Source organism: Oncorhynchus clarkii, chromosome 21 (genome assembly GCF_045791955.1).
Source record: "Oncorhynchus clarkii lewisi isolate Uvic-CL-2024 chromosome 21, UVic_Ocla_1.0, whole genome shotgun sequence".
NCBI lineage: Eukaryota > Metazoa > Chordata > Actinopteri > Salmoniformes > Salmonidae > Oncorhynchus > Oncorhynchus clarkii.
The window spans coordinates 9,756,593-10,044,950 of record NC_092167.1 but is presented as its reverse complement, the minus strand read 5'-3'; the positions used below and the strand labels follow the sequence as shown (position 1 = coordinate 10,044,950).

Sequence of the window (288,358 nt, the reverse complement as noted above, 5' to 3'; positions counted from 1 at the left end):
ATAACAGGACCAAACTATCACCAAATAAATGTGGTAACATGGTTAAACAAACCAGCAATCTTCGGACACGCAGCGAGAGAGAGAGCGCAAGCGAGCGAAGCCTCAACACCTGTAGTTGGATGGTGTGTTAGTGAGGCATCGTGACCAAGCCTGGTGTTCTCCATGGTCATCGTGTTCTCAGCTCTAGCAGGCTGACGGCAAAGAGAACAAGGAGGAAGAGGAGGCTCTCTAGCTCAGGGGAAGTCATTAGCTAGCAGCTGGTACCAGTGGAAGAGGCCCTCTAGCTCAGGGGAAGTCATTAGCTAGCAGCTGGTACCGGTGGAAGAGGCCCTATAGCTCAGGAGAAGACATTAGCTAGCAGCTGGTACCGGTGGAGGAGGCCCTCTAGCTCAGGGGAAGTCATTAGCTAGCAGCTGGTACCAGTGGAAGAGGCCCTCTAGCTCAGGGGAAGTCACTAGCTAGCAGCTGGTACCGGTGGACTAGGCCCTCTAGCTCAGGGGAAGTCATTAGCTAGCAGCTGGTACCGGTGGAGGAGGACCCAGACGTAACAGTACTCCACAGGCCTCATTTACACAACAGCACCACTTCACCCCGACGCTCACCTCAAAAAGACTCCTAGTCAACACAGCCTGGGAGAAGGCTGCTACCTAGCAGACTACCTACAGGAGCCTTCCAGCACCATCTAATGAGCATTCCCTGACTCATTATATAACTGGAGCTAGCGAGTTGTATTATCCAGTGAAGACCAACTCGTGTTGTCGTACACCGACACGGCTTCTCACTCTCCCTGGGCTCTACTGACAGGGGGGAGAAAACAACTGTAGACTTGAGGGACGTGGAGGAGGCCATCTACCATGGACATCCACCGGTCTCCACTTAGAATAATGAGCTAGTCTAAAATGGGAGTAATGATGGCAGCCAGTAAACACTGATGGTCCAAAAAACATCCAGCCAGGAAGAAATTGAGGCTGCAATTATTTTTTAAATGTATTTAACCTTTAACTAGGCAAGTCAGTTAAGAACAAATTCTTATTTACAATGACGGCCTACCCCGGCAAGACCCGAACAGCGCTGGGCCAATTGAGCGCCGCCCAATCACAGCCAGATGTGATACAGCCGGAGCTAAGTGAAATGTAGGCCAGTCACAGCATCCTGGAGTGACAGAGCAAAACAACGCCACGGTGTGTGTGTGTGTGTGTGTGTAGTAAGTAATAATAGGGGTTATGTAAGTCTGCCTCTTGGCCAAGGTGTCCATTAAGTCTTCATTATGCCATTATTGAGTGGAAAGGAGAGACTGCCCATGCATAATCTATCAGGCCCTCAGATCTCCTCCCCTCAGGATTGGTTATAAGATGTGATGCTTACAGGAGTCCATCGATCCGCCCGCTCCAGTCAAGCGGCTGTGGGGCCGTTCACGGGGCATATTTTACATGGCCTTGAACGAGGGAAGAGAGGAAAGAAAGGAGATATCGATATCTGTATAGGGATGGAGAAATACTTCTGTTGGCTGCACTGTGCTCAAAGAAGAGGAAAAAGATAGGAGGGCTGTTTAACCAAAACACGAGCAGGGTGCTGATGGCTGTACTGCAAGAAAACAGTGAGAGGGGATGGCTATATACTGCAAGACAACAGTGAGAGGGGATGGCTGTACTGCAAGACAACAGTGAGAGGGGATGGCTATATACTGCAAGACAACAGTGAGAGGGGATGGCTATATACTGCAAGACAACAGTGAGAGGGGATGGCTGTACTGCAAGACAACAGTGAGGGGGATGGCTATATACTGCAAGACAACAGTGAGAGGGGATGGCTGTACTGCAAGACAACAGTGAGGGGGGGGAATGGCTGTACTGCAAGACAACAGTGAGAGGGGGGAATGGCTGTACTGCAAGACAACGGTGAGGGGGGGGAATGGCTGTACTGCAAGACAACGGTGAGGGGGGGGAATGGCTGTACTGCAAGACAACGGTGAGGGGGGGGAATGGCTGTACTGCAAGACAACAGTGAGGGGGGGGAATGGCTGTACTGCAAGACAACAGTGAGGGGGGGGAATGGCTGTACTGCAAGACAACGGTGAGGGGGGGGAATGGCTGTACTGCAAGACAACGGTGAGGGGGGGGGAATGGCTGTACTGCAAGACAACGGTGAGGGGGGGGAATGGCTGTACTGCAAGACAACGGTGAGGGGGGGAATGGCTGTACTGCAAGACAACGGTGAGGGGGGGGAATGGCTGTACTGCAAGACAACGGTGAGGGGGGGGAATGGCTGTACTGCAAGACAACGGTGAGGGGGGGAATGGCTGTACTGCAAGACAACGGTGAGAGGGGAAATGGCTGTACTGCAAGACAACGGTGAGAGGGGAATGGCTGTACTGCAAGACAACGGTGAGAGGGGAATGGCTGTACTGCAAGACAACGGTGAGAGGGGAATGGCTGTACTGCAAGACAACGGTGAGAGGGGAATGGCTGTACTGCAAGACAACAGTGAGAGGGGATGGCTGTACTGCAAGACAACAGTGAGAGGGGATGGCTGTACTGCAAGACAACAGTGAGAGGGGATGGCTGTACTGCAAGACAACAGTGAGGGGGGATGGCTGTACTGCAAGACAACAGTGAGGGGGATGGCTGTACTGCAAGACAACAGTGAGAGGGGATGGCTGTACTGCAAGACAACAGTGAGAGGGGATGGCTGTACTGCAAGACAACAGTGAGAGGGGATGGCTGTACTGCAAGACAACAGTGAGGGGATGGCTGTACTGCAAGACAACAGTGAGAGGGGATGGCTGTACTGCAAGACAACAGTGAGAGGGGATGGCTGTACTGCAAGACAACAGTGAGAGGGGATGGCTGTACTGCAAGACAACAGTGAGAGGGGATGGCTGTACTGCAAGACAACAGTGAGAGGCGATGGCTGTACTGCAAGACAACAGTGAGGGGGGATGGCTGTACTGCAAGACAACAGTGAGGGGGATGGCTGTACTGCAAGACAACAGTGAGGGGGATGGCTGTACTGCAAGACAACAGTGAGGGGGGATGGCTGTACTGCAAGACAACAGTGAGAGGGGATGGCTGTACTGCAAGACAACAGTGAGAGGGGATGGCTGTACTGCAAGACAACAGTGAGAGGGGATGGCTGTACTGCAAGACAACAGTGAGAGGCGATGGCTGTACTGCAAGACAACAGTGAGGGGGGATGGCTGTACTGCAAGACAACAGTGAGGGGGATGGCTGTACTGCAAGACAACAGTGAGGGGGATGGCTGTACCGCAAGACAACAGTGAGGGGATGGCTGTACTGCAAGACAACAGTGAGGGGGATGGCTGTACTGCAAGACAACAGTGAGGGGGATGGCTGTACTGCAAGACAACAGTGAGGGGATGGCTGTACTGCAAGACAACAGTGAGGGGGATGGCTGTACTGCAAGACAACAGTGAGGGGGATGGCTGTACTGCAAGACAACAGTGAGGGTGAGGGGGGTGGCTGTACTGCAAGACAACAGTGAGGGTGAGGGGGGTGGCTGTACTGCAAGACAACAGTGAGGGTGAGGGGGGTGGCTGTACTGCAAGACAACAGTGAGGGTGAGGGGGGTGGCTGTACTGCAAGACAACAGTGAGGGTGAGGGGGGTGGCTGTACTGCAAGACAACAGTGAGGGTGAGGGGGGTGGCTGTACTGCAAGACAACAGTGAGGGTGAGGGGGGTGGCTGTACTGCAAGACAACAGTGAGGGTGAGGGGGGTGGCTGTAGTGTAACATGTAGCAGACGCTCTTTATCCAGAGCTTCTTACAGTAGCGAGTGCATATATTTTCACTGGTTCCCCGTGGGAATTGAACCCACAACCCTGGTGTTGCAAGCACAATGCTCTACTAACTGAGCAACATGGGACCACACTGGAAAAGGTAGTACTATCCATCTACAGTGGGGCAAAAAAGTATTTAGTCAGCCATCAATTGTGCAAGTTCTCCCACTTAAAAAGATGAGGCCTGTAATTTTCATCATAGGTACACTTCAACTATGACAGACAAAATGGAAAAAAAAAATCACATTGTAGGATTTTTTATGAATTTATTTGCAAATTATGGTGGAAAATAAGTATTTGGTCACCTACAAACAAGCAAGATGTCTGGCTCTCACAGACCTGTAACTTCTTTAAGAGGCTCCTCTGTCCTCCACTCGTTACCTGTATTAATGGCACCTGTTTGAACTTGTTATCAGTATAAAAGACACGTGTCCACAACCTCAAACAGTCACACTCCAAACTCCACTATGGCCAAGAACAAAGAGCTGTCAAAGGACACCAGAAACTAAAATTGTAGACCTGCACCAGACTGGGAAGACTGAATCTGCAATAGGTAAGCAGCTTGGTTTGAAGAAATCAACTGTGGGAGCAATTATTAGGAAATGGAAGACATACAAGACCACTGATAATCTCCCTCGATCTGGGGCTCCACGCAAGATCTCACCCCGTGGGGTCAAAATGATCACAAGAACAGTGAGCAAAAATCCCAGAACCCCACGGGGGGACCTAGTGAATGACCTGCAGAGAGCTGGGACCAAAGTAACAAAGCCTACCATCAGCAAGGGCATTGAAGATGAAACGTGGCTGGATCTTTCAGCATGACAATGATCCCAAGCACACCGCCCGGGCAACGAAGGAGTGGCTTCGTAAGAAGCATTTCAAGGTCCTGGAGTGGCCTAGCCAGTCTCCAGACCTCAACCCCATAGAAAGTCTTTGGAGGGAGTAGAAAGTCTGTGTTGCCCAGCAACAGCCCCAAAACACCACTGCTCTAGAGGAGATCTGCATGGAGGAATGGGCCAAAATACCAGCAACAGTGTGTGAAAACCTTGTGAAGACTTACAGTAAACATTTGACCTCTGTCATTGCCAACAAAGGGTATATAACAAAGTATTGAGATAAGTATTTGGTCAATAACAAAAGTTTATTTTCCACCATAATTTGCAAATAAATTCATTAAAAATCCGACAGTGATTTTCTGGAATTTCTTTCTCATTATGTCTGTCATAGTTGAAGTGTACCTATGATGAAAATTACAGGCCTCATCTTTTTAAGTGGGAGAACTTGCACAATTGGTGGCTGACTAAATACGTTTTTGCCCCACTGTATATGTAGCACAAAAGCTGTAAAATAAAATTTTTAAAAACATATTTGTCCTCTGACGAGGGTTTAATAAAAGTAAAAGAGTGGGAGTTGTTAAGGGAGGTAGGGAGGGCTTCAGTGCTGATTCATAATTAACAAGCCTGTGTTCTTCTGAAGCCGTCTCTCTGGCCTGTAGTCAAGGGTTAGGGTCAAACACAGTGTTAACAGGCCTTCGATAATGCAGGAACCACCTGTGGGCAGTCAGAGGTCAACTCCCATGATGCTCAGGTGCACACTTCCGAGACTGTCAAGCATTTTGTCCAGAATGAATACTTGAGTTATCATGAATGATACATTCTGGTAGTAGTGGACTACCGATGCAGTATTCGATTCCTCTGAATGTTTCTTAAAGCTGAATAAACGAGCGGACATGAATCAATGAGAAGACATTCAAGCACTGGCCTGCTGTTGCTCTTGATGTGTAATAACAGTGTGGTTAAAGGTAGCCAGAGAGAAAGTGTTTCAGAGCTCCAGTCCTGCAGCTTCTGGCTGAAACGAGACATCAGGCTGCTGTGACGTGGAGCGTCAACTCATATCTCCTCGCACTCCACTTCAGGCCTAACCCCTGCTGATGAGCCCTTGGCTGGCGGTGACCCGGGCCTGCCGTCGCCTGATGACAGACGCCACATTCTCATATCTGCCAGATGGGGTCTCAATTGCTGACGTATAGCGCCGAGGCTGTCCCCGCCCCAAGAGGTGATCTGGTTCCAGCCACATCTCGGTCTCTGCATGTATCGTGACTGTGTCCCATCCCTAAGAGGTGATCTGGTGCCATCCATATTAGAGGTCGACCGATTTAAAACTTTTTTTTCTTCCTTAAAAACAATAAAATCTAAAAAAAAAAATTAAACAAAAAAAATACAATCTATTAATTAGGGCCGATTTCAAGTTTTCATAACAAATCGGTATTTTTGGACACCGATTACATTGCACTCCACGATGAGACTGTGGCAGGCTGACCACCTGTTGCGCGAGTGCAGCAAGGAGTAACGGTAAGTTGCTAGCTGGCATTAAACGTATCTTACAAAAAACAATCAATAATCACTAGTTTATCTAGCTTGTCCTGTGTTGCATATAATCGATGCGGTGCCTGTTAATTTATCATCGAATCACAGCCTACTTAGCCAAACAGGTGATGATTTAACAAGCGGATTCACACTGTCGTTGCACCAATGTGCCTAACCATAAACATCCTTGCCTTTCTTAAAATCAATACACAAGTATATATTTTTTTAAACCTGCATATTTAGTTAAGAAATTCATGTTAGCAGGCAATATTAACTAGGGAAATTGTGTCACTTCTCTTGCGTTCAGTGGAAGCAGAGTCAGTGTATACACACAGTTTGGGCCGCCTGGCTCGTTGCGAACTGTGTGAAGACCATTTCTTCCTAACAAAGACCGTAATTCATTTGCTAAATTTGACATAATTATGACATAACATTGAAGGTTGTGCAATGTAACAGCAATATTTAGACTTATGGATGCCACCCGTTCGATAAAATATGGAACGGTTCCGTATTTCACTGAAAGAATAAACATTTTGTTTTCGAAATTATAGGTCATTAATATAGTCAAATCTGGAAACTAAGGCTCGTATTTCTGTGTGTTGATTATATTATAATTAAGTCTATGATTTGATAGAACAGCCTGACTGAGCGGAGGTGGGCAGCAGCAGGCTCATAAGCATCCATTCAAACAGCACTTTCCTGCAATTGCCAGCAGCTCTTAGCAATGCTTGAAGCACAGCGCTGTTTATGACTTCAAGTCTATCAACTCCCGAGATTAGGCTGGCAATACTATAGTGCCTAAGAACATCCAATAGTCAAAGGTATATGAAATACAAATGGTAGAGAGAAATAGTCCTATAATAACTACAACCTGAAACTTCTTAACTAGGAATATTGAAGACTCATGTTAAAAGGAACCATCAGCTTTCATATCTTCTGAGCAAGGAACTTAAACGTTAGCTTTTTTTACATAGCACATATTGCACTTTTACTTTCTTCTCCAACACTGTGTTTTTGTGTTATTTTAACCAAACAGGTTTCATTATTTATTTGAGCCCAAATCGATTTTTATTTATGTATTATATTATGTTAGAGTTAATTCAGTATTGTTGTAATTGTCATTATTACATATATACACACACACATATACTGAATAAAATGAAAAATAAAATAATTTGGTAAATTAATCGGTATCAGCTTTTTTTGGTCCTCCAATAATCAGTACCGGCGTTGAAAGAAAAGAAAAAAATCAGAATCGGTCGACCTCTAATCCATATGATATCTCGGTCTCTGCATGCATCGTGACTGTGTCCTCTCCCAGTAGTGTTGGTGCCGGGTGATTTACGTGGCGGGTCGTGTCCGTAGGATGCAAAGAAAGTGGCGCCGCTTGGAGTTTGGACACAGGTGAGTGGAGTAAGTCCCTTAACTGCTGTGGCGCTGGATCACTCGGCGAGTGAGGCCGCCTACGCCACTCTGATAAGCGCGGCACGGTGCTTTTGTATACCCCACCTCATTTAGCCTGGCTGGGGCTGGGAGATGACCGATGCTTACCCACTGGAAATATTAGCCTGTTGGTTTCCATTCTCACACAGTCAGAAACAAGAAAACACAAACATCCACATACAAATGCTGAGGCACACACACGTTTTATGAAAGTCATTTGTAATTGTACTGACATGTCGGCGCTCCCCCGATAGAGACCAGAGACACAAAAAAAAGCACAATCACGAGGTAATGAAAGAAATGGCCATATTGTGCTTCTACCATGTGTTGTGCAGCTACGAGTGTGGGAGAGAGGGGGTACATCCATTTCACAGCAGTTTGGCATGTTTTCAGAGTGAGAGAGTGAGTGAGGGGGGAGAGAGAGTGAGAGAGAGAGAGAGTGGGGGAGAGAGAGAGAGTGAGGGGGGAGAGAGAGAGAGTGAGGGGGGAGAGAGAGAGAGTGAGGGGGGAGAGAGAGAGAGTGAGGGGGGAGAGAGAGAGAGTGAGGGGGGAGAGAGAGAGAGTGAGGGGGGAGAGAGAGAGAGTGAGGGGGGAGAGAGAGAGAGTGAGGGGGGAGAGAGAGAGAGTGAGGGGGGAGAGAGAGAGAGTGAGGGGGGAGAGAGAGAGAGTGAGGGGGGAGAGAGAGAGAGTGAGGGGGGAGAGAGAGAGAGTGAGGGGGGAGAGAGAGAGAGTGAGGGGGGAGAGAGAGAGAGTGAGGGGGGAGAGAGAGAGTGAGGGGGAGAGAGAGAGAGTGAGGGGGGAGAGAGAGAGAGTGAGGGGGGAGAGAGAGAGAGTGAGGGGGGAGAGAGAGAGAGTGAGGGGGGAGAGAGAGAGGAAAGTGATAAGCCCCCACAGGGCTTACTATTAGAGAACAGAGACATCTGTAATTTCTATGTGGCTGCACCACAGGTACCTCACTGAGCCGGCATACCATGATATCAGCTGGGAAAACGTGAGCTGAATGAAAACACAACACAGTGAGTGACTGACTCCTGCACAAGGCAGTGCCCAAATCATGTCCTGTATGTACACAGTTCTGCATGAAACAAAATATGGTATAAATCACTGCTCTACGACTGCACTGTGATAGTAGTTACTGTGTACTAGGAATACGATTATTTAATAATTTGACAAAGATCACCTCTCAAAGAATTCATAACCTATCCGATTGTATGAATCCAAAATGGCAGCATTACAGGACTGTAAAAGCAGCTCCTTGGTGTTCAGGAAAAGTGTTGGCTCCTCACTACAGCGGTGGGTGACTGCCAGGACAGAGGTGTCACATTCAGCCATCGTATCATCTCCTCAGTGTTCCAGAGCTGAGTGAGAAGTGTGTGTGTGTGTGTGTGTGGAGCTAGCTAGTGGGATAGGAACAAACAGCAGCAGTGCTGTGTGATGAGGTCTGGGAACATTCCAGCTCCCTCCACACAGAACAGAATGTTTGGGCAGGCAGGACCAGACAGTCACTGAACATTCAGCCTTCATTGTAGTCCTTTGTCATACAGGAGTTACCGCATCAGCAGTTACACATCACACACACAACTTCCAACACAGAAATGGCTCTGACGAGGGTAAAGACAGCTCTGTGCACGCGTGTGCGGCGTTACCTTTTCTAGCAGGATCTTGACACAGGTGAGGTGACCCTCGTACGTGGCAGAGAGCAGCGGAGTGATACCATGTTTGTCTGGGGCCTGTGGGAGACCAAAGAAAGTGGAGGAAAAAAAAGGGAGTGAGCGGGTTTGTGCGTGGACAGGCGCCATACATCAGCAGACCAGTCGTCCCTGCCTCCAACACAAGGGCACTCTCGTTATCAGAGGAAATAACTCAGAGGGAGTGCTTTTATTTCTCTCCTTATCACGTCAATGAATTAGAGAGGAAACTCACTCTGCCACTATTTATCTCCCCTGTTTCAGGAGCCCTGACTGGGCCCCTTATCTGAAGGGACTGGGGAAGAGAGACAGAGTTACACATTCTGTGGGGGGGTGTTAGTGATACAAGACTAGGGGAAGCAAAATGGTGTAACAGCCAGACTGATGGATGTTGGAGTGAACGACAAGTGTGTAGGTGATCAGACCATGAGGCAGATAAGGGAGGTTGGGAGAGGACATGGCTCTACAGACTGTGTGCAGTGAGATTTGGGCCTAGTTAACAAGCATTCCAAATTCACATTGGTACATTCAGGGTCAGAACGTCCAGTTGTAGCAAGTATCGGCTGAACGGTCAACACGTGTGTGTGAAACTAACTATAAGTCTTGAGTCAGTGACACCCATAAGCACTTTCAGGCTTGTGTGGCAATAATGAGGGGCTGAGACCAAAGAAGAGCTTTGAATAAGGTTAAGAATTTCTAATATTAAGAATAGTTGCACACCGAGGCTACCTAGAAAGATACTAGCGCAAAACTGTACAATACGGTCATCTTCCCTAACTTGTAAATGCCACAACCATCACTCTACTCAATCCCATTGTAAAAGCAGATCGATTCCCTCCACTGCAGTGTGGTAATGGGTTGAGGCTCAGGGGAGCATTCTGGCAGACTATGTGGTCCGGCCAGTTAGACTGTGCTGCTCTCTGCACACTGAGGGAATTGGGAGGGGGGGCTTCAGGAGAATGACATGTCCCTTATAACGGAGGAATCCCATTGGTCCAAATATAGAACTTAACCACTCTCTACATGTCTGAACAAAACTAGCAGAGTCTACAGTAGTTAAGTCATGTCGGTCTGAGTCGTTACTACAGTATGTGGTTGACTATAGTAGAAGCTTTGTATGAGTGGATTCAGAATAAGGGACTTGTTCTCTCTGGTACCATTAGGTCTATTCAATAAGCAAATGAATGCAAACACACAGAATGGAAAACACATAAATCCTTCCTCCTAGGGCATCAGTAATAACTGATATCTAACGTGAGCAGATAGGTGACAGAGAGGGCTACCACCATAGCCTTCTTCCATATCAGTACTAATAAAATGGAGAGGGACTCATATTAGAATACGGTTGTTAAATACTAACATAACAGCAGTATTCTAATAACTGTATAACAGTAGGCCTATATTAACAGCAGTATTCTAATAACAGCAGTAGGCCTATATTAACAGCAGTATTCTAATAACTGTATAACAGTAGGCCTATATTAACAAGAGTATTCTAATAACTGTATAGCAGTAGGCCTATATTAGCAGCAGTATTCTAATAACTGTATACCAGTAGGCCTATATTAACAGCAGTATTCAAATAACAGCAGTAGGCCTATATTGACAGCAGTATTCGAATAACTGTATAACAGCAGTCCTATATTGACAGCAGTATTCTGACAACTGTATAACAGTATTCTAATAACTGTATAACAGCAGTAGGCCTATATTGACAGCAGTATTCGAATAACTGTATAACAGTAGCCCTATATTGACAGCAGTATTCTGACAACTGTATAACAGTATTCTAATAACTGTATAACAGCAGTAGGCCTATATTGACAGCAGTATTCAAATAACTGTATAACAGTAGCCCTATATTGACAGCAGTATTCTGACAACTGTATAACAGTATTCTAATAACTGTATAACAGCAGTAGGCCTATATTGACAGCAGTATTCTAATAACTGTATAACAGCAGTAGGCCTATATTGACAGCAGTATTCTAATAACTGCATAACAGCAGTAGGCCTATATTGACAGCTGTATTCTAATAACTGTATGACAGCAGTAGGCCTATATTGATAGCAGTATTCCCACTAGCAGCTCTTACGTTGACATCTGCTCCCTTGGAGAGGAGGAACTCCAGCATCTCAGCCTGGCCACAATCAGCAGCATAGTGCAGGGGCTTCCTGCCACCCTCCAGGGTCCTGTTCACATCCTCATCCTAAAAAAAAATACAAACGGTTGAGATACCGTCACCTACACAACTTCCCCTTCTGTATCAAGACTTGGTCACCCGCTTGCTAAAAAGGAACAAACACTTACTGCATGGACATGCACACAGTTAATACAATCACACAACATAAATCCTTTCTTGTGCCAGAAACACCCCTCAGTTCAAAAAACAAAGGCCGTCACACAATCACGCCACACAACACGCCTCTTCCTAGAGTCTCCCTGCTGTGGTATTACGAGGCCTCAAAATGTCAAGCCTGCAGGCGAGAGGAAAGACAGGCTCTGTAGCCACAGTCCATTGTGTGGAGCGGTGGGTAGTCCTGAAGAGACAATACTCATCACAGAGACCGGTCACTCAGACCGGGCAGCGTTGTCAGTGCCATGTCATACCATAGCACCTTTCTCATCAGCTGGCTATGTGGCCTGAGGAAAGAGGGGACTGGAATGTATTCACCTGCTAAGCATCCTACAGAAAATATATACCAAGCAAAAACCATTGATTTCAAAGTTCAACAAAATCATACAGTTCTATGCACAATGACAACTTTGAACAATTTCCAGTGAAAAAAGAAAACTTGGTGCAAAGTTTGGTAAAAGAAATAGGGTAAAATCTCAGTTAATTGCAGTTATCAAACTTCGTTTTGCATAGTTCTCCCTGTAAATGTGTTTTGTAAAATGTTCCGTGGAAATTGTTAAGAGTAGACAAGTCGTTGCGCATAGAGTTGTATGGTTTGCTAAACTTTGAAGTCAATGGTTTTTGTTTGAGTCTCCGCATAATTCCATTACCGCGTAACTGCCCTAAGGCAACAAGCCTATCAGGAGATGAGTCAGGGTCTGGGCTAGTCTTTAGCTGTGCCGGCCGGGCGTGATAATCAATCTGGCTCAGTAAAGGTTACAGCCAGGCTTTGGGAAATGCTAGCACCACTCACCTGCTCTCAAAAGCTTAGGCTAGACAGCACAGTGATCCAATGGATGCCGTTGCTGCAATTCATTGGATTTCTGAAGCTTGATAGGTCTCCATAACTCAGGTAAACGTAGCCTATGGTCGATCCATGTGTTGTAATCAGAGCTAATGTAGCCTGGTGAGAAAGGTTCCTATGGGATAAACAGACAGCAGCTGCAGACACTAGTTGCCCTTCCTGCAGTTCAAATATGAATACATTAGAATGACAAACATAACGGCTAAACCCGACAGTGATGTGTAGTCAATCTGCTATCCTGTCACTAGCTGTATGACTGCGCGTGCATATATATATCTCCCACAGAGACCCATCTCTGGCATGCTCACCTGTGTCACCATTCCCCTGAAGGTTAAGGAAAACGGATTCCATGCCTTCATTTTACACACAAGCCAACTGAATCCATTAGGCATGATGGTATCTCATCCCCGTTCTAATAGTTTTCAAATATTACCTCCAGGAGCTGGGTAATATGGGGCCAATTTAAACGGTTTCATTGAGGGATATGGGAAACGACAGTGGATCAGTCTAATATCCACATGTGCAGTATGAAGTGTCTAGGAGCTGCCTGCTTTTGAAAAATATTTGGCAACGTGTGGAAAAACCCATCTCCGCAACTGAATGGCCCAGATCTGAAACATTTCCATCCTATTGCAATTTAATTGTTATCTGGGATTATTTGGCTAGGTTTACACAGGCAGGCAAATTCTGATATTTTGGTCAATTACTGGCAAAACATCTGAATGGCCAAAAGACTAATTAGTGGCAAAAGATCAGAATTGGGTTGCCCGTGTAAATGCAGCCTTTGAGATCAATATGAGTAATGCAGCAACACAGTGCATTAGTAATGTCCTTGCGTTCCAAAATCAGTAAAGACTTTTTTGAAATAGCTGTACTTCTGACTTTGATTAGACTCAATCACCAAAAGCTGAAAAGAAAGCAGAGCCTAAATACAGTCCACCCTAATAGTTAGGGCTAGGCTGTTTCACAGAAGTTAGCTAATCAACTGATAAGTTGAGGATAAAGAATAGAGGTCTGATTGTCTAGCGCCAAACCTACGGTCTAAACAAAATGCATAAAAAGACATGTTGCTTGTACATAGGAGCTCTACAGACCTAATGATTCATCAGTGTGGTTCAGCTTTCAACAAGAGTTAGCCCCACAGCTATTTTAAGGGGTTCAACCTACACCAGACTAGCTAAACCTCAAACCACAGTATTATTTTCAGGTACTTCCCAGAAAGATCCAATGCTTAGATACCTTATGTACTGTGCATTTGGGGGGAGTATTCAGACCCCTTCCCCTTTTCCACATTTTGTTACGTTACAGCCTTCTTCTACCCCATAATGACAAAGTGAAAATAGGGTTAGAAATGGTTGCAAATGTATTCAAATAAAAAAATCATGAATACCTTATTTACATATGTATTCAAATCAAATGTATTTGTCACATACACATGGTTAGCAGATGTTAATGCGAGTGTAGCGAAATGCTTGTGCTTCTAGTTCCGACAATGCAGTAATAACCAACGAGTAATCTAACAATTCCAAAACTACTACCTTATACACACACAAGTGTAAAGGGTTAAAGAATGTGTACATAAAGATTTTTTTTTTATTCAGACACTTTGCTATGAGACTTGAAATTGAGCTGAAGTGCATCCTGTTTCTATTGACTGGACATGATTTGGAAATGCACACACCCGTCAAAGGTCCCACAGTTGACAGTGCATGTCAGAGCAAAAACCAAGCCATGAGGTCAAAGGAAATTGTCAACAGAGGTCCTAGACAGGATTGTGTCAAGGCACAGATATGGTGAAGGGTACCAAAAGATTTCTACAGCATTGAAGCTCCACAAGAACAGTGGCCTCCATCATTCTTGAAATAGAATTTGTTTGGAACCACCAAGACTCTTCCTAGAGCTGGCCACCTGGCCAAACTGAGCAATCGGAGAAGGGCCTTGGTCAGGGAGGTGGCCAAGAACCTGATGGTCACTGACAGAGCTCCAGAGTTCCTCTGTGGAAATGGGAGAACCTTCTAGAAGGACAACCATCTCTGCAGCACGCCACCAATCAGGCCTTTATGGTAGTGGCCAAACGGAAGCCACTTTTCTGTAAAAGGCACGACAGCCCTAAAGGACTCTGACCATGAGAAACAAGATTCTCAGGTCTGATGAAACCAAGATTGACACTTGTCCCGAAGAGTACAATGTTCTTGAGTGGCCCAACCAGAGCCTGGACTTGAACCTGATTGAACATCTCTGGAGGCCTGAAAATAGCTGTGCAGCAATGCTTCCCATCTAACCTGACAGAGCTTGGAGAAGTCCTGCAGAGAAGAATGGGAGAAACTCCAAAAATACAGGCGTACCAAGCTTGTAGCGTCATACCCTAGACTCAAGGCTGTAATCGCTGCCAACGGTGCTTCAACAAAGTACTGAGTAAAGGGTCTGAAAACTTATGCAAATGTGAACATTTGTTTTTTAAAACATTTGCAAAAATGTCTAAAAAAACTGTTTTTGCCTTGTCATTATGGGGTAGTGTGTAGATTGTTGAGGGATTTTTTTAAAAAGAAGAAAAAAAAGTATACAGCTGAAATGTAACAAAATGTGGAAATAGTCTAGGGGTCTGAATACTTTCCAAATGCACGGTGTGTGCCTGGAATGTAGGCCTACAGAGAATGCAACATTGGTGATAAAATCTATTTCAAGGAGATGCCTACAAAACGACTGCCACCATTAAAGTGTTCTTCAAATATGATTGATTCAAGTTTGGGTCTATTTTATGTCTAGAATTTGACCAAAATAAGTTAGTGTCTAAATGACCAGTTTACAGACCAATAGCTAATGTTTCACTGCTCTAAGAATGGCATAGGTGTGGCCTGAAAATTTGTGAGACCCAGTCAGTATGGAAGCTGAATGATAAGATTTCCCGGAACATCCTCATTCAAAGTAGAGCGCAAACAAGTATTATGATTAGGCCTACTTCATGTTTTCAACAGCATGAAGTTAGCAAGCTAGCCATCTAGATAGATCTGCCTTGCAACAAAGCTTTGAGACACCCGCACACTAGCTAGCTGTCACAACACGGGCCTGTGGATTTGGCTATAGCTAGTTTGGCTGCTTGCTAAAACCAACCATGACTGATTCTCAAGCAGGAGCCAACTATCTAGCTAAATAGGTAGTTAACGTTAGCTAGGTACTTGACCATATATATGCTTGTCTGCAGAAATATAGTCATTCATTAGGCAATAGCAAACAGACACACACCGATACACAGTGATTGAATCAGATTACAACAAGTTGTTGCAGTAGCTCGCTAACCATTTCTGTTTAGCATGGTAGTTTGCTAAAGCTAGCTATCTAACAATTTACCCAATCTAGCTGACGATTGTTTTACAAACGTTTGTAAAAGCAAACCTTCCAGCTAGCTACAGTGAGTTGGTGATAGTTAGGTGAACGGATAGTTAGCTAATGTATGTACACTAAGCTAGCTATGAAAGTTAGCTAGCTAACCTTGCAATGCCATGGCTAGCTAACGTTTGCTAGCTATACAGACAAAACATAGCTAGCTAGCGCACATAGCTAGCTGGCTGATTTGCGAGTAAGATAGCTACAGTATATCGTACCTTCATTAGAGTCTTAACCTCGTCAAGGTCTCCATTTTTCAAGGCCCACATCAATTCTTTATCCCCCATTTTCTTGTGTTCCAAGAGTTCACTGTGGCTTCCCTAATGAAAAAGGCAGCTGTCAAACTTCTCTCAAGGCAAGCAGTTCTTGACAGATCACTCCGTAGTCAAGGGAAGGCGGCTATAAAATTTGCAGCGTTAAAGGAATTAAACAATTTGCTAAATTGAACACCTGGTACTTCTATAGTGCACTGCAGGCAATTGTTAAAAAATAAAGTTTCAAAGAAAGGACAGCAGAGGGGTCCGCCTTTCTCTCATGAAGCGTTTCCGATGCCGCACACCCGGAAGTTAACCTTTCCTTCATGCCAGAAAAATTCCACTAGAAAACACAAAGTCAAAATTGGCTAGATATGAACCATTCGCTTAAAAGAAAAGTAAGTTTAGGGTTAGGCATAATGTTAGCAGTGTAGTTAAGTTTAGGTTTAAAACCACATTTAAAGAAGATAAATTGTAGAAATGGGCGGGATTTATGAATTTGTGGCTGTGGTAACTAGTGACGACCGAGATCGCAGATCTTCTTCGTGTGAATTTCCGCATGATGAGACGCTTTTTGAGTATTCCAGCCTTTCTCAGTTCGGAATTTGACAATTATATGAACGGTGTGAACGGTAAAATAACATTTGCACCACCCACTAACCCTGCACCTATAAAATCAAAACACACCTCTTATCCAACAACTTTTCTCAACAACTGTTCCTACTCCTGGCTTCTAGCTTGGGAGGATGGGACTCCTCTCAAGATCTCCTGTAACTATTCTGCAGTAAAATCGTTCACTCCTAATAACTTTTCTGCTGCTGCTACTACTTGCTGCTACTACTACTTTTATCTTCTGCAACTTCCGTTCCTTTTCATCTGTGCTATACAGTTAATTACCATAGCGATGAATGCCAATTAACCAACCTTGCTAAAACACAAACTATTTCAGGACACTCATTCCTGCCCTACTACTTACTGGTATTCTCTCATGATCCCTTACCCTTTGCCCATCATCCTCTACTTTCCTCACTGCCTCAGCATTTGTCACTTTTTGCACTGCTCAAACCCTTGGAACCTCAACCTGTTTCACTCGCACATGATCCCCAGCAACATGAACTCCCCCAACATTGCAACACACTACTTTTTCCTCCAAAACTACACACTCCTTTGTCCCATGCCCTCCTGCACACTTCCCACACCTCAGAATGTCCCTCCCACACACTGCTGCAACATGACCATAACCTTGGCACCCACAAACGCTCTCACGGGATAACTAACATATCCTAGCATGACTTTGTCAGGCAAACACTCAATATCAAGGGTCTCCTCAGACAGGGTCTCCTCAGTATCATGCTCGCCACTGGATCTGCATCTCACCAAATGGTGTGCATCACAGATACCAGGGATCTTCAACTTCAGTTGATCCATCTCCACACTCAAAGCCACCTAAGTAATCACTAACTTCAGTGGTGCTCTGCTCTGGAGAGCATAGCTTGACACAGTTCTTGTCCTTTTATTTATTTTTATTGAACCTTTATTTAACTCGGCAAGTCAGTTAAGAACAAGTTCTTATTTACAATGACGGCCTACCCCGGCCAAACCCTAACCCGGATGACGCTGGGCCAATTGTGCGCAGCCCTATGGGACTCCCAATCATGGCCAGTTGTGATACAACCTGGATTCAAACCAGGGTCTGTAGTGAAGTCTCTAGCACTGAGATACAGTGTCTTAGACCGCTGTGCCCCTCGGGAGCAACGAGGCGCGTAACACATAGCGTCCACTCCCTCTGGGTGGAAGACACACAAAAAAATCTATATAAGTCCACTTCTGGATACTGAGTTAACAACACCCAACTCCCCCTTCCAAAGTAGAGTCCACATGACTCTACTTTCTCCGCGAAAACAAACTCCCACTGGGCCAGAGTCATCTCAGGCATGTCCCTGCTCATTGAGGTGAGGTGAGGAAGCCTTCACCACAAGTTCTTCCTCTTCACTTCTATAGGATTCGATTTCTGAACTTCCACATTCCTACTCCATAAGGTTTTCAGGAGAGGGACATGTAACTGTCTCTCCTGTTGTTGACTCATAGGAGAAAGTACTCCGTTTATATTTCGCCAATGTTGGTTTGTACAGTTAGTTCTTAGCGCCATTCTTTCTCCCTCGTGTCATCCTTCCGTCTCCCAGATCTCAGATCAGCTGTCAGTTAACCTTTTCACACTACTCAAATGTCTATGGTTCAAGCAAAACTGATCTTATATCAGCGCTTAGGCAAAACTCCATTGGCTGTGTACAGGTACAGTGATCGGTAAGCTGCTCTGACAGCTGACGCTTAAAGTTAGAGAGGGAGATATAAGACAGTCAGTGATTTTTGCAATTCATTCCAGCATTTGGCAGCAGAGAACTGGAATGAAAGGTGGCCAAAGTAGGAATTGGCTTTGGGGGGTGACCAATGAAATATACCTGCTGATGTAGTAGAGGAAAAGCAGTCTGATATGCTCTGGGTTGATATCGCTCTGTGCAGACTGGCAGGAATTGACCGGGTTGAGGCTGGCTGATGTCCGAGTTAACGGTGAGGACCGCTAGCAGTGGCTAACTGACTACTAGCTAGTAGCTAGTTAACTGGCTAGCTTCTGAAGGGGGTTCCGGTTCTAAAGTATAAAAATAGCAGATCCGTACCACATTGGGTAAGGCGGGTTGGAGGAGAGTATATTCAGTCCGTAGATGGAAAATGAGATTAAAATATATATGAAATATATATGAAGAAAACGATATATACATGGGAAAGGACAGGATGGGACAAGACAAAGACACATGTCCGACTGCTACGCCATCTTGAATCATTTGATGTTCACATAAGTGATTAAATAAAAAGGAAGACAGAGCTTTATTTTACTGGAAAGGCTCGGCCCAGACAATTAAGTTCGTTAGTTTGGGGTCTGTAAGGCATGTGTAACAGCATCTGTCATCACTCAGTCAGCCCAGAGGAGTGTGACTGTCTCTGGGTGATAGAGAGGATGTAACCCCCCATCTCCTGGCATCTGCTCTTCACTCCATGGCAATTTCCATTACCTCCCTCTTGCTATTCAATGGGACATCACTAATAGATAGCAGGTCTGCTGAACCCACAGGTTAATAAAAACACATCAGGACTAAACCAAACTCCCAATGGGGCAAAATAGCCACTGATGATAGTAGATTGAACATCTTATCAAAGGTTAATGTCAATCAATGTAAAGGGGTAAGGCCAAGATCAGAGAAGTTCAAGGCTATGAGTCGATCTAAATTGCATACTCCTCGCATCCTCTCTCCTCATCTCCTTCTCGAAACCCATTGGATGAAAAAACCAGAGGACCCTCCTCTCTGACCTTCTCTTCCAATGAGTTTTCAGAAGGAGAGGAGAGAGAAGAAACAGGGAGTATGCAACTGAGATCTTCCTCATGTCATAGTCTCTAGCCTCCCTAACAGGAAGACCCGCACATCTATATTCCACCCTCTACTACCCCCCCCAACCCACGCTATCAAATGGCTTTATATGTCCCTCTCTCTGTGATGAATGGCTGTTTGTAGCACTATTATTACATCAAATAAGCACTCTGGAGCTAAAACAAACTCGGCCAGCAGACGAAAAGCGACTATAAAAGTCGCCGTTTGGAGAAAATTCAATAGGGCTCTGCACTGGGGATAAAAATGAAGGTAATGATACTCTCTAACTCTCCTCCAACGCCCTGCCTGCAGCCCAGCCTCTTCCCCCGTCCCCCACTCTTCTAAGCCTGGTAGATGTACAATACACACATACTGCTTGTCTGAGGAGAGGCTCAGGGTGGCCATTAAAACTGCTTTATGTGTTTGTAATAAACTCTCCAGAGTACGGGGGTTGGAGTATCTATTCGCCACCTGAGGATGAGGACATAGGCCATTACTCCCTACATTCCCCTGCTTGGCATGCTAATGTCTCATACATGTCTCAAATGAGTCACCATGGGGTGATCTAAAGTTCATACAGTAAAGTATATATGAGCAGCAGGCCGATATACAAAATGTTGATGGCTGGTTAAAACTCAAATGAATGTTCGTGGGTGCTGCTGTGTTCCTTTGAAATGTCCCCACTGCAATACCTAATGAGGATTGTAGTGAACATTTCAATGTGCTAACGTAATTATCATTGGCTGGTAAGATGGCCGCCTACTGATTATAGTGGATCACATCACACTTTAAAGCAGATGATTTACAGGACATCCCACCTTATTATAGACCATAAAGCCTGAAGAGTGCTGGACTAAGAAATAAACATAGATGGATTGGCACCATATTCAAAATGAATGCTCGGGCAGAACTCTAAGGGGAGAGTAAAGTTAGGACATACACTTTTCTGTCACATCTCTAGATGCTGCATTGATGTTGAGGAATAGAGTGTAAAACATGTTGTCCCTGCAGATTTGACAGTATGTGGCACCTCCATTTTTCACTTTGGTAAAACTATCCCAAGGCGGCAAAAATATGAACCTGTTTTCAATAAAAAAGCTGGGCAAAAATGTAAATACATGTTTTCTCTCTCAAAACGATGAACAAACCCCTATTTTCAGCTCTATCTTAAGTGATCTGGGAAAGTGATATTGAACGTGTTTTCTAGTACATGTCCCCTTTAGTTGTCTTACTAGTGATCAGGCAGTAGTTTTTTATCGCACCGAAAAGATAAAGAAAAGTTGGAGAAGAATCTCATTAAATGAAAGATCGCATTTTCAGAGGCCGTGTCCAAAAACCTTGACAACGAAGCAACTTTTCCTCCTCTCAGGCAGGGCCATTCATTCTCATTGCAGAAGGTTCAAATTAAACATGAAGGTGAACAATATTCATGTGTGCCACATGGTATATTGAATGCTATGGATGAGGGAGATATGCTTCCAGTGTGCATCCAGGGGTAATATCGGGTAATTGGGGCAGTTTCTCTTCATCACCGAGCATGAGTCTTCACCTGCCAACGCAGAGGGATCAAACATCTAGTTCACCCTACATGCTCTCCTTATCTTCCTCCCTCCTCGTCCTCCTCTCTCTTCTTCTGTCTGCCCTGCTTCTTCTTTTATTTCCTCTGTCTTCTTCTGTCTGCCCCGCATAGCAAACTCATCTCCAGCTTTCTGTCAAGCTCTGATACCTATAAGAGCATCTCCACCTCTCCAGCTCGGTCAGCTAGTCAGAGCACTGACAGGTAATCCATGTGCTGACCATGTTGCAATTATCCATCTCTATCAGTCTTGTCAATGCTAACTGGCTGATGATTAGTGAGACAGACCGTGCCGGGTTCATACAGCAGCCAGGGAGATCCCAACACAATGACATCACTGCATTAGCATAGACAGAGACAGACTCCAAATTGACAAAGACTACAATAACATTGTGCTTCATGATTATATACATTATATACATGATTATAAACTGGGTGGTTCGAGCCCTGAGTGTTGATTGGCTGACACCCGTGGTATATCAGACCGTATACCACGGGTATGACGAAACATGTATTTTTACTGCTCTAATAACGTTGAAAACCAGTTTATAATAGCAATAAGGCACCTCGGGGGTTTGTGGTATATGGCCAATGATACACCACGGCTAAGGGCTGTGTCCAGGCGCTCCGTGATGTGTCGTGCATAAGAACAGCCCTTAGCCGTGGTATATTGACCATATACCACACCTCCTCGTGCCTTATTGCTTAACTATACAGCATTACTTAAACAAATTGAAAATTGATTTAATGAAAATGTTAATTGACAGAGATTCCACTTGTAAAAGTTATGATTAATTGAAGGGATGTAAGTGATTTTATATAAACGCTTGATAAGTGTTTATGTAACCACCGTGCTTCTGTATCAGTGTTCGCTTGAGCCTTCAACTGCTTCCATATTTGCGGTGCACAGAATTCCACAGAGCCTTTACATTAAGTCACCCTCAAAAGTAAGCAGCCGACCATGATTGATATAGACTAGACTAGCATGCTCTGAAACCTTGCAAACCATTTATACCCAAACATATTCCATATGAACCCAATTCAGTTTCTGATGTTGAGGAATGAAATAGATTATGAGGAAGAGAGGCAGCATCTGGTCTTGTCACTTTACATTTTGGAAAGTTTTGATAAGACAGTTGCATAATATAGTTCTGTTTTCTCTTTGGCGTGTTTGTAGAATGAATCAAAATGCAGATTGGAAAAGTCATAAAGGGGAAGAGGAAGATACTGAGTATATTGAGAGGAGAGGAAGATACTGAGTATATTGAGAGAAGAGGAAGTTTGGGGCTTATATGCTTTCCCTTCCCCTCAGCACAACCAAACCATTGTTTCTGGAGAGCGGCGTCACAACAGCACCCGTACAGGATGACAGCATGGCTCAACAATACGATTATCAGTCTCGTTACATGTTAAAGCTAAGATCCTTAATTGAAACAATAGCAAAGTGTCTCTCCGCCTCTGTTTTGATTAAAAAAATGGAGGGATGGGCTTTGAGCAATGTAACCACTCTCAAATTCCTAGACAGAGCTATGGGTACAAGGACTGACCATCCATGATATCAACATTATAGTTTTAACCATGTTTTGAAGTTATATAGTGTTTGTTTACATTTACATTGTTACAAACATTGAAGTACAAGCACATCTTTTTGGGATCTGATGGGGTACAACAGTTGAACTAAGCTCATGAGGCATTTATAAGTTATGTTCTTCAACAATCAATGAGTATGTATCATTAATTTATAATAGATTTAGCAGCTAGCGATTCTAGCTTACGGAGACAGTTTAGCAATTTGTAGAAAGCACACAGGAGGCTGCTGAGAGGAGGACAGCTCATGATAATGGCCGGAACGAAGCAAATGGCAAGGTATTTAACACCTGGAAACAATGTGCTTGATGTATTTGATACCATTCCACTAATTCCGCTTCAGTCATTAACACGAGACCGTTTTCCCCAATTAAGGAGCCACCAACCTCCTGTGGTAGAAAGAGTTTGAATGCATATCAGCTTAATACTGCTGCAAATTAGTTGCAATTCTAAACCAATAAAACCCGATCTATATAAATCTATATCCGTCTTCCTCTCCACATTGGCTTCACACCACATGTAATCCACGCTAGATTCCCCAAGCACCTGAGGAATAACCAATAATACATTTGAATCAACTTAATGGGGTATCATTTTAATGTACTGTGCGATCTCGTTAACTTTATGAAATTAATAACAAGGTAATAAAGGCTTCACTCTGAAAATAGTTTGCCAGGAGCAACACTGGGAAGTTCTAAAAGCATGTTCTCTTTACGTATATAAAGCTGACTGACTGACAGGTTTATAAAAAGCAGGCCATTGTAAAACGGTGAAACCACTCAGAGACCAGAGATAATCATCAACGGTGTGGCGGGAACACCTTCTGTACTGACCATTGACCATGTCTGACTCTCTGCATCTATTAAAGGCAGTGGAAATATGGAACTGCGGGTGGTCGGCTGCCTTCTGACTCCAGCTTCTGCCTCCCTCTCGAGGTCAGGCCTTAGATACTCCTATACTGCCACTCCACATGGGAGCGTGGCTGTGTGGGTGGGGAGAAAATAAGAAGGCCCCTGGACGGGACCCTGTCTACAAAGCCGCCACGGTGTAATTCTAACTACATTCCAACCGTTGGAATTATGTAGCACACAGCTACTCTCACTCAAAGGTGCAGAGAGGTGGATTCCAATGATTTGTTTAGATTTTAGTGGCGACAGGTAGCCTAGCGGTTAAGAACGTTAGGCCAGTAACCAAAAGGTCACTGGTTCAAATCCCAGAGCCAACTAGGTGAAAAATCTGTCGATTTGCCCTTTGGATGGAGTTGAAAGTCTGTGTTGCCCAGCAACAGCCCCAAAACATCACTGCTCTAGAGGAGATCTGCATGGAGGAATGGGCCAAAATACCAGCAACAGTGTGCACCTAATCCTAATTTCTCTGAATAAGAGCATCTGCTAAATGACTAAAATCTAAATACATCACTTCACTAGATGAGGGGTGCTGTGTCACTAGAGGAGCAGTGTGTTCTGGCTGTACTAGAATACATCTACAACATTGGGAATGAATTCAACAACGCTATCTCATAACATAACTATTGCAAAACTGTACAACTACACAGTAAAAATACTGAACAACTACATAGTAAATATACTGTACAACTATACAGTAAATATACTGTACAACTACAGTGGGGCAAAAAAGTATTTAGTCAGCCACCAATTGTGCAAGTTCTCCCACTTAAAAAGATGAGAGAGGCCTGTAATTTTCATCATAGGTACACTTCTATCAACTATGACGGACAAAATGAGAAAAAAAAATCCTGAAAATCACATTGTAGGATTTTTTATGAATTTATTTGAAAATTATGGTGGAAAATAAGTATTTGGTCAATAACAAAAGTTTATCTCAATACTTTGTTATATACCCTTTGTTGGCAATGACAGAGATCAAACGTTTTCTGTAAGTCTTCACAAGGTTCTCACACACTGTTGCTGGTATTTTGGCCCATTCCTCCATGCAGATCTCCTCTAGAGCAGTGATGTTTTGGGGCTGTTGCTGGGCAACACAGACTTTCAACTCCCTCCAAAGATTTTCTATGGGGTTGAGATCTGGAGACTGGCTAGGCCACTCCAGGACCTTGAAATGCTTCTTACGAAGCCACTCCTTCGTTGCCCGGGCGGTGTGTTTGGGATCATTGTCATGCTGAAAGACCCAGCCATGTTTCATCTTCAATGCCCTTGCTGATAGAAGGAGGTTTTCACTCAAAATCTCACGATACATGGCCCCATTCATTCTTTGCTTTACACGGATCAGTCGTCCTGGTCCATTTGCAGAAAAACAGCCCCAAAGCATGATGTTTTCACCCCCATGCTTCACAGTAGGTATGGTGTTCTTTGGATGCAACTCAGCATTATCTGTCCCCCAAACACAACGAGTTGAGTTTTTACCAAAAAGTTATATTTTGGTTTCATCTGACCATATGACATTCTCCCAATCTTCTTCTGTATCATCCAAATGCTCTCTAGCAAACTTCAGACGGGCCTGGACATGTACTGGCTTAAGCAGGGGGACACGTCTGGCACTGCAGGATTTGAGTCCCTGGCGGCGTAGTGTGTTACTGATGGTAGGCTTTGTTACTTTGGTCCCAGCTCTCTGCAGGTCATTCACTAGGTCCCCCCGTGTCGTTCTGGTATTTTTGCTCACCGTTCTTGTGATCATTTTGACCCCACGGGGTGAGATCTTGCGTGGAGCCCCAGATCAAGGGAGATTATCAGTGGTCTTGTATGTCTTCCATTTCCTAATAATTGCTCCCACAGTTGATTTCTTCAAACCAAGCTGCTTACCTATTGCAGATTCAGTCTTCCCAGCCTGGTGCAGGTCTACAATTTTGTTTCTTGTGTCCTTTGACAGCTCTTTGGTCTTGGCCATAGTGGAGTTTGGAGTGTGACTGTTTGAGGTTGTGGACAGGTGTATTTTATATTGATAACAAGTTCAAACAGGTGCCATTAATACAGGTAACGAGTGGAGGACAGAGGAGCCTCTTAATTAAAGAAGAAGTTACAGGTCTGTGAGAGCCAGAAATCTTGCTTGTTTGTGGGTGACCAAATACTTATTTTCCACCATAATTTGCAAATAAATTCATTAAAAATCTTACAATGTGATTTTTTTTCTCATTTTGTCTCTCATAGTTGAAGTGTACCTATGATGAAAATTACAGGCCTCTCTCATCTTTTTAAGTGGGAGAACTTGCACAATTGGTGGCTGACTAAATACTTTTTTGCCCCACTGTACATAGTAAATATACTGTACAACTACATAGTAAATATACTGTACAGCTACATAGTAAATATACTCTATAGCTACATTGTAAATGTAATGTACAACTACATAGCAAATATACTGTACAAATACACAATAAAATCCTGTACAGCTACATAGTAAATATACTGTACAGCACGCCATTGGCTGCCCCTGGTCATCCCTAAACAGCCCTGGCTGAGGGCTTGTGCTGCTCGTTGTCAATGTGGCTGTTGATAGGATGTGACAACTTTATTAGGCACAAATCAGTCAGCCTGCTTCCATTCTCTGCTGGACGTGTGAGTGATGTGCGTCGCGGGCTCCAGTTTTCACGGGCAGCCCTCGCTGTCTCTCTCTCCCGCTCGCTCTCTCTCCCGCTTGCGCTCTTTCTCTATCTTCTTTCATTCTTTCCTTCCAGCATATCACCCCCTATTATCTGCGCCGCTCCCTCACCATCTAGCAGTCCTCCCTTGGGATATAGTCTTTCCATTCTCTCCTGGCCTCGGTGATCCAGGACCTGTAAGCATCATCGGCTTCTTCATCTAGCACTGTAGAGGGTGTGGAGGGGCGAGGGGACAGAACACATAGAGGTGCAATGGAGGTTGTACTAATGTACCACACATTTGTATGTACTGTAGGCTAAATCACTGAAATTCCTCAATGTAAGGTGATAACTAGTTCAATGTACCGGTCATGGACTGAGGGAAATCATGTTGATCATACTGATTATACGAACTACTTGGGCCCACAGTAAAATACATTGGCCAATATCTATATGATTGAAAATATGGTAATACATGAGAATGTCTAATAGATGAATAATTATTCCATTGACATATATTCCATTTACAGGATGAGTCAAGTTAGATGATTTGTTCTAACACAGTAAAGAATGGAGAAATCCCTCAGTCAATATGTCACAGGATGAGGTAAACAGAGGCAGGTCTGGGAGATTAGCAGTCCCTTTTTAAAAGGCGCCTCACTCCAGTGCCAATGGAAATCATCCAATTTCTGCCCCCAAGTTTAGAGTTAGAGACAGAAGGGGAAATGAATGGGATTAGGTGAATACAAATTTTCGCACACTTTAGCTAAACGTTTCTGCATGTTTAGATTTCCCTCTCGAGGGATCGAGGGAACGTTACCGGATTATAGAACAGTCAACTTTTACAACTGTTTCTCCTCATACTTAATCAAGGTTGGGCGATCTAAAAACATTTAGCATGCATTTCCCTGTTCAGATCGTTCACCACAAAGCTACCCTATTAATATGGTTCCTTATCTTTCACAGCTTGTGAGACATAGACCTCACTTGTGATAAGTCTGGTCAGAAAATCTATGCAATCTCCAGCCGCCCAATTAGACAGCAATTCATCAATGTGTTTTGCTACAATTAGAAAAAGTGTTCTTCAGCTGTCCCCATAGGAGAACCCTTTTGAGTTCCAGGTAGAATCCTTTTGGGTTCTATATATATAGAATCCTCTGTAGAAAGGGTTCTACATGGAACCCAGAAGGGTTCTACCCGTAATCAAAAGAGGTTTTTAAAAGGGGTCTCCTATGGGGACATTCGAAGAACCCATTAAGGTTCAAGATAGCACCTTTTTTTCTAAGAGTGTAGGTTGACATTAGCTACCCTGTGTAGTTGCTTTGCCTGAAAACACAGAAGGCAGAGGTGAGCATACACAGAGCTATGGAGTAACTGCTAGCCTCTAGCTCAGGAAGCTCACTGTCTTCTTTGATATGCACAATACTAGATCTTGAATAGTCTGTCTCTGATTCTTACGAGAGCAAACAGCACACTCCTGTGAATTGTTGTTGAGTTCAGGGGATTTCGCAAGGATGCACGGGACAAAACAGAGAGCAATTCACAGCCTTTTGAATCAATAGGGCTCGTCTGCCGAGGACACTGAACTTTGCTTTTCAGGTGCTCAGGTACACAAACTGAAGGAGAGGGGCTAAGCAACACATTAGATCACTTCTGACTGCTAAACCACCTAAGGGGTACAGAACACCTCAGTCTACACTACTCACTTTTCCATTTCTGGGTTTTTAAATTCAGGTTGTTTGTTCACTGGTTTCACATTGGGAGCACAGGATTGCTCCCACATGTTCCAGAGACATGTAAGGCTCATCAAATATGGTTACTATTCAGTTGATAGGTTTTTGCCTAAAGAACAACTTTGTCACACACTGATCTGATTTAACTGTCCTTGTGATTATCTCCACCCACCCTCCAGGTGTCTTCTTGTCATCTTCCCCATTATCCCCTGTGTATGTATACCTGTGTTCCCTGTTTGCCCGTTGCCAGTTCATCTTGTTTGTCAAGCCAACCAGCGTTTTTGTTCTCACTCCTGCTTTTCCCAGTCTCTGATCCCCGCCTGCCTTGACCTGTCTATTGCCTGCCCCTGTTGGAATATTAAACTATTGTCAATTCGAAGTGTCTGCATCTGGGTCTTACCTTGATTTATGATAGTACGAACTGGCCATGACTGACCCAGCAGACCCGGGCCAGCTGCACAACGCCATCTCCACCCAGGGAGCCACCATTGGTAAGCACAAGGAATTGCTTCGTGGCCTTGTGGAGGGGGTCCAAACAGTAGCTGAACGCCATGACCGGGCGTTGGACAGTTTGCTGGAGAAATTCCACGGGTTGTCTGGGAGGCCGCCTACCATGGTGAAAACCCCACAGCTCCTCAGTGACTCAGCTGCTAGCAGTGCCATCTCATCGGTCCCTCCACCTTCTCGGGAGCCCCCCTTACCTCCTCCAGCACGCTTCAATGGAGAGCAGAGCACCTGTCGGGCATTCCTAGCTCCGTGTGCCCTCATCTTCGAGCTTCAGCCCTCCTCCTTCCCCTCAGATCGCTCCAAGATAGCCTACCTCATCACGCTGATGTCCAGGAGAGCTCTCACCTGGGCTACTGCTGTGTGGGAACAACAACCCGCCATATGCGCTAGTCTCGTGGGAGAAGTGAGGAAGGTTTTTGATACCCCATTCTCCAGGCGAGTGGCCGCCCGGAAGCTAATCCAACTTCGGCAGGACTCCCGCAGTGTAGCTGATTATGGCGTGGATTTACGCACGTTGGCAGCGGAGAGTGCTTGGAATCAAGAGGCACTGTTTGATATGTTCCTGCACGGTGACTCGGAGGAGATCAAGGACAAGCTTGCAGCCTGGGAGTTACCTACGGAGCTCGATTCCCTCATTGCTTTGACCATCCGTATCAATGGGCGATTACGGGAATGATTGAGGGAGAGGAAATTGGATTTCGCTCGCACGCCCAGGGATCCCACCTTGCCTCCGAGTCGTCCCGGAAGCTCCCGACGTTCTCGTTGCCGGGAGAACCCAAGGATTCCTGACTTGCCCTGAGGGCTGCTGAAGACGACCGAGTCACCACTTCCTGAGCCTATGCCACTAGGCAGAGCTGGGCTGTCGCCAGCGGAACGACAATACAGGATCGATACAAAGAGTTGTCTGTATTGCGGGACTCTTGGTCATTTCGTGTCCTCTTGTCCTTTAAAGAAACTAGGCTCACCGGTAGGATCGAGTACTCTGGTGGACCATATGGAGAACATTCCTGCATTCCTTGCTCGCACCCATTTTCATGCCATTCTGCTGTGGGGAGACCAATCCAAATCTCTCGGGGTCATGCCATTTGGCCTTACCAATGCCCCTGCTGTGTTCCAGGCTCTGGTCAATGATGTTCTCCGTGATACGTTGAACCGGTTCATCTTTGTCTACCTAGATGACATCCTCATCTTCTCCTGTTCCACTTAAGAACATGTGCTCCACATCCGACAGGTTCTTCAACTCCTCCTGAAGAACCAGCTGTTTGTAAAAGCAGAGAAGTGTGAGTTCCAACATTCCACCGTCCCTTTTCTGGGTTTCATCTTCACCGCAGGGAGTGTGCAAATGGATCCCAGGAAGGTGAGAGCGGTGGTGGATTGGCCCCACTCTACTTACTGGGTGCAGCTCCAATGCTTCCTGGGGTTCTATCGCCTCTTTATCCGGGGTTACAGCACCCTGGTATCCCCCTGTGTGCACTATACTGTACTCTATACCATCTACTCCATCTTGTCTATGCCATTTGGCCATCGCTCATCTATATATTTATATGCACATATTCTTATTAATTCCTTTGTTGTTGTGAAATTGTTAGATTACTTGTTAGATACTGCATGGTCGGAACTAGAAGCACAAGCATTTCGCTACACTCGCATTAACATCTGCTAACCATGTGTATGTGACCAATAAAAATGTATTTGATTTGACCTCGCCCAAGGCTCTGTCATGTGGTCTCCAGCTAATGACCGGGCGTTCTGGGACCTCAAACATCGCTTCACCACAGCTCCCATCTAGGTTCAACCTGACACTCCCCATCTGTTTGTGGTGGAGGCCGATGCTTCTGATGTCGGAGTGGGGGTGGTCCTGTCTCAGCGTTCTGCCCTGGATCTCAAGCTACATCCCTGTGCCTTCTCCCACTGCCTCAACGCCACAGAAAGAACTACGATGTGGGGAATCGTGTGCTTCTCGCGGTGAAGATGGCGTTGGAGGAATGGAGTCACTGGCTGGAGGGGGCGGAACACCCATTCATTGTCTGGACCGACTACAAGAACCTGGAGTATCTCCGCACTGCCAATATAATCGGGTGTTTGTGCCTGACGCTGTCCGCTCTGCGGTCCTGGAGTGGGCCCATTCCTTCAGGTTTGCCAGCCACACGGGCTCCTGTCAGACCCTGGCCTTCATGAGGCAACACTTTTCATGGTCTACGATGGTTCCAGATGTCGCCGCGTTTGTCTCCGCCTGCACAGTCTGTACTAGTTTTCCGGCTAGTCTTCTGCAACCACTGCCTGTCCCTCACTGTCCCTGGTCTCACATATCCCTGGATTTTGTCACGGGTCTACCCCCGTCTAAGAGCAACACTGCCATCCTGACTGTGGTCGACCGGTTTTCCAAGGCCGCTCACTTCATTCCTCTCCCCAAACTACCCTCGGCCAAGGAGACGGTCCAGCTCATGGTGCAGCATGTCTTCTGGATCCATGGACTTCCCATGGACTTGGTCTCCGACCGGGGGCCTCAGTTCTCTTCTGGTTCTGGAAACCGTTTTGTGCCCTCATTGGGTCGTCGGCCAGCCTGTCCTATGGATTCCACCCCCAGTCAAATGGCTAGTCGGAGAGAGCCAACCTGTATCTTGAGACTACTCTGCGCTGCCTGATCTTCGCCAACCCCACCTCCTGTAGCCAGCAGCTGGTGCGGGTCGAGTACGCCTGCAACACCCTTCTCTGCTCTGCCATGGGCCTATCGCCATTTGAGTGTTCCCTGAGGTATCAGCTCCCACTCTTCCCCGAACTGGAGCAAGAGGTCGGCGTACCTTCTGCCCAGATGTCGTCATACCTGGAGGAGAGCCCGGTCGGCCCTCCTCAAGACCCACTCCAGGGAACAAGGAGAAGTTGATCAACATCGTCTCTGGCAGAAGGTATGGCTATCCACCCAGGATCTGCCCCTTCGGGTGGAATCCCACAAACTCTCCCCTCGGTTTATGGGCCCATTTCCCATCTCCAAGATTATTAGGCCTTCTGCTGTTCATCTTCTGTTGCCCCGTACCCTTCGTATACACCCCACCTTTCATGTGTCCAGAGTCAAACCTATGTCTCACAGCCCTTTGTCTCCTGCGGCTGCCCGTCGTCCGGTACCATTGCCCCACCTCTGGTTTACTGACACCTGCCTGCCTTGACCTGTCTATTGCCTGCCCCTGTTGGAATATTAAACCATTGTCAATTTGACATGTCTGCATCTGGGTCTTACCTTGATTCCTGATAAACTTGTTCATTATGAAAAATGTTCCCTCTAAGCTGTCCGTGGTACTGCCTCACAGAAGAAATATAGGAGTGCTATGCGTCTTCCAGTCTCTGGGTGATTAACCTGGGAGGAACTCAACAGTAACTTCCGAGTCAGTTGGAAAGGTTCAGCTTGAGCAAAGTGAGGTGTAGAGTTTATGTCAATACTAGTGGACAATGCTGTAAATACCCGTAAAAGCAGTTCCTACAATTGTGGCCAGAAACTCCTGGCCCTACTCATAAGGCCCTGGTCCAAACCCTGTTCCCTCCCCCTCTAATCAACAGTCTCACGACTTCAATCTCCTTACCAAGCCAGTCTAGGAAACCAAATCAGGAACAAGAGAGAGAAGATTGCGATTGAGAGTTTGTCTTTAGTGTGGCAATGATTTGCCCACTTATGTACTTTTGTGTTAGATGTATACCTTAGCATTTTTAAAGCTAGAATCCTTAGTTGCTATATTCATTTTTGAACTTGTAAATTAGTGATATATACATGCGTGTATGTGTGTGTGTGACTGTCTACACTGCTCAATTATCCATTTCTGGGTTTTTAGCTTCCGGTTGTTTGTTCACTGGTTTCACATTGGGCGCACAGGAATGCTCCCACATGTTTCACAGACAGGTGAGACTCATCAAATATGTTCAATAATTAACATGAATTCAACGTGAAATCAACCAAAAATGTCACCCTGCCATTGGATTTAGGCTAATAATTGGGTGAAATTGGGATATTCTCTTACGTTGAGGATTTTTTGCAAACCCAATCAGTTTTCCATATTGATTCAATATCATCACATTTAATTATTTGGTTGAAATGACATGGAAAAAAATATTGATTCAACCAGTGGGCTGTCTTAAGGAAAATGAACAGCTCTCTATGCTGACTCAGCGATGTATCAATGCATAGTTCAACGAGAGCTGAGAGCACGTCAGCAATAAAAATGATCATCATGAGATAAAATCAGAGTGATGTGAGAAAATAAATTAATCAGAGGCGAGTGATAGCAGATAATGTGTGTGTGTGTGTGTTTGTATGTGTGTGTGTGCGTGCATGTGTGTGTGTGCGTGAGACAGGAGAGCCACAGCTGAATGTTGTGCCGCCGCTGAGGCTGACTGAGTGAGGCTAATGGTGGGCGGGTGGCGGGAGGCAGGGCAGCCCTCCACAGTAATGGACCATGCAGGCAGCAGTATTTACCACAGAATCCTGTAGAGTTCCTCCCAGGTTAATCACCCAGCAGCTGGGAGCCGCATGGCAGAAAGAGGTAGAGCCCCGTGGATGGGCCATGCTAAATTAAATGAAGGGAAAATGGCCTCATTAGCACTCGCTCTGTTGCTCCGGGAGGCGGGAGGGAATGTCTTGGCCTGACCACTGTCGGCTTTAGGGTGCATGGGGTGTAGGTTGTATTGGCTGTAGGTTGTAAATTAAGCTGTAGGCTGTAAACTATAGGCTGTAGGCTGTGAGCCATACCAGTCCTGGCCTGCAACAGGCATCACTATGCAGCAGGGAGAGTGATTGCTTATGGAAATGTTGCTGCATCATGGTATATAATACATTGATTTAAACTTCATCAAGGACTGCTGTCAATCTGTTTCTCCACTTGTACTGTAACTACACTCATAAATCACTAGGCATAGATGCTAAATGAAACTTTGTATAGTTTTATGTACCCTTTCTGGAGGATGATGAGTCCTGTGATATTCTGCCCTATCCAGAGGTGCCTTACTGACATGGTCCTCCACTGCCTCCTGTGCACACTCAAATCCCCTTGAGAGTGCTCAAATCATCACCTGTCCTGTGTCTCATGAGGCCCTAGTCCAAAACCTATTACCTCCCCTATTCCCCCACCCAGTTTCATGGCTTCAATCTCCTTCCCAAGCCAATCTAGGAAACTGAATCAGGAACAAGAGAGAGAAGATTGCGGCTACTTTCAGAGTTCTTCTTGAGAGTGGCCATGATTTGCCAGCTTATGTCCTTGTGTGCTAGATGTATAGCCTAGTATTTTTAACCACTTGTTCATTTCATCAGTTGCATAGGATGATGATGTCTGTCTGTCTGTCTGTCTGTCTGTCTGTCTGTCTGTCTGTCTGTCTGTGTGTGTACAGGATTGGACCCCCCCACCAGCACTACACAGCTGATTCAAATCATCAGAGCTTGATGATCAATTGGTTATTTGAATCAGCTATGTAGTGCTAGGGCAAAAAAACTAAATGTGCACCTACCGGGGGCCCATGACTGGGTTTGGGAAACCCTGAGTTACGTTACTAGCTAAAATATTATAATCAGATTACAGATACTCTAGAAAAACAAGATGATTACTTCTTGGATTACTATAAATTCAGAAATTATGTTTGCGAGGAGAAAAAAAATGACACCTTTGTTTTATGAATAAAATTCAATTAATCACTGAAAAAGGGGCAATTTTAAGCTTGCTCCACATGAGCGTGTCTGACCACAAGTCAGAGACTACTATGACACCAAATGTGTTCAATGGATCCTGTTTGTCTTCTTCTAATGCCTCTTCAGGGGAACATAATCCAAAAGTAACAAAGTAATCAGATTACGTTACTGAGTTTGATTAATCAAAGTTACTTTACTGATTACAAATTTGGAACGATAACTATTAACTGTAACAGATTTAGAGAGTGACATACCAAACCATGTGTGAGTGCAAGTGGGCGTGTCTGTATGTGGTGTGTGTTTATATAGAAGGTGTGTGTGTTTGTTCCGGGCCAAATGGTGCAGTTGATTAGCATAATTGTAATTACCTGTATGGAATGCAGCCAGACTGAGTATCAGATGAGGTTGGTATTCCTCACATCCTCCTCGCTCCTCGGTGGTGAATAACTGAAATTGCCCAGCGTCAACACCTTAGAGATAAGGGGTGGAAAAATAATGCAGAACATTAGGGACGTTTTATTCTTGCTGACCAAACAGTTTTATTTCCTTACTTTGATGCATTACGCTTGAGTCAGCTTCAGTATCTGTGTACTGTAGCAGTTCACCTGAAAAAACCCTTCATGCACATTCTTGCTCCTCTGTCAGCATTGATGATCAGTTCCAGGTGAAAACATTTACCAGGGTTGGACACATGCAGCGTTTTGAGTGGTTTTTTTCATGTAACAATCCCATTCCATTCCTGGGGGACGCCAGATATACTGTATATAATGATGAAATGGTCTAGTCTCCACCCGAACAATGGGAGTTGTCCCAAAGGCTGGAAGGCAGGTGTTCTGCTTATCGCTCTGCTTATTGCTGTCTTTGTGGACAGATTTCAACGGGAGTGGACCATCCCACTTCGCCTCTTCCTGTGTCTACCCCAGCACTAACACACCATATTCAAATAATCATAAATTCCACGAATCAAGGCTTGGGAAAACCCCCCAGAAATAAGTAAAGGCTTGAGAAACAATGTTCTATAGTAAGTAGAGGCATAACTTTCCCATTGTGTACACCCATATTCTCACACCACGCTCAGACCTGTCTGATGAGCCACGCAGTCCTAACCAGCTTGTTTCATTTGCTGCTTTCCCCTCTTGATTAGGCACATATGAGAGAGAATGATTCACATCTTTTTCAATTGAAATGTGTTGATTACAAAAATCGCTCGCTGTGCAATGGAGATTATGACGATGAATCATACTTGGGCTGCCAAACCACCACTGTTCTGAGAATCAGACGCCTTTCATTTAATCAGACATCCCTTTATAGGGAGAAAAACCGTTCAGCAGATTCATCAGAGCTCAAAGTGAAATTCAGATGAAGCCAGACCTTACACCCAGAATGCAAAGTAGGACACTTTTGACGTGAATCTAGGCAAGAGCATCACTGGGCAAAACTTCTTCATCATTCAGCGAGTTAGAGTGCCGAATAAATACCCATATTTCTCTGGTCACAATCTGAATGGAAATTCATTCCTTAGGCAGCAGGATTTCAGTGACAGATATTTGCTGTTCTGAATTCTCTACTTTCTTTGGAGACAGTCCTCTCCTATCATGGATGCTGTGTTCCTGTCCCACAGTAGATGGAAACACAACCTACTTGCATAACAGGTGGTAAACACAGAACAATTGAGCATTTCCTTTACTCTCTCCTCCCCCTTGCATACATCTTCTCAGCCTTAATCAATGCTCACATGTTGACATGATGAGGCTCAGGGCACCTCTAAATGTTTCATGGCAGGAGGGGGGGGTGGGGGGGTTAAGAGAGAGAGAGAGAAAGAGAGCGCCTAGTCTCTGTTTTGCCTTTCCGCTCTGCAGACAGCTTGGGGGCTTTAGCAGCCCAAGCTGTGAAGCTGCAGCTCACTGTAAATCCATGGCTCCTCCACCAGTAGTCTGTCATCACTAGTGTTGCTTGGCAGTCTAAATCTGGCCAGGAAACAAGCAGCAGCGTCTCTCCTGCTGCCTACACATCCTGCTCTGTGGGGATATAACACTCCGCTCCATAGCAATCAATATTGGATGCACCTTCAGGGACCAGCCGAGAAAATGGCCTCAGGCTGGACTGGTCCCATCCCACCCATTTTCTATATTTAAAACTAGCCTGGCGTGTAATGAAATACATTACCTGCCATGAGCGCTCATAACTCTACCAAGGAACAGACAGAGGAGTTATGGGGAGCGGGACGAAGAATGATCCAATTACACAAATACTGTTTTTACTCTGAAGAACATTTATCACTGTGGCTCCAGCAGATAAATCATAACTGCTTTGGTGGGAGATAAAAAATCCTCGAAATCAATAGATAATGCTGGATTAGAAGCCCATCATGAAATAAGTCAATCTGGCTCTTGCATCTGGGATGATGCAGTGTCTGTGTGTGTTGTGTGTGTTGTGTGTGTGTGCGTGTGAGGAAGACAGTGAAAGCCGGAAGAAATGTGTGAGATGGAAACAGCCCAGATTTCCCCCAAGGGAGGCATAGGGCATCGGCTCTCCCCATCTGAAAACAGACATGTCAGCTATCAACACATGATCCTCCAGCACCACACTGCACCTCCTCCTCCTCCTCATCTCCCCTCATCGCCCCTCATCTCCAACATCTGCACCCATCACAGTCTGGTCTCTACGGGCTGCTAGAGCAGGCATAACGCACCCATCACCAAGAAAAGCTGGAAAGAAAAAAACAACCCTGAAGTGCCTATTGGGGAGAGTAGAGAACAACATGGGATAAGAATCTTGTTAGTAAATTGTGATAGTATAAATGGAACACAGATAAAACATGTATTGTGGCTTCAGGAATTAGTGAGATTGAAGCAATCCTGTACTGATGTTTCTAAAGTGAAGGAGCCCCTGTCCTATTTTATTATTATGAGGCACTTCAAGGTGTGCACATGCAACCGTTAATAACAACGACAGCGGGTCGTTCTGTGGTGTGGTTGCAGATATCCCTCGAAACAGCGTAAAGCGGGGGAAATGATTCTAATCCAAAGTGAGAGATAGGAAGATACAAGGAAGTGGAATAATTGCCTGGCTTCAAACAAGGGGAAATGACAGTAATTAGGTAAAGGTGAGGTGTTTCTGCTGGGGACATTTCAGCCATGTAAATGGAAGTAATGCATCACAGTCAAATGGGTAGGAGCATTGACACACTCATAGACCAGTAATAACCTGGCCTTTGTCCTCTCTGATCAATACGGGGTGATTACATTCAACAGCACTGGGTGCCTCCTAAATGGCAGATCCTTCCCTATTCCCCATTTAGTGCAGAGCCCCATTCTGAGTAGGGTGCCATTTGGGACAAAGCCCTGGTCCTTCATCTAAAAAGAAGCTCTTAATAGGTACTGTACAAAGCTAAGTCAACTGTTCACTGGATTTCAATATTTTGTAGATGCACTTGGAGGGAAGAATAATATTTAATCCCTATGCTATAACAGGCAGTTAAAAAGAGAGATAGAGAGAGAGGAGGTTTCTATCTTCCAAGGCTATTAGTATCTCAATCAGAGAAATACCTCCCACGTCCCTTCGTGGGGATTTGAAACCCCTCCCTAGCTCTACCTCACTTATCCCGTTCTCCTCCACACACAACGTCCTTGGCTGAGTTATGATGATACTGCAATAATGAGCAGACACTCCAACATGTTGAGCTCACATCACTCCCTGGCAGGGTTGGGGACAGTGGAGGGGGTGTTAGATATTCCACACCGTGGTACGCTCCTGCCAGCCTTGGGAGAGTAATGAGGCAGCGCCAGCGTGGCAGACCCACCACCATAACACCCCCGTCTTGCTGCCTAATGAATGAATGAGCCGCGCACAGAGCGGTGAAAAACAGTCCGGTTCCGCACCAGCCCCCGAAGGGGAATTTCTTCCTTCCCCAGCCAACATCCCACATCCCAACCCCTCCTCCACCTGACCCTCCTCCTCCCGCCCCTGAAGGGGAATTCCTTCCTTGCCCAGCCAACATCCCACATCCCAACCCCTCCTCCACCTGACCCTCCTCCTCCCGCCCCTGAAGGGGAATTCCTTCCTTCCCCAGCCAACATCCCACATCCCAACCACTCCTCCACCTGACCCTCCTCCTCCCGCCCCTGAAGGGGAATTCCTTCCTTCCCCAGCCAACATCCCACATCCCAACCCCTTCTCCACCTGACCCTCCTCCTCCCGCCCCTGAAGGGGAATTCCTTCCTTCCCCAGCCAACATCCCACATCCCAACCCCTCCTCCACCTGACTCTCCTCCTCCCGCCCCTGATTCATGCGGGGGTGATTGATTAAACCCAGAATAGTGAGCCCCCCCCCCCCCCCGTGTTAATTTGGTTTGTACCCCGATACAATGCAGTGATACACCATCAGCAATGACCTCATCTTATATATTTTTTTTAATCATCAGATCAATACTACAGTAGGATGTGATCTGAGGTCATTCAGGTCAATGATTAGCATCAACCTGAGACTGTAATGTTCAGGAATCATCATAAATAAAATGTTGGTAAATAAATAGCATTTGTGATTTGTCACAAGGGAGTTGGGGTTGTTCAACATAATTCTGCTGAATAGCATAAAAAAGAAGTTTGGATTTAGTTAACTGAAGAAGAAGAAGTGTTGAGTGTTTACTATGCCCCTGAAAGACACACTGTCACACCAAATGCAGAATGTGAGCCGCAGGCCCCAAGAGCTCACAGATTTGGATCACAGGGTTGCACCTCCGCTCCTCTCCCCCCTCTCTGGCCTGCGGTATGTCCCTGTCCAGGTGCAGAGCGATGCAAAAACATGTCTGGAACAGACTGTCAGCCACAGGCGCCCAGGGGACAACGAACCAGATTGCAGAAAAAAACAACAGTTGGACCCTGAAAACTAGTTTCACCGTTGATATCAACCTTGTCCTCTGCTGCTCAGGCAGAATTCATCTGTCACTTTCCTTTCTTTGTCTCCCAGAGACTGAACCAGGGTGCCACCTCTCTCCTCTCCGGGCGCTGTTCCATGTGTGACGGGGTCTGTGTGAATATGTTGATTAGCAGAAGAGACCACTAGGTCAGGATATAAAACACCAATGTCAACACGCTAGGCATCATACTCTGCACAACAACATCACTAGAATAAATAGGTTTGAAAAAGCAAATACAATCAGATTACATTCATACTGACAGACATGTATTTTTTGTCTTCATGCAATATAAATGAAAATCTTTGCTACTATCATGCAGATCCCATCCCAACTTTAATTATTTTAATCTGCAAAAGTACCTCGGGTCATTTCCTCATGCATACCAATATATAATAATCCATGACTGCTGAACTGCAATCTTCAAAGCATTCATCCTCTGTTTTGTTCATCAGTGATATCCCCACGAGGTTTCCTTCATGTAAAAGCTATCTGTCTCTCTCCTCCAGTTACGTTGATTCATATACCGTTATATTCCAGAGGACAGTGCAGTGTGTACATTCTATGCTCTATGACAGCATGTGTCTGTCTGTGTCGGTTTACCGGTTTGTGGATCTGTTGGGATCTCGAGCACCTCTCTCCAGGAGGCAGTAAGCCCTGAGGCCCCGAGGCCCTGCTGCAGAGGACACGAGTCTTCAGATCTGAACAACAGAAAGTTCCCCGCAGAGGTCAAACCACAGGGTCCCAAGGCATTGCAACCTCACAACACACTTGATCAATAGTTCCATTGATCACAATTGGACATGCTTACTGCGTGATTACACAGTCCTCTAGACTTAGCACACGATGCCCTGCTTTTCTCTGAGGGCTAGACATGTGTATAAATGGGGTGGATATGGGGAATATAAATTAACTCACAACGCACACTACTGGTTTGCCATCATTAGTAGAATGGCTAGGCCAACCTCCACCATGAAGGGAAGGACTGTACACTCCTTAACTGCCTACTGTAGCAATCTCTGTTTTTATTCAATCACATTACCATGGTAATGATAAAAACAGGACTTAGCCTGCAAAACCTCAAAGAGCAGAGATCTCCTGAACTCCTGTGTGTGCTGACAGTGTTCAACCTACTAGCTCTCCCTGTGAGGGTTAGGTGATATTGAGCAGGTAGGAATGGGAAGGAGGAGGCTGCTCTGCATATTGAGGTTGGAGGGTGAGTGCAGGTCACCAAGGAGGCAGATAAGACCCTACCTTGCATATTAAGCCATTTTCACCTGAATGAGAGTGAACTGCTGCAATGTAAAAAAAAATAACTTACTGGCAGTAACTGTAAAAATTAATTAAAAAGTACAGTATGTTACCGTAAATTCCAAAGAAACTTTGGTTTAACAGTACATTACTGTAAAGCTTACAACAACATATTTTTTTTACAGTGTGGGATGTGGTACATGATCATGTAGTATATAGGGTCTCTATCCGTCTAAGAATATATACATATGTACTTGGGTCTATTTATTTATTTATTTATCCGTTATTTTACCAGGTAAGTTGACTGAGAACAGGTTCTCATTTGCAGCAACAACCTGGGGAATGGTTACAGGGGAGACGAGGGGGATGAATGAGCCAATTGTAAACTGGGGATGACTATGAGCTGTAGTTGGGTCACAGTGGTATCCATATTGCATTTATGTGTAATCTGTGTGTTGTTTTTGAGATGGGGGCATCCTATATGTCTGTGACCACAATTGTATTAGGTTGGGGAAAAGGGGACTGGTATTTTACCAAGGTATCATCTGATTATGCTTATGTCATGGTGACAACAACGATGATGATGATGACAATGACGACGACGACGAGCATGATAATGATGATGATGATAACGATGACAACGATGACTAAATAAATGACAACAGCACTGACAATGATTTTGCTGATGAGTGGTTATGGTTATGATTTCCTTAAACATAATCTCTATGATTTGGTCTTTGCATTGTATTGCGGATCATAAATAACACATTTCTACAAGTAAGGCTGAGTCAACATTTCATCAGGTAAACTCCAGTCACCCCAGAAATAATGACTTCTGACATCTGTTGTTAAAGCTGTGCATAGAATGTCCTTATGAGGAAGGATGATGAGGACCCACTGATCCTTATTATAAGAAGATCTAATATTGGTTCTGCTTGAATGTATAAAGTTAGAGTTTCTGATGCAACTCTGTGAGCGAATGTTCACTACTTATTATTGAGCAATAGGTAGATAGAAACATGACGTACCCCGCGTAATCTAACAGATTATAGGGTTTTAAGCTGATTTAACATTAGTAAAATGTAATGTTTCAGCAAGAATAGGATTTTGAGCAGGCCCATAATATATTTGAGGGATCTGTATTGGTCATCAACATTACAGTAGCTGTGACCAGTGTTGGGGTTGTTACTTCAATCAAAAGTAACAAATTACAAATTACTCCCTGGGAAAAGTAATTAGTTACACTACTGGATATAGCACTTTTGCGTTACACCAAAACATTGAGCGTCCTCACTCATTGTAAATAATGTCAAGGTTACAGTATGTAGGCCTGTACAAGTATCCCCCTGGGCTCCAGCCTTGGTTGTTTGGTTGAGGTAGGCCTACAGCAGCAGTGGTCAGGCCTCTGGGGTCTTTCGCTACGAGTTTTGTCTTGGCGTGTTGCTTTTGCAGGTTCTTCAAGAGATTGGAAGTTGTATTTCTAGCAGTGGAGAGATGTTTCTCTCCTGGACACAGTTTACATTCTACAGTTATATTATTGTGATGTTGTCCTTCTACCAAATCAAAGTACTTCCGTCCTGAGAAACTCAATGTTCTAGACTTCTGACTCTCCATGTTCTAGATTTCATCTCTCCAATAAAACAGTTCGTAGTAATAGTGTGTACGTAAACAGGAACTTGGTGAAAGGACTAAAGACAAAAACAATTAGAATCTGGGGCGGGAGGATTTAATATTGCGTCAGCAGAGGGAATAATAACCATCACAAATATTTATTTGGATCTATAACTGTAATAGGAAGGAAATTATGATAAAAGTAAAAAAGTAACGGAGACCTATCTGATCAGTAACTGTAATATTATTACTCAAATTAGAACAGTACTCCGTCATATTACTCGTTGCCGCAAAAAGTAATATTATTACTATAACTCCCCAACACTAGCTGTGACACATCAACAGTGAAATTAAGATTTCAATTAATATTTAATGTACAATATTTCTTCCCTCAACAGACATTAGCCCATCAATGTTTCAAGAGGCTAGAAACTTTTTTAAGGAGACCCAGGCGTCTTCAGTAATATGCCTACTGATCTACTCAAAGCCTCTGTCAGGAATCAACCGTTAAACTTTTCTGGGGGTGGGTGATAACGTTAGATTAGCTGACAGAGATCATTATCTATGCACATCTAAAATGGAAATGTACGCAATCATCTGCAATTGAGCTGAGCGAAATCAATATGGATGGCTGCAATCTCCTCCTTATGAAAGGAAAAGAGCCCTGTATTTCAGAAAAGAGGAAAAGCTTGAGAGAAACGGAGTGAATTGTGCCACTGAAGAGAATATAACACTCAAATGTTTACACTGTAAGAACACTGTGTCGGGAATAAGACACCTGCAATGAATGCAATGGACTGCGGCTCTATTTTCGTCATCATTTCCTGTTACACTGTTTGTGTTGTGTTAGTTGTATTTATTTGACAGCTCAATATCTGTGTACAGTACATCACACAGGAAGACCATAAGCTGGTGTCTGGACTCCCCTGCCTGTGGGTGGGTGACTGGCCGGATGGGTGGGAGTACCGGCTGTCGGCGTCCTCCACATTTATCGGTGCTCCGACAGGACCTCACTGTGCCACAATCACACTGCAATAAAACCCAAAATTGCTTTGGATAAAACAAATGGCTTTGCCACTGGAGGAGATAAGCAAAGGGGACATGAATAAAATGCAACAAACAAAGGGAGAGTTAGGGGGGAGTTGAGTCGAGCTACAGACTCCAGCAGCTGGATTAACGGCCGCGGTCGGCCGGCTGCGTCTCCGGGGGGAATAATTAATGAGGGTCCTCTGCACACCTCCGATGAGTGAAAGAGCACTCTCTCCGTCTACAGAGGCAAAGGAAATTCATTGAAGAAAAAGGAAATAAACCAAGAGGCCAGAATTACTTTCTGAATCAACCACTTCATTTCATGGCTGGTGTGGCAGCTGTGGTACTGCTGAAATATCTGTCAGAGAAATACGGAGACATTCCAATAACATGGTACTGCCACGTGAATTACATTGAGTTCCTCTGCAGTCAGTCAGAAATCATTTGTTAATCATTGAGTCTTCGTAAATCTTGCTTGAACTTCGTTTCAGAAAAAAAGGAACAACTATTTTCTCCACATCTTTAAATACAGAGGAGTGTTTTATTAATTTCCTCATAGAGAGAGGAGCGACCTACAAGCTCGGGTCCTCCTGCCCCAGGAGCACAAAATGGCTGCCTTTTTCCAATCACTTTACCTGCAGAGGCACAACCATTTTTCACAGCCACCGCAGGCGAAGTCCCACTGATTAAGACCTGGCAAGTGGCAGCTAGCCCACACAATGCTCTACCCCAAGGAGAAACTAAATAGAGGTGATGGTTCTCCTCAGAGAGGGAAGTAGATAAATAGTCTTTGGGAGAATATGAGGTCATTTAACCTCAGTAATCATTCCTGTCTGCCATTGGTCCTATAATCTCAGCTCGGTATTTGGCTCAGCAGACAGTTGTCTCTTGCTTCTCCCTGCATATATTAAGTGCAAAGACACTAGTAAAAAAGAAATATAGTCTATACTGTAATGTGCATGTTCATTGTTCTGTGTATTCCATTTGAAAATAACCACAGCGAGTGCAGTAGCTGTCAATCAAATCAATTAAATTAGCTACAACAACAGCGTGTCTATCGAGCCCTCTGACGCTGAATGAATACGAACCAAGGACGAGTTGAAATCAACGTTTTTTTTTATTGTGCAGATTCCACCAAACTCAATGTCATCTCGCTCTTCCTCTTTTTTCTGTCTTCTCTCCATTATAAAAGACATCTCTCTCTCTCTCTCTTCTCTCCAGACTCACTGGAGCATGTCCGACACAGTCTTCTCTCCCCGCATGCAGGAAATGCAGAAGAAGAAATTAATCAACAGATGAACCGACTCTTCCCCCTCCCCGGTCAGAAGAAACCAGATGAAAACAATCTAGTGTCTCCTCTCTGTTGCCTTCATAAATCAGAGAGGATTACTGTGGACGGAAGACACGCAGGCCTCTGCATTGTAATTAAAACACTCATCCTATATTCCACACACACACACACACACCAAGCCTCTTAGTTTTGACTCCGAAGCCAACCCATTCCTAATTTAAAGAATAGAAAAATAGTGCCAATAGTGCACAATAAACAACTGAAAGATGTTGCTGCCCTTGTCTTTGATTAATTGCCGCACGCCGCCGTATCATTTAGTCCAGCATGATTAATGACAAATTAAATAAATAAACTCCTCTCCATTTTTGCCTGGGACTCTTCTTTTTCAGGAGGTTTCAAACAGGTTTGAAATACAAGATCATCAGCAACGTGCAAAATGGCACAAATTAAAAGGCCATTCTTCTCAACTTAACTGGAGGACACTTGGTTTTCAGGAGGAAGTGAAAAGACTCTGTGGAAATCAGCGAGACACACTCAACCCGAGGTGAGGGGAGTGGCCGTCTCAACAATAGCTATCTAATGACTGAGCCTGTCATCCCAGGAGGATAGAACAGAGTCCAATGTAACCCGTGACCGGTCCTATACCGTAGCTAACAGAACCTGGGCTACTTACTCCCTGTGTTAAATATGTTGATGTTAGCGGTCAGTTTCACAGGAAGTAACGTGACCCTAGCTGACCTCAGTGGCCTATTTAAAAAAAATAATATTTAACCTTTATTTAGCTAGAAAAGTCAGTTATAAGTACACCACAGTACCATCGCTACCACACACACATTCTTAAAGCTAAGCCTTTGGCCATTCTCAGGCTACAATGAATGGAGCCACGGCCACAGTACAGGAAAGAGGCAGAGCAAAGCAGGAAACTTGACGCTGCTCCACCTCAGATGTTTGTTACTCCTAACGCCACTAATTAACAATATTGACAGCTAATGAGCAGATGGAGTAAGAGAATTACAATCCACACTAATGACGCTCCTTAATTAGCCTGTTCATTATCTCCCCAACAGCTACAATGGCAAAGGATTCAACTTGTTGCTTCGACACTTGGACGACAGGAACCAAACAAAGGGTGAGAGAAACAGAGGGGGGACACTCACTGAGGGAGCACAAGGACACTGGAGAAAAGTTGGTTGTTTCTATTCTCCTCTACCCCTGGGAAACTGTCTGGTTGATCTCCACACAAAATAAGAGAAGAAGCCTGCACTCCTCCTTTCCTCCTCTCCCGACATCACACCATCTCTCGCTCCTCTCAATTATCAAGGCGATGCCCCAGATGTACAGGCAATTATGCATTCAATTTCCTTTTAAATTAGGTGGCGTGTAAACAATGCACCAGGAGGTTGAAGGCACGGCCCCTCCATTTCTCAATTTAGACTCACTGATTGCCCTCCCCAAATCTGGTTGCTTCCATTATGTGCTGCCTGAATACCAAAAGGATTAGGATGAGGGCATTCAGAGTCTTAACCCGTAAAACCTGGGGGTTTTAATGAATTTGAGTAACACTTTACATTAAGTTGCCCTATTACTATATAACTACACATTAATAACTAGTAACAACATAGTAATTACATGTTACTATATCATTATGTGGTAATAAGGCTGTAGAGCTAATAGCTTTCAGTTATTACACAATTGGAACAAGGAATGTGTAATCACACATCCACTGGTCGAAGGTTATTCCACATGTGTAATTATTGATGCTATGACACATTTTCTTGTTACACTATGTAACTAATGTTGTGTAATTACACATTTGAAAGTCACCTGTGAATTACCATGTTAATAACTGTACCTTGTTAAACATGCAAAAAATGTAAGGAGAATTGACAGACGCTCTCTTGGATTCAGTGACTACATGCTTACTGCTAATAGATGGGTTTATGAGAGTCTTTGTGACTTGCCTTGAGACAGGTGTGTTGAAAATAATGTTCTGTTCAGATCAGGTTCATTGAGTATATATTGACTTCAGTTCACAGATTCCCGCTTTTGAGATTGTTTGTTTCGTCATCCATCCAGTTAAAAGATGTTCCCTCAGTTGTTTTACGTCACTGAGCAAATTTCAGGTCTGCTGAGCGCAAACTTGAATGTTGTGAAAATTCTGTGCAACTTCTGACACACGTTTACTGTGAACACTGAGGCTGTACCCACTTTAAGTTAGTTTTAAGAGTGGTCAATTAGACTACTGTGGCTATTTGATTATAATGTAGGCATACTAGAGTGGCCTACCGTCAAAAACAATGGAGAAAATGCATTAAATCAAATCAAAGTTTATTTGTCACGTGCACCGAATACAACAGGTGTAGGTAGACCTTACAGTGAAATGCTTACTTACAAGCTCTAACCAATGGTGCGAGAAAAAAAAGGTATGTGTTTTTTTAGGCAAATAAATAAATAAAACAACATTAAAAAGACATTTGAATTAAAGAGTAGCAAGACTATATACAGACTGTTAGTCAGGCTTATTGAGGTATGTACATGTATGTACATGTAGGTATCGTTACAGTAAAAAGAGGGGTTGTCGGGTGGTGGGACACAATGCAGATAGCCCGGGTAACCTTATGGCTTGGGGGTAAAAACTGTTGAGAAGCCTTTTTGTCCTAGACTTGGCACTCCGGTACCGCTTGCCATGCGGTAGTAGAGAGAACAGTCTATGACTGGGGTGGCTGGGGTCTTTGACAATTTTTAGGGCCTTCCTCTGACACCGCCTGGTGTAGAGGTCCTGGATGGCAGGCAGCTTTGCCCCAGTGATGTCATGGGCCGTACGTACTAACCTCTAAAGTGCCTTGCGGTCGGAGGCCGAGCAATTGCCGTACCAGGCAGTGATGCAACCATGCTCTCGATGTTGCAGCTGTAGAACATTTTGAGGATCTCAGGACCCATGCCAAATGTTTTTAGTTTCTTGAGGGGGAATAGGCTTTGTCGTGCCCTCTTCACGACTGTCTTGGTGTGTTCGGACCAATCTAGTTTGTTGTTGATGTGGACACCAAGGAATTTGAAGCTCTCAACCTGCTCCACTACAGCCCCTTCGATGAGAATGGGGACGTGCTCGGTGCTTCTTTTCCTGTAGTCCACAATCATCTCCCTAGTCTTGGCTACGTTGAGGGATAGGTTGTTATTCTGGCACCACCCGGCCAGGTCTCTGACCTCCTCCCTATAGGCTGTCTCGTCGTTGTCTGTGATCAGGCCTACCACTGTTGTGTCGTCAGCAAACGTATTGATGGTGTTGGAGTCGTGCCTGGCCATGCAGTCGTTGGTGAACAGGGAGTACAGGAGAGGACTGAGCACGCACCCCTGGGGAGCTCCAGTGTTGAGGATCAGCGTGGCAGATGTGTTGCTACCTAACCTCACCACCTGGGGGCGGCCTGTCAGGAAGTCCAGGATCCAGTTGCAGAGGGAGGTGTTTAATCCCAGGATCCTTAGCTTGGTGATGAGCTTTGAGGGTACTATGGTGTTGAACGCTGAGCTGTAGTCAATGAACAGCATTCTCACATAGGTGTTCCTTTTGTCCAGGTGGGAAAGGGCAGTGTGGAGTGTAATAGAGATTGCATCATCTGTGGATCTGTTTGGGTGGTATGCAAATTGGAGTGGGTCTAGGGTTTATGGGATAATGATGTTGATGTGAGCCATTACCAGCCTTTGAAAGCACTTCATGGCTACGGACGTGAGTGCTACGGGTCTGTAGTCATTTAGGCAGGTTGCCTTTGTGTTCTTGGGCACAGGGACTATGGTGGTCTGCTTGAAGCATGTTGGTGTTACAGACTCAATCAGGGACATGTTGAAAATGTCAGTGAAGACACCTGCCAGTTGGTCAGCACATGCCCGGAGCACACGTCCTGGTAATCCGTCTGGCCCCGCAGCCTTGTGTATGTTGACCTGTTTAAAGGTCTTACTCACGTCGGCTACGGAGAGCGTGATCACACAGTCGTCCGGAACAGCTGATGCTCTCATGCATGCCTCAGTGTTACTTGCCTCGAAATGAGCATAGAAGTGATTTAGCTCGTCTGGTAGGCTCGTGTCACTGGGCAGCTCGCGGCTGTGCTTCCCTTTGTAGTCTGTAATAGTTTGCAAGCCCTGCCACGTCCGACGAGTTTCGGAGCCGGTGTAGAATGATTCAGTCTTAGCCCTGTATTGACTCTTTGCCTGTTTGATGGTTCGTCGCAGGGCATAGCGGGATATCTGCCTGTAATGTTGCCTGTAAGCCATGGCTTCTGGTTGGGATATGTACGTAGAGTCACTGTGGGGACGACGTCCTCAATGCACTAATTGATTAAAACCTGTTATGGATGATGCGAATTTTCGCAGCTTTTTGTAAAAAATCGCGCAACATTTCAAAGTCCTGCTACTCATGCCAGGAATGTAGTATATGCATATGATAAGTATGTGTGTATAGAAAACACTCTGAAGTCTCTAAAACTGGTTAAATCGGGTCTATGGCTATAACAGAACGTGTTTAGGAGTAAAAATCCCTGGTAAAACTGTTTACCAAAAACACAAAAAAAATATTCGTCCGCCATTCAATGTATTGCTTAAGACGACAGAAAATATATGTGAATCCCCTGTAAACGCCTACAGCTTCCACACGATGTTGCCATTACTATCAATATCTGAATCATTTATCCTTGGTTACAACACGAATAGACCCCTCCTTTCTTGAGGCGCACCACAGTATGTTGTGAAACTGAAAAAATGGACGATGATTTCCAGACTTGCTGCTATCGAATACAGATCGCCCCGTGATCAATTTGATACATCATTAACGTTTATTAATAACTAAAGTTGGTTTAGAAAAGTCGTTTGAAGTGATTTGTAAAAGTTTATAGGCGACTTTTGTAATTTTAAAAAGTGATGTTGCGTTTTGTAAATGGGCTTTTCGCAGCACAGATGACGGATTTAATCGGGAAAAAGACCCAATTGTGATGTTTATGGGACATATAGGAGTGCCAACAAAGAAGCTCGTCCAAGGTAATGAATGTTTTATATTTTATTTCTGCGTTTTGGGTAGCGCCGGCTACCGCAAAATCTGTTGTTTACGTGTCGTGCTGGTATTTTGGGGGGGTGCATGCTATCAGATAATAGCTTCTCATGCTTTCGCCGAAAAGCATTTTACAAATCTGACTTGGTGGCTAGATTCACAACGAGTGTAGCTTTAATTCAGTACCTTGCATGTGTATTTTTATGAAAGTTTGAGATTTATTGAGTACTATACTCGAGTACTATGGGTGGCGCTCTGAAATTTCTGCTGAGCTGTCCCTGTGCAGGGACCACCTCCATAAGTCGTTATTAAGCCAGTGACTGATGTGGTGTATTCCTCAATGTCATCGGAAGATTCCCGAAACATGTTCCAGCCTGTGATAGCAAAGCAGTCCTGTAGTTTAGCATCTGCTTCATCTGACCATTTTTTTATAGACCGGATTTTTGCTTGTAAGCAGCAATCAGGAAGATAGAGTTGTGGTCGGATTTACCAAAGGGAGGGCGAGTGTCACGGTCGTCATAATGAGGAGACCAAGGCGCAGTGTGATAAGCATACATAACTCGTTTAATGAAAAGAACGAACACTGAACAAAACTATACAAAACAAACTGTGAAGCTATATGACTAGTGCAAACAGGCAACTAAACATAGAATAACAACCCACAAACTATCCAAGGAATATGGCTACCTAAATATGGTCCCCAATCAGAGACAAAGATAAACAGCTGCCTCTGATTGAGAACCAATCTAGGCAACCATTGACATAAAAACACCCGGACTAGAAAACCCCCATAAACATAGAAAAACCCCTAGACAATACAAAAACTACACAAACCACCCTCATCACATCCTGACCTAACCAAATAATAAAGAAAACAAAGATAACTAAGGTCGGGGCGTTACAGCGAGGGAGAGCTTTGTACGCATCTCTGTGTGTGGAGTACAGGTGATCTAGAGTTTTTTTTCCCTCTGATTGCACATTTAACATGTTGATAGAGATTTGGTAGGACTGATTTAAGTTTCCCTGCATTAAAAGTCTCTGGCTACTAGGAGAGTCGCCTCTGGTTGAGTGGTTTCCTGTTTGCTTATTTCCTTATACAGCTGACTGAGTGCGGTCTTAGTGCCAGCATCTGTCTGTGGTGGTAAATAAACAGCCACGAAAAGTATAGCTGAAAACGCTCTAGGCAGGTAGTGTGGCCTGCAGTTTATCGCAATATACTCTTGAGACTTCCTTAGATTTTGTGCACCAGCTTTTGTTTACAAATATGCACAGACCGCCCCCCTCGTCTTACCGGAGTGTGCTGTTCTATCCTGCCGGTGCAGTGTGTATCCCGCTAGCTGAATATCCATGTCGTCATTCAGCCACGATTCCGTGAAACATAGGACATTACAGTTTTTGATCTCCCGTTGGTAGGATATTCGTGATCGTACCTCGTCTAGTTTATTCCATTAACATGGAAATAGATATTCTGTCATTCAGCCCACAGTAGCAGCCAATGTGTGGTGTTCAATGCAGGCCTACATTCCATGTGACTTTTGATAAAAACATGCAGGGCTTGACATTAACCTGTTTATCCACATGTCCTTCAGAAAAGGAGCTGACTGAAAATAGTGTTGTGTTGTTTGATGCAAGAAACCACTTCACAAAATAAAATGCATAATTATTCCCATACCATTATTACAGAGAATCAGATAAATGATGCTATCCTCTATCTATTGTCTACTTAGCTTATCCAAGCTTGTCTCAAAATACACCACTGCCCCTTTCAGACAAAAAAAAAGCTCTTTACCTGACTCACTTTTCAAAGATGTCTAGAAATGCACACGTTTTGTGCTCTTGCAGGAAGCAATCTATCAGGTATGTGTAACGTCTGCTTCCAACTCACACTCTCAAACACCCTAGATCCCCTGAACGCAGCTCACTCTCCAGATCCCAATCACCTGAATTCTGAATTCTGTTCACACACCTGTATGTAATTTACACACACTGTTTAGTTCAGTTCATTGCACCCCATCATTGTGAGATGTTGTTTGTTTTGATACACATTTTCATTCAGAGCGCTGTTTTTTTCCCGTATGTGTTCTCTTGTGTATCATAGTTTTGGCCATCCTCACTAACGATGCCGTTTTGCCTGTTCCCTGCCTGTACTTTTGCCTATCGGATTTCCTGTTATCAACCTCGTGTCTGATCTCCCAGACTTCGTTATCAGCCTTTTCGGACCGCTGTGTATGACCTTCTGCCTGCCCCTGGACCCAGCTACCATCCTGTGGTCCTTTACAAACAAACACCTGCTGCGCCCTGTGCTTGAAATCAGCTCTCTGTCTCCCATCGTGTTCATTACAGTATGAAGGTAAGACCCAGATACAGACAAAGTCGAATTAACAATGGTTTAATAGTCCAACAAGGGCAGGCAATAGACAGGTCAAGGCAGGCAGGGGTCAGTAAACCAGAGGTGGGGCAACAGTACAGGACGGCAGGCAGGCTCAGGGGCTGGCAGAGTGGTCAGGCAGATGGGCTGAGAGTCAGGACAGGCAAGGGTAAAAACCAGGAGGGCGAAAAAAAGAGAGACTGGGAAAAGCAGGAGCAAACACAAAAACGCTGCTTGACTTCACAAACAAGATGAACTGGCAAAAGAGAGCACAGGTATAAATACATAGGGGATTATGGGGAAGATGGGCGAACCTGGAGGTGGGTGGAGACAATCACAAAGACAGGTGAAACATATCAGGGTGTGACACAATCACTCCCATATTGCTGATTACGAATGATCTATAACTGGGCTAATAACTCACCGACTAGCAATGAATATGAACAAATGTACAAATGTGCACTGGTGGCTCGCACTTTGATCTCAAAACAAGAGCATCTACTCAATGCCTGCTTACGCTTTTAAAACAGTCCATTTCAAAGTGAATTAAAAAAAAATGTATTTCACCTGTATTTAACCAGGTTGGCTAGTTGAGAACAAGTTCTCATTTGCATCTGCGACCTGGCCAAGATAAAGCAAAGCAGTTCGACACATACACCAACACAGTTACACATGGAATGAACAAACATACAATCAATAACACAGTAGTAAAATCTATATACAGCATGTGCAAATGAGGTAGGATAAGAGAGGTAAGGCAATAAATAGGCCATGGTGGCGAAGTAATTACAATATAGCAATTAAACACTGGAATGGTAGGGTGTGCAGAAGATGAATGTGCAAGTAGAGGGGTGCAAAGGAGCAAGATAAATAAATAAATACAGTATGGGGATGAGGTAGATTGGATGGGCTATTTACAGATGAGCTATGTACAGGTGCAGTGATCTGTGAGCTGCTATGACAGCTGGTGCTTAAAGCTAGTGAGGGAGGTAAGAGTCAACAGCTTCAGAGATTTGTGCAGTTTGTTCCAGTTATTGGCAGCAGAGAACTGGAAGGAAAGGCGGCCAAAGGAAGAATTGGCTTTGGGGGTGACCAGTGAGATAAACCTGCTGGAGTGCGTGCTACGGGTGAGTGCTGCTATGGTGACCAGTGAGCTGAGATAAGGAGGGGCTTTACCTAGCAGAGACTTGTAGATGACCTGGAGCCTGCTTCAACAGTGGATGGAAACATGTTGTCAACCTTGATAAAGCAAATTCTGAAAACCATTACAGCTCAAAAACACAAACTCAGATCCCTGCAGATGGTCTTGAATATCTGACTCCATCAATATGACAACATGATCATGTTCTCAGCATATTTCAACTGAACACTGCAATGCATACGTCATTAGACCACCCAATCCAGTTGTTCCACACCAGGCTTATAAAACAATTCCATTTAGCCTCACACGGTGACTCAGTAGTGTAGTCTAATTGTCTGGGGACTCTGCCTTGCCTTTGGGGTCAGCTTGATGCTCTGAACGCCATCACACAGCTTTAATTGAATTGCAGAGACTAGCTTCCTAATTAAGTGATTAAGGCTGAGAACATGGGGGCAATTAGGGAATAAACCCCCCCTCCCCACTCCCCCCGATGGTGGCCAGACAGAGAGATGAGAACATGGGGGAAATTAGGGAATTTCATTTAAAATCAGCATGCAGTACCAGTAAAATACAGTTGCCAAATCCTAATGATTCTGACAGGTCTTGCAGTTACAGTAGTGATGGGCCTGGTAATTTTGAATTCATATCTGCTCTTATTGGGAGGGTAGAGATAGGTCTGTACAGCTTTCCTAAGGGATGATCCTCATTTGAATGTCAAAGAAAGAGCTAGTACAACCTGCCGGCTATAGAACAGAACAGAACACCAGGCCAATGTCCTTGACCACTTAAGAGGAGAGGAAAGTATGCAGCGTGCATTCCCTGGTCCCTCCTCCAACTCTGCCTGCCGACCTGGTGTCTGTCATCATAATGAAGTGTCTGGACAGACGGCTAGTCATACAGACAGACGGACAGATGCAGGGGATGGAGGGAGAAACACAGGGTGGGAATGAGAGGATTATGTAGGTGGAGCTGGATGGTGGACTGTGGGGATAACAGTGTTGGATTGGGATCTAGCATGTGTCAGAGCTGGAAGATTACATCTGTATTCACAGTAGCAGGGCTCCACAAGGCATGGGAGGGAGGGAGAGGTGGGGAGAGTAATGTACCACTCTGGGGCTGCAGAGAGAGGGGGAGCTCTGTTTCTGAGGGGAGCCCACCATGCAACTCACACTCCACAACATCACTCATAACTCAGGAAAAGTCAGGCAGAGTCTAATGAGAATGGATCTTTCAAATCAAATCAAATCAAATGTATTTATATAGCCCTTCGTACATCAGCTGATATCTCAAAGTGCTGTACAGAAACCCAGCCTAAAACCCCAAACAGCAAGCAATGCAGGTGTAGAAGCACGGTGGCTAGGAAAAACTCCCTAGAAAGGCCAAAACCTAGGAAGAAACCTAGAGAGGAACCAGGCTATGTGGGGTGGCCAGTCCTCTTCTGGCTGTGCCGGGTGGAGATTATAACAAAACATGGTCAAGATGTTCAAATGTTCATAAATGACCAGCATGGTCGAATAATAATAAGGCAGAATAGTTGAAACTGGAGCAGCAGCACAGTCAGGTGGACTGGGGACAGCAAGGAGTCATCATGTCAGGTATTCCTGGGGCATGGTGCTAGGGCTCAGGTCCTCCGAGAGAGAGAAAGAAAGAGAGAATTAGAGAGAGCATATGTGGGATGGCCAGTCCTCTTCTGGCTGTGCCGGGTGGAGATTATAACAGAACATGGCCAAGATGTTCAAATGTTCATAAATGACCAGCATGGTCGAATAATAATAAGGCAGAACAGTTGAAACTGGAGCAGCAGCACAGCCAGGTGGACTGGGGACAGCAAGGAGTCATCATGTCAGGTAGTCCTGGGGCATGGTCCTAGGGCTCAGGTCCTCCGAGAGAGAGAAAGAGAGAAGGAGAGAATTAGAGAACGCACACTTAGATTCACACAGGACACCGAATAGGACAGGAGAAGTACTCCAGATATAACAAACTGACCCTAGCCCCCCGACACATAAACTACTGCAGCATAAATACTGGAGGCTGAGACAGGAGGGGTCAGGAGACACTGTGGCCCACTCCGAGGACACCCCCGGACAGGGCCAAACAGGAAGGATATAACCCCACCCACTTTGCCAAAGCACAGCCCCCACAACACTAGAGGGATATCTTCAACCACCAACTTACCATCCTGAGACAAGGCTGAGTATAGCCCACAAAGACCTCCGCCACGGCACAACCCAAGGGGGGGGGGGGGGGGGGGCAACCCAGACAGGATGACCACATCAGTGACTCAACCCACTCAGGTGACGCACCCCCTCCAGGGACGGCATGAGAGAGCCCCAGTAAAGCCAGTGACTCAGCCCCTGTAATAGGGTTAGAGGCAGAGAATCCCAGTGGAAAGAGGGGAGCCGGCCAGGCAGAGACAGCAAGGGCAGTTCGTTGCTCCAGAGCCTTTCCGTTCACCCTCCCACTCCTGGGCCAGACTACACTCAATCATATGACCCACTGAAGAGATGAGTCTTCAGTAGAGACTTAAAGGTTGAGACAGAGTTTGCTTCTCTGACATGGGTAGGCAGACCGTTCCATAAAAATGGAGCTCTATAGGAGAAAGCCCTGCCTCTAGCTGTTTGCTTAAAAATTCTAGGGACAATTAGGAGGCCTGCTTCTTGTGACTGTAGCGTACGTGTAGGTATGTACGGCAGGACCAAATCAGAGAGATAGGTATGAGCAAGCCCATGTAATGCTTTGTAGGTTAGCAGTAAAACCTTGAAATCAGCCCTTGCTTTGACAGGAAGCCAGTGTAGAGAGGCTAGCACTGGAGTAATATGATCAAATTTTTTGGTTCTAGTCAGGATTCTAGCAGCCGTATTTAGCACTAACTGAAGTTTATTTAGTGCTTTATCCGGGTAGCCGGAAAGTAGAGCATTGCAGTAGTCTAACCTGGAAGTGACAAAAGCATGGATTAATTTTTTTCTGCACCCCATTGATAGCAAGGACCCATTTCACCAATCATCATTTGCGTTCTTGGTGCGATGCTGTCAACAATGCTGTCTGCACTGTTGCTTCTGCTCACCAGAATGAGGAGAGGGAAGAAGAGCACATAAGACAAACGGAATGTCCTGGAATCTGACTAATGAATACAAACAACTTGAGATCACCAAAGGGTTATGAACTATGGCTTATTTACAGTGTTAATATGTGCAGTTTATTAGATGAGTGTGTTTACTGTTGCAGGAACCACAAACCAATTATTCAAACTCTTTCATGATATTGCCATCATCATAAGATACATTACTTTCATACATAAACACACAACTACAGACAGGTTTATGAAAAGGGCTTGACGTATGAGGAGAAAAACTAACAGCCGTGTATTTCATACAGAATTTTCTTAGTTTTTGTATTTTCTTAATGACCACAAATGTACTTTAAAAGGCTGTTTCAAGTGGAACATTACCACAGGGTTAATGCTATCTCAGGATCCTTGTCGCGTCCATACCCTAAACCTAACCCCCACCCTTACCCTAACATTATCCCTTACCTTAACCCTTTTAAATGTCAACTTCAATGGGGTAAGAGTTGGGACGTCTCAAGGAAACGTCCCAAGGAAACGTCCCGAGGAAACGTCCCGAGGAAACCCCATTGATAGCAAGGACCCATTTTTCTCCCATGGCTCTCTCTCCTCCCTGCCTTCCCATGATCCCTGATCCCTGATCCTGATGACACTAATCTCGAGAATAATGTACGAGGGTTAAACAAATGCTATTTTTCACACTGTCACCATCATACCGTCACTCTCCTGTTTAGCACTGAGGGGCTGGTGGAGAGAAGGCTGACTGATGCTGCCGACGTGATCGCTCCCCGACTGTCTGAGCTTTGAGTGACAGGCGCATCGCTCAGCACCCATTGCAGTTTAGAATCACACTCTGGCTCCGCTACATGTATAATTAATGAGGCTGTGGAGAACTGCAGGTAATCATTTAGAGACCACAATTCAACCCAGAGTCTGGGATGGAAGAGGAGTGACTGGCACATCAGTGCAAATTCAACTAAATGGCACCTGGAAGGGGACGAACTTTCACTCGTACCTGGCTGAGAGAAAATTAGCTACAGATTTATGACATTTCGTCCATTTGTTTTCTGTAATGGATTATTTATTTGCCAAAAATATTAGCTTGTTCCCTCTCTGGTTCAGTGTCGATTAGAGACTTTGGCTGAGCAATTTCTTTATAGTTTGCAGCCCTGTGCCAAACCGCCAACACGTGTGAATGCGTTTTGTCTTCTCTGAAGGACAGGCAACATCTCTGACCTAATTAGAAAGTGGACACCACATATTCAGGTTGACTTCGAGCTATAGCGACGTGGCCTATTTTCTAATCAGGGTAATTGCAGCAGGACAATGGACAGTCAGACACCTCTTCTCTCCTCTGTCTGAGCAGGAGGTAGAAGGCTGAGGAGGATAGCTGGGAGCCAAAAAATTTGGGCCGAGGTGGCCATTGGTCACATGGAACTGAAGGATGGCAGTAGGAAGCTCAGGGGATAGGTAGCTGAGGCTGGCAGTAGGAAGCTCAGGGGATAGGGAGCTGAGGCTGGCAGTAGGAAGCTCAGGGGATAGGGAGCTGAGGCTGGCAGTAGGAAGCTCATGGGATAGGTAGCTGAGGCTGGCAGTAGGAAGCTCAGGGGATAGGTAGCTGAGGCTGGCAGTAGGAAGCTCAGGGGATAGGTAGCTGAGGCTGGCAGTAGGAAGCTCAGGGGATAGGTAGCTGAGGCTGGCAGTAGGAAGCTGAGGGGATAGGCAGCTGAGGCTGGCAGTAGGAAGCTCAGGAGATAGGTAGCTGAGGCTGGCAGTAGGAAGCTCAGGGGATAGGTAGCTGAGGCTGGCAGTAGGAAGCTCAGGGGATAGAGAGCTGAGGCTGGCAGTAGGAACCTCAGGGGATAGAGAGCTGAGGCTGGCAGTAGGAAGCTCAGGAGATAGGTAGCTGAGGCTGGCAGTAGGAAGCTCAGGGGATAGGGAGCTGAGCGCTAAAAGGACCATAGAGCTAAAGCAAGGGGCTATGAAACCAGGGAGGTGTTCTAGCCCCTAATAGGCTATGGGAGTACGGAGGCTTAGAAATGCTGGGGGACAAAATGGGCTGGTGTGCCTGGGTACAGGGGGTGAACTAGAGACAAGGCTGTGGATGGCATAGGAGATGAGAGCTAGTGGCTATAGTGGCTGCAAAGCTGTGGTAGCTAAGGGAGCTGCAGGTTCTGAAAGAACCACAGAGAGCCCAACTACTCCAGCAGAGGAGAAAGACATCTCTTTCAGTGTGGAAATTATGCTGCCCTGTGATAGCCGGTACTGACTGCTTTTGACTAGGATAAAGCAGACCATTATAGCTGCTATCATACCTCCAACCAGAGCCTCCACTAGGGATCTACTGCCTGTCTAAAACGATTCAAGTTTTGCTTAGCATTATTTTATTTTATTAACCTAACTCCAGCAAGCAATTCCCTCTTGTAGTGGGAAAGTTCCCAGGTAAGTAAGATGAATCTGTTGAAAACAGACTTATCTAGCTAGGATCCAGCAAACAAATAGTCTGATTAGATGTTAGGTTGTTAAGGGAGAGAGGGCTTCAGGGCCTCAATAAGATAGAATAATATAATTCAAGAATAGTGTCAGCTCTATACAAAAATGTAATGATGCACAGCTTTATCTAGGCTGGGTCTGACTATACCATTTGTGAACTCACTGATAATCACAGCTTTATCTAGGCTGGTCTGACTATACCCTTTGTGAACTCACTGATAATCACAGCTTTATCTAGGCTGGGTCTAACTATATACCCTTTGTGAACTCAGTGATAATCACAGCTTTATCTAGGCTGGGTCTGACTATACCCTTTGTGAACTCACTGATAATCACAGCTTTATCTAGGCTGGGTCTGACTATACCCTTTGTGAACTCACTGATAATCACAGCTTTGTCTAGGCTGGGTCTGACTATACCCTTTGTGAACTCACTGATAATCACAGCTTTATCTAGGCTGGGTCTGACTATATACCCTTTGTGAACTCACTGATAATCACGGCTTTAAAAGTCCAATGCAGCTGTTTTTATATCAATATCCAATCATTTCTGAGTAACAATTAAGTACCTTACTGTGATTGTTTTCAATTAAAATGGTCAAAAAGAAACAAAAATTGCTTCTTAGCAAAGAGGGCAAAACTGTAAATTAGCTGTTATTCGCAGAGAGGTTTGAAACTCTCTTTCTTATTGGTCCATTAACTAATTTACTGCCTGGTGATGTCTTTTCAAACAGCTCTTACACTAAAAGGGCATTATCATCATTTTCACAATTTCACAGTATTATTCCAACCTCATGGTGTGGAAATATATATAAAACACAGGAAAAGCATGTTTTTGACTCCACTGGCCATTTAATATCCATTATCGAGAGCAGTATGCTGAGGGAGCAAGGTTTTTGGGGCGTGGATTACATCAAAATTGGATCAGCATGTAGTGTGGTTTTCCACTTTAATTTTGAGTGTGACTCCAAATCCAGACCTCCATGGGTTGATAAATTTGATTTCCATTGATATTTTTTGTGTGATTTTGTTGTCAGCACATTCATCTATGTAAAGAAAAAAGTATTTAAGAAGAATATTTCATTCATTCAGATCTAGGATGTGTTATTTTAGTCTTCCCTTTATTATTTTGAGCAGTATATATTTTTTAACCTGGCAAGTCAGTTAAGAACAAATTTAATTTACAATGACAGTGTACCAGGGAACAGTGGGTTAACTGCCTTGTTCAGGGGCAGAACAAGATTTTTTACCTTGTCAGCTTGTGGATTCGAACCAGCAACCTTTCAGTTACTGGCCCAACACTGGCCCAACCACTAGGCTACCTGCTGGCTATCTGCTGGATACCTGACTACCTGCCACCTAAAAAAGTGGAACAAGTGGACGAAACTGTCTTGTTGCATTGGGGGCAGTGCTGAGCCTGCGTTTTTGACCATAAAGATTTCAAAGAGAATAAAACACATTGAAATATAATCATAGGGTGTAACTCAGAGCTTCTACATCTGCAGTGGAAATGTTTGTTCAAAGGGGCCCGGTGCAAGGCTCAATACAATATCAGCTTTGTGTTATCAGACTTTCAGCTGTAAATGACTTTCTTTAAAAACAAAGATTATTTCAAGTGTTACGGCTCCTTTCTTTGAATAACAGACACTGATACACAGTTATTAAATAACACGTATGAAATATCATTTTAAAAATGAAGGGGTCGTTTGATGTTACCTTCCTTGATGTTATTTCATGAATTCTGTAGATTTTTCCAAAAGCAAAACCCATTCAAATCAATCATTTAAACCTTTTAGTTTGCTCTTCTCTGTATGCCACCCAAGGTCTAGAGATCAGAGAGCGTTCTGAGGCTCAAATAAAGTGTTTTGCAAGTTCAACCAAATGCATTACCTTAGCAGACCTGCTAGAGAATAGAAGGTGTAACTAACCACCAATAGACCTATTATCACGCATAATCAGCCCCAATAAATTAATACGAAGAGGAAACATCTCCGAAGACGTCGCATTCAAATGACTGCTGCCCTCGGCTTTGAGTGCTTGACACAAATTTCTGTTGTAACCCAAATTACCTTAATGCCTCAGTTCTCCTTCTCTTAAATGTGTGCCGAGGATGGAGGCCTTTCAAGTACCCTTTCCACTCCAAATACACAGGGTCCAGGAGAGAAAGAGAGAGTCCGTGGGAGTGCTCTGTCTGCATCTCATCTCCTTCTACCTGGGAGAGAGATGGCTGCAGATGGGGTTGTAGAAAATGGAGAGTGGCAGGGTGAGAGGAGGGGCCGCCAGAGTAAAAACGGCTGCCTGGTGTTTCCCCGCTCCACTCCAATATCCCAGGTAGATCAGAGGAACGCCCAGGCGGGCGGGCGGGTGGGTTGTCGTAGTGGGACTCTTATCTGTTTACATCATTACACATTGTGTTGAGCTGCACGCGGATGGATGCCCTGCAGTGACAGCCAGGGAAGGGGATGCCTTTCAAAGTGTCCATGGGAAGGAAGGGGAGGGGGGAAAAGAAGGATGAAGAGCGGGAGAAAATTCACTGATAATAAGAAGAAAAAACTGGTGGGATTGGGAGTTTCTGGCATACCGAGGAGAGAGAGCTTTGATGTAGGTTTCACATCTCACCCTTTTTACTTATTCGAGTTCTCCCTGCGTCTTCTAGCGCACTCCCCTGATGTTTTACAGTTTTTCTCAATTGCTAAGACACTTTTAATGAAACTGGGGTCCACTGGATCTCCATCATAACCTAATTAGCGCAAAAAAAAACGAAGTAATTTCTCATTGCTTTCACACACAATGCAAACGCTAAGCACATTTGTGCAAAGCAGTAAACACAACTCTCTACAAAAGACGCAAAACTCAAATCATGACAAACAAAATTCAAACTTCTGCTCACAGCTGATGCAAATTACTCTCTTGAATGTGAACCTCTTCTGCAATGTGTGCAAAACTTCTTTGTGCAATTGTTCAATCAGCAATCATTCCTTATCCCATGCATAAAAGAGGTCACCTCTGAGTTGCTGTTTGCAAGAATGGACCAATTAAGAGGCAGAGGGCAAGGACAAGGGAGAGGTAGAGATGCCCACAGAGGAAGATAGTTCAGCTCCCAGTTCAAATGGAGAAAGGTCAAATAAAGCCTTTTGTTTCTGGATATTCATGCTCTTGACTGCATTGGTTATCGTTGGTCAAATCATTTTAGGACAAAAGAATAGAACTCATACTGTGCTAATATGTTTACTTGCCTTTCATGGTGCATACTATAATTATAGTATCAACAAATGGTACAGACATGTAAAAGAGGATTAATCATGTTAGCGTATATTGACAGTTGTTGTTAGTGTTTATTGGGACATTTTGTAACGATTGATTGAAATCATTATTTTCTATGCTTTGATGGAGGTAGTTGATTTTGTGTCATGTATTTCATGTTTTGAAATTCTTAATGCATTTTGCAATTGAAATGTGTCATTTTGGCCAATGTGTTTCAGTTTGGGGCTTTGTGTTAATTGTTTTGAAGAATTAAACCCACCCTTCATGTTATTTGTATGGCAGAGAATCCACTTCAGCCTTACTGCTATGAAAAGCCTATTATTGTTTAAGAGCTGGTAAGAAAGAGGGAGTGAGAGAGAGATAGAAAAATAGAGAGAGACGGACAAAGGAAAGAGTAAGGAAGAGAGATTGGTATAGAGAGAGAGAGATGAAGGGAGAATGAAGGAAGTTGGACAGGAACCAATTGACTGCCTTGACTGAGGGGGAGAAAAGCAACATTGAGGGATCAATACAGCATGTAACTTATCCTTATAGAAGATGGAGAGAAAGAGAGTTTTAGTATGGAAGAGGAGTAGGATGTTTTGAAGAAAAAGGAACATTTGTCACTCTTTTATCAGGCCGAGGTGAGTTTGAATCAGATAAAAGAGAGAGAGAGAGAGAGAGAGGGAGGGGAAGAGAGAGAGAGAGTGAGTGTAAGAGAGCACAAAACCCCCCCACAAAATCTTGTTTCATAATCCTCTGTGTGCCAGCGCTGATGATTTCATGCAGAAATCGAATGGAATTTAATGGGAAACTGACATTGTTAAAATCATGGGAACATGTCAGAGTTACGGCTGGAGGAACAGACATCTGCTCCAATGAGACATGTCTGTTGTGTGACAGCGAGAGAGAGAGAGAGAGAGAGAGAGAGAGAGAGAGAGAGAGAGAGAGAGAGAGAGAGAGAGAGAGAGAGAGAGAGAGAGAGAGAGCAAGCGTAGTTACAGCAGCAAGGCTACCACAGTGACAGTCCAACTCTCTCCTCCCACCACCTGCAGCCCCTCGCTCTCCTCCACACAGAGACATACGCACCATGGTGGAGCTCAATGTCATTTTCTGCTGTCACCATTTTATATAAAATATGCCTTGAAAAATATGGCGACGTGGATGAAGGCGGCCGGGTTAGTAATGAGGAGAGGGAAGGGTAGGTTTCTGGATCAGGAGACGGCAGGTATCAGAGTTGGCCACCACCACGGTCTCTCTCTCTCTTTCTCTCTCTCTCTCTCTCTCTCTCTCTCTCTCTCTCTCTCTCTCTCTCTCTCTCTCTCTCTCTCTCTCTCTCTCTCTCTCTCTCTCTCAGTGGCTACTGTGTAAACTCCTCGTCGAACCCCACACCACACTAGTAAAACCCACAGGGTGGCAGTGCACTTTTTAATCATCACTCCTCTTACTGGGAGAATGTGTGACTGTGTTAAAAGCCAGACCCCCGATTTCTAAAAGCGTCCCACTCTGACCTTGACGCCATTAACACTGTAATTTGACTGATAAAGCCTCAGGTTTTTATCTTCCATATTCCTTATCAGCTCTTTTATTTTCCAGACGGGATGAACTGCAGCGTTAACACTTGATGGAAGACGAAGGAGAGGTGACACAAAGGAGAAGCTATACATAGCAGTATATCCACCACAGACACTTGGCTGTTACAGATATCAGGATAGAGTGTTGTATGTGTGTTCAGCCACAGAGACAAAGAGCATCTTCTTCACCATAATGGGGGATGGACAGGGACAGATGAGGACCCATGGAAACTATGGATGACCACTTCTTAACACCTCTGTCTGTGGCTAATTTAAGGTCTACATGGCTTTTATATGGCAGCCCTAATGCAATGAGACAGAGATTGAAGAGAGAGAGATAATTAATTTTACCAACACATCTTTTCAGAGTGGTAAGGTGAATCAGCATTATGCTGTCACATGGCATACTGCTCTGAGGAAGAGAGACCCACACACCGCTCCAATGCAGCTGAGACACTGCCTAGCATCATTAGCTGGGGCTCAGAGATAGTGCAGGTTTGTGTTGTGAGATGCTAGGCTTGTTAAGTCCTTCCGACCTCCAGTGACAGTCAGCCGTCTATTTCAGTGAACCCCTTCACCCACTGCTGATGAAGACTGAACCTATACTGAACATAAGTGTATTAGGTCACTGCATCATACCCACTATGCAGACAGTAGAACTGGCTATGACACCAGCATGCGTTTGTCTGTGGTGAGGCTCTAGTACCACGTTATAAAACACAGTCTGGCTGGTCAGCATGACTAAAGTCAAACACACAGGTTAAAATTGCTAGCAGGCTTGGCGGCTTGTCTACATGGCTCAGAGTGACCAAGCCTTATATATATATATATATATAATGTTATGTTAGACCGAATGTCAAGCTTTGTGAACTAGAGCCATCAACAACAGAAACAGTACTGCAGGGCTCCGCTGTGCATTTGTGAGAGTTAGCTTGAGTGACTTTGATTTAACATTGCTCTCCATCCACCATACAGAGTTCACAAAACAGTGGTATAAGGTCATCGGTCCAGAAATGTAATGGCAATATATACATGATTATAATCCCAGTGGTCGCACAGGTCATGGCTTACAGAAAGGTAAACACACCTAAAAGAACACTGCTTTTATGAAATAGTATTCTGGTCATGTCCAGACCACGGTCGTCATAGCAAACCAACTAGCCACGAGCGTTCCTTCTTGAATCTCAGACGAAACGAAGATATTCAACCACTCTTGGAGGACAATGGGAGTAGATTTAAGAAGTGCATCTTTATTATTCAAATGCTTGAAGTGCCTCTCCTCCAGTACCAGTCCATTGCTGCCATATCCAAATGGGAAAGGTCCAAATGACCCAGTTCTATCCAGGATGTGCCAGCCTGTTGAAGCAGCTACGTCACACTGCAGCCTCACAGCAAATAACCCCATGATAAATGGAGAGAGCCAATGTGAGATGACATCTGTTTCATTACTGGTGGCCCTCAATGGGGTTTCTGGTGTGAGAGGAGGTGAAAGAAGGCCACCAGGAGAGAAGAAGGAGCTGAGTACAATCTCTCCATCTTCCTCTTTCCATATCCACCTATCTCTCTCTCTCTCTCTCTCTCTCTCTCTCTCTCTCTCTCTCTCTCTTCTCTCTCTCTCTCTCTCTCTCCCTCTCCCTCTCCCTCTCCCTCTCCCTCTCCCTCTCCCTCTCCCTCTCCATCCTTCCTGGACCAGGGCTATTGATCAGCAGCTACTGTTGGACAGCTCAGTCAGGCTATTAAGATGTGTGGGTGTAAACAGTAGTGGTAGTAGTAAACATAACTATCCCAGTCATCACCATGGAATACACATCACCAACCTCCCGGGAGGACAGCACTAATGGCAGCCCACGCAACAGTCAAGCAAAGAGGTCATCACAGCTGCCGGAGGCACACTAGACAATCACACACATGGGGAAACATGCGTGCACGCATAAACACAAGCACACACATAAATACAGGCATGCATGCACACAAACCCACACCCTCACCTACACAGGCATGCACAAGAATACACACACGCAAGCACACACTCACTACAAAACACATATAAGACATTCAAAGGTACCAATAACATCATGTGATGAGAGAATCTTGATGTGAAGTACACACACCATGCATCCATTATTATCCACTGAATCAAAAATACCCCTTGAATCACAAACAACCTTTTCTCCATCTCCCTGGGCTGTAGGTAATGTGTGTTTGGTGATTGAAACGGCCCTTTAAAAGGAAGTGACTGTCTGACTGACAGCTCTTCCCTTCAGGCAACTGCTCCACTTCTTGTGTAGTGTGTCTCAAATGGCCCCCTATTCCCTATATAGTGCACTACATGGCCCCCTAGTCAAAAGTAGTCCACTACTTCAGGAGTAGGGTGCAATTTGGGACGCATTCTTTCTCTGAGGAGAAGGGAGGACAGGCAAACCCATTATCCAGGCTTAGCACATGTATGAAATCCCAGTTAATGAGTGAGTGAAGAGAACAGGGGGGGTGTCTCAGGCAAACGCCCATGCCCTCTTTCTTCCTCCCTTCCTCCCTTTGAGACTGATGATGACACGATGGCTGCCAGGGACCACCTGGGTAACGGGACGAAAGGAGGTGAGGAAAATGTTCCCTTTTCAGTGGAGGCAGCGTCTCGGGGTTTTGGCTGTCAGGATCAGAAATCAAATTGCCACAGCAGGTCACTCTGGTGGGATAGAGGAGTCATTGTTGACTCGGTGTTCTGAATCACGATGTTCTCGTTAAGAGACAAGATAGAAAGTAGAATCTCTTAAACCCAGTGTGTGATTCATCAGAGGATTGCCACACACACACACACACACACACACACACACACACACACACACACACACACACACACACACACACACACACACACACACACACACACACATAGTTGGAGACCCAGCAGGAGTGTAAAGAGAGCAATAAAAAGGGCAGTATGAGCTCAGCAACATGCCATGCCAGGCACTCTGTCATCTGTCATCTGTCCATACGGAGAGACAGTTGCTGCTTGTTTTTCTCTCTTCACCCAGGTCCACGTTGGCATTAGCAAAATGCCACTAAACAAATACTGACTCATCATCTCACAGCGCTAGGGCTCACAGATGCAGTGCTGAGAGAGCCGGCTGGAGGGAAGGCAGAGGGAGCAACGTGGGAGGAGGAGGAAAGCAATGTCGCACCGTTCCTTGTCTTGGACACCAGAGTGTGTTTTGCCATGATGCTGGTGTGGTCAGTTCGTCGGTCATCAGATGGATACATAGTCAGACATATTTTTGTCTGTCACTCTGTTACCAACCCTGTGTCTAGCCGTATATGTGCTACTGATCTGCCTCTGAACAGACAGATGACCTGTGAGTGTGTGTGGGCATAAATGGGTGAGTGTGTGTGTACATAGGTGCATGCATGTGTGTCAGTCAAGCAAAAGATACCAATTATTTTTTATTAATTAAGGATTGTCAAATTCTCTTACTAAATCCTGTTGTGGAAATTCTAATCAATAATGAGGAGAGACAAGGTCAATCACAAATCAGTATATTACTTTATTCAAAACTTATCGACAAGGGAGCATAGAGCAATAACGATGGCTGGTCGAACCAACATGGTGATTGTTGGGTTGAGAGCCCCGACACAAAGGATACAAAGATATTTTATAGCAAAGATACACACCCTTAGTCTGCATGACAAACAACAGATGTGTGGAATGGGTCACAAGGTGAGACTTCGTATGAAAAAATGAATCATTCACAGCAGACAGTATCTGCTGTAAAGACTGTTCTCATTGTGTGAAAACCAGGGTCTGGCCCCCAAAACAAGGTTCCTCTCATAGTTATCCATACCTGAGCCATCTTCACCCTGGTACCTCCGGCACACAAACTCCAACTCATTCTATGGAATGCGGGCTCCGAGAGAGGACAAGACCATCATAAATCAGTTGCTAGAGTTCAATCTCAGAAGCTCCTCTCAGTTCACACAGACACAATAGAGTTCTAAGAACCCTATTCTATACCATAAAACAACAATTTGATGCAATAACAGCATTATAACATCATCTTGTAATTTCACTCTCATAAGCCTCCAGACTCTGATTGGCTGGCCGTTGTCCTAGCCTCCCCAGCTTTGCCGGCAGTGTGCCCAGCCAGGTGGACCGAGGACTGATTGGATGCTGGCTCCCGGTGCCACAGAAGGGGTCTGGCTTGATCAGGCCTGGACGGACATGTGTCTGTGCTTGGCAGGACTCCATTCCCCAGACTCCCCTCTGACTCCAGACAGACAGCCACTCATCCTAGCCAGGGATCAGACTAGGCTCCATGGGCCAAAATCAAACAGACCTCCACTGTCTCTTCTCTACTGGCACACACGCCTGTTTACCAACAGCGAAGGGATACAGGAAACTCAATCTACAGAGGACAGATCACTAATGAGGTTTGGGAGTCTACAGATGTAGGATCTTCATTCGAGCCAGTTTGCTTCAGCAGGAAAATATTGCTGCTGCAACAAGGAAATGTGAATTATTATGTGGATTATAATTTATTTACATTTTTGTAGGGGTTGATACATTTTTCGTTAGGGCTAATCAAGTCTGACATTTCAAAGTGGAAATTACAAAAAAAAACTATACTACAACTTTGTATTTTGTGCAGTGCAGGAAAATTCGGAGCAACAAAAGAGTTACCAAATTAAGATCTTACATCTGTAACTCCCACATCCCGGACTTATTACTGTTAGTGAATCACCGGCTTCCATTCTCTTCTCCTGTTCATCATCATCATACCGAGGATCTCTTTGAAAATGCCTCTTCCGCACCACGCAGTGCTAGTATGTTAGATGCAGTGCTAGATGACAGCAGATGTCAGCAAGAAGCTTTGCATGCTTGCAACAGGTGTGAAGGTTTGTGGGTGTCAATACATTTGAGGGACTAAAACCCGCAAACTGTTCAATATAATACACAGGACCACAAGTGGTTGCAACACAAACGTCACACACTAATCAACAACCCCCAACTCCTCAGTCAGCGTTTTCCTCAGTGAAGATACTGAATCCCCCCCTCCACACACAACAAGCTGTCTTCACGCCAAACTCTTCTCACTGCCAGCCCCATTTGCATGGAGAGTCTGCTGCAACCAACAAATCATCTGAACGCACTTCCAGTCACTGTCAGGGCTGCAGAGTCTCTAGCCTCGTTGAAGGCACAGCTAAAGACTGAGCTGTTCATGAACGCTTTCAAGGACCTACTGTATGTTCATTCTGTTTTCCTGTCCACCGGATCTGCTTGCAAGGTTCTGTGTTTTGGATTTATCTTTTTATTATAATTGTTTTACCTTGGGTGTGAGAAAAGCACTTCACAAATTAAATGTATTATTATTACTGTTTCTCAAATTTCCGCAGAGCCACTCCCATGGCGTTTGGCAAAAAAATATATTGTGTGTTTGGTGTGTTTTGCCTTGGAGGCTGCTGAGGGGAGGACGGCTCTTAATAATGGCTGGAGCGGAGTGAATGTAATGGCATCAAACCATGTGTTTGATGTATTCGATACCATTCCACCTATTCCAATCCAGTCATTACCGCGAGCCTGTTATCCCCAATTAAGGTGCCACCAACCTCCTGTGTTTGAAACATATATCTACAATAAAGATATCCGATAAAATGATCAAGTGATACTACTGTCAGATTTGCTGAGGATATATGAGCGCAGTGGGAGAAATGCAGACGCTGCTGCATGGCTGCTTTGAAGAGGAGGGTTCCGTAGCAGTGCTTCCTCTCACCATATGCTCCCACAGTTCCTCCTCAACATCCTGCAGGAGTCAGTACAGCCTTCCAAGTCATCAGAGGAGGCTGTCATAGCCACGAGTCACTGCTGACACGTTCACACAGAGGAAACAGAAGGGCTAGTGAACGTATCTGTTTGGGAGTGGGTAGTGTAATGCAGACAGAACTCCTTACTTCACCGTTTTCATGTCAGTGTGTATGTGTGTGTTTGTGTGTGTGTGTGTGTGTGTGTGTGTATGCATGTGTGCATTGGTTTGCGTGTGTGTATTGAAGTTTCAACATGTACTTGTCATGTGCACAGGATACAGCAGTTGTAAAACAGTACAGTGAAATTGTCCACCATAATTTGCAAATAAATTCATTAAAAATCCTACAATGTGATTTTCTGGATTTTTTTTCTCATTTTGTCTGTCATAGTTGAAGTGTACCTATGATGAAAATTACAGGCATCTCTCATCTTTTTAAGTGGGAGAACTTGCACAATTGGTGGCTGACTAAATATTTTTTTGCCCCACTGTATATGTCAACAGGTTAAAGTGACTGGTAGCAGGATAAATACTAATGGTGATAATAGTCAATAATAATCAATATAGCAGCAGTGGACGTGGGGAGTGTGTGCATGCATGGTGATGAGTGTACGGCATCAGTTGTGAGTGTGTGAGTGTCGGTGTATGTGTGTGTGACTGTGTGGATAAAGACCTGTGGGTGATCATAGAGTCAGTGCAGATACTCTGTGGAAGAGGGTGGGCAGCTGTTGTTAGCTGTTCGGCAGTCTTAAGGATTGGGGAAAGAAGCTGTCTCGGAGCCTGTTGGTCCAAGACACGGTGCTCTGGTACCGCCTGCCGGAGGGAAACAGAGAGAACAGACCATGGCTGGGGTTACCGGAGTCTTTGGCAATTTTTCAGGCCTGACACAAATGTACTGGATGGCTGGGAGCTCGCTCGCCACCAGTGAGGCGCTGGGCCGTCCGCATATGGCTTGCGGTCAAGGGTGGTGCAGTTGTCATACCAGGCAGTGATACAACCAGTCAGAATGCTCTCGATGGTGCACCTGTAAAAGTTCTTGAGGATCTATGCAAATCTCTTCAGCCTCCTGAGGGAAAATAAGAAGGCTGTCGTGCCTTCTTCACAACTGTGCTGGTGTGAGAGGACCATGTTAAGTCCTCAGTGTAGAACTTGAAGCTCTTGACCCTCTCTACTGCGGCTCCATCGTGTGTGTGCGTGTGTGTGTGTGTGCGTGTGCGTGCCGTTTTAAAGTATTTTACAGGTGTCAGTTTGACGTTTTTTTTACCATGCCTTTATTCGTTTTACTTTGTATTCTCTGTCTTACAAAACGGCAAGATATACTTCCATAACAAATTAAACGCATTTAAGATATAAAGGGAAGGTTCTTTAACAAATTCCAGTTCCACTCTGGCAGACCCGTCTTTTTAACAAAGAGAGAGACTATTTCATAGCTTTTTGCCTCACTGCTGATTGGATCTCATAGGACTAAACCTATAGTGGTAACGTATTGCATCATTTACCCATTCAGTCAGATATAAGAACAATGCATCTCTTGTACACTATAGGAATATAGTTATACTAATGGCAGAGTGTCAACTCTATCCATGATTTAGGGGTTTAGAGGCTCTTGCTCCAGTGCCACAAAACAGAAAATATGAGAGAAATAAAAAGATAGTAGAGAGACCATTGGAGCAGGTTGACCGGTAGATACCAAGGCTCAGGGCACCTCTAAATGTTTCATGGCAAAAGGGGGAGAGAGAGAGAGAGAGAGAGAGAGAGAGAGAGAGTCAGAGCACGAGGGATTGAAGAGAAAGAGAAACTGTGAGAGAGAATAAAGGGAAAGAGGGAGAAGGGGAGAGAGTTAAGAGAGTAGACGTCGAATAATTTTCAGTGGCCAGGGGCATGAATGTGCTTTTGTGTCTCTCCTAGGAACTCGGAAAGTTTGGTGCGTGACCTGCTCTTAACAACTAGAGGAGGTCGTTGAGATATGGGAGATAAAGTCGTGCTTCACCGTCAGTGGGGAATAATGCCGGACAGCCACACCCGTTCATCCATTCTGTATGGATCTCTTCAGAGTGGATTGTGTTTCATATTTAAAGATTAAGCATTGAAGCAACAAAAGCCACCTAACCTGGAGGAGTCAAACCCTCCTAACTGGCGATGATCCAAACTGCAGTTTAAAATAACCCATGTTATTATGACGTCAACTCTACATACATCAGCTTAATGGGCCATTATTGAAAACGTGAGAGAGAAAGGGGGATTTCTTCTCCCAGGAGTCGGCCGGGGCAACGATTACCTCCACGAGGCTTCGGAATAGGAAGGCTGATATTCATGGCGTGACGTCAGTGAGGAACTTCGGGGATTCGCGGTACGGCCGGGTCACCAGGGAACTGGATCCCAGGTTTGGTGCAATGCTTTATGGGTGCCCAGGGAAATCATGGAATGCTGCAGTGTTCCGAGGTGCCTCCCAATGGCTGGGAACGTTCCACCCACACATTAAGGAGAGGGGGACCAGTACTGGAGTCATGAAGAGTGGCATTCAGACATACATGTGTGAGGGATGTCTCCGTCACAAACAGAGAAATAGAGGAGAGATAGTGATGAACAGTGATGAATAGTGTGTTGCAACCCACAGCAACATTTCTCACGGGGCAAAATCCTTATCAAGTGTTTTTTGTCGCCAAAAATGCTGTATCTGTATCTGCTGTATGTGCAGAGCCAGACTGGATGGATGAATGGAGGAATAGATGGATGAAGAGAGTGTGGGCTCAGATAAAGGGCATGCAGGTGGCAGCTCGCTGAGAGCTGCTGAGATGAAAGCAGGAGAACACCACTGATCCTCAGTGAACTGTTGGAAGAGATAGCTAGATCGCTTCTCTTCTCTCTCTTCTTCTGTGCCTTCCAGCTGGTGATGCATCATCAGGGCCAACCCTGAGAGCGCTCACAGAGGATCACAGCGGCCCGCGCCCACTAAGCACGGCCAGAGACACAGCGAGGGGTGACGGGTGGAGCGGGGGAGAGAGAGGAGAGGTGGAAAAAAGGGAGGGAAAGAAAGTAGGAGGAGAGGAAGAAAGGGAGGAAAATAGAAATAGAGGTGAGAAAAGAGAGAGAGAAACCACAGTGACCCCTTACGCAACTACATCTACAGCGTTGAATATGCAGGATTGTTGGCAGTGCTATGAGGAAGATACCGTAGCAGCTGTGTATAAACGATGACATTGTTTGTTGTCCACCCTGCTGTGGTGTTGCGTAACACCCAGAGCACCCTGGCCCCTCCCCTCCCTACATGTTGCTATGGTGAGGGACCCTCCCTTAACTCACTCTGATGCAATGCTGCAGGATATCATGTCACCTTACCTGCAATGATATGCATACTTTAGCATATCTAATTCCATTGTCTGGCGTAATCCAATACGGGATGACTGATGGCCGCCTCACTGTGGAGTATTGGTTGGATTCCACCAAGACGAATGTAAGGTGTGCTACATTTGCATAGCTAATGAGCCACGGGGCATCTGTCCGTTGCAGGTAGTTCAGATGTTGTTTATGAGAGAGAATGTTGTAACTTCTTCCCTGGGCTACAGCTGTTCACTCATCTCTCTCTCTCGCTCTCTCTCTCTCTTTCTCTCTCGCTCTCTCTCTTTCTCTCTCTGCATGCTGGGAGTGTTGGTGCATGCTGGGAGTTGTATGAGCGAGTGTGAGTGGTGTCTGGAGTTAGATCGCCTGTGTTATCTTTTTTTCCCCTTTTCTTGGTGGTTTAGCTTTTTCTATGCATAATTAAGTTTTTTTTCAGTGGTAGAATTGGGTGTATGGTATTTCTTGTTGGAATTGCCCTGGTTTTGTTGAGGATGGCGAACCACAAGGGGATGTTGTCCCAGTCACTTCGGCACGTGTGTTACTGAAGCTACTGTCACTGTGGAGGAGTTTCTGGTCGCCGTAGGAGAGAAGGTAGGCTATGGAATTGTTACTTATACGTCGCGGATGAACAAAGCGGTGGTGGTTTTCCTTAAAGAAGAGCGTCTTGTAGATCGAATGGTTAAGCATGGCGTACTTCTTAAAGAAGAGCGTCTTGTCGATCGGATGGTTAAGCATGGAGTACTTCTTAAAGAAGAGCGTCTTGTCGATCGGATGGTTAAGCATGGAGTACTTCTTAAAGAGGAGCGTCTTGTCGATCGGATGGTTAAGCATGGTGTACTTCTTAAAGAAGAGCGTCTTGTCGATCGGATGGTTAAGCATGGAGTACTTCTTAAAGAGGAGCGTCTTGTCGATCGGATGGTTAAGCATGGTGTACTTCTTAAAGAAGAGCGTCTTGTCGATCGGATGGTTAAGCATGGAGTACTTCTTAAAGAAGAGCGTCTTGTCGATCGGATGGTTAAGCATGGCGTACTTCTTAAAGAAGAGCGTCTTGTCGATCGGATGGTTAAGCATGGAGTACTTCTTAAAGTAGAGCGTCTTGTCGATCGGATGGTTAAGCATGGAGTACTTCTTAAAGAAGAGCGTCTTGTCGATCGGATGGTTAAGCATGGAGTACTTCTTAAAGAAGAGCGTCTTGTCGATCGGATGGTTAAGCATGGAGTACTTCTTAAAGGAGAGCGTCTTGTCGATCGGATGGTTAAGCATGGCGTACTTCTTAAAGGAGAGCGTCTTGTCGATCGGATGGTTAAGCATGGCGTACTTCTTAAAGGAGAGCGTCTTGTCGATCGGATGGTTAAGCATGGAGTACTTCTTAAAGAAGAGCGTCTTGTAGATCGGATGGTTGAGCATGGTGTACTTCTTAAAGAAGAGCGTCTTGTTGATCGAATGGTTAAGCATGGTGTACTTCTTAAAGGAGAGTGTCTTGTCGATCGGATGGTTAAGCATGGCATACTTCTTAAAGGAGAGCGTCTTGTCGATCGAATGGTTAAGCATGGAGTACTTCTTAAAGGAGAGCGTCTTGTCGATCGGATTGTTAAGCATGGAGTACTTCTTAAAGGAGAGCGTCTTGTCGATCGGATGGTTAAGCATGGAGTACTTCTTAAAGAAGAGCTCCTTGTTGATCGGATGGTTAAGCATGGCGTACTTCTTAAAGAAGAGCGTCTTGTCGATCGGATGGTTAAGCATGGAGTACTTCTTAAAGAAGAGCGTCTTGTTGATTGGATGGTTAAGCATGGCGTACTTCTTAAAGAAGAGCGTCTTGTCGATCGGATGGTTAAGCATGGCGTACTTCTTAAAGAAGAGCGTCTTGTAGATCGGATGGTTAAGCATGGAGTACTTCTTAAAGAAGAGCGTCTTGTCGATCGGATGGTTAAGCATGGCGTACTTCTTAAAGAAGAGCGTCTTGTCGATCGGATGGTTAAGCATGGCGTACTTCTTAAAGAAGAGCGTCTTGTCGATCGGATGGTTAAGCATGGCGTACTTCTTAAAGAAGAGCGTCTTGTCGATCGGATGGTTAAGCATGGCGTACTTCTTAAAGAAGAGCGTCTTGTCGATCGGATGGTTAAGCATGGTGTACTTTCCGCCACTTTTTTCTCCGTCAACAAGGGTTATGATGTCGAATGTACCGCCTTTCATCCTCAATGAGCTATTGGAGCGTGAGTTATTGCAGTTTGGGAAGTTTGCAAGTTCAATTAAAATTGTCCTGCTGGGTTGCAAACACCAGGTTCTGAAACAGGTTATGTCGTTTCGGTGACAGGTGTTTATGTTTTTGCACTCACCGGAGCAGACTTTGGAGTTATCGTTTAAAGTCAGTTTGTGGGGATGTTGGCCATAAACGACATGCTTATTAAATGAAGTGAAAACATTGATGATTATCATGCCTCATAGGGTGCATTTTTCTCTTTGTCTGGTTTCTTTGTGGTTTCCTCTGTTTTTCTTTTCTCTTTTCTTATGGAGGTACTAAGGGGAGGTTATCTCAATATTAATGGGGAAAGGGAATAAGAGGGCTTGGGTATTAGAAGTTATAAAACAGAAAAGGCTTCATGTAGTTTTTCTACAGGAGACACATAGTGATGAGGCTAGTGAGGTTGACTGGGGTATATGGTGGGAGGGGCAGCATATGCTCAGTCATGGTGCTAATTTCAGTGCTGGGGTGGCAATTCTGGTTTCCTCAGGCTTAGGGGGGACTGTGGTGTCTACAACAGAGAATGTCAAGGGTTGTTTTTTATTTGTATTCTTTTTATGTTTATGCTATTAATAAAGGTATTGCTGTATTTGATCAAATAAAGGAAACCTTAAGACAGTGTGACCAAGAGGGGTGTATGTTTTTTATTTGTAATTGTTTTTATTTCACCTTTATTTAACCAGGTAGGCTAGCTGAGAACAAGTTCTCATTTACAACTGTGACCTGGCCAAGATAAAGCATAGCAGTGTGAACAGACAACAACACAGAGTTACACATGGAATAAACAATAAACAAGTCAATAACACAGTAGAAAAAAGAAAAGAAAAAGAGAGAGAAAAAAATAGTCTATATACATTGTGTGCAAAAGGCATGAGGAGGTAGGCGAATAATTACAATTTTGGGGGGGGACTGGAACTGGACAGTGGATTTTACTGTTGATCGCACTGCTGAAGAACCTCACCTGCGGTCAGCTACTTGTCTGTCTGGCCTATAAACTGAGTTTTAGCTTTTTGATGTGTGGAGAGTAAGACAGGCAACAGTGAGGCAGTACACATGGCTGAAAGTGAATAAAGGTGGTGTCAGTGCAGCAAGGTTAGACAGGTTGTGTGTATCTGACCACTACTGTAGTAGGGTTGGAAGGTTAGACAGGTTGTGTGTATCTGAGCACTACTGTAGTAGGGTTGGAAGGTTAGACAGGTTGTGTGTATCTGAGCACTACTGTAGTAGGGTTGGAAGGTTAGACAGGTTGTGTGTATCTGACCACTACTGTAGTGGGGTTGGAAGGTTAGACAGGTTGTGTGTATCTGATCACTACTGTAGTAGGGTTGGAAGGTTAGACAGGTTGTGTGTATCTGACCACTACTGTAGTAGGGTTGGAAGGTTAGACAGGTTGTGTGTATCTGACCACTACTGTAGTAGGGTTGGAAGGTTAGACAGGTTGTGTGTATCTGAGCACTACTGTAGTAGGGTTGGAAGGTTAGACAGGTTGTGTGTATCTGATCACTACTGTAGTAGGGTTGGAAGGTTAGACAGGTTGTGTGTATCTGACCACTACTGTAGTAGGGTTGGAAGGTTAGACAGGTTGTGTGTATCTGAGCACTACTGTAGTAGGGTTGGAAGGTTAGACAGGTTGTGTGTATCTGAGCACTACTGTAGTAGGGTTGGAAGGTTAGACAGGTTGTGTGTATCTGACCACTACTGTAGTGGGGTTGGAAGGTTAGACAGGTTGTGTGTATCTGATCACTACTGTAGTAGGGTTGGAAGGTTAGACAGGTTGTGTGTATCTGACCACTACTGTAGTAGGGTTGGAAGGTTAGACAGGTTGTGTGTATCTGACCACTACTGTAGTAGGGTTGGAAGGTTAGACAGGTTGTGTGTATCTGATCACTACTGTAGTAGGGTTGGAAGGTTAGACAGGTTGTGTGTATCTGAGCAATACTGTAGTAGGGTTGGAAGGTTAGACAGGTTGTATGTATCTGATCACTACTGTAGTAGGGTTGGAAGGTTAGACAGGTTGTGTGTATCTGACCACTACTGTAGTAGGGTTGGAAGGTTAGACAGGTTGTGTGTATCTGATCACTACTGTAGTAGGGTTGGAAGGTTAGACAGGTTGTGTGTATCTGAGCAATACTGTAGTAGGGTTGGAAGGTTAGACAGGTTGTATGTATCTGATCACTACTGTAGTAGGGTTGGAAGGTTAGACAGGTTGTGTGTATCTGACCACTACTGTAGTAGGGTTGGAAGGTTAGACAGGTTGTGTGTATCTGATCACTACTGTAGTATGGTTGGAAGGTTAGACAGGTTGTATGTATCTGATCACTACTGTAGTAGGGTTGGAAGGTTAGACAGGTTGTATGTATCTGATCACTACTGTAGTAGGGTTGGAAGGTTAGACAGGTTGTGTGTATCTGAGCAATACTGTAGTAGGGTTGGAAGGTTAGACAGGTTGTATGTATCTGATCACTACTGTAGTAGGGTTGGAAGGTTAGACAGGTTGTGTGTATCTGACCACTACTGTAGTAGGGTTGGAAGGTTAGACAGGTTGTGTGTATCTGATCACTACTGTAGTATGGTTGGAAGGTTAGACAGGTTGTATGTATCTGATCACTACTGTAGTAGGGTTGGAAGGTGTGATATTACTCCTGTGGGTTTTTTCTGATCACCATATTGTTACTGTTGATGTTCACTTGTCCACGAAGGTCATCCCCTTATTGGTATTTTAATGTTAAGTTATTACATGACGCCTTGTTTTGTGAAAAGTTCTTGTTGTTTTGGGTAAAAATGGAGGGTTATTAAATGGAATTTTGAGTCCTTGAGACAAGGGTGGGAGGTTGGGAAGGCCCAAATACGTGTGTTTTGTCAAAGGTATACTGCTCTGTCTAGTATTGAAGTTAAAGAGACTATCAGGGCCCTTGAACACGACATCAAATCTCATTCAAAATGACCCTGGATTAGCCATGAACTTATAGGACAAGAGACATGAACTGAGGTCGTTTTTACATAAAAGATAGAAGGGTGCCTTGATTAGGTCTCGCTTTGCTACCCTCAAGGATATGGCTTTTTTTTTTTACCTAGGTCAGTCGACATTGCAACGCAAACAGATGGTCTGCCTTCGTCTCCCTGATGGCAAGGTGACCACGGATGACGGTGAGTTGCGCCAACATGCCGTGGATTTCTACTCTGCCCTCTATAAGGCGGAGGATTGTGATCCTCTGTGTGCTGAACAGTTGTTACATGGACTTCCTCAATTTGGACCTGAGCAGGGAGCTGCTTTGGACTCTTACATTACTCTGCAGTAGCTGTCCACTGCATTTATGCAGCTCTCATCAGGCCGAGCCCCTGGCATCGATGGTTTACCATCTGATTTCTATAAGGGGGATTATTATGAAGTGGTGTGTGAATCTTTTGAAGTGGTGGGTTCTCTTCCTGTATCCTGTCAACGTGCTGTGTTTTCATTGTTGCCAAAAAAAGGGGGATTTGGCTCTTTTTTTTAAAACTGACTACCTGTTGCATTGCTGTGTGCAGAATATAACATTATATCTAAGTCTCTCAAACTGGTTGAAATAATATCTGGGTCTCTCTCTCTTTACAACTGGAGGGGACGTATACAGTTATATACTATATATATTATATTATACCATAACTGATATACGACTCACTTGTGGACATGTACACACATATTACAACTGATCTACAGAGACGAAATGGTTAACTAAACTTCAAAAACAATATTCAAGTGCGTATAACCTCGTTCAAGACAAAGGAGAGAAGGTGGAAGATTTAGCGAGGGAGATTAAAATCTCTGAGGCGCTGAAAGAAAACAGACCCTTTACAAGTCAATGTAAGCAGACTGACAGTCTTTATCATTTCTGTTCCTATTTACAGTGGTACTGACATTTTATCTCTGTCCCAGTGGCCAGGCACAGTCAGTCCGCCTCTGTGACCTTGTGGCCAGGCACAGTCAATACCACTCTGTGACCTTGTGGCCAGGCACAGTCAGTCCCCCTCTGTGACCTTGTGGCCAGGCACAGTCAGTCCCACTCTGTGACCTTGTGGCCAGGCACAGTCAGTCCCACTCTGTGACCTTGTGGCCAGGCACAGTCAGTCCCACTCTGGGACCTTGTGGCCAGGCACAGTCAGTCCCACTACGTGAACTTGTGGCCAGGCACAGTCAGTCCCACTCTGTGACCTTGTGGCCAGACACAGTCAGTCCCACTCTGTGACCTTGTGGCCAGGCACAGTCAGTCCCACTCTGTGACCTTGTGGCCAGGCACAGTCAATCCCACTCTGTGACCTTGTGGCCAGGCACAGTCAGTCCCACTCTGGGACCTTGTGGCCAGGCACAGTCAGTCCCACTACGTGAACTTGTGGCCAGGCACAGTCAGTCCCACTCTGTGACCTTGTGGCCAGGCACAGTCAGTCCCACTCTGGGACCTTGTGGCCAGGCACAGTCAGTCCCACTACGTGAACTTGTGGCCAGGCACAGTCAGTCCCCCTCTATGACCTTGTGGTCAGGCACAGTCAGTCCCACTCTGTGACCTTGTGGCCAGGCACAGTCAGTCCCACTCTGTGACCTTGTGGCCAGGCACAGTCAATCCCACTCTGTGACCTTGTGGCCAGGCACAGTCAGTCCCACTCTGTGACCTTGTGGCCAGGCACAGTCAGTCCTCCTCCGTGAACTTGTGGCCAGGCACAGTCAGTCCCACTCCGTGACTTTGTGGCCAGGCACAGTCAGTCCCACTCCGTGACCTTGTGGCCAGGCACAGTCAGTCCCACTCCGTGACCTTGTGGCCAGGCACAGTCAGTCCCACTCTGTGACCTTGTGGCCAGGCACAGTCAGTCCCACTCCGTGACCTTGTGGCCAGGCACAGTCAGTCCCACTCCGTGACCTTGTGGCCAGGCACAGTCAGTCCCACTCCGTGACCTTGTGGCCAGGCACAGTCAGTCCCACTCCGTGACCTTGTGGCCAGGCACAGTCAGTCCCACTCCGTGACCTTGTGGCCAGGCACAGTCAGTCCCACTCCGTGACCTTGTATCACCACGTAATCCCCTTCACTTTGTCTCCAATCATCGCTGAGTACAAATCAACGTTCTGTTCTGAGGAGTTGTCCATTTATAGTGTTGCATGAAAAAACATGACGCTGTCCTCAAATGCTCCCATATTTGTAAGCAGAACTGCAAGCAGAAGTTGCAGAAGTTGACTATCTTGAATACTTTCCTCATGTTCTGATGTTTTTGATTCAAAGAGAGGGATTGTATAAGGGCAAAAGGAGGATGGAGATGAATATCTGGTATTGTGGGATTCAGTCTATTATCATGAGCTCTAATTACTAAACAAGAGCTGTTGACACGTCGATGCACAGAGCTGACGAACACAAGAGGTGCGACGCCTCGGGAGACCAGGACAGAACCGTAAATGAGGTATGTGGGTGGTGAGATATCCTAACGACTGGGAAGACGATTTCACATTTCACTCTCATCTCCTTATCTGCCCGAGATCCACACTTTAAAAGAGTGGGCGTAGTGAGGACGCATTATTCTTATAAGGCATGTCTGACTTTTATATAAGAGCTCATAAGAGCTTATGAATATCAGAAGATGGATGCCTGCTCGTGTGATCACAGTACAAGGACAGCAGCAGTCTTTTTTTTCTCTCTCGGCTCTGTTGTTGCAGACAGCCCCCTGGTGCCTGGTGGAAATGAAACTCCCTGAAGGGAAAGAGAGGCTTGTTTTGGGGATGGAGGAGGGCAGGGGAGGGAAGAGAGAGTGAATCTGTCAGGTTGGAAAAGAGGAGATGAGAGGGGAAGAGAGAAGAAGAGGGGAAAACTAAAAGGGAGGGATGGGGAAGAGGGCTGCCTGTGAGTTGACAGAAGGAAATCACTCCTCATGACAAGGACAGAGGCCCCTTATCATGGAGAGGCTGCATTCTTCCAGGGCCAAAGAGGGCTTATAGCAACTCTATAGCCTTATAGAGTTGGTTGTCAACCCATAAATAAAGACCAACGACTCCCGCCGTGGAACACAGTGATGCTGATATGGAGTTGTTGTGGGCAGTCACTCCCTTCCGTTTCACTGGAGCTTGAGCTTTTATTCTCAGCCATAAACAACATGTACACTAGGATAGATGCTACAGCGTGAATGGTGGTAACTGAGAGTAAGCGTAATCGTCACTGATCCTCTGTCGCACTACTGTCGGTAACACACACACACACACACACACAGAAAACACACACACACACAGAGAAACACACACACTCTGCGAGAGAGAGAGTCCTTCTGAAGATAAAGGCCTGAAGAACTCTACACTACAGCGGCCATCAGTATTCTGTGCAGGTAGGCCTTGTACACTAACCCAAAGCCAGACAGTTGGTGAGTGTCTAATCTGCTGTGAAAGCTGCCTGCTATGAAGGAAACATCTCAGGCGTTCAGCTGACGGCCTTCTGCTCCCTGCTAAAGTCAATATCCCGCTTGACTCCCCCTGCCTCTGCCGCTCCTCCCCTTCCCCCCATCCTCCACACAGAGGATACGCCAGCCAGCTAGCTGCCTCATGTCAGCGGGGCTGCCAGTAAAGGGAGCAGGTGGTTGAGGGTGGCCTTGGTAGTGGAGGATGGTTGGGAGGGTGAGTGATTGAGTAGGGGCTATTTCAGGCTTCTGTGAGCTTGCGATTGATCAAGCCCAAGCACAAGGCTTCCGTTAAGAACAATAGCACAGGGAGACCGGGGGAGTGCCCTCCCTCAGGACATCTCTGGTGACACTTACGCTCCGTGGACAGATCATTTCCATGCTTTCGAGAAGAAGCCATTACTTCTGATCATTGGAGCTTTTGTTCTTGTTCCACACAGCGTAGGTTACTGCACTCACATAGGGTGATGTTTTTGACGGTGCTATAAAAGTTGAGCCTGTTCCAACTTTCTACTAAGGAATCTCTAATTTTAGCTAAGTGTGTATTAAAGTAAAAGTATATAAAAGTAAAAGTATAAATCATTTCAAATTCCTTATCTTAAGCAAATCAGACGGCACCATGTTCTTGTTTTTAAAATGTATGGATAGCCAGGGGCACACTCTGACACTCAGACATTATTTACAAAGATGAATGTGTGTTTAGTGAGTCCACCAGAACAGAGGCATTAGGGAGGACCACGTGTTCTCTTGATAAGTGCGTGAATTTCACAATTGTCCTGTTCTGCTAAGCATTCAAAATGTAACGGGTACTTTAGGTTGTCAGGAAAATAATATGGAGTAAAAATTACAATATTTTCTTTGGGAATGTAGTGAAGTAAAAGTAAAAGTGGTCAAAATATTAATAGTAAAGTAAAGTACAGATACCCCCAAAAAACGACTTAAGTAGGACTTTAAAGTCTTTTCACTTATGTACTTTACACCACTGCGTATTATTTCCTAAACTCAGAGTGGCATGTATTCAAAATTATACAATGGGTGGGTCTAATCCTGAATCCTGATTGGTTAAAATCATATTCCAGCCGATGTCTATTCCACAAATTCAAAAACGGAATACTATTCCTAAATGACACCTGCATGGATTATCGTTGCCCTTGTATGGAGGTTGAATAAATGACAGCTTTTGGAATAAATTCAGCAACAAATACATGCAATAGGCAACTACAGTTTTTTGCATTCTCAACATGAGTCCCATACAGTATGAATATGCAATTGTCATTAAATGACTTTGTTCACACCTAGCTGAAAACTTCCAGTGCTTTACAGTAGTGCTACAAGCAGCACTGCATAATGAATATCATGATCCACACTCTCTACGGCAAGTGATCCATTAAATGCAAGATGGGTCTGTAAAGAGACTGTTCTATTTCTTTTTACTGTCCCACAAAAGCCTCAGACAACTTTACGTGCTATAAAATCAGTCAGTCTCAATGAGGAATTTAACACTTTTCACTACAGCTCTTACATATGTGGATTATTCTGTTCTTTGTGTGTGTGTGTGTGTGTGCGTGTGTGTGTGCGTGCGTGCGTGCGTGCGTGCGTGCGTGCGTGCGTGCGTGCGTGCGTGCGTGCGTGTGTGTGTGTGTGTGTGTGTGTGTGTGTGTGTGTGTGTGTGTGTGTGTTTTTGCTGAAAGTATTGTGTATTTGTCACGACTTCCGACGAAGTTGGTCCCTCTCCTTGTTCGCCCGTCGACGTCACCGGCTTTCTCGTCACCACCGATCCATGTTTCATTTTCGTTTTGTTTTGTCTTCATTGTACACACCTGGTTTCCATTCCATAATCAGTGTTCCTTATTTAACCCTCTGGCTTCCCCTTTTGTTTTGTGCGTGATTGTCGCTGTCAAGTGGTTTCATGTATGTGCTCTGGATATTTGTGTTTACCCTTGTTGGAACATTGTTAATATTGAGTAAAGCTAAGATTTTTACTCATACCTGTGTCCTGCGCCTGACTCCGCCTTATCCATTCACCTAGAACGCTGACAGAATCGAGCACTTGAGAATGGAGTCAGCAGGTGCACCCAGCCCTCATCTACCTGTGGAGGAGTGCGTCCAGCAGCACGCGACTATGTTGCAGAGTCTCGGTACAGCCATGGATCGCGTGCTGCAAACCATGTAACGATGGGAGAGAGGGGGTTTTCCGGCAACCACATCCTCATCACCCCAGCTCCCACAACAACCTACACACGAAGTCCACCCCTCCTTCACCAGGATCCAGTGAGATTCGACTCTCGCTCCCGGGGGTGTATGACGGAACGGCTGCCGGGTGCCAGGGGTTCCTACTCCAGCTGGAGCTCTACCTGGCAGCCGTTCAGCCGGCTCCTATGGGACCCGAGAGAGTGAGCGCCCTCAATCTCTCGTCTGACTGGTAAAGCACTGGAATGGGCCAACGCCATCTGGGGAAGGGAAGGACTGACTTTGGACAATTATGAGGATTTCACCCGCCGCTTCCGGGCGGTTTCGATCATCCACCTGAAGGCAGAGCGGTGGGAGGGAGAAGGGAGAACGCTTGTATCATTTCAGACAGGGGATGAGGAGCGCACAAGATTTTGTGCTGGACTTTCGAACTCTGGCCGCCGGCACGGGATGGAATGAGCGGGCCCTGATTGACCACTACAGGTGTAGTTTAAGCGAGGACGTACGTGGGGAGCTAGCCTGCAGGGACACCACCATTAACCTTGACCAGCTGGTGGACCTATCCATCCGGCTGGATAACCTGTTGGCCTCCCGCGGACGTCCGGATTGGGGTCCGTCAGTTCCACCCCCCAGCACTTCCGATCCAACGCCGATGGAGCTGGGAGGTGCTGCTATGAGGGGGACCGGAGGGGGGACCATTCCCTGCACCACCTGTGGCCACAGAGGGCACACTGCTGGTCGGTGCTGGGGAGGATCCCCAGGGAGTCGAGGTAGCAGGCGTAGCGCTGGTGGATCATCCCAGGTGAGTAGGCACCCGACTCACCCAGTGCTCCCTGTTGCGCACATGTGGTTGTATATAGAATTTCCTAAGTTTTCCCCTAAGTTCCCAGCATAAGGCGCTAGTAGATTCAGGCGCAGCTGGGAACTTGATTGACCGTTCCTTTGCACTTAGATTAGGGATCCCTATTATTGTTGTTGATGTTCCCTTCCCTGTACATGCCTTAGATAGTCGTCCTTTGGGGTCGGGGCTAATTAGGGAGGTCACAGCTCCACACTGTATGATAACGCAGGAGGGTCATGAGGAGACAATTAGTCTCTTCCTGATCGACTCTCCTGAGTTTCCTGTTGTGTTGGGCATTCCCTTGTTGGCTTCTCATGACCCCACTATTTCGTGGCAACAGAGGGCTCTCAAGGGATGGTCCCGTCAGTGCTCAGGGAGGTGTGTAGGTGTTTCCTTAGGTGCAACTACGGTGGAGAGTCAAAATCAGGTCTCCACCATGCACATTCTCCCCAAATATGCCGATTTGGCACTTGCCTTCTGTAAAAAAAAAAAAAAAAAGGCGACTTGATTACCACCCCATCGATTGGGGGATTGTGCGATAAATCTCCTGGTAGACCCTGCACTTCCCAGGAGTCACGTGTATCCTCTGTCACAGGAGGAGACGGTGGCTATGGAAACACATGTCACCGAATCGCTGGGACAGGGATACATTCGGCCTTCCACTTCACCTGCCTCCTCAAGTTTATTTTTTGTGAAGAAGAAGGATGAAGGTTTACGCCCATGTATTGACTATCGAGGTATAAATCAGATCACGGTAAAGTACAGTTACCCTCTGCCTCTCATAGCCAGTGGGCTGGCTAAAAATTGGACCTCAGGAGCGCCTACAACCTGGTGCGTATCCGGGCGGGGGATGAGTGGAAGACGGCGTTTAGTACCACTTCTGGGCACTATGAGTACCTCGTCATGCCGTACGGGTTGATGAATGCTCCATCAGCCTTCCAATCCTTTGTAGATGAGATTTTCAGGGACCTGCACGGGCAGGGTGTAGTGGTATATAGATGATATTCTAATATACTCCACTACATGCGCCGAGCATGTGTCCCTGGTACGCAGTTTGCTTGGTCGACTGTTGGAGCATGACCTGTACGTCAAGGCTGAGAAATGTCTGTTTTTCCAACAGTCCTTCTCCTTCCTAGGGTACCGCCTCCTTCCTAGGGTACCGCAGCGGTTCATAGGGTTTGCCAACTACTACCGGAGGTTTATCCGGGGCTTTGGTCAGGCAGCTGCTCCCATTACCTCACTGCTGAAGGGGGGACCGGTGCGACTGCAGTGGTCAGCTGGGGCGGACAGGGCTTTTAGTCACCTCAAGGCTCTGTTTACCTTGGTTCCTTTGCTGGCTCATCCTGATCCTTCTTTAGTGTTCATAGTTGAGGTGGACGCGTCCGAGGCTGGGCTAGGAGCCGTGCTCTCTCAGCGCTCGGGTGCACCACTAAAGCTCCTCACCTGTGTTTTCTTTTCGAAGAAGCTCAGCCCGGCGGAGCGAAACTATGATGTGGGGGACCGGGAGCTGTTGGCTATTGTCGGGGCTCTGAAGGCATGGAGACATTGGCTTGAGGGGGCTAGACACCCTTTCCTCATTTGGACTGACCACCGCAATCTGGAGTACATTCGGGCGGCGAGGACACTAAAACCCTTGCCAGGCGAGGTGGGCCATGTTTTCACCCTATCCTACAGACCAGGTTCCCAGAACGTTAAGGCAGACGCACTGTCCCGGATGTATGACACAGACGAGCGGTCCGCGGATCCCACTCCCATAGGTCCCGACATAGAGCGGGCATCACGTACATAGCCCATTCCCACACAGTGTCCAGTTGGGCGTCTGTACGTTCTGTCTGATGTCCGTGATCGTTTGATCTTTTGGGCCCACATGTCACCCTCCTCTTGTCATCCTGGCATTGGATGGACAGTGAGCTGTCTTAGTGGGAAGTACTGGTGGCCCACGTTAGCTAAGGACGTGAGGGTTTATGTTTCCTCCTGCTCGGTGTGCGCCCAGTGCAAGGCAACTAGACACCTGCCCAGAGGGAAATTACAACCCCTACCCATTCAACAACGGCGTAGTCACACCTATTGGTGGATTTTGTGACGGATCTTCCCCGATCACGGGGTAACACCACGATCCTGGTCGTTGTGGATCGGTTTTCTAAGTCCTGCCGTCTCCTTCCTTTGCCCGGTCTCCCTACGGCTCTACAGACTGCGGAGGCCCTGTTCGCCCACGTATTCCGGCACTACGGGGTGCCTGAGGATATAGTTTCTAATCGGGGTCCACCATTCACGTCTAAAGTCTGGAGGGCATTTATGGAATGCCTGGTGGTCTCGGTCAGCCTCACCTCAGGTTTTCACCCTGAGAGTAACGGGCAGGTGGAGAGAGTTAACCAGGATGTGGGTAGGTTTTTGCGGTCCTATTGCCAGGACCGGCCGGGGGAGTGGGCAGTTTTCATCCCCTGGGCGGAGATGGCCCAAAACTCCCTCCGGCACTCTTCCACTAACCTATCACCTTTTCAGTGTATGCTGGGTTATCAGCCGGTCCTGGCACCGTGGAATCAGAGGCACTCGGAGGAAACATGGGACGCTGCCCATGTGCGTCTACAAAGGGCCATCAGGCGGCAGAAGGCGAGTGCCGACCGCCACCGCAGTGAGGCCCCGGTGTATGGCTCTTGACCCGAAACCTACCCCTTCGCCTGCCCTGCCAGGAGCTGGGTCCGTGGTTTGTGGGGCCATTTAAAGTCCTTAGGAGACTGAACAAGGTTTGTTATAGGTTACAACTCCCCCTGATTACCGTATTAACCCCTCGTTCCATGTGTCTCTCCTCAGGCCTGTTGATCCTTGTTGGAACATTGTTGATATTGAGTAAAGCTAAGATTTTTACTCACAACTGTGTCCTGCGCCTGACTCCGCCTTATCCATTCACCTAGAACACTGACAGTATTGGATATTCAAAATACAAAACACAGTATGGCATGGACCACATGTCAAAATATTTACATCTGTGTGAATATAATGTAGACTTTCCATGCTGTTTGAATCCAGACAGTATGATGGTGACAACGGTGTGTCAACATATTGACAGCCCGGAAGAGGTTATCAGACAAACACTGTGTGGTGCAGGGGAGGGCGAGCGAGAGAGACAGAAAACCAGAGCGAGAGAGAATTAGGGTGGAGACAGAAGAGAGGATAAACACATGCTGCAAGGGTTTCCTCCTCTGAGAAAAATCTGGCCTGGTGTGAGATGCTGCTGGTCAGTGGCCTGTGACGGTCACACACAGGAGAGTCCGGGGAGACAGCTGGACAGAGTGGAGACTGCAGTCTTATACTAACAGCAAGTCACAGCCCAGTGACCAGCACTCTCACTACACTGGAGAGGAGAGGAGAGGAGAGGAGCGGAGAGGGGGGTGGCAGGGTAGCCTAGTGGTTAGAGCGTTGGACTAGTAACCGGAAGGTTGCAAGTTCAAACCCCCAAGCTGACAAGGTACAAATCTGTCATTCTGCCCCTGAACAGGCAGTTAACCCACTGTTCCTAGGCCTTCATTGAAATCAAGAATTTGTTCTTAACTGACTTGCCTAGTTAAATATAAATAAAAAAGGGAGAGGAACACTAGAATTATCACATTCTTTTATCAGAGCTTCATCTGTCCTGACATACAGGTAACTGCCAAAATAATGGAAACACTTGAGTAAATGAGGGATACAAAATATATAGAAAGCAGGTTTTCCACACAGTTGTGGTTTAATTAATTAAGCATTTAACATCCCATTATGCTTAGGGCCATGTATATAAATGCTGGGCAGAACACATTTTTGACCATTATTTTGGCTACCATGGCTATGCCCCCATACGATGGCAATGCCCCCATCCACAGGGCACGAGTGGTCACTGAATGGTTTGATGAGCATGAAAACGATGTAAAATATATGCCATGGCCGTCTCAGTCACCAGATCTCAACCAATTGAACTCTTATAGGGGATTCTGGAGCCTGAGACACCGTTTTCTACCGCTATCAAATAAAACACCAAATGATGGAATTTCTTGTGGAAGAATGGTGTCACATCCTTCCAATAGCGTTCCAGACACTTGTAGAACATATGCCAAGGTACAGAGAGGGAGAGAGATGGAAAACGGTGGGCATGCTTCCTCCAATAGCAGAAAGAGGAGTAAAAAGACATATTTAAACATGAAAGAGGTGGAATGTCACAGTTCATTATATGTGAGATAGATGGAAGGGAACACGCATGCTGGAATCCTATGTGTAAAGTCATCCTCCTGAAGGAGCGTGGCGACCTCTATAGACTCTCCATGGCTCCCTGCCCACCGTGCAGCAACACAATGAGATCGGCAGCTTGCCCTTATTTTTGGTAACAATGAAAATTGAGCCTGATTGCTGCCCCCCCCCATCCTCATTATAAGACTTGGACGACATCATGGTGAGGTAATCGGACAAGCTGAGCACACACAAACATGCATGCACGCACACACACTCTCTACATACACAAACCAGCAAGGCCCCAGCCAACAACGCTAGGCTGTCTTCTATGATTGCCTGTATACAGTACACTGTATATACCCAGTCAGACAAGGACACTTTGCCTCTTTCCTCTCCCATGTATCTAATTATAACTGTGTTGTTCCTGGGCCTCAGTGTCTGCTCTGTTGTCATTAATCCTCTGGCCCTCTGGCTGCCCACCAACTGGCTCACTGATACCAAGCAGGGTCAAAGTTCAGCCCAGCAGCATCTTCTGCTCTCAGGAACACGGTCGCCTACGTCCGACTGTGGCTGTGCGTGGCTCGGCCGGCGTGCTGCTGGCCAGCGGCAGGGTGAGTCAGGTCCCATTCAAAGAGCACTCCCCGTAAAGAATGCCTCCCGGGTCAGTTAAACTATGCCATGCATGTCACGTCCGCATGTTGTCTGTTGTTAGTCTGTTAATGACACATCCAGCAGTCCAGTCTGCATCCTTCCTCTTAGAAGCCTAATCTTGTAAACTAATCTGAGTTGATTTATTTTCACATGGCTCTGACAGGGACAAGACACGCAGCTAAGAGAATGTCAGTGCTCATGCTGTTTTAACAACACCATCCAAAATAAAATTATATATCTATATATATATATATATATATATATATATATTATATATAATATTATATATATATATATCCACCAGCTGAAATTCATTGGCGGCCTGCCGGCAGCAACATGCATAGGTTTCAGTACCTAATGTGCTGTTGGCCCATGTAACTGCACATTGACACAGCAATCGTGGAAGACCGCTAAGGTTATTACCGTAATGGTAGAAATGTATTGATGGCAAGATGATTGCCACAGGGCAGGAGACAGAGGGAGGAAGTAGAGGGTCTGGTAAACCTTTGAGCTTAAACCAAGTTTCTCACTCACTGTCAGCATTTTGCAGAGAGAGAGAGAAAAGAAGGGAGGGAGAAAGAGACAGAGGGAAAGATGAGGATGGGGAGAGCGAGAGAGAGAGAGCGAGAGAGAGAGAGCGAGAGAGAGAGAGAGCGAGAGAGAGTGAAATAGAGGGGAAGAGTGAAAGAAGAGAGAGAGAGAGAGAGAGAGGAAGCAAAATAGTTTGTGCGAGGGAGAGAGGATGTGGATGAAGAGAGAGGTAGTGAGAGAGAGAGACAGAGAGAGAGAGAGAGAGAGAGAGAGGGAGAGAGAAATAAAATTACTAGAAGAGAGGAGAGGTGGGAGAGATAAGAGATAAGAGAGAGTGAGAGGCAGAGAGAGAGAGAGATAGATAGATGAGAGAGAGAAAGAAAGAACGGAGAGGAGGTCTGATGGGAGGATGGGAGGAGGGCTGAGGAATGGCCAGAGCAACCATTGTTATGGTGTTTTTGAGATGAGCCCCAGGCTTTCCCTGCTTTGAATATTTTGAGGAAAATCAGCAGCCTGTAGGAGAGCTGGAGACTACTAGAGGCTGATGATGCTGGAGGAGGAGAGACTGGCTGGTGTGTGTGCCGCAAGACTGATATCTCATATTCTCTGCTCACACATGACATGACAGCAGTGTGTGTGTGTGTGTGTGTGTGTGTGTGTGTGTGTGTGTGTGTGTGTGTGTGTGTGTGTGTGTGTGTGTGTGTGTGTGTGTGTTGATCCAACTTTATTACTATGGCTTATTGTGGATATTTTTCTGAAGACCGCTGTGCACGTTCTTTTACACATGTAAGTTTATGATGAACATCAGCCGCTACGCTCCACCCCACAAACTCATTACTCAATTTATACTCCTCCTCCAGCTCCACACTGGCAGCTCTCCCTTGCTTTATGGAGAGGCTAAATAACATTTTCCTAATTCAAAACATTTGTCACTGGTGAAATGGAACAGTCGGAAAATTAGATTAATATAGGCTCTACTAGAAGTCTAAGTATCTTATTTACCACTTCTTTAGTTTTCAATAAGAAATTAGAAATGATTCTTTGTAATGTTCGGTCCCCGTTCTCTTTTCATAAAGAAAAAAAAATAATAATTCAAACTTAAATTCATTAAGAAAGAGAAAGAACGAGAGATAAAGAGAGAGCTGAGGAATGGCCAGACTACATCAAGGCTACATCAAGGCTACATCAAGGCTACATCAAGGCCGTCTCATAGATGAGCTCATGTGGTGCTAAAAGGAGGAGAACACAGTGGGTGGCCAACAAACAGCGTTTCACTACATTCTACCTTCTCGCTGAGGATATCATCGGCCCGACCGTCTCACTTTCAAGCTTCCCTCTCTTCCCTCTCTAAACCAGGTCCCTGAACCCATGGGTAGATGAGATAGCCTCCTGCTATCAATGATTCAACAGCTCACTTAGGTTTCTCGTTTGTGCTCCTCACAGAGAGCCCCTGGGACAGGAAGGGCACGTATTCAGTTGAACTTCTCTACATTTAAACACTCTGTGCACCTTTCCATTTTTAACTATACGAGAGAAGAACTTGATACATTCCTTAACAAAATATATGTTGGGTGAAAGGAAAAGGAAACTGCATTGTTATTCAATGCACAGTTTTTATTTATTTTATTTTTTAAACCCCCCCCTTTTTCTCCCCAATTTCGTGGTATCCAATTGTTAGTAGCTACTATCTTGTCTCATCGCTACAACTCCCGTATGGGCTTTGAAGAGACGAAGGTTGAAAGTCGATACACAACCCAACCAAGCCACACTGCTTCTGAACACAGCGCGCATCCAACCTGGAAGCCAGCCGCACCAATGTGTCGGAGGAAACACCATGCACCTGGCAACCGTGGTTAGCGTGCACTGCGCCCAGCCTGCCACAGGAGTTGCTGGTGCGCAAGGAGACAAGGATATCCCTCCCTAACCCGGACGACGCCCCACGGACCTCCCGGTCGCAGCCGGTCACGACAGAGCCTGGGCGCGAACCCAGAGTCTCTGGTGGCACAGCTGGCGCTGCAGTACAGCGCCCTAAACCACTGCGCCACCCGGGAGGCCATAATTTGCACAGTTTTGACTTATTCACATGTGGTTTTAGTACACAGTTTGACTGTCTGCTTCAAAAATAATCAACAATCTATATGGCATCTACCCATCTCATTTTTCGCTTTTAATCTGCAGTGTTAATGCTAGTTATATGAAATGGAGACCTAAACGGATCATGTACATTTTCTTATCCAGTTGTGTGCTATGAGAAGCCCCATCCTTTCTACAGATAATAAAATCCCCAATAGGCAGGAAATTGCGAATAATCCTGCTGTTCTCCTGTGTTAACCTGGACCTCAGTGCTATGACTGGAGTCTGCAGTCTGCAGGCGTACAGAAGAGAGCCCATCTCTCAGCTCCCCATGAGAAGTCAAAGACCATGGCAAGGAAACTCAGACCCAGCTAACTGGAAGCTTCACCACCACTTGGCCTCCCCACAGCATGCGGTCTGAGTCGGTCTGAGCCATGGATACACTCTTCTGCCGGCTGGTTGGGTTGGGTCGATATATACCATTCGGGTCCTGGTTGGAGAGATGTCTGTGAGGAATAAGAGTAGTCTCACCCACACAGAGAAATAAGTACAGTACTGCTGAAAACTAAAAACACATTGAGGAGAACTAGTCTAGGGCCCAATAAAATACGAATTGAGGATAACTAGTCTAGAGCCTTATAAAATGCATGATGAGGAGAACTAGTCTAGGGCCCTATAAAATAGACATTAAGGAGAACTAGTCTAGGGCCCGATAAAATACACATTGAGGAGAACTAGTCTAGGGCCCTATAAAATGTGCATTGAGGATAACTTGTCTTGGGCCCTATAAAATAGGCTTTGAGGATAACTAGTCTACGGCAATATAAAATACACATTGAAGAAACCTTGTCTAGGGCCCTATAAAATACACATTGAGCATAACGAGTCAAGGGCCTTATAAAATACACGTTGATGTGAACTAGTCTAAGGCCCTATAAAATGTGCATTGAGGATAACTAGTCTTGGGCCCTATAAAATACGCTTTGAGGATAACTAGTCTTGGGCCCTATAAAATACACATTGATGAGAACTAGTCAAGGGCCCTATAAAATGTGCATTGAGGATAACTAGTCTTGGGCCCTATAAAATACGCTTTGAGGATAACTAGTCTTGGGCCCTATAAAATACACATTGATGAGAACTAGTCAAGGGCCCTATAAAATACGCTTTGAGGATAACTAGTCTTGGGCCCTATAAAATACACATTGATGAGAACTAGTCAAGGGCCCTATAAAATACGCTTTGAGGATAACTAGTCTTGGGCCCTATAAAATACACATTGATGAGAACTAGTCAAGGGCCCTATAAAATAGACATTGAGGAGAACTAGTCTAGGGCCCTATAAAATACACATTGATGAGAACTAGTCAAGGGCCCTATAAAATGTGCATTGAGGATAACTAGTCTTGGGCCCTATAAAATACACTTTGAGGATAACTAGTCTTGGGCCCTATAAAATAAGCTTTGAGGATAACTAGTCTCGGGCCCTATAAATGACAAGTTGAGCAGTACTAGTCTAGGGCCCTATAAAAAACAAGTTGAGGATAACTTGTCTAGGGCAATATAAAATACACATTGAGGAGAACTAGTCTAGGGCCCTTTAAATTTCCATCAACATGTTAAATTTGCAACCTTAGGGAAAAAGTAATTCTAGATCACCTGTACTCCACACACAATGACGCGTTCAAAGCTCTCCCTCGCACTCCATTTGGTAAATCCGACCACAACTCTACCCTCCTGATTCCTGCTTACAAGCTAAAATTAAAGCAGGAAGCACCAGTGACTCGGTCTATTAAAAGTGGTCAGATGAAGCAGACGCTAAACTACAGGACTGTTTTGTTATCACAGACTGGAACATGTTCCGGGATTCTTCCGATGGCATTGAGGAGTACACCACATCAGTCACTGGCTTAATCAATAAGTGCATTGAGGACGTCATCCCCACAGTGACTGTACGTACAGTGGGGCAAAAAAATATTCTCCCACTTAAAAAGATGAGAGAGGCCTGTAATTTTCAACATAGGTACACTTCAACTATGACAGACAAAATGAGAAAAAAAAAATCCAGCAAATTATGGTGGAAAATAAGTAGTATGGTGGAAAATAAGTAGTGTTGCTACCTACCCTCACCACCCCCAGGTGGTGAGGGTAGGTAGCAACACATCCGCCACGCTGATCCTCAACACTGGAGCTCCCCAGGGGTGCGTGCTCAGTCCCCTCCTGTACTCCCTGTTCACCCACGACTGCATGGCCAGGCATGACTCCAACACCATCATTAAGTTTGCTGACGACACAACAGTGGTAGGCCTGAACACCAACAATGATGAGACAGCCTATAGGGAGGGGGTCAGAGACCTGGCCGGGTGGTGCCAGAATAACAACCTATCCCTCAACGTAACCAAGACTAAGGATATTATTGTGGACTACAGGAAAGAAGGACTGAGCACACCCCCATTCTGTAGGGGGCTGTAGTCGAGCAGGTTGAGAGCTTCAAATTCCTTGGTGTCCACATCAACAACAAACTAGATTGGTCCAAACTCACCAAGACAGTCGTGAAGAGGGCACGACAAAGCCTATTCCCGCTAAGGAAACTAAAAGGATTTGGCATGGGTCCTGAGATCCTCAAAAGGTTCTACAGGTGCAACATCGAGAGCATCCTGACCGGTTGCATCACTGCCTGGTACGGTAATTGTTCGGCCTCTGACCGGCACTACAGAAGGTAGTGCCGATGGTAGGCACTACAGAAGGTAGTGCGTATGGCCCAGTACATCACTGGGGCAAAGCTGCCTGCCATCCAGGACCTATACACCAGACGGTGTCTGAGGAAGGCCCTAAAAATTGTCAAAGACCCCAGCCACCCCAGTCATAGACTGTTCTCTCTACTACCGCATGGCAAGCGGTACCAGAGTGCCAAGTCTAGGACAAAAAGGCTTCTCAACAGTTTCTACCCCCAAGCCATAAGACTCCTGAAGAGGTAATCAAATGGCTACCCGGACTATTTGCATTGTGTGCCCTGTTTATCATATATGCATAGTCACTTTAACTATACATTCATGTACGTACTACCTCAATTGGGCTGACCAACCACGGCTCCCGCACATTGGCTACCCAGGCTATCTGCATTGTGTCTCACCCACCACTCGCCAACCCCTCTTTTACGCTACTGCTACTCTCTGTTCATCATATATGCATAGTCACTTTAACCATATCTACATGTACATACTACCTCAATTAGCCTGACTAACCGGTGTCTGTATGTAGCCTCGCTACTTTTACAGCCACGCTACTGTATATTGCCTGTCTTTTTACTGTTGTTTTATTTCTTTACCTACCTATTGTTCACCTAATACCTTTTTTGCACTATTGGTTAGAGCCTGTAAGTAAGCCTTTCACTGTAAGGTGTTGTATTCAGCGCACGTGACAAATAAACTTTGATTTGATTTGATTTGAAATACACGTTGAGGATAACTATTCTAGGGCCCTATAAAATACACATTTAGGAGAACTAGTCTAGGGCCCTATAAAATACATGTTAAGGAGAACTAGTCTAGGGCCCTATAAAATACACATTTAGGAGAACTAGTCTAGGGCCCTATAGTAAACACATTGAGGAGAAATAGTCTAGGGCCCTATAAAATACACATTGAGGAGAACTGGTCTTTGGCCCTATAAAATGCACATTGAGGATAACTAGTCTAGGGCCCTATAAAATACACATTGAGGATAACTAGTCTAGGACCCTATAAAATACAAGTTGAGAATAGCTAGTCTAAAGCCTTTGAAAAACAAGTTGAGCCCTATAAAATATACATTGAGGATAATGCATTAAAATGGAATTCAATAATATTCTAAAATGTATTGAACTTAGTAGGGAATCAATTGAATGTATTGAATTGATTAGAAAATGAATCAATTTGCACAAGATTATCATAAGACATGAACAAAATCCCTCAGTGATTCATATTTTCCTTCAACTTTCTGAAGAGGCAACAACATAGGAATGCCCCTGTCTGTGTGTGCTCATTTGTCTACCACTCTGTTAGCGTTGAGGCTAATGTAATGACAACTTCTACTGGTAGATGGAAAGGCTTTCCCTAAACCTTCTCAATTAATTGCCAAAATGATATAATGATTATTTGCCACAGTCCAGTGGCCATTTTTTATTTTTTTTATTCTGCAGTCACATGAACGCAACAGAAACATCCCTACCCAAACAATGGTCTCTGACTGGTGCCCAGTTGATTTAACTACACCCAAACATCTACATTTCTAAGAATTTTTACAGACCTCAAAAGTGGTCTTCTGATATGATTTAAGCTTTATTTTGGACATAGAACTTCCATTTCTGTTGTTTTTCTATTAAAAGTTAGATTTTGAGAGTGAAAACCTGAATCAAAATTGAAAAAACTGAGAAAGCAGAATTTGGGGGAAACCGGAATCAGGCAAAAACATTATAGGGCCCTACAAGGCCCCTGCTACACTGTCAGTGAATCCTGCCCCAGTTCTCCACATATTCATTTCTTCTTCCATCCCTGTAGATCCACTCTCGCGCTGCGCAGGGAGAAAATATTCCTAGGCACCAGAGGCACGGCTGTCCATCAAACGGCGCTTATCTCCCACTCCAGGGGGGCGTAAAGGCGGGACCCTTTTGACCAACGCACTTAAATAGCTACAGCACTGTACTTATTCAGGATCCTTCTCCCCCTTCTGTCTCCCTGTGTCTCTGCCTCTGTGCTCACCTCAGCTCCCAACCGGGAGTGGGAATAGAACACGCTGTGGTCCTCTTGTGTTCCTGTTTGGAGCTCCCACAGAGTGCAGGGAATGAGGTAGAAGTGCTACACTGAACCTAATACAGCTCCTGGAGAGCTGAGCTGAGCTGAGAATCAGAGAGCAATGGGGAGGGGCGGAAACAGAGGGAGCCGGAAAGAATGTTCAGATTCGAGGAATAAATCGTGGAGGTTTATGCTCGCATGTGCTTTTGTTCTGTTTTTAATGGAGCACACCAGGGAATCTGAGAAACAATCCTACACTAAAATGTGTTCCCAAATAGGAGCTGTGTCGCAGGGGTTTCGTTTGTATGGCTGCGTACTCTCCATTATAAAAAATATGATGTCATTCAATTATCTGTTGGCTCACAAAACTAACTAAATATGAAAAGTGGAAGAGCCTTTGGGGAGATAAAGACGGCATCTTTCCATTTCTGCTGCAGAATAAGATGGAAGGTATCTTGAGGTAGCTCAGAGCAGTTTGGAGGACAGGTAGATCCTGATGGGCCTTCCTCTATTAACAACAGGCATATTGAACTAAAGCATTGATGTTTACCATACACCTGAAATCTCAACATAAATTACCTACCCAGAAGATTTGCCGGATCAATTCACAGACAGCATGGAAACGTAAACAAACTGTGTACATTTAGTGAAAAATGCAACAAAATCTTAGATGAATTTGCTTTTCAAAGATGGAAGTACAATGACTACTAATGTGATTCTGTTCTGTGTCTATTTTCTCCTGTCACAACACAATATACATACAAATTGAGACATCTGTGTGTGTGTTGGGGGGGGGGGGGCTATATGGATAGGCATCACACTATGAATACAGTGCCTTGCGAAAGTATTCGGCCTCCTTGAACTTTGCGACCTTTTGCCACATTTCAGGCTTCAAACATAAAGATATAAAACTGTATTTTTTTGTAAAGAATCAACAACAAGTGGGACACAATGAAGTGAAGTTTCATGAAGTGGAACGACATTTTTTGGATATTTCAAACTTTTTTAACAAATCAAAAACTGAAAAATTGGGCGTGCAAAATTATTCAGCCCCCTTAAGTTAATACTTTGTAGCGCCACCTTTTGCTGCGATTACAGCTGTAAGTCGCTTGGGGTATGTCTCTATCAGTTTTGCACATCGAGAGACTGAAATTTTTCCCATTCCTCCTTGCAAAACAGCTCGAGCTCAGTGAGGTTGGATGGAGAGCATTTGTGAACAGCAGTTTTCAGTTCTTTCCACAGATGAACCATTCCATTGTAGATTTTGCTTTATGTTTTGGATCATTGTCTTGTTGGAAGACAAATCTCCGTCCCAGTCTCAGGTCTTTTGCAGACTCCATCAGGTTTTCTTCCAGAATGGTCCTGTATTTGGCTCCATCCATCTTCCCATCAATTTTAACCATCTTCCCTGTCCCTGCTGAAGAAAAGCAGGCCCAAACCATGATGCTGCCACCACCATGTTTGACAGTGGGGATGGTGTGTTGCTTTTACGCCAAACATAACGTTTTGCATTGTTGCCAAAAAGTTCAATTTTGGTTTCATCTGACCAGAGCACCTTCTTCCACATGTTTGGTGTGTCTCCCAGGTGGCATGTGGCAAACTTTAAACAACACTTTTTATGGATATCTTTAAGAAATGGCTTTCTTCTTGCCACTCTTCCATAAAGGCCAGATTTGTGCAATATACGACTGATTGTTGTCCTATGGACAGAGTCTCCCACCTCAGCTGTAGATCTCTGCAGTTCATCCAGAGTGATCATGGGCCTCTTGGCTGCATCTCTGATCAGTCTTCTCCTTGTATGAGCTGAAAGTTTAGAGGGACGGCCAGGTCTTGGTAGATTTGCAGTGGTCTGATACTCCTTCCATTTCAATATTATCGCTTGCACAGTGCTCCTTGGGATGTTTAAAGCTTGGGAAATCTTTTTGTATCCAAATCCGGCTTTAAACTTCTTCACAACAGTATCTCGGACCTGCCTGGTGTGTTCCTTGTTCTTCATGATGCTCTCTGCGCTTTTAACGGACCTCTGAGACTATCACAGTGCAGGTGCATTTATACGGAGACTTGATTACACACAGGTGGATTGTATTTATCATCATTAGTCATTTAGGTCAACATTGGATCATTCAGAGATCCTCACTGAACTTCTGGAGAGAGTTTGCTGCACTGAAAGTAAAGGGGCTGAATAATTTTACACGCCCAATTTTTCAGTTTTTGATTTGTTAAAAAAGTTTGAAATATCCAATAAATGTCGTTCCACTTCATGATTATGTCCCACTTGTTGTTGATTCTTCACAAAAAAATACAGTTTTATATCTTTATGTTTGAAGCCTGAAATGTGGCAAAAGGTCGCAAAGTTCAAGGGGGCCGAATACTTTCGCAAGGCACTGTAGCTGTGCCTGTGGTATTATCGTCCCGCCAGCTCAGCCTCCCTGCCTTCATGTGGTTATAAAGAAATTAAGAGCCACACATAGAAAACAGTAGGTCACTTCCTGTTGTTTATTTTATAAGTGCCCCTCCACGGATCCCCTGTTGACAGACTAATTTGATGAGTCCAGGAGACGGTGTCTCTCTGCCCGGCCAACAGCCCCTATAATGGAGCCAGGCTGAGAACACACACCAGGTGTGGTGAAATAAAGAGAATAGTCTGCCAGCCTTCCACTCCTCTCGCCTCTCGCTTAAGTGCAGCCATCTGATGACCCCCTGGACTTATCCTTTACTCAGACCTGGTGGAGAGGCGGAAGAGAAGAGTGAGTGCTGAGTGCAGTTGTATTAAAGCAATTGCACAGACCTAGACGAAGACAAATGGATGTTCTCTCTGTTGGTGAAGACATTGTACTGATTTGTTTCTTCTACTTCAGTGACAAATCATAGTGCCCGAGGGACAAGACACAAAGGACTTTATGGTTTATAACATTCAAGACATTCCCATGTGTGGTGAAAATGCTCTTCAGGGCAGAAAATGATTGATTTAAAAGAATGGACTTGATTAAAGGTAGACTCAGCAATATGACGTAGATGCAGAGAGTCAAAAGAATAGTGGGTCAATTTCCGCAACAACTAAGAGCGTTGAATAGCAAGGCTTAACTTCTCCTCTGTTTTGGTCCTGTGGATACCACTCTGTACACAGTGTGAAGTGAACCCATTCACATGCAAAGATACTGTGTGTGACTGTGTGAGAGCGATGTGTTGCATCTCGTTTATCTCAATATCTCCAGTGCTGCTCGTGTCAAAGTAATTTCGCTGAGTCTACCTTTAAAGGGTTTCAAAGGTAATGTTCCTTTTGTTAAATTCTTGAATTTGAATTACATTTGAATTGAAGTAGTAAACAGGATACATACTTGCAATTCAAATTTGTATTAAAGTAAATACAATTGATTTCAGGGAAATAAATTGAATTAAAATGCCTCTTCTATTCTATATTAGGTGTAGTCTATACAAATAGAAATCTTGTACATAAAACATCAAACGTTGTTATATACATGAATATTAGATATTGTTGAAATAATTTATTTTCAGGACAAGCTATTAAAGTTAATGATCAAGGAAAACAAGGCGCAACAGCGCCTAGTCAACCTCAGGAGGCTGAAACAATTTGGCTTGTCACCTAAAACCCTCACAAACTTTTACAGATGCAGAATTGAGAGCATCCTGTCTGGCTGTATCACCGCCTGGTACGGCAACTGCACCGCCCACCACCGCAGGGCTCTCCAGAGGGTGGTGCAGTCTGCCCTCCGGGACACCTACAGCATCCGATGTCACAGGAAGGCCAAAAAGATCATGAAGGACAACAACCACCCGAGCCACTGCCTGCATCAAAGGTGCATCAAACAGGTGCATCAAAGAAAGCTGGGACCAAGAGACTAAAAAACAGCCTCTATCTCAAGGCCATCAGACTGCTAAATAGCCATCAGACTGTTAAATAGCCATCACTAGCACAAAGAGGCTGCTGCCTACATACATATTTGAAATCATTGGCCACGTTAAGAAATGGAACACTAGTCACTTTAATAATGTTTATATCTTGCATTACTCATCTCATGTATCTACTGTATTCCATACTATCTATTGCATCTTAGCCTATGCCGCTCTGACATTGCTCATCCATATATTTATACTTATATATTCCTATTCCATTCCTTACTTAGATTTGTGTGTATTAGGCATTTGTTGTGGAATTGTTAGATATTACTTGTTAGATATTGCTGCACTGTCGGAACTAGAAGCACAAACATTTTGCTACACTCACAATAACATCTGCTAACCATGCGTATGTGACCAATAAAACTTGTTTTGATATGAAAACAAACCCTGCAAATGAATAATCTAAGTTAATATATTTCAATTTTGTTCAATATGGGGAAATACTACATTTCCCAGAATGCATTAGTTTAACCCTCAATTAGACCCAAAGGCTTTCAAAAATAACCCAAACAACTGAAATGGTTAGTGGAAATACAATTGCCTATTCTAAACACTAAGGTTAAAAGAGTATAGGAACATATTCTTTGGTATCTGGACATGTGACCTGTTAGATTCAATGTAACTCTCATGTTCTATTGTTGTGGAATAGGTTCGGCAGTTTAGATAGCACACTACAGGTCAATAGCACTTACACACTCCATTCCCCCAGGGGGCAGCAGAAACCTTGTCCAGGTGCTGAGCCTGGATTGTAAAGCACATCAAGTGCTGCCATTGAAGGTGATCGTGAGTCAGTATCCCTGCTTGCAAGCCGTGAGGCTGCTGGGATTGTTTGTTGGCCAGGAGGCCTTTTATTTGGTTTTGAGTCTTGTTTGAGCATGCCTTTGGTATTTTTCCTTTTTTACATATTTATGTTTGTTTTGTCACCATCTGAACAAAATATAATCCAATCAAGCTAGCATCCTAGGTGAGGTAATCAGTAGGGCTAATGTCAGTTTCAGGTTGCTGGCTAGCAAGAGAGCTGATGTTTGGTGTGGCCACACCCGCGAAGGTAGTCAATTGTTTGGAGCTGGTAGTAGTTGTTAGCTACTGTAGAGCTGATGAGTTGTTTTTCTCATGGGCCATAACATTATGTGTTGACTGTTTTGGCTATGATTTCGGTTGCTTTTGTTAGTGCTGTGTGCAGGATTAGATTTCCCAGTTTGGAGTCTCGAGGACTCTGTGGCACATGTGTTTGAGTTAGCGCTAGGCAGGTGGCTAACGTTTGCTATGGTTTGTAGCTTTGGTAAATCAGGTAGTGTTAGTGCTAGACTAGTGGCTAACTGTAGCTATGGTGTGTGGATTTCGTGCATGGCATGCTGGTTTGGTTGTTGCCTGGTAGGATTGGTTATCTCAGGGGCTTTGAGTGTGTGCATGTACAGTATTGGTTAGTTAGCGGTGAGCCAGTGACTAACTGACTTTTGTCAGTTGATTTATTGGTTCGGTTTGGTGTACTGATTTTGACTACGCGGCTGTTTGAGCCAGCAGTGTTTTGAGCAGAGGAAAAGGATAGTTGGGGTTTTCTCAAGCTATCGAGGGATTAGTTATGTCGGGTGGAAGAAATGCTAGAGGTTGAAATAGCAGAGGAGTTGAGCAAGTTAGAGGTTGCAGAGCAGTTATCAGAGAAGTGGAATGAGCTCTTGCCCCCGGTTCTGTTGGATAGCAGTCAGGAGGAAGACATCCCACTGGGCACAGACGTCAGTTCAACGTCTTGTTTTGATTTACATTTGGTTCATAGGTCAACTAACGTGAAAAGCCAACTGACATTTATTCCTGAGAGGCTGACCTGTAGCACCCGCTATAACCACTGAGATTATTATTTGACCCCACTGGTCATCTACGAACGTTTGAACATCTTGAAGAATGATCTGGACTTCATGTTGATTCTCAGAGCCTGGTTGATTCTCAGAGTCTGGTTCCTCTCTAGGTTTCTTCCTAGGTTTCTGTCTTTTTCCTAGCCACTGTGCTTCTAAATCTGCATTGCTTGCTCTTTGGGGTTTTAGGCTGGGTTCCTGTATAAGCACTGCTGATGTAAACAGGGCTTCATAAATACATTTTGAGTGAATTCAATGTGAAATCAACAAAAAATGTCAACACCATTGGATTTAGGTTCAAAGTTGGGTGGAAAAAAAAGACGAAATGCCCTAACGTTGATGACTCTTTGCAAATTCAATCGTTTTTCGATGTTGATTCAACATCATCACTTTGAATGTTTTGGTTGAAATAACATAGAAACCATGTTGATTCAACCATTTTTTCCCCAGTGGGTTGTTGGAAATTGCAAGGCTAGAACAGGAAATAGCACTCTTGAAACAGCAGATCAATGAAGGACAGCGTAAATTTTATGTTGTCAGTCAGTCAGAAAGTGTTGTTACTAAACCCCTTACCTTCAGTGATCAGGGTGATGAGCTAGCTTCCCCTAGTCATCAGGTTTGGGTAACACCAGTGAAAAGATAGGTGTCTCAGGGGGCGGAGTCTCTCAAGGAGAGTTTTGACGTATCCCCACTTTGTGAAGTTACTCCTGTTCAGAGAAGTGCTGATGGCAAACCAGATAGAGAGGAGGATGGTTAACACTTTATTTGGACAGTCCATCTGTAGATGCTCTACAGACTATCAATAATATTTCAACTAACTATCGACTAAACCTAGCTCCTAACCCTTATCCAAACATTAAACTTAACCCTTACCCTAACCCTTATTCTGAACATAACCTTAACCCTAAACCTAACCTTAGCAAGCAGTTGCTTAAAATCAACAGATAGTTTGTTGATAGTATGAAAATCCGAACTATCCAAATAAAGTGTGACCGGAAGATGATTTATGTTGGGACTTGGAGAAAACATTTTTTGCCAAACTAGACAGTGGTTCTCAGGAAATGGTTCTCCCTAGTGAAGAAGTAATACTGAGCAACAGGTTATCTTAGTGGTCTGAGAACATATTTGGAGGAAAGTGAGGAGGATATGTGGTTCCCTTCCAGTGAGTGCTCACGGCTGGAGCAGAGAGGTGTTTGGGAACATGGATGGTGTTAGTAGTGAGTTGGCTGAAGTTGTGGTCGATGTCCACTTGTCCCTGGTGGTGGTTGCACCAAGCCTCTCATCATTGGTTACATATCAGACAGACGGACGGACGGACGGACGGACGGACAGGTAGGTAGGCTATATGCATAGGCATCACACCATGAATAGATGTGCATGTGACATTATCGTCTCACCATCTGCTTTTATGTGGAAATGAAGATATGAAGATACGAAGAGCCACACATATAAAACACAGTAGGTCACTTCCTGTTGTTTATTTTATAAGTGTCCCTCCACAGGCTCCCGGTAGACAGGAGACGGTGTCTCTCTGCTCGGCCAACAGCCCCTTTAATGGAGCCAGACTGAGAACACACACCAGGTGTGGTGAAATAAGGATAATGGGCAGCCTTCCACTCCTCTAGCTTAAGTGCAGCCATCTGATGACCCCCTGAAAGGTGAAATGGACTTATCCTTTTCTCAGACCTGCTGGAGAGGCGGAGGAGGAGAAATCTGAGTTGAGCTGAGTTCACTGGTGCACTTGTATAAGGCTGTTGGTGAAGAAATTGTACTGATTCATTTCTTCTACTTCAGTGACAAATCATAGGACCCGAGGGACAAGACACTAAGGATTAATTAAAATGCTTAATTTAAAAAATAATGAATTGATTAAAGGGTTTCCAAGATAATGCTCCTTTTGTTATTTTGAGGGATGTGTTTCATACAGTAGTGTGACCAGAGAGAGAGGTAGCGAGGGAGAGATATAGCGAGAGCGAGAGAAAGATATAGAGAGTGCGAGAGAGAGATATAGAGAGTGCGAGAGAGAGATATAGAGAGTGCGAGAGAGAGAGCGAGAGAGAGAGTATAAGGACCCAAGAGAGGGGAACTAAACAACAGACTGAAAAAGTGATAAAGAGATAGGGAGTTAGATAAATACGTGGAAACGCCACAAACTTGCAAACATTATTTGTCAGTTGATAATTCATAGTCCAGAGCAGATATACAAAACATTTGTCCTCTAAAATCTCAGACTTCCTGAGATTGAGCAGCTCTGAAATTTGGCAGCCAAACAAACAAGAGCTTCCTCCCTCCATGCATCTATAAATCCTTCATCCATAGCAATCAAATCACTATGAATAATTCAGTTGACAAACAACTCACACATAATAATTTAATGAGTCCCTCTCCCCTCTCCTCAGCAGGCTCTGATATACTGTTAGCTGCCCAGGGTGGAGATATATTTGCACCTCTTGGAGAAACGTCAACAAGAAGTCCACTTCAACAATAATGAGTAACATTATTTTTTATGTTCAGAGTCAGACCCCCGCCACAGGTTGGCCGTTGCACTTTACTGTGCAGGATATCAGCAGCACACCTGAAACCATAACCATGACAACGTAATAGTAATACATCAATAATGAACACATTTTATGTATAACCACTTGGCTTGTGTGAATGCAGGTTGAACTGGAAGTGCTAAAGCATTGTATGATGAGCAACATCCAGTAAGATACAGTATATGGAAAGCATATAGGCAATTTATAACATGTCTGTTGATGCCTTACATCAAATGAATATTCATAAAGCTATGTTAATAATCAAGCTTTAATGATGCACAATAAAGTAGTCATGTATTATTTAATGCAATTAAACAAAGGATTTTAAAGGGTTTATATATCTATTATATCATGTTATGTTTCCTGTTTCACACATAATCAAGTCACAAGATCAAGGGCTTTCCCTCATCTGAATAACACCTGCATATTTTATTACAACCCCATATACATTCTGTACGATAATCTTCCCATCGACAAGGTCCACAGCTGTTTAAACACATGCTATGAGTCATTATGACAATACTACTTACTCATCTCTCATTCCTGCTCAGGCTCCACACACACACACACACACACACACACACACACACTTATGGCTATCACTGGTGCCACCGCACATAACACAAATCCATCATAGATGTGGTGAATTATTACATCATACATACAGAGTGGGTGGAAACCTGTGCAAAAAGTACAACTGGAAAGAAATCATTTTGCAATACATTCTGTTATTCCCATGGACAAACTGCATATTTACTTGCAATGTATGAAATTGATTGCCAGCCAACTTGGTAAATAAAGTATGAGAGTCAGTAGGGAAACTGGGACTGACCCTCCATATTATCCACACTCAGCAAAGCCATGCCAGAGGCTTATACAACATGTAGACTTGGAACTAATATGGGCTGTATAAGTCTGTATGGTGAGAGAAGAGAACATTGAGTCAAGATCTACTGTACCTGTTCAGGAGGAGCGACACTGTGAAATGTTCCAACATCATTACCAAGGCAATAACAATCCCCCAAATGAAGGGTAAAATGATTTGACAATGAGTAATTGTCACCTCCGCTACTGCGAACATGTCTCCAAATGAGGTGTCAGTGCTCAGAATGGAACCTTTTCCATCCTTCTTTTCTTTCCTAACAGTGTTCCTATTGGACTCCATTCTTTATCACCAACCCTTGTCTCTCTGCTTGGTGTCAGCAATAGAACTGTTCTGAATCATAGGGGTGGGTGAAGAGAAGAGAACAGAAGGGACAGGAAGAGAAGAGAAGAGAACAGGAGAGAAGAGGAGAGGAGAGGAGAGGAGAGGAGAGGAGAGGGGAGGAGAGGAGAGGAGAGGAATAATCAAAGGTTGTGTAACTCCCCAAGAGCCTCCCGCTGCCCCTGGAACTAACACATAACAGATAGTATTCAGTATGGTGAGAATAGAACACATAAGAGACCTGCAGTGGGTCCAATCCTTTCGATTAACATTACTCTCCAAAGCAAAGCCTCTGCAGAGAAAGACATTGGGTGTTCATCAAAGCAGTTCAGCCTGTCTCTGTGTCCAGATGTGGACTATGTTTGATGCTAACGTCTTCATGCATGAAAGTCATAATGCGGAAGGGTCAACCGAAAATAGGAAACACATTACCTAGCAATGACAAAGTAACGTGATAACTATACCTGGACTAGCAGGACAGCAAGCAGCCAAGCCAATCCTGAGGGGCTAACCTTGAGCCACCGTGTTTGATAGACAATGGTAAACATCATTATTCAGCCAATCAGGTATCCCCTAAAGTAACTTATTAAATTAGAAGGTAATTGCTTATGTAAACAAAGCCTAATTGAATATAATGGCCCAGCTTTATTTAGCATTTAATTTAACATGGCTGTTTAAGCAGAAGTCTACAGCGGCTGAGCTGTGAAGATGCAGTAGAGCTTGGTGCAGTCTTCTAATGTCTTCTACTGTTTGGTCTGGTCATTTATGTTGGAGGTAGTGTAGTGAAGTAATATTGAATACACACACACACACACACACACACACACACACACACACACACACACACACACACACACACACACACACCACACAGTGGGGCAAAAAAGTATTTAGTCAGCCACCAATTGTGCAAGTTCTCCCACTTAAAAAGATGAGAGAGGGCTGTAATTTTCATCATATGTACATTTCAACTATGACAGACAAAATTAGGGAAAAAATCCTGAAAATAACATTGTAGGATTTTTAATGAATTTATTTGCAAATTATGGTGGAAAATAAGTATTTGGTCAAATTGGTTTAATGACATTGTAAAACAAACAATTAATTATACAAGGAATAAAGCTTAAGTTACAAACCATTAATAAGAATTACATGACATTATTCTAGCCATGAAAACCTTAGAGTTACAAAGCAAAGTATGAACAAATCAGATGAAAATGTACCTGGCCAGAAGTCTAAAAGCCTAGGAAATGAGAATCTATCATACAGTTTTTTTCCATGGGTGGAATACAGGATAAGAGGCAGAAAAATGCATTTCATTCCATTTATAACATTTGAAGGTGTGACTTTTTCAAACCAAAACCAACCAACATGGAACAATTAAATGATACCTAGTTAAAGTAACCTGATTACTCAGGCCCAATCTCTACAGGATGTCACAGCATCCAAAGGTATTGTGAGGGATGAGACCAATGCAACTAAGATAGAATTCCTAAAGACAATAAAACTCCTTTACATACATTAGTTTACAGTTCACCCTGTACAGGTGCAAGTTACCACAGAGATCGTACATCCGTATACATTAGATAGCATCAGAGTTCTCCTCAGGGGACAAGTATAAAATAGATACCAAACATGGCTGCAATATATAATTCTATCACACATTCAAGTAGTCAGTCCGCTGTATACGGTGTGAGAGAGAGAGGCCTTTTGGCCCCTTAACGGGGGAATCTTATCTTTGACTGGTCCGTGAGCATTGTCTTGGGCCATTTGCCATGCAGACCCAGAGATGACAGAGAGCACATACATTAATGCCAAGCCTATACTAGAAGGTCAGCATTGAAACAAGACTCAAAAGCCGTTTTATTTTTTCATTCAATGCTTTAAAGCCTTTTACGATTCATGTTGATATCATCCTTTAACTTTTTATAGAAAAGATTGCCTGAAAGTAAAACTTATGTTATCATACCATCAAACTATCATACCAAAAGAGTATCATTTCTAGACAGGCACTGAGAAAAGACACCCTGAATGGTAATGCCCCCATCAGTCCCTTGTCCGCTTGACTCCCTTATAAGGTTTGCTCTTGTATGTCCTGTATGACATTGACTATTGCCTCTTGACAACGCATTATTCAAGTTTCCTATCTTTCTTCATCTGTGGTCATTGCAATGCAATCAGAACTTGTGCACAATTCTGTCTGAGAAATGTCACACTGTATTCATAGATATTCCTCTCTCCACAAACACTCCAAAGCTCCATAACTCAAGGAACTCACATACTGGTGATAATTTCCCAAAACCATCTAGGAAGCACTTCCCCTGTTATTATTGTCAAGTCACAGCATTGCCTGTTGACGAGACACATTCAGTCGTATGGGAACTGGTCCGTACAGATAACGGAAAATAAACACTGTATTTCCAGAACGAAGACACTCAAATGGAGAACCAACAATGCATGTTGTGTTCCTACCTAACTTTTCACGTACTGACGGAACTACGGGGAATTTTGGAGTACATCGAACAGTTCAAAGAACAGCGGGACAGTTTTTCTATTTGTTACTTGTGAAGGGTGTTATTGAAACTCCGGCGGAGATGGATAAAGAGGACAGTCGGGGAAACACGTTATCAGTATTTATAATAGAAAGTACATTCCCTGCTCGGAGATGAACACACAGATGCATCCATAATTGATCTGGGGAGTAAGCGAGGGGTCCTGTGTAGTCTGTGGCGGGCCCTCCTATTCACCAACTCTTGTAATGTGATGATGGATGCTCCGCTGGAGCCAAAGATAACACGGAATCACCCAAGAGAGGAGAGACTGAAGCACAGAGATAGTCTGGGAGAGGGAGAGCAGCTAGACAGTGCATAAAAGCAGAAACAGTGATAAGGAAATTGCTTCATATCTCTGCAAATCCTAAACAATAAGAGGTTTGCAGAGTTAGAGCAGGCCTCACAGTTCTGGTAAGCCATCCTTCACAGAGTGGGGTGGACTCCCAATTGTATCAGCAGTGATGGGGTTCCATCAAGTACCCAAAGCTAGAGTTAGAAGGCTTCAAAGCAAGAGGTCCCCATATGAAGGCCTCAATGATGTTAGATTAATTGAATTGCATTCCAGGTGACTACCTCATGAAGCTAGTTGAGAAAATGCCAAGCGTGTCCAAAGCCATTATCAAGGCAAAGGGTGGCTATTTGATTTGATATATTTGTTTAACACTTTTTGGGTTACTACATGATTCCATATGTGTTATTTCATAGTTTTGATGTCTTCACTATTATTCTATAATGTAGAAAATGGTAAAAATAAAGAAATACCCTTGAATGAGTAGGTGTTCTAAAACTTTTAGTAGTGTACATGTCATCATACGGTCAATCAACGCCACTGGCTACCGTGTATAAAACCACAACAACGGCAACAGATTTATTAAGAGAGCTGTGTGAGAGAAGATAAATGCCAAATGACATAATACAATCAGACATCTCTGGAATTGAAGCAGAACATTGAGAAATGTTCCTATTTACTGCAGACAAATGAATATGAAGCAGGAGAAATGTCAAAAGCGATGATGACAAACAAAGCTCAGAGCACAGCGAGTACTAAAGAAAATGATGGAAAAACTGACAGGAAGCATCTCAGCCCCTAATGAAATTGATAGCGGTTCACATCTCCGATTTACCGCCATGAAAGTGGGCCACGCCGCCAATTCTATTAATCTTGTCCATAGATAATGGGCGACAACTATCAGCCATAACAGCCACCATTGATGCTGAATATGGAAAAGAAAGGGAACAGAGATGAAAGGTAAACAAACAGAGTGTTGTGCAGTGGCTGGGGTTAAATGACAGGGTCAGCCTCTTCACAGGGTAATGCCCTCCAGCACCAACTCAATAGAGTAGCTACAGGTGCAACCTCCACTTCAGCACAACAACGCTCATAAAAAGGTTCTTATTATGACACTCTACCAAAGCAAAGCCAATAGTAGTCCGCTTAGCATTAGATGGCTTTCAGCAGACATTAGATTAATTAATCCTGTGATGGCTGTTAGAGAAATAAATTATATTAAAGAGGAACTCACTGATTTGGCCTGGCTTTGTAGCTTGCTCATTAAGAAATGCAAGAAGCCATGAGCAAGAGGTGTTTTGGGGGTGTGGTTTGATGTGGATGTGATATCCCAAACAGCCACCGTACCAAACACGCGACGCAGCATGACAACGTGAACTTGATTGCTTCCTTGTTTCTAGAGTAGCAGCTTGTTTCTAGAGTAGCAGCTTGTTTCTAGAGTAGCACCTTGTTTCTAGAGTAGCAGCTTGTTCCTAGAGTACCAGCATTTTCCTAGAGTAAAAGCTTGTTTCTAGAGTAGTAGCTTGTTTCTAGAGTAGCAGCTTGTTTCTAGAGTAGTAGCTTGTTTCTAGAGTAGTAGCTTGTTTCTAGAGTAGCAATCTAGCTTCTAGAGTAGCAGCTTGTTTCTAGAGTAGAAGCTTGTTTCTAGAATATAAACTTTCTTTTAGAGTAGCAGATTGTTTTTAAGAGTACAAGCTTATTTCTAGAGTAGCAGCTTGTTTCTAGAGTAGAAGCTTGTTTCTAGAGTAGTATCTAGTTTCTAGAGTAGCAGCTTGTTTTTAGAGTAGTAGCTTGTTTTTAGAGTAGTAGCTTGTAGAATCTAGTTTCTAGAGTAGCAGCTTGTTTCTAGTGTAGAATCTAGTTTCTAGAGTAGTAGCTAGAGTAGCAGCTTGTTTTTAGAGTAGCAGCTTGTTTCTAGTGTAGAATCTAGTTTCTAGAGTAGTAGCTTGTTTCTAGAGTAGTATCTAGTTTCTAGAGTAGAAGTTTGTTTTTAGAGTAGTATCTAGTATCTAGAGTAGTATCTAGTTTCCAGAGTAGAAGCTTGTTTTTAGAGTAGTAGCCTATCTTTGATGACAGCTGTTTTTGTGATGCAAATGTTAGTTCACAAATGTGAGAATATTTGAGTTGGAATAAACGCAAGCCGTTAAAAATAAACTATTTTTCTTTCAACATTACAGTTGCGACCATGTCTTCTTGTTTGTTGTGTAAACAAGTCGAGGCGCTGCGTGCTAATGGTTAGTTTGTCTGTCTGTAAATAAATGGTTGGTTGTAGGTTGATTCTGGTGAGAGATTGGATAGCATGCACCAGATTATTTGATTACTGCCAACTGTGATTAGACTGCCAGGCAGGCTGCGTTTAGACAGACAGCCCAATTCTGATATTTTTTTTTCACTAAACCAACCACTGACCAATCAGATCAGCTCTGAAAAAGATCTGACGTGAAAAGATCGTATGTGTTTGGTCAAAAGACCAATTAGGAGAAAAAATATCAGAATTGGGCTGCCTGTGTGAATTAAGTCGCAGTGGGCCTGTGTGGGCAGGATTGAAATTAAAACCTAACCCTCAAGCAAGTTGTGGCATCCTCAGTTATTTATGACGAAAATTATTCTACTTACATTTTGCATTCAATTTTGATACTAGACTAAATGTTTCTGACGTATTGATGCCACATAGGCCGTTTTTAACCATACAAGTTGGTTTTGTTGCTCTTAAGGCAAAAGTGTGGTTAGCATGCAGACCAGGATTACATTTCTTCAAGGTCCATTTGCTTCCTTAGCTTCGATTAGAATGTTTAAATGATTTTTTTTACATATCCTCACACTCACAGAGTCATTATTTCCAACTTGCTTCTTTTCAGGGCCATTCACATTTTACAGCACTGACCACTAAAATGGAGAAGCAGCTTGTTTGTAAGTTTATCCTCTTATGGTCCCTTTAACAACAGCATGCCTACAGGGAACGATCACTGGGCACTATTCATTTGTCTAACTGATCATAAGATCGGTGTTTCACATCAAGCCTGTGTTAGATTTTTTGAATGGAGTCAAGGACTGCCAAATTAAATTCTGGAAAATATTATGTCAATAATGGTCAAAAAGAACATAAAGATTTCTGCTGGAATAACCTTACTAGCCCCCTCATATTCCCTTAGTATCTATATTAAAAGTCCCCACTTCATCTTGACTGGTATCCTCCAGTATGTGGGTTGCATACATGATCCAGCTCCTTTAACAGTGCTCTTTGCCATGTAAGTGCGGAGCCATAATGACATTTCAATTAGCGACGCCCCCCACGGGATGAATTCACAGTCACTGGGACTCTGGCGAAAGAGAAAGCTGTGCATCCTGGGAATGCATAATCTGATGAATGGCTTCTTAATGGAACGGCTAAAGAGCAGCGACAGACAGAACAGCTGGGCTCTGGTCTTCTCTCCGTCTTGCACGTCTCCTTTCTGCTAAGCACTAATACACACGTTTTTAGTTCTGCCCAGCCCCGGGCGCTCTGAGTAGGAATCCATTTCTTTAAATTGTGTATATACACACCAGCTATAAAGAGTCACAGAGGTTTAAAAGGGTTTTTGAGGAGAGGATACAAACCAAGGGCAATTTTTCTCTCAGAAAACGGCTTTGGGCGTTTCAACAGAGACTGTGTACTTTTTGCCCCTTGTGGTTTTACTTGTGAAGATATTTTGGTTTTCCATTTTCTGTTTCCAAATTCTATTTGGGATGAATAATTGATGCCAGAGAAACACTGGACTGAACAAGGAGTTAGACCAAAAAGGGTTAGACGTTTTGCGGTGGCAGTTTACCTGCCAGCCACGCTAAGACTTTGCTCCAACTGACAAGGTCAACGCTTCCTGTGTTTCTGGAGTCTGATCCTCCCCCTAAATCCCATTAGGGATTGTGTGTAAATCCTTCTACCATCTGTAGAGCTTTCTGTTGGGAACAAACAGGTACGTGTAATATCTGTCTGTGGTATCAATGGTCTGCTGTGATCTCTGAACTGTGCTGGGACTGGAAGCTATATGAAGTCTTTGTCAGGGGGATTTTGATTGTTCATCTCATGGATGAGCTTGGAGGTTTTTGTTTGTTTTTGCAGTCAGCCATTTGATCTGGCCTGGTGTGAGATATGACACACATGCAGACTGCGGAGACCTCTCTTTGTTTGTCCAGAATTCCTTCTTTGTTGTTTCTCATCAAAATCTCTCTCACCATTCCATTCCTTATGATGCTCAACATTAACAAGTGTGCCTTCTTAATGAGTTTGAGCCAATCAGTTGGATGGGGAGGGGTTATACCGAAGATAGCCCTATTTGGTAAAAGACCAAGTCCATATTATGGCAAGAACAACTCAAATAAGCAAAGAGAAATGACAGTCCATCATTACTTTAAGACATGAAAGTCAATCAAAATCCATCAAGCGCTATGATGAAACTGGCTCTCATGAGGACCGTCACAGGAATGGAAGACCCAGAGTTACCTCTGCTGCAGAAGATACATTCATTCGAGTTACTAGCCTCAGAAATTGCAGCCCAAATAAATGCTTCATGGAGTTCAAGTAACAGACACATCTCAACATCAACTGTTCAGAGGAGACTGTGTGAATCAGACCTTCATGGTTGAATTGCTGCAAAGAAACCATTACTAAAGGAAGAAACTTGCTTGGGCCAAGAAACACGAGCAATGGACATTAGACCGGTGGACATCTGTCCTTTTGGTCCAAATTGGAGATTTTTGGTTCCAACCGCTGTGTCTTTGTGAGACATGGTGTGGGTGTATTTCCCACTGTCGTGTCTTTGGCATCATTAAACTGAAGACTGTTAGTTTATCAAATCAATTGTCTGTAATTATTATTATGTGATTAAACTAATCATGTAAATGTAATTAACTAGGAAGTCGGGGCACCAAGGAAAATATTCAGATTACAAAGTTATAATTTTCCTAATATAATTTTCAGATATTTTAATATCTGATCAATTAGTCTTCTAATTAATGAATTATTCTTTACCTCAAGTTAGTCTCATTCCAAACTAACGTAAATTGTTAGTTATCTGCACGAACCCAGTTTTCACTATGAATCATCCATACATCAATTGTCTCAATCATTTATACATTTATTAACTAACTAATTAATCACAGAAATGCATAAACAAACAAACAAAGTAGATATGGTAATAAGGAAATGATAGGGAATGTGCCCTAGTGGGCTAAACCGATATGACGGTTTTGGCAGACAAAGGGACTGAGAAGGGCGCGAAAGACAAAAAGACACTACACCGTTGATAATTATAACAATTTAAATGCTAATCCTTTGCACATGGACGCTCACTCATTTGGGAATAATTGCAAATGAATATATATATTTATGCTCAGTGTGTCATCGGGATCTCTGTTGGAAACGTCCTTCTTTCTGTTGGAAGTTCATCCGCCCCTCTCTCTGCGTCCCTGGAGTCTTTGGTTAGAATGGCTACTTCAGAGTAACATTCAGAAATGTTCTTATAGAATAGATGTTTCGGCGGTTGTCGGCATTCGCATTCAATGGTATAGAATTCCTAGCTGCAGACTAGTAATTAGTATCAAAGATTTGCTCTTATTCTGTCGGTATCGAGTGTCTCAGAGTTTTGACAACCATGACAACCTTAGCTTATACTCAGGTTTATGGTCTCTACTCAAACCTTAGCCCTTTTGTGGTAATCGAGGTAAGCTGGTCTGCTGGGAAATCCTTCAGGTGGGGGTTATATTCGTAGCAGAAGAAAAGGGCTGTCCCATGATGCCAGGTCAATGTCTGTGCTCATGGGGCGGGCCTATGACTTAGTTAAACTCCAAAGGGAATTGGAGTTTCCTTCATTAAACCGTTTAAAATCACATTGCATAATTTCACAAATGGTTTCATCGTTACTCATTCATTTTATACAACAATTAAATGCAAGCCTCACAACTGAGACTCTTGTATAAACAGAGTTATGGTAATGTGGCTGTATTGTCTCTCATGAGTTTCACAAACATTGAAACGAAATGGACCGGGCGTAGCTGAATTCTCCCCCGATCGTGTACACATTATCCAAAACATGGACATTGTTCAGATCTCAAGTTCTGTGATGTGGAAGAGGTTCCTTTGTCTCCTGTGAAACTCACTCTCTCTATATTGTCTGGCCATGAGGAGAGAGACTCCTCTAGGAATTTATGACCTGCATAACAGAGCCTGGGTGTAGGGGAAGAGAGAGAGGTGGTGAGAGAGAAACGGGGATGGTGCAGAGAGAGGGGGATGGTACTCTTTATCCCCAAAGAGGGCCACGTCATAACACCACCGTGAGCATGGAGGAGGAGGTGTGATGGTGTGAGGGTGCTTTGCTGGTGACACTGTCTGTGATTTATTTAGAATTCAAGGCACACTTAAGCAGCATGGCTACCACAGCATACTGCAGCAATACGCTATCCCATCTGGTTTGGGCTTAGTGGGACTATCATTTGTTTTTCAACAGGACAGTGACCCAAAACACCTCCAGGCTGTGTAAGGGCTATTTGACCAATAATTAGAGTGGTGGAGTGCTGCATCAGATGACCTGGCCTCCACAATCCCCCAACCTCAACCAAATTGAGATGGTTTGGTATGAGTCGGACCACAGAATGAAGGAAAAGCAGACAACAAGTGCTCAACATACATGGGAACTCCTTCAAGGCTGCTGGAAATGCATTCCAGGTGAAGCTGGTTGAAGGAATGCCAAGAGTGTGCAAGCTGTTATCAAGGCATAGGGTGGCTATTTGAAGAATCTCAAATATAACATATATTTTTGGTTACTACATGATTCCATATGTGTTATTTTATAGTGTTGATGTCTTCACTATTATTCTACAATGTAGAAAATAGTACAAATGAAGAAAAACCCTTCTAAAACTTTTGACCAGTAGTATACATACAAATGTGTCTTTTTTTCCAGTGATTATTCTGCTCATTGTTTCATACTCTGGGTAATTACAGAGGTTTACATAGACCCATAGCCAGAATATGTAATTATGGTATATTAGGATCCAGCCTTATAAACGTCCAGTTCAGTGATAGTGGCTGGTCTTCCGGATGGCTGTATGGCTATGCGCGGATCTAATTACTTTTCATGAGAGGGCCAGAACAATAACAAGTTATATGTTGCATATTGCAAGAAAGATAAGAATCTTACCTTTCTGATAAAACATAGTTATTTATTGACTTGATGTACTCACGTTTGAAGACACAAGCTCAAGTAGACAGCACGAATGTGATGAAAATATGAAATATCACATATGATTAACTTCCTATTCATGAAAAATGGGTGAATAGGGCCTGATTTTGGGGGGGATAATCTACATACATTTCCAATCAACTTTTCAAATGACATCCTATAAGATTGCCTTATCACTGTAATAATTCATCATAAAACTAGTGGGTAGGGGAAATGTTCCTTATTTTTGTTGCACAGCTTTCATTCATTCCTCCCCCTACCCTTGTGAAACCCACCGCGAGTTGGCTAGCGACTCCACAAATCTGTCACGATTTCAGCTTTCATGTCCTATTAAAGTTATACATCTGTAATGAACATAAAGTTGTTAAGTTTCACATCTACAAATAATATTTTGTTTAAAATAATCTAATTCGATATAAAACCGTGTGTTTGTTAGGGGCACAACTTGCACTGGGGTCAGGGGGGACATGTCTCCCCTATATTCTGAAATTGTATTTTTGTCTACCCCAGTTTTATCATTGGAATGTGATACAAAACGAAGCAACAGTGTGCTTTAGGGCCATGCGGATGCCTCCAACCGGTCGGGTAGGCCGTTGGTAGTGTTTATACGACTGTCTAAAAAAAAAAGTTACGACGCCCCCACTTCTAAAACAAAGTTGCACCCCTGGTGATTGTCATAGGATGATAGGACTACTTCCTATCGATGTGTGAGACTCTCAGTTTTTCAATGCTATGCAATACATTTGTTCAATTAGCTACAAAATAAGACCTGTGGAAAAACAGCTACCTCATTCTATACGTGTTATAGTCAAAACCTATTGAACAGAGGAAGGCACTGAGGAGCATAAAGAAACTGCATTAAATATGCTCTAACCCATCTGTACATGGTGGCATACGAGGAAACACCAGCTGAAAACCAGATCAACTGATTGATATGCAATGAGAACAATATCACTATTTGAAGGCCTAGTTATGCAGAAGCAACAATACTGCTATTTATGGCCCTAGCATGTAATATATTTTTCTGATCGTCTGTGACAGCTGCTGAATTACATGACCTTAAAGCTAAGATTTTTTGGCCATCACAAAATCTAATCACAGGTAATATGAATTCTGTCAAAGACTATGACAATTTTACTTCCTGGAGCGGGAGATTTGTATTTATTTTTTATTTAACCTTTATTTAACCAGGTAGGCTAGTTGAGAACAAGTTCTCATTTGCAAATGCGACCTGGCCAAGATAAAGCAAAGCAGTTCAACACATACAACAACACAGAGTTACACATGGAACAAACAAGCATACAATCAATAATACAGTAGAAAAGTATATATACAGCATGTGCAAATGAGGTAGGACAAGGGAGGTAAGGCAATAAATAGGCCATGGTGGCGAAGTAATTACAATATAGCAATTAAACACTGGAATGGTAGGGTGTGCAGAATAAAATGTGCAAGTAGAGATACTGGGGTAGAAAGGAGCAAGATAAATAAATAAATACAGTATGGGGATGCGACAGGGTAGCCTAGTGGTTAGAGCGTTGGACTAGTAACTGGGCTGACAAGGTACAAATCTGTCGTTCTGCCCCTGAACAGGCAGTTAACCCACTGTTCCTAGGCCGTCATTGAAAATAAGAATTTGTTCTTAACTGACTTGCCTAGTTAAATAAAGGTAAAATAAAATAAATAAAGATTGAATGGGCTATTTACAGATGAGCTATGTACAGGTGCAGAGATCTATGAGATGCTCTGACAGCTGGTGCTTAGAGGTAAGAGTCTCCAGCTTCAGAGATTTTTGCAGTTTGTTCCAGTCATTGGCAGCAGAGAACTGGAAGGAGAGGCGGCCAAAGGAAGAATTGGCTTTGGGGGTGACCAGTGAGATATACCTGCTGGAGCGAGTGCTACAAGTGGGTGCTGCTATAGTAACCAGTGAGCTGAGATAAGGCGGGGTTTTACCTAGCAGAGACTTGTAGATTACCTGGAGCCAGGGGGTTTGGCGACGAGTATGAAGCAAGGGCCAGCCAACGAGAGCATACAGTTCGCAGTGGTGGGTAGTATATGGGGCTATGGTGACAAAACGGACCACCCACAATCCTGTTTAATAATACATGCTTAAATGAGTGAGCTAACCTGGAAGCCTGCCATCCATCTAAATGTAGCATGTGGTGCCCTTGTGGGACACCAAGGTTCAGGGCAGCTCTGCCTTGAGCTGATGGAGGTGACTTGTAGTGAGCAGGAATTTCCCTGTGTTCATTCAGGCTGCTTGTATAAATCTAGGCCTACATGACTGGAGCCAGGTCATGCCTCTAAGTCAACCTCCACTCCGACGCAAAGGTAAACACAACGCATTATGTCTCCATCTAATATTCATCAGGACATCTGAGCAGAGCTCCCGTGTTGCCCCTATTGAGTCGTCACTTGTATAATTTGATACTCAGCCTGAGTCCCAGACCTATCGAGCGGACCTGGGTGTTCCTGCCGGAGCGATTACAAGTAAACCTGGGGCAGAATTTTCACAGATCAATGTGAGGCGCTTCAGATTTTCATACATAATTAGCAACTGAAGTGATCAAGTGAAGGGATCTGAGACGTTATCAGGGTTTTTAAAGTCCCGTCGAATTAAATTTGAAATCGATCCCCTGTATAGGACACACACAAGTAGGTGTGTGGGTGGGTGCACAACACACACACACACACACACACACACACACACACACACACACACACACACACATCAATATAAATTCATATAGTTGTGTACACACTCTAATGTAACGGATGTGAAACGGCTAGCTTAGTTAGCGGTGGTGCGCTCTAAATAGCGTTTCAATCGGTGACGTCACTTGCTCTGAGACCTTGAAGTAGTAGTTCCCCTTGCTCTGCAAGGGCTGCGGCTTTTGTGGAGCGATGGGTAACGATGCTTCGTGGGTGACTGTTGTTGATGTGTGCAGAGGGTCCCTGGTTCGAGCCCGGGTATGGGCGAGGGGACGGTTTAAAGTTATACTGTTACATTGATGCCGTAACCCGGATCACTGGTTGCTGCGGAAAAGGAGGAAGGTCAAAAGGGGGGTGAGTGTAACGGATGTGAAACGGCTAGCTTAGTTAGCGGTGGTGCGCGCTAAATAGCGTTTCAATCGGTGACGTCACTTGCTCTGAGACCTTGAAGTAGTAGTTCCCCTTGCTCTGCAAGGGCCGTGGCTTTTGTGGAGCGATGGGTAACGATGCTTCGTGGGTGACTGTTGTTGATGTGTGCAGAGGGTCCCTGGTTCGAGCCCGGGTAGGGGCGAGGGGACGGTTTAAAGTTATACTGTTACACTAACATAATTTACTTAATGATGACATAATTGAGTATAAAGTGTTTAATTGCCATCAAACACTAACAGGGAAAGATTAGGCCGATGGGTTAAACATTAAAATGGACATTACCACATGGCTCTTACATTAGACGGTCCATTACAACAATTATATTGTGTGTATTCCACATACAGCACTGTGCGATAAGTGTAAACAACAAATGCCATCTTTTCCCTCTAAAAGCAATCAATAATATTACTGTCTTGCCTTGTGCTCCTTTGTTTTCATTATTCTCAACTAATGAGACAAGCATATTATTTGAGACAAGCATATTCTCCCCTGAAAGGGACCAAGAGTACACACCATTAATCAACCACCATGCTTTAATCGTGCGGCTGCTGCCTGGGTTTGTCTGCTACTGTGATAGCACCTGTCACAATGGAACAATGTGCATGGGTGCCTTTCCATCAACTCAGACCTCAAACCACACTCAAGGCATGGGGAAGGACCCCCTCCAACTACAGCATCTTCAATCAGCTTGTCGATGAGGTCAATACAGTAGGCTGCTGAATAACACACTGATGTAGAGAGTCATGATTTATGAAAGTAGACAGGTCAGTGCTTCCCTGAATTCTGTGAGAATAAAGTGGCGCTTAAAAGTCTTAATTGACTGCAGTGCTCTGTGTCTACCCACAAGCCCTTGCTTCTGAAGACGCTGCAGGAAGCCGGTTAGGTTGAGGGCGGCGGGGCCACGGGGGACCCAGTCACAGTTGATTGGTATGCACACGTACAGTATGTTCCCTCCATTCTTTATTGTCCTTCACGGAGAGTTGCCATGGCACAATAAAGTGAGACTGCTTTAATATGCTATTTATTATCCTTCCTCCGACAGGAAACAGAGGAGGGAGAGACACAAACCTGATATTACCATAACGTAATCCAACCGAATGGGTTAGAGTAATTTAATAATGTATTACACAGGGTTGACTTGGAGGCTTCTAAAACATCCCTGTAATGCTTTGGAACAATGTCAATGTACTCAATGCGGGCAGCTTGGTGACCCACTGGATTATATTGGATAAGGTGAAATAGGTGAAATAGTTAAATTATTTTATGAACTGCAGTCCAGAGCTTTAGAGACAAGATTTCAGTAACTCCTCCTAGATGTTTATTATACATTAAATCAATAAGAGCAAATATTTGCAATTTCCTGACTGTGTGATGTGCCCTGTGTTATCACTTAACCTTCATGTAGGGAAGCTCTCGAGTGGTCACTTCCTCTTGCATAATAAATACAGCCACGGCAATCAAAGAATGTGTTGTATTAAAAGCCTGAAAAGTGAGGACCAAAGGATTTTTTATCTGTCTGGGAACACGCTGTCGTTTTCCCATTTTATTCAGCCAAAGCAGCGCTATTGATGTTAAACCAGTAACCCTGGACTGTAATTACTCTGTGCATTCTTATCGCCAGAAACTAGGAGGGAGGAAAAGACGGGTGAGAACGAGAAAAAAAGGCTTTGGCTGAGGAACTTTTCATCTGGCCTGTCAATCAGGTGGATGGATGCTTCCGGACCACTGTAGTTAACACGTTTTTTGCAAGATTAGCTTAAAGTAAAACATATCTCTATGTTTCTTTGTTCTTTCATGAGTTAGACAGTTGTTTTGCATCATCTCTTGTTTTGTTGCTTCTCTTTTATGTTTGTTTTAAAAGTATCTTAATTCCATTATTAATAGTCTAGGTATACGTTAGTATTATATATTGTTATTATATATTATTATATACCACCTAACCACCATCAGAAACAACATTGGTGGGTTTTGACTAGATGGGATACAGCTTTGACAGATTTGACTTATCTCAGCAGGTTAAGAGAACTTACGCAGCAGGTTATCAGAATTAACATAGGAGGTTAGGGGAATTAGGTTAAGGATAGGAAAAGGGTTAGGGTTAGGTAAAATGCAGAAAAATGCATCTTTTGACGTTAATTTGAGAAAGGCTGTTTTCCTTCTACCCATGAACACGTTGGTGGGGGCGAACAAGTAGTCGTATTCCGTATTAGCCATCATAGCCCAGTTGTCTCATACAGGATACTGTTCTATACCAGCAGCAAGAGCTACTGTTGTAGTTTACTGTATTTCCTTGATTCCTCTGTCCCTTCGATCCCCAAACAAGTATAAATGCTACAGTTCTGTTGTGCAGGTCAAATATAGATCAGAGTGCAGAGCTAGGAGCCTTATAGTGTCATGCTAATGACTCACTGTTTGAGCCAGTTTGCTACAGCAGGAAAATAACCCTGCAGCAACAGGACATTTGAATTATTATACGGATTATAATTAATGGAAATCTTTATAGGGGTTGATACATTTTTCCTAAGGGAAAATCAAGTCTGAAATTTCTAAGTGGAAAATACAAACATTTCAGAAGCCTTTTTAAACCCCAATTACACAACAAGTTTTACATTTCTGGCATTGCAGGATCAAATCAAATCAAATGTATTTATAAAGCCCTTTTTACATCAGCAGATGTCACAAAGTGCTGTACAGAAACCCAAACAGCAAGCAATACAGATGTAGGAGCACGGTGTGTAGGAAAACTCCCTAGAAAGGCAGGAACCCAGGAAGAAACATAGAGGAACCAGGCACTGTGGTGTAGCCAGTCCTCTTCTGGCTGTGCCGGGTGGAGATTATAAATGTGCAAGGCCATTAAGGCCAGATCGTTCATAGATGACCAGCAGGGTCAAATAATAATCACAGTGGTTGTAGAGACTGCAATAGGTCCGCACCTCAGGAGTAAATGTCAGCTGACTTTTCATAGCCGAGCATTCAGAGGTTGAGACAGCAGGTGCGGTAGAGAGAGAGAGAGAGGGAGCGAGAGAGGGAGAGAGAGAGAGAGGGAGCGAGAGAGAGAGAGGGGGAGCAAGAGAGAGCGAGAAAGAGAGACGGGGGGAGCGAGAGAGAGAGAGAGCGAGAAAGAGAGAGAGAGAGCGAGAAAGAGAGAGAGAGAGCGAGAAAGAGAGAGAGTGAGAGTGAGAGTGAGAGAGAGAGAGAGAGAGAGAGAGAAAGAGAGAGAGAGTGAGAGAGAGAAAGAGAGAGAGAGAGGATCAAAAACAACAGTTCCGGGACAAGGTAAAACTTCCGGGGAACAGGTCAGGGTTCCAGAGCCGCAAGCAGAACAGTTGAAACTGGAGCAGCAGCACGACTGGAGACGGGGACAGCCAGGAGTCATCAGGCCAGGTAGTCCTGAGGCATCATCCTATAGCTCAGAGAGGGGAGAGGGAGAGAATTAGAATTATTAGCGGGAGCATTCTTAAGTTCACACAGGACACCAGAATTTCACTAGATACGACAGACTGACCCTAGCCCCCAGGCAAATAGACTATTTAATCAGGAAAGTAATCATGCAACAGGGTGATCAAATGATGATTCTACATCTGTAGCCATTTACTCTTTCTGCAATTACATCTACAGACTGTCTTCTATGAGGGCAGAGGGGGATGTGGAGACTAAATAGACAGAGATGGAGTTCAGATAAGACCTGAAGTTGAAACCAAGTTCAGTTGCAGTCGGAAGTTTACATACAATTAGGTTGGAGTCATTAAAAACGTGTTATGGCTGCAATCCCGATATCGGGATAAGTGTCATCAACAACCGCTGAATAGCATAGCGATACATACAATAAATATTACTACAAATACTTATATTCATGAAATCACAAGTGCAATATAGGAAAACACAGCTTAGCCTTTTGTTAATCCACCTGTCATGTCAGATTTTGAAATTACGCTTTACACCGAAAGCAATCCAAGCGTTTGTGTAAATTTATCGATCGCACGATAAAACATTAAGTACACTTAGCATCAGGTAGCTCGGTCATGAAAATCAGAAAAGCAATCAAATTAATCGTTTACCTTCGTTGATCTTCGGATGTTTTCACTCACGAGACTCCCAGTTACAAATGTTCCTTTTGTTCCATAAAGATAATTTTTAGATCCAAAATACCTCCATTTGTTTGTCGCATTATGTTCAGAAATCCACAGGAAAGAGCGGTCACGACAACGCAGACAAAAATACCAAATAGTATCTATAATGTCCACAGAAACATGTCAAATGTTTTTTATAATCAACCCTCAGGTTGTTTTTAAAATATATAATCGATAATATATCAACCGCAAATGTCTTTCACAGTAGGAGAGGGGAAAACAATTGCTGTCCACATTCTGTTGCGCGAGCAAAACTCATGTGACCACTTGACGCGATGTTATCGTTCTGGCTCATTTTTCAAAATAAGAGCCTGAAACTATGTCTGAAGACTGTTGACACCTTGAGGAAGCGATAGGAAAAGGAATCTGGTTCATATCCCTTTAAATCCAGCAAAGGGAGGCTATGGTACATGGAGTTTTCAAAATAGAAGCCACTTCCTGTTTTGATTTTCCTCAGGGTTTCGCCTGCAATATCAGTTCTGTTATACTCACAGACAATATTTTGACAGTTTTGGTAACTTTAGAGTGTTTTCTATTCAATACTAATAATAATATGCATATATTAGCAACTAAGACTGAGGAGCTGGCCGTTTACAATGGGCACCTTTTCATCCAAGCTACTCAATACTGCCCCTGCAGCCATAAAAAGTTCAAACTAATTTCTCAACCACTCCAACAAATTTCTTGTTAACAAACTATCGTTTTGGCAAGTCGGTTAGGACATCTACTTTGTGCATGACACAAATAATTTTTCCAACAATTGTTTACAGACAGATTATTTAACTTATAATTCACTTTATCACAATTCCAGTGGGTCAAAAGTTTACATACACTAAGTTGACTGTGCCTTTAAATAGCTTGGAAAATTCCAGAAAATGATGTCATGGCTTTAGAAGCTTTAGAAGTATTTAAAGGCCTACCTTCAAACCCAGTGCCTCTTTGCTTGACATAACGGGAAATTGAAAAGAAATCAACCAAGACCTCAGAAAAAAAATTGTAGATCTCCACAAGTCTGGTTCATTCTTGGGAGCAATTTCCAAACGCCTGAAGGTACCACGTTCATCTGTACAAATAATAGTATCCAAGTATAAACACCATGGGACCACGCAGCCGTCATACCGCTCAGGAAGGAGATGCGTTCTGTCTCCTAGAGATGACAAAGTCTCCTACTTTGGTGCGAAAAGTGCAAATCAATCCCAGAACAACAGCAAAGGATCTTGTGAAGATGCTGGAGGAAACAGGTACAAAAGTATCTATTTCCACAGTAAAACGTGTCCTATATTGACATAACCTGAAAGGCCGCTCAGCAAGGAAGAAGCCACTGCTCCAAAATCACCATAAAACAGCCAGACTACGGTTTGCAACTGCACATGGGAACAAAGATCGTACTTTTTGAAGAGATGTCCTCTGGTCTGATGATACAAAAATAGAACTGTTTGACCATAATGACCATCGTTATGTTTGGTGGAAAAAGGGGGAGGTTTGCAAGCTGAAGAACACCATCCCAACAGTGAAGCACGGGGGTGGCAGCATCATGTTGTGGGGTTGCTTTGCTGCAGGAGGGACTGGTGCACTTCACAAAATAGATGGCACCATGAGGGAGGGAAATTATGTGGATATATTGAAGCAACATCTCAAGACATCAGTCAAGTTAAAGCTTGGTTGCAAATGAGTCTTCCAAATGGACAATGACCCCAAGCATACTTCCAAAGTTGTGGCAAAATGGCTTTAAGGACAACAAAGTCAAGGTATTGGAGTGGCCATCACAAAGCCCTGACCTCAATCCTATAGAACATTTGTTGGCAGAATTGAAAAAGTGTGTGCGAGCAAGGAGGCCTACAAACCTGACTCAGTTATACCAGCTCTGTCAGGAGGAATGGGCCAAAATTCACACAACTTATTGTGGGAAGCTTGTGGAGGGTTACCCAAAACGTTTGACCTAAGTTAAACAATTTAAAGGCAATGCTACCAAATACTAATTGAGTGTATGTAAACTTCTGACCCACTGGGAATGTGATGGAATAAATAAAAGCTGAAAAAAATTATTCTCTCTGATACATTTCTGACATTTCACATTCTTAAAAAAAAGTGGTGATCCTAACTGACCCAGGACAGGGAATTTTTACTAGGATTAAATGTCAGTAATTGTCAGTAACGGAGTTTAAATGTATTTTGCTAAGGTGTATGTAAACTTCTGACTTCAACTGTATACCCCAGCCTTTATCTAAGCATTCCACAGGAAGAGATCCATAAGAAATGAAGTATCCAGACCAACTGGGTTAATCAGGTAATTGCTCAGAAGACTTGAGGTCGGAGAATGGATCAATTTTCACCAGATAAGATGTTTATCTTATCAGAGAAGAGCAGGCTGGGTATTCTCTGCTGTAGCTACATCAACTACCCAGAGTCAACGTGAGTGGTGAAAATACATTTGTGGACTTCATTTAAATATCCAATATTTGCAACCATGCAGTGGATTGAGAGACTGGGAAAATACTCCACTGCTTACTGAGCATGATCAGTACCCACTTCTAGTGCTGCTAAGAACTCTGTGTTCTGTTCAGAGTCCATGGGTATACTACAAAGCAGGGTAGAGGAGATTACTAGCTAACTTCGGTCAATTCTGAGTTCAACTCGGGATCACCTTTGACACAAAGGTGGCTCACGTTTTAGCCAGATACATTTCTATGGCAACGAATCCTAAACTCTAACATGCTTCAGGGAAGGCTAATGCCATTTGATCCTGAATTAAGTGTCTGAGCTGCGAGTTGAGGACCAATGAAATCATATTCCCTCCCTCTCGCAAAGATTGACTCATCATCCCCTTCATTTGATGAAATCTTTTATTATTCAAATGTTTTATGTGTTAAAAAGAATAACATTAAAATACGCATCACACTACACACATTTAGTAATGACAGCATACATCTGCAACTTCACGGGCAGTAACTTTAGTTGGGCTAAAAACAATGATTTTATCGATAGGAGTAGAAAAAAGGGTTCTCTTTCATTGATAAAGCACACCAAAGACGGCATAAACGATTCGCTTAATTTAAAAAAAGGCACTTCTAGTAGCATATCTCCCTCCATAGATTAAATTAAATTAATTATTTCAGCAAAAATGAAAATGTGGTACTGACTGGCCATGGATAGCTGTTTCAACATTGTCTCAATGAAGAGTTCGGCTTTCGACTCCTTGGCCAATCCATGTGTGACATGCACGCGCAGGTGCAGGATCAATATCCACCTTCATAACATGGATGAAGCCTGAGTTAGAACTGAAACTGGCTAGCTTTAGATAATCCTGAATAGATCTAGCTAGCGTCGTAGTATACCCCTCAGGAAAGCTCTGAAGTAATACTGAGAGGGTATTTCCCCATAGAAAGACCATTGACTCCAACTTGCTCAGGACCTTTTCATAACACCTCATACTCAAGTGGGAGTATTTTGAGGCTAACTGAAGTGATGTTATTTAAGAGGCTGAATACAAAGTGAAGGCAGCACAATTCAACACACTGTGGCTGCTGCCGTGAAATATTGGGCGCTCAATGACTCGGATAGAGAGGGCAAAGTATGGAGGTGGGAGGGGCGGCGCAATGAGACATTATTTCTTCTAACACAAACAGGGACACACACAATACACACATGCACATTCATACACACACTGTGGGATTCTGTGTTTTACATTATATCCATTACCATATATATGATTAAATATTATCTGATGTTGGCTGTGTGAAGTATCTGCATTTGTGCACTTGAGCATCATCATGAGATTAAACAACTGCTTGCTACATCTACTTGCCTGTTTGTGTGTGTGACAAGAACTGAGTAACATGGTGTGACCTGCATGTTGCAAAACTGTAGATAACAGCCCAGCAGATGCTTTGTCCTTGTGTTTGTATGTGACAATATTGAGCACATGGTGTGACTTGCTGTATCTTACAAAGTTGTGGTTAATCAGGTATAGGGAGGGGTGGTCATCACGAGATTTAACTGAGATGGAAAAATACTGAACAACACAATAGCAGGAACTGAGCAACTGGTATAACTAGGCTGCGATACCAGAACAGTGAGAATCTATACATCGACAGAGGGTGGACTCCAAGAAGCGCCAAGAGGCGGGGACCAGCCTGAGCACCTGCGATAGGCTGAGCAAGTCTAATCCACGCTCAACCTCTACTGTGATAGCCCAACAGACGGGTTGGAACTATGTCTATCACAGTATAAGAACAACTGTTTACGTACATCCTGTCAGTTCCCTGTTCTGCCCTGCGTGGTATTACAGTGAGCCCGTATATACGAAAGAACATTTGCCATTTATTGCTTAGCTAATAAAAGTACATAGAGTACAATCAGTGACTCAGTGTTATAACTTGTACTAATACCAGATTCTAATTCACGCAACCCTAACAATACGCATGCACACACAGTCAGGGCGGGCCATTATTTCTGGGGAGGAATGAAAGTGTACACAAAACAACAAAGACATATATGGAAATCCATCCATATGACTGATGACATTCCCACCTTCTCACGTCCCATTTTTCATCTGCTTTCTCAGTTTTTCTCTACACCCTTTTACAGCATGATGTATACAGTGGATTTTCATATGAGTCAACAAACAGTGGTCTAAGGTGTGTTCTGGGTCTACAGTATACCACAAAATTACCAATATCTCTTGCATAAACTGGTTGATATTCAGCATTGCGTAGGGCAGAAATAGAGACCTAAACTGAAGTGCTTCCAACAATTCACTGCCAAACAATTTGTCAGACTCAAATTGTAGTTCAAATTGTAGACAATAAATATTTTGTCAATGCTGTTGACTTAGATGACAAAACATGTTACTTATGCAGTTAGGGATATGGTCAGTGCATTCAGGAGAGAAAATGGAAAATGGCTCATTTCCTTTGAACCTGAAGGTGAGAAATAGATGTATCAGACTGAGCAGACAGTCTAGACAGTGGTCTACTAGTCAGCTACATTATTTACACCTTTCAGTATTGACTCATGTACAATGTAAAACACGGCCAGGATTCACACAGTAATATTGATCCAACTGCTCGACATCCCACATCATTAAAAAAACGAACAGTTTCAGATCCTCTCTCTTACCATTGCATCTTCTCGCCAAGCGTGAAATTGATCGACTCATGAAAGTTGTTTAACTACTCAAAGACTCTCACCGACTTTACTTGTTCATATACACATTTCCTGGAGGAGGTGGGTTTATTCAAGGCTCTGTTATCTGCTCAGGGCCGAGAGCAAACACAAGCCCTATATAACGTTTACGACCATCTTAAACATTGATGTTAGGGGTCCCCTCATGCCAGTGACTGTCACTATACAAGGACATTAAGAGGCACTGTTGCTGTTTGTGTTACTGCAGAGTGATTGTTTCCCCCCGTCTATAGCCTGCATCACTTCACTACTCCTTTCTCTGTACTGTCGTATCACACATCTACAAGTTATTCTCAAAGTCCAACAGTGAGGTTGTACCGCTGTGCCAATCTGAAGGGATCCGCTTCACTCTCAAGCACTCTATCTGAATGTCCTGAGTGCTGGCCAAACCAGTGGGGTAGAGAGGACTCCTAAAGATGTTGGGGGGGGGGGGGGGGGGGGGGGGGGGGGGGGGGGGGGCAGGGAGGAACAGTGGTACAGAGTGAGACTCTCCCTGGTCGCTGCAGGACTCTGCTGGCCTGGCTGGCTTCCCTCCAAACATCCCAGAGATCCACCCAACTAGCTGCCAGGCAATGGAGGGGTCCCGGGACTCATTGGGAATGAGAAATCACCTACTCATCATGTCCACTAACCATCCCAGTACCCAGACTCAAGGACTTTGAGTCAGTAATGGAGAGAGAGAGTGGGCTCTGTTCACAAACAGACCCCACAGAGCCCCAGGACAGCAACAGAATTAGACCCAACCAAATCATGAGAAAACTAAAAGATAATTACTTGACACATTGAAAATAATTTACCAAAAAACAGAGCAAACTAGAATACTATTTGGCCCTAAACAGAGTATACCTGACCACTGTGACTGATCCAAAATTAAGGATACCTTTGACTGTGTACAGACTCAGTGAGCATAGCCTTGCTGTTGAGAAAGGCCGCCGAAGGCAGACCTGGCTCTCAAGAGAAGACAGGCTATGTGCACACTGCCCACAAAATGGGGTGGAAACTGAGCTGCACTTCCTAACCTCCTGCCAAATGTATGACATTTTAGAGACACATACTCAGATTACACAGACCCACAAAGAATTCGAAAACAAATCCAATTTTGATGAACTCCCATATATATGGGGTGAAATGCCACAGTGTGCAATCACAGCAGCAAGATGTCTGACTTGTTGTCACAAGAAAAGGGCAACCAGTGAAGAACAAACACCATTGTAAATACAACCTATATTTATGTTTATTTATTTTCCCTTTTGTACTTTAACTATTTGCACATCATTACAACACTGTATATATACATAATATGACATTTGATATGTTGTAACGTCTGCTTCCAACTCACACTCTCAAACACCTAGATCCCCTGAACTCAGCTCACTCTCCAGATCCCAATAACCTGAATTCTAATCACCTGTTCACACACCTGTATGTCATTATCACACACTATCTAGTTCAGTTCATCACTGCGAGGTATTGTTTGTTTTGTGACACATTTCTTTCAGAGCTCTGTTTTTCCCGTGATCTACCCCTCCCGTGTATAATAGTTTTTGCCTGCCTCACTAATGACGCCTTTTGCCTATTCCTTGCCTGTACTTTAGCCTATCGTATTTCCTGTTATCTACCTATTGCCTGATCTCCTGGACTAGGTTACTAGCATTTTCCCTGCCTGTACAGTTGCCCTTTTGGATCCCCTGTGTATGACCTTCTGCCTGCCCCTGGACCCAGCTACCTGCCTCCTCATGTGGTCCTATGCAATAAACACCTGCTGCGCCCTGCGCTTGAAACCAGCTCTCTGTCTCCCCTTGTGTTCATTACATATGTCTTTATTCTTTTGGAAGTGTAATGTTTACTGTTAATTTATTATTGTTTATTTCCCTTTGGTTAATTATCTATTTCACTTGCTTTGGCAATGTAAACATATGTTTCCCATGCCAATAAATCCCTTAAATTGAATTGAGAGAGAGAGATAAGGAAGAAGTGAAGTGAAAATGTGGTGCAGTCTCAGAGGGAGAGAGGATGAAATGGGGGAGAAGATAAGGAGAGGCAGGAAGAGACACTGCAGGAACTAGAAAGAGCAGTGAAGAAACGGAATCTGGAAAAAGGAACTTCCGTAACTCAAACTTCCATAAATCAACAAGTGTAATGCCTGTCTGGTGTACTAAAAGCAAGCATGACGTAATAAAATCCTGCATTGTTTGTCATGTGTCTGGCTATGTCTATGTCTGTGTGTGCATTTCTACAGTATACTGCAGGAACTAGAAAGAGCAGTGAAGAAACGGAATCTGGAAAAAGGAACTTCCGTAACTCAAACTTCCATAAATCAACAAGTGTAATGTCTGTCTGGTGTACTAAAAGCAAGCATGACGTAATAAAATCCTGCATTGTTTGTCATGTGTCTGGCTATGTCTATGTCTGTGTGTGCATTTCTGCAGTATACACATCTAGCAGCAACTACAGCACGTTTGTCACTTACAATAACATTAAGATGTCATCAGTGTAAAAAAGAAATACTTTTGAACATATCTTGAGGGATATTGTATGATCCAAGAATGGATGCCGTATGATGAGTAATGATGGAATTTGTCAGCCTGTGGCAGAATGATAGAAGGCATTACCATACTTATGAGGTTCATGTGAGATGACACCAGAAAATGGTTTGCCAAAATGCGGTGCAGTCTCATTACTTTCTGCTGCACAAACGTAGGCTACTTTATACCCAAAAGTGGCTGTTCTCTGACTTTGATTTAAAGTAAACAGACAAGGCACAAATCTAACTGCTCCTAAATGCCAATCAGATACAGTCCAGACCACAGAAGCCTGGTGGCACCCTTAATTGGGGAGGATGGGCTCGTGGTAATGGCTGGAGCGGATAGGTGGAATGGTATCAAATACATCAAACATGTTTTAATGCCTTTCCGTTTACTCCATTCCAGCCATTATTATGAGCCGTCCTCCCCTCATCAGCCTCCACTGGTCCAGACAGGTATATACTACTCGGAGCAGCTCAGAGGAGCAGCACCAATGCCCCAGCCACACTAAATACACACTAAATAACTGCAATCAGCCACAGCATTCAGGGCCAAGACGCTCAGGGGTTTCATAGAAAGGAAGATAAATATGTGATGTTTCCTCATTAGCTCTCCATCCCTCCTCACCCTTGAGATAGCCTGGCCTAGGGCTCGTCAGGCCTGCCTTTACCGTACTGCTAGGAAACTCTTCTCCAAGAAGAGGCGAATGGACTGGTGACCTCCGTGATCATTAAACTAAGGGGGTAATAAACAGATATGAAGGCCGGAGCTAATAACCTGACCATAAGTAGAAAATGGCGAAATCGACCAACTTCCTGATTCCCAATTAATTGTGATGCATGATTTCCCTTTAGATTCGCTCGACGAGGCTTAATGTTACCACCACTCAAATGTTCAGCATCATTAGTGGAATATAAAGGGCCCTACCATCACTCTTCCCCTCTCCAGTGGTTTGTTATTGCCCTCATCCCGCCAAGTGATTTAAACTCATGGCCAAGAGCACCGTCTCTTTTACACCTCCACTGTCCATATGACTAAACTTTAACAATGGCTGTAAAAATAAAACACTCTTCCCTGTACACGAGCGGTGAGGCACATCATAAAAGGAAATCTCTTTTTTTACATTGGTGTTGATGTGGTGGCGACAGAAAAAGCCTATTACAGCAATGATTTCGTTTTTTGCTTAATTGATCATGGAAGAATGACAAACCACATCATAAATGGAACACATTACGGAATGTTTTGTCCTTTCTAAATTGAGAAATTGTCACGATCGTTTGTAGAGAAGGACCAAGGGGCAGCGTGATTACAGTTCCACATCATTTATTAAAGTGAAACTATAAAACAAAACAAGAAACAACGCACCATGACTAAAGCGGTGCTACATACACTAACTCAAAATACAAAATTCAATATCCCACAAAACACATGTGGAAAAAGGCTACCTAAATATGATCCCCAATTAGAGACAACGATTACCAGCTGCCTCTAATTGGGAACCATATCAAGCACACCAACATAGAAATATGAACTAGAACTAGAACACCCCAGTCACACCCTGACCTACTACACCATTGAGAAACAATGGCTCTCTATGGTCAGGGCGTGACCGAAATGATCTGTATTGAGTTAGTAAGTATAGATTATAGCAATCCATATTGTTTGTGATGGGAAGCCTCTTCCAGTTTTGACAGAGTGTCACATTGGTATGAATGATTCAGGAGACAAGCGCACATTTTTTATTTTATTTTACCCAAATTACAGTGTGCCGTGTAAAGGCACGGGGACAAAGACCAAAGACCAAACAAACACTATACAAAACAAAGGGTAGAAACCCAAACAAAAGAGACCCCACAATCATCTGCGCAATCCACAATGGCACGAAAGCCAAAACACACAGCACCGGTACTCACATGAACCAACGGACATTGTAACAATAATCGACAGGATACTGGTAAACCAAGAGAACACTTATACAATTACTAATCACTGGGAATAGGAGCCAGGTGTGCGTAATGAAAGTTTCGGAGGGATCTGTGACACAGAGAGGCTGGTTTTGTATTTCAAGCCTGAGAAAGGCTGATAACAATGGCTTTCTCAGGAGATGGTTCTATGGCTCCTGTCCTGCCTTCTGCCGTGACCAGAGCTGGCTGATGAATGTGTCTCATCCTGTCTGGGAACGACTGCTACATGCACAGGGAATCATTTTCAATTTCCTTATACCTGTCTTGCTCCACTTGGCACGATTGATTGTTACTTCTCATTTAGTTTTGAGACCAAGAGACCCCAGGTTGGGCTGAAACTATTTCATCTATCCCGCCCGCTTCAGAAATCAAATCAAATTGTATTTTTCACATGCACCGAATACAACAGGTGTAGACGTATATACAAGGAGTACCGGTAGCGAGTTAAAGTGCAGGGGTAATTGAGGTAATATTCTAGGAAGGGGTAAAAGTGACTATGCAATCAGGATAGATAATAAACTAGCAGAAGTACACGTGGAAAGTGTGACAGTGTGTCTGTGTGTGAGTGAGTGTGTGTGTGTAGGAGTGTCAGTGTAGTATGTGTGAGTGTGTGGGTAGAGACTACTGTGTGCATAGAGCCAGTGCAAGAATGTCAATACACATACATACAAAAATACACATACACCAGATAGGTGGTTAACCCTTCAACAGTCTTATGGAGTCGGGTAGAAGCTGTTTGGAGCCTTTTGGTCCCAGACTTGGAGCTCCATTACCGCTTGCCGACTTGGGTGGCAGAGTCTTTTTTTAGGGCCTTCCTCTGACTCTGCCTTGTATAGAGGTCCTGGATGGCAGGGAACTTGGCCCCAGTGATGTACTGGGCCATACGCACTACCCTCTGTAGCCTCTTGCAGTCGGATGCCAAGGAGATGCCATAACAAGCGGGGTTTCAGCCAGTCAAGATGCTGTCAATGGTGCAGCTTTAGAACATATTGAGGATCTAAGGGCCCGTTACAAATATTTTTAGCCTCCTGAGGGTGAGGAGGCGTTGTCGTGCACTCTTCACGACTGTGTTGTGTGCTCAGTGTGGATGTTGCCTGTAACCCATGGCTTTTGGTTAGGATATGTACATTGTCATCATCAATACACTTATTAATGAAGCCGGTGACTGATGTGGTAAATTCCTCAATACCATTGGATGAATCCCAGAACATATTCCAGGTTGTACAAGCAAAACCTTCCTGTAGCTTAGCATCCGCTTCATGTAACCACTTCCGTATTGAGTGCGTCACTGGTACTTCCTGTTTGAGTTTTTGCTTGTAAGCAGGAATCTGGAGGATAAGGTTATGGTCAGATTTGCCAAATGGAGGGTGAGGGAGAGCTTTGTATGCATCTCTGTGTGTGTCGTAAAGGAGATCTAGGACTTTGTATGCGTCTCTGTGTGTGTCGTAAAGGAGATCTAGGACTTTGTATGCGTCTGTGTGTGTCGTAAAGGAGATCTAGGACTTTGTATGCGTCTCTGTGTGTGTCGTAAAGGAGATCTAGGACTTTGTATGCGTCTCTGTGTGTGTAGTAAAGGAGATCTAGGACTTTGTATGCGTCTCTGTGTGTGTCGTAAAGGAGATCTAGGACTTTGTATGCGTCTCTGTGTGTGTCGTAAAGGAGATCTAGGACTTTGTATGCGTCTCTGTGTGTGTCGTAAAGGAGATCTAGGACTTTGTATGCGTCTCTGTGTGTGTCGTAAAGGAGATCTAGGACTTTGTATGCGTCTCTGTGTGTGTCGTAAAGGAGATCTAGGACTTTGTATGCGTCTCTGTGTGTGTCGTAAAGGAGATCTAGGACTTTGTATGCGTCTCTGTGTGTGTCGTAAAGGAGATCTAGGACTTTGTATGCGTCTGTGTGTGTAGTAAAGGAGATCTAGGACTTTGTATGCGTCTCTGTGTGTGTCGTAAAGGAGATCTAGGACTTTGTATGCGTCTCTGTGTGTGTCGTAAAGGAGATCTAGGACTTTGTATGCGTCTCTGTGTGTGTCGTAAAGGAGATCTAGGACTTTGTATGCGTCGCTGTGTGTGTCGTAAAGGAAATCTAGGACTTTGTATGCGTCTCTGTGTGTGTCGTAAAGGAGATCTAGGACTTTGTATGCGTCTCTGTGTGTGTCGTAAAGGAGATCTAGGACTTTGTATGCGTCTCTGTGTGTGTAGTAAAGGAGATCTAGGACTTCGTATGCGTCTCTGTGTGTGTCGTAAAGGAGATCTAGGACTTTGTATGCGACTCTGTGTGTGTCGTAAAGGAGATCTAGGACTTTTTATGCGTCTCTGTGTGTGTCGTAAAGGAGATCTAGGACTTTGTATGCGTCTCTGTGTGTGTCGTAAAGGAGATCTAGGACTTTGTATGCGTCTCTGTGTGTGTCGTAAAGGAGATCTAGGACTTTGTATGCGTCTCTGTGTGTGTAGTAAAGGAGATCTAGGATTTTGTATGCGTCTCTGTGTGTGTCGTAAAGGAGATCTAGGACTTTGTATGCGTCTCTGTGTGTGTAGTAAAGGAGATCTAGGACTTTGTATGCGTCTCTGTGTGTGTCGTAAAGGAGATCTAGGACTTTGTATGCGTCTCTGTGTGTGTCGTAAAGGAGATCTAGGACTTTGTATGCGTCTCTGTGTGTGTCGTAAAGGAGATCTAGGACTTTGTATGCGTCTCTGTGTGTGTAGTAAAGGAGATCTAGGACTTTGTATGCGTCTCTGTGTGTGTCGTAAAGGAGATCTAGGACTTTGTATGCGTCTCTGTGTGTGTAGTAAAGGAGATCTAGGACTTTGTATGCGTCTCTGTGTGTGTCGTAAAGGAGATCTAGGACTTTGTATGCGTCTCTGTGTGTGTCGTAAAGGAGATCTAGGACTTTGTATGCGTCTCTGTGTGTGTCGTAAAGGAGATCTAGGACTTTGTATGCGTCTCTGTGTGTGTCGTAAAGGAGATCTAGGACTTTGTATGCGTCTCTGTGTGTGTCGTAAAGGAGATCTAGGACTTTGTATGCGTCTCTGTGTGTGTAGTAAAGGAGATCTAGGACTTTGTATGCGTCTCTGTGTGTGTCGTAAAGGAGATCTAGGACTTTGTATGCGTCTCTGTGTGTGTAGTAAAGGAGCTCTAGGACTTTGTATGCGTCTCTGTGTGTGTCGTAAAGGAGATCTAGGACTTTGTATGCGTCTCTGTGTGTGTCGTAAAGGAGATCTAGGACTTTGTATGCGTCTCTGTGTGTGTCGTAAAGGAAATCTAGACATGCTGGTACAAATGAGGTAAAACTGATTTCAGTTTTCCTGCATTAAAATGACAGGCCACCAGGAGAGCTGCCGTTCTGTCCTGCCGATGTATAGAACAACCAGCTAGATTTATATTTTACACGTACTTGTTCAGCCATGATTCTGAGAAACATAGCATATTAAAGTTCTTCAGGTCACGTTGATAGGATAGTCTCGAACGGAGCTCGTCCAGTTTATTCTCCAGTGATTGCAGGTTCGCCAATAGAACGGAGGGTAGAGGCGGTTTATCCACTCTCCTCCTTCTCCGGGTTTGGACCTGATCCGGGATAATCAATAAATGATGTCCTTCTCCTCCGACTCATTGAAGTAGAAGACCTCATTCAAGGTTAGTGATAGCTGTTCTGATCTCCAGAAGCTCTTTTCAGTCATAGGAAACGATGGCGGGTACATTATGGACAAAAATTGAGAAATAGCGCGTAAAACAGCTGCTAGTCCCTCAAGCTGCATTTTTTTTTTGTTGCAATCCTCAGCCCTTGTTTGTCACAAATAACTTGCACTCGTGTTAGGCTGTGACTGTTGGTTGTCCCCTCCTTTCTCTCTTGTTCTCCAATCCAAAATGATACCTATCAAGTGTGGTTGCCAGGCTTGACAGAGCTCCTCATAGTTTGGGGTTGATTACAACAATCTGAACCTTGGACCCCAATTAAATCTCATCTTCCTAACACTGATATGCACAATTTGGCACAACGGGATAGTGCCCATCCCCATTTCCTGTGAGTTGTTGTCCAAGTGACAATATGAGCGGATGCAGGAAAGCATTTCTCATAAAAGGAGATTTGCATTTTTATGAGTCGGTTATGTGTGTCTGCCGTTTCCTATGAGGTCGGTCTAAGAGAATGTCATCACTGAATGATACATAATCTGTAGCGAGAAACACGTGTTTATGAAGCCACTGTCCTTTTGCTGACAGGTACTACTGGCAGATAGTTGTTAACCCTATCAGTCCCGAGACCCCAGCAAAAATTGCCTTTTTATTCCTCTGACGTTTATTTATCTGCATGTCCAGCCCTCATATTCAGCCTCACAATGAAGTGTTTTACCATTTTCTTTTCAGGACATCCAGGGCTACAAACTGAATCCAATTTGACATAAACAGTTGCATTCCTGAGTTTTATTGACACATTTCAACAACAACAAAAACCTCCAGCCAAAGCAAAAATCTGATAAAAATGAATTTAAATGAACGCTGTAAGAAAATAAATAGTTTGCTTAGTGGGAGATGAATATCTCACTAGTCAGTGACAACTGTGTGGAGTTTGTGACAGCAACTTTGTGAGTTTATTACAGTATTACAGACAGTATGTCCTGGGATTTCCTATGATCTTCTATGTAGAGGAACCCCTTACTTTCTCATCACTCTTGTAAAGCTTGGGAGCATCATGAAGCAAAATAGCTTTCATAGATAATGTTTAATAGTTTGTAGCTCAAACTATTCTGACTCTACAGATGTTTTTGAAAAAAAAGACCTGGCCCCGGACCCCTTCGGGATCCACCCTTGTCTCACAGACACCTCTCTAGCTCAGCCACTGTTAATCACACAATAAATAGGCACATCCAATGGTACAACCCAGAGGTATGTAGCTCAAACACACAATGTTTAAAAGCGGTAGAAGTCTAGAATCATGCTGGGGCGACGGTGGGACTCATTTGGTTAAATGAAGTTTATTTTCAAACTTTTTAATAAGGATTTGCTGTCTTTGGAGAGCATGACATACAGATGTGGTTCTGTATCAATGGACACAGTTTATTTCAGAGATTTTTCTTCAAGTCAGCGTGCTATTACGATCCTCGCAACTATGCAACTATGCCGCAGAGTGTTTTTAAACTCTTGCTCTAACTAGTAATTAGGACAGTGTCCTTGTCATGGTAAGTACACCGCAAAAATATATTCTAGTACTTCACTGATTTTGGTCTTGAAGTCATTTCTGGCCATCTCCGCAGTCTGCAGTGAAATGGCAAAGCCTTCTGCTGCGGTTGATTTTAAAAGACAGGGAGTTTTTACTTTCAAATACCCCCCCCCCCGTCTGCGTGCACAGAAACACTCTCCACTATGCACGCAATATGTTTTGCCACTGCAGCGAAGGTTTTATGTTCTTCAGATAATAGGTTAGTCTAAGAAAGGTAAGCCGCGGCAGAAACATCACTAAGCTCGGAGGGGAGCAAAGGCCAAATTGGCTCGTATGTGCAGTTCACCGCGGCAACTGTCTCAGTAAGTCACCTCTAAGAGTTTCCAGATCATACACATTTGGTGTATTTACCAGGCTCAGACTAAATGTCCTCAACAGTAACACCACGATACAGGCTCAAACTCCTCTTCTGTAAATAGTCACAGACAGAGTGCGCTGCGCTGCTAAGTGTCATTGTTCAAACAACTTGACTATATTGAATACGACAGACCAATCCGATCCCAATATAGCCTTATGAACCAAAGTAGCCAATACAGATATGGATCTCCTTCCATTTGTTCGTGAACAGAAAGTGAACAGAAAAACTAGAGGTACAGCAGGCGTGCACTTGGGTTTGAACACACATTCATATGACAGTCATATGAGGTGAACAGTGACAACAAACAGGTTGATGGTTGTCTATTCTTCTATTCGTCTCTGACTGCAAGACTGTTTGTGACGACACCCATTGGTCTCTATTGCAAAAACGTTCTATTTAATAATCGATACATCAGCTTTGGCAAACAGTGATATGTTCCAGATGTGTGGATCTTCCTGTCCTCTAGCAGTCTCATACAACAGAATAACGATTTGAGGTCTTCTTTCCTGAGCAGTCAATGTTAGCGACAGATTCATGGTTCATCTATTCGGGCAGATTTCAGTGCTTTGTCCAACCTACCATCGCTATCACTTCAATTAATTACTCTCAATTAAGACACTATAAACCAATCTAAAGAATTGCTAATAAGCTAATTTAGGGACAATGAAGACTGAAACAGAGATGGTGAATGGAAGATAATGAACTCTAAGCTTGATGTCATCCCTGTCTGCCGCTCGTCTCCTCACTATGCGACGGGAGGGATTCACTGATTGACATCAAATCAATCAAGACTTTTCGGTGGAAACTGGAAATATGGAAGATGGATGGATACCTCTACAAAATGGCCAACAAGACATCAAAAGGAGCCATGAAGATAGAGATGCCGAGGTTTGGAACATACTGTCGAACACAGCTACTTAACCAGACCGTGTTGTCTAAAACATATACCGTAGGATGACAGCTGTATGATAAGAGTATTTACTGTATTATTTACTGTAAACACACGATAAAAGACACTATAGGCATGTCATAGTACTGAAGCTGAGAGCATGTAAATGGGGCCAAACATAGTGCAAGGAGTGGCTACCAGGTCACCTGACTGACACCAAAACACACCTATTATGGGCTGATGCTAACAAAACATTACATACACTCATTACTGTCACCCACCAGTCAGAAATCTGAGTGAGACCATTAGGCAATGCGGGAACTAAAGAGCATTGCACCTTATTTCTGAAGAAAGCAATGTTCGTCCATGTTGCAACAGCAATACGTTCATGCTAATATGTGTTGTAATTGCATGATAGTCAGGCCCCATGTGTCAACAAGCGCTGTTCAGCAGAGTGCTTATTAGCTGGCGGGAGACTTCGGGAAATGTGATTGGTCATGCTTCAAGCAGCAAGAGCTGTATAACCAATGGAATTGAGTGAATCATTTCAACATCTCATCCCCTTCGCTTTTTGTGATATTTTGCACTTAACTATGTTATATTACATGTTTGATTTGGTTATAAACCAAAACAAATGTCCTTCCTTTTCACTGGTGGGTAAAATCAATGAGTAACGGAACAAATTGTGTCAGATGCTTGTCCCTGGCTTCCATCTAAATGTCTTCCACCTGACTCTTTATTGATTTGTGCATATTTTGTGAGATGTAGCGTTTCACTCTCTCTCTTTCTCCCTTCACCCCTCTCGTCGCCAGGGTCCCAGGTGGATTCAGAGCAGCCCAATTTGTCATTGACTTGTCAGGCCTGAATAAGACAAACTGCTCCATGCTCATTTATCTGTTATAACACCATACCCTGAGGATTCTGGGTCAGGGGCTCACTGAGGGGATACGTACGTTACAATGTATTGTTGATGTGAGAGGTTCATGTAAAAAGATATGATAGTGCCATAATATCATGTGTACTCTCTAGGATGCACTGCCCAACAATATTGTAGTGCTCTTCACCCCTGCCCCCGATGGTCCACGGTGTGTGTATGGTTATCACACCTGCTTTAGCTGGTCAAGGTCTGGATGATCCGTTGAAAAGTAGAAATAGGTGTTTTGGCACTAGGCTGGGTCAAATGGCTGCATCCACTGCAGGATATGTATTGATACTGGAGCAGGGAAAAGGGAAAACATATGTTACTATCCTTCCCCAAAGGAATTCGGGACTCACTTTTCCTGCAACCCAATGCAGATGAGCTTCCTGATTTAAATAAAGTAGCTGAAAACCCACACTAACACACGGTTATATTAACAGTATTGTACTTTTCTTGTATCCTACTTTTGGCCAGCTAATAGCCTAACCACCGATCAAGCAACATTATAGACTAAAAGTTACAATCCTGTTGCTGCATGATTATTTTGCTATCACAATATAGGTCAAATTAAGATCCTCTGATAGCTCCAGGATTAATGAGTGTCCAGTAACTCAAACACACTGTGTCAACCAGGGGAGCACTTGAACACGAGTATTTGAAGAGGGCCATATTGATATCCTGATGTCAATCATGACACGGCTGCAGACAGGACTCTAGGGTTCCATTGGGACTCCCCACTATACTCCACCTCCCTAAGGCCTGCTCATGGGAGAGAAGAGCATTACTGGGTTATTACACTGGACTAGACTGAAGGAAGAAAGATCTTCTGTATTTCGTAACACCGTGCTTGAGAACGTATGGCTCTGAATACATACATAGTGGAAGAATAGCCCCTTAATGAATATTTTGATTCACGTGTGGGTCTTTAACACATCTGAATTTGATGAAAGACAGTCCATTAACAGAAGATACTCTCTCTCCATCTGCCCTCTAATTGAGGCCAACCTTTAGCTGTCTCTAGTGTACCACTTCAATATGCTGCTCTTGATCATCCTCTCCTCTTTTAATCTCTGTGTGTGTGTGTGTGTGTGTGTGTGTGTGTGTGTGTGCGCGCGCGCGTGCGTGCGTGCGTGTGCAGTATGCATCAGACTGTTGTCCTATATTTCCTGGTTCTTGTCAGACTTGATTAATAACACATCTCCCATTAACAAGAGCATTAACACCAGCTTTTTGTTTGTCTTCCTAATTACAGTGTTGGGAGATGCTTAATGCTGACAGTTGCATTTATGATGAAAATATAAACTTGTCACTTCACATCTCGAGAAAACAACGGAACTCCATGGCTTTATCCGGTTCATGTTTCTTTTCCTCACAGGCCCCCCTCTACTTCACATTATGTAAAGTAAATTATATGCAGGCATTCCATCCACTTACCGCTAGCCAATTTAACAACCGCTACTTTGCTACACGGTAAGACACCATTCTTATTTAATGCAGGAGTATATTTTGCAAAATCCAAAACACCATTACAGTCCACTGTCTTAATTGAAAGCTACAGTTAGAACTGCTTCCATCCATACAGTGTCTACTAACCCCTTTCCCAATTTGGCAACTAGCAATAGTCTAACAATAATGGCTTTTCTTGGAGTAATGGCATTGTCAAGTTGAAGAGAAAGGAGAGATGGAAATAGGCAGTTTTGGGGCGGACAGGTCTGTTTATGACACTGCCGAAGTCGGTTCCTCTCTTTGTTTGGGTGGTGTTCGGCGGTCGACGTCACCGGTCTTCTAGCCATCGCCGATCCATTTTTCATTTTCCATTTGTTTTGTCTCGTTTTCCCACACACCTGGTTTTCATTCCCTCATTACGTGTTGTGTATTTAACCCTCTGTTCCCCCCCCCATGTCTTTGTGTGGTATTGTTTGTTTGTATGTGCTTGTGCACATGTTGACTGGTGCACGTCGGGTTTTGTACCCAAGTTGTTATTTTCTTGATGCCTTTGGTTTTGGAATTAAACTGCTCCGGCTATTACCTAGTTCTGCTCTGCTGCGTCTGACGTCCCTGCCACCAGTTACGCACCCCTTACACTGGGCTGCTGTTCAAATTCCCTGTCTGTCTGTGAATCTTTTACAGGACTATAAGACAGTCAATGTCTACATTGTCTGTCGCTTGCATTAAAATGTCTCCATAGTGTTGTGATATGGTATACTCATATACAATGTTCTCTATCATTTATTTAACACAGCTGATATAGAGGTGTTGTGTGTTGGGAGGAGAACACACAGCAGGACTCAGAGAGACTTCCCCAGTAGATGTCAGTAGAACATTCTGAGCCCAAATGTTTCAACTACACTGTTTGCTTTGGAATGATCCCCAGAAAAACCCATGCCAAGCCATGAGAAAGGAAGTGAATGGGAATAATAATGAACAATATAATGTGGGAAACAAACAGACAAACACACTGAGAGCTTGCGAATGATAACATCCCTGTTATACAAGAGCTAATCGTAGAAAATAATTATTTCCAGACGTTGCTTAGATCATTGTCTCATAATAAAAAGATCCCATCAGCTTCACAATGAATTGGAACAACAAGAGATGTATATCTCAAGAGGCCTGTAGGCTACATGTATGAGGCCATGACAAACAATCATTTGAACCGTGCCTTGTGCTGGAACAACAGCCAATAAGAATTTACAGGTTTTCATGGTGGGATAGGGAGATAATAATGTCAAGTATGCGTCCTTGCGATGGGCATTACATGTGAACAAAGGCCGGATGCTGCTCGGTAGCCATTATCTTGCCCGCCCTGTGGGGGAGATGGGTGCATAAGCAGTCAGGGTCTTATGCACCCCAAAAATCTGAGGGGGCACAAAGTACAGTGCCTTGGAAAGTATTCAGACCCCTTCCCTTTTTCCACATTTTGTTTTCCACATTACAACCTTATTCTAAAATTGATTCAATCGTTTTTTCCCTCATCAATCTACACACAATACCCCATAATGACAAGGTGAAAAGAGGTTTTTAGAAATGTTTGAAAATGTATTACAAATGAAAAACAGAACTACCCTTTGCTATGAGGCTTGAAATTGAGCTCAGGTGCATCTTGCTTCCATTGATCATCCTTGAGATGTTTCTACAACTTGATTGGAGTCCACCTGTGGTAAATTCAATTGATTGGACATGATTTGGAAAGGCACACAGTATACCTGTCGATATAAGGGCCCACAGTTGACAGTGCATGTCAGAGCAAAAACAAAGCAAAGAAAGTCGAAGGAATTGTCTGCAGAGCTCCGAGACAGGATTGTGTCGAGGCAAAGATCTGGGGAAGAGTACCAAAAGGGCCTTGGTCAAGGAGATGACCAAGAACCAAATGGTCACTCTTACAGAGCTCTAGAGTTCCTCTGTGGAGATGGGAGAACCTTCCAGAAGACAACCATCTCTGCAGCACTCCACCAATCAGGCCTTAATGGTAGAGTGGCCAGACAGAAGCCACTCCTCAGTAAAAGGCACATGACAGCCCGCTTGGAATTTCCAAAAGGCACGTAAAGACTCACAGACCATGAGAAACAAGATTCTCTGGTCTGATGAAACCAAGAACTCTTTTGCCTGAATGCCAAGCGTCACATCTGGAGGAAACCTGGCACCATCCCTACGGTGAAGCAGAGTGGTGGCAGCATCATGCTGTGGATATGTTCTTCAGCGGCAGGGACTGGGAGACTAGTCAGGATCGAGGCAAAGATGAACGGAGCAAAGTACAGAGAGATCCTTGATGAAAACCCAAATAAAGGTGTGCTAAGCTTGTAGCGTCATACCCAAGAAGACTCGAGGCTGTAATCGCTGCCAAAGGTGCTTCAACAAAGCACTGAGTAAAGGGTCTGGATGTTTTTGCTTTGTCATTATGGGGTATTGTGTGTAGATTCATGAGGGGGAAAAAAAACAATTTAAGACCTTTTATAATAAGACTGTAACATAACAAAATGTGCAACAATTCAAGGGGTCTGAATACAATCTGAATGCACTTTACATGAGGGTGGTTGGGTGGTGGTTGGAGAATTTTGCATTTTTCAAACTGAAAAACAGCCTTTTCCTGCAATCTAGAACCATAATCATTATGCTTTATTAAATGTAAAAAAAATATATGTATTTTTTCTGCATATCTAAGCATATCTAAGCAGTCTGTATCCTCCTGACTGGTGCTTCTTTTTTTAAACAAACGAAATCTGCTCAAATCTGGGTAAAAGATTGAAAGGAATGTGAGTCTTATTCAGTACATTTAGTAATTGCTTGCTTTTCTAAAGTCTACCAACCTTGCCAGAAAGCATGCCAGCTAAGATAGTTAGACAAGCTAGCTACTCGAACTTGATTGATAGCCTGTAAGCCATCAAAATTGCTAGGTGGCTAGTAGTATTACAAAGAAACAACAACAACAAATAAAAAATGAAACAGGACACATGTGAGGGCGCCCATGTGCTCCCTTTGATCTTGACGCCTCTGTGCGCAGTCAATGCTGCGCTCATTCAGCATGAGGAGGCATTGTTCTGGGATAGGTTAAGTCGTTTTAACCAGCGGCTAAACAAATCTCATATCACTGAGAGTGCTGTGCAGTTCAGCACTAAACTCCTTTTACTCCTCCTCTGCAGAGGTCTGTTTTGAAGACGATCAACCAGCAGCTTTACCTTCTTATTGACTTTCTCCCCAGGTTTTCTTGCTCAGGCGTCGTGTGCGCTCTCCATGGTTCTGAAAGGCATCAACGCAATCCGCTCAAAGAAACGGCCTTGGCTACCCAGACGACATTTCACAAGTAATGCAAATCAAGGTTAGGCACATTCAGAGCACAACCAATGCAACCATGATAGGACATATATCATTTGTATAGTATACAATATAATTATCACGCAGTTTGCAACTCTGCATACAATCAGTGTATAACATCACCTTCGGTTTTGTTCGTCAAAAAGCAAGACAGGTACGCAGGGGATTTCACCGGCAACAAATATTCTAAGAAATTCTGCACTGTGCACCGCCCCCCTCTAACTCTCCCTCTCTCTCTCTCTCTCTCTCTCTCTCTCTCTCTCTGTCTCTCACATACACGCTCTCCTCCCTCGCCACTTTCTCCAGCCAAGAAGCCAGCTTTGCCTCCCCAGCTTTACTCTACAAGCATGTCCTCAGACGTGCAGCCGTGTGATGAAGCGGACCAACTAACTTCCAGAGAGCACCGGACGAAGGTAACCCGCTGCACGAGTAGCAGAAAAGCCTGAGAGCAGGTAATTAACTCACCAACATAGGTCATGCAAATCTTAAGATTTGGTTAGAGAATTGAGAGAATTGGTTAGAGAATGGAGAGAATTGCGCATGATAGGGGGATATCAATTTACTTGGGATACGTGTATAATGTAACAACATCAGACGTGGCAGGATACTGACAGAACTTTGTGCGCAACAAGCAAGGTTCGACTTGACCTATGGTATATGAATGTCTTTCTTTGGCATTCACTACATTATACTGAATCAACCGATGCTATGCAATAGAAAATATCGCATAGGAGTCATATTTCCTATCGGGGGATGTAATAAACGTGTTTATCAGTGACATGGGAGTGGAGATGGTTTGCGCTTTAGACATTGGTATCTGTATATTGTGCCATGCCGTGATGCGGAATGGAATTGTCACATTGCGCAATGAAATTCAGCTTAGCAAATAAATAAATGATCATAGTGCTATGGAGATTGTTTTCTATCACCTGCTGTTGTCGTCAATATTGGAATGATTCTCTTTTATTTTGGAAAAGTAAAAAGTATTACATTCTCATATGATCCATATCTTCCTTTCAGTGGATTGTTTCTGCATCCAACACAAATGAAACGATATATACAAGGGTGGTATACAATGTTACGATAATAATCTTTAATAAGTTGTCTTAATAATTACAATGATCATAAAGGGAATATTACATTTTCCCCCATTTGCATGTCTGTGGCCGATCCATCCATGGAGCGGTTCCTTTCTCTATAGGAATGGTATTGCGCATCCCCGTGCCAAGCACCTCTCCAGCATAACAGCAAGCATTTCGTGAGAGTTGGCAAAATGTTTTTCAAAACAAGTTCAACAGAATCGAATTTTCCGCTTGGGCTATGGGCTACTACAACTGTATTGCGTTAAGCTGTGATTCTATTGTACGACACAAAGAGGGTATACCATTTAAATATGCCGTTGATTTGTGTTTTGTATATGTTAATGTTTAAAATATTTAAAATAAAAGTTTTGAATAATCGTAGTCATTTTGCTGTGAAGTATGAAGCATCCGGAAGTTGACGCATGATTTGGACTCGATGTCCTTGATTTGGAGACCTTCATACCTCATGCATATACGACTCTGTCCATCCAATGGGGACAGAATGCTATTGCTGTGTCCCCTTCCCCACAAAGGAAGACAGGGAATGGTTTGTCGATTTCGTCGTCAGCCTCCATTAATTTATGCCCCCCACCATCATAACGATAAATGGACAGCATGCTGCATGAACATACGTGCTCGAATATGTTAAAGAGAGTAACTTCAATTATTTCACCCAATGCGCAATGAGTTTACTCGTGGTTGTTTTGCAGTGCTGGTGAGAGAAGGGTTTCAATTTAGTGACAAACAACAGGGTTTGTTCGACTGTGATGAAGCTGCGTGTCTCACTGAATGTGCGCGTAAAAGCGCGCTTGGCACTGCGCGAGCAACCCCGAAGGATGAGTTTGGATATGGCTGGTGCATGTTGACACAGATTAGCAGATTGTATGATTGTATAACGGACAGCATTAACAAGATTGTGAGCGATTCCAGATTTCTTAACAGATCATATAAGAGGGCTTGCCTCATTATGTAGGTTGCATGACGTGTTTCAGAAATTGCGTCAAAATCAAGTTTTGAAATGAGCCACGGCTTTTGTGTTTTGAGGTCGCTGGAAGCTGGTGCAATTCCTCACGACAACGTCACAGTCGTGGCAAGCCTTTTGAGGTTGGAAAAGAAAAATGTGCTTTGCATCGATTACCATCCCCATGTGATGTATGGGTCCCTGTGATCTCCAATAAAACTCTGGTCACACTGCGGGAGAACAAATGTGCCTGGCTATTCATAAATAGCCCCATAGACTCACATAAGGATAAGGATATGCATTTATCAGACCGGGATAAAGACACACTGTCTCGACTGTCCCATCTGTAAACTGTAAATATGACTGTTTTTGATCGAGTTGATGATGGCGATGAGAAAAAAACATGAATTATTTTATAGATTAAGAATCTGTGCTTGCATTACTGATTGGTCTCCCAAGTCTAAATGACGTTGGCCATTTAACAGATTGCAGAGGGGGCGAATGCTTTGAAGAAGGATGCAAATGTACCTCTTGCTAATGTGTCTGGTGTGTTTGATTAATTAGTGCACTTGATGCATTTGAGGTCCAGGTGCAGGTTGAAAAACGTGGTCATCATTTCTAACAAAAAGGCGCGGACTCTGCACTCTCTCTTTTACGTGCGTAAGTGCACTGGTAATTATTATGAACAATGTGACCCTGAATTCATTGTTGAAATTAATTGGTTTTGTGAGATAAAGACTGGGCAGACTCAACACTAGACCAATTGAATACTGAATAATTGTTGGTAGTGGTTTGGTTCTTGCAAAGTGTATTTGGTACTGGTATTCTGGTGCTCACAATTAAGAGCCTTTAACAGAATGGTTATTGGTATTGCCTTTGCGCTATCTTCGCAAAATAACATGCACGGGTAACCTAGTTTCATTTCCAGAGGAAAATACGATTGTTTTTTGTACAGCACTGCCATGTACAGTACAGACCCGAATACATTTGGTGTATTTCGTTTTTCCATATTACGTGCTTGCCATCAGCTATGGTGCAGATCAGACACACACCATTGCATCAGATTATTTGTATCCTACATTATTATGTGAGCGAGCTTTTGAGAGGGTATTTTCTACCTCATATTCCCTGTCACAAACATCACATTTCTGAAAATATACAAAGGCCCTTATATAATTGCTGAAAAGCTTACTCGACTGATTTTTCCTGATTCCCTCCTCCACGGTAGGTGGGGTGAGCAGCAGTACACTTGTATAATATTTTACCGTTTAAGATGTATTAAGCTGTATGGTCAAGGGGTCACGCAGCACAGTCCTAGCAATTTGTGTGAAAAATTTGCACAATTCTTTTAAGCTGTCAGTGAAATCCATACAATGCGCTGTCGATTTATCCACAGGTAAATACTCTAGCTATTTTCGTATTGGTTATCATACTTTATGCAAGCTGTACCGAGCGAGGTTGTTTTGGAAAGGATCCGTTTTTTTTTACCACTTATGGTAGCATTTGCATGTACTTCTTCAGTAAATATTTACTAAGTTTACACATCGAGGACACAGTCAGTACATTACTGTCAATATATTATCGATATCACATTAGAAACGCAACCATTAAAGAGTAAGCATCATTTCCCTGTGCCGTTGTGGTTTATGACCATGATTATCCCATACTGTACTGTATAGGTAGGTATATACTAACCCTTAGGGTGACACGCTGTATAGGGCTCATAACCTATATTCTATAGACTTGGAGATCTGCATCAATGTGAATATGTTATGTTGCATATTGGCTGCTGTGGTTGACATGCTGGCTTACTAACCATGTGAGTAAAGAGGAAGAATGGGATTTGAGTTTGTGTGTAGGGAGAAGCTATGAATTAATTCATTTTTACCTATAGGGTCGTTTTTTTTATCAGTGTTAATTTTTGTTTTACACTCATTCTCCAATGTATCTACACCAACCATGAGATAGATGTTGAGTTTGTTCAATGTCATCCCACTAAAGGTGGGACAAATTGACAGGCTATATTGATTTGGCAGAGAGAGTTACCATTTAGTGAGATGCTATTTGTGTGTTTTCTCTATAGGGGCACCCCAAGTTAACCCCATCCGGAGACTTCTTCCTGGGCTGAACACAATGTAGACTGTTTGACAGTGGAAGTGGAGGTTTACTGTACAGTAGCTCAGCTGGAGTTCCTCACCCCTTCATGACATGCAGTGAGCCGATGCCACTAACAGGTATGGTGGACAATTGTAATTAAGATGAATGACCTATTGTGATTTTTAAGTTGTTGCTGCTCCAGAACATATTAGTTACTTACACTTTTCTAAATGGCTTTCATGTTTTGCATATAAGCCATCTATAGAGTTGTGGTCTGTTAGGAGAGCAGCAAGTGTCTGCTTGAGAGATAGAGTTGTGGTCTGTTAGGAGAGCAGCAAGTGTCTGCTTGAGAGGGGCCACTTGAATGGCTCTGGAAGTCACACAGGTTCCCTGCCTCACTTGAAAGAGCAGCTGTTTAAGAGCAAAGTAACTTAAGGTAGCAGGCGTAAACTAAACACCTGAGCGGGGTCCCCACATCCGGTTTTCAGGAGGAAAGGAAGCTAAGTTGAAAATACTGTATCCCTGAAAACAAGATGTTTCCCCGCTGAGGGTGGGAGCAGAACAGGCATGATAATTACTCACTTGTTGAATACAATTGCAAAGTTAACACTTAACACATCATGCGCTCCTAGCTTTGCCTATACATTCCCACCATGTGCGCATCATGTATGCTCACTTTTAAATGAACCCAGGCTCTAATGGAACGTTCGAGAGGCTGGCACCAGGGGTGCATTTGATATAGCAGCGAGGAGCAAAGGTGTATTTTTAAAAGTTTACATTTAGTCGGTTGTGTGTTTGATTCAACGGACATAGGCCTTTAGAGCAGTGGTGCGGTGCACATCAGTGGAGCTGAGAGATGGCACCAGTTGAAAGGAATGCTTGATTATCACTCTTTCAATCACAGCAGGCTGCCACATCTACGCTGAGCTGCTGGTGTTAAATCACACTTTTTAATTTTATTCTTATGCAATTAAAATTTTATTTGAGCTTTGTATGGATAAGCTGAGGCACCAGCGATGGAGGCTTGTTAAGGAAGAGGATGTAATTAGGCTAAAATGGGAGAATGGAATAAGAGTATGTGCAAACCTTCAACTCTAACGTGTTGAGCACAATGGAGCGGTAAGGATGTTTAGCAAGTCCTCTCTAGGCGGTTTCTTGAGCAGCTACATTGACCATGCTAGTCCCCACCACTCAGAACACGGAGATGTGTCGAGATACAGCATGCCCATCTCCGCTCTAAATAAGTACTTACATTGCACGTTGCATGATTTCCTGAGACAACTCTGTAGCCTTTATTCTGTAACAATAGGGTTCTCGCAAGCCTGCGATTCAGCTCAAGGAACATTGAAAAATCCGGACAATCAAACCAGCCACGGCGTGTAAAATCCAGCTGAATTGTGCTGTCATAAGAGCAGTCATTACACCTGGTGCAGATGATGGGTTATTTATCTGACGTTGAAGGAGTCAGAACTTATATAGTGTGTAACGTAGGAACTCCACAGCACTGAGTGATGCTCCTCCAGATCTTCGTCTAGCACTGTGAAGTATGGATCAAATAAAATAGTGTCATTGCATTTCCTACAAAGACTATTGGAGGTTGTTGAACTAAGCGGTATGTCGTGTGTTTTTCTTCTTCTGTGCATTGTGTCAGCATATTTCATAAAAAATGCTAAAGAGATGTAGTGACCCGGTAATTGGTTGTAAAACCCAAGCTTGCTGTTTAGTATTTCAGGGCTCTCTAGTCTATACGGTGGTGAATTACACTACCTCAGATGAACCCAGTGATGATTGTAGTGTAAAAGTTTGATAGAATACATCAGAAGCCATTACTCTTCAAAATTGGTTCTAGGTGATCTGTTTAGTGTCCCACAGGGGGAGACCTGAATACATTAAATCATGCAGGTTGGCATTTATTGGGATGACTTATGTAAAAGCTTATGTACTGGAGGAAGCTCTGCAGGGTAGTCACTAGCTGGCACAGCCACAAAGTCATACAATCGGATTTTAAACGTAACCCTCCAGGACAGGATTCATCCCAATAAGCGTCAACATGCTTTAATCATGGCCGGAGAAAATTGAAGATCTGTTGATATCATTGTAATGAATCATCCATGCTGTATCTCTCTCTAACTCTCTTTCCTGGTCTCCTCCCTCTGAATTAGCCAGGCATCTAAAAGGTTGCAGTGTCTTTGAGGTGCACCGTGACACTGCTCCATTCTAATCAAGAGGGTTCACTGCATTAACCTTGGGCTAGCAGCTAGCCTATCAGCTATTGTTGGGACACAGCTTAGAGATGGAAGAACGAGCTTCCCCACTGCTGTCTGTAAACAGTGCCGAATCCTTTGTTGTATCATAACAGAGAACCAAGACTGCTTAGTAATAGTAGTACGGGCCTCCCGGGTGGCGCAGTGGTTAAGGGTGCTGTACTGCAGTGCCAGCTGTGCCATCAGAGACTCTGGGTTCATGCCCAGGCTCTGTCGTAACCGGCCGCAACCGGGAAGTCCGTGGGCCGATGCACAATTGGCCTAGCGTCGTCCGGGTAAGGGAGGGCTTGGCCGGTAGGGATGTCCTTTTCTTATCTCGCACCAGCGACTCCTGTGGTGGGCCGGGCGCAGTGCGCTCTAACCAAGGTTGCCAGGTGCACAGTGTTTCCTCCGACACATTGGTGCGGCTGGCTTCCGGGTTGGATGCGCGCTGTGTTAAGAAGCAGTGCGGCTTGGTTGGGTTGTGTTTCGGAGGACGCATGACTTTCAACCTTCGTCTCTCCCGAGCCCGTACGGGAGTTGTAGTGATGAGACAAGATAGTAGCTACTAAACAATTGGATACCACGAAATTGGGGAGAAAAAGTGGTACAATTCAATAAATAAATGAATAATAAAGTAATAGTAGTACTACTAAGTAGTGGTACCATCGATATCACAAGATATTTATCTGCCTGTTTTCAGTTCTCAGACACAGCTGAGGAAGCCTCAGGTGTTCCTAAGTCCTGCCACTCATCCAGTAATAATTCCGGCTGCCATTCCCGGTGCTTAATTGCACTAAGCCTCGGCACCGGATAAATCCGGCACTGCGCTTCTAGCTCCATTATTATTGGCTCCATAAAACATTCAGCAGTCCCCGCTCCCGTTGGAACCATGGCGGAGCAGTGACATTGTAATTTTGCAGCCAGATCTAATTCCTCCATGATGTGGGATTGGGAGATTGGAAGACAATCTCTCACACACAGGTTGGCTATTGGAGTTGCATTTGATGGCGAGGGACACAGAGAATGAGTCCAAGAGAGGAAAGTGTTAAGGAGTGATTCGTTTTCCCAATCCCCATTCTAAACTCAGTAGGTAGAGAATGATACAGCCAGTCTGGCTCATCTGGCTGTTATTGTTACCAACTCTGCCCAGATAGAATATACTGGACTCTAGAGGGATGTTTTCCACTACAGTGCTACTGCTGTTGCTGCTGCTGACTGTGTGAATGTTTGTGAGAGAGCCTTGTGTCAATTTCTCCCCTTTCGGGTCATGAACACTAACGAGCAATTAGACAGGAAGAGGGACGATGATACGAGGCTGAAAAAACGTCTCCCTACAGTCCTGGTGAGTTTGAGCTCTTTCAGGCAGAGTCTGACAGGACTGGGCCTTTAATCATTCACAGCCACTAACAGGACCAGTGAGACTGTCTGAATGGGTTTGTGTTATGTCAGAAAGATAGCATCTCAAACATTTGACATTCACACTCCAGGAAGCCGTACAGATACACACGCACATAAACTCATGGTCACACAGCACACTGGCACACATACGCACACACACACACACAAACTCCTATGCTCATCCTTTTCTCTTCATTCACCATTCCCTGGATCACCGTCATCATCTCTGTTTCCTGTTTCTCATCTACACACTTAGAAAAAAAGGTGCTATCTAGAACCTAAAACAGTTCTTCGGCTGTCCCCATAGGAGAACCCTTTGAAGAACCCTTTTTTGGAACCCAAAAGAGTTCTGCCTGGAACCAAAAAGGGTTCTACCTGGAACCAAAAAGGGTTCTCCAATCGGGACAGCTGAAGAACCCTTTTGGAAACCTTTTTTCTAAGAATGTACCTTACAATGATGCCCTCTTTCTCCTGGATACTGGGCTTCCCCCAAAGGTTGACATGTCTACCAAGGTGATAGGTTAATCATGTGTATTTCTCAAATTAATTCAGCATTTCCCCTGCCCTAGTGTATCTGTTGTTTTCCCATCCTCAGCCATTCACTTTCAAGAACTAAGTGTTTTCAGCCCCTATGTAAAGGACTAACATGGTTTTAAAGGTCATTCTCACACTTTAAATTCAATTGTACTCTTAAAAGGCCTTAACATCTTAATTACTAATCCTTATTGTAAACCTCTGTAGTTCTATGTCACCTTTGCCCTGGTCCTGTCCTCTGACCATTAAGGAACCCTAAATGCAACCCACTCTCATCAAACTAGAACGCTTTATTTCATTCTCTGTTCAGTAGATACTGCCAAAACATACCATTGAAAGGAATTGGCACGAAATTACAGCATCAATCCATTTTTCCGTTTAGTCCTGTTGCGAGCCTCTTGCAACATAAATACTATAATTTTTTTGGTGAATGTTCAGAACTGCAGAATGTGCCAAAGAAGCAAGTCTGTAAATTGCCTATGCAATTTTACAAAGCAATTGTGCTTCTCCCATACCAGTGTCAGTGGAGAAAAAAAGGCAATCTGCGAAAATTAAACTTCAATTAGAGTAGTGGAGAGACTACTGCTTCACACAAAAGCTCCATTTTGTACAGGCCCACACGCTCTCACCAGCTAAACACAGGCCCTGAACTGAAGATAATGACGGAATCATAGCAGAGAAAAATGCTCCTGTCCAAGACGCTGGCTAATTTAAGGAGCAGAAAGGGAAAGGGGGATACCTAGTCAGTTGTACAACTGAATGCATTCAATTGAAATGTGTCTTTCCTCATTTTTTTTCTTCTCTGGGATTCAATCCAGCAACCTTTCGGTTACTGGCCCAACGCTCTAACCACTATGGTGGTGGATCATGTTGAACACGTGTTAAAACCGAGCGATACTAATGCAGGCAATGATCATTTGAGGTTACAGATTCTGCAGTGCCTCAGTTAATTCTTGTGCATTTGTGAGTGCAGACCTGTTTATACTGTAGCTTCAGGTATAACTCATCTCACCTTTTGTTTCTTTTTCCACTATGTTGTGTAGTAAAGCCCAGTTCTTTTATGTGCTCAACTGGTTAGATTTACTGCGGCTGTCCATTCTGTCTAACTCTACGTAAACGCAAGACAAAGTCCAGATAACGGTTGTAAATACCGCTGCCTTGTTAGTCTTGGATGGCATTTCGTAGATGTCTGTTATCTTCTTGTTATTTCTCAGAAAGAGCAACGATGTGTGTCTAGCTGTGCCCGGGGGGACAGTGGAGGGAAATCACTGGAGGATGTAGATATATCCCAAGGAGGAAGAGCGACAGGGACAAAGAGGAAACAGGGTCATGACATACTTCCACTATCAAAACAAGACCAGGACGACTCCAGACATATGATATTTCAGAGACATTTCCATAAGCCAGAAGCACAACATGTCCGGATCATCCAATACCTAGATATCTAGCTAACTTTCTCAACCTCAGGCTGTCAGTGAGAGAAACGACCAGCCATTTGGCCTATAGACCTGCTGCACACAGATCCATGACTCGACCCGACATTCATGAAGAAACCATTGTGGACAAAACCCTTTCCAGGTGGCTGAATTGACATTTGGAATAAATGCCATGGAGAAAGGGTGTATTTCAGCCATTTGTGTGTGTTTTAGGAACTGTGCTCGGCCTTCCCCCCGCTGATTCAATGTGGTATTTATATGCGAGTTCTGTGGGTTTTTGAAAGGATTTATTATTTCCGTTATTATCTTTGGGCTCCCCGTTGAGTCAGCTAGCCGTGTCAAACTGAACGGCCCCGTCTGATATGCTGTTACTTTGAGTTGACAGAGACAGTCCGTGTAACACAAACACACTCGGGGGATAGATTCTCTGAATTCACACCCTCTGACAGACCTCTCCAGGAACCATCCAAGAAAGGAGTCAGGACGCTAAAGAAAAAGAACAAGAAGCACAACCAGAGAAAAACTCTGGGCTTGTCAGACCAGCTGGAACAAAGACGAGTAGAGAACAATGAACAGGCAAGCGAGCGATAAAAAAAAATAATAATTCCAGGACAAAATCAGAGGGGCTTCGGCTCAGAGACAAGAGATAATTGGGAGCTGTTAGAATGCAGGAGACACTATTCTCTCTGCTTCACCGTGTTCCGTGAACGTGGAGGTGGAAGGTATTTGGTTATTGTCCTACTGGTCTATCTCATCAGTCAGGATGGTGGCAACCTGGCCATAGATATATCAGACCAGATGCCGTGTGATGAGTGTGTCTGTGACGTATTGGCCTACGTCCTGAGGTGGCGGTAGGTACAGACAAAATCCAATTTTCTTTGCTGTTTTTACCAGTCAGTCCCCATCCTTAAATACCCCTGGCTTTCATTAGAGAAAAGCCTGCAGCTCGTTTCAGCAAGCAAGTCCTGTTGTGAGTATAAACAGCAGGCTGCAATGCTGTCTTTGTTGCAGTTAAACATAACTACAGGGAAAAGGGAGGGATTGGTTGCCAAAGAGTAACTACTTTCTTCTGTAAATAACAGAATGTCTTTGACATGCAGAAAAAAGTTGAATGAGAACTCTGCTCTGCTTTATTCCATCAGACTAAACGTATGTGCATTCAATGTAGATATCATCTTTACTCCACAGACATTGGTTCTGAATTGGCTGGTGTTGGCTGAGTGGTGCTGTCGAACAAACTGCCTCATTTTGCCTTTAAGGTCACTCAGATCCTTCTCATTATTATGTGCATGGTGAGAGAACATTTCTGCGAGCCAGTGGTGACTCACCATGGTCTTGCCTATTGACTGAAGTCTGGAGGCGTGACAGCTTTCACAGTTTTGGGCATTGGAATGAGGAACTGCACTTAAACTCCCTAGCAGCGATAATGTCAGGAGAGAGCATTAAGTCTAGGTGACATGAATGAGAAGAAAAAAAACATGTAAACAATGACTAACATTTTAACCTGTGTGAACAGGATGACAGTGGCTTAGACTTGGAGGATCAACCACTTATTGGCTATGATGGAAAGGTCTCCAGAGTAGTACCACTTATTCAGCCTTCCTAGTTTATTTATACCTGATTCATTTGGAATACGTCTCCATAGATCCAAACCAATATGGCCTCCTGTCTCCCAGTGTACCAACCTGTAAGCAAAAATATTTGAAATAGGCTGGGTAGAATCATTATGTCTGTCATCACATCAGGCATCACATACCTTGGAATGAATCTAGAAGGACCCTGATTCTTATACTGAGTTAATTGAGAATTAAGCTCTGGAAAGAGATCCCTAGGGGACGTCTTTCCAGTGATCTATTAACTTGTGATTTATTGGTTCAGTTGTTCTCCTTTCCATCGCAACCTGACCTCCTTCCTCCTCTGTTTCAGTTCATTATTCTCCCTCTCCTCTCCCCACAGTCGCCTCATATTTCCTGTCTGTCTCCATCTCCCTCCCTCCCCTCGTGTGTTCTCTCTAGCTCTGCTTCTCACCAAAGCGCTGTGATGGGCTTTTCCCATGCAACGGGTTCTTAATGGAGGCCCTGCTCCAGAAAGCTGATGTTAATGTTGACTGGGATCACCGACTCTCCTCCGAGGCACAGAGTGGTGAGAAATGACTGTGCTACCTCCAGCCGGCCTGGCCCAATAACTTCTCATATATGGATCCGGAGGCCTGAACAGGGGAAAAGCGTACTGTTTGGGTTTAGAGGAGGGGTGAGTGGGGAGGGGGGGGAGGCGGGAGGAGTAGGGTGTTTATGATAGGATGTGTATGAGTGTATACTGATGTCTGAAGAAATTAAGGTGAATGATAGCAGGTCATGAAGGATGATGAAGGAGGGTTAGTATGCATTTGGGAGACATCCATGCCTGACAGGACAGTGTGTTAATAAAACAGGGAAAGTGGGCCTGTTGCTCCCTCAAGTATTGGTTCGTCCGTCTTGCTGTCAACAGCATTGACAGTCAGCCTGCTCTGCTCCTGCTCTGCTGTGCCAACCTCCCTTAACCTCACAACCCTGTCTGACAGCCCTGGAGATGTGCTCTGTTCTGAGAAAGAGAGGTGTGTGTGTGTGTCTCAAGACGGTGCGGTTAGCCTCATTTACATCAGAGGATTGGTCATGACAGTGACCCTCGCTGACGAACGTAAGCAGACAGAGATCCCCCCCGTCTGTTTTCTTCACGTTCTGCCATCAGTCCCCGGCTCAGAGTCTGTAAAGCAGCCATCCATGCCACAGCCTCGGTGACAGCACAGGAAAAATCACATGTCATCATTCCACACACCGTCCCCTCACATTCCCAGGGATGCGTATCCTGCCAGCCTTGCTATGATCTCCACAAACCAGACCAGGCATCCATTTTACATTGAACGGGGGTGGGGGCTGGTTCCATCCTGATTGGGTGACGTTCTAGTGTCTGTGTTATTTGTGACTGTTGGAAGGCCATGGTGTGCGAGACCCAGATACGCATAGCGACTCATTCCCCAGTGCTTAGAGCCAGGAAAGCCCGATCCGTCATGCAAAGATCACCGTTGTCCTGTCTCTTTGAAGGGATGGTTGGATTTGGTGAGGCAGGACACAGTGCCTCCGGTGTGAAAAGGTTCTACTACCGTGGGGCGACTCGTTCAAAAACGCAGTCGCGTTCCATAAGTATGTATGAGACCAGGTGTGTAGCCAGGACCCCAGCCAAGTCAATCCACTTCCAATTCACCCTTGGTAGGGAGTAATCCAGTATGTAAGTGTCTTTTTAATATTTTCTTCGGAAGGTGTGGTAACCCTTGCTCTCACATAAACCTACAGGGGAGCAACATTAATCAAAAGAACACAGAAGGGGTTTGATGGATAGGGTTGATGATTTGAATTTCCCCTTAGAAATGATGGTTTTATTCGTCTCATCTATGGGTTTAAATCAGTGGAACGTCCGTTCCAACGGTGCCCGGCCCTCTAAATTGCATGCAGGACTCAAAAACGGGAGATTTATCGACTTCCTCCACTGGCCTGCATGAATTATGTATTAGTCAATGTCTCTCACACAAACCCCAGCAGCTCTTTAATCCACACTGATATTAGCCTGCCTGACTGTATATTGATGGACTGAGAGACGTATAAAAACCGAACTTCTCTCTCTCTCGCTCTCTCTCTTTTTGTCTTCAGTTTATCATGCAACTTTGAAAAACTTTGAATACTTTTGATCTCAATGCTTTGCCCGGTTGACCCAATGAGGCATTGTGCAGGCGGTGTCTGCCAGAATGATGAGGTACATGGTCTTAGATTATCCTTTGAATTACCTGTTTCTGTGCATGTAAGATTGGGAAGGAGAGAAAGAAGCTGGCAGACTGGGGGGATTAGGAGGGGCTGATACCCAGAGTAAAGGCTGTCAATTTGTTCACTGTGAGGAGATGTGATTGAGCATGTCTGCTGGCTACTTGGACCACAGCCCCACGTCTCCCCAGTGCAGGGATTGATTGAGTCGTACCTGCCTAGGGTTCCATTGGCCCTGCGCCTGTCCACGGGCCACGTTCCCTCTCCCTGCCCAGTCTGTCAGCCCCTGAAGTTATGACATCATGAGCCCCCTCATAAGGCACCTCCATTGTTTTGAAATGAAGGGACATCAATTTCCCAGACTCCACTGCCCAGCGGATGATTTGTGAGTGCTATTATACTCAGAAATCGCTCTGGAAAATGGCTGCGGAATGGAGAGAGTTTGGGAGGGGTGACTTGCTGCATGGAAATGGTGTCTAAGCTGCTTGTTTTGGCCAGTTCCAATAGTGGTATTTCACACTTTTGGGGTCAAAACCCCACGTACACCTACATGTAGATCTACTCAGATTACAGAGTTCATGATTATTAAGCTACTATTTTTGCCCTGAAAGTTTCATTCAGAGAAAAATATGACTTTGTAGATAGGATTGCCAGCTAAGAGAGTGAGAGATGGAAATAAATAGCGAGACAGAGGCAAAAAATGACCAATCACCTGGATGTCAATGGAGCATTTCCAGAACTTTCTCTCTTGTCATTTGTAGAAGCAACAGACCTGGGTACCATCCAGTTGACAGGTTTTCATGTCGAGGCTTGACTAATTAGTTAGAAAGCCATCAGAGTCAGAAATAAACTACTGACTATTCGAAACACGCCTTCCAAACTTGATCACAATGGATAGGTAATGCATTATACATTCCGATTTCATTATGAATAAAATAAAACATTTTTTTTGTACGGAAAGCGTGTGTGAAATTGTTTTTATTTCCTTGAAGAGTACCAAAATATGGCAACAAAATATGAAAGTGTAAAGATCAAGTCGCATTCATATTTCAAGTCTGCCCTAATTCAATCTCCTCTATTTCCATTTCAAAACATTTGTCCACATTTCAACTCTAAACTTTAACGGATGTAAGAGTGTGAATCTATTTAGCTTCCTTTCGGGAAGAAGTAACTTACAGTACTTTTGCTTTCAGGAGCCACTCGGCTCGACACAATACATGGTCAAATGCAGAAAGTTATCAGTGACATGCAGGAACATAACGTCCTCTTCACCACTCACCGAATAATTAAATTCTCCCACATGGACATGACAGCAGAGGGCTATTCTGCACGGGCAAGATAAACATTACAGTGGAAAACAGTCAAATAATAAATGCTGAAGGAATATGTTGGGATATTTATCTGAAGGGCCTGAAGATAGGGCCGAGGTGGGGAGAGGACTTGTTTTTGCCATTGGCAGATTGTGACCAGACCTTCTGAATACTAAACATTCTAGTTCCTTTTGTTTTCTGATAATCCATCCCCGTGCATTGTTGACTGTAGATGACAACACAATATCCTGGTCTTTGCCCGTGGGAGTGTCACTGATGTTTGGGACGGGATTTACTAGGTTCGGTAGTTATTCCCATCTTTTCTCTCGTACACAACAGCATTTGCGTTTACTATGGCCATTGTTATGGCAGGAGATTAGAAAACAAAAAGTCAATTTTAAAATAAGCGTTGTATCCATTAAACACAAACCAATTCTCAATGGATACAGAACCAAACAACGCAAAATAGCAATATCTGAAAAGAGCCATTGAGATGCCATCGGTATTGCAGCAATTGCAACGTCAAATATACAAACTGTACAAGTTCTCACAGAGTTCAAATCGACAGCATAAACAATGCATTAATTCACACAAAAAAGCTGTATATTTCTACATGTTCCTGCCAGGAGTTCACAGTTAAGCTATGAGAATTGCATTGTGTAAACTACAAAGGGAACAGAATAGCCTAAATCTCTGTCACTGTAGTAACCTCTGACCTCAGATAGTATTACATCAGAGTCGAGAGAGAAGACGTCCTCTCCATCCTGTAACCTTTGTTTCACCCAGATATCCTCGCCTGCTTTTCCAGGAGTATCCCCTGCTATTCCTCTTGCAGAGGGAAATTTAATTTTAAAAGGACTCCTCGCCGGAATTCTTTCTAGTTGTGAATGTAATTATATTATCTCAGAGAAAACCCCTCCTCCGTTCTTTTCCCATCAGCTACTAAACCTCTGGGAGTGCCACCATTGATTCACTCTACTGCCTGATGATGAGTTCATACAGCGCTCCACACGCACCGTTCCCATTTCTCACAGCCTTCAAATGTTTAGGTCTGATTTACATAGATTTAATACTGGTAGGTTTGAAAGGAAGGTCCAGCATTGCCATCAAGATTAACCTGATCAAATCAAATCAATCAAATCTCACTGTGCTGGATGGTGAAAGACAGTAGTTGGCCATAATGTCTGAGCTAACCTTTATGACACCGATTTAATATTGATTCACTTCTTATCAGCCCTCCTGTGGCTGGCTAACCCTCGCACCATTCTCTCCCAGTCTCTCCCCTGAACTTTAGACAGAAATATTTTGATTCCAGTGTAAAGTCAGAGCTCAGCAGAATAGACTGCTTTCCTTCAATAGCAGGGATTTCTAGGGGGATGGGATGAGGTTGAATAAATATGCAGAGGCTGCATGGTTTTGTCCGAGAGCACAGAGTGAACAGACGTGCTTATCAGGTTTTAGATAATATGTGAAAAAAAAACAAATCCCCTGACCTCTGAATGTCATTATCGGGGCGGTTTACTAGCCTGTAGTATTCACTGCCCGCTTCCTTTAGCTATTCAAATGGGGGGTCCATTCTCCAACAGGCTGTTTTTGTAGTCAGACAGCAGCGAGGGGGGTGGCAACAGAATCTCGTTGATATTCATCTCACATTGAGCTAATTGTGAAGTTGTTGGGCTGTTTACGCACCAATCTGAAATTGCCTCATAAACAGATTACATGGGAAATGTACAAGAGGGAAGCGTTTGATTGAAAAGTTGCAATAGAAGACTGGTTGAGTGGAGGTTTCATGACTGTGTACAATTATATACGCTACTTCCAGAGAAAGATTTAATAAGCAATCACCCCTCTTGTCAATGTCTTCCAATATTAGCATAAATGAATCCTTCAGTCCATTACGCTAGTTTCTGTATGGATGTCATGCTTGATGATTGCCAGTCATCTCCAAGTACAGAGCCAAATTCGTTGTTGTTCAGTTGATGAGAGAAGAGTCTCTAAATCATATCAAGAATATTAGAAGTCCAAAATAGAACACAATGCATTTTCCAAACAGCACAACGCAAGATGTTTCACCTGTTTCAACATAATCTTCCTCCTGCATGCTAAATTAATCACACACAAAAAAAGAGTTGATTCATGGTATCCGTGTAGGGACTGCTCACTTGGCCAGCTTCATCTGAACCTGTATCAGTCATAGGTATGACAACTCTATGAGTGACAAGGTCTAGGACAACAAGTGCCAGCCGCGGGTTCTACCTGCACCAGGGTCAACTACTATAATGTTTGCATTGTCATTCTCTAAATCACCTCGCTGGCGTCATGACGGGAAAGGCCTTCCGCCTCCTCATTCTCCTCGTTCTCCTTAATGAGCGCAGTTAACACAAAGCAGGAATATACTGGGACATACTGAGTGGGAGAGAAAAACAGAAAGCAATGCTAATAGCTAAGTAAACAAACTAATAACTGGAGCGCTCGGCCCTGGGGTTAAACAACAGACCCCTCTAATCAATCTCTTTGATTCAGTTGCATTGGTATTCATACAGGGAGCAGCCGAGAAGATGTGTTGTCTGAACACGGTCAACTCCAGCCCCCGGTGTCTGAGACTCATGCCGGTACGTCGGAATGAACAAGCTGCTGCAGACATATTCACCCATGGAGAAAAACACAAAAACACGTGTACGGTATGTTCCTGTAAAATAGCATGCACCACTTTCTTAGACAACTGCAAGCAACTCATCTGTGACGGACGAAAGGTTGCTGAGAGCATTTGAGGTTGATCAATATCTAGGAAGGCAGTCTGAGAATAACAATTCAAGTAAATACAAAGATATCCATAATTTTAACAAATATACAGAGATATGGAATAGAGAGTAGTGAGAGCTCTGCATTGCAGAGATGTAGCCTATTGTCACACACCAGCAGAGGCTGATTGACGAACAGCTTTTCAAAATGGTATCAATCAAGACGTTATAGAAGGCAGTGAGCAGAGACACGCACTACAGCTGGTAGGAAGGCACAAAGTAGACAACAGGGAGAGCTGGTTAAGACGTCAGCTAAGAGGTGATTCTCATTGACAAACATTTTAGAATAGACCCTAACATCTATAACAGCCCCAGAACCCTGAGAGTCAAGCCTCGTCATACTCCTGAACCATGATAGAGCAGCAGCCCATACTTGGAACCCGGGCCCTGACAATTGGCGCGGAGGGACACCGAATGCTAGAACATTGCATTATGGGCTTTCCCTCCTGAGTATTTCAAAATGGAAACACTGGCAGGCCTGTTTAATGGGTTATTCTAGCTATAGGGTATTTTCAAAGCACTTAACAGTTTGATAGCGGTGCAAATATGTTTTTCTGTAAAAGGAGAATTATACTAGTCTCTAAGGGGTATCAAATGGAAATGCTAGAGTCTTTGGACATAAAACATCAATTTCACCAGGGATTGCGTGAGGGGAAATTGTGATGACTCTAAAAACATAATATGAATTATCAGGATAAAGGTAAGACCCAGAAGCAGACCGAGTTGAAGTAACAATGTTTATTACAGCAATAGGGGCAAAGGTACAGGTCAGGCAGAGGTCGGTAATCCAGAGGTGGGGCAAAGGTACAGGACGGCAGGCAGGCTTAGGGTCAGGGGCAGGCAGAGTGGTCAGGTGGGCGGGCTCAGGGTCAGGACAGGCAAGGGTCAAAACCAGGAGGACGAGAAAGGAGAGACTGGTGAAAAGCAGGAGCTGATACAACACACGCTGGTTGACATGACAAACAAGACGAACTGGCCAGCGACAAACAGAGAACACAGGTATAAATACACAGGGGATAATGGGGAAGATGGGCAACACCTGGAGGGTGGTGGAGACAATCACAAAGACAGGTGAAACAGATCAGGGAGTGACAATAAATAGGTTAAATCCCCCGTAGTTCATGATGCAAACTATTCTACCCAGGGGGTGTCCAATGCACCCCCTAGGTAGAATAGCGATGAAACCATTTGCTTGCTATTACCAGAGACAATTTGAAGTATAACTTCATGTCTACTATTTGCTGCATATAAACATCTCTCTTGAGTTTATCGTTCTCTGCACAATGTCATAGCAAGCTGTTGCGCAACATTAACTCACAGTAAGCCAGTGCATATGGAAACATCATATTTAGACACCCATGGAGGTCTGCTATACTGTGTGAGCATGCTCCGCACCTATCTGCAGTCTGCACCCCTCTCTTCAAGGAGGGCTGAGCTGAGAGATTTCCCAGATAAATGGTTCTGTCACCCAGTCAGGACACCGTAGAGGCATGTCAGAGAGACAGAGGGCCTCATTAAGACGTCTTATAGCCAGCCCAGCACCGCAGCTCCCCTGGCCCTTCTGGAGCTGTACTGACCCAGGAGGGGTGATGATGGCAGGCATCCTCTCATGATGGCAGGCATCCTCTCAGAGCCCTCTGGGCCTTCCTGCCTCACCACCTGTACTCTACCCACCGGCAGGGGGAGAGAGGAGCAGCTGCCATATTTATAAAGGTGATTCTGAGAGAGTAAAGGGGTAGCGTGTAGTTTCTCCGTTATATCTGCTTCTCCGTTATACGCTGCTATCTGCAGCTTTTTTACAAGGTTGAATGGAGTAACTTAAACTAACAGATTAAATTGACACCATACATTTCAGGCATTGATGGTCGTGATAGCATCTGCTTACTTTTATAATATCTTAATTCTGCCTAATCAGAAACAATTGAATTTACTGTTTACCTCGAAGGCTTCTGTTTACCACTGAAATCACAGGGGGGTAAAGTCTAGATTGTAATTAGTTTCAGATGTTCTGCAGCTAAACCCTAGTAGATTCAGTTCAATCTTGAGTTGCTTATTCTCAGCTACAAAGTGTAATAGAGTATGTACAATTGATAGGCTACAATCTAAACCTTGCCTCAACCACCAGATGACCTCTAACCTACTACAGTAGTTCAGATCATTATGTTCAACACCCAACACAAGGACACCAGCTCTGACCTCACAAACCCACTCAGTCACATAATCGTACACACACTTTCATTTTTACACATGACCCTCCTGTACACACACACACACACACACACACACACACACACACACACACACACACACACACACACACATATATGTATATATATATATAAACACACACACACACACACACACACAGCGATGCACCAGCCAGGTCTAGAGTAAATCGGCGATGACTGTCTGTTGGGACAGGCAGGCAGCTTTATTAAATCAAAGCCCCCTCCCCAGAGGGCAGGGTAATTTATGAGGGAAGATTAAGGTGATTGAGTATGGACAAAGACAGCAGCCACAGCCAGACAGGATCCATGGAGAACCAAAGACCACACTTCACAGCCCTGATGGGCATTCTCACTGACACACAGATGACTCTCCAACCGGGACAGATACAGCTTGCGCCACAGACAGAGAAGAAGAACTCAACTTTATTGGAACTCAGCAGAAGCTGCCTCCTTATGTCTTTCATCACCATATTGCTACTTTACAAGCGGCCTCACTTGTATGTTTAGTCAGCTAGCAATCTGCATCAGGTATTAACCAGATGTTGAGAAATATAGCTTGTGTTCAAAATAGCGAGGATGTGCAAAACACCAATGTAAGACCTTGAATGGTTTCTAATATTATCATCAGCAAAATTGGCGCCGGCAATGTCATGTCGTATAATCTTTCTGAATTTCCAGTATCGTCATCATGTGACTGTCACTGTCAGGATGGGGTGTTCCCTGAAGAGCCAGAAATACCTTAATTAAACAACGGAATAAGAACTTCTCATAGTGATGCAAATTCCTCCAACCCGTTCCACATGATCAGCTCTCACCAGAGTGTACTTTCCTTTACGTGTGTCTGATCAAACTAACGACTTTTCCTATTAGACTAATGAATGAATTATAGCCAGAGAAACAAAGATCATTAAGCACATTTTCACCAGGGGACAAATAATTTGGACAATGTAACGTTGGACAATGTGAAGAGAAATGATCTGGCAGCCCACCAGTTCTACATATGGACTCTACGTTATCTGCATTGAAGAGAAAATGACCTCCATCACTCCTGTCACGCCTCAAGGGTGCCATTTCATCTCTGAGGGGCTTTGTGAGTTCTTCACTGCCTTCTTGTTTCAGTGTGATTACTCATAACAGGCAGAGTAGGATATTGTCTGGCAGAATGTGTTGTAATGCACACACCCGCATCCCATAAACAGAACACGATATCATATTTAAATCTGCTCTGGGATGACAGTGTACAAAACACAACCATAGCCACAGGGCTTATGTCTCATCTAATAACTTTTGTATTTTTTATTCCTTATTTTAATACCTAGTGTTCTTTCGCAGCCTGCGGTTCGGTTCATAAGCAGGTGTTACATTCATTCTCCACTTAAGGTAGAGTGCCAGGAGTGTTTTTATGTAGCGGCTGGTAAAGAGCTTTCAAAACTCTGTGTGGTTGTTTTTGTCGCACTGCTTTGCTTTATCTTGGCCAGGTCGCAGTTGTAAATTAGAACTTGTTCTCAACTGGCCTACCTGGTTAAATAAAGGTGAAATAAAAATTGAAAAGAAATGACATTTTTCTGTTTCAAATATTTTTTATTGAACACACACAAGAATGGTGTATAGGTATACAAGACAGGTATACAATTCTTATCTAAACATAAAAGAGCAGACAGGAACAACAAGACCCAGAGTTCTGGGTGCAGAACAAATAATACAAAACAAGACATACAAGACAAGGACATGTAGAAGGAAAGAGGGTAGATGCCACCCCCCCCCCCCCCACTTATTCCCCCCCTTTATCCCCCCATTATTCCCCCACCCCCCCAACTGCTCGGGTGGCAGGGCCAGCACATGATGCCCAAAGGTAGATTAAAATATTACAATTGAGAGTGCGTTAATAAGTACAAATTCACAGCGCCGACTCGTCCAAGTAGGAGAGGAAAGGCTGCCAGATTTGATCAAATGTTGATCATTTATTGTTCAGAATATATCTAATTCTTTCTAAGTGTACAGTGTTTGCCAATTCACTGAGCCATAATTTGGTAGAGGGCGCTTCCCTCCTTTTCCAAAACAACAAGATAATTTTTTTTGCCGAAATGAGACTGTAAGAGATGAGTTGTTTTGGGGGGTTGGTTAATCTGTTTAGGGACTCAGACACTCTCAGGATTATCAGAAGCGGGTCTGGGTCTAATGAAGTCTCCAAAACTTCAGAGAGGATGCCAAAAATTCCACACCAATAACCATGCAAGCTAGAGCATAGGGCAAAGCTGTGGAGTAGTGTACCCTGCGCAACCTGACATTTATCACACATGTATCAGGAAATATCCTATGCAGTTTAGTTTTGGAATAGTGTAATCTGTGTAATACCTTGAATTGTATGAGACGATGTCTGGAATTAATGGAGAATGTGTGGATATACTCCAAGCTCTCTTCCCAGTCTGCCACCGAAATGTCAGTCCCTAGTTCTTCCTCCCATTTTGCCTTAATGGCATCTGTAGAAGGTGTGCTAACAGATTGAAAAGCATCATATAGACGCGATATCAGTTTGTCTGAGGTGGGGCATATTTTTATGCATCCGTCAAACATGGAAGGTTTAGCATTCCCAAATGTTGGGAGGTGTTTTCTAACGTAGTCTCTAATTTGTAGGTATCTGAAAAAATTACTTCTGGGAAGATTATAAGTTTCCCTCAGCAACTCAAAGGAAGCAAAGGTCCCTTCTATATATAAATCCCCTATGATACTTATCCCCAACTCTCCCCATCGCTCAAAGGTGTTATCAAGGTTAGAGGGGGCAAAGGAGGGATTCCTGGCGACAGGGAGCATGAATGACATTGGTCTAAACTCAAAGTGGACTTTGATTTGCTTCCAGATTCGGACTGTGCTATGTATAATAGGATTGTTACAATAAAGTAACATCTCCAGATTGACAGGCGACAAAATCACAGTGCCAATAGAGAAGGGGTGACACTCCTCACGCTCCATACTAAGCCAGCTGGATGACGGAAGTGCGTCATCCAGCAGAAACGTAACAGCACGGAGGTTAGCGGCCCAGTAATAAAATAGAGACAATCCTCCTTCCATCTAGGATTTACAGAGGTGTTTTTTACCTATCCTGTGTGTTTTATAATCCCAGATGAAATGATTGATAATTGAGTCCAGTTGTTTATGAAAGGATTTAGGTATGAATACTGGGAGCAGTTGTGGGAGGAAGACCATTTTAATGGCATTAATTCTTCCGACAAGAGAAATTGGGAGAGTTCTCCAAAATTGTATGTTTGCCTTGAGTTATTACATCAGAGAGGGGAAATTCTCTTTAAATAGTAAAGAGTATTGTTTGGTAACTACAATTCCTAGGTAGGTAAATTTTTCTGTAGATAACTTAACTGGGAGATGTTCTAGCCAGGAGGTGTTTTGCAACCGTATGGGCATTAATTCACTCTTGTTCCAATTTATTCTGTATCCCGAGAAGGTACCAAACAAATTGATCACATCAAGAATAGCTGGAATACTAGCCTGGGGTTCTGTTACATAGAGGAGGATGTCATCTGTGTATAGGGAAATCTTATTTAGAGTATCTTTAGTATTATAGTCGTGTATTGCGACAATGATTGGTTAGTGAGTATTCTCGCACAGGGGTTCCTATATAAAAGCTGCATCCAATTTATGAACCCATCTCCAATATTACATTTCTGTAGGACCTTGAATAGATAAGGCCACTCAACTTGGTCAAAGGCCTTTTCGGCGTCAAGAGATATAACGGCAAGGTCCACGTTGGGTAACCTCATAATGTTGAAGAGGCGCCTGAGATTGAAGAATGAGTTTCTGTTAGGGACAAAGCCGGTCTGGTCCGAATGGACCAATTTGCCAATTAAAGTGCTAAGCCTGTTAGCCAGAGTTTTTGCTAAAATCTTTTGGTCTGTATTAAGGAGAGATATTGGTCTGTATGACCCTACCTCTTCCGGATCTTTACCCTTCTTATGTATAACTGTAAGTTATAAAAAGTAGAAGGGAGAGCTCCATCCTCATTGGCCTGAACCAACATTTTGTACAGGTAGGGAGAGAGCATGTTGCTGAATGTTTTATAGAATTCACCAGGGTATCAATCTGGGCCCGGGGTCTTGCCACTCTTTAGAGATTTAATTGTTTCTTGAATTTCATCAAGAGATATTTCCTTATTCAGGAAGTTAGAATCTTCCTTGTTCAGGACAGGAAGATTACAGTCCTCCAAAGAGTTTTGCATAATTAAGGGGTTAGGATCTGCTTTATATGTATATAGAGTCTCATAAAACTGACGGAATCTGTCATTGATGTCTTTGGGGGAAGAGAGTAATTCCCCAGATGCAGATTTAACTTTGTGAATCATTCGGTCACTCACATTTTTTCGAAGTTGTCTGGCAAGTAATTTGTGTGGTTTGTCACCAAACTCAAAATATTTTTGCTTGGCATAGAGAAAAGATGTATCAATTTACCTGAGAGAATCTGATTATATTCAAATTTTAAAGAGGTAATTTTTTATGTTTCTCCATAGATGGATGGCTAGCATTCTCCCTATCCAGTAAGTGAATTTGTCCCTCCAGTTCTTCCAGTTTTCCTCTGTTTTGCCTACTCCTGGCAGTCTGAAAGGAGATGATACAGCCTCTTAGATAAGCCTTCAGTGTTTCCCACAATAATGCTGGGGAAGTCTCTGTGTTGTCGTTGGTATCAAAGAAAAATGTAATTTGGTCTTTAAAATGTTCACAGAATGTTGGTTCTGTGAGGAGCTGAGGATTCAACCTCCAGACCCTCTAATTTGGTACAATGTCACCCAATCTCAGGGAGAAGGTGAGTGGACTGTGGTCCGAGATTATAATATCATGATACCTCACATTACAGGTATAGGGGAGTAGTTTAGCATCAACCAAAAAGTAGTCAATTCGAGTGTAAACATTGTGAACATGAGAGGAAAAGGAGTATTCCCTACCCGTAGGGTTGGCGATCCTCCATATATCAAATAAGTTAGAATTTTTTATGTAGGCATTCAAGAATTTGCTTGAATAGGAGGTAGGGGTTCACCGGGTAGAGGATCTATCCAAATATTGGTCTAGCACACAGTTAAGGTCCCCTCCAATGACCAGGTTAGTATGGGAGATATCTGGAATCAAGGCAAGGACTCTTTTGAAAAAAGAGGGGTTATCAAAGTTTGGCCCATAGATATTTAGTAGATTTACTGAAGTAGAGTGGATTTCTCCTATTACGATCACATAACGACCCTCTTTATCCGCAATAGTGGTTTTATGTAGAAAGGGAATTCCTTTCCGTACCAGAATCGCTGTGCCTCTCCTTTTGGCAGAGAAGTTAGAGTGATACACTTGCCCCACCCACCTACAATTAAGTCTGCTATGAGTGTTATTTTTCAGATGGGTTTCTTGCAAAAAAATAATATCCGACGATAGTGCTTTCAAGTGGGCTAGGACCTTGCCTCTCTTAATTGGTTCGTTTAAACCCTTGACATTCCAGGAAGTGAATGTAAGCCCTGCCCTCCTCTCGTTTGTAGTTCCTATAGTGGCCTGCAGAACATGTAACTCAATAAAAAGGTAAGAAAGCGCACCAAACCATCATGATCAGCATATGTAGCACCTACACCCGACCAGTATCCAACCAACCCCTCCCCCCTGCAAGCACCTTTACTTCCCACCCTGTTCCCCTAATTTCCCCAACACTTACCCCCCCCCCCCCCCCCCCTCCCCCCCCCCCAATCACATTTAACAGGCATGCACAAGTAGGAGAGAAAAACAATTGAGAAATCAAAATAATTGTCTGGCCGATGCCAAAAAAGCACGGCGCGACCTCGAACAAGAGGTAAAACTAAAATAAAATCCCAACTATACGTTCACCTCTCACTATCCTAGAACTTCTACTAACATATGAACTGAGGAGGCTCCCGCGAATAAAGTGTTCAATTAGCATCTAATAAACCTAAACATAATAAGTTGCAACTTAAACATATTGCGCACTTAAGCGTCACCCTGGGTCAATCCCTGAGATAAGCAAGATATAGCATCACAAGATTATATTGCTAAGCAATGCCGGTCTAAACATAAACCATCTGCAACCGACATAGACAGCAGTACCTTTACATATTGTGGTCCAGGAGATCGGAACAAGGATTTTGCTAAATTAAACGAGCGGCCCACGGCTAGACAAAGGCAGAACGGCACAAAACATCAACTTGCTAACCAGGTGTCTGCGTCTGCCCCTCCCCAACCATCACCCCCAGTCCCCTGCAAGCAATAAGTAAATGGTATGGTAATAAGAATAATGTAAGGATTGAAAAATAAATAACGAAACAAAACAAAAATGGGGGAATATAAGTATATCCATCCGAAAGTGTCAATGATCAAACCTGGAAGGCCTCCCAAATATGCATCGCTCTGAGTACAGCCGGGATGAAAGTGAACTTAACGTTAAATGAGAGCTCTGACCGCCATCCATTGGTCGGCTCAGCGTCTTACATGTTCGGTAGCCCTTGCTGAGTCCGTTTAATACAGTTTCACCCGTTATGGTATAGTATGGATTTGAGTCCATGAACAGACCCTAACACACAATGACAAGGCACTCTAACCTGTACGGGGAATTGGCGCATTTTCCCGGATAAATTTATCTGCGTCCAAAACCGAGGAGAAACAAATCTTCTCACCGGAAGGCGTGGTAATTCTTAGTCTTGCAGGGAAGAGCAAGGCTGGGTGAAGATGGAGTTAGTAGAATTTGGTCTTGACATCTCTGTAGCCGGCGCGGTGCTTTGCCACATCGGGCGCATAATCCTCATAGACACGGAATGGGTGCCCTTTATGTGACAGGTTGCCCCTCATTCGAGCTTCACGCATGATAAGATCTTTGGTCTTGAAACTGTGACAACAGATGATTACTGGGCGAGAACATTGGCCCTGTCCAGGCACTGGGACAAGGGAGCGATGTGCACGGTCCAGCTGGGGATCCGAAGCCAAAAGAGCCGATCCCATTGCATCCTTCAATAGCTTGGCTAAGAAGTCGGTGGGGCGAGAGCCCGCCTCCACCCCCTCTGCCAGACCAACAACACAAAGGTTGTTACGCCTGTGTAACAGTATAGACTTTACATCCGTCCCCTCGCCCCGACCTGGGTGCGAACCAGGGACGATCTGCACACGTCAACAGTCACCCTCGAAGCATCGTTACCCATCGCTCCACAAAAGCCACGGCCCTTGCAGAGCAAGGGGAACTACTACTTCAAGGTCTCAAAGCAAGTGACGTCACTGATTGAAACGCCACTAGCGCGCACCACCGCTAACTAGCTAGCCATTTCACATCGGCTACACCTGGATCGTCCCTCCAGATCGACCACTTTCACAGAAAGCCTCTGCACACTATCCTGCAATGACGTGCATAGCTTCTCTAACTCGTCGATCCTATCAGCGTTGAATTCAGAAGCTTTCTCAGAGTCAACAATACTCTGGCCATGCGAATCGACCGTTCGAATGATGCTCTCGATTTTGTTGTCCAGTTCAGCAATAGTAGCATTAAGATCCTTAGCTATAGCAACACGTAGCTCCCCCAAAGCCCGGGTAAGTTCTGTAAGTGTCACGTTGTTGCCTGTGCCTTCCTCCATGTCTGTATCGTTGTTTAGTGGGGAGTAGGCCTCCGCTGTGGTCCTTTGGTCGCTTATTACTCGGCATTTTCACATAGAAAGTTACAATCTTGTATTAGAAAGAAAGGTTTGTTGTAAAAAGTGCCATAAAGTAGGTTAAATGAGATTATTTGGCAAAAAAAGTTGCAGGAGCCTCTCACACACAGCTGTTCACTCCAACATGCTAGCTCCGCCGAGCACAAAGATTCTCTGTCAAGAAATCACTTTTTTTTTTTTTTTAAGTATTTTGATTTCTGCAAGGTGCTGTGACACAAAATTAGCATTTCAACATCAGGCTGCCTGTTAGCGCCACATAGGGAACTATGGGTAACTGAGTGCTCAGGGGACATTTTCTCAAAGTGGCATGGGTTTTATAGATGTGGCATGTGAGGTTGAACTTAGACCATGCTCATTTACATGTGAGGCGGCCAAGACACTTTTGCATATCATGATTAGCTTAGTCTAGTGGAGTGTATGTATTATGTAAATCGTGGTTGACAGGTGCTTTAGGGTCGGAGAAGGAGACTATAATTCAAGCAGTAGGGCTGAGAGAGCAAATCCCATGGCAGTTACATGTTCCACCCTTGAACAAAGTCCCTGGCCTTCATACACAACCATAATTATCAGTTCTACTCATGAAACTATTCCAGAAACAAACACCTCCCTTTCACCACTCCTTCTCTCTTAAAATATCTTGAAACTCTTCACAACTAATGTTTGGTATGTGAAGGTGGCTCTACTGTTAGCATTGGCCCCTGCTCCATTAATCCCACTAGTGCTATATCTAACAAGAACACCCAGAATGTGACGACAAACAGAGTGCTGGATCATGACTGTACGCTAATGGCTCAAATATATTGGAAATGGAGCTTCAAAGGTGTACATGCTCGCATTTGAAGTTCTTTGTCAAGCAAAGTCACATATTGCCTATGATCCAGTTTTTATTCATCGCAAATAGAGAAGATTATCTGTTGGCCAAAGCTCACACCCTCAAGCTTGGGCCATTAACATCCATCCTGTATCTGAGCTAAGTAGGTATTGAATGCATGAGCTCTGTGTATTTTCATGAGTGAAATTTTGCAGCCTTAGGTTGGCTTAAAAATGTGCACAGTCCACGGCCCGTGTGTAAATCTCAACCAATGAGTTACAGCAACATAAGGGAGACCCTAAATCCTTTACTTGACTGCACAGAACTAGTTCACTTCTAACTGACAATGAAGCATACACCCTGCTGTGTCGTTATGGATTTAAAATGTACATACCTTAATGTTTATTTGAAAAGTCGTATGTCTGCCCTGGTATAAGCGCGTGTCGTTCGCTTCGATCGTCTTTATGAATTTTTATCTGAAATAAAATCTTATAGACTTCATGGTCGGTAGGTCATTATCGTCCTGTTCAACATGCTGGCAGGTTGTATTTCATTATCTGAAAAATGTGTGTGATGTGTGGGAAATTATGTATTCACTCAACCTCCTCACTTCTACACATAACCTCCTGGGAACGTAAAGACAACTTGAAGGCAGCTAGAGGTTGGTCCATTTATTTAGAGTACATAGGTATAGGACTGTCCTATTTTGCTAGATATTCTTGTAAAATAAATGGTTACTCTCAATGAGACTAACCTGGTAAAATAAAGGTAAAATAAACATGAATCATTCCACATCCAATCTTCTGCCATTCCTCTGTATAATTCCTTGAGGTGAATCTTCATAAGTGCCTGAGGAATGGGCCAGTGAGTCACTGCAGCATAGTTGTGAGGTGTGTGTGTGTGTGACATTCTGAAGGTTGATGTGGAGATTATCTCTGTTCATCTTGTTACTTCTCATTAGAGTGGTAATGTGGAATTTCAGCAGCTTGTTCAAGCTCTCAGGAGACAGAGAAAAGCATCTCATATGGGAGGAAAACTGACTCGTCGCTGAACTCTTATCAATGGCTGTCTAAATGAACTTGTCTAGCAAAGCGTAGTAAAAGTGTCTACCATTTAAATGGCTATTTCCCCAGTTTCCACAACATTCCTACACACTGATATCGCCTGGTGTGACTTAAATGGATGCTCTCCAATTGTTCTAATAACACTGTAAAAATGTACCTTTGAAACAAAAGAGTGAATGTGTGAAGCAATTCGTTAGGCTAGTGCTTCATATCAACAACAGCAAAGTCTTAGCATAGTGTACCATATAAACAATACCAATATGTTAGCGTAGTGCTTTATATCAACAAAAGCAATGTGTTAGCATAGTGCTTCATATCAACTAGAGGTCGACCGATTAATCAGAATGGCCGATTAATTAGGGCCGATTTCAAGTTTTCATAATAATCGGAAATCAGTGTTTTTGGGCAACGCTTTGCCGATTTTTTAAAATTTAATTTTATTATTATTATTTTGTACACCTTTATTTAACTTGGCAAGTCAGGTTAAGAACACATTCTTATTTTCAATGACAGCCTAGAAACGGTGGGTTAACTGCCTCGTTCAGGGGCAGAAGACAGATTTTCTCCTTGTCAGCTCGGGGATCCAATCTTGCAACCTTACAGTTAACTAGTCCAACGCAATAACGACCTGCAATAACGCAATAACGACCTCTTGTTGCACTCCACAAGGAGTCTGCCTGTCACGCAAATGCTGGAGGCCAAGGTAAGTTGCTAGCTAGCATTAAATTTAAATTATTAAAAACAATCAATCATAATCACTAGTTAACTACACATGGTTGATGATATTACTAGATATTATCTAGCGTGTCCTGCGTTGCATATAATCTGACTAAGCATACAAGTATCTAAGTATCTGAATGAGCGGTGGTAGGCAGAAGCAGGCACGTAAACATTCATTCAAACAGCACTCTTGTGCGTTTTGCCAGCAGCTCTTCGTTGTGCTTCATTGGTAGGCAGAAGCAGGCACGTAAACATTCATTCAAACAGCACTCTTGTGCGTTTTGCCAGCAGCTCTTCGTTGTGCTTCAAGCATTGCGCTGTTTATGACTTCAAGCCTATCAACTCCCGAGATGAGGCTGGTGTAACCGAAGTGAAATGGCTGGCTAGTTAGCGCGCTACTCGCTCTGAGCCTTGGGGTGGTTGTTTCCCTTGCTCTGCATGGGTAACGCTGCTTCGATGTGGTGGCTGTTGTCGTTGTGTTGCTGGTTTGAGCCCAGCGAGGAGAGGGACGGAAGCTATACTGTTACACTGGCAATACTAAAGTGACTATAAGAACATCCAATAGTCAACGGTTAATTAAATACAAATGGTATAGAGGGAAATAGTCCCATAATTCCTATAATAACTACAACCTAAAACTTCTTACCTGGGAATTTTGAAGACTCATGTTAAAAGGAACCACCAGCTTTCAAATGTTCTCATGTTCTGAGCAAGGAACTGAAACGTTAGCTTTCTTACATGGCACATATTTTGCATGGAACATATTGCACTTTTACTTTCTTCTCCAACACTTTGTTTTTGCATTATTTAAACCAAATTGAACATGTTTCATTATTTACTTGAGGCTAAATTGATTTTATTGATGTATTATATTAAGTTAAAATAAGTGTTCATTCAGTATTGTTGTAATTGTCATTATTACAAATACATTTAAAAAAAATAATAAAAACATTGGCTGATTAATCGCCATCGGCTTTTTTGGTCCTCTAATAATCGGTATCGGCATTGAAAAATCATAATCCGTCGACTTCTAATATCAATAACAGCAATGTGTTAGCCTAGTGCTCCATATAAACAATGCCAATGCGGCAGGGTAGCCTAGTGGTTAGAGCGTTGGACTAGTAACCGGAAGGTTGCGAGTTCAAACCCCCGAGCTGACAAGGTACAAATCTGTCGTTCTGCCCCTGAACAGGCAGTTAACCCACTGTTCCCAGGCCGTCATTGAAAATAAGAATTTGTTCTTAACTGACTTGCCTGGTTAAATAAAGGTAAAATAAAATAAAATAAAAAATAAAAAATGTGTTAGCATAAGTGCTCCGTATAAACAATACCAATATGTTAGCATAGTGCTCCATATAAACAATACCAATATGTTAGCATAGTGCTCCATGTAAACAATACCAATATGTTAGCATAGTGCTCCATATAAACAATACCAACGTGTTAGCATAGTGCTCCATATAAACAATACCAATGTGTTAGCATAGTGCTCCATATAAACAATACCAATGTGTTAGCATAGTGCTCCATATAAACAATACCAATGTGTTAGCCTAGTGCTCCATATAAACAATACCAATGTGTTAGCCTAGTGCTTCATATAAACAATACCAATGTGTTAGCCTAGTGCTTCATATAAACAATACCAATATGTTAGTGTATCGCTTTATATCAACAACAGCAATGTGTTAGCCTGGTGCTTCATATCAACTACAGCAATGTATTAGCGTTGTGCTTCATATCAACAACAGCAATGTGTTAGCCTAGTGCTTCATATCAACAATAGCAATGTGTTAGCATAGTGCTTCATATCAACAACAGCAATGTTGTCCCAAGATGGCGTAGCAGTGAGACGTCTTTGTCCTTCTTCTTGTCGTGTCCTATGTATATATCTTTTTATATATTTGTCTTCGCATATCTTTTTTATAGTTTTTCTAAACCTCAACTTCAAAATACTCTCCTGCAACCCGCCTCACCCAATGTGGTGTGTATCTGTTTTTTCTAAAGTATTTTTATTTACCTCAGAACCGGAATCCCCCAACAGAAGCTAGCCAGCTCACTAGCTAGCAGTCAGCTAACCGCTGCTTGCGGTCATTAGCTAACCTTTAGCTTGGAAAGCTCTCGCCAGTTTGTACAACACGACTCAAACCAAAGCATACCGGACCTATTTTCTCTCCATATCCCCGGATTCCTACCGCAAGCTCTGGACCTTTTCACCTGGATCATCGCAACTAGCTAGCTGCTACCCGAGTGACTACTCCTGACTAACCTCTGTCCCGAAGCAAACACCAATTAGCCTGGAGCTAGCCAATGCTAGGCCCATTCTCCCGGCTATCTGAAGAGGCCTATCAGTCACTCCTGGGCTACAATACCCAGACCCCTTCTACTGCCGGTGCGAGGCACGGAACCCTGCCGACCCTTCACGACTGGATTACGACTTAATCTGCTCAAGGGGGAACTCAACTGGCCCCTACATCGTGACGTCCCCTGAATGTCCATCTGCTAGCCTCCTAGCCGTGGCCCACTAGCTGTCTAGAGCATATTGGACTGTTAGCTGAATAGATCCATTGGCCAATTTCTTGGGCCACTATACCTATTTTGCCAATTGGACTTGGACCTCTCTGCTACTCGGAACCCTACTAATCCAGAACGACTGGTCTATCGACGTCACCGCATGCGGAGGCTAAAACAGACTTTCCTCCGCCGAGACATCCCTCTAAGGCCCTTCTGCTAGCTTGCTAGCCCAGGCCTGCTAGCTGTCTGAATCGCCGTGTCTCCAGCCAGCCCAACCACTCACTGGACCCCTATGATCACCTGGCTACGCATGCCTCTCCCTAATATCAATATGCCTTGTCCATTACTGTCCTGGTTAGTGATTATTGTCTTTTTTCACTGTAGAGCCTCTAGACCTGCTCAATATGCCTTAACAAACCATTTAGTTCCACCTCACACACATGCAGTGACATCACCTGGATTAAACGTCTCTAGAGACAATATCTCTCATCATTACTCAATGCCTAGATTTAACACCAATGTACTCACATCCTACCATACCTTTGTCTGTACATTATGCCTTGAATCTATTCTATCGCGCCCAGAAACCTGCTCCTTTAACTCTCTGTTCTGAATGTACTAGACGACCAGCTCTGATAGCCTTTAGCCGTACCCTTATCCTACTCCTCCTCTGTTCCTCTGGTGATGTAAAGGTTAATCCAGGCCCTGCAGTGCCTAGCTCCACTCCTACTACCCAGGTGCTCTCATTAGTTGACTTCTGTAACCGTGGTTTCATGCATGTTAACATTAGAAGCCTCCTCCCTAAGTTTGTTTTATTCACTGCTTTAGCACACTCTGCCATCCCAGATGTCCTAGCCGTGTCTGAATCCTGGTTTAGGAAGACCACCAGAAACCCTGATATTTCCATCCCTAACTATAACATTTTCCGACAAGATAGAACTGTGAAAGGGGGCGGTGTTGCAATCTACTGCAGAGATAGTAAGACAGAACTCTGCAGGCTATCCAGGTCTGTACCAAAACAATTCGAGCTTCTACTTTTAAAAATCCACCTTTCCAGAAACAAGTCTCTCAACGTTGCCGCATGCTATAGACCACCCTCTGCCCCAGCTGTGCCCTGGACACCATATGTGAATTGATTGCCCCCCATCTATCTTCAGAGCTCGTGCTGCTAGGTGACCTAAACTGGGACATGCTTAGCACCCCGGCCATCCTACAATCTAAGCTTGATGCCTTCAATCTCACACAAATGATCAATGAACCCACCAGGTACAACCCCAAATCCGTAAACACGGGCACCCTCATAGAAATCCTCCTAACCAACTTGCCCTTCCCTGCTGTTTTCAACCAAGATCTCAGCGATCATTGCCTCATTGCCTGCATCCATAATGGGTCTGCGGTCAAACGACCACCCCTCATCACTGTCAAACGCTCCCTAAAATACTTCAGAGAGCAGGTCTTTCTAATCGACCTGGCCCGGGTATCCTGGAAGGATATTGACCTCATCCCATCAGTAGAGGATGCGTGGGTGTTCTTTAAAAGTGCCTTCCTCACCATCTTAAATAAGCATGCCCCATTCAAAACAAATTGAACCAGGAACAGATATAGCCCGTGGTTCTCTCCAGACCTGACTGCCCTCGACCAGCACAAAAAAAAACATCCTGTGGCATTCTGCATTAGCATCGAATAGCCCCGTGATATGCAACTTTTCAGGGAAGTTAGGAACCAATATACACAGGCAGTTAAGAAAGCTAAGGCTTGCTTTTTCAAGCAGAAATTTGCATCCTGTAGCACAAACTCAAAAGTTCTGGGACACTGTAAAGTCCATAGAGAATAAGAGCACCTCCTCCCAGCTGCCCACTGCACTGAGGCTAGGAAACACTGTCACCACTGATAAATCCACTATAATTGAGAATTTCAATAAGCATTTATCTAAGGCTGGCCATGCTTTCCATCTGGCTACCCCTATCCCGATCAACAGCCCTCCACTCCCCACAGCAACTCGCCCAAACCTCCCCAATTTCCCCTTCACCCAAATCCAGATAGCTGATGTTCTGAAAGAGCTGCAAAATATGGACCCATACAAATCAGCCGGGCTAGACAATCTGGACCCTCTCTTTCTAAAACTATCTGCCAAAAATTTTTGCAATCCATATCTGTTCAACCTCTCTTTCGTATCATCTGAGATTCCCAAAGGTTGGAAAGCTGCTGCGGTCATCCGTCTCTTCAAAGGGGGAGACACTCTAGACCCAAACTGCTACAGACCTATATCTATCCTACTCTGCCTTTCTAAGGTCTTCGAAAGCCAAGTTAACAAACAGATTACCGACCATTTCGAATCCCACCATATCTTCTCCGCTATGCAATCTGGTTTCAGAGTTGGTCGTGGGTACACCTCAGCCGCGCTCAAGGTCCTATACGATATCATAACCGCCATTGATAAGAGACATTACTGTGCAGCCGTATTCATCGACATGGCCAAGGCTTTCGACTCTGTCAATCACCACATTCTTATCGGCAGATTCAACAGCCTTGGTTTCTCAAATAATTGCCTCGCCCGGTTCACCAACTACTTCTCCGATAGAGTTCAGTGTGTCAAATCGGAGGGCCTGTTGTCCTGACCTCTGGGAGTCTCTATGGGGGTGCCACAGGGTTCAAATCTCGGGCCGACTCTCTTCTCTGTATTAATCAATGATGTCACTCTTGCTGCTGGTGATTCTCTGATCCACCTTGACGCAGACGACACCATTCTGTATACCTCCGGCCCTTCTTTGGACACTGTGTTAACTAACCTCCAGACGAGCTTCAATGCCATACTACTCTCATTCCATGGCCTCAACTTAAAAGTTGAACTTAAATGCAAGTAAAACTAAATACATGCTTTTCAACCGATCGCTGCCCGCACCTGCCCTCCCGTCCAGCATCACTTCTCTAGACGGTTCTGACTTAGGTATTTGTAGTTGTCCACATATTCTAAGTGTCTGGTTAGATTGTAAACTCTCCTTCCAGACTCACATTAAGCATCTCCAATCCAAAATTAAATCTAGAATCAGCTTCCTATTTCGCAACAAAGCATCCTTCACTCATGCTACCAAACATACCCTTGTAAAACTGACCATCCTACCGATCCTCGACTTCGGCGATGTTATTTACAAAATAGCCTCCAATACTCTACTCAACAAATTGGATGAAGTCTATCAAACTGTACGCTCTCGTTGGCTGGCCCTCGCTTCATACTCGTCGCCAAACCCACTGGCTCCAGGTCATCTACAAGTCTCTACTAGGTAAAGCCCCGTCTTATCTCAGCTCACTTGTCACCATAGCAGCACCCACCCGTAGCATGCGTACAGCAGGTATATCTCACTGGTCACCCCCAAAGCAAATTATTCCTTTGACCGCCTTTCCTTCCAGTTCTCTGCTGCCAATGACTGGAACGAACTGCAAAAATCACTGAAGCTGGAGACTCATATCTCCCTCACTAGCTTTAAGCACCACTGCACCTGTACATTGTATGTTTGTTTATTTCATGTGTATCTCTGTGTTGTTGTACAGTGGGGCAAAAAAGTATTTAGTCAGCCAGCAATTGTGCAAGTTCTCCCACTTAAAAAGATGAGAGGCCTGTAATTTTCATCATAGGTACACTTCAACTATGACAGACAAAATGAGAAAAGAAATCCAGAAAATCACATTGTAGGATTTTTAATGAATTTATTTGCATATTATGGTGGAAAATAAGTATTTGGTCAATAACAAAAGTTTATCTCAATACTTTGTTATATACCCTTTGTTGGCCATGACAGAAGTCAACCATTTTCTGGAAGTCTTCACAAGGTTTTCACACACTGTTGCTGGTATTTTGTCCCATTCCTCCATGCAGATCTCCTCTAGAGCAGTGATGTTTTGGGGCTGTTGCTGGGCAACACGGACTTTCAACTCCCTCCAAAGATTTTCTATGGGTTTGAGATCTGGAGACTGGCTAGGCCACTCCAGAACGTTGAAATACTTCTTACGAAGCCACTCCTTCGTTGCCCGGGCGGTGTGTTTGGGATCATTATCATGCTGAAAGACCCAGCCACGTTTCATCTTCAATGCCCTTTCTGATGGAAGGAGGTTTTCACTCAAAATCTCACGATACATGGCCCCATTCATTCTTTCCTTTACACAGATCAGTTGTCCTGGTCCCTTTGCAGAAAAACAGCCCCAAAGCATGATGTTTCCACCCCCATGCTTCACAGTAGGTATGGTGTTCTTTGGATGCAACATTCTTTGTCCTCCAAACATGACGAGTTTAGTTTTTACCAAAAAGTTATATTTTGGTTTCATCTGACCATATGACATTCTCCCAATCTTCTTCTGGATCATCCAAATGCTCTCTAGCAAACTTCAGACGGGCCCAGACATGTACTGGCTTAAGCCGGGGGACACATCTGCCACTGCAGGATTTGAGTCCCTGGCGGCGTAGTGTGTTACTGATGGTAGGCTTTGTTACTTTTGTCCCAGCTCTCTGCAGGTCATTCACTAGGTCCCCCCGTGTGGTTCTGGGATTTTTGCTCACCGTTCTTGTGATCATTTTGACCCCACGGGGTGAGATCTTGCGTGGAGCCCCAGATCGAGGGAGATTATCAGTGGTCTTGTATGTCTTCCATTTCCTAATAATTGCTCCCACAGTTGATTTCTTCAAACCAAGCTGTTTACCTATTGCAGATTCAGTCTTCCCAGCCTGGTGCAGGTCTACAATTTTGTTTCTGGTGTCCTTTGACAGCTCTTTGGTCTTGGCCATAGTGGAGTTTGAAGTGTGACTGTTTGAGGTTGTGGACAGGTGTCTTTTATACTGATAACAAGTTCAAACAGGTGTCATTAATACGAGTGGAGGACAGAGGAGCCTCTTAAAGAAGAAGTTACAGGTCTGTGAAGTTGTTACAGGTCTGTGCTTGTTTGTAGGTGACCAAATACTTGTTTTCCACCATAATTTGCAAATAAATTCATAAAAAATCCTACAATGTGATTTTCTGCATTTTATTTTTCATTTTGTCTGTCATAGTTGAAGTGTACCTATGATGAACATTTCAGGCCTCTCTCGTCTTTTTAAGTGGGAGAACTTGCACAATTGGTGGCTGACTAAATACTTTTTTTCCTTCACTCTGGGTGGAACTGCTTTGCTTTAATCTTGGCCAGGTCGCAGTTGCAAATGAGAACTTGTTCTCAACTAGCCTACCTGGTTAAATAAATAAAAAATGAAAAAATAGTCCTCCATATAAACAACAGCAATGTGTTAGCCTAGTGCTCTATATCAACAACAGCAATGTGTTAGCCTAGTGCTCTATATCAACAACAGCAATGTGTTAGCCTAGTGCTCTATATCAACAACAGCAATGTGTTAGCCTAGTGCTCTATATCAACAACAGCAATGTGTTAGCCTAATGCTCTATATCAACAACAGCAATGTGTTAGCCTAGTGCTCTATATCAACAACAGCAATGTGTTAGCCTAGTGCTCCATATAAACAACAGCAATGTGTTAGCCTAGTACTCTATATCAACAACAGCAATGTGTTAGCCTAGTGCTCCATATAAACAACAGCAATGTGTTAGCCTAGTGCTCCATATCAACAACAGCAATGTGTTAGCCTAGTGCTCCATATCAACAGCCTCACTGGTTATTCTGAGATAATGGAGGACACAGTATTAGTCCACCCTGCCAGCCACACTTTCCCTCTCAGTTCAAAGCTCTTCTGCATCTCTGATGGAGATAGAGTTCTGTGTGTAGATGGTGTGGCAGTGCCTGCCTCTCAACAGTAGTGTTGTTGGTGGAGCTGCAGCATCAAAGCGGTGGTTTGTTTGCCGTGTGAGATGGAGCACTTCCCAGAGGACTGTCAGGTCAGTGTGGTGCTGTGCTCGTCGGCTCCCTGGCAGGGATTGACTGGAGAGGGCAGCGCCAGTGCTGACAGAGCTCAGTGGGAGTGCCCTTCCAATTAGCAACCAGTAACCTTCCAACCCTGCCCTGCTTTCAGCCCGGGCTCCAAGACCAGACAGGGATGCACACGTAGACCTGAGCACACACACACAGAGACACACAGATCTATTCACATTGTTGAGGAAAACTCGTTCCAAGGATCAGGCAGAGCTCATGGTCAAGTTAATAAGAGTTTATTCAAGCAATTGCAAGGGAGATCACACTCAGGATAAACCGGAGAGGAACTGAAAAGTTACAGAATCACACAGTCATGATATACTTATTCTACACAAAGAGCTGCTAAGTTGAGAGATAAGGGGGACTTGGCTCCACTTCCTTAATGCATTGAACAAACAAGAACATGTTCTAACCAGTTCTCACAGCCTGCGTGTCTTAGAGAGGGGAGTGATGAGTTCTTTAAAGCCTATTCAAATAGAAGAAGAATTTGGCCCTGTACTGGGCCTCTAGTACCCAGCAGCAACTCACTCCTTTGTGAAGAGGGTACTGGACAGTTACGGAAAATTACCAGTTGATATAGTACATATAGGACTATTCAACTCAAGTGCTCACATGACATTAGGCTGTAGCAGAACAACAACATCCACACACGCACAATGTTCAACGGAATCCTTAAGGCAAACAACTCACAATTAGTATGGCCAAACACCAGGCACTTATACCTCTCCCAACCAACAGGAGACTGAACTGTTAATGTAGATTCATCTACATTGCTGAGGACTGTGGTCCAAGACTCACTTCATTCCATCTCATTGGAGTGGAACACTCTGCAACCCACTGACAACTCATTTATCATCACCATGAACACCTGTCATGTGACAATTCACCTATTAGGAAGAGGGGTGACCCATAAAACGAACTGTTCAAATTTTGTCCCCCCCCCCCAAGAAAAACACTGATGTCCCCCCCAAAAAAGTAGTAGTTTCCCACTCTATATAAAACTCTATAGCCATTTTTGTTTTTCTTAAGGCAGTGTTTTGTAGCATTATGTGAATTATGCAATATGCTACACTTTTTAGATGGTCACTCTTGTATGTCATTTCTATGAGCAAATATATATTTTTTTAACAAAAAGGCTTTGACAATGAAAAATATAACCTTTTCAAGACTTGGCTTGAATATGCTAAATATGCTATTTATAGTTATTTACAGAATGAATTTCATTACATTCTAATGCTGAAGAGGAACCTCTGCGGTGTCCAAAGGCTTGTTGATAAACGCTAGCATTTTATTTGTTGTCAAGCTCAACCTTCATGAAGCATTTCATTCAGCCAAGGCATTCTTAGTTGTTGCTGTTGCTGGGTTTCTCCCTCAGCAGATTGTATTGATCGTTATGTTCAATCCACTGTGAGAGAAGCAGAGGAAGGCTGGTATCCAATTGCATTCAGTCAGAGGGAAAGTCGCATTGATCGCGCTTAAAGTGACAAGATTGAGGAGGCCCATATTGATGCGCTATTGTCCCTGTAGAAATAGAGCATTGGACAAAGGGACATGGTGCGGATGGTTCCCTGAATGCGAATTGGTTGAAAGCAATGAATCAATCCTGGTGTGACTTATAATAGATCTAATAGTTCATCACACCTTCATACTACTGGACTAGTGTATCCAATGACAGGCAGACATGGTGATTTAAAGAGACACGAAAACACCATGGAAATAAATAAGGCCTGTGCACATGCAGGGTGAGAGGTCCTCCGTGCTGCTTGTAATAACATACTGTTGAGCACATGCACTGACTGAAATGGTATTTCTTCTCAAAGGCAGGTGTTGGAGAGGCTGGGTTTTCATTGGATTTGCTCCACATTATTCAACACTGAGGAATTTGGGTGATTCTCCACCTATGAGGAGAAAACACACATCACAACAAGAGAGACTACAAAACACTACATAAAGAGAGACCGAAGACAACAGCATAGGCAGGGCAGCAACACATGATAACACAGCGTGGTCCATCGCTGGAATCTTAATGACATAGTGAGAACATTCTCAGCTGGCTAAATGTGCCATGATGCAAAGAAGTTGAGTATGGGGTCTGGAATCTGAGACGGATGGGGGCAGATGTGGACATGTCTCAAGAAGGATTTTATATGAAATAGACAGACGGAGGGGCAGAATTAAGATGTGAGGCGAGAGGAAGATGGAGAGTTGAGAGGTAGAAAAAACAGGTAGAAGGAAAAGAGAGCAGCACCTTTAAATAACTGTCTGCCAGGAGCCGGAGATCCTTGCTTCAGTGATTCCTGTTTAGTTTAATCCGGCTTTAGCCTCTCATCTACAGTGTCCGCGGGTTTCTGCTTCTGTCAATGTGTGCGCTGGATAGGCAATTAGGCATGGAAATGGGAGAATTAAAGCAGGTTGCATACTTAAAAGCTGATGTGATTAACAACTAGTGAGCAGATTTGGCATATTTCAATGTGCTGGGTTAGAATGCTGTGGAATTCTACGCCACCATATATCTCAGCAGCAACAACAATGGCTGGAGTTCAGTTTGGATTCCTGACCTGGCAACGTCTGTACGTCACCACCAGTTCTGTCAATGGAAAACAGCGAAGGCTTTTAGAAATCGCTGCTTTTCAATATGAGGACACCAGAAGCATGCTAGCTGAGCTCATTTCTGCAAGTGGTTATCGATTCATCTATCGTTACAGACACTTTTGACTTATCCATTGTCTGTCTACAACTTTGTGAAGTATTTCAGCTGTATCTTCCTGAAGAAAAGGTCTTCAAACCAGCTCCCTTTTCTAAATAGAGATGGTGCAGTAATATTTACATTGGAAAATATTCTACTGAACCCTGGCTTTTGTTATGCTTGATGTACTGTATATTGAATATGTCCCAACAGCAGTCTCTACATGCACAAATATGACATGGCGGTGTATCATTAGAGGAGTGTGGGGGCGGCAAACGGAAATGTCTGCTGCTGTCCTCAATCTTGTTCTTTTTTAGGTGCACTGTACTTACAGAGAACATTTCAGTGAATAGAGCACAGGAAAGAAACAGCATTGGCAGTCACTATGGGATGACGAACAATGTCTCATGTCATCTTATTTGATAGGCCTTGAATGGAAGGCCATACCACACAGCACCCTGGGAGTATTCGGAGAAACGGGGTGGAATGCATGTTAGATTATTGAATGGTAACAATTTCCTGATTATACTGTAAATCTCCACTCCAGGCCACAGAGCATTGGGACTTGTTTCCATAGTCTATTTATACCCTCTCATACCAATATCAGCTTACAGAGCTCTATACAGAACACCCTACCATAACAAAATGGAAATCAATATCAAACTATTATTTCTATACAACTAGCTCTATGTGGCCTTATCAGGTCTGTTGCATAAAGGGCCAGTCACCACTCGGCCGATGGGTTTATGTCCAGTGAAGCCTGCTTATTTGTGATTGAAACAAGTGGCCGTGAGGCATTCTCTCACTAGATAAATCAGATGTGACAACCGAATCTCTGTTGCCCTAGCGTGTGTTTGTGTGTGTGTGTGTGTGTGTGTGTGTTTGTAATAAGTGGTTGACCATGCTCTTGGGTCATTTCCCTCCTTGCTTTTAATTAGGTTCTAAATGTCAAGATATGAATCGCTCTGCACTGTTGTTTGAACCGCTATGTGTGAGCAATTTGTTGTGGCTCAGTCTTCCAAAGAACTGTTGTTCATCTTTTGTTTCTGGTTGACCCGGTGGGCAATTACAAAGAGATTCTAAATGGACACAACGGCAAAGAGAGAAGAGAGAGGATGGATGTGTGGGAGGGTGATTGAAAAGCTTCTGCCTTAGGCAGCTTTGATCTCTGACCTCTATTCCTTCTGTGCACAATACCACCGTTGCCGGATATATGTGCCATGGCAACTACCCAAATAAGGTCACATTTCCTCCACATGAAGACTATTGTATGGTTTAATTAAAGCTGGGAGAATAATGAGCGAAGGTAAACAGTAATTATAGGAACCAAGTCATTGATTACAGTCAGGTATGCGAGTGGCCCGATGGGGATTTCTTCAAAGGGAATGTCTCAGAATATCTGCTTGATTGGGCTATGCCACTAAACACATTTACAGGCTTACACAAATGCTGGAAATAGGCCTAATTTAATATGGGTTAATATTATCCTATTCTTTTTATTTATTTTTATTTTGTATTTTACCCCTTTTTTCTCCCCAATTCCTTGATATCCAATTGCGATCTTGTCTCCTCGCTGCAACTCGCTGTGAGGGTCACAGGCTCGGGAGAAGCGAATGTCTAGTCATCCGTCCTCCAAAACGTGACCCGCCAAACCGCGCTTCTTAATACCTGCCCACTTCACCCGTAAGCCGGCCGCACCAATGTGTCGAAGGAAACACCGCTCAACTGACGATCAAAGTCAACCTGCAGGCACCCGGCCCGCCACAAGGAGTCGCTAGAGCACAATGAGCCAGGTAAAGCTACCCCGGCCAAACCCTCCCTTAACACAGATGACGCTGGGCAATTGTGCGCCGCCTCATGGGACTCCCGATCACGGCCGGTTGTGACAGAACCTTGGATCGAACCCGGGTCTGTAGTGACGCCTCAAGCACTGCGATGCAGTGCCTTAGAACTCTGCTGCACTCGGCAGACTATTCATACTATTCTCCATAACATTAATATACAGTATATTATATGAATGTCTCCCACCTCCATTGAACTGTTATTGAGGCATAGAATTTATGGGAGTTCCTATCCACTCAACATGTGACCAATCAAACATTGCCATCTATTACCTTTGTGGTGATGAATCTATTCCCAAAGTTCAGACACGCTCAGTGAATTATGCATGTTCTATAGATAGGCCTCCAAACAGTGAGGAGGTGAAGCCATGATTGGACCAGCCTCTAGCACATTAAGTAGGTCTCCACATGGGCATATACATAGCCAAACAGCCCAATAGTGACACTTAAAAAAGCCCACTTATATTAATGAAAAAGGTTATTGCATCATCAGTGGATTGATCAGGGTCACTGATGGGTAATGAGAGGCTAGTTGCTGTGGAAACAGTGATAGCAGTCCAATAAAAGTTGGATCAGGTATGAGATTGGCTCATCCCAGCAACATCTGAGGTGTACAGTCACACAGCAGACGTCAGGTTCAGAGTGCTCCACAGCACTGGTACAGAGTAGCCCAACACAACTTTCCCAAAAGATGCATCTGTAACACCCAAAGAGAGTGACTGGATATGCTACGACCTGTAACACCCAAAGAGTGACTGGATATGCTACGACCTGTAACATCCAAAGAGAGTGACTGGATATGCTACGACCTGTAGCATCCAAAGAGAGTGACTGGATGTGCCACAACCTGTAACATCCAAAGAGAGTGACTGGATGTGCTACGACCTGTAACATCCAAAGAGAGTGACTGGATATGATACGACCTGTAACATCCAAAGAGAGTGACTGGATGTGCCACAACCTGTAACATCCAAAGAGAGTGACTGGATATGCTACGATATGCTATGTCTACTCTTCCTCTAGCTATTTCTTAGTCAAGTTTACTGAAGTGTAGAAAAGAAGTCCAAAATCCGCCTTGGAAAGACATTAGCTTTGCGTCAATCTAAATGGGCTCCTAGCTGTACAATAATAAGAAAACGTATTGAATTATCTATCCAGGCTGTTTGTCTTCTGAGACAGGAGTGTGCAGCCATAAAGCGACTCCAACAAGAGTCTGTTAGCAATAGCATTAGCAGAGGGACCACGATAAGGCCATACACTTGTGGGTCATTACCATTCATCACCACTATTATAATTACAATGCCACACTCATAATGGCCCAATACCAAATATTGTGTCTGTGTTCAACACCAATTGTATGTATACATAATCTTCCATTGCAAGCCTTTAGCTTTCCTTCCGAGTGAGTTAAGAAATGTAAAGGAGTCAGGCACACTAGAATTAGCATGTGACAGCCAGTGAGTGTGTAACTTGTAAAAATGTAATTTTCTGGGTGACTTCCCCGCTTAGAGATGTCGAAGCCGACGCTGGAAGACCAGCCAGGAGGTTTATCGAGACACTTGGCCCTCAGAGTGGGGCGCTCATGTCTGATCTCGGAAGAGTCTGATCTTGGCGAAGTGCAGCGCAGACATTTTGGGTTATAATGAAAATGTACATGGTGAACCCGAGTGACATGCAGCCTCGGAGGCCCTGCAGCGCTACAATGGATTCACCCACTCTCTCTGCCTCTTCCTCATAGAAAGACGTTCAGTTAAACAAATGGGGCATCCAAAACATTCACTCTCTGATGCTGATGGACAGTCTGACTGAGAGAGAAAAGAAGAGAGAGAAAAGACAGAGAGAGAACAGAGAAATGTGTGGCAGGGTGGATCACAGCTGTCTCCCTGCCTTGCATTCCCAGAGATCTCTCCATTTGAAATAATTCACTTCCTCCGTTAGTAAAGGGGACCAGAACAATGTGAGTCCAAATAACTATCTAAGCCAGATCCTCTTTACTTGTGTGCTTTGCTCATTTACAAATAGCTACAATAAGTTACAACACTGGGTTGATGCTAAACCTCTCCTGTCACAAACACTCTAGTTAATCATATCAATGGGACAACTGTCATGGTAATTTATAGATGGCAGAAAGTGAGTGATCGATCAGCAGGTAGTCTAAAAATAAGAGACAGCACCCTACCCTTCCCCCGAAACTCTCATCTCCTCATTTCACTGCATTCTGAATGAAAGTGGATTGTTCCAGGCAGGGTATAGTGCATATGCAGCAGTCCTTTAGATGTGCAGGTTGTTATGGTGAAGGAGGAGGAACAACAACAAGCTTTTTTCCCAGCTCATTCATAATCACTGGTAACAACTGGAAATCAAAGGGAAGCTATTCTCTCTGATATTTCAGGAGAAAAATATGGACGTTTTGGTGACTTCTGGTTCTTACTAATGAATTGGGGATTCGAAATGTTCACCTTCAATACAGGATTAACACTACAGAGTTCCGTAGGAATCACAAGAAACTGAGTGTTGAGAGTACCTCGACTTTCTCTCATATCACTATTTAATCCAAGGTTTGATTAAGGTAATCAAATTGTATTTACATTAATAAGTAAAACAGAAAAGATGTTACAGGGCAAAATGACTGCCAATGCAATTATTAACTACATACAGTGACCTCTCTAGTGACAGAACCCAAATCACAACTCATAAGACTACATGTCCTTCAACATGCTCCAACATGCTCCAACATGCTCCAAAATTCTTCAACATGCTCCAACATGCTCCAACATGCTCCAACATGCGCCAACATTCTTCAACATGCTTTAACATGCTTCAACATTCTTCAACATGCTCCAACATTCTCCAACACGCTTCACCATGCTCCAACATTCTTCAACATGCTCTAATATGCTTCAACATGCTCCGACATGCTTCAACATGCTTCGACATGCTCCGACATGCTCCGGCATTCTCCAACATGCTCCGACATTCTCCAACACGCTTCACCATGCTCCAACATTCTTCAACATGCTCTAATATGCTTCAACATGCTCTAATATGCTCCAACATGCTCCAACATGCTTCACCATGCTCCAACTTTCTTCAACATGCTCTAATATGCTTCAACATGCTCTGACATTCTCCAACATGCAAGGTCCTCAGATTCATAGAGGTTAAACTGGTTCTCAGAGACACCGCAGGGACAGCGGCCAGCTCTGGGAATGGAGAAAGGGCACCCATCTAAGTCCTGAGTGTAAGGGCTCATCATTTGATTCATACCTGACATCATTGTGTGTCTTTCAACTTGAGCAGCCTGATAAACTGACATCCTTGTGTAGGTTTCGACTTGGGCAGCCTGATAAACTGACATCATAGTGTATGTTTCGATTTGGGCAGTCTGATAAACTGACATTATCGTGTATGTTTCGACTTGGGAAGCCTGATAAACTGAGAGAAATCACTGATGGATGGCCGACTGCTTCAGCGATAAACCTCATGTCTCCTTGGTATAGGTGATATATAAAAATACGGGATTCCTCTTCTTTTTTGTAAATCAGAGACCTTGTGGGTGTCACTTTGGACACGATTTCCTGTTACTCCCTTATACTCTCATTGGCTGACTTCCTTCTCACCCCCAAGAAATTATGATTGGCAGCGGTTGGATGAGGGTAAAATGTAGGCTACAGTCACATAGAGATGGATACATAATGAATTTCTTGCAGGTAAAACAGATGATATAGTTCCAGATGACTTAGTACCAGATGACTTAGTACCAGATGACATAGTACCAGATGATATAGTACCAGATGATATAGTACCAGATGATATAGTACCAGATGATATAGTACCAGATGACTTAGTACCAGATGATATAGTAGTACCAGATGACATAGTACCAGATGGTATAGTACCAGATGATATAGTACCAGATGGTATAGTACCAGATGGTATAGTACCAGATGGTATAGTACCAGATGATATAGTACCAGATGACATAGTACCAGATGGTATAGTACCAGATGACATAGTACCAGATGGTATAGTACCAGATGATATAGTACCAGATGGTATAGTACCAGATGACATGGTGGCATACTCTTCTGAGAGCCCCGACCTGCATTGTGAGCCACTGTCGCTGTGGTGTCATATGCAGACATAAATGTTTAATTAACTCAGATGTTCCCAAATATAATATGTGAGAACAATGTGGCCCTTTATACAAGCACATTGGTGTGACGTTTAGTCCCCCTGGGATGGGTTTGAGACAGTTCAAATCTACTGTCCTTTACAACAAAACAGATTAGGTCAATAGGATACAAACAAAATGTTATTTCAACCTCGACTGATAAGTTGATGTTTAATTTAGTTCTGTTATTATATCTTTGTTTTAGTATGGTAGGGCGTGAGTTGGGTTTGCAGTCTATGTTTGTTTTTCTATGTTGGTTTTTGAGTTCGGCCTAGTATGGTTCTCAATCAGAGGCAGCTGTCAATTGTTGTCCCTGATTGAGAATCATACTTAGGTAGCCTGGGTTTCACTTTTGGGTTGTGGGTGTTTGTTTTCCGTGTGAGTGTTTGGTCCACACGGTACTGTTTCGGTTTTGTATATTCACGTCATCGTTTGTTGTTTTGTTCGAGTGTTCTATTGTCTTTATTAAAAAAACATTATGGACACTTACCACACTGCGCATTGGTCCTCCGATCCTTCTCGCTACTCCTCCTCAGAAGAGGAGGACGAGAACCCTTACAATTTAACACTAAAACATGACCTTTTTCTCTGTTATTCTTATAACTTCCAATGTAAGCAACAAGAATCGAATGCCACAAACACACAATTTCCAACTCAAGACTACTAAGCCATTCACAGCCTCCTCTGTCCCAAACCAAAGAAAACAACTACTATAGCCGCCTGGACATTAAGCTCCTTTATTGCAAAGTGAAGTAACTGAAGCAATGCTACTTCACACAAATTGCAAGTGATGTCTCCCAATTCAAATGAGCTGCCAACCACTTGACTCAACATACAGCCTAAAGGCACACTTGAAGAAAAATGTCTAACTGGGAAAGTAATTACGTGCTCTGAATGATGTGCTAAAGGGAGGAAAGACCAAATTAAATGACAAGGTGTTGAATGTTTCTCTACATCTACCAGCCATGTGCGTGCTAAACATACACACGCGCCACAAAGAGTCCCTGTAGTGTTACGCTAATGGCACCTTAAAGGGTCGTGACCTCCATCTTACTGTCAACACATTACATATTACACCTTAACAGGCGGTCATCAGGGCTTATTTAGAAAAGCAATAGAGTATTGATATCCTGCTCAATACTTTAAGGAGGGTGCAGGGCGGTTTAGCTGCTGGCCTTATGATAGACTGCTTAGATATGTAGTTAAAATGGTTAAACAATCTCAGACAGGCAAGCACCTAATTACTTCTCCCATCCAATCCATTTAGTGGAGAAGCAACATGATAGCGCTCATATCGCCGAGCAAGTTCATCTGCGGAATTACAAATCAAATGTTCATCCGTGTATCATTAAGAAGGTCTCAATCTCCCAAAGTTCGTCTTCAGAAATCACACTCAAGACATGTAACCGTATCCACAGGAGGACCTTCGCTAGCAAATTAAATGTCAATGCCCATATGACGGGAGAGAATGAATACCATTCGTCATATGAAAGACATCTAGCCAGGGAGTAACAGGGTGAATGGGGTGGTTGACTAACTGTCATGGTTTGTCAAGGCCGAACTCATTGATGATGCAAACCTACTGTCATACTTCCCTTCAGGTAAACTAATCTGGTCACGTCAGATCTGGGTCGAACCAGCTATAGCCTACTATGATTACCATCATCAATCATTTTAGCATTATGTTGAAGAATGTAGACTATCAATGGTACTTAACCATTCCAGAGCAGCATAGGACATAGTGTGACCTTCATAAGGAGAAAAAACGTCTACCTGTCGAGAATCTCTTTGTTTCTATAAACGCACTCTTCCTGAACCTTTAGTGAAAATGTTTCGTATAAAAGTATTGTATCCCTATCGGACACTGCAGTTCACCTTTCCTAATCTCTGTCAAACACCTTCCTCCTCTCGCGGCTGTAATTACGTGGCTCTGTTCACCACGGCTGATTTGGCGGCCCTGGTAATCGCATTAAGTAATCCCTGCTTCTGAATGGATGCAACAGGATGGACATTGTCAAGGAACTTTTCCCCAACGCTTAGAGGGTGGAAGAGTGCCAGAGATGACTCTATTCCCCCTCTCTAATTGTCTCGTTCTGTTGTTATATTGGAGCTGGTTAACCTTTAGCTGACAGGTGTTTGTTATCCTGCATTGGCCATCTTACTTTTCCCTGTACTGTGCAGTGTGATGGAGTAGTGGTTCCTTCCACTGGCACTGGATTTTGTAATGGAATATTGTAGAAGGAGGGATCTTTATAGTCTTGGAGCCTCCAGGGAGACTTCAGGGGTTGATTATCTTTCTGTGTATTTAATGAATAAACAAACCTATCATAAATAACAAATTGACAGAATGACTAAATTAATGAATGTGTGGACAGATGAGTGACGTTGAGGTAGAGGGAAAGAGAGGTGTAGTCTTGATGAGATTAAGATGAGCTGGGTAGCTTCCGAGGCCTCTGTCTATGCAGGGCAGGCAGACAGGCAGGCCGGCCAGGCAGGCTGTCTATCATGGGGGAGTGGAGAGGCTAACTTAATTGGATGTGATCAATGTTTCACATGTGTGGTCATTTCTCAGATGCCCTCTCTTTGACTTAGGCATAATGGAAAATCGCTATCCTCTCACTAGCCATTACACTGGGCCCCCATTCATCTCAGCCAATCAGCGGGTCTGATGAGAGAAAACCCCACTGTCCGGTCAATCCATTAAGAGAAGTGCAATTAAGAATATAATATATAGGCCTAGCTCAAGGCATATGACAATTAGTCGTCTGGATTTTTTTGCACTATATTGCGGAGTACTTCATCTTTCTCTAGGCACATTTGATTTCACTGAAATGGTTGACGGCTGTGAAACCATATAAGATTTGAGTTTATCAAAATATATTATAGGCTATGTTGAAATGACGACGGGTGAGGCACATCGAGCCATTTAGGGATTCAATATCAGTGGCCAAATGTTGCTGCATTTCTCAACCCCATTAGCATCACAACACCTAGTCACATTCAGGCTAATAAACTGTGTTAGTGTTCTGACACAACGCCAACGAGAGGGACAGTATGTATTTTTATCTATCCACGTCTACGGCAGTTCAAGAACAATACTCCCTGATGTCATCCAATAAGGCTGTCTGAATAGACACGCAGGCCTTGAAATCTCCTTCTTTGTGGCTTTGGCATAGCTATCTGCTCTGAGTGTCATTCAAAAGACATGCTTGATGGACTGATGAATCGTTCTCTGAGCTCACTGCTCTCTGCCCAACAGAGGGCTGTAGGCACAGACTGAATCATAACATCGTAATCCATCAGATAATTAACACATTGAATGTGATGTTGTTGATGCCTTCTCTCTATGACCAAATAGGTGCCAAAGGAAAAAGGCACTAGTTATTTGGGTATTTCCCCATTTTAAATTTGTTTTTGACAGGTAGGTAGAAGTGGAACGCGCTTTGGTCAGCGCCGGGAACATTAAGTGCTCATGAATCTAATGTATACTCCCGCTGCCTCGCTCCGGCACTCGATGTAGCCGGTTTACTAACCCCTGGTCCTGGTAACCCATCATTACGTACACCTGGCAACCCACCATTACACAAACCTGACAACCCTCATTATGCACACCTGCACCTCATCATGAGGCACACACCTGGGCTCCATCACTACCCTGATTAGTCCCCCTTTATCTGGCACTCCCTAGCATCACTCTTCAGGCAGTATTAATTCTGTGTTTCTGTCCAGACGTGGCGCTTGTTTTGTATCGCTCTATGTTCATCATCATCATCATCATCATCATCATCATTATTATTATTATTAATAATAATAAACTCACCACTTGCTTCCTGACAGTGTCATCGTTACAATTACAGCTGTCGTATATGCAAAAGATACGCTGGAGGCGCTCATATCTGGTCACCAGCTTTTCATTTGTACATGAATAAAAATATAATGTTTGGAAAATCAAATCTCTCATCTGTACAGCAAGAGATCTGCTGAATGCATCTAGATTCATGTGTGACCTATACATACAGCACTTCCATCCCTCTACGCTAACAGAGAACATGGTTAGACAACCTATCTCTGGTATCAATGTTAAACTGGTACGGGGCAGGCCAGTACCAGGAGCCATACACTATCATATGTCCACACGGATTCCAGATGTCAACATTCATGGAAACCACCACCGTGCACCTCATTGTTACACACGAACACTCACACCCGCACACACACGTCACCATTTTCTGATTGCTTGGATTATTAGGCTGAGAGAAAAATACTTCTAAAGTATTTCTAAAATATAACCCTAGGGCCTATGCCATCCATCAATAGGCATTTCTAAAGCTTTAAAAAGAAATCATCACCCAACCTAAATAGTTTTCCCCAACAAGAAATAAACAAGTTACAATTCAAACCCACTGAATAAGAAATATAAATTACCCCGCAACTTGCTCTTCTCAACACTTGTTGTAACTTGACAGATTTTCACTTTGAAACTCTTTGTAATTACTCCAGAAATTGCGGTGAGAGAAAACTGTCCCTGTGTGAAGGCAGCGGGAGGGGAAAAAAAGATTTGAAAAGCACTGTGCTAAGAGCGTGCAGTGACCCATCACTGAAGCCTGGCCTCTTTGCCTGTTCGCTGCAGCCTCCCCTCCTCATGCACAAAGCCAGTGCTTTTATTACTTCAGGGGTCACTGATAATGATCCTTTCATGACTCTGTCTCAGAATAGAGAGGGCTGCACACTAACCCTGCTACTCAGATATATATATAGAGAGAGAGAGATTTTACATTTCGTTTCCTGTGCACTGCAGATCTGGGCCTGTGACCCGAGACAATACTCCAATCTAAATGTAAAACATACACATTGAAAACGTGGGTAAAACGTTTGACCTTTTCCTTTTAGATAACACAACGGTTGCACAAGAGGGATGGTTGTAAAATGCAACACCCCCTTGAGGAGTCGGCAAAAACGATCATAGTTTCATGTAAAACTTGTATGCATTCCAGTCACATATGATAAGGAAGCAGTGTACCAATGTCAAACTTGGGGCAGGGAACTGTCCAGCTGGTAGTGGCAAACACCCTCTCTTCCTTTTTCCCACGCATAGCACCGAGCGCTTAGCACCAGTTTATTAAACCCACCACAGCATGAAAGTGTGACGGCGGGACGCTGGCAGATTAAAACCACACTCCGCTCCATCACTGCCAGAATAAATGAATAACTGAGTATAATAATATATATGATAATACTCATAACACCGGGTCACAGCCAGATGGAATAATCAAATTTCCTTACCTCACCCAAACAAACAATATTTCTTCCTCCGACACTGCCCTTCTAAATGTCCTGCATTCTGTCCCAGCCAAGGTGTGCCCAGTGTGTTAGGCCATGATATTATCCATTTGTAACACTAACATTATGCCAGATCTGAGAGACTGCACTCGCCCTGACTCCTGACACTTAATAAGCATTTGTATTGGCTGGCTCCTGTAACCAATTTACTATTGAGTGTTTCTCATCCCTCTGTCATAAACGCCTGATGAGCCTAAACTCACCTCCCTTCACGGCCAAAACACCCCCCCCCCCCCCCCCCCCCCCGCAATTACTGTTTGCTGTCAAGCCAATACAGCAATTGCTTTCATCCTGAGATAAGAGGAGAATGTGTTAATCAACAGCAGCCAAAACGAAACTCCACCTTTAACCTACGCTTTGTCGGCTTTCATTTGGAAATGATCAGATCAATAGGACCACCTAAGAGTTGGCTGCTCAGCCTTCCTCATCACATCGGTGCTGAACAGATTCAACACAGTCAGACTCTACACTAGGACCAATCATACAGCTACAGCCTGATGCTAATCTGCTAATGGGGACGAAGGCTCAGAGAGAGAGAGAGCCCTTATTAGGCTGATTAATCAGACCTCAAATGGGATTTCCTAATCAGATTATGAGAAAGCACAGATCGTTAACTGGGGAGACGGGACGGCTGAGAGAGGGAGAGGGAAAAAAGTTTTTATCTGGGTTTATTATTATTTATTTATTATTATTTTTTTCAACTTATTTTAACTAGGAAAGTCAGTTTAGAACAAATTCTTATTTACAATGACGGCCTACCAAGAGGTAAAAGGCCTCCTGCGGGGACGGGGGATATAAAATAAAAAAACACGACAACAACACAGCATGGTAGCAACACAACATGGCAGCAGCTCAACATGGTAGCAGCACAAAACATGGTACAACATTATTGAGCACAAACAACAGCACGGAGGGCAAGAAGGTAGATGCAACAATCACCTCAAAGCTTCACATTGAGTAGAACACATTACAAGTGAGTAGTTTGAGGCCTGACTCCTAAAATGTTGCAACTGCCAACGCATAAACAAACAGAAATCCATCTTTTCCTCTGCGAGGGGATCGTATTGAGTAAAACCCAAACTTCCAGGAAGAATCTGGTGGCAGCCTCCAGGAGAGAAGCTACACCTCATTTGGCACAGCTCAACGGGGGGACAAGGAGAAATCACGCTGAGACATGATGAGAGAATAAACAAATAAGCACTAAGGCAAACCAACACAACCTAGGGAGCATTTTAAAGAATGCTAAATATCCATTATTCACCTCAAATAAAATATATATAGTTGGTTAATCTGCTCTTTTTTATTGAGGAAACATTTAAAAAGCACCGGTTGTTGTGGTGGGATGAGCAGGAAAACCTGGAGTGCTGTGGTTGAAACTGGTGAATCTAAAAGTTTAAGGATTTCAACAGATGCCTTAGTTTAGCATTTAGGTAAACAGGAAGCAGTGCATCTCATTATTGCCCAGAATAGAGCACAGTGTGTTTCACCTTTGGCCCATTGAGGTTCTCAGCAAGAGCCATCCCTAGTGTAATGTGTGACCTTTAGCTTAAACGATGAACACGCAGAGCCTAGAGTATCCCTGCACATTGTTAAAATGGTGCTGGAACTGACCCTGTGTATAGTATGCTTACTTACTTTAGTGTGTTCTTCTTATTTTTATATCTTGTGTGTTTTTGTTCTATCTTGTTATTTTTAGTATTACATTGTTACTGATTTCTGCATTGTTGGGTTTAGAGATGTGTCACCAACCTTTTCTGAGTCAAGATCACTTTCTGAGTCAAAATGCAAGCCTATGCAACATTAACCAATTAAAAACAGTTCTGTAGCAATGAGGTTTGTGCAGCAGGCTACAGGCCCAATACATTATCACTGCATATTGGCTAAGCTTGACTTGCCCTGTCAATGTTGTTCTTCTCAGACCATTTTGAAACTATTTCAAAACTGTAGGAACATGATCACACTGGTAATAGATGATGTGTTGTATTACTTGTGAGGCACAGCTAAGTGAGTATAATAATGTGCTTATTTTACTGGACTGATGGCCTGCATCTGATGGTCAGACTGGGGGATGGAGGGAGCAGCGGTAAGGTTGACCTCTCACCAGACTTACCATCCTCACTCCCGCCCTCCGTTCAGAAAAGGGGACACATTCTTCCAGCTGATGACGAAACTTAAGTTGCACGGCATTACTTCTGCTTCGTGCACCAATTCATGTTGTTACTCCTATGACCAGAGAACGTGAAATATTCCTCTATATTAAAAAAAGACAAGGCGTTAATAACAACAATGTGAGCTTGTCGAAACACTTTGCTACTCATTCATTACAGCTGCAGTGCTGGTTGTAGCGCGAGTGAAAGTAAGGAGAATGCACATTTTATGGTTCATAAAAGTGCTGAACGAAGTGTTGACAGTGCTGAATAACAACTTAAACATGAACTTGCTCATAAAAACTGCCACTCTTCGCTGTATTAGTTGAGTTTCTATCTAGTCATGGTTTTAAAGGTTTTGAAGTCTCACATTATCAACTTTGCTGGCTTCCAGGCTTCTTTTTACAGTCTATGGCATGAGGAAACTGTACAGACACGTTGATCTGAGCTATCTGATTGGCCAACGGTAGGCCTATAGGTGCACTTGATTTGCTCTCGGGGTCTGCTGGGTATGCATAGTTGTACCTTCAGACACATAAAATGGTTGAAAATGGGAACACTTTGCCTTCCCAGCACTAGGGCTTCCCAGCACAGCTATACCATATCAAATCCCCTACACTAAAATGTTCAACTCATTTACCTGCGCATGGTTCCAGTCTTTTTTGCCTCTTCCCTTTTCAAACTAATCTGACCCGGTGAATGGTGGTGCCCTATACCAGCAAACACAGCTACTTCTGTTAGGATGACATTTCAACTTGATAGAAGTGAAAAGGTTACTTACTTGGAAATCAAGGTTGCAGACTTCTTTCAGGCAAATAGCAGAGTTGGAACATTTTCTTTACTCCATTGATGGTCTAAGAAAGAGAGAACTATTAGCTGGGATATATTACAAGCACAAAAGCGCAAAATTGTGCAAGAAGTACAGTGAGTAGGCGAGCAGTTCGAAATGCTTACAAAGTGCCTTTGAATTGCCCAATACATGTACTGCATTGCTTTGTTCCTTTTGAAGCTTTCCCAGTAAACAGTGGAACATATTGCATTGCTTTGTTCCCTTTGAAGCTTTCCCAGTAAACACTGGAACATCACAACTAGCGTTCCTGGGAAGAGCGCATATTATTAAAATAAGGTATACAAGATTGACTCATTTTTAAAAGGGACATTTTCATATTTTTTGCATGTGAAGGAAGTGCTGCTATACTGTACATGCTTATATACATTACCGAATGTATTGTACAATAATAGATCATGTACCATCACACTATGTGAGAAAACTACTAAAATCATGTTTTTTCGAACAGAAAAACATTAGACTACAGATAAATTGGGCTTCTGTTAATCCACAGTGTTGCAGTTCAAGGCTCCTCATAGTTCAGCTTGTCAACTTTTCTCTGTGTTTGACTGATTTACTATCGTTACACTGGTAGGTTGGCCTTGCCACCGAGGGCTGAGACAGAAGTGAATTTAATCTCAAGAGACAAGGACTTTTTCATTCTGGTCAATTATCATTTTTCAGGTACCCTCATCTGAATCGTATGACAAAGAGGGGGATCAAAATCACAGTCATTTCTCTGTGAAGGATGGATCCTCATCTGGCTTTTGCAGAAAGGGCTGCATGCATTTGAATTCATCCGAATCTAACATCTCCCCCACCGGAGTAATAGGTCAATTGTGCTCAAAGCTTAAAAGTTTGTAGAGAAAGAGAATTCTGCCCCTTTCATTTTTCATCACTTGAGTTACCATGTTCAAAATGGGCTACTGGCCTTTGTGAGGCCATTGTCACATAAAACAGTTCTTAACGTCTATCATTTGTAGGTCTCTGCCGATCAAGTACTGTAGCCGCTGATGGGGCTGACTAATACTCCAATGCAGCATCCATTTTCATCATAGCTCAGACAGCTTGGAAAATCATTTACACAGCTCCATCTCAGAAAACAAGACGGGGTACGGATCTGAAGTCTTTCCTTCCAGCTCTTCTCCCCCCGTGGATCCACCGCTTTTCTTCATGTCCAGCCCTTCGCTTGCACTGTCTCATTTCTTAGACCAGTATCAGTTTGTTGTTTACCCTATCTTGACTGGATGTTTGCCAATGAACCCCCCCCCCCCCCCCCCCTTTTCTGCTCATCCTAACTTTCTCTCAAAACTCTTACAAAGGAAAATTGGCAGAAGCATTACAGACTAACAGTGAAAGATAGGCTACTCCATCGAAAAACCTCTACTCTAAATGTTCCACCATTGGAACCTCACAGCTAATGTAACGGCATTGATATAAATGCCGACACTGTCATGAGAGGAAGCAATTACACTGTGTTCAGATCAGAGTTTCTGAAGTTATAGATTTTAAACTGCAACTATTGCTATTAACCAAATATATCAGAAAACAACCCTTAGTTCTTGTCTTTCTAGTCTTTCAGGCGGCTTCCTCAGACGCTCTTCGAACCTCTTGACTTCGGCAGTGACTGTGAATAACTTCATTGATGTGTTTGACCATGAAATCGGTCAATGATCTCCATTAGTAAAGATATCAGATTTCCCCCGAGGAGTCTGCTGATGTTGGTTTAGACTTGCAGCAAGAAAGCTCTTCCAACAGGCTCTGATACATTTGAGAAACCAGTCGTGCAGAACCTTGCTTTGTCACAATGTCCTTCTGTAGATGAGAGACATTCAACGCCGGCATTTCCTGAGGCCCCCTAAAACGTAATGTCTGATTACTGCTCTATGCTCTTTCTTAGTTCGCTTGACATGACATACAAGTCCTAGTAGGACCCTAATCAGCATTCAATTTCTGCTGTTGCAGTGTTTTGTTTGTTTTGTTCTACATATAAACTCAAAAAGCAAGACTAGTAATTCACACAGCAGTCATTAGCTCAGAGTAAGGTAAAACATTTTTTTTTTTAAAACATATCAATTATCAATGCACAAATAGGATACCTTCAATCAGTCGGCAATTCGCTTTTTGTAACTGTTAATGAACCATGAATAAAGTTCAGTATCCTGCTTAGCAACAGCTATGCTCTGCATTTCTCGTCATCAATTGGGTCAAGTCATGTCTCTCCAAAACCATATTTAGCACAAACCAATACTCTATAGTGTATGTCAACGTGCTAAATGTCAAGCATGTTGACTGGGGATGGAAAGCCCAGAACAATGGAACTACCGCTAGCTGGCACATACATCTACACATGAATGAATGTGGACAAGTTGACATGATGTATAGCGACAAGACATGTGTTTCCTCACTGAAGTGTCACCTGTATGTCTTATCTTCCTGCCTCTAACCCTCCTGGTGAAACCTCAGGCTGTTGGCATAGTAGGCAGTGAAAGGATCACACGTGTGAATTCTCATGGATGATTTCATTCCGTGCCTGCTGTACACACCCAAGACTGTCAGGGCATTCAGGAAAGGTGCTGCTAGTACACCCCAAAGCAAGATGCAAACCAGGACAAAGTTTGTGCGAATCAACTGAAGTAGAGCAAACAGCTAGGAGCTGAATAAGTATGTTCAAAAGGAGAAACAGTCATGTTTAGCTCATTTTGGTTCTGTTGAATAACTCACTGGGTTTTCAAGTGGTAATCCTGTTGCCTGCTGTGTGCAAATTGGAAGTTAGATGTGCTCTTTCAGAGCAGGGTTCTTCTCTATTCTGAAGAAATGGTGTCGATGAAACAGGGTTGCAGTCAGAAGTGCAGAACTATCCAGGTCAAAGAACGTCCCTTTTCAAGGCATTTCTGACCAGAGGCCACATTAACTCAGAACTGACATCACCAATTAACAGAATCAGATTTGACAGCAAGTTTCCTTCAGGCCGGGTCCCCTGACAAAGTCAGCACATTGACAAACAAAAATAACCTTCATCGGAGTCAGTGCTGTAATGAATGCTTTTGCTGCTAGGCCTTGATTTTTGATTGGCTCTGGGCTCGAGTTTTGATGAGATGCTGTGTCGGGCGCACTGTATTTGCTCCTACCAATCCGCAAACCCAATTAGCTGTGTCTCGAGGGGCATGAGAGTGGGGATTTATGTGCCAAAGTCCGGCAGCCTGGTGCCTCTGGAGATTCTGAGTTGTGGTGTCCATCAGAACACTGGGGAATGCAATTCTGCAGGCGAGGAGAGGGAGAGCAAGAGAGCTGAGGGGGGCTAACTGTGCGGCTGAGACCTTGTGTCTTCAAATTGCCAAAGCGCTGCATCATAAGTTCTTCTTGCGTCCACATTCCTAATTAATTAATGAGGCTGATTTTGTTCTGTCTTCACGGCTTATTGGTTTGTCCGTCCCTGTTGAAGAACTGTATGAACACTGAGGCCGATCTTCCCCAGTGGAAAGTCCCTTCATCGTACTGCTTACCTGGCTCAATTATAGGATTTGCTCATACATCTCTGTTGCACTTCTTCCCCTGTGGCCGTTCATGTTTGAAAAGTAAACTATGTGATCATTGTCTAAGAAATCAGGCACTATTAGTAAAGTCTGTGAGCATCATTTAATGAAGCAGTAACCGTTTTGGACAGCTATTCCTGCCGGGACGGCCCCTCACTGTAATGCAAATGAGTTGAGAGAAAAGTGGGAAACTGAAGTGTTTAATATACAGCATGATTAATTTATGACAGTGCCTGTGAAATATATAGCTGGGCTTTCGAGACTGAGCGCTAATTGGAGGAGTTTGTTTTTTTGAGCAATTTTAAGAGGCTTGTTCTGACAATGTCAATGGGTAGAGCATTAGGACATTCATTAGCATCTTTTTGAGAGGACTTGATCAAGAATGCCTGGTATTGGTGAAAATATGTAACCATTGTCTAAAGTGTCATAATGTTGGGTCCAGCACAGCAAAAGTTATAAACAATAAGCAATGTTGAGGGACTGATGGAAGCTGATTAACACACTATGCAGGCGTGTTTAAGGTCAGGAGAGCAGACAATGTTGAGGGACTGATGGAAGCTGATTAACACACTATGCAGGCCTGTTTAAGGTCAGGAGAGCAGACAATGTTGAGGGACTGATGGAAGCTGATTAACACACTATGCAGGCCTGTTTAAGGTCAGGAGAGCAGACAATGTTGAGGGACTGATGGAAGCTGATTAACACACTATGCAGGCCTGTTTAAGGTCAGGAGAGCAGACAATGTTGAGGGACTGATGGAAGCTGATTAACACACTATGTTGGCGTGTTTAAGGTCAGGAGAGCAGACAATGTGAGAAATCCCATTAACAGGCTCTGAGGTACCGTGTGAATTCCATCTTCTTTTTGACTCTGTGCTAATAGCAGCATGCGTGGTCGGGTTATATACAACCTGTCATGTATTCATCTATACTGAGGCTTTTGCATTGGGAGGGGAATGAGAGGTAATGACAGTAAGATGAAGCAGAGATAAGACCTACCTAAGTGATTTCTGTCACGATCACCCTCTGCTCCCACCTGTCCTGACATCGCCTCTCAAAGTCTTAGTGTCTGTGATTGCTGTGCATTGGGAATCTGATGCTTGGATCAAGGTTGTATTCCGTGGATTAGCATCCGTCAGCCTGTTTCATTTCCAGTCACACATCACAGGGCTTTGGGCTGGAGATTACTGCAAGGGAATGTTGTCGCCCACTTGTCTGGCATGTGGCACATTTTGTTCCTCCCTTATCTGACACAGTTGAAGTTGTCTCTCTACAAGTGTTAGACAGATTCTACTGCAGGTCAATGACCACAGAGAACCTTCATGCATTAATGATTCTTGAACCGCAATTCCCACAACCCACTGTGAGGAAGCTACACAGGTTGCAAGTGTGTGTCCTGGATTGTACCTGGCGGTAACAAAATGAGTCAAGTCAAGCTACAGAACAAAAGGTGCGGTTCAGAGACAACTTGAACCTGTTGGAAAAACTGCCAAGTAATGTGAACAGGGTAGTATGGTTATAGGTATTCCCTTTAACTATAGCACATTTTCCCTTGAGCTATTCCTATGTGTTATACATCTATTCTATCTGACCTGTGCAAACGGGAGCAGCCAGGAAAGCAGGCAAGAACATTCAGGTGAATGGAACAACCTGCTCAAGGACAATGTAGCTTGGCTTTGTCGTCAAGCTCTGTGTCAAAGGAGAAAGGTAGAGGAAGAGGCTGAAAATACAAAAACAATGAAGTGGAACAAATCCAACAGGCCCATGTTTTATCTCCTTCCTTTCATCTGCCTTTCCTTTCACTCCTGCTATCTTCCTCCATCTTAATGAGCAGCAGAGCTTTCCATCTACGGAGAGTGCAGGAGCAATACATCACAAGCAGGACACAGAGGGGGGACGGGGAGAGGACAGGGGTGTGGTGACGGCGATGGTGGCAGAACACTATACAGGGCAATTAAGATTGAGTAGACAGCCACGCTGATTCACACAGAAGGAGAGAGAGCGACATCATGGCGGAGAACGACACAGGCGTCCTGTGTTCTCTTTAAAGAGGGAGCCTATATTTGGAAAAAGGTATTAATGCTTTATTATATCTATGGTGTGAATTTAAATGATTGCTGTTACTCTATTCAGTTTACAAGGTTAAGATTCCATTTGTGATTGAAGTAGGATAAACTCCATTATACTGATTATGTACGGTGCATTCAGAAAGTATTCAGACCCCTTGACTTTTCCCACATTTTATGTTACAGCCTTATTCTAAAATGTATTCAATTGTTTTTTTTTCTCTCATCAATCTACATACGATACCCCACAAAAATTTTTTTTAGAAATGTTTGCAAATGTATTAAACATAACTGAAATATCACATTTTCATAAGTATTGAGAAACTTAGTCAGTACTTTGTTGAAGCACCTTTGGTAGCGATTACAGCCTTGAGTCTTCTTGGGTATGACGCTACAAGTTTGGCACACCTGTATCTGGGGAGTTTCTCCCATTCTTCTCTGCAGAATTATCAAGCTCTGTCAGGTTGGATGGGGAGCATCGCTGCACAGCTATTTTCAGGTCTCTTCAGAGATTTTTAGATCGGACTCAAGTCTGGGGTCTGGCTGGGCCACTCAAGGATGTTCAGAGACTTGTCCCGAAGACACTATTGTATTGTCTTGACTGTGGGCTTAGGGTCGTTGTTCTGTTGGATGGTGAACCTTCGCCCCAGTCTGATGTCCTGAGCGCTCTCAAGCAGGTTTTCATCAAGGATCTCTCTGTACTTTGCACCGTTCATCTTTCCCTCAATCTTGACTAGTCTTCCAGTCCCTGCCACTGAAAAACATCCCCACAACATTATGTTGACACCACCATGCTTCACCGTAGAGATGGTGCCAGGTTTCCTCCAGATGTGTTCTTGGGGACCTTCAATGCTGCAGAAATGTGAAGCTCGACACAATCCTGTCTCTGAGCTCTACGGACAATTCCTTCAACCTCATGGCTGGTTTTTTGCTCTGACATGCACCGTCAACTGTGGGACCTTATATAGACAGATGTGTGTGCCTTTCCAAATAATGTCCAATCAATTGAATTTACCACAGGTAGACTACAATCAAGTTGTAGAAACATCTCAAGGATGATCAATGGAAACAGGATGCACCTGAGCTCCATTTCTAATCTCAAAGCAAAGGGTCTGAATACTTATGTAAATAAGGTATTTCTGTTTTTAAAAACCTGTTTTCACTTTACCATTATGGGGTATTGTGTGTAGATTGATGAAGAAAAACATTTATTTAACCCATTTTGGAATAAGGCTGTATCGTAATTTTTTTGGGGGGGGGAGAAAAAGACTCTGAATACTTTCCCAAAAGCACTGTGTGTGTGAGAGGACTCCACTTGCGTTATATGACAGTTAAATCATAGTACCTACCAGCAAGTTAACATCTAATAACACATTCTAGGAAAGACTGTCCCCTGAGTACCATGCTGAATCCGGTGTGCAATTCACTGTGCATTCTCAAATAACACTTGACTCATCCAATCACCGAGATGTCCTGGCTGTTCATACTGGCATAAACCCTAAAGTACTCCACGAGTCATGACTTTGGTATTTTGGTGCTGAGAGTAAAACCACTCAGACGCGGCGTTTCAAATGGCCTTAATCTACTAAAGAAAACATTCCATCTTGACCTGAATGCATATCTCTTGCCCTTGTCTCTCCCATAAAGTGGGTAGTGCATTGAGTCCTCCACATCCCACACATTATGAGACTGAACCCTACACTGTACAACAACTGACTGCACTCGTACGATAAGGGCTCATTACCCAGAGTCAATTGATGTCCTCAATGTAATACATTCAGAGAGAGAGAGAACGAGATGAACTCTCTTAATGCAGTGAAAAGGCTAGAGTCGTTATAGATCCTCAAAACCACCATACTAACCATATCATACCAGTATTATCAACATTCAGCGACCAATATAAATAACGTTTTTGTTCACACTTCCATTTCACCAAATCATCACATTCCAAAGTCCTTACATACACTACTATGTGGACACCTGCTTGTCGAACATCTCATTCCAAAATCATGGCCATTAATATGTAGCTGGTCCCCCCCCCCCCCCTTTGCTGTTATAACAGCTTCCATTCTTCTGGGAAGGCTTTCCACATTGCTACGGTAAAGCCTTCCCAGCATTTCCTGTAGCTGATGTTGGGCGATTAGGCCTGGCTCGCAGTCAGCGTTCCAATTCACCCCAAAGGTGTTCGATGGGGTTAAGGTCAGGGCTCTGCAGGCCAGTTAAGTTCTTCCACACCAATCTAAAAAAAACATTTCTGTATGGATGTCGCTTTGTGCACGGGGGCATTGTCATGTTAAAACAAGAAAGGACCTTCCACAAACTGTTGCCACAAAGTTGGAAGCACAGAATCATCTAGAATGTATGCTGTAGCTTTAAGATTTCCCTTCACTGGAACAGGGCAGAAATTTGACGAAGTGACTTGTTGGAAAGGTGACGGAGCCACGTTGAAAGTCACTGAGCTCTTCAGTAAGGCCATTCTACTGCCAATGTTTGTCTATGGAGATTATTGCTGTGTGCTCGATGTTATACACCTGTCAGAAAAGGGTGTGACTGAAATAGCCAAATTTGTATATGTATATGTAGTGTACTGTAGATTGCTCTATTCATAATCACTGAAGACTTTGTTCATCAGATTGGAGGATGTGCTCCTTCACACCAGGTGTGCTTCATTTCCATAATCTAATTACTGGACCAAATTGTTTCCATTAATTCCCTAATTCCATGTTGCTCCAAGTTTGTTCCCAGCATCTGTAAAAGATCCAGAGACCTGTTCCTCTCCCTGTACCCGTGAGACAGCTGGCTCTGGACCTTCACTGTAGAACAGGGCGTAATGGAACCAAGCTTTATAGAGGAGGCCTCAGCGCAGGGCAGGGCCAATGGGTTATTTCTGCAACGTGATACGACTACTGAGCCACAAACACCTAGAGAGTGGAGAGGCGGTGCGGCACCGTGTGAAAACCACAATGAGCCAGCGGCAGGCCCGCTCATTGCCATGCATAGTATGGATGGCTGTGGACAACAGGAGAGTCCCCCAGCAGTATAAAAAAGGAAACGGGATATATTGTCATTCTCTACGGGAGCGTATAACCTGGGAGATACGCTCAGATGATGACAGTGGCCATGTAGAGCGTCACATTACCAAGTGTAATAAGTTTCATGACCGTAGCCTCAGCCAAGCACAACACTGTAGTGATTCTGTTTTCCAGGATACCTCGGTCTTCTCCAATGAGGCTGAACCCAGCACTATATCTTGCTACGTGCCACAGCAGGATTTAGTTATCTTTCGATTCAAAAACAAATATTTGTATATGTCATTAGCACTGCCGGGAAGAATACTGCAAATATAGTGACAAGCTGATGGGAAGTGTCTGTTTTTAGAGTGTTAGCCCATCAAGGTGTACCAGTGACAGTTACCATTGTGCACATTCTTTCCGTGCCATTACCCCCTCCCAAACATGGTGCCTGTCCCGGCAGTTGTCACCTACGGCATTCCGCCAGAGTGATGACCTGGCTGCCAGATGTTGGCGTTAATATGTCTGCCTGTCGATAATGAGCTATTTCAGGGGTGCCGCTACTGTCCTTGTATCCCAGTGGAAAACATGGCACATCCGTCTGCCAACAATGACACCTGGGACACTTTCCAAAACAAGATTTCACTGGAGCTAATAACTCTTACTCTCTGCCGTGTCAGAAGTCTTGCTGTGTTATAAAGTCTGATTTGACTTAATTATCCCTGTTCGTACAGGAGGTCTGCATTCTTTCAGTGCATAAACAATGGTTGTCCTAACTCTAAAAACATGGTATCTAGTTTAGATTTTATATGATCGCAAGATTACTGAAAATGCACTGCACTTCACCAATACACAAAGACTTCTAATTACCGTTCATCTAACACAGGAAACATACGTCCAGTGTTTTTCAGTCGAAGGTCAATTATGAACGCAGTAATGTGTAGTGAAAGGCAATATTGGTAGCATTTGGGTAAGCAGCGTGATTGTGTTTGTCAAGTGGTGGCAGCCACGCGGGGACACTCAATTTGACAGGAGGAAATTGACTCGTCTGCTTGAGAACTTTGTTTCTTTTGTCATTAGAATTTGGGCTGTGTGTATCTTCGTTTTCCATAGCAATTTTGTCAAATCACTGTGCGATATTTGACCTGCCCATATGGCTCAGAAACTGTTACCAATTGAAAGCAGACTAAGTGATAGGTTATATTTATCTTGCTCTTCATCTGACAAAACAACTTTGCATATTCATACTGTCATACTGTGGTATTTGCATAACTGGGCAAGGAAGGACTAGATAAACTTTGTAGAGCAAAACAGTTAGTCCTATAGTTGGCGAATGCTTCATCTTCAGGAATGACCTATGAGTTGAACCTTTGCATTACATTGTCCAAGGTCTATTTTGTGGCATTTGCTAAGTTGTTCCTGTGTAAAGAGCTCCTACTCTAGTGCTGTAAATCAGAACAGCCCTATTGGTGGTGTGGTCTGACAAGATGACAGAGGTCGTACATGACACTGTCATTTTTCACAGATGGCATTGGAGACTGCTGTAGAAAACTAGCCAGCATATGAATAAGCACATATACAGTATGTGCATTCTCAGAGAGCTAGGGGACACTTTAAACTGACAGACCTTGTATTTGGGGAAGTATCATTTGTGGTACATCAGGATGAATGTAATTTCTAGGAAGTGGCATGTAAAGGTCAGGTTGTGGGCTCTTCATCTTCTAAGGAGTAGAGGGGGTTCATCTAAAGCAGAGGTGTCAACCTCAACCCATGGAGAGCCTAGTGTCTGCTGGTTTTTATTCTTTCCTTTCAATGAAGACAACCAGGTGAGGGGAGTTCCTTACTAATAGGTGACCTTAATTCATAAATCAATTACAAGGGAGGAGCGAAAACCCACAGACACTCGGCCCTCTGTGGAATGAGTTTGACGTGATCTAAAGCAATGGAGGGAGAGCAGAGGTGTTTTTATGATTCGGTTCACCCTCACAGTGGGGACCGACCCAAGCTGATGAGGAGGTGTCACATACTATCTGGGAGGATCAAGGTTACTCTGCTCTTCATGCACAACACAGACACACATGCGCACACACACTCACAGACACACACACTCACAGACACACACACTCACAGACACACACACACATACAGACACACAGACAAACACACTTCCATCTTCTACACACGTACAGTGCCACATGGCCCGTCAGTGATCTCTGGAGAGGACAGCAGGCAGTGTTTGCACACCCCAGAGTGTTTTTTTCATCGGCTTGAATGTCATTTACTGCTTGTCAACTCTCCATTAACCCCTCGCGCTTTGTGTCCACTCTGCCACTTCAGCGGCGCCTGTGAACTGTATGCTTTGTCACACCTGCTCAGACATTTCCATGCTGAGGAAACATGGCGCCGGAGGCGATGGCTGCCGTTTTACGTGCTCCTAATCCTTATTTTTTGGTATTGTTTGTAACTCATTTTGTACATAATGTTGTTGATAATGTTGCTGTCTCTTATGACCGAAAAGAGCTTCTGAACATCAGAACAGCGATTACGCACCTCAAACTGGATGAAGATGTTTTTATTTTAAGATTCCGAAGCAAAGGATATACTGCTTTGTCAAGAAGAGGCCCAAATCTCAGTCATCAGCTGAAGAAAAGATGGAGGAAAAGGGGGAGGAGGGCGGGGTACATTGTAAGTATTTGTGATTGCACGTTGGCCAATAATACACAGGGAAGTGGTGGTTTACCTACTCATCAGCAAATTCCTACAAGGCACCTCACCCTCCTCCCCCTTTTCCTCCAGCCAACGTGCAATCATTGGAAAACAAACTTGATGATCTACAACTGTCCTACCAATGGGACATTAAAAACTGTAATATTTTATGTTTCACCGAGACGTGGCTGAACGACGCCACAGATAATATAGAGCTGGCTGTCTTCTCTGTGCATCGGCAGGACAGAGCAGATATGTCTGGTAAGACAAGGGGCGGGGGTGTGTGTGTATTTGTCGATAACTGCTGGTACGCAATGTTTATTTTTTAAGAAGTCTCGAGGTATTGCTCGTCTGAGATAGAATACCTCATGATAAGCTGTAGACCACACTATCTACGAAGAGAGTTCTCATCTATATTATTCGTAGCCATCTATTTACCACCACAAACCGATGCTGGTACTAAGACCACACTCAACGAGCTGTATAAGGCCATAAGCAAACAAGAAAATGCTCATCCAGAAGCGGTGCTCCTAGTGGTCGGGGACTTTAATGCAGACAAACTTAAATATGTTTTACCTCATTTCTATGTGCAACCAGAGGGGGGAAAAAACTCTAGACCACCTTTACTCTACACACAGAGACACATACAAAGCTCTCCCTCACCCTCCATTTGGCAAATCTGGCCATAATTTTATCCTCCTGATTATGGCTTACAAGCAAATACTAAAGCAAGAAGTACCAGTGACTCGCTCAATACGGAAGTGGTCAGATCACGAGGATGCTACGCTACAGGACTGTTTTGATAGCACAGACTGGAAAATGTTCCAGAATTCATCCAGTGGCATTGAAGAGTATACCATCACAGTCACCAGCTTCATCAATAAGTGCATCGAAGACGCCATCCCCACAGTGACTGTACGTATATTTCCCAACCAGAAGCCATGGATTACAGGCAATATCCGCATCGAGCTTAAGACTACAGCTGCCGCTTTCAAGAAGAGGGACACTAATCCACTATGCCCTCAGATGAACCGTCAAAAAGCCAAAGCATCAATACAGGACTAAAATTGAATCCTACTATACCAGCTCTGACGCTCGTCGGATGTGGCAGGGCTTGACAAATATTACGGACTACAAAGGGAAACAGCCAAGAGCTGCCCAGTGACGCGAGCCTACCAGATCAGCTAAATGAATTTTATGCTCACTTATAGGCAAGCAACACTGAAGCATGCATGAGAACACCAGCTGTTCCGGGTGACTGTGTGATCACGCTCACCGTGGCCGATGTAAGCAAGACCTTAAAACAGGTCAACATTCACAAAGCCGTAGGGCCAGACGGATTACCAGGACATGTATTCAAAGCATACACGGACCAACTGGCAAGTGTCTTCACTGACATTTCCAACCTCTCCCTGACCGAGTCTGTAATACCTACATGTTTCAAACAGACCACTATAGTCCCTGTGCCCAAGAAAGCGAAGGTAACCTGCCTAAATGAATACCGCCCTGTAGCACTCACGTCGGTAGCCATGAAGTGCTTTGAAAGGCTGGTCATGGCTCACATCAACACCATGCCGGAAACCCACTCCAATTCACATACTGCCCCAACAGATCCACAGATGACGCAATCTCAATCACACTCCACACTGCCCTTTCCCACCTGGACAAAAGGAACAACTATGTGAGAATGCTGTTCATTGACTACAGCTCAGCGTTCAACACCTTAGTGCCCACAAAGCTCATCACTGAGCTAAGGACCCTGGGACTAAACACCTCCCTCTGCAACTGGATCCTGGATTTCCTGACAGGCTGCCCCCAGGTGGTAAGGGTAGGCAACAACACATCTGCCACGCTGATACTCAACAGTGAGGCCCCTCAAGGGTGCGTGCTTAGTCCCCTCCTGTACTCCCTGTTCACCTATGACTGTGTGGCCAAGCACGACTCCAACACCATCATTAAGTTTGCTGATGACACAACAGTGGTAGGCCTGATCACTGACAACGATGAGACAGCCTATAGGGAGGAGGTCAGAGACCTGGCAGTGTGGTGCCAGGACAACAACCTCTCCCTCAATGTGAGCAAGACAAAGGAGCAGATTGTGGATTATATGAAGAGGATGGCCGGACAGGCCCCCATTAACATCGACGGGGCTGATGTAGAGCTGGTCGAGAGTTTCAAGTTCATTGGTATCCACATCAACAATGAACTATCATGGTCCAACACACCACGACAGTTGTAAAGAGGGCACGACAATACCTTTCCCCCTCAGGAGACTGAAAAGATTTGGCATGGGTTCCCAGATCCTCAAAAAGACACTAGAGAGGGCAGTGCGTATTGCCCAGTACATCACTGGGGCCAAGCTTCCTGACATGAAGGACCTATACACTAGGCGGTGTCAGAGGAATTATCAAAAGGCTCCTTCTACCCCAAAGCCATAAGACTGCTGAATAATTCATTAAATGGCCACCCGGACTATATACATTGACCCTTTGTTTTTACACTGCTGCTACTCGCTGTTTATTATCTGTGCATAGTCACATTACAAATTACCTCGAATAACCTGTACCCCCTCACATTGACTCGGTACCGGTACCCCCTGTATATAGCCTTGTTATTGTTATGTAATTTTCTTGTGTTACTTTGAGATTTTATTTTCACTTTAGTTTATTTAGTAAATCTTTTCTTAACTCTATTCCTTGAACTACATTGTTGGTTAAGGGCTTGTAAGTATGCATTTCACGGTAAGGTTGTTGTATTCGGCGCATGTGAAAAATCCCCTTTGATTTGATCTGATGACTGCTTGTCTGCCTCCCAAGCTGTTTGCAATATCAGAGAGACATCTTTCCATGGGAGGTATATAAAGGTCAAAACATCCCATGAGAAGTGGATCACGCTCTGGGTTCAAATGTATAGGTTTCTCCAGGCTGCTATCAAGGGAAAGGTCCTGTGGCTCACATTATGATCCCACTGTGTTTGATGCTCCAAGGAAATGAACGCAAACCGTATTGAATAAACTACATACAGTATGCATAATCCAGTGACTGAAGATCACAATAGCCTATAGGAATCACAAATATAACATACTGGCAGTTTATTGATGTGTGGGTGTATTCAATACCGTTTCCCATTTTGCATGCCCTTAACACACACTTATGATGAAACGAGACAATATTTACCTAACCGGGTTGTCAACCTCACAGTGAAAGATCAACATTTAATCTGTAAACAATTCCAAAACACTTTCATTCAAATGGGTTTGTACAGACAATAGGGCACGAACACAACGCCTAGTACAGTCTAAATGCCGTTCTGACTGATTTTCACATAATAACATTTTCAGGTGTGTGTGTACACATTGGTGACTTGAGCAACATGTAGTCTGTGTCACACTCTGACCTTTAATATCTCTGTTTTATTGGTTGGGTTGGGTCAGGGTGTGACGAGGGTGGGTATGCTAGTTTTGTATTGTCTAGGGTTTTTGTATGTCTAGGGTTTTTGTATGTCTAGGGGTTTTGTATGTCTAGGTATTTATATGTCTATGGTGGCCTGATATGGTTCCCAATCAGAGGCAGCTGTTTATCGTTGTCTCTGATTGGGGATTATATTTAGGTGGCCATTTTCCCTTTTGTGTTTGTGGGTTCTTGTTCTATGTTTAGTTGCCTGTCTGCACCATTCATATTAGCGTCACGGTTTGTCAGTGTTCATTCTTTTAATAAATTAGAATGTACGCATACCACGCTGCACCTTTTTCTCCTTCGTCCGACAGACGTGACAGTCTGATTCTGACATTCCACTAAAATACAACTTTGATCCTAAGACAACCTCTTTAGATAGAACTGCAGACATTCAATATAAGCATTTATTTCCCCACTACTAACTGCACTGGAATCAGCCTGCCCTTAAGCTCAGCAGCATTAGTAACTAACCTGATATGTTCTTCCTGGAACAGACCCATGTAATACCGCTGAGAGGAGTGTTGAACGTTATTGATCTTGGGGGGGGCGTGGTAGTGGGTGTGACCAATGGTGATGTCTCTGACCCAACATTTTTGAGGCCGTCCTCTTGGCAGCAGAGACTTGTTTTAAAGCTTATTTCCAGCAATTCTATACAATTTGTCACGGCTTCTGTCATGTTCTTATACTATCTGAGTGACTCAAACATTATAACAAAATTAATGGGGTTCTCCCCGACTTTAATTTAGGAGATTGTTAGTTCTCATTATCTGTTTTTCTACATACTGTATGTCTGATTTTAGTCGTTCAAGTGTACACGTGAAAACGTTTTACTATCCCGAAAACAATGTTCTGCTGTGGTGCAGCAGAAGGCCTGTGTATTCCAGGCATGCCTCGCCACAAACAACTCAGTAAACAAAGGCCTTAACCCTGTGTATTCCCATGGAGAGCAGGCAATAAAAACGCATCTAATCATCTGAAACAGAGGGTAACTGCCCTGGGCTTTACCTTGAATCAGTGCTCGGAGATGGGAATGAGAATCTGTACCCTGGGGAGTCAGCATAATGCATCACTTTAAGTGCAGCTAAATAACCCGGTCCCCTGTAATCACATTCCCTTGCATGTTTTATACAGAATCAAGATTAAATTATGCTTGTGTGTCTCCCAGGACATAGGTGAAGTCAGAATATCGCTTGTGAATCTAACAAATATGACCTGGAAAGTGTACCTAAAAAAAACATTTTGGTCAAAACTATCAGTTTGATTTATTAGATTTCGGGAAAACTTTTCTTTACGTTTTGCATACTGGTGATCTGACTTGTCTGGGGTTAGACAGTACAGAGAAAATGGATACCCACATAAATGCAGAAAAAGGGAGAAGTTGGCCCTCCCTGCCTGTCAGCGTATGCGCTACTGGTGTTTGAAGTCAGGTGCAGGAGAGCAGAGAGTTGTGAGCAGGCGCACTCTTTATTGGGCAGAAGCACAACGGACACAACAGCGTCAAACCTCCAGCCAACATGCAAAAGAGAACTGCGCTAAATACAGTCACAAAAACAAACGTAATAATCCAACCTCCGATGGGTTACACAAGAATACCCAGGGAGGAAATAACCAGCCTGGCGCAACACACTGAACATGTAACAAAACAAATAACTCCACACAAGGACATGTGGGGGAACAGTGGAATATATATATACACAATGTAATTAGGGAATTATAACCAGGTGTGCGGGGAACAAGACAAAACAAATGGAACAATGAAAAATGGAGCGGCGATGGCTAGAAGGCCGGTGACGTCGACCGCCGAACGCTGCCCGAACAAGGAGAGGAGCCGACCGCCGAACGCTGTCTAGTGATCCAGCTCCAGGACCAGCTAAGTCCAAATGTGGAACAATACTCAACTTATTTATTCACACATCCACCCCACAGCAGCAACTTACTCTCCTTGGCGTTTATTTTTTAAACTTACTGAACATGGGGAAATGGGGACAGTGGAAATCAATGACATGGGAGATGGGACTACACCACAAATCACAGGAAGGCAATATAAATATAGATATATTCATAAGATAATCTAACATAAAAAATAGGTTTTAGCCAAGGAGGAAACAGTGTACAGTCCCTTGCGAAAGTATTCGGCCCCCTTGAACTTTGCGACCTTTTGCCAGGCTTCAAACATAAAGATATAAAACTGTATTTTTTTGTGAAGAATCAACAACAAGTGGGACACAATCATGAAGTGGAACGACATTTATTGGATATTTCAAACTTTTTTAACAAATCAAAAACTGAAAAATTGGGCGTGCAAAATTATTCAGCCCCCTTAAGTTAATACTTTGTAGCGCCACCTTTTGCTGCGATTACAGCTGTAAGTCGCTTGGGGTATGTCTCTATCAGTTTTGCACATCGAGAGACTGTCATTTTTTCCCATTCCTCCTTGCAAAACAGCTCGAGCTCAGTGAGGTTGGATGGAAAGCATTTGTGAACAGCAGTTTTCAGTTCTTTCCACAGATTCTCGATTGGATTCAGGTCTGGACTTTGACTTGGCCATTCTAACACCTGGATATGTTTATTTTTGAACCATTCCATTGTAGATTTTGCTTTATGTTTTGGATCATTGTCTTGTTGGAAGACAAATCTCCGTCCCAGTCTCAGGTCTTTTGCAGACTCCATCAGGTTTTCTTCCAGAATGGTCCTGTATTTGGCTCCATCCATCTTCCCATCAATTTTAACCATCTTCCCTGTCCCTGCTGAAGAAAAGCAGGTCCAAACCATGATGCTGCCACCACCATGTTTGACAGTGGGGATGGTGTGTTCAGCTGTGTTGCTTTTACGCCAAACATAACGTTTTGCATTGTTGCCAAAAAGTTCAATTTTGGTTTCATCTGACCAGAGCACCTTCTTCCACATGTTTGGTGTGTCTCCCAGGTGGCTTGTGGCAAACTTTAAACGACACTTTTTATGGATATCTTTAAGAAATGGCTTTCTTCTTGCCACTCTTCCATAAAGGCCAGATTTGTGCAATATACGACTGATTGTTGTCCTATGGACAGAGTCTCCCACCTCAGCTGTAGAGCTCTGCAGTTCATCCAGAGTGATCATGGGCCTCTTGGCTGCATCTCTGATCAGTCTTCTCCTTGTATGAGCTGAAAGTTTAGAGGGACGGCCAGGTCTTGGTAGATTTGCAGTGGTCTGATACTCCATCCATTTCAATATTATCGCTTGCACAGTGCTCCTTGGGATGTTTAAAGCTTGGGAAATCTTTTTGTATCCAAATACGGCTTTAAACTTCTTCACAACAGTATCTCGGACCTGCCTGGTGTGTTCCTTGTTCTTCATGATGCTCTCTGCGCTTTTTACGGACCTCTGAGACTATCACAGTGCAGGTGCATTTATACGGAGACTTGATTACCCACAGGTGGATTGTATTTATCATCATTAGTCATTTAGGTCAACATTGGATCATTCAGAGATCCTCACTGAACTTCTGGAGAGAGTTTGCTGCACTGAAAGTAAAGGGGCTGAATAATTTTGCACGCCCAATTTTTCAGTTTTTGATTTGTTAAAAAAGTTTGAAATATCCAATAAATGTCGTTCCACTTCATGATTGTGTCCCACTTGTTGTTGATTCTTCACAAAAAAATACAGTTTTATATCTTTATGTTTGAAGCCTGAAATGTGGCAAAAGGTCGCAAAGTTCAAGGGGGCCGAATACTTTCGCAAGGCACTGTACATGACAGGGCAATCGAAAATAAACATAAAATCTTTAGGAGCCTGAAATGTGTGCTTTTGTGTATGAATGCAGTCTATGGTGTAGATCACCCAGGTGCACTGGATCTCAGTGATGACTGATGACTGATGAGAGGCAACCTCAATGATTGATGGCCATGCTTGAGCCTCCAGGCCTCGCCTCAGGCGGTTTGAACTGTACACACGCACAGCGGGGCCGCTGTACAGCTGGAAGCCTACACCTGTAAGTCAACGACTGCAGGGGAGATACCATTATTCACCTCACAGGCTGTAATGGCACCATTATCTCCCTGTCACGTTTTGTGTCTCGGCACCAATCACTGGGGGATATAGAGTGAGTTCAGAAATGATTGACACCTTTTGATAAAGATGAGCAATAAAGACTGTATAAAATAAAGAATTCAAATAATGAGCTACATTGTATTGCTGAAAACAATGGAGAAATGAATCGTGGATACTGATGAGTGAGAAAGTTACACACGGTCAAAGATCATACCCCCAAGACATACTAACCTCCCCTGTTATTGGTAATGGTGAGAGGTGAGCATGTGTCGTGACTCGGGGGTTGGATGTAACTCTCACTCCTGCTGAGCTACAGCTAATTCTCGGTCGGAGAGAGCAGGAGGCCATAAAGGCGGGAATTCATCGTGAAAATCTGAAAAACAGGAAGGAGAGGGCCGAGCAGCTCTGCTCGCGGTCAACCAGGGATTGCAGCATCAGCAGGTTTACTTCCATCGTCAGCACCTTCACCTTCACCCAAAAGTGGAGCCCGGGGAATTACCAGAACGGAGTATACGTGCAGTGAAACGTGAACTTCCACTAACCCCCTTTTTTGACGTCATTCTGGAAGAAGATAATAACAACGGGGACTGGGGGTTTGGGGAGGGGCAGGATCGGGTTGGATACCCTAGGATTGGCTAGGGTATCCATAGGACAAGTAGACTGATTGTAAAGGGCTTTGCTTAAATAAAAACAGGGAGTGGATTTCCACTTGCTAGAGTGACCAAAATAAAACAGAGGGCTTCCTCTCTTTGTTACCATGTGGGTCCATGCATGGGGTGTATAGCAATGTCTTAGGATGTTAGGCTAAGGCATGACACGGTGACTATACCATTTATTCTCGTGGGACTAAGGCATGACACGGTGACTGTATAATTTATTCTCGTGGGACTAAGGCATGACACGGTGACTATACCATTCAATGTCGTGGGACACTAGGTCCCATTACGGTGAGTACCTCCAGGTCCACAGGTGAAGGGTTGGTGACGCACATCCGAAGGTGTAAAACTAAATATTTATTTAATAATAACAGTTGCCAAGCGTAGAAAGTATACCATCACTCTAGTTTCCCTGGTCTTATAGTTTCCCTGGTCTTATAGTTTCCCTGGTCTTATAGTTTCCCTGGTCTTATAGTTCCCCTGGTCTTATAGTTTCCCTGGTCTTATAGTTTCCCTGGTCTTATAGTTTCCCTGGTCTTATAGTTCCCCTGGTCTTATAGCTCCCCTGGTCTTATAGCTCCCCTGGTCTTATTGTTCCCCTGGTCTTATAGTTTCCCTGGTCTTATAGTTTCCCTGGTCTTACAGTTCCCCTGGTCGTATAGTTTCCCTGGTCTTATAGTTTCCCTGGTCTTATAGTTCCCCTGGTCTTATAGTTTCCCTGGTTTTATAGTTCCCCTGGTCTTATAGCTCCCCTGGTCTTATAGTTTCCCTGGTCTTACAGTTCCTCTGGTCTTACAGTTCCTCTGGTCTTATAGTTTCCCTGGTCGTATAGTTTCCCTGGTCTTACAGTTCCTCTGGTCTTATAGTTTCCCTGGTCTTATAGTTTCCCTGGTCTTATAGTTTCCCTGGTCTTATAGTTTCCCTGGTCTTATAGTTTCCCTGGTCTTATAGTTTCCCTGGTCTTATAGTTTCCCTGGTCTTATAGTTTCCCTGGTCTTATAGTTTCCCTGGTCTTATTGTTCCCCTGGTCATAGAGTTCCCCTGGTCATAGAGTTTCTCTGGTCTTATAGTTCCCCTGGTCTTATAGTTTCCCTGGTCTTATAGTTTCTCTGGTCTTATAGTTATCCTGGTCGTATAGTTCCCCTGGTCGTATAGTTTCTCTGGTCTTATAGGTCCTCTGGTCTTATAGTTTCCCTGGTCTCATAGTTTTCCTGGCCTTATAGTCCTGGGAGAGCCTGATGAACTACGGGTCGCCCTACCCCTGAGCTGGACACCCCACTGAGTGGTTTTTAATAAAAAAGGTTTCTTCCACTCCAGCTGTCGGCTGCCGAGCTCTACGCCGCTGGTATCAGTGGGTTGCTAGGATCGGGACTGGGCTGGAAGGTCAATGCCCGTTGGTAATAGGCTTGAAGCAGGGATAACCTAGGCCAGCTCATTAAGCTCAAGGGGGAGGCGTGAGTTGGGCAAGACACAAGTCTTGGGGGTATGATCTCTAACCCACTAACTTTCTCACTCATCATTATTCACAGGATTATCCGTAATCATGGTAGCATCCACATCAATGTAGAAGTGTTTAGAAACATATTCTATTCTTATTTACACTAATAATAAATGACACAATACATTATTTACCATTAATTTCTATTGGGCACAAAATAATCTGAAACACAACCAAATCAAATTGCAAAGGCATCCAACAAGTATGTAGTCACAAGCTTGATGTAGTCATTACATGCTATGAACATTCTGAGGAGGAGTAGGAAAGATCGGACCAATGCGCAGCGTGGTAAGTGTCCATATTTTAATGAAATATAACCGAAACCTGAATACAAAAGAACAAGAGAAATAAATGAAAACCGAAACAGTTCTGTATGGTAAGACACAGAAAACAACTACCCACAACCCATAGTGGGAAAACAGGCTGCTAATTATGGTTCTCAATCAGAGACAACGATCGACAGCTGCCTATGATTTGGAACCATACCAGGGCAAACACAGAAATACAAAACCTAGAATACACAACATAGAATGCCCACCCCAACTCACTTGTTGAACACCATCTAGGTCACATTTAATTTGGATAGTCCGGATACTTTACAAATGGCCATACTATCAACAAATTATCTGTTGATAAGCAACTGCTTGCTAGGGTTAGGGTTAGGTTTCAAATAAGGGCTAAGGTAAGGCTTAAGTTTAGGGTCAGGATAAGGGTTACGGTTAGGGTTAGTAGATAGTTAGTTGAAATGTTACTGATAGTCCGTAGAGCATCTACAAATAAGGTGTTACCCATTTAGTCAAATGAGTAACCAGACTGCAGCCCCGGATCGGGCATCAGGCGTCTGTGTCCCATCCTCTCAAGGGAAATGTCAAATACTGACTGGCTGGGCTCCGTAGAGTGTGAATGCAATGTCTTCAGCAGGGTGATGTCACCATGACAAGGTGAGGAGACATTTAGAATAATACTTTCTCTAGAGGCCCTTAAGCCACATTTATGTGCCATGGTAATACAGAGAAGGGATTTGAGACTGTCTCTGTTTGGTTCCGGAAGGGCAAAGCTTTGGCTTTTCTGGCAGAGATTTCAGGTGTAGGACGAAGGCTTATGTTAGCTGGAGGTGGACAAAGATGTGCCGAGGGACATACTGACTCCCCCATCCTCAGTCTCTCCTCACTGAATCATCCACTTCCTTTCTCTAATCCACTTCTCTCTAGTGAGCCACAAGTGTGTCCTGTTTGTATTGTTGGATGTTTTAACATATAAATTGGTGGACTTAAACATTTGATGGGGATTAGTCCAGCTTAGCTCTGTGCCTAATGCAATGATTAGGGATTTCTGTCAGAGCAGATAAGTAAATTACTGTATCGCTAGTTATTCAGAGGCTGTGTTCAACTGTTAAAGGGGCATAAGCCTAAAAGAAGGACCTAAGATAGAAGGAGCTGTTCAGTGTCAGTTAATGACCTGTCAGCCAATACCTCCTCATTAAGTCCCATTTACATCAACCAATTGTGCATTGTGACAGTCAAACAGGTCCCTGAACCATCCAGTATCACAAAACAACCACTCAAAGTGAAAAATTACTCAGAGACAATCTGAGTAACTCAGTCAGATGCTGTACACCAAATGAGATCGCCCTGCCATCGGCTGAACCATTATTAAACTGTCAGAGATGTAGCAAACGTGCAGAGAGCATGTTCCCTCCAAACACTTTACCGTGAAACTGGTAGCTTCGTCTGAGGCAGGCTAACAGTATAGACTACAGGCCACGAAACAAGGTAAAATACTAGGGGCCTGAAAACACATGGATCAATTTGTCTTTTCTTTGAGCTGCAGAGCCCGTCCCCCAAACAGTTGGATATAATACTACCAGTTCTTACCTGCCTGAAACACAGCTGGATATAATACTACCAGTTCTTACCTGCCTGAAACACATCTGGATATAATACTACCAGTTCTTACCTGCCTGAAACACAGCTGGATATAATACTACCAGTTCTTACCTGCCTGAAACACAGCTGGATATAATACTACCAGCTCTTACCTGCCTGAAACACAGCTGGATATAATACTACCAGTTCTTACCTGCCTGAAACACAGCTGGATATAATACTACCAGCTCTTACCTGCCTGAAACACATCTGGATATAATACTACCAGTTCTTACCTGCCTGAAACACATCTGGATATAATACTACCAGCTCTTACCTGCCTGAAACACATCTGGATATAATACTACCAGCTCTTACCTGCCTGAAACACATCTGGATATAATACTACCAGCTCTTACCTGCCTGAAACACATCTGGATATAATACTACCAGTTCTTACCTGCATGAAACACATCTGGATATAATACTACCAGCTCTTACCTGCCTGAAACACATCTGGATATAATACTACCAGCTCTTACCTGCCTGAAACACATCTGGATATAATACTACCAGCTCTTACCTGCCTGAAACGCACATAGCTTATCGGGTACAGGGTGAAAACATCAAGTGAAATGGTGGAAGGAACAGCATAGTGAGAGAGTGCATTGCTACTGTAGATGTGGGGAGCTCCTGCTAGGTCTGCATGACCCTGTTAGGCCTACACTGAATCACCGCCTACCGGTAATAGATGTTGTTGCATGTAAGACCTAACACAACACAAGAGACAAATGTATTGGTCTGTCAATTCAATTGCTTTTTTGTAAACAATAGGAGGAAATACATCTCATTTGCGGTGTTTTCTTTTGTTGAGACAAAAAGGGTCTTTCTTGTAACTGTTGTCAGTATGTGGCTTCCTCTCCAACTTCTGGTTGTCTCGTTGTCCTGTTGAAAGTATCTCCTCCCATGTAGGCTACAATAGTTTTTGTTTACCAGGCCTGTTTTCAACAGCAGTATACCACCAGCAAGTTGTCGAATGTCTTGTTTTAACTCGACAATCTCATTAGTCCTCGTCGTTGTTTGTAAACAACTTTGTTTTCATCTCTGCTAATCACCTTGTCGCACACATTCATTATTATTAAATAAAGATACATGTTAATGATGTTATGTGTGGAAGTAGCCCTAGTTTTCAGTAGTTTCTCTAAATTCGAATTTTGATGGATGCATGTAGGCTACTTAATTATCTAATCCATTGTTTTCCTCTGTTTCCCTCCTTAGGTGCAAAGGCAATTCAACGCCTGAACTCCAACTGAATAGAAGAACATCCCCAAGACCAGATGCAATGGAGATGTTCAATTTCACCAACTTCACCTACTGGAATGCCTCAGAAGGCACTGACGCAGGGCCTGTCACTGAACCCGAAAGCCCATACAAGACTGTGGAGGTGGTGTTCATCGTATTGGTGGCTGGGTCCCTCAGCCTGGTCACCGTTATTGGAAATATCCTGGTCATGCTTTCCATTAAGGTCAATAGGAACCTACAGACTGTCAACAACTACTTTTTATTCAGCCTTGCATGTGCTGACCTAATCATCGGGCTGTGTTCCATGAACTTGTATACAGTATACATAGTGATTGGCTACTGGCCCTTAGGGCCTGTGGTGTGTGATCTGTGGCTAGCCTTGGACTATGTAGTGAGTAACGCATCTGTCATGAACCTACTCATCATCAGTTTTGACAGATACTTCTGTGTCACAAAGCCCCTCAGCTACCCTGTCAAAAGGACCACCAAGATGGCCGGGATGATGATTGCTGCTGCCTGGGTCCTGTCCTTCATTCTGTGGGCCCCGGCCATCCTTTTCTGGCAGTTCATCGTGGGCGGGCGAACAGTGCCTGAGAGGGAGTGTTACATTCAGTTCTTCTCTAATGCAGCAGTCACCTTCGGCACGGCCATTGCAGCCTTCTACCTGCCCGTTATCATCATGGTCATTCTCTACATACAGATCTCTATAGCCAGTAAAAGCCGGGTAAAGAAGGAGACCAGGAAGCCGTCAGGGCCCAACCCAGAGGCCCTGTCCCACGAGCAGGCAAGGTGCAGTAATTCTGCCAAGCCCATCAACAACAACGTGACAGCAGAGGACACAGGGCAGGGCAGGACCGAAGCCATAGATGACGTGGCCAACCAGCACGACGGTAAACTGCAGAACGGCAAGGGCCCGTCCACCACGGGTGGAGAGGGGGAGATGGAGGGCGTGGACAGGGGTAGGGAGAACTGTGCCCACGGAGAGGAGAAAGAGAGCTCCAACGACTCGACATCTGGCAGTGCAGCGGCGTCCAACCACAAAGAAGAAGAAGCGGTGCCATCCAGAGCAAACTGCAACACCGAGCTCGTTCAGCAGCCAACCCGCCACCGGGCCAAGGCAGGCGGCTCCAAACTCACCTGCATCAAGATTAAGACCAAGTCTCCCAAGGGGGACTGCTACACGCCCTCCAACGCCACGGTGGAGATCGTCCCCGCCACGGAGAAGCAGAACCACGTGGCGCGGAAAATCGTGAAGATGACCAAGCAGCCGCCCAAGAAGAAGAAAGCGCCACCGTCTCGGGAGAAGAAGGTGACCCGTACCATCATGGCCATCCTGGTGGCCTTTGTGGCCACCTGGACCCCTTACAATGTCATGGTGCTCATCAACACCTTCTGCTCCAGCTGCATCCCCAGCACAGTCTGGACTATCGGCTACTGGCTGTGCTACATAAACAGCACCATCAACCCCGCCTGCTATGCCCTCTGCAATGTCACTTTCAAAAAGACATTCAAACATCTCCTCCTCTGCCAATACAAAAACATTAGGTCAGCTAGATGAATATGGATGCGAGTGTGCGAGTGTGGATGTGAGTGTGTGAGCATGTGTGTGTGTGTGTGTGTGTGTGAGAGAGAGAGAGGTTTATGATGTGGTCCCTTTCCTTGGTTTTTACTCTACGGCTCATAAGAGAACATGTATCCTGCAGCCATGTTGGGTTTGGCTCTGATGAATGAGATTTGTGATGCAACTGTTGAGACATAAAACTTACAAAGAAGCACACAGCCAGGAGAACAAATAGACGAACATGAAAAGGACAGTTGGATAGAGAGCTCTGCACTGCACAAGACGAATTCTAAGGGAAAATAGGGCTGACTGAATTCACGTACTTCCCGTTTGAAATTCAGTGTAAAAAAAAGAAACCTGTATATATCAATGTATACGCAAAATCTAAGTGTGTGTGTGTGTGTGTGTGTGTGTGTGTGTGTGTGTGTGTGTGTGTGTGTGTGTGTGTGTGTGTGTGTGTGTGTGTGTGTGTGTGTGTGTGTGTGTGTGTGTGTGTGTGTGTGTGTGTGTGTGTGTGTGTGTGTGTGTGTGTGTGTGCATCAATCTGAGCGTGACAGAATGATCCATCACACAGTTTCAGTGAAGATGTCCGCCAGTAAAGACAGCACAAGGACATACAGAACATACTACAAACTGTTATCTGTATGCCGGTGGCACTCTGTGTTGGCGGCACACAAAGCAGAGCAGCTTGTCTAAACTTCCTCTCTGACATGTTCATATACGACTGAGTAATATGGCTGGGAGCCTTCCTATCTCCAGGGATGGACCATAAGTGGCCCCTGAAGGGCATAACAGGACAGAGACCAGGCCTGGCCAGGGTCACCTCTCACCACAACGCAGGACTGAGGTTAGGAAACTTATTTTGAAAAATGGTCATGAGTAAACAAATAAATAGATAATTTAAAAATACATCCAAAAAGGCATTGTTCAATTACATTATTTAGCTTGCTATTCATTTTCCACATACTTTTAGATGATCGGCGATTTGATCTCTTACAATTCATTACATGAAGAGTTTGACGTTTATTTGATTGTATATTAAGATATTTTTTTAGTCAGATAGTCTAAACTCTTAGGAAAACAAGGTGCTAACTAGAACCAAAAAGGGTTATTTGGCTGTCACCGTAGGAGAACCCTTTGAAGAACCCCTTTTGCTTCCAGGTAGAACCCTTTTGGATCCAGTAGAACTCTTTTGCGTTCCATGTAGAACCCTTTCCACAGAGAGTTCTACATGGAACCCAAAAGAGTTCTACCTGTAAACAAAAAAGGGTTCTATCTGAAACCAAAAAGGGTTCTCTTATGGGGACAGCTTCAGAACCCTTTTGGAGCCAGTTTTCTACAAGTGTGTTGATGCTTGGAGCTTGTAAATACATTCAGAGGGTGGCAGTTGGCAGGGGCTTGAAGCCAAAGCCTATTCAATTATACAGGAAGGGATCTTGTGCTTTTCCAGGGGTGAGTTGGATATTCCTCTGAGATTGGATTTTCAACATAATTTAATCCCGCTGTGTTGCAGATGTTACCGCCTGTGACAAGAGCCTGTTGTATGTCAGTCCTGACTGATAATGAAGAGAAAGATTGAACAGGGTTGTATTTTTCTCTTGCTGTCATCAGAGGTGGTTTGTATTCGTTGAGTAGGGGTTACCAAGGATGTAGAGTGATTGAAAGAGTGTCATATCGTGGAGATTTTAGAGGTTATTTCAGTCCATGTTTCTGTTGTTACTCCGGAATGGGGTTAAATACCAATAATCACAGGCCATGGCCTTGTGAATTATAAGGGCTACTCAATGTTAGATGTACTAATTCATCTACATCTGTGTGTGTGTGTGTGTGTGCGTGTGTGCGTGTGTGTGGACGTGTTTAACTATTAGTAAACAAACTACATTTGAACAACTGGGGAAATTTTGTTAGTTCCCACGAGGTCAAATGCTATTTCTAGGGGGTTTAGGGTTAAGGTTAGACTTAGAATTAGAATGATGTCAAGGGTTAGGGTTAGTAGCAAGGGTTACACCATACTCAAACTGGCCGCACGCGTGCGCCATCGTGCCAAAATTGATGTTGTGCCCCCAAATGCGATCAAGACACGCAGGTTAAAATATCAAAACAAACTCTGAACCAATTATATTCATTTGGGGACAGGTCAAAAAGTATTAAACATTTATGGCAATTTAGCTAGCTAGCTTGCAGTTGCTAGCTAACTTGTCCTATTTAGCTAGCTTGCAGTTGCTAGCTAATTTGTCCTATTTAGCTAGCTTGCAGTTGCTAGCTAATTTGTCCTATTTAGCTAGCTTGCTGTTGCTAGCTAATTTGTCCTGGGATATAAACTTATGTAGTTTATAGTGAAATCGACAACCAACCGAACTCAGTTCATATTTCAATCACCCACGTGGGTATAACCAATGAGGAGATGGCACATGGGTATCTGCTTCTATAAACCAATGAGGAGATGGGAGAGGCAGGACTTGCACCGTGTTCAGCGTCACAAATAAAACGTATATTTTAGTGCTTGGGAACGCAGACGCTCGTTGGCGCGTGCGAGCAGTGGGGCGTGCAATAATTTAATAACATGTATGTTTAAATTTATTTTGCAACGAGCGCACGCGATGTGAGCGGTGTGGTCAGCATGTTAGGGTTAGGAGCTAGGGTTAGAGTTAAGGCTAGGTTTTTGGGTTAAGGTTATGGTTAGGATAAGAGTATGGGTTAGGGTTAGTTTTAAGTTTAGGTTTAGGGGTTAGGGAAAATACGATTTTGAATTGGACTGAATTGTGTGTCCCCACAAGGTTAGCTGTACAAGACTGTGTGTTTGTGTGTGTGTGTGTGTGTGTGTGTGTGTGTGTGTGTGTGTGTGTGTCTGTGTGTGTGTGTTTCATCACATGAATATAGAATATAGATGAAGTCTGTACTGTTTGTGTATGTCTGTTTTAATGAGATCACAGTCTAATGACGTTAGAAATAATACGACACTAGAATTCCCATGGTTTTGTGCCATACTATTTGTGTCCATATATGTCGTCCACACCGTATGCTGATCTTCAACACAGTCCATTTATCTCTGACATGCTAATGTATTCCAATTTAAGTAATGAATATAAAGCAGCCATGGGATGGTCGCCACGTTGGTTGCTAGGGGGGCTTAACAGAAAATGACACCAGCATTGAGCAACTCCTTAAGGCAGTCTCCTTAAAGAGAGATATGGGACAGGCCTTTAATGGAAACTCACCATGAGCCTGATCAGATTATAAAATGATGTGGAACACCTACTGGAGATTAAAGATTGGCTATTACGTGCTCGGTTTACACAGCCCATCCCCTCACGTCCCACTTTGTGTCCCACTTGCTCCTGATCCCGTTATGTGTGACTGTGACGTCCCCTATATCAGGCATTGTTTAAAGGCCTGTGAAACATAAGGAACATCATATTTACATTTACTATCTATCCCTCTCTATCTCTATCTCTCGCTCTCTCGCTCTCTCGTTCTCTCGCTCTCTCTCTCTTTTGTTCTCTCTCGTTCACTCGCTCGCTCGCTCTCTCTTTCTCGTTCTCTCTCTCGCTCTCTCTCGTTCTCTCTCTCGTTCTCTCTCTCGCTCTCTTGTTCTCTCGCTCGCTCGCTCGCTCTCTCTCTCTCTCTCTCTCTCTCTCTCTCTCTCTTTGACATTGTCCCCCAATGTCTCCTCCCCCATAATGACAGTGTTATGACTAACATCGCCCCCAATATTATAAAGATAAAAGACGCAACCTACTGCAAATTCACTAGAGGCGTCAAAATAACACAAAATTTAGGTCATGAGTAATTATTAATAAATTCTGCTTTTAATGGAAATAGTGATGGCAAAGGAAGTGGAAGAGGATGAAGATCCTCTGAATCCTTGCAATCTTCCTTATTTAAATGCAGGTTATCCTCTGGAAGCCTGGCACGTATAATTCAGTCAATCTGTTCAACTGCCCAAGCCCAGCAGTGTGCGCGAGGCACCCATCCAAGTTTACAATCCAGCCATCCGTCATGTTGATAAGTGGACCCATGTCTGGGTGTCATCTGTCACATGTCTCAGTGGTTGGTGTTGCTAAGAGCCTCCTAGCTTCCCAGAACGGAACGTCTGATTCAGCTCAGTTTAAGCTGTTGTTTGAGTGATACCAGCAGGAAAGTAAGTGCTCTCCAACACAACTGGTGGTCTGGGTCTTTTTTGAGAACAGTTATCCGGGTGTTTGATGGAAAGTGACAGCCATTTATCACCAATGGAGGGACAGGGTTCACCGCCCCCAGACAAGATGGCTGTCACTCACGGAGTCTCAGCGGAATGCTCTTTCAGCTGCTTTCAGACAAAGTGGAAAGCTCACACCCCTTTAGCACTCCTCACCTGTCAGCAGCATATTGTTTGACTAACAGGACAAAATAAATCCTGCACTGTCCACTTTGTACGGTCTGATAAGCCCGCATTTGTAGTCACAGTTGCAGAGAGGCGGCCTGTCGTCCACAGGATACACAACAGGCTCTCACATCTTAGGTACCATGTTTGGATACTGTCAGCCATTTCAGCCAAAGGGGGTCAGCCAAAGGTTTCCACAAAATAAATAACCCGTCCTTCAGGAATCACACGTTACTGTATAGTCTAGAGAATGATGGAAACAAGGTGATGGAGTACAGTAACTCTCAGATGGATTTTGGCTAGACTTTTTATTACCATACTGTAACAACAGGACATAGCTCTCTGTCCATGTGGGGGGGTGTATTTCTCATTGAGTGGATTCACTTGTCAACGTACAAAGAGCCTCATTCCACTGGTACTGTATATTTCCCTTTCATCACATAAACATTGTCTCCATGGCGTCAACAGATCATCATGTGCCGTCTGAGCTAGCTGGGCTCCTCTTCACACGGCTTGTTTCAAAGGGCTAAACCTTTTTAGGGAGATGTATTTTTCCCTAAATGTTTGATTGTGATTGATTAAATGTTGGCGGATTTTTTGGTTTAGTAGTTAGTTAGTTAGAATTGTGATGTTTTGATAGTGTACTTGACAAGTGTGTGAAAGAGTATTTATTTAGATTGTTACTGTGTTGTTTGGTCTGTTCTTGAGCAGAGGGTTAGTACCCATTGAGATGGGAGCATCCTGAGTCTCTGTTTCTAGTTGAGATAGTTGGGCTACTTCTGCCACTTCTAGCCGTGTTTCCAAGGCGATGTGGTATATGAAGTGTATCTGAACAGACAAATATATCGCCACATTGTATACTGAGCAATTTGAAGTGCCTTATTACTTATTACCCATTCTTATAATTGCTCATTGATATTTAAATGGATGTTTTATATTTTCAGTTGATGAAATCTTTGTGAGATGATGGTGCAATTTAAGGTGACAGTCATAGATGTAGAAAAGCACAAGATCATCTAAAGTCTAAAATGTTTATTTTCTCCTTCGTTGTGGTCGTAGAAGGCATAGGTTTTGTAAAAGGGGGAAAACGTATCTAATTCATCCCTGGAGGTTTGGAGGGTACTTTAACGTGTGTGTGTGTGTGTGTGTGTGTGTGTGTGTGTGTGTGTGTGTGTGTGTGTGTGTGTGTGTGTGTGTGTGTGTGTGTGTGTGTGTGTGTGTGTGTGTGTGTGTGTGTGTGTGTGTGTGTGTGTGTGTGTGTGTGTGTGTGTGTGTGTGTGCAGGGATGTCATGCACCCCAAAAATGTATGTGAAGACGGCTGGGGGTGGTCCTGAGAGGGGCTAATTTGACATTTTTCAAACACCTGAAATAGCTTTTTTTCTGCAGTCTAGAGACATAATAATTATGCTTCATTATATGTCAAAATGTGTCTATTGTTCTGCATATCTACGCATACCTCTTGAGCTGTCTGTATCCTCCTTACTGGTGGTTCTTTTTTTAAACAAACTAAATATGCTTCTCTGCATCTCTGCTAAAATCTGGGTAAAAGATTGAAAGGAATGTGAGTCTTATTCAGTACATTTAGTAATTGCTTGCTTTTCTAAAGTCTGCCAACCTTGCCAGCAGGCATGCCAGCTAAGATAGTAAGACAAGCTAGCTACTCGAACTTGATTGCCTGAAGTGGCTTCATGGTAGCTATTTATGCGGTCGGGAGATTGGGAACCTATCTGGGCTAAAACCAACTTTATAGAATTGCTAGGTGGCTAGTAGTATTACAGAGAAAACAACGACAACCACACACACACACACACACACACACACACATATATATTAATGAATTAAACAGGACAAATCTGAGGGGGGCACCTGTCTCTATGCCCCCTATGGGCATGTCTGTCTGTCTGTCTGTCTGTCTGTCTGTCTGTCTGTCTGTCTGTCTGTCTGTCTGTCTGTCTGTCTGTCTGTCTGTCTGTGTCTCTGTCTCTGTCTCTGTCTCTGTCTCTGTCTCTGTCTCTGTCTCTGTGTCTGTCTGTCTGTGTCTCTGTCTGTCTGTCTGTGTCTCTGTCTCTGTCTGTGTCTCTGTCTCTGTCTACAAATGAATGTGTGTGTGCTTTGCTTTGCTCTATAAGAGACCCTTAGCATGTCAAAGCACCAAGTGGCATCTGTAAATAAACACAACCCCATAGAAACACAAGCCACGCATTGCGTTCAGGGGGGTAAGAAACACTAAAGGATTCAACAAACAATTGTTGCTTCTGTCCTCACCTCACATTCCCTGTTTGAAAAGTGTCTCAAAAGCAAGTGGCTTCCAAAGACACACTCTGAAAGATAAAGATTTACAAGACAAACATTTATTTTTGCCTAAACACATGTAAACACAATGTGATCCTCATACTGTACATTTTGTATCACGTTTTATAAAGCTATATCTATTATATTGTTGTACAAAATCTAGAATTGAACAGTGTATCAGTATGTGTTAGATGAGTACTGCATCCAGACTGAACATGTGTTTATTGGAGTGACAATGCAACAAATGCAATTCTGAGAGAACGGACCACTGCCGTGTGACATTTAAAACTGAACTAAAGTACACTCAACTGTCCCACTTAACTTTTTTTTTTCTCTGTCCCATGTTTGGGCTCTGTGAGACTGACGATCAGTCGAAGAGGAGAATCAAGTGGTAACTTGCTGAATCTGTAGAGAGAGAACCCCATAACTGACAAACAATGAAGTGCTGATGATCAGCCAAGGGATGTGTGTTCGGCATCCATTTTGTCTCAACTTGTAAATGAGTGATGAGTGAAAAGGGACACAGACTGACCGTAGGGAGAAACTGTGAGACCAGCTGCTACAACATGCAGTGTAGTATTGGAAACATCTGGCCCTCTTCCAGATATCTGGGGGAATTGTTATTGAAACATATTCAAAGTCTCGAGGGAATGAACCATTTTGAACCATTGTAGGTGTGACTTCACTGAAATATCTCTTCAAATGGACAAATGGAATACAAATAATGAAAACTTATATTGTGGAAAATGTATATACAGCAGTGTACACTCTTCCAAAAGGGTTCTTCAGCTGTCCCCATAGGAAAACCATTGTTGGTTCCAGGGAGAACCCTTTTTGGTTCCAAGTAGAACCCTCTGTGGAAAGGGTCCTACATGAAACCCAAAAGGGCTCTATCTTGGAACCAAAAGGGTTCTACTTGGAACCAAAAATAGTTCTTAAAAGGGTTCTCCTATGGGGACAGCCGAAGAACCCTTTAAGGTTCCAGATAGCACCTTTTTTTTTCTTACGAGTGTACAGGGGGTTAAGTTTTCAGTTGCGTCAGTATGTAAATCGAATCATTGTGCTCTCATCCACTGTGCCTCATGGCTCCTAATACGGTCGATATAGTGTCTGTTTAAAACGTATTATTTGAATTGTATATATCTCTATAGTATACATTATATGTAATTTGGATGAGGTACAGTTGAAATGTACATTAGTCTACACATGTTTAATAGCTATCTGAATATTCCCTTCCCTTCTCACCCTCCCTTGTCCTAATATGATACTCCCTCACCCCTAATGTACAGTAATAATGTTAATGATTTCCTTTGCGCCATTAGTTGATTGTTTAATAGTTCTGGACAATGAAGCTGAGTGTTAATATCACTGGCCACTCACTCACTTATGAAGCTGTAAAATATTAACCATATTCAGTGGATTTATGGAGGCGTATTCATTTTTTAAATCAATTCAAATAAAATGTATGAAAAATGTTTCGTGGCATTTTGTGTCCAGATTATTGAAATGATAGTGGTGTGGAGAAATGTATCACTTGGTAGGTTGGAATTGGAAATTGCACACATTAGCTTTTTATTTAGCTTTCATATTAAGCCTCCATAACTTTATCTGAACATGAAATTACTTCAATCAGGTTGAGTAAACATCACACATATTTGGACATCATTTCAAACTTTATTTTTTAATGTAATCGATAATTAGGACAGGTCAACTCCAGTTGTAAACTACAATAACAGTTTTACTCAGAGTTCAACTGGAGAGCGGGGGAACTACAAAGTGAGGTATAATAGCAGGAGAACCAGAACTAATACTGGACACAAGCTCTTACACACCAACAGCTGTACAGAACATTAGCTAATTTATACAGTCATCTGACAAAAGTTTACATCTTTCACTGTAGATAACATTAGAAAAGTAATTTCCTTTACATCAATGAGTACTTATGTGTCTTATTAATGTATGCCCTCAAAAACTGTTAGAAAAGTTGTTAGCAATTTTGCTGTTGAGGGCACCAGCAAAATAACCTTTAAAACCCCAGTAAAGGCATGAGGTTTTAACTTTAAGCTGCTTTAAATTAAGACATGCAAGAAATTATTTTTTATTTGAGTGAGAATCGTTTTGTCACCTCAAACAAAAAGGATGTTATGTAATATGAACAAAAATCCAATTTTATTTAGACTTTCCAAAAATGACCCTGAAAAATGTTAAGGTAAGCATTTTAGTAAGAAATGCTTAATTTCTATTATTCACGCAAAGTATGAAATCGCCTACAAGATTTTCCTATGAGAAATTAGGAAAGAAATACATTTTATCACTACTATCCAACTCTTTGTTGTGTAGCTGCTACAGGCCCCTATAAACCTACAGGACAAACAAATAGGAACCATGCTGAGATAGGGCAGTATAAACATCAACTTCCATTTCCTGATTCCCATGATGCACCTCTAGTCCATCGTAGTGCGCTCCCTCTTCTTCCCATCCCGCTTCGGCTTCTTGGCATCTGCAAAAACAGGTGGGCATCAGGTTAGAATCTACATCCATACTGTCACTTACCCTGCAGTCAGTCGTGTTGTTAATCCTACCGCTGGCCTGAGGACTGCAGGTTTACTGTGCATGTGAACAAACATGAAAAGTGCTTTATCATCGTCCCACAAGAGTGGCTTTAGTACCTGACAGCCATGACAGGAACCACAGTCCATACCCCAGTCTCTGGTCTGATGAACAGGAGCAGCATACCCCACCCTCCATACATATATTCTGCTATCTATCTGTCTATCTGTCGATCTGTCTGCATGTCTGCTTGTCTATCTGCCTTCCTGTCTGTCTGCTTGTCTGTCTATCTGTCTGTCTAATCTATCTGTCTTCCTGTCTGCTTGTCTGTCTGTCTGCCTGCCTATCTGTCTGTGTGTCTGTCTGCTAGTCTGTCTGCCTGCCTATCTATCTATCTGTCTGCCTGTCTGCTTGCCTGTTTGCCTGTTTGCATGTCTGCATGTCTGTCTGCGTTTAGAAGAGCGTGAGGGGGAAAGTAAACAACAAGGAAAAGGCAGGACTTATCTAAAGTCTGTTTCCCCCAGGAGCTCCTATCATTGTAGATTACAGGGTGGGATGTTGTTGGTGGGCGGTAACAGACGTGGATGTCAACTGGCTAATCAACACCTGTTTGTTTTGTACCTGATCTAAAGCAAGTTCCCACCTGCCACTAATTTAAGGTCCTCCCACGTCAGTTTGTTGATGAAAGCCTTGCCATCCTCTCCAGCTAATCTGAGAAAAACATCCTCAACATAAAACATTGAAACACTCCATCAATATTACTGTACGTTGCTGCTCCACTGCAACATATTAGAACGATCCAAACTGGATTTAAATTTACAGCACATGAATCGATATATTCACCACCAATGCAGCATTAGCCTATATGCAGTACCAAGCCAAGTCATATACTGTACCAAGCCAAGTCATATACTGTACCAAGCCAAGTCATGTACTGTACCAAGCCAAGTCATATACTGTACCAAGCCAAGTCATATACTGTACCAAGCCAAGTCATATACTGTACCAAGCCAAGTCATATACTGTACCAAGCCAAGTCATATACTGTACCAAGCCAAGTCATATACTGTACCAAGCCAAGTCATATACTGTACCAAGCCAAGTCTAATGCAGTACCAAGCCAAGTCATGTACTGTACCAAGCCAAGTCATATACTGTACCAAGCCAAGTCATATACTGTACCAAGCCAAGTCATATACTGTACCAAGCCAAGTCATATACTGTACCAAGCCAAGTCATATGCAGTACCAAGCCAAGTCATGTACTGTACCAAGCCAAGTCATATACTGTACCAAGCCAAGTCATATGCAGTACCAAGCCAAGTCATGTACTGTACCAAGCCAAGTCATGTACTGTACCAAGCCAAGTCATGTACTGTACCAAGCCAAGTCATGTACTGTACCAAGCCAAGTCATGTACTGTACCAAGCCAAGTCATGTACTGTACCAAGCCAAGTCATATACTGTACCAAGCCAAGTCATATACTGTACCAAGCCAAGTCATATACTGTACCAAGCCAAGTCATATACTGTACCAAGCCAAGTCATATGCAGTACCAAGCCAAGTCATGTACTGTACCAAGCCAAGTCATATACTGTACCAAGCCAAGTCATATGCAGTACCAAGCCAAGTCATGTACTGTACCAAGCCAAGTCATGTACTGTACCAAGCCAAGTCATATACTGTACCAAGCCAAGTCATGTACTGTACCAAGCCAAGTCATATGCAGTACCAAGCCAAGTCATGTACTGTACCAAGCCAAGTCATATACTGTGCCAAGTCATGTACTGTACCAAGCCAAGTCATGTACTGTACCAAGCCAAGTCATGTACTGTACCAAGCCAAGTCATGTACTGTACCAAGCCAAGTCATGTACTGTACCAAGCCAAGTCATGTACTGTACCAAGCCAAGTCATGTACTGTACCAAGCCAAGTCATATACTGTACCAAGCCAAGTCATGTACTGTACCAAGCCAAGTCATATACTGTACCAAGCCAAGTCATGTACAGTACCAAGCCAAGTCATATACTGTACCAAGCCAAGTCATGTACTGTACCAAGCCAAGTCATATACTGTACCAAGCCAAGTCATGTACTGTACCAAGCCAAGTCATATACTGTACCAAGCCAAGTCATATACTGTACCAAGCCAAGTCATGTACTGTACCAAGCCAAGTCATGTACTGTACCAAGCCAAGTCATATACTGTACCAAGCCAAGTCATATACAGTACCAAGCCAAGTCATATACTGTACCAAGCCAAGTCATATACTGTACCAAGCCAAGTCATATACAGTACCAAACCAAGTCATATACAGTACCAAGCCAAGTCATATACAGTACCAAGCCAAGTCATGTACTGTACCAAGCCAAGTCATGTACTGTACCAAGCCAAGTCATATACAGTACCAAGCCAAGTCATATACAGTACCAAGCCAAGTCATATACTGTACCAAGCCAAGTCATGTACTGTACCAAGCCAAGTCATATACTGTACCAAGCCAAGTCATATACAGTACCAAGCCAAGTCATGTACTGTACCAAGCCAAGTCATGTACTGTACCAAGCCAAGTCATATACAGTACCAAGCCAAGTCATGTACTGTACCAAGCCAAGTCATATACAGTACCATGCCAAGTCATATACAGTACCAAACCAAGTCATATACAGTACCAAGCCAAGTCATAAACTGTACCAAGCCAAGTCATATACTGTACCAAGCCAAGTCATATACTGTACCAAGCCAAGTCATATACTGTGCCAAGTCATGTACTGTACCAAGCCAAGTCATAAACTGTACCATGCCAAGTCATGTACTGTACCAAGCCAAGTCATGTACTGTACGAAGCCAAGTCATGTACTGCACCAAGCCAAGTCATATACAGTACCAAGCCAAGTCATATACAGTACCAAGCCAAGTCATATACTGTACCAAGCCAAGTCATATACTGTACCATGCCAAGTCATATACAGTACAATAAGCCATCAGCATTAAACATTAACAAAGTCATGAAAATATTGAGGAATCATTTGCTTATCCTTCACATGCCCTTTAATAATCTATGTGAAACATCCGATCAGCATTGGAGCATTAATGTGAAGAATGTGATGATAATCAGCATATAAACTATTGCAAATCATCCCGATGCTAATCTTTAATCCCTGATAAACAAACAATGCAATCCATCGGTAAATACAGAAGTAATGATTCCTTGCTTGTATAGAATTGCCAAATCATTAATAAGTGGGTATAAATGAACCCGTTGTAAGGGTCGATATGCATCAGGCCAATGTACAGACCTAGAGATGACTCATGAATCGCAAGTGTCTAACTGATTGGTGATAGCCTACCAGATGTTGCCTGTGCTACCAAAATGCATAATGTTTGTCACTAGAATCCTCCTAAAATATAATGCTGACATCAATGCCCCAGGGACCTGCTATCTGATCTATACATTTCTTATAAGCACATGTATTGCAATTGTCACGGCCCCTCCTCTGCAGTGCATATTGTGGACAAGCCGAGAGAGTTCTGTGAGTTTGGAGATTGGGATGTGGGTGTTCATACAAAAACACAGAAAATTGCTCCTCGCTCCATTTGTTTGGCCAGTTTTAATTTGTTTAACTGTGTTTTTGCCTGTGCCTTTGTCAGCACATTTGGCTCCCTAGGGAGACAGAGAGAATCACATTCCCTCTGCGAGCCCCTTCTGTGAGATTGGAGCTCTCACCATGCCGGAGTGCTTTCTGCTGCATAGGCACATTACTGTGTACTCTCTCCGCTCTCATTTCTGCCACCGCACTTTTGACACAGGCTCATAATAATCAGAGCGGCTCTGAGAGATTATGTTTTGAACCGGGATGCCATGAAACAGGCTGAGTGCAATAAAACTGAATTCAGTGTCTGAATGGGCTGTCTCGTACACAGAGACACAACGACACAGCCCTCCTCAGGGGAATGATAAACCATCGCCGGCCCCAAAAGAACTCCTCGACGGCAGCCACAGGGTTTTCATCTCTATAAAGCCTTTTGTTTCCCCGCAAATCATCTCTGACATTCTCCGCTCCCCACTGTGGATCCCCTGCTCATTGTTCTGGGTAAGGAGGGAGGAGAATAGGAGAATTCGACAGGTATTCATAACGTTTCATTTCTGCTTCATTTCGGTCACTCTCTGTTTTCCGGCCTTTCCATTTCATTCCGTGGGGCCCATCTCTACCTGAGGTTAGACAAGGGAGAAGATGACACTGAATCTCAGATCGCTCCCTCGCTGCCTCGCAGCATTGTCTCCTCAAGACTATGGGCCTGACAGATGTTTTCTCCATCGCTCCTGGCAGCAGCAGACAAGGTGGCTGTTTAGAATTGTAAATATGACTGGGCGGATATGGTGGCCCCAGCCGGAAGTAGGATAGTCCCTCGCTCTGTAGCCGGGGTTCATTACAAGTCCTCTGATCCCTCCTCTGTAACTCTGCCTGGCCTGGAATCCCCTTCCAACACACACACACACACACACAGAGGCAAGCGCATACACACACACGCACACACACACACAAACATCGTCAGCCTCTCTGTTTCCCAGTAACCCCTTAGCTTACCAGGGCTTATCTGTCAAATGGCAGACATGGGAAATCATACTCTCAGATAGCAGGTCTTTCTTTTCAACTCTCTCCATTCTTCTTCTCCACTGTCATCCCTCCCTCCTCCTTTCACACTGTGGTTCTCACCCTCCCCAGGGCAGTAGGCCCGACTTAAAACAGGACTGGCCTCCATCACACAGGATTCATTTGGGAGTATATGATCATTCATACAGGTACAGTGCTATGCAGTCCTGTACATGTGCTTGCGCGCACGCACACACACACACTGTATAGAAATTCCCATGAAATGTTAATCACTGCAGAAGTAATGTTATTTCTGTGTGTCACCTTGCTATTTCTGTCACTGAAATACATGTCCACCGAAGAAATACACCAACACAAATATGATTTAAATTTGGATCAGATTCCTTACACGTGACATCCTAAATAGGCTTTGCTCGGCTTATGTGAACGATATTGTAGTTTTTTCGAGAACCATTACCCAGGCCAGGGGTTCCACTCCACTGTCAATCTGACATGTTTTTTTCCGTCACAGTGAGATTTGTCTTACCAGCTTTTTACCCTTTTGATTTCCCAGGTTATTAGGAGGCGATGGAAACTTGAATTGAACCCAAAATCCCAATCAGATTGACAGGATTGCGTGTTTTTATCTGTCCTCGACCAGGAAAACTGTCTTAACCGTTAGCTGCCTGCCTGAAACACAATGAGGCTCTGGTCCAGTCGCTCCTGGAGAGTCTGTTCTGTTCTGGCACACCCTCTCATACAGCAGATTACTGTCAGGGCTGCTGCCAAATCTACGCTGATTCCAGTTTCACACTCTCAACATATCACCACAGTAGCCTACTTCTCAAAACGCAGTCAGATTGGACATAATGTACACACTAGCCCCATGAGTCCTTTACTGGCAACATCATGCAGCATTCATTCTATTTTTAACAACTTCTGCTCTCAATTGATTGGTTTTAACAGTGGGAGTCATCAGCTAAATAACGGACAAGTGGGAGTTGTTAATAAAGCCTTTATGTGGGGAAAATATATGGAAATCTGTGTGTTGGCCTCTATATGTTGGTAATATTCTGTCATTGTATTAATGATGGAGCATTGAACTAAAGCATTCATCTGATTTACTTTCGGAACATTTTGTAAAGTTTGGACATGAGGTATACATCTAATACAGTGAGGGAAAAAAGTATTTGATCCCCGCTGATTTTGTACGTTTGCCCACTGACAAAGAAATGATCAGTCTATAATTTTAATGGTCGTTTTATTTGAACAGTGAGAGACAGAATAACATCAAAAACATCCAGAAAAACGCATGTCAAAAATTGTATACATTTATTTGCTTTTTAATGAGGGAATTAAGTATTTGACCCCCTCTCAATCAGAAAGATTTTTGGCTCCCAGGTGTCTTTTATCCAGGTAACGAGCTGAGATTAGGAGCACACTCTTAAAGTGAGTGCTCCTAATCTCAGTTTGTTACCTGTATAAAAGACACCTGTCCACAGAAGCAATCAATCAATCAGATTCCAAACTCTCCACTATGGCCAAGACCAAAGAGCTCTCCAAGAATGTCAGGGACAAGATTGTAGACCTACACAAGGCTGGAATGGGCTACAAGATCATTGCCAAGCAGCTTGGTGAGTAGGTGACAACACTTGGTTATTCGCAAATGGAAGAAACACAAAAGAACTGTCAATCTCCCTCGGCCTGGGGCTCCATGCAAGATCTCACCTCCTGGAGTTGCAATGATCATGAGAACGGTGAGGAATCAGCCCAGAACTACAAGGGAGGATCTTGTCAATGATGTCAAGGCAGCCGGGATCATAGTCACCAAGAAAATAGTTGGTAACACACTACTGCAGCGCCGGCAAGGTCCCCCTGCTCAAGAAAGCACATATACATGCCCATCTGAAGTTTGCCAATGAACATCTGAATGATTCAGAGGACAACTGGGTGAAAGTGTTGTGGTCAGATGAGACCAAAATGGAGCTCTTTGGCATCAACTCAACTCGCCGTGTTTGGAGGAGGAGGATGCTGCCTATGACCCCAAGAACATCATCCCCACCGTTAAACTTAGAGGTGGAAACATTATGCTTTGTGGGTGATTTTCTGCTAAGGGGACAGGACAACTTCACCGCATCAAAGGGACGATGGACAGGGCCATCTACCGTTAAATCTTGGGTGAGAACCTCCTTCCCTCAGCCAGGGCATTGAAAATGGGTCGTGGATGGGTATTCCAGCATGACAATGACCCAAAACACACGGCCAAGGCAACAAAGGAGTGGCTCAAGAAGAAGCACATTAAGGTCCTGTAGTGGCCTAGCCAGCCTCCAGACCTTAATCCCATAGAAAATCTGTGGAGGGAGCTGAAGGTTTGAGTTGCTAAACATCAGCCTCGAAACCTTAATGACTCGGAGAAGATCTGCAAAGAGGAGTGGGACAAAATCCCTTCTGAGATGTGTGCAAACCTGGTGGCCAACTACAAGAAACGTCTGACCTCTGTGATTGCCAACAAGGGTTTTGCCACCAAGTACTAAGTCATGTTTTGCAGAGGGGTCAAATACTTATTTCCCTCATTAAAATGCAAATCAATTTATAACATTTTTGACATGCGTTTTTCTGAATTGTTTGGTTGTTATTCTGTCTCTCACTGTTCAAATAAACCTACCATTAAAATTATAGACTGATAATTTTTTTGTCAGTGGGCAAACATACAAAATCAGCAGGGGATCAAATACTTTTTCCCTCACTGTAACAAACTGAATGGCAAAAAATATGTTATCTTAAACACGGTTTGATGAATGATGAATGCCAATGTTCATCAGCGCATTGAATGAAGTCGTTAGACAAACAGGGCTAACTGTGACTGACCTAAATATTGAATATGCACTTTCATTCTATTAAGATACTCATCTAGTTCATTGTATCAGACAGGTGAAATTAACCAAAACGAAATACATTAGAAATCTATAATGTCTGTTGGGCGAATTGCCAACTAAAACCACCATCTGCAATCCTCTATGTCATGTTCGGTGACCATCTCAGTCTCACTGCTTTACGTAATTGAAAGAGAAAAATCGATGTTTCTTGACGTCTCATATTGTCTTCTTTAAATGGGTGAGTCTAGATGTCTACTGGCAGTTACTGAGAGAATGCTGCATTACATTTTCATACTTGTATTTACCTTAGTTCACCCGAGTTGAAGACTCACTCCCACTGAACTTTTTAGCCTCAGTGAAGGGGCTAATTCCACCATAGTGGAGCTGGATAAAACATGAATCTCTGACAAGTCTAGTACTATCGCAGAATGAATCATTTAGAGGATGTGGAGTCTTCAGCAGGATGTCATCGGTGTGAGCTGTGAAAGTACTGCCAAATAATATGCTAATAAATATACGTTAGCAAGGTTAAAGGATGAAAAATGTGGACTGAAAGTGGCAACGTGCTTTAAATATGAAGCATAAAGGGAGCAGGTGAAAATTGTCCTTTTCTGATGGTTTAATTAACCAAACGTAATATCAACTTCCAACGCTTCCGCACATTTATGGAGATTCACTCTCCAATGTATTGACTGTTGTGTTTAAAATGGATCCTTTAACTTTGTGTTTTGTCCTCAACCAACCAGGTACAGTACCAGTCAAAAGTTTGGACACGCCTACTCATTCAAGGGTTTTTCTTTATTTTGAATATTTTCGACATTGTAGAATAATAGCGAAGACATCAAAACGATGAAATAACACATATGGAATCATGTAGTAACCAAAAAAGTGTTAAACAAATCAAAATATATTTTATATTTGAGATTCTTCAAAGTAGCCACCCTTTGCCTTGATGACAGCTTTGCATTCTCTCAACCAGTAGTCACCTGGAATGCATTTCAATTAACAGGTGTGCCTTGTAAAAAGTGAATTTGCTGAATTTCTTTCCTTCTTAATGCATTTGAGCCAATCTGTTGGGTTGTGACAAGGTAGGGGTGGTATACAGAAGATAGCACTATTTGGTAAAAGACCAAGTCCATATTATGGCAAGAACAGCTCAAATAAGCAAAGAGAAACGACAGTCCATCATTACTTTAAGACATGAAGGTCAGTCAATAAGGAACATTTCAAGAACTTTGAAAGTTTCTTCAAGTGCAGACATAAAAACCATCAAGCGCTATGATAAAACTGGCTCTCATGAGGGCCGCAACAGGAAAGGAAGACCCAGAGTTACCTCGGCTGCAGGGGATAGGGGCTCCCGAGTGGCACAGAGTCTAAGGCACTGCATCTCAGTGCAAGAGGCGTCACTACATACACTGGTTTGATCCCGGGCTGTATCACATCCGGCCGTGATCGGGAGTCCCATAGGGCGGAGCTCAGAGTTATCCAGGTTAGGGGAGGGTTTGTCCGCGGTAGGCCATCATTGTAAAATAACACCTCCAGGCTGTGTAAGGGCTATTTGACCAAGAAGGAGAGTGATGGAGTGCTGCATCAGATGACCTGGCCTCCACAATCACCCGACCTCAACCCAATTGAGATGGTTTGGGATGAGTTGGACCGCAGAGTGAAAAAGAAGCCAACAAGTGCTCAGCATATGTGGGAACTGCTTCAAGACTGTTGGAAAAGCATTCCAAGTAAACTTGGTTGAGAGAATGCCAAGAGTGTGCAAAGCTGTCATCAAGGCTGGCTACTTTGAAGAATCTAAAATATATCATATATTTTCATTTGTTTAACACTTTTTATGGTTACTACATGATTCCATATGTGTTATTTCATAGTGCTGATGTCTTAACTATTATTGTACAATATAGAAAATATAAAAAAATGTGGAGTCTTCAGCAGGATGTCATCGGTGTGAGCTGTGAAAGTACTGCCAAATAATATGCTAATAAATATACGTTAGCAAGGTTAAAGGATGAAAAATGTGGACTGAAAGTGGCAACGTGCTTTAAATATGAAGCATAAAGGGAGCAGGTGAAAATTGTCCTTTTCTGATGGTTTAATTAACCAAACGTAATATCAACTTCCAACGCTTCCGCACATTTATGGAGATTCACTCTCCAATGTATTGACTGTTGTGTTTAAAATGGATCCTTTAACTTTGTGTTTTGTCCTCAACCAACCAGGTACAGTACCAGTCAAAAGTTTGGACACGCCTACTCATTCAAGGGTTTTTCTTTATTTTGAATATTTTCGACATTGTAGAATAATAGCGAAGACATCAAAACGATGAAATAACACATATGGAATCATGTAGTAACCAAAAAAGTGTTAAACAAATCAAAATATATTTTATATTTGAGATTCTTCAAAGTAGCCACCCTTTGCCTTGATGACAGCTTTGCATTCTCTCAACCAGTAGTCACCTGGAATGCATTTCAATTAACAGGTGTGCCTTGTAAAAAGTGAATTTGCTGAATTTCTTTCCTTCTTAATGCATTCGAGCCAATCTGTTGGGTTGTGACAAGGTAGGAGTGGTATACAGAAGATAGCACTATTTGGTAAAAGACCAAGTCCATATTATGGCAAGAACAGCTCAAATAATCAAAGAGAAACGACAGTCCATCATTACTTTAAGACATGAAGGTCAGTCAATAAGGAACATTTCAAGAACTTTGAAAGTTTCTTCAAGTGCAGACATAAAAACCATCAAGCGCTATGATAAAACTGGCTCTCATGAGGGCCGCAACAGGAAAGGAAGACCCAGAGTTACCTCGGCTGCAGGGGATAGGGGCTCCCGAGTGGCACAGAGTCTAAGGCACTGCATCTCAGTGCAAGAGGCGTCACTACATACACTGGTTTGATCCCGGGCTGTATCACATCCGGCCGTGATCGGGAGTCCCATAGGGCGGAGCTCAGAGTTATCCAGGTTAGGGGAGGGTTTGTCCGCGGTAGGCCATCATTGTAAAATAACACCTCCAGGCTGTGTAAGGGCTATTTGACCAAGAAGGAGAGTGATGGAGTGCTGCATCAGATGACCTGGCCTCCACAATCACCCGACCTCAACCCAATTGAGATGGTTTGGGATGAGTTGGACCGCAGAGTGGAAAAGAAGCCAACAAGTGCTCAGCATATGTGGGAACTGCTTCAAGACTGTTGGAAAAGCATTCCAAGTAAAGGTGGTTGAGAGAATGCCAAGAGTGTGCAAAGCTGTCATCAAGGCTGGCTACTTTGAAGAATCTAAAATATATCATATATTTTCATTTGTTTAACACTTTTTATGGTTACTACATGATTCCATATGTGTTATTTCATAGTGCTGATGTCTTAACTATTATTGTACAATATAGAAAATATAAAAAAAATAAAGAAAACCCCTTGAATGAGTAGGTGTGTCCAAACTTTTGACTGGTACTGTATACATTTTTAGACTAGTAATATATTGACTGTTTCCTGGTATTGTAAGTTAAACATTCACTAAACATGTGTTCCCTTTGCAGTGGTTTATCTTACCATTCAAACCCCTCAGGATATACACTACTGGTAAAGACATATAGGTACTATATATGTAAATCTATGGCTTTGCTGATAAGCTCTCCGACACTCCCCCTCAGCCTACCTTGCAGCTTGGTCTTGGGGATCTTGCCGCAGGGCTTGGTGGCGCTCACTGTGTTAGGACAGGTGGCATCCATGAGAGCGCGTTTCAGCACCCCAGTCCGGTTCTTCTTCCCTGTCACCAAGTCACACTCTCCCCAGGCCTGGAAGTCAAACTTGCATTCACCTACAGAGATATGGTTACAACAGAGATACATGTTCAATACAAAACACACATTTTACAGGATTGTTACAGCCATAGACATACCTACTGTATAAACACTGCCATTCAAAAGTTTGGGGTCAATTAGAAATGTCCTTGTTTTTGAAAGAAAAGCACATTTTTTGTCCATTAAAATAACATCAATTTGATCAGAAATACAGCGTAGACATTGTTAATGTTGTAAAGGACTATTGCAGCTGGAAACAGCATATTATTTATGGAATATCTACATTTGCGTACAGATGCCCATTATCAGCAACCATCACTCTTGTGTTCCAATGGCACATTGTGTTAAATAATCCAAGTTTATCATTTTAAAAGGCTAATTGATCACTAGAAAACCCTTTTGCAATTATGTTAGCACAGCTGAAAACGGTTGTTCTGATTAAAGAAGCAATACAACTGTCCTTCTTTAGACTAGTTGAGTGTCTGGTGCATCAGCATTTGTGGGTTCAATTACAGGCTCAAAATGGCCAGAAACAAAGACATTTCTTCTGAAACTCATCAGTCTATTCTTGTTCTGAGAAATGAATGCTATCCCATGCGAGAAACTGCCAAGGAACTGAAGATCACGTACAACGCTGTTTACTGGTCTGGTCTGTATGGAGGAGTGGGCCAAAATCCCTGCTGCAGTGTGTGCAAACCTGGTGAAGAACTACAGGAAACGTATGATCCCTGTAATTGCAAACAAAGGTTTCTGTACCAAATATTAAGTTCTGCTTTTCTGATGTATCAAATACTTACGTCATGTAATAAAATGCAAATTAATTATATAAAAATCATACAATGTGATTTTCTGGATTTTTGTTTTAGATTCCGTCTCTCACAGTTGAAGTGTACCTATGATAAAATAAAATTATAGACCTCTACATGCTTTGTAAATAGGAAACCCTGCAAAATCGGCAATGTATCAAATACTTGTTCTCCCCACTGTACTTCAAGTTAGAAAATCCTTCCCCTAACCCTGACCTTAACCCTTTCACCTAACTACTAACCATATCCTTAACCCTAAACCCTAGCCTCGCTAATGTTAGCCACCTAGCTAATGTTAGCGTTAGCCATTTAGCCACCTAGCTAACATTCACAACAAATTGGAATTTATAACATATCAGATGTATTGCAGATTTGTAATATATTATGTGAATTTCATTTGTAACATATCATAAGATTTTTAATTTGTAACATATAATACAAAATGGATGATGAACTTCCACAAATGAATACATACCATATCATACTAATTTGACTGTCCCAGATTGGTATTTACTATGTTACGTCTACCCGTAAGTCCAGGCTGCTTGTATTATGGTGATTGGAGCACCCAGAAGACATCCCATAGGTTGAATACAACTGATCAAGTAAAACATGAAATGTAATTACATTTTTCTGCCTAGAATCAGCAATTAAGACCTGGACCCTCAAGCTCAGAGAGCTGCTGTTGTGGAACATCCTTTCTTTTACTGGAAAAGGGATTTTTTCATAAAATGTCTGATTTATTTTAGTTTTATCCGTTAAATAATCTGATCTTCTACTCAAAAACACCAGAACCGGTAATTACATTCCAACTATTCTCAGCCCCAGGACTTTCTTTATCAACCACCAACTGGTGCACCGTGTTATTAGCCAATGTATGGCTTTCCCTGCCAAGACCGGATTGTCTCCTTTATGCTCCATTTTGCCCAGTTTCTCCACTCTGAAGATTCCATCTGTCTTTCCCATACATAGACTGTCTGATGTTCTCTGCCTTTCAAAGGGGGCCTCCACTCTTTCACTTGATCTTTAATTCTCTTTATGGAAGGAAAACATTTAAGCAGTCTACAGACTGGATTTCATTAAGGATCTTATTTTACAATTTATTCAGAGTCCTCTTTAAACTCCTCCCCCAAGGATGCAGGGCTGTTCCAGGAAAGGTTAGCCATGCCCCGTTCTTGTGTGTAAGAATGTGTGTCCGCATTCGTGTGTGTGTGCGTGTTTGTGTTTGTCATCCCTCCATCCCTCTCTCACGTCCTTTTGTTGGACTCTGGCGTAGCTCCCTCTTGGCTGTGACACTCGTTTCCCTATTTCTCTCAGAGAAAAGCTTGGGCCGCTGTCACCTGGCTCTGAAATCCCAGGGCACTCGGCTGAGGGGAGCGGAGCGGGGGGGGGGGGGGGGGGGGGTTGACAGGACAGGACCATTGTTCTGGGAATTCTACAAGGATCTTCAAAACAGAGTGCTCTAAAAGCGTGTGCCTCTGTACCTATAATTTGGCAGTGAACACGTGTAGCATATGGGCATGTGTGAACCTTACTCCTCAGCCTGAAATGTCCCCACTTGCTAGCTTTTCATGTGGCGCTGACTGGTAAGATGATTCAGGTGGGCAGTCACGTGTGCTAGCAAAGCAGAGATTTTGGGTTCAAGCCTGGGTGTGAGCTGAATCAGGAGGAAGCTAGTAGGGAAAGTGGCAGGCAGCCCATGCTCTGTTTGGACATGACTCACATCTCTGCTGTATATACCCAGGCTGTAATTTCCTGAACCAGGCAATCATTCTCTGGGAATGTCCATTCATGAAGACTGAATTGGAAACCCAACTGAATATCCTACTCCATTGAGTAGCAGCATGTTTTCCCTTTAATGGACATGGATACACAACAAAAAATATTACCAAAACAAAAAGACATAAATCCCTAGACCAGTCATGTTCGTGCTGAATTGTAAATGTGAGTCCGCTCCCCATGACCACACTCACACACCTCCAAACTGCTTCTTCCAGTTACAGGGGATCTTGCAGCGCTGGGTCTTCATGGTCTGCTTGCAGTCGGTGCCAGTGCGTGTGCCCTCTCTGGTGCCCAGGCCGCAGTCACCCTCGTTGGCCACGCACACACTCCACTGCCACTCCCCACAGTCCGACTTACGATCCTTCTTCCCTGCAGGGTCGCACACACACACCAACCTTATACTGCAGTTATGTCTGGAACATAATTATGTGGGCTGTAATTAGGCCAGGCTAGAGCTACACTACCACTGTGAAAGGTCAAAGTATTCAAATGTATAAAGCACCGAGATGTGCGTCTGTCATTGTGAGTCTGCAGTGAGCCCCCTGCTTAAAGTGTATTTATGCACAAATCTGACCTGATTTGAGCTTTACATCAAATTACCATTCATACCTTGTAGCAGGTACTGTAATAGGAGATCCCCCTCCATCCACATATCAACTGTCTGACTGCTACCAATCTGCCGGTGTTTCTCACCTTGTTTCTCAGCTATCCCCCCCTCGCCTGCTGTCACTGTGAGGACCAGGAGGGCCATGACGGCCAGAAGCGTCCACTGCTGCTGTCCTGACATGCTAGGAGAGAGGGAGAACAGGCACTGAGGAATAACAAGTACAGCAGCCTATGTAACTATGTGGGAGACATTCCATTGAAGGCCTCCCCTTCACCACCCTCTCACTTCTTCAGACGAAGGGGCAGACTTGACAAAGAACCACAGCATGCCCCTACTTACATGTATGGTTTACAGTTACAGGTGAAGGCAAGCTCAGGCTATTTGTGGAATAAATGGTTGTTATCTGCTACAATGGCCTGCTGTGTGCTGCGCTGTGCTCGTGTCTACAGACGTGTATGATGACATGGGGAAATTATCGGCTGTCAGACAATGATACAGACGATTTGGGAATAGAAATAAGCCTTTTTTGCATGTTCTTTATGAATAGACTAATTGTTTCCCCTCCAGGTGCTCTCCGGCCTCCCAGCGGCCAAATAAAGAGAAGCACCATTCTAATCGCGGGTGCTGCTGTGCTCGGGAACTCTGGGTGGTGGAATTAGCGCACCATCCCCGTTTCTCATTCATTCCTTCTTTCACTTTCCCCCTGTTTATTTTGGAGATACCCTAAAACCCACAGAAGGGGAATCAGCGTGAGATTTAAACAATTACCGAGCGTCTTGGATGCCAAAATGCTCCACTGTGCCCAAATTACTGCAAAAGGTACAGCCTGGCGGGGAAATCACTTGCATTTGTCCATTTTAATTAATCATGAGCTGACATGGCTCTTACCGCTGCCCTGGCGCACTTGGCCCTGTATTGTTAGTCCTCTCCAGTTTGAGACTTTGCAGAAGTTGATGCACCCCACGTCTATTAGCCATGTAGGCAAGGTGATAATCAATTTAAAAAGATGGCATTCAAACTCTCTCCTTTATTGTATTATTAACCTTTATTAATAGAGTTCACTGGTTGAATTCACTTCTGCTCTCAGTGCATCTATATATAATGAGTCTACTCTGAGAACTCATCTGAACCCTTACAATACAGGGCTTGAACCTTCAACAGTGGAAGCATACGGCATACCCACTTTAACTGAGAGGCAGAATAACATTTGGTTTGATTTGAGAACCCCTTTAAACAGACTGTTTTCTTGTTGTCAGTCAAACTGTTCAGCCAATGGTCCATTCTTCTCTCTATTCCAAGAAAAATCTTGTTGGTCCAACACCTTTGATCGTTTCTAAAAATAGACAACCTGCAAAGTCTAAAGTGTTTTCTGAGAAATTCCCCAATCGTACTTCTGGTTTGCAACCAGGAGTTTGGAAGCTACAGCATTGTGACTTCTCAAAGGAGAAGTCTTTCCCTTTAATGATTCATAAGCAGTGTGCAGATGAGTTCCAGTCCAGGTCCAGGTGTAGTTGAGGAGGGCTACAGGTTAAAGAGGGATATCAACCTCCTGCAGCGTTCAGTACAGTATGTTCAGACAGAATAGTTTGCTGGGGGGTAGACTACAGGGTTTCCCTCATTGCAATGGAATCAAGTGTTCCTCCTTTCACTCACTGGTGCTGTGCATCAAATATTTATACCGAATCCCTTTCTGTCTCTCAGAGCATGACAACACTTTCCATAATGGATGAATGGATTGATTCAGTACACTTGACTTTTAGATGCTACATGTGCATCTTCATTGTAACCTGGATTTCCATTGTAAAAATAAAGATGTTTTTATTGTCACATACACCAAATAGGTGCAGGGAAATGTGTTGTTTTACAGGGTCAGCCATACTAGTACAGTGCCCCTGGACCAAATTAGGCTTAAGTGCCTTGCTCAAGGGCACATAGATTTTACACCTTGTTGGCTCGGGTATTCAAACCAGCAACCTTTTGGTTACTGGCGCAGCGCTGTATCTACTATGCTACCTACCGCCCTACTACTACAGAGTTGATCGATAATACCTGAGTTCTCAGATACTGTACACACCATGCATACTGTACCATACCCAGGTATGATATTTAACTTGTATTTGGGAATAAAGTTACGATTTTTTTCCCACTATCCCTCCCACCACCCATAGATAATTTCAAATGTATATCTTCTCATATCACAACCAGACACAAGTCACCCTATGACAGTGGATTTCAAAGTTGGGGTTGTGAACCTCCAGTTGGGTTTCCAAAATTGTACATTTTCATAGATATATTTTTTCTTACCGTAAAATAAGAGTACAGATTATTGTATGGGACAATAAATATACAAACGTTTTTGAGAAAGATTATTTGAAAAATACAATTTTATTGAGTGAATGTATTCGGGACTATTGTCCAATGTCCCCTGTCACATAAACAAAAGTCTTGCCTGATTATGTATGTCCAGACATTAACACCTCTTTATTATCAAAAGCATGATGACTGTTATTGATGTGCGGATATTTATCAGGTGGAATATATTGCTTCGTTGTGTTTGTACCTTTTTCATACCTTTATTGAAGTTGATTGTCAATTAGGTAATTGGTAGGGTTTGTGATGCATTCTGGGTAATATGTATTGTTACAAGAAGCTCATAATTTCTTTGCTTGTTAGACAAGACATCCATGTAACAGGTTGGCTTGCTTGCTTGCTGCTGGTTAGTGCTGAGCGCTGAGCGATTAACCACATCAGTTCTATTTCATTCAGTTTTTTTCTGTGAGCTCAATAGTCAAATTGCACAGTATATCTATAGATTAATCAGATCCAGCCTGAACTGTGCGATGTCGTAGGGAGTTGAGGTTCCAGCAGGCCAATATTCTACATAGTTTAGTGCATACAGCATGGTAATTAACTACAATGACCATAATGTAATTGTCCGGTCTGTGTTTCCAAAGAGAGTACAGTTTGAAACTATGTATGTTTCTTTACGCCTGCTACAGAGGAGACAATAATGCGGTATCGTGAGGGGATGTAGAGATCAGCTGCTGCTTTACCAGGTATCTCTACCTAAAAATACATGATCAAAGTAATTGATAGTTGGTATTCAGCAGTCATAAAAGCATGCGTTACTTACTTAGAAGAACTACAAAATTGTGATTTTTGTCAGACAGCATAGGCTGTCTATAGCATAGCTCTATAGAGATGAAATGATGACTTGGAATGGATTAAGAAACTAATCAAATAAAACAAATGTAATATACACAACAATTTAAATATTTTCTTAAAGTAAAGTAATGTGAATAAATGATGGTTAATAAGTAGTAATGGGCAGTCACTACCATCATGGGACTTGTATTAATTGTTTTATTCTGTGTTGTTACAGCATTCAACACAAATAATAGAAACCGAAATCGAAAGCCTTTTCATTTTTTTATAATCTAACCGAAACCAAACCGACCTCAAAGCACTACTGGTTCAGCACTACTGCCAGGTTTACAGGCATGATTGAAGCTTGTGTTTTCTTTGGGTAGAGATTTATTTGATTCCAGTCTGTAGATCTGCATTGTTGCAAAAACTAAATCCAAATGCATGGTCAACTTCACAGTATTTATTGGTTACTCTTCATTTCAATAAGAATTGAAGGTGATATGTTGATGTAAAAAAATTTACATTTACCACTTCAAAGGTTGTCATTAGATTTGGGATGGGTGGGGATGCGAGAAATGATTGTGAAAAAAAGTAGGGTCCCCAGAAATTCTGGTGGGAAAAAAATGGGGTCCAAACTGAGAGTTTGAATACCACTGGAAGCCAAATGAGAAGGGGGTCCAAACTGGGGGCCAAAAAAGAGTTTGAATACCACTGGAAGCCAAATGAGAAGGCCTAATACGATGAGTCATCACTCCTATCTGTCACAATGAAGTGGGGTCCAAACTGAAAGAGTTTGAATACCACTGGAAGCCAAATGAGAAGGCCTAATATGACTAGTCATCACTCCTATCTGTCACAATGAAGTGGGGTCCAAACTGAAAGAGTTTGAATACCACTGGAAGCCAAATGAGAAGGCCTAATACGATGAGTCATCACTCCTATCTGTCACAATGAAGTGGGATTCTTTCCTGTGGATCAGCCGGGAAGATCACAGTGTGGAGTGCTGGGTAGGCATGTGAGGCCCAACCCCAATCACTCCGTTAGAGGAGGATGACATGGCTTAGGGACCACAGGAGAACATGCGTTCACCAGCTGCCAAACAGGCAGGTGCACCTCAGTCCTCCTCAGCCCTCGACAGAAACACTGTGGCAGACACAGTCCATGAGCCAGGCAGAATTAGTCCTATCAAACACTTGATCTGTGAACAGTGGTGGCGGCGCTCAGCGAGTATGTGGAGCTCACCACAAACTCCTTCCCCTCCATTCCCGCTCCACTCCCTCTCTCATTGATACTGCTACAATAGTTAAAGCCTCTATTCATATCATATCAAGAAAAGAGCCGTTAAAATGAATAAATGAAAAGACAGAAAGAGAATCGACTGGGGGGTATTAGCTTTCTAAAGCTACATGCAAAATATTGGACCACGGTCATCCTCCAAAGAACGAAAATATACACTTGATCTTTTTTTCATGTTTTAATATTTTGAACGGAATAGATGATATGGTAATCCAACCATTACAACTCTCTACTGGTATGATAGAGGGAAATATCCTAACAAATGAGGGGAATTCATGCACTAGCATGCTGTGGTAAGTAGCCATACATAAATAAAACATGCATTGAATTCTATCCCCCTGAAGGCTCAGAGGCAAATCCCCATTTTCTTAAACCAGCAAGAATTAAATTATACATAGATCATATTTTGAGATAAGTATAGCCTTCAAAGCCTTGTTTTAGGTTTAAATAAGCTTTCCGCTGTTCATCCAACCTCAGCCGCTCACAGATTATGAAAACAAATAGGCCTAAACAAACTTGTGAACAGGGAGAAGTAGCTCCCTCCCTTCCCTGTCCTATGCCTAGTATTGTTGTTCCAAAATGTAATGCGTACATGACAATATTCTGTTATCTTAGTGAGAAGGTGTACACCGGTGTACCGGTGCACCGGTGTACCGGTGTTTATATAGGCTAGAGAGATGGCTATCAATGCCACTAAACCAGGGTGCTAAATCTAGTTCTGGAAATGACAGATTGCTCAGATCACAGCGTCCTATAACTGCCTGGTCACCTGGCGGGTTTATATACTCCTTAAGACCTCATTGTGATATCTTATTACTTAGCAATATAAAAGCTACAGTAGGTACAACAACCTCTAATGCTTGGTACAGAGCTATGAGAGGGCCAGGAGTCTTTCCTGACTTTGTGAGAAACTCCAGGCCTTAGTAAGATCAGGTCATCACGTCACTCTCGATGAGGTGGCCCCTAGTTTAAAACGTGATGCCAGACTATCTCAAAAGAACACAATTCACTGGTTGGTTTAGCTATTACTTTCTGTTGACTCTTATTGAAAGGGAAAATGTTTGAGTATTTTTCTATTTGTCCTTGGGGAAAGTAGCATGGATTTACACCTCTGAGATGTTTTAATTATGTTTTAGAGGAGCAGAAAAATGCTTCATCCAGACACACAGTACATTAAAAGGATGTATTTCTTGTTGAGTGTTTGCCTGTTTGTGTTTCATCATCACACCTTAAGATACATTTCTAAACAGATGAAAAACATCTTGACTACGGAGTGCAGTGTAAGACTGGTTGCAAACACAGCCACCAGGTATACAGTATGACCTGAACAACATAAAAGTTCACAAAACCCCAGAAAAACAGATATTACTGTATTGCTAGACATTTCTGCACGGTTGGAGCTAGAAACACAAGCCTTTCACTGCATCTGCGATAACATCTGCAAAACTGTGTACGGGACCAATAAACTTTGATTTGATTTGATAGAAAAAAACATGGTTAACGAACCTCCACCAGCCAGAGGAAGATAGTCATGGTAAACAAACCTCCACCAGCCAGAGGAAGATAGTCATGGTAAACAAACCTCCACCAGCCAGAGGAAGATAGTCATGGTAAACAAACCTCCACCAGCCAGAGGAAGATAGTCATGGTAAACAAACCTCCACCAGCCAGAGGAAGAGAGTCAAAGTCATGGTAAACAAACCTCCACCAGCCAGAGGAAGATAGTCATGGTAAACAAACCTCCACCAGCCAGAGGAAGATAGTCAAAGTCATGGTAAACAAACCTCCACCAGCCAGAGGAAGAGAGTCAAAGTCATGGTAAACAAACCTCCACCAGCCAGAGGAAGATAGTCATGGTAAACAAACCTCCACCAGCCAGAGGAAGATAGTCAAAGTCATGGTAAACAAACCTCCACCAGCCAGAGGAAGATAGTCAAAGTCATGGTAAACAAACCTCCACCAGCCAGAGGAAGATAGTCATGGTAAACAAACCTCCACCAGCCAGAGGAAGATAGTCAAAGTCATGGTTAACAAACCTCCATCAACCAGCCAGAGGAAGAGAGTCATGATCCTCCATCCTTCATTGAGGCTTGTCGCCATTTTCCAGTGTATTTCGTGACTGTGTGACTGTATGACTATTATTTTGTGACTGTATTATTGTGTGACAGTGTGGCTGTATTATTGTGTGACTGTGTGCAGACCGTCCTCATTATCTCTACTAACAGCCACGCACTACCAATCTCCAGAGATATCCTCTTATGAACACAAACTGTGTGTGTGTGTGTGTGTGTGTGTGTGTGTGTGTGTGTGTGTGTGTGTGTGTGTGTGTGTGTGTGTGTGTGTGTGTGTGTGTGTGTGTGTGTGTGCGCGTTGCAAGGTGCCGAATAGAGCAGGAATCTACATAGCCGAGGCAACAGGCTTGTTTAATGATGAAACACATTAATAAGATGACACGCAGTGGCTCAGTGAGTGCATCAGAGCTGAAAAGACTCAAATGGAAGACATCAAATTATGCGTGAATGCCTCCATTACATTCAACAAATTACATTTAGCATCTAGACACCCACTCTCTGTATCCCACAACCTAAACCCACCATTTTCTGTTCAACAATCGCTCTCTCTTACACTTCCAAACGCACACACACACACACACACACACTATCCAAAGATCCTAGGATCTCTCCCTTGCAAAAAGCATACAGTCCATTAACCACCACCAGAGTATAAACTCTCCAAACAAACAGCCCCTCTTGATGATAAACCATCTCTTATTTAGATATTTTTCCACTTGACTGCCAGTATATCTGTTGAGCTGTGAGCTGTTTGACGTAAGACAGATGGGAATCCCATGTCTGTTTTAGAAAAGTCTGCTCTACCTAAATGTCTCTCAAAAAATGAGCAGTTTTGTGCACATGTAGATCGTCACAACTCTCCAGATAAAATCGAAGTAAAAAGATTTCCTTTAGCGTCTCCGTGCACCCCTGCAGGTTAGCGTGCAGCTCGAGCTGCGTTGCCTCAGCAGTTTAGCATGTTAAACACTGTAATGGTGCATTACCATTAGTCCTCCTGTCTTCTGCATTCAAAGGCTTTACTCAACAAAGATGCCCATGTTTGTTTGTGTTTTGTTTCTGGCTCATACAAATGTGCATATTTTATGAATATTCATTTTCAACAGGGACTTGGGGACTTGAGATGGCGACACTAGGGCGGAGCTGAAATATTACCATTTTCCGGAAGCGCTTTTACCCCCTCTTCATTTTGATCAGAATTCATCATTGTGAGACGGGTGGAAGTCACGCTTGAATTAGCTGTGGGAAGCCTCTGGCTTTTGGAGAGATGTGTTACCTCTCTCTCTCTGAGGGGTTGGGGTAAATGCGGAGGACACATTTCGGTTGAATGCATTCAGTTGTGCAACTGACTAGGTATCCCCCTTCCCCTTTCCTATCCATCTTTCATTTCCTCTTGTTTTGGTTCCTTCTTGTTTGCTGGAAGTAGCAGCTTTTTGTTCACTTTAGATCCTGTCTCTCTTGCCAGTTGTGTTCCTCTGATCCCCTCTCACATGCAGGCCTGACTGGCAGACAAGTGACAGCAGTCTGTCCCTCTAGCCTCACGCTGTTAGCACCTCAGTCATCTCCATATCTCTCTCTCCTCATCTCCTTCTCTCCCTCTCTCTCGCTCTCGCTCTCTCTCTCTGTACCTTTATCAGCTCTCTCTCGAAAGCTTCCAATTTAGATCAGCCCTCCTAATTGAAGAGACAATTGAGGAGACGTTGGTGAAAGCACCTTGAGACACTAGTTCATTAAATCAGGTCTGAAAGACAGCGTTTGCGTACACCTTGGGGAGATTGGTCGGGCTTTTGATTAAAGCGCTGTCGCTCCCCTCGGACGTGCTCTCTGGTTTTCTCCCTCTATCACTCATTCCCTGTACACAGGCAGTGTGTTCATATGTTTATGCTACTTTCTTTCAGCTATGGAGCATTGTTTTGATGTCAGTCACAGGAAACTGAGTGGACGACGGAGGTTATCACAAAGGACTGATAGTTTTCAACGTGAGTGTCAGTGCCAAGGACAGTGAGGCTAAATAATGAATAATACTTTAACAATAAACTATTTGCATTAACATTATAGATGCATGAATAGTGTCGAAGGGCTCCAAGGATTTCATTAACTGCAGGGCCATATCAATATGTTAAACCCACAACGTTATGCAAACACCAACTCCAATGTGCTCTTTAGCTCTGACAGTGGAAGCTTGACTGTGTCTTGACTTCACTATTATAGGTGCAAAATATTCTACTGCAGAACTTTAAAGGCCACAGGCTTACTTTTAACATCACTCAATACTTTTTGGAATCAAACTTTGACTCTATACTTCTGACTTACCAACCATGAATTTGCAATGAATCAGCAACTGAAAATGTTTCACTTAACCTGAAAGTAGAAAAAGTATTGAACTGAAAGAACAAACCAACCCTAAGAGGACTGATTTAAAATGATAGTACTGTTAACACTCAATCGATTTTAGAATCTTTGTTTTGAGCAGTGAAGACCCCTCTACAATATAGTATGTTCATTCAAACCGACACATTCACAGAACAGGAGAGGCTGCTGAGGGGAGAACGGCTTATAATAATGTCTGGAATAGAGCAATGGAATGGCATCAAGCACATAGAATTCATGTATTTGATATCATTCCACTTATTCTTATTCTGCTTCATTACCGCGACCACATCCTCCACAATTAAGGTGCAACCAATCTCCTGTGTCACAGAGACACCACTTCCACAATCATACCCACCCCCTCCTCAAAGACAGCTTGGCATTACAATGTGAAGGGTTTCAAAGTGCGAGACAAGATGGAACCAGCCTGGCTAAAGCTGCTTGAGGACAAGATGGAACCAGTCTGGCTAAAGCTGCTAGAGGACAAGATGTAACCAGCCTGGCTAAAGCTGTTTGAGGACAAGATGGAACCAGTCTGGTTAAAGCTGCTAGAGGACAAGATGTAACCAGTCTGGCTAAAGCTGCTAGAGGACAAGACGTAACCAGCCTGGCTAAAGCTGTTAGAGGACAAGATGGAACCAGCCTGGCTAAAGCTGCTAAAGGACAAGATGTAACCAGCCTGGCTAAAGCTGCTAGAGGACAAGATGGAACCAGCCTGGCTAAAGCTGTTAGAGGACAAGATGTAACCAGCCTGGCTAAAGCTGCTTGAGGACAAGATGGAACCAGCCTAGCTAAAGCTGTTAGAGGACAAGATGTAACCAGCCTGGCTAAAGCTGCTTGAGGACAAGATGGAACCAGTCTGGCTAAAGCTGCTAGAGGACAAGATGTAACAAGCCTGGCTAAAGCTGCTGGAGAACAAGATGGAACCAGCCTGGGTAAAGCTGCTAGAGGACAAGATGGAACCAGCCTGGCTAAAGCTGCTAGAGGACAAAATGGAACCAGCCTGGCTAAAGCTGCTAGAGGACAAGATGTCACCAGCCTGGCTAAAGCTGCTAGAGGACAAGATGTAACCAGCCTGGCTAAAGCTGCTAGAGGACAAGCTGGAACCAGCCTGGCTAAAGCTGCTAGATGACAAGATGGAACCAGCCTGGCTAAAGCTGTTAGAGGACAATATGTAACCAGCCTGGCTAAAGCTGCTTGAGGACAAGATGGAACCAGCCTAGCTAAAGCTGTTAGAGGACAAGATGTAACCAGCCTGGCTAAAGCTGTTAGAGGACAAGATGGAACCAGCCTAGCTAAAGCTGTTAGAGGACAAGATGTAACCAGCCTGGCTAAAGCTGCTTGAGGACAAGATGGAACCAGTCTGGCTAAAGCTGCTAGGGGACAAGATGGAACCAGCCTGGCTAAAGCTGCTAGAGGACAAGGTGGAACCAGCCTGGCTAAAGCTGCTAGAGGACAAGATGTCACCAGCCTGGCTAAAGCTGCTAGATGACAAGATGTAACCAGCCTGGCTAAAGCTGCTAGAGGACAAGATGTAACAAGCCTGGCTAAAGCTGCTAGAGAACAAGATGGAACCAGCCTGGGTAAAGCTGCTAGAGGACAAGATGGAACCAGCCTGGCTAAAGCTGCTAGAGGACAAAATGGAACCAGCCTGGCTAAAGCTGCTAGAGGACAAGATGTCACCAGCCTGGCTAAAGCTGTTAGAGGACAAGATGTAACCAGCCTGGCTAAAGCTGCTTGAGGACAAGATGTCACCAGCCTAGCTAAAGCTGTTAGAGGACAAGATGTAACCAGCCTGGCTAAAGCTGCTTGAGGACAAGATGGAACCAGTCTGGCTAAAGCTGGTAGAGGACAAGATGTAACAAGCCTGGCTAAAGCTGCTAGAGAACAAGATGGAACCAGCCTGGGTAAAGCTGCTAGAGGACAAGATGGAACCAGCCTGGCTAAAGCTGCTAGAGGACAAGGTGGAACCATCCTGGCTAAAGCTGCTAGAGGACAAGATGTAACCAGCCTGGCTAAAGCTGCTAGAGGAGATATAAAGCTGTCAGTCACCTCTAATCCTATACTACTTTCATACCCATTTAAACCACCATCCCAGGCCTATTCTATTCCCTTGGATAACATATGGTTCATATGTTATCCATTTGTGGGAGCTGTTCTTTGTTGTGCCCTGAGTGGTGCCACTCAGGACACCAGGGAATAGAACATGGAAACCAGCGTCCCAAACTGACTTTTGACATTCCAAGCATAACCATGTCTAGGCAGTGTCTCTACCCTTTCCTTATTAGAGTCAGGGGTACCTAGGTGTCTTTTCTCAATGCACCAAGGTCCTCTAGAAAACTAGCCTGTAAAAGACAGAGACAAGACAGTAAGCTGGGTGAGGGAACGAGGCTTAGGTGAAGATTACGACATACACAAAAGCCAACAGTAGTAAATTCCCTTCGCTTAGTGTCTCACCTCAGCTTACCCTGACAAGAGATTGCTACTGTGTGCGGGATATATAATACCAATGCAGTGGAGGCTGGTGGGAGGAGTTATAGGAGGATGGGATGATTGTAATGGCTGGAATGGAATTAATGGAACAGAGTCAAACATGTGATTTCCATATATTCCATTCCAGGTATTACAATGAACCTGTCCTCCTATAGCTCCTTCTGAGGCGGTCCAAAAGCATATTGGTTGGTGTTCCTTTAAACAAAGTAAATGCCTGTCCTGTGTCGCATTGATTTCAGTCCTCCACACAACCTATATTTTTCAGTTCCTTTTCAGATAATTAAAACTTTTAGTTTGTAATCACTAACCTGTTCGCTTTGGTACAAATGAATTGTGGTTGGTAATTTTCAGTCGTTTTCTCTTGAGACCCTTGTCACTGACATCCTAATTGACTCCAGATGTACACACATGCTAGTAGCAGGTGTGTGGAGTGAACAAATTAGTGCTTGTGCCCAAAATTCAAACACCTTTTCCATGTAGTTTTTATGAATATATTCCACAAGCACCTGTCTGAGGTTAGATATCCATAGAGGGGGGATTATAATTCAATAGGAAAGTATTCCTCTATTGTACTTGTGTGTGGATGTGCAATATATTCTGTTCAGTTGCTTCTGTTTGTTAGATGGAAATATCCAGATTGGAGTTAACATTGAAGTGTAGATAAACAGCCGGGGATGATGTCGTGTCTGTGCTGATCTGTCTGGGTGGATAGTAGTCTAGACTAAACAGGATTGAAAATGTTCTTTGAGCTCTCGATCAATAACTGCATTTTAATAGCCCTCAAAGGTTAATCAAGTTCATGTGATTTGATAGTAAGCAAGTTGTTGGAGCAGGTCCTTAGCTTGGAGTAGGAAGATGGGGAACTGAAGGCAACCTTAATATCGGCATCAGGAATAAGTTACTACTTTTTGACGACATACAGTAAATGTCTACATGTTGGTGGTATATAGTGGGTGTGCTAAATTATACCTTTTACCATCCTTCCTATGATTAAAACCTAATCTTCCTCTCCCACCAAGTGTTAGAGTGCTCATGTATCTTAACCTTTACTATTATACCGTGACATATTCATTTATAAAGCATTTATCATATAGACCTACAGAAGCTTTTGTGTTAAATACACCTCAATACTCCACCATGAACAAAATGCTCTTACGGTTCCAGAACAGATTTGGTTCATTTTGATGGGGCTTCCAACTGTATGACGTAGAGATCCAATTGCTTTTAAGTACTTTGGGCACCGACTGGAGTCAACTGACAGACAGCAGAAGGCTCTCATGATCTGTAGTAGTAGCAGACACACAGCAACCTCTCTCCCCCTCCATTATGTTGTGTAATCCTAAACGAGCACCAGGCCTTTGTTCAATAGGCAACCTTTATGGAACGTTGCAAGTATTAAGTCAAGAATAGAGCGGACGATATTCCTTCTTCTACAGAGGCGTGTTTGTTCTACAGTTTATATTTCTATCCGTTTCTATTTCTTCCAAAACGTTGTGACTTGCTGAATGCAGCCCACATCCCTTCTCTCATGAAATACTGAACAGGCTCTACTGTCTTCCTCTGCTAATACAGGCAGCAATGGCCTTGTGCTTCATCATGCTTACAGCTCTCTGCCTGCTTGGCTTCCACACATCTGGTGTCTCTTTTGTGTCTTAGTATAGCGGGTGTTTCCATTGATTTCTCTTCATAATATTTCTTGTTCTAGCGGCTTAAATTATATCTATGGTCACAACTTCACTGAGACCTCCATGTGTAGGAGTTTTTTGTCTCTTGAGAGAACGGCTTTTGTTGCATTCAAAGTCATGGAAACGCTTGAGTTCTAGTCCTTCTCATTAACTACACACTGCCCTCTTCTGGGCTGTCCTAAGTACTGCCTGGAGAAATGAGGACCAGTGTTATAATATTTATGAGAGTTACTGTAAAATGTAAAATCCTCCCAGTGATAGAGGGCCACTGTATGATTTCATATATAGGACATTTCCAGTCATTCATAAACAGGCAGGCTCAGTACCATGGCTGAATAATATGTTTGTGACGTTCAGATCATGTATTCCCTTATGCATGGACTATGAAGGACTTGTTGTGTCTGGCATGTTAAGGGTGTTCTGTGCCCTGAGGCGAAAACAATTCATCTATGATAACAAATCATTTTGGCAGGCTTTGATTTAACACCAAGTCTCCAATGAGCCTGAATCATTCAAATATCAGTCCTATGAGACGCTGATCAAATGTGAGTAGTGGAGGAACAGGAATTTGACACTGGTGCTTCTCCTGAGTGCCCACCATTTTGGATTAGACACTAAACAACAAAGACAGACAACACAGTCTGAATGGAGAAATACATTTGGCCATAGTGCCCAATCAATCCAAATTCAGTAAGTACGCGACAGTAGTCAAAGCAGAATGATCACCCTCCGATGGTACAAGCACCAGATTGTCATGAGAGAGAGAGGCTCACGTCTGCCATGTACATTTAATAGTCTAATTTCTCTTCCAGAGAGTCTTATTCTAGTGTCTGTCGGCAAACAAACACTGCATTCCCTCTGAGCACAGATGTCAGTTCAACGTCTAGTTTTGATTGACATTTGGTTGAGTTGTCAACTAACGTAAATTCAACGTGAAATCCACAAAATAGTTCACCATGTCATTGGATTTAGCTTTAAAAAATTCTGAAAAAATGATGACATTTCCTAACATTGATTACTGTTTTTCTAACCCAATCAGTTTTCCACATTGATTCAACATCATCACATTGAATTATTTGGTTGAAATGAAGTGGAAACATTATTGATTCAACCAATTTTTTGCCCAGTGGGTGTGTGTGTGTGTGTTCTGAATATGGAGCCAGAAACCCATTCCAAGATATTTACAGGCACGTGGATGGAGCGCTGTCTCTATTTAACTTTTTGCACTTCTATTTCTGACTTTCTGCTAATTTAAATGAATTACACCATCTGTCATTAGGGGCTAGATGCACTATATCCCTGGTTTCAGAGACAGTTTTATTTTCAGCTCCCCGGGATGCAGAGAGGGAGGTTATTTATTGAAAATGGTGAGTGTGAACAGATTGGACAACCCTGTTACGTCAAGGACATGACTCCAAGCCAAAACAAGTCAATGTTATTGCATTGTCTTCGGGGCTATTTGGATGGAGGGCCATGGGATGGGCCATGCCTCCAGTATACAAGTATATTCCTCAAATCCTGTGTTTCTCCAACGTTTTCTGTAAGCTATGGTACTTCCTACTTAAGGGTCTGATGACAATATACTGTAACTAACTTTAAAACTGACAAAAAGATTCATGTCAGCGAACCATCAGAGGTACCGGTCAGCATCATCCCTGGGACCGATGCTTGTCCCAGAACCGGAGGTTGAGAAACATTGCTCAAATGTTTCTTGCCCAGGGACCCCCTCCCAGGCCAACTGGCGACACAAAGATGTGCGTCTTGTCTTATCATCAGGTGAATGATAATGGCAAGTAGAAGTAATCAACGTTTTAAAATGAAAAGACTTGGTAGACAGGTTCGTTATTGTGACCTCCCCACAGTTCACTGGAAGAGGAAGTGGAAACTCTAAGAGAGCTTCGAAGCTAATTTCCAACAATTCTACACAGTTTTACATGGAGCTGGGACAATTTTGCAGTTTGAAATTTATTGCAATTCTATGCATTTTGCAATGGATAATGCTGTGTTCTTCTTATAAAAAATTATAACAAAGTCAATGGGCAGGTGCTCTGAATGGCCTTTAACTTTTCGCTGACTGTCTAGCTTTTATTTGATGGTTAGTTCTAAATTCTCAAAGATAATTAAAAAATATATACAGTACCAGTCAAAAGTTTGGACACACCTACTAATTCAAGGGTTTTTTGTACTATTTTCTACATTGTAGAATAATAGTGAAAACATCAAAACTATGAAATAACACACATGGAATCATGTAGTATTCAAAATGTATTTTAGATTTTAGATTCTTCAAAGTAGCCACCCTTTGCCTTGATGACAGATTTGCACACGCTTGGCATTCTCTCAACCAGCTTCATAAGGTAGTCACCTGGAATACATTTCAATTAACAGGTGTGCCTTGTAAAAAGTTCATTAATGGAATTTTCTTAATGCTTTTGAGCCAATCAGTTGTGTTGTGACAAGGTAGGGGAGGTATACAGAGGATAGCCCTATTTGGTAAAAGACCAAGTCCATATTCTGGCAAGAACAGCTCAGATAAGCAAAGAGAAACGACAGTCCATCATTACTTTAAGACATGAAGGTCAGTTAATCCAGAACATTTCAAGAACTTTGAAAAGTGTGGTCGCAAAAACCATCAAGCGTTATGATGAAACTGGCTCTCATGAGGACCGCCACAGGAAAGGAAGACCCAGAGTTAGGATAAGTTCATAAGATTTACCAGCCTCAGAAATTGCAGCCAAAATAAATGCTTCACAGAGTTCAAGTAACAGACACATCTCAACATAAACTGTTCAGAGGAAACTGTGTGAATCAAGCCTTCATGGTCAAATTGCTGCAAGGAAACCACTACTAACGGACACCAATAAGAAGAAGAGACTTGCTTGGGCCAAGAAACATGAGCAATGGACATTAGACAGGTGGAAATCTGTCCTTTGGTCGGATAAGTCCAAATTTGAGATGTTTGGTTCCAACCGCCGTGTCTTTGTGTGACGCAGAGTAGGTAAACGGATGATCTCCACAGGTGTGGTTCCCACCGTGAAGCATGGATAATAAAGTGTGGTGGTTCTTTGCTGGTGACACTGTCAGTGATTTATTTAGAATTCATGGCACACTTAAACAGTATGGCTACCACAGCAGTCTAAAGCGATACGCCATCCCAGCTGGTTTGCGCTTAGTGGGACTATCATTTGTTTTTCAACAGGACAATGACCCAACACACCTCCAGGCTATATAAGGGATATTTGACCAAGAAGGAGAGTGATGGAATGCTGCATCAGATGACCTGGCCTCCACAGTCACCCGACCTCAACCCAATTGAGATGGTTTGGGATGAGTTGGACAGCAGAGTGAAGGAAAAGCAGCCAACAGCTGCTCAGCATATGTGGGAACTCCTTCAAGACTCTTGGAAAAGCATTCATCATGAAGCTGTTTGAGAGAATGCCAAGAGTGTGCAAAGCTGTCATAAAGTCAAAGGGTGGCTACTTTGGAGAAAGTGTGCAAAGCTGTCATCAAGGTCTATCTTCAAGGTAAAATATATTTGATTTGTGTAACACTTTTTTGATTACTACATGATTCCATATGTGTTATTTCATAGTTTTGATGTCTTCACTATTATTCTACAATGTAGAAAATATAAAAAGTAAAGAAAAACCCTTGAATGAGTAGGTGTGTCCAAACGTTTGACTGGCACTGTATATAGTTCAATATCTTTTCTGAATGCTTTGTATCTGGTTTTGGTCAGTTAAGTTGTATGTAAGAATGCTGTTCATTGACTATAGCTCAGCATTCAACAACATAGTACCCTCCAAGCTCATCATTAAGAGCGAGGCCCTGGGTCTGAACCCCGCCCTGTGCAATTGGGTCCTGGACCTCCTGACAGGCTGCCCCCAGGTGGTGAAGGTAGGAAACAACATCTCCACTTTGCTGATCCTCAACACTGGGGCCCCACAAGGGTGCGTGTTCAGCCCCCTCCTGTACTCCCTGTTCACCCATGACTGCTTGGCCATGCACGCCTCCAACTCAATCATCAAGTTTGCAGATGACGCAACAGTAGTAGGCTTGATTACCAACTTTTATTTTATTTTATTTATTTAACGTTTATTTAACCAGGAAGGGCTCATTGAGATTAAAATCTCTTTTTCAAGAGCGCCCTGGCCAAGATAGGCAGCACCAAGTCATTACAAAAGTCATTACAAAAAAACATGAAAAACTACAAGTAATCTAGTAAAAACCATTGAATTCACAAAAGTATAAAACAGCAACTTAAAAACATTGACAGGTCAGGGAATCAGCCTCAAAATCCTTCATCAGTGATTTAAAAACACCAATCGGGACAAGTGCTTCCAGTTTAAAAGTATTTTGTAAGGTGTTCCAAGACGATGGCGCAGAGTACATAAAAGCCTTTTTACCAAATTCAGTTCGGACATTTGGAACAGTTAGCAGGATAAAGTCCAGCAAACGAAGAGAGTACCCACCACATTTCTGAACAATAAAAATGCACAAATAAAAAGGTAGTAAACCCAAAATGGCTTTGTAAATAAAAGTTTTCCAGTGACTGAGCCTACGAGTGACTAGAGAAGGCCAGCCAACCCTGGTATACAAAGTGCAGTGGTGCGTAAGGGTTTTGCAGTTTAAAATCAATCTCAAAGTGTCATGGTAAAGAGTGTCAATTGATCTCAAACACTGAGCGGAAGCGTTCATATATAAAATATCCCCATAGTCTAGTAAAGGCATAAATGTAGCTGATACTAGCCTCCAACAACGACGGGCTCCTGGAGTGTAGTGTCAGGAAAATAACCTCTCACTCAACATCAACAAAACAAAGGAGATGATCATGGACTTCAGAAAACAGGGAGCACCCCCCTATCCACATCGACGAGACACCAGTGGAGAAGGTGGAAAGTTTTAAGTTTCTCAGGGTATACATCACTGGCAAACTGAAATGGTCCACCCACACAGACAGTGTGATGAAGAAGGCGCAACAGCGCCTATTCAACCTCAGGAGGCTGAAGACATTTATCTTGTCACCTAAAACCCTCACAAACTTCTACAAATGCTCAATTGAGAGCATCCTGTCTGGCTGTATCAGCACCTGGTACGGCAATTGCACCGCCCACAACCGCAGGGCTCTCCAGCGGGTGGTGCGGTCTGCACAACGCATCACCGGGGGCAAACTACCAACCCTCCAGGACACCTACAGCACCCGATGTCACAGGAAGGCCAAAAAGATCATCAAGGACAACAACCACCCGAGCCACTGCCTGTTCAATCCACTATCATCCAGAAGGCGAGGTCAATACAGGTGCACCAATGCTAGGGCCGAGAGACTGAAAAACAGCTTCTATCTCAAGGCCATCAGACTGTTAAATAGCCATCACTAGCACAGAGAGGCTGCTGCCAACATACAGATTTTAAATCATTGGCCACTTTAATAAATGGAGCACTAGTCACTTTAATAATGTCACTTTAATAATGTTTACATATATTGCGTTACTTATCTCATATGTATATACTGTATTCTATACTGTCTACTGTATCTTAGTCTATGTTACTCAGACATTGCTCATCCATATATTTATATATTCTTAATTCCATTCCTTTACTTAGATTTGTGTGTATTAGGTATTTGTTGTGAAATTGTTAGATATTACTTGTTAGATATTGCTGCACTGTCGGAACTAGAAGCACAAGCATTTCGCTACACCCGCAATAACATCTGCTAAACACGTGTATGTGACCAATCAAATTTGATTTATTTTATTTGATTTAGAGATATAGGGACACCTGATCTGTTGCATGATCTGCTAGTCTGTAGATATAGGGATACTAGAACTTTTGGATGATCTGCTAGAGATATAGGGCTGTAGAGATATAGGGCTAATAGAGCTGTTTGATGAAGAGCATGCAGCCAGCCAGCCACTGTCGAAAACATGTGCAGCAGAGCCATGAGAGATCCAACGCCTCGGGCCCTGTGACGTCAGTCAGCAGAGAGGGTTGATGGGAATTCGATACACAGCAACGCTGCCTAATTTATTCCACAATAAAACCGACAGAAGCTTGTTTGTCTGTTTCTGTGTGCAATGGCTGTGGAATGTACTGCAGTATATGCACACATTATTTACTGATGCTGAAAGATTCATCTGAGAAAAATGATTTGTCGTTGCATTGATTTGTCGTTTGATATTTGTACGCACTGTATGAAGTTAAGTCCAGCCTTTATTATGAAAATGTTCCAGCAGCCTAAAAGTGTTATTAGTTAGCTGGCAGTGGAGGCTGCTGAGGGGAGGACGGCTCATAATAATGGCTGGAATGGAGTCAATGGAATCAACCAATGATATGGAATGATGTCATTCCATTGACTCCATTCCAGACATTATTATGAGCAATCCTCCCCTCAGCAGCCTCCAATGCTAGCTAGGTATTTTCAATGTTATCGTCTCAAGCCATACTAATCAGAAATATTCTGTCATGAAACAATTAGTGTCTCCTTGGCACATTTGAATCAGAGTACCACACATAAAATACAACATCAACTCTATGTCTTAGTCAGCTTTAGCTACTCCCATTGCCAAAACCAAAGGTCCCAAACATGCACGCACGCACACACACACGAGTAGAAGCGTTTACATGTGATATTCCCGCCTCTGTTTGTTTTAAGAGGCTATTTCATTTATTCTCCTTACTGAGGATCTGCCAACCCTGTCTACCAACTTCATCTGTTCACATCACTGGCCTCGTCAACACATGCTATCCCCATCCATCACACATGTATTGTTATCCTGGTTCCCAAATGGCACCCTACTCCTATATAGTGTACTACTTTTGACCAGGACCCCTAGGGATAGGGTGCCATTTGGGATGTACACCCTGTTAACCCACCAACATGAGTATTTGTAACGTATACGCAGGGAGTCAGGAAGCAGGTGCAGAAAGTGAGTTTAATAATAAACATGACAATAATACAAAACAGAAGCTGCACACTGAATGTAAACAAAACCAACAGTGCCTGATGAATGAGGCAACTGAGGGCTATATGAACGGAGAGTTATCAGGGTGATGATGAAGTCCAGGTGTGCTTAACGATGGGGAAGACGTGTGCGCAATGATGGTTGCCAGGTGAACGCAGTGTGGGTTGCCAGGTGAACGCAGTGTGGGTTGCCAGGACCGGTGGTTAGTAGAACCTAAATACATGTTTATTTCCAAAGGACAACTTGCAAGTACATTTAGGAGCTCTTATTTGCTATAGAGTGCTTATAGCTTTCCACTCATCCTCCTCAAAGGGAATAACAAAACTCCTGGGAGCCAGCATACGACAACCTCCACTCAATCCCTGTGTTTTTTTCTCAGAAAAACAAAATGTTTCTGGCAGTGTCCCATCACTGTCTCTGGTCATGGTGGGATTCAAGATAGTTTCCGGCCACCTGCTCACAGACACAGCACAGCCCAGAGCATTGACCGGGCCCTTTCAACATGACACAGAACATTACGCCAGACTGGGCAGAAACACACTCCTTTTCCGTGAGTTGAAGTGTGGTTTATTGTGCAACGTGTCATGCCTTCTCTGACCACCTTTGTCACATTGAACTGGGTCACACAGACAAACAGGTAATGGCATATGTGGTTTCCCCCTCAGAGAATACATCACAACAGATTGGTATGCAAAAACTGAAGAACTCATTTCAAATCACATGTTTTTTTTATGATCTTGACCTGTCTGTCTGGGTGTGTGTTTGTATAGTTATCTAATACCGTTTTCACACTACTGAGTCAAACCAAGCTGAGCTGTACTGGGATGGCCTGGTTACACATCCAGCATAGTTGCAGAAATTGGTTGTTAACTGGGTTGGGGAGTAAGTGATTACATGTAATCTGATTATAAAAACAACTACAACTAATCCGTTACCAGCTAAAATATTGTAATCAGATTACAGATACTTTCAAAAAAGTAGACGATTACTAATTGGATTACATTTAAATTCAGAAAGGATGTTTGCAAAAAAAACATGACAACTTTCTATTTTCTCAATGACATTCAATCCAGCATTGAAAACAGGCACAATTTAAGTTTGTTCCACCTGAGCGAATCAGAGACCACTATGACGTCACATCAAATGCGTTTGAGGGATCTTTTTCATCTTCTTCTAATGCCTCTTAAGAGGAAAGTAATCCAAAAGTAATCAGATTACGTTACTCTGTTTGGGTAATCCAAAAGTTATGTTACTGATCATTTTGGACAGGCACTGTAACTTGTAACTCTAACGGCTTATATTTAGAAAGTAACCTACCTAACTCTGGTTGTTGATGCCAGTTTAGCTGTTGGCTCCTTCTCACAACAGTCTGACAGTGTCCACAGTGCAGCATCAGTGTTCAGCTCACAATGCACTGGTCCATTTAGCCCCCAGGGGCTCTCTCCGAGCAGCTCCAGGGGTGTCTGGCCTGGAAGGGGGAGGACAAAAAAGCCCCCTCAACCAGCAGACTCAAATCACCAGGGGCAGTACCCAGTTACATGTATGGGGAAAACCGTTAGTGTTCATCCGAGGGGTACGAGAAACAAGCTTGCTTCAACAATTTCCTCTACCTGCCCGACTACCTTTCTCTCTGGACCTTGGTTTCTCCCACCTTTCCTGAGGAGAATATGGAGTGTTGTGGTTCACTAACACAAGTAGATCACCCCTGAACTTCGTTGGAATCTATGTTTCTCTGCCTTTTGAAACATGGATGTGTTTCTCTGCCTTCTGAAACATGGATGTGTTTCTCTGCCTTCTGAAACATGGAGGTGTTTCTCTGCCTTCTGAAACATGGAGGTGTTTCTCTGCCTTCTGAAACATGAAGGTGTTTCTCTGCCTTCTGAAACATGGAGGTGTTTCTCAGCCTTCTGAAACATGGATGTGTTTCTCTGCCTTCTGAAACATGGAGGTGTTTCTCTGCCTTCTGAAACATGGATGTGTTTCTCAGCCTTTTGAAACATGGATGTGTTTCTCTGCCTTCTGAAACATGGATGTGTTTCTCTGCCTTCTGAAACATGAAGGTGTTTCTCTGCCTTCTGAAACATGGAGGTGTTTCTCAGCCTTCTGAAACATGGATGTGTTTCTCAGCCTTCTGAAACATGGAGGTGTTTCTCTGCCTTCTGAAACATGGATGTGTTTCTCTGCCTTCTGAAACATGGATGTGTTTCTCAGCCTTCTGAAACATGGAGGTGTTTCTCTGCCTTCTGAAACATGGAGGTGTTTCTCTGCCTTCTGAAACATGGAGGTTTTTCTCTGCCTTCTGAAACATGGATGTGTTTCTCTGCCTTCTGAAACATGGAGGTGTTTCTCTGCCTTCTGAAACATGGATGTGTTTCTCAGCCTTCTGAAACATGGATGTGTTTCTCAGCCTTCTGAAACATGGAGGTGTTTCTCTGCCTTCTGAAACATGGATGTGTTTCTCTGCCTTCTGAAACATGGATGTGTTTCTCTGCCTTCTGAAACATGGAGGTGTTTCTCTGCCTTCTGAAACATGGATGTGTTTCTCTGCCTTCTGAAACATGGAGGTTTTTCTCTACCTTTTGAAACATGAAGGTTTTTCTCTGCCTTCTGAAACATGGAGGTTTTTCTCTACCTTTTGAAACATGAAGGTTTTTCTCTGCCTTCTGAAACATGGAGGTTTTTCTCTGCCTTCTGAAACATGGAGGTGTTTCTCAGCCTTCTGAAACATGGATGTGTTTCTCAGCCTTCTGAAACATGGAGGTGTTTCTCTGCCTTCTGAAACATGGATGTGTTTCTCAGCCTTTTGAAACATGGATGTGTTTCTCTGCCTTCTGAAACATGGATGTGTTTCTCAGCCTTCTGAAACATGGAGGTGTTTCTCTGCCTTCTGAAACATGGAGGTTTTTCTCTGCCTTCTGAAACATGGATGTGTTTCTCTGCCTTCTGAAACATGGATGTGTTTCTCTGCCTTCTGAAACATGGAGGTGTTTCTCTGCCTTCTGAAACATGGATGTGTTTCTCTGCCTTCTGAAACATGAGGGTGTTTCTCTGCCTTCTGAAACATGGAGGTGTTTCTCTGCCTTTTGTATAAGGTCAGGAGAATTTGAGCTATTGGTAAAAAAAAGAGTAAAGTTCTAATGAGCCATCCCATTCTCTGGTGTTAGTGTAGACCGGCTGTCTCTCACTATGAGCTGTGGACAGAATACTAATGTATGACTAATGGGGTGTCTGTCTCTCGCTCTCGCTCTCTCCTTCTCCATCCAGCTTCCTCTCTCTTTCTCAATCTTTCTTCCTCCATCTCCCTTGTTCTCCTTTCTCCCTCTCTCTCCATCTTTCTTCCTCCCTCTCCATCGTTCTCCTCTCTCTGCTCTCTCTCCTTCTTTCTCTCTCTTTCTTTCACTCTCTTCCTTTCTCTCTCATTTCTCTCTCCTTCTTTCTCTCTCTCCCTCTCTCTTCCTCTCCCTCTCTCTCTTCATCTCTCCCTCTCTGTCTCTCCTTCTTTCTCTCTATCCCTCTCTCCACAACAAACACAGTATGTGTGAGAGCCATAATCCACCACATTGAAGACGCAACTTCAAGCACATTGAAGATTGTTTCCTTAGTGAGGGATTTGCAAAGGGATTTCTGAGCCACACAAGTCAGTCTGGGGGAATTTAGTGGGAGGTTTAATGAGAACAGGGATAAAAAGCATTCTTGAACATCCCCCTGAGGCGCTGCTGATGGCAACCCTCCTCATAATTGTTGTGATCCTGAAGCTCTGATCACCTATTGGTGGGTACAAGCACCGCTTTGGTCTTAGCTCCATAGAGTGGGCTTACCTAATCCCCCCCTAGCCATTCTATGTGGTAAAGTTATCAAATCATTCTCTCACTCCTGAATGCATCCCTCAAAGAAATAAAAACATCCCAGAACGCTATCAGCTTGTGAACGTCTCCACAGAGTCCGATTAAAACCTGGTGAGATTTAAATGGAGTGGGATTAAGCTCCATCTTTAGTGTACAAAGTCTGATTGCATTTGACTTTAACAAGGACTTTGAAATATAGATTTTTGCAACATCTCCAATTCAGGCAACTTTAAAAACAGCCGTCATCCATAACTGATGCAGATAAAAAATTTAAAAAACACGTCCAGAACAAAGATAAGAGGATATCTGGCATTGATTGCAGACTTGATCATGGACATGCAACGTATGCTCCTGTTTTTAACAAGAATTGATCAAGTCAGAGACCAATCCAAACAGATTATTGACAAAAGGATTGGCTCGAATGTCATTTGTGATGATGGTCTGTTGGCAACATCCTTACATTCATCATAAACATTCATCCATCCGCTAGCTACACAGAAGTGCGGGGTTTCGAAATCATCTACGCATCACAGTATATCGACTATAGGCTGTCTAACTTTATTCCATCAGAACTTTCCATTTGAGCCGTGCAATGCCTTGTCATTAGGCTATTATCCCCATTCCACTGCATCTCTCATTTGCATTAGCCATCCAATTAGCAGTGAGAATGGAATAAGAAAACAAAGTGGTGGAATGCTGCAGGATACTGCTCGCGCTCAGTTAATCTTTCCATTCACCTTGAGTGGACTGGCCACATCAGTGGAAATGGCTCTCCGTTTTGTCTGTCTGTACAGACTACCTGTCAAGGGCAGACAGACTGACAGTCCCCTAAGGACGGACTATGGTTCATCAAACCAATACGGGGAGTATTCTTGGTGGGTGTCTCGATCATTTTCTGTATTTCCTTTTTAGCCCTGCACTGTTTACGCCTGACGACAGTCTCCTTTCTGATTAACAGTGACCATAATATTGAATAAAATCCTCTACGGTGGATCGAAGTAACTCAGCCACAGTGCTAGAACGTCAGGTAAAATAAAATGAGATTAGCATTGATTGCCTTCATAGATTTTAACATTTAGATTTTTGCATTGGAGGCGGCACATACATTGTATGTCATGTTATTGTGCCCCCAAGGAGTGTTAAATGTTATATAGGCACCTCTATTGGCAGGAAAGGTTGCTGAAAGGGACGTGGATGGTTTCATTTTCCCAATAGGCATAAAAGGACACATTTAATGTTGTTTGTAATGGATTGTTGCATTTATATAGTGCATTTAAATGCATCAGTAAGCATGTTCAGTACTTGGAGAGTTTCCCTAATACCATATGGAGAAAACTACTGGCCCTTCAGCACCACCTCCAACAACAGCAACCACACTTTCCTATGTGGTCTCCCATCCAGGGGTTAACCCAGCCCTACCCTGCTTAGCTTATGTAAACCAGTCAATTTTAACAATGCAATGTACTGTAAGGATAGATTTTATCATGCCCTCCTTTCATAAAATGTCACTATGTAGAATTTGCTTTATGATTGATGAATGGCTCTGAATCACACTTCTACACACCACATACAAGAATCCATAACGCCACATGACACAGATATGAAAGCATAGATCGCCCCCTTCTCTCTCTCTCTCTCTCTCTCTCTCTCTCTCTCTCTCCCCCTCTATTTCTCTCTCTCTCTCCTCTTTCTCTCTTCCCCTCATCCCTTTCTCTCTCTCTTTCTCCTCCTCTCTCTCTCCCCCTCCCCCTCTTTCATTGTTCTCTCTCTATATCTCATCTTTCTCTCTCTGTCCTCTCCATCCCTCTATCTACTCTCTCTCTCTCCATCTCCCTATCTTCTCCCTCCTGTGTTCTCTCAGTTCATTAGACAAACACAAACAGGCTGATCCCCCATGGTGTGGTAACTGCAGCCTGTACACACAAACACAGAACGTTTATCTCGCTCTCGCTCTCTCTCTTTCCTCTCTCTTTCCTCTCTCTTGCTCTCTCTTACTCTCTCTCTCTCTTTCCTCTCTCTCTCTGTCACTCTCTCTCTCTCTTGCTCTCTCGCTTTGCTCTCTCTCTTGCTTTCCTCTCTCTTTCCTCTCTCTCGCTCTCTCTCACTCTCTCTCTATTTCCTCTCTCTTGCTCTTTCCTCTCTCTTTCCTCTCTCTCGCTCTTTCCTCTCTCTCTTTCCTCTCTCTCACTCTCTCTCATTCCTCTCTCTTGCTCTTTCCTCTTTCTCTCTTTCCTCTCTCTCGCTCTCTCTCTCTCTCTCTCTTGCTCTCTCTGCTCTCTCTCTTTGCTCTCTCTCTTTGCTCTCTATCTCTCTTGCTCTCTCTCGCTCTCGCTCTCTCTTGTGCTCTCTCTGAGCTCTCTCCCTCTCTTTGCTCTCTATCTTTGTCCCTCTCTCTCTCTTGCTCTCTCTTTTGCTATCTCTTTCCTATCTATCTCTCTGTCCTCTCCATCCCTCTCCATCCCTATATCTCTTTCTCTCCATCTCCCTATCTTCTCCCTCCTGTGTTCTCTCAGTTCATTAGACAAACACAAACAGGCTGTCATCCTATACACACTCAGACACCAGACTCCAAACTTCTATCAAACAGACACTGGACTCCAAACTTCTATCAAACAGACACTGGACTCCAAACTTCTATCAAACAGACACTGGACTCCAAACTTCTATCAAACAGACACTGGACTCCAAACTTCTATCAAACAGACGCTGGATTCCAAACTTCTATCAAACAGACGCTGGACTCCAAACTTCTCTCAGGGCAATAGTTACCTCTTGAGGCAAGGATACTTGGACAGTAGGGCTATAATTCAACAGGATTGTAGGGAGGCTATATTTGCATTCTATTCCACAGTCACAAACATCTAACATTCAACTTGACTGATTACATACGCATGCATGGGAATGCACGCACGTGCAGGCACACACACACACACACACATTCCCTGTCAGGTCACATATCGAGTTTTCCTTTCTTGTGTAATTGGTATGTACAGTAGACAGACATCAACACCCTGACCTATGACCTCACCAGCAGTGTGGGCCAATCAGACGGCAAGGGACGGTGCCAGGAGTATGCCGGCCAAGCTGTGACTGTGGGAGACTAATGAACTAATTGATCAGGGTGGAAGGCCTCTGGCCGTCACTGTTCCTCCGAGGATCATACAGCCAATGAGGCCGATACAAGGGCCAAACCACAGTACGTCACAGTCAGAGTCAGATATTCATATGACCACAGGCAAACTAGCTCTCCACAATACAGATACTCTCCAGACAGTTTATATTCATAACATTCCTAAGAATATATTATTTGGCCATTAGTGGAAAGGTGGTCTGAATCTGAAGTTCGATGTACGTGGTTATGTGATTCGAAGTCTGTCCCATCAAACACACACACACACACACACACACACACACACACACACACACACACACACACACACACACACACACAGTAAGATAGACAAATACACGGACAGACACACGAACAGATGGACACAGACATGATTCACACAAAAATGCACCCATCAGATTCCCCACAACAAAAGTCATTGCCAGTGCCATCAAGGATGTTCCTCCCTACAAAGAGACTCTGTCATGTCAAGCAATGGGCCACTGGCTTTAAGGATGTTCAGTAAGCCAGAGATTGTTACGGTTTTGTTGTAATGAAATAGCCGTCTAATTGACATCTCAATTAGAATATGTGCATTTCCTCAATTGACAATTTAACTATTTAAACGACACAGGCCCTCAGCTCAGACTAAATCCCATGTCATGATTACCGATGGACTTTCTGAGAAGATTTGATGAAATAGAGAGCCAGTCATCTCTTAGTATCATAGTAGCCTCTTCTAGCTCTGCGATAGTGGACACTGTTGAACCTTATCTCTCTTATTGCAGGGTCCCAGCTGACGGCTCTAGTCTAGCTACAGTACCGAACAGCATACAGCCCATGCACTTCCGAGCTCAGCCTGGTCCCAGAACTGTTTGTGCTGTACTGCCAACTTCCTATGTCGTCGATGGCATGACGAGAGCCAGTGAGGGCTATCCGGTGCAAACAGGGGAACGGCTACTCAGGGCCTAGACTGGGGTCCGTCTCTGGTTTGGGTCTGGCAGCCCTCTCCCTCCCTCGCCAGACCCCATCTCTGTTCAGCCTACATGTGATGTGAGGGGTCAATGTGTACACCACATGAATGAAACAGCCACTCAATGTGGGGATCTTTGTGCATTTTCTTATCCCTGCCACCCTCCCTCTCTCTCTCAGCCACTTACTCCCCATAGACCGGACCTGGCTCCTTTGAGAGTGCTTCCCTTCCCCACTGTGAAGCAGCCTTCTTAGGCATCTCACAGACCATTCTATACTTTATTGCTCCAGGTCTTCCATGGAGAGTGGTCATGTGACACAGCATTTGTATAGATGGGTGAAATGCATTGGCTTTGTGTTCCATGCTGAATAGCATCTCTCAGTGTCACACATGGAAATATCAAGTGTTTGAAATGTGAGGGGCAACTTAACATTGAGGGAAAGCAGGATCCGTAAAATGTGCCTTGCCTTATCTTCCTCAAATGCCAGCCCTTACATAATTGCCAGTGCACATTGACAAATGGGACTGGTTATGTGAGAGTTAGCTCACCCTCCTGGCTTCCATCCTGGCAGCTCAGCTCCACCTCGGGTCTCTCAATGAGCTTGACTTCCCACTGACCAAAGCTGGTTTCTCAAGCTCATCTCTCCACCTATTGCCTCATGTTTAATCTCCCAGCTCTTTCATTAGGAACACACCATGTGTTACTTCTAAAGCAATGAACTGGCCAAAGCTCATTTAAATCTAGATCGAGACCGGGACTCTTTTGTACACAGTAGGAATGCTAGAGATGTTGGTCGAAGTTGGGCTTCCTATACCAGGGGTGAACATAACTATGGCAACACAGGCACAAGGTCTGCTCAACCATAGGAGTGCTACAATACCGATGCCCTCGGTTTCTCATTCCAGTCAGGCCTGACCCAAATTACAATATCCTGGGAAAAACACTGTCCCCGACAACACACATGCGCACGCACATGCACGGCCACGCACAAATACTCTCTGTCAAACACACTCACATACACTGCAAGCATAGGTCTTTATAAGAGGATACCAAACAGAGGCAATAAAATGACTAGTCTAATGATATGCTTGGAGAATGAAGGGTTATGTTCTGGTGGGCGTGCACCTCTGTAGAATTGTGAAACTTGACTGATGAGTGATTCAAGCAGTTGTGCTACAATATGAAGAACAACGAAATATCGTTTTAGACTAGAGGAAACATAGATGTTCTTAGAAGTCTTGAAGTTTGCAACGATTCCTACAGCATACTAAGTATTTGGATAAATGCTACTCCCTTACTGTAATGCAAACACTAAATATTACAGGGAGATGGTAAACACAAAGTCCTGCAGCTCTCTCTGCTATTGTTATTTCCTCATGAGCTTGTTTTGAGCTTCTTGTTCTTTACTGTTTTGTTTGTCTCTCATACGAAGCCTGAAAGGGAAATATATCCAGTTTAAATTATAAATCCTTTGTTAATGAAAAAAGAAGAGCTTTTATGTTCATATACCTGATTCTTCCACGTTCAGAACTGAATAAACCATAGAAAACACATGGACAATCAAGATGGTTTACATCAACAGCGTGCTGAAAGGGATACAAAAACAACACCCATAGCTTGTGGTGATTAGTATCTGCAACCATAAATTATAATAGAGGGAAAACTATACTTTGGTATGTCGCAGTGTTTAGTGTATTATTAGCCTGGGACGTGGCACGACATCCAAAACAAAGCAAGCCAGAGAACACTTACTACACAGAGAGTTAATAATGATGCTGCCAACTCAAAGACACCAGTTCCACTATCCCACAACACAAGCACTCCCCCTACGCTCCTTCTGCCATCACTAATTGTCCATATCTGTCTAGGCTACAGTTGGACTCATCTGATTGAGTCTCGGCCCATTCATACTCCACAGCCTCCCAGCATCGCTAGTCCCTGTCTGCCTCTCACAGTTCTGAAATCTCCCTCCTCATCTCAGCCCCAATAGCTTCACACGCCACATCTCTCCTGGTCACCCAACTACCACCACACATCCAAGTGTGCACCTTGCTCCGGTTAGAAGTACTTACTTTGAACTGGAGGTCTGGTGGTTGTTCCAACGCTTTGCAATAGTTTGTGAACTCTCCTCTCATCTGCTCCTCACCCCTGCTGTCAGTCACTCTCTCTCTAATTCTCTCTCTACCTCCCTCTCTTTCTTTCACTTAGTCTCTCACTCTTGTCTCTCCACAAGTCTGGGCAAACGATAGCTGTTTCCCCCTTCTCTCTCTCTCTTTCTCTCACCCTCTCATTTCTGTTGCTGAGAGAGGAGGGCGTTCTGAAAAGCTTGGTTTCCTGACTCGTGATCAGGATCTCATTGCCACAAGGTCACTCCAGGGACGGCCCGCTTGGCAGGGGAGCAGCACTCAGAGAGAGAGAAGAGAGAAAGAGGGGGTAGAGAGGGAGACAGGAGGGAGGAGAGGGAGCACTTAGAGACAGAACTGGAGCTATGTAGTCACACTGGGGACAGAGAAAGAGAGCGAGAGGGCGAGAGGTTGGGTTGAGTTGGGTTGGGGTGGGGTTAGCTACAGATGGGCTCTGACAGGATATAAAACAACATGAAGAACAACATGGACAACAGCATGGAGAACAGTACCCACAGAGGAAAAAATACATTTTAATATATTTAACGTCATGTAAAATGTATTTTAAGTACACTAACCGTCAAAAGTTTTAGAACACAGTCATTCAAGGGTTTTTCTTTATTTTTATTATTTTCTACATTGTAGAATAATGGTGAAGATATCACAACTATGAAATAACACATATGGAATCATGTAGTAACCAAAAAAGTGTTAAACAAATCTAAATATATTTTACCTTGAAGATAGCCTTGATGACAGCTTTGCACACTTTTGGCATTCTCTCAACCAGCTTCATGAGGCAGTCACCTGGAATGAATTTCAATTAACAGGTGTGCCTTCTTAAAAGTTAATTTGTGTAATTTATTTCCTTCTTAGTGCGTTTGAGCCAATCAGTTGTGTTGTGACAAGGTAGGGGGGTATACATAAGGTAGCCCTATTTGGTAAAAGACCAAGTCCATATTCTGGCAAAAACAGCTCAAATAAGCAAAGAGAAATGACAGTCCATGATTACTTTAAGAAGGTCAGTCAATATGGAATAGTTCAAGAACTTTGAAAGTTTCTTCAAGTGCAGTCGCAAAAATCGCTCTATGATGAAACTGGCTCTCATGAGGACCACCACAGGAATGGAAGACACAGAGTTACCTCTTCTGCAGAGGATAAGTTTATTAGAGTTACCAGCCTCAGATATTGCAGCCCTTAAAACCTTCCTAGAAGTCTTAGAGGGTCCACGGAGAGACATGTCAAAATACTGAATTGTCACTTTAGCCTTTATTGAAAATTACATTTATTGAATTCTGTTAAAGAGAACTTCATTTCAGTATTCACACTCCTTGACTTTTTCCACAGCAGCCTGAATTTAAAATGTATTACATTTAGATTTTTGGCACTGGCCTACACACTATACCAAATAATGTCAAAGTGGAATTATGTTTTTCGAATTCTTTACAAATAAATAAAAAATGAAAATCTGAAAAGTCTTGCATCAGTAAGTATTCAACCCTTTTGTTATGGCAAGCTTAAATAAGTTCAGGAGTAAACATTTGAAATCACATAAGTTGCATGAACTAATTCTGTGTGCAATAATAGTGTTTAACATGACTTTTGAATGACTCATCTATGTACCCAACACATACAATTATCTCTAAGGTCCCTCAAACGAAGGCTGTGAATTTCAAACACAGATTCAACCATAAAGACCAGGAAGGCACCTGTTGGTAGAGGGGTAAAAAAAAGACATAAAACATCCCTTTGAGCATACTGAAGTTATAAATTACACTTTGGATGGTGTATCAATACAACCAGTCACTACAAAGATACAGGCCTCCTTCCTAACTCCGTCACCGGAGAAGACGGAAACAGCTCAGGGATTTCAACATGACTTTAAAACAGTTACAGAGTTTAATGGCTGTAATAGGAGAAAACTGAGGCTGGACCAACATTGTAGTTACTCTACAATACTAACCTAATTGACAGACTGAAAAGAAGGAAGCCTGTACAGAATACAAATATTCCAAAACATGCATCCTGTTTGCAACAAGGCACTAAAGTAACACTGCAACAAAATAAATTGACAAAGCAATTAACTTGTCCTGAATACAAAGTATTATGTTCGGGGCAAATCCAATACAACATATTACTAAGTACCACTCTCCATATTTTCAAGCATAGTGGTGGCTGCATCATCTTATGGGTATGCTTGTCATCGTTAAGGACTGGAGAGTTCTTCAGGATAAAAAAATAAATACGGAATTGGCAAAATCCTAGAGAAACTTGGTTCAGTCTGCTTTCCACCAGACACTGGGAGATTAATTCACTTTTCAGAGGGACAATAACATAAAACCAAGGCCAAATCTACACTGGAGTTGCTAACCAAGAAGACTGAATGATACTGAGTGGCCGAGTAACAGTTTTGACTTAAATCTACGGTAAGACCTGAAAATGGTTGCCTAGCAATGTTCAATAACCTATTTTAATTTAACTTAACCAGGCAAGTCAGTTAAGAACAAATTCTTATTTTCAATGACGGCCTAGGAACAGTGGGTTAACTAACTGCCTGTTCAGGGGCAGAACAACAGATTGTCAGCTCGGGGGTTTGAACTTGCAACCTTCCGGTTCCTAGTCTGGTTCAGTTCCTAGTCCAACTCTCTAACCACTAGGCTACCCTGCCGTTGACAGAGTGTGCAGAATTTTTAAAATAATGGGCAAATGTTGCACAATCTGTGTGGAAAGCTCTTAGAGACTCCCAGCTGTAATCACTTCTAGGTAAGTGTTTCCAAGCATCTAGTAATTGGTTGATGTCATTGGAAACACATATTCCTCTGTTTGTTACTACAAACATAGAAACGCACCATCTTCACATATGTTGCTGTTGGTGTGGTGCTGGAGATGATTTTTTTTATTCACCTTTAACCAGGTAGGCCAGTTGAGAACAAGTTCTCATTTACAACTGCGACCAGGCCAAGAACAGTTGTGTCTGGTGCAGACAAACAGAAAACCCATGTGGGGAAAAGCTTCCTAAGTATGGTTCTCAGAGACAACGATAGGCAGCTGCCTCTGATTGAGAACCACACCCGGCCAAACAACAAAGAAATGCAAAACATAGAAAATGAACATAGAATGCCCACCCTAGTCACACCCTGGCCTAACCAAAATAGAGAATAATAGCCTCTTTGGCCAGGGCGTGACAGTACCCCCACCCCCCAAAGGTGCAGACTCCGGCCGCAAAAACCTGACTCTAAAGGGGAGGGTCCTGGTGGGCCTTCTTTACGGTGGCGGCTCTGGTGCGGGACGTGGACCCCGCTCCACCTCGGCCCACTTTAGGTGGCGCCTCTGGAGCGTGGACCCTCGCAATGGGTCCCGGACAGGAGGGAGACTCTGGCAGCTCCGGACAGGAGGGAGACTCTGGCAGCTCCGGACAGGAGGGAGACTCTGGCAGCTCCGGACAGGAGGGAGACTCTATGCAGCTCCGGACAGGAGGGAGACTCTATGCAGCTCCGGACAGGAGGGAGACTCTATGCAGCTCCGGACAGGAGGGAGACTCTATGCAGCTCCGGACAGGAGGGAGACTCTATGCAGCTCCGGACAGGAGGGAGACTCTATGCAGCTCCGGACAGGAGGGAGACTCTATGCAGCTCCAAACAGGAGGGAGACTCTATGCAGCTCCAGACAGGAGGGAGACTCTATGCAGCTCCGGACAGGAGGGAGACTCTATGCAGCTCCAGACAGGAGGGAGACTCTATGCAGCTCCGGACAGGAGGGAGACCCTATGCAGCTCCGGACAGGAGGGAGACCCTATGCAGCTCCGGACAGGAGGGAGACCCTATGCAGCTCCGGACAGGAGGGAGACTCAGGACTCGCCGGGCTGGGGAGACACACAGGAGACCTGGTTCTGGGAACAGGCACAGGACTCACCAGGCTGGGGAGACCTACTGGAGGAATGGTCCGTGGAGGAGGCACAGGATAGACCGGGCTGTGGGGGAACACTGCAGAGCTGGTGCGTAGCCTTGACACCACTCTTCCAGGCTGAGTGCCCACTCTAGCCCAGCACGTGCGGGGACGTGGAACAGGCTGCACTGGGATCTCCTGGCGAACTGGGGAAACCCTGCCTAGAGCCGGCGCGGGAAATCCTGGCCCGAGGAGACGCGCTGGAGGTCTGGAGAGCAGGGCTGGCACCATCCGTCCTGGCTGGATCCTCACCCTAGCCCAGCAGATGCGGGGAGCTGGAATGTAGCGCACCGGGCTCAGAACGCATACTGGAGATCTGTAGCGCCAAGCTGGCACACGACGTGCAGGGCTGGGGAGGCGCACAGGAGGTCTGGTGCGTGGGGCTGGCACAGTCTTCACCAGACAGCTAGCACGCACCTCAAGACGAGTATGGAGAGCTGACTCAGGTGACATCAAATCCAGGACACGCTTCGTCGGGTGGATGTCATGCCTTATGCACCAACACAGCAACTCCCTCACTCATCTCGCCTCCAATCTCCCCATCAACTCCTTCACTGTCTCTGCCTTGCTTCCGTCGCTCACCTCCAATTTCACCTTGACTGGCTCTGGTTCCATCCTCGACTCCTTACGGTAAGCACGGGGAGTTGGCTCAGGTCTGAATCCTGACTCTGCCACACTCCCCGTGTGCCCCCCACAAAAAAATGTTTTTGGGGCTGCCTCTCAGGCTTCCTTGCCAGCCGTGTTCCCGCGTAGTGTTGTCGCTCAGCCTTAGCTGCCTCCAGTTCCTCCTGTGGACGGCGATACTCCAGCGATATTCCCCCGCCTGCCTCCAGGGTCCCTTCCCGTCCAGGATCTCCTCCCATGTCCAGGAGTCCATTATTTTATGACTGAACACCGAAATAACAAAGAGACCAAAGACAACGAACAAAACCGAAACAGTTCTGTCTGGTGCAGACACAAAAACAGAAAACAACTACCCACAAAACCCATGTGGGAAAAAGCTACCTAAGTATGGTTCTCAATCAGAGACAACGATAGATAGCTGCCTCTGATTGAGAACCACACCCGGCCAAACAACAAAGAAATATAAAACATAGAAAATGAACATAGAATGCCCACCCTAGTCACACCCTGGCCTAACCAAAATAGAGAATAAAAGCCTTGCTATGGCCAGGGCGTGACAGTAGTGCAACACAAACAGCAACACAGAGTTGCACATGGAATAAACAAACGTACAGTCAATTAAATCAAATCAAATCAAATGTATTTATATAGCCCTTCGTACATCAGCTGATATCTCAAAGTGCTGTACAGAAACCCAGCCTAAAACTCCATACAGCAAGCAATGCAGGTGTTGAAGCACGTTGGCTAGGAAAAACTCCCTCGAAAGGCCAAAACCTAGGAAGAAACCTAGAGAGGAACCAGGCTATGAGGGGTGGTCAGTCCTCTTCTGGCTGTGCCGGGTGGAGATTATAATATAATATAATTATGGCCAAGATGTTCAAATGTTCATAAATCTGGTAATTTATAAATCATGGTCAAATAATAGATCTGGGACAGGTAGCACGTCCGGTGAACAGGTCAAGATTCCATAGCCGCAGGCAGAACAGTTGAAACTGGAGCAGCAGCACGGCCAGGTGGACTGGGGACAGCAAGGAGTCATCATGCAGGGTCAATAACACAATAGAAAAAAAAGTATATATACAATGTATGCAAATGGCGTGAGGAGGTAAAGCAATAAATAGGCCATAGTAGCGAAGTAATTACAATTTCGCAAATTAACACTGGAGTGATAGATGTGCAGATGATGATGTGCAAGTAGAAATACTGGTGTGCAAAAGAGCAAAAAGTAAATAATAACAATATGGGGATGATGTAGGTAGATTGGATGGGCTATTTACAGATGGGCTGTGTACAGCTGCAGCAATCTGTAAGCTGCTCAGATAGCTGATGTTTAAAGTTAGTGAGGGAGATATAAGTCTCCAACTTCAGCGATTTTTGCAATTCGTTCCAGTCATTGGCAGCAGAGAACTGGAAGGAAAGGCTGTCAAAGAGGTGTTGGTTTTGGGGATGACAGTGAGATATACCTGCTGGAGCGCGTGCTATGGGTGGGTGTTGTTATCGTGACCAGTGAGCTGAGATAAGGCAGAGCTTTACCTAGCAAAGACTTATAGATGACCTGGAGCCAGTGGGTCTGGCGACGAATATGTAGCCAGGGCCAGCCGACTAGAGCATACAGGTCGCAGTGGTGGGTGGTATATGGGCTTTGGTGACAAAACAGATGGCACTGGAATAGACTGCATCCAATTTGTTGAGTGGTGATGAATATGAAGTTGAAACATTTACAAATTTCTCTTTAAAGGTTATGCTTGGACACTGCCAGTTCCACAGTCTTCATGAGACTGATATCAGTGCATGTGATACCAAAGAGCCTACTCTGACAGTTTCATTGTTAAGACAGTCACCATTTTGTTCCAATATGATTTGGCCAATTTTTGTATTTGCCATACATTCTAATCTAAAAAACATATTTCTTACAAATATATGTAAATGAATGTTGGCATATAATTTACTAAACATTTCCAAATACATTTTAAAATATATTTACCAAATATATCGACAAATACATTTGAAAATAGATTCTAAAATAGATTCTTTAATGTATTTCAGAATGTATTTTGAAATTTAGTAAATACATTTTCCGATGCATTTAACATATATTGTGATATAGACTTGACATACATTTTAAATACAGTAGGTAATATATTTCAGAACGTATTTCAAATGTATTAAATAAAATTCTAATTATACATTATTTGGCCAATTTTTTATACTTAATGTATCCTAAAAAGGTCTCTAAAAAGAGGCCTTTTTTTCAATATGAGTATAGTCAAAATACTATTGAGTGATAGGAGTTTGGATCAGTTAGACTTTTAACTGGTATCATTCTCAATCGACAGCACTGTACTTCTGTCGACTACAACTGCGTTCGACAAAGTAACTGTCTGAAAACTCTCCCTCTTCTCAACTAATTTCAGTTCTAATTTGCTGTGGGATCCTCTTAATGGTGGCACTTTAACAAGTTGTAGGAGGATAATCACGTCCGCTGCGGAGCAGATGGCTGCAGATGACCTTATAGGAAGCGTCGCCCCCTGTTGCAGCTGGTTTCGACCGGTTTCGACAGATTACAGCACACTGAATCAATAACCCGTGCCATTAACGCTGGACATTCCACAGCCCATGTACAATACTGACGTCAGACTAACACTGCCAGACAGGCATGCGGGCACAAACACACACACACACACAGCCTTGTGTTTCATAACAGGAGCTTGAGCCTAGACATACTATTAGACAGGCTGGTTTCGAAGTATTTATCAGAATGTTTGTTGAATGTTTTATCAATCCAATTTGAAATCAAATATCTGTTTGAAATGTCTATGGACAAATCTTTATGGAATGTATTTAGATTGCTGGAAAGTGCCTTTCTCTACCGCATTAGACAAAGGGAAAGGACTGAGTATTGTCCAATCTATAGAGGAGGACTGTGTTGTTGGATGAGGAAGCTGTGAACCGCATTTTGTGCTTAAAATGCCAATTTGAACCACCAGCTCTTCGTTCGGTATCACATTACAGTTAAAGTAACTCTTTAATTTGAGACATTCATCAGGAAAACATCATCAGTGGTCATTCGTCAGTATGAGTCATGGTCCCAGGTGGTGACATGCCACTCCACCATCCCCTTCCTTCCTTCTCATATTCTTCTCATCAATAATGAACTCACTCCATTTGCTCCCCTCCCCTAAGTGAGTTATATGTCCCAGTATGTCCCTCTTGAGCTCTTTCAGTGATGCCATTTTCATCAACTTATTGAATGAGAAATGAGACACAATGAATTCGAGACGCAATGAAAAAGGTCTCGGTCAACACCAGACGTTTTATTCTATTCATTCAATCCAGAACAACTGTGGATTCATCATTATCACAGGACACCGCTCTCAAAAACACAATTCACAAGCAGAGGACATAGGAAATTGCTCTCTCCGGCAGGTCCAGTTCCTACCTCATTATTTTTCATCAGTTTAAGCTGGTTGTTGGCCCCATGAACCTGGCAGAGTATAAGGGCTTTTTCTACCATTAGGTTAGCCCCATCCCACCCCATCTCTGTTTCTACCATTAGGTTAGCCCCATCCCACCCCATTCCTGTTTCTACCATTAGGTTAGCCCCATGCCAACCCATCCCTGTTTCTACCATTAGGTTAGCCCCATCCCACACCATCCCTGTTTCTACCATTAGGTTAGCCCCATCCCACCCCATCCCTGTTTCTACCTTAGGTTAGCCCCATCCCACCCCATCCCTGTTTCTACCATTAGGTTAGCCCCATCCCATCCCACCCCATCCCTGTTTCTACCATTAGGTTAGCCCCATCCCACCCCATCCCTGTTTCT

The 288,358-nt window shown here is 43.6% G+C and overlaps 3 protein-coding genes across 5 annotated transcripts in view; 1 reads left to right on the top strand and 2 right to left on the bottom strand.

Annotated features, from left to right (window-relative positions):
- The window catches only part of LOC139378506 (myotrophin-like), a 19,053-nt gene extending 2,465 nt beyond the window's left edge, over positions 1-16,588 (bottom strand). Inside the window, exons 1-3 of the mRNA XM_071120730.1 lie at positions 16,097-16,588; positions 11,390-11,503; positions 9,252-9,335 (exon numbers count right to left, since the gene is read on the bottom strand). Coding sequence (XP_070976831.1) covers positions 9,252-9,335; positions 11,390-11,503; positions 16,097-16,165 — 267 coding nt within the window. The 5' untranslated portion in view covers positions 16,166-16,588. The remainder of the gene's footprint in view (positions 1-9,251; positions 9,336-11,389; positions 11,504-16,096) is intronic.
- Positions 16,589-145,222: 128,634 nt separating this feature from the next.
- On the top strand, positions 145,223-227,119 carry LOC139379301 (muscarinic acetylcholine receptor M2-like). Of its 3 annotated transcripts, XM_071122104.1 has the most exons (3): positions 145,223-145,379; positions 149,054-149,204; positions 224,628-227,119. In XM_071122104.1, exon 3 carries the CDS (start codon positions 224,692-224,694, stop codon positions 226,207-226,209), a length of 1,518 nt encoding a protein of 505 aa, XP_070978205.1. In that variant the 5' UTR covers positions 145,223-145,379; positions 149,054-149,204; positions 224,628-224,691; the 3' UTR covers positions 226,210-227,119. The 3 variants fall into 3 exon arrangements, with proteins under 3 accessions (XP_070978205.1, XP_070978204.1, XP_070978206.1); XM_071122103.1 differs by lacking the exon at positions 149,054-149,204 and having other exon boundaries at positions 145,264-145,379; positions 224,628-226,568; XM_071122105.1 differs by lacking the exons at positions 145,223-145,379; positions 149,054-149,204 and adding an exon at positions 206,020-206,136 and having other exon boundaries at positions 224,628-227,108.
- Positions 227,120-234,522: 7,403 nt separating this feature from the next.
- LOC139378505 (pleiotrophin-A-like) lies at positions 234,523-280,348 on the bottom strand. Its single transcript, XM_071120729.1, has 5 exons — positions 279,914-280,348; positions 249,975-250,069; positions 249,477-249,650; positions 246,549-246,710; positions 234,523-235,368 (listed from the first exon to the last, which is right to left on the bottom strand). The coding sequence occupies exons 2-5, from the start codon at positions 250,066-250,068 to the stop codon at positions 235,313-235,315; spliced, it is 486 nt and encodes a 161-aa protein (XP_070976830.1). The 5' UTR covers position 250,069; positions 279,914-280,348; the 3' UTR covers positions 234,523-235,312.
- Positions 280,349-288,358: the final 8,010 nt, after the last annotated feature.

What these genes read in the sequence shown, in the direction of transcription:
- LOC139379301 (XM_071122104.1), top strand. Translation starts at nt 224,692, where the DNA reads ATGGAGATGTTCAATTTCACCAACTTCACCTACTGGAATGCCTCAGAA.
- LOC139378505 (XM_071120729.1), bottom strand. Translation starts at nt 250,068, where the DNA reads ATGTCAGGACAGCAGCAGTGGACGCTTCTGGCCGTCATGGCCCTCCTG. An exon ending in CTGGAAGAAGCAGTTTGGAG is followed by an intron (nt 246,711 to 249,476) that starts GTGTGTGAGTGT and finishes ATATCTCTGTAG; the next exon opens with GTGAATGCAAGTTTGACTTC. An exon ending in CCCCAAGACCAAGCTGCAAG is followed by an intron (nt 235,369 to 246,548) that starts GTAGGCTGAGGG and finishes CTGTTTTTGCAG; the next exon opens with ATGCCAAGAAGCCGAAGCGG.